Source organism: Grus americana, chromosome 17 (assembly GCF_028858705.1).
Source record: "Grus americana isolate bGruAme1 chromosome 17, bGruAme1.mat, whole genome shotgun sequence".
Lineage (NCBI taxonomy): Eukaryota > Metazoa > Chordata > Aves > Gruiformes > Gruidae > Grus > Grus americana.
Genome location: NC_072868.1, coordinates 17,560,299 through 17,848,656, shown reverse-complemented (window position 1 = coordinate 17,848,656; position 288,358 = coordinate 17,560,299). Strand labels below are relative to the sequence as shown.

The following is a 288,358-nucleotide window of genomic DNA, read 5'->3' as shown; positions in this document are numbered from 1 at the left end:
AAGATGCCTCGTTAAGTGCGCCGCTCCTCCTTTGCTGTTACGTGGATACTCCAGAAAAACCTCACTCGAGGGTGCTGTGCAGGAATACAAACCGTGCCGTGGCACCTGAAAAACACAACAGAAGGACTCTATGGCCAACTGGCCAACAACTACCATCTGCCACCCCAACACAGCCTGTACAACCTCCACCCAAACAGACTGTGCTGACAGATTACCGTCCCAGGCTGGGGCTGCTCCATCCAAACCACAACAGCTACACAGGGTGACATAGCAGCTCCACCAAACACACACGCTCTCCCCCTCTCTCTCCCTCTCCAACGATAATCTAAGAATGGCTCACCACCCCCTAGGGTAAAGTTGATGTCAGATCAGAAGACACAGCCTGACAAAAAGCACAACAATGCTGAGGCCAGGCGGCTCCGGTGCTCTGGCATGTGCCCAGCCATGCCAAAACTCCACAGCTCTGAATGGAAGACGGGCTGAGAAGTCACAACGACCGATAGAGACAAAATGCTGGCAAGGAACAAAACACAAAAGGACAGGGAAGAAACCCCTGGAGGAACACTCAACAATGAGAGGCAAGACCTGAAGGCAAAGCCTGAGCAATGGGCAAAAGAGATATTGGCAGAATGGATCAAGGATGCTAAATCAGAGCAGTGGCGTTGCGCTGCAACATCACACCACGAACCAATACACCCTTGACCGCCGTGCTGACGCCTCGAGCGGTGCAGTGCAATTCAAAATACAGAGTCACAGAACACAAGACAGTCTCCACAGGCAGGCAGTACAAATACAGAGCGGCGCAACGCAGGACGGAGCCACATACAGAGCGGCGCAAGGCGAGACGGAGCCACATACAGAGCGGCGCAAGGCGAGACGGAGCGCAGGCCCATACAACACAAGACAGTCTCCGCTGGCAGGCGGTACAAGGACAGAGCGGCGCAACGCAAGACGGAGCCACATACAGAGCGGCGCGACGCGGGACGGAGCGCAGGCCCATACAACGCAAGACAGTCTCCGCTGGCAGGCGGTACAAGGACAGAGCGGCGCAACGCAATACCCAGTCAAAGACAGGGCTGCGCAAGGCAATACAACACAGACCGCTACAAAACGAGATGTCTCAGACGATGGTCAAACCCAATATCAATTAGAGCTAAGCAATACAATACCAGAACAACGGGTGTGTGAGAAGCTAGGCTTTAGGACACAAGCCCCTAAGCATGCAGGGATGAAACACGGTATCAAACTTCAATTGATGTGGAAGTTTGTAGAGCGCAGCTGTGAGTACAGCGCTGACCACCTCCACAAAGGCGACCTTGCAGAAACAACTCTGATGCAAAACACACTTTAAGCTCCGATCATGAGGTGAGAAACGCTTGATGGCCTGTATTCCAAAGCGACGAGGCATTACGGACCCCGCGGATGCTCGCCGAGGTGCGCGCCGAGCTCGTGGGGCGGAACGGAGAGACCTGCCGTAAGGCACCGTACACAAGAAAAAATACAGATAATGCAAATGACACTGCAACACAGAGAGGCCAGAATGTTTACATCCAACAGAATGGACCTGGGACCCCTATCTTGTCCCTAGACTCAAGGCAGACTAAATAGCCCTCTCCGCAGCCCTGATATTAAACCCCCTGCTGGCCCATGCCCCAACCACCGTTTTTGGCCCTTAAATTACCTTTGAGAGAGCAGGATCCAGATTCCCTCCTCATGGGGAACAGGTCATTTAACCGGGACGCTCCCCCATCCGCCGGGTTGCTCTTCGTCCCTCGCGAGACAGAGCGTCGCCAGTCGCCGACGTGCCGCCCTGCGTCGACCTCCTCTGCGACGAAGCCCTCCTTGAAAATGCCTTCCTCTCGCCCATCCCTTTTCCTCAGCTGCTCGGAGTCGGATTCTTCGGTCTGCCGTGCCGAGGCCTGACCACCACCTGTAAAACTCAAATGACCGGATATGATTTTAGCTACGTCTATAATATGACACCTTAGAAAACTTCTACGTCAGCACACCTGTCATCGCTCACCTCACTTAAGATTGCTCTGGTGTGGATATCCTGTTCACGCAGTGATTCGTGCCTAGAAAATACAACCAGAAAAGCACGAACTAGTCAGACTCACCAAGAGATGTGCCGATCCGCTGAATCCGGCGCTCCTCTCTCCTCTTCCGGCGGCCTTTGACGCACGGCTTGTCGCCCAGCATCTGAAAAACCCAAACAAACCGTGAAAGGTACGGCACTGGCCGCCGACCGGTAGCTTGACGAGACCGAAAGGTCTGTCATCTTTTTGCATAAGCCTTCTAACTACAGCTAAAACAAACAGAGAAGAGATACCAAACCCCAAATATTGAGCCCCACATATACAAACTAAGGCATATGCGAGATTCAACCCGCTCAACTACCACACAAACGGCTAGTCCCAGAAGGCCAGAGTACAGCTTCTGGTACCTGCCAGGACAATGAAACTATGACAGCTGTCTACAGATACCTGCCCAGAGATGGACTGTAGCATCTTCACCAAAAGAATCTGGTCAGATCAACATTTTACCACTACACTGCGAAGCTACGCTACCAGTCTTTACCATTGCTACACCCCTGGGGGAGCAGCTCCAACCCCGACACGGCACACAGACACGGCCAACGTAACCGTGAGACGCGAGAAGGCCGCGAGCGAGAACGGCTACCGTAGCGAACATAACGCTGACAAAGAAGCCCTACGGCACCGCAACATTGCGGATGCTCTATAGCGGTCCCGGGAAAGAGGTGACGGCTGTGGCCGGCAAGAGAAAGCAACTGTCAAAACCAGAACGACAGACACATGAGAAGCCGGGTTTTAAGATCTAAGACCGTTAAAGATGTGGGGATGAAACCTTAGAAAAGAACTCGGGGTAAACATAATGCTCAGTGGAGCTGCAGGCAGCACGTGGCTTGCGCTGCAAGAGACGTCCGCTCACAAACATCTACAGCACAATGCACACCAAACAGATCTATGCTTTAAGCTACAAGTGCAAGAGAATAAGGGCTTGATGAGCACAATATCGATGAGTGCAGACATTCAAGACTCATGAGATCTAATAAGGTACCCGCTGATCACAAAAAGCAGCGGAGGCATCAAGGCCTGAGGAAGGTATGGTGTAGAGCATCAGACAGACAACACAACCTACGCAACACAACCACGCGCAGGCTGGCACTGCCCTGCCTGGCACATTCTAGCATGGTGCTGACAAGTAACCCGCTCCCTTTGGCTACCCAAAGGCGACTGCTCCCAGACAGCCCTCTCCCATACGGTAACTTTAAAAGCCATCCCTTGCAACTCCCAAACTTGTCCTGACCTACCTTGTTACAGCGCTCTTCTCCCCTCCTCTGCCACTCTTCAGTGTGCATCCAGCATGTTCACACCTGAAAAAAGAAACCAGGTTATTACACAAGTCACCCAGATGCCAGGAGAGGGGCAAACAATTCCAGAGTGGGCATATCGACCCACTAACCACACACGCGCATTGCTATTCCACCTAACCCTGACTCGACACCCCTGGACAGAGCAGCTCCATGCCCAAGACACACACACACACACACACACACGCAGGACGAGACTACACAGAACGCTACAAACAATGCAGCTCACAAACGAGAGAAAACTCTCAGCGAGAAGAAGGACTCCCGGACCGCAGAGGCTGCCAAGCAAGACGACCTGCAGGGCGCGACGGCCAGGCGAGGAAGCTCTATGGCAACCCCAGAAAAGAATGGACCGTTATAAGAAGTTACGGTCGAAACCTGGGTGAGGGATGCAGCAAGAAGCCTGTCTTCAAGACCTAAGAACGTAAGGATGCGGGGAGGAAGCCCCAGTCCCTGAAAAGGGATGGCTGGAGAGCAGAGCTCCCGACGCAGCCGGGGATGAGGCTGCAAAAAGACGACCCGCCGGAAGCTTCCGACACGCAAGACCTATCCGTGCCGTAAGCTTGCAAGGCAAGCAAAGAAGCACCCCCGTTGGCACTATGCCAATGAATACAGGCATTCGAGAGCCTAGGGACGGCGCCCGAGAAGCACGCCGCGCCCCTTGAGCGCAAGGAGGGCATCGAGACCCGAGGAAGGGCTAAGACACAGACAACGAGACACACAGACATAACACAGGCTGGAACTGCCCTGCCCGTCAGAGTCTAGCTTGGTGCTGACAAGTAACCTGCTCCCTTTGCCCATCCAAGGGAGGCCGCTCCCAGACAGCCCTCTCCCCTGCGCTAACCATAAAACCCCCAAACTTGCCCCCTCCTCATCCCACTCCCTCCCCGGCCACGGTCCCTCAACTTAGCTTTCAGAGGGCCGGCGATCTCGAACCATCCACAACAAACAACGTGCACGTCGGCTCACTGGGATGTTCCAGCAGTCGCCTGGTTCCTCTTCGTCACCTGCAGTAAAAAAAAAAAAAAAACACCCACACCAAAAAAACCCCACACAAACAAAGCAGTGCCGTCAGTCAGCATCGCACCAGCCGACACCAAACTCGCCCACAACACCCCCCCTCCTCAAAACGGCCACGTCTTTCCACTCACCTGCTCGGTCCAGAGACGGACCCTGCAGCTGTCGCGTGTGGCACCTAAGACACCAAGAGACAAAAAATTACTCCTACGTTTCCGAGAAGTCGCCGCTCCCACAGTCGCCCTCACCGTTCCTCCAACTCACCTCAAATGGGCATCCGGTCCCAAAGGTGGCCACACAGCACCTGCAAAACCAGAGGGAAACGCTCAAACTAGGTGCCGTATAGTGCTTTGCTATTAGACACCGACAACCGCCTCACCTTCTCGGACCGCTCGTCGGCACGCGGCTTCGCCCCTCCGAGGCTCCCTGCGGCACCTGCAAAAAACAAAGCAAGAGGCACACGCTGAGACAGCGCCCAAAACCGCAGCCTGCCCGCACCAATTCCTACCGCCCCCTCCTTTACCTCTGCCGCTCATCCTCGCCACCTCTGCCATTTACACGTTGCCATGCTGACACTTGCGCCCCCCCTGGAAAACACAAACAAAGGATACCTGTATCTTAATCACCAACGCGACAGCTGAAAAATAAACTGCCATACTTCAGCGCACTGGTCGCTGCTCACCTGGCCCGAGTCAGCACCAGCACTGATATGCTGCTTGGCTCATTGCTGCACACCTTCACAATAAAAAAAAAAAAAAAAAAAAGAGCCATATACACAAATTTGAAGGTAGTCATATAGCCACCAGCCACATCTTCCCTCCCACACCACCGGCCGACCCACCTCCTTACGGCGTTCTGCTCGCCTCCTCTGCCGCTCTTTGGTGCGCACCTTCTCTCTCTGCATCTGAAAAAGAAAACCCCAAATTACTAAACAAGTCACCTGGATGCTGAAGAGCGATAGCCAAACAGTTCCAGAGCTCTTATTCCCATTTAGGAATACCATCCAGAGTCCAATTACAGACCGCCATTAAAAGACGCCCCCAAACCTTAAGCCCCACACAGACAGGCCTTTGACAGTCCATCTGCTTTCACTACCCCTGAACACCCCCTCCCAGGCAGCTCCCGTCATCTCCACAGAACACTACGGAAGTGACGCTCCAGACAGCCTGCCTACGCCTACTTGATCTGAGGCGACAACGCAACCTTTGCCCAAGCAGTCTGGGCATATCAACCTACTAGCCACACACTCTTATGACTATTCCACCTAACCCTGACTCGACACCCTCAGGCAGAGCAGCTCCACGCCCAACATGCACGCACACACACACAGACCAACACTACACAGAACGCAAACAACACAACTCAAGGATGAGAGAAAACTCTCAGCAAGAAGGACGACTCCTGGACCAGAGAAGCTGCTGAGCACAATGCCCTGACCTACAGGGCACAATGCCCTGACAAGGAAGCTCTATGGCAACCCCAGCAAAGAATGGACTGTGATGGCCCATTATAAGAAGTTACTGTCAAAACTGAGATGATGGATGTATCAAGAAGCCGGGTCTTCAAGACCTATGAACATCAGGATTCGGGGTAGAAGACCCAGTCCCTGAAAAGGGATGGCTGGGGAGCAGAGCTCCCGATGGAAGAGGCCGCAAGAAGAGGACCCAGCACAAACTTCCAAGATGCAAGACCGATCCACGCTATAGAGCTTGCTACGCAAGAAAAGAAGCACCCGATTGGCACTACGCCGATGAGTAGAGGTATTCGAGACCCTAGCGATGGTGCCCGAGAACTATGCCATGCCCCTTGAGAGCAAAGAGGGCATTGAGACCTGAGGAAGGGCTAAGACACACAAGACAAGATCTACAACAACTCAGACACAGGCTGGAGCTGCCCTGCCCGGCACAGTCCAGCATGGTGCTGATGAGTAACCCGCTCCCTTGGCCCACCCAAAGGGAACTGCTCCCAGTCAGCCCTCTCCCCTACGCTAAACTATAAAACGCCTCCCCTGCAACTCCCAACCTCATTCCATTCTCATCCCACTCCCTCCCCAGCCACGGTCCCTCAACTTAGCTTTCAGAGGGCCTGGGATCTGGAACCACCTGCAATCAACAATGCACACATCACATATCAGCTAACTGGGACATTCCTGGAGTCACCAGGTTTCTCTTCATCATCTACAATAAAAAAAAACTCAAAAACACGCAGCGCCATCAGTCACCATTGCACCAGTCAACGTCAAGCTCTCCCACAACACACCCCCCCTCCTCCCCAGAAGCACCGTGGCTTTCCACTCACCTGTTCATTCCAGAGACACATGCTGCAGCTGTCATCGCTTGTGGCACCTAAAACACCAAGAGACACAAGATTACTCCTATGTTTCTGAGAGGTCACCGCTCCCATGATTGCCCTCGCTATTCTTCCAGCTCGCCTCAAATGGGCACCCAGTTCCAAACGTGGCCGTGCAGCACCTGCAAAACCAGAAGCAAATGCTTAGACTAGGCGCCATATAGTGCTGTGCTTTTAGACACAGACAACCACCTCACCTTCTCAGACTGCTCACTGGCACACGGCTTCGCCCCTCTGAGGCTCCCTGCGGCACCTGCCAAAAACAAAGCAAGAGGCACATGCTGAGACAGTGCCCAAAACTGCAGTCTGCCCACACCAACTCCTGCCTCCCCCTCCTTTACCTCAGCCACTCGTCCTCACCACCTCTGCTGTTTCCATGTTGCCATGCTGACACCCCACCTGGAAGACACAAGGATACCTTTAACTGAGCCAGCAATGCTACACCTGAAAAATAACTGCTACTTCAGCCCACTAGTCACTGCTCACCTGGCCTGAGTCACCTCCCATGTCACTATCCTAAAGTATCAATATCCAGCTTTGCACCTTCAAAATAAGAAAATCCACGCACAAATATTAAGGTAGTCACATAGCCACCAGCCACATCTTCCCTCCCACACCACCAGCACTCTGCTCGCCTCCTCGGCCACTCTTTGGTGCGCACCTTCTCTCTCTGCATCTGAAAAAGAAAAACCCAAATTATTAAACAAGTCACCTGGATGCTGAAGAGCGATAGCCAAACAGTTCCAGAGCTCTTATTGCCATTTAGGAATACCATCCAGAGCCCAATTACAGACCGCCATTAAAAGATGCCCCCAAACCTTAAGCCCCACACAGATAGGCCTTTGACACCTTTGACAGTCCATCTGCTTTCACTACCCCTGAACACCCCCTCCCAGGCAGCTCCCGTCATCTCCACAGAACACTACGGAAGTGACGCTCCAGACAGCCTGCCTACGCCTACTTGATCTGAGGCGACAACGCAACCTTTGCCCAAGCAGTCTGGGCATATCAACCTACTAGCCACACACTCTTATGACTATTCCACCTAACCCTGACTCGACACCCCCAGGCAGAGCAGCTCCACGCCCAACATGCACGCACACACACACAGACCAACACTACACAGAACGCAAACAACACAACTCAAGGATGAGAGAAAACTCTCAGCAAGAAGGACGACTCCTGGACCAGAGAAGCTGCTGAGCACAATGCCCTGACCTACAGGGCACAATGCCCTGACAAGGAAGCTCTATGGCAACCCCAGAAAAGAATGGACTGTGATGGCCCATTATAAGAAGTTACTGTCAAAACTGAGATGATGGATGTATCAAGAAGCCGGGTCTTCAAGACCTATGAACATCAGGATTCGGGGTAGAAGACCCAGTCCCTGAAAAGGGATGGCTGGGGAGCAGAGCTCCCGATGGAAGAGGCCGCAAGAAGAGGACCCAGCACAAACTTCCAAGATGCAAGACCGATCCACGCTATAGAGCTTGCTACGCAAGAAAAGAAGCACCCGATTGGCACTACGCCGATGAGTAGAGGTATTCGAGACCCTAGCGATGGTGCCCGAGAACTATGCCATGCCCCTTGAGAGCAAAGAGGGCATTGAGACCTGAGGAAGGGCTAAGACACACAAGACAAGATCTACAACAACTCAGACACAGGCTGGAGCTGCCCTGCCCGGCACAGTCTAGCATGGTGCTGATGAGTAACCCGCTCCCTTGGCCCACCCAAAGGGGACTGCTCTCAGACAGCCCTCTCCTCTACACTAACTTTAATGCCTCCACTCCCACATCCCCACCACCCCCGCAACTTCCTACCCTGCCTGATCTCCCAGACCCTCTCCAGCCACGGTCCCTCAACTTGGCTTTCAGAGAGTTGGGGATGCGAAACCATCCTCAACAAATACACACCTATCACACATCAGCTAACTGGGATGTCCTGCAGTCACCTGGTTCTGCTTCATCATCTGCATAAAATTACCCCATAAGCAAGCAGTGCTGACAGTAAGCCATCGCACCCATCAACACCAACCTCTCCCATGATACCACCCCTCCTGAGAAGGGCCGTGGCATTCCGCTCCCCTTTACCTTCCGGAGATGGACCCCGTAGCAGTCATCACTTGTGGTCCTAAGATGCCCAGAGATGCAAAATTACTGTTACTCTTGGAGAAGTCACCGGTCCTATTCTCCTCCTTGCTACCACTGCAGCTCACCTCAAATCCTCATCCAATTCCAAAACCAGCCAGCGTGGCACCTGAAAAACCAAAGAGAAATGCTTATCTGAGCAGCCAACATTTCCCGCTCTGGGACAGCGGCCCCGCTGACGACTGGCTCGCCTTCTCCGACCGCTTACTGGGATACAACTTTGCCCCTCCGAGGCTGCTCACAGCACCTGAAAGCCACCAAAGCAAAAGCCACGTGTCAGGGTGCTGCCCAGAACCACAGCCTGCCTGCACCGATTCCCATCTTTCATTCCTTTACCTCGGCCGCTCCCCCTCGCCGCCTCTGCTGCTTGCAGGTTGCCGCACTGAAGCTCGGGTCACGAGTGGCACAAACAACCTCCTTACCTACAAGGCCCTTTAGGGAATTACAGAGGCGGTCGACCAATGGCAAAAGCGTGACAATCGTGACACAGCGTCTCAAAGATCCAAAATGGGCTCGTTACAACTACAGAAACTGGTGCTAAAACACACAATAGAAAAATATGAACAAGAAAACATAACTGCCGTGACCGATACTAGAGCAAGCCTTGCTGCGTGCTTAAGGCAAAACCAGAAAATAGAAAAAGCTTGCGTGTCAGGACCGCAATAATAAAAGACCTCTGGCTGCAGGTTTTTGGGGGTTTTTGGTTTTGGTTTGTTTTTTTAAATGAGCAGAGGTAATACACATCCTCCTCTCCGTGAAATTCCAGCAAATACAGTCACTCAAGCCTGTGCTGGAGACAATCGCCTAGTCCAGGTCTGTAAGTAACTGTGAAATCCAGATGGATGGTGAAGGAATAGATGCAAAAATTAAGTCAGGGAATGAAGACAGTAAGAGGCACAGAAAAGCAGAGAGGTTAGGAGGGTATATTTTGATGTACTCCTCACTCGACGAGATGAGACTCTTCTGATGTTCAGCCCCACATATTCCGATGCAGAGGAACGGACCGTTTACGGTGCATCTCGGGACAGTCGTACCTCCCGTCAGCTGCAGAGAGACTAAAACAGAACAGACCTCATCGACATCCAAATCCAACTGCAAAGCTGACCTGAGAAGGGCCGATGAACCCTCCACCCTTTCCAAACCGTTCTCCAGTCCCAAAACTTTAGAAACCCCTTTTCTTCTCCCAAACTCCCAGGGAAGGAACCCCACTCCTAACAGCTCCTCCAGAGCTGCTCTTCTGAGCCATGCCCTGCGTTCTGCTGGCAAGTCCTCTCCTCCGTTTTCCTGCGAAGTATGGGCTCTGCTACATGCCCACAAAATAAGTGAAGTCCTAATACTTATAATCTATGAGGGGCCTGCTACAAGCTGCAGAGGTTCTAGAAATGACGTGGTAGTCCGTGGGTGACCGGGAAAAGCAATGAGCTGCCCTGTACCCTGAAATATGCTGTGCCATATGTTCTTGCTGTTTTCCTAAGAAATACTAGAACTCCATCAACAGATGCATACAAGATGCTTGCCCTAAACTCTGCTAGATGATCTCACCATCAGTCTTATTAAAAGAGATGACATCATCAACTTACACAGTAAACAGCAAAGCTGGTGAAAAAAACAAGGTTCCGTCTCCAACAAAGTCAGGAATTCCTGTAACATACAATGAACTGGGAATAAAAAAAGTTACATACCATTAAATCCTAAATGTGGAATCTCCTGAACGCTCAATACAAAATTATTAACTAGGAAAAATCCCAAAACCTGCATACAGGTATGCTTTCTTCTCTACATCCCGCTGAACCTCAACTATTCCTGAAGCTCTTACCTCAGATACCTCTGCTTCCCTAAACAACAAAACAAACAGCTGAGCCAGCTCAAAAACTGCCATCAGCCAAAGGAATAGCAGACCACTGACACCAGAGAAGCCCGGGAGCTGAATGAAGTCCCTGGCCGAGGCCTGTGGTCATATACCGTGGGCCCCGCCCACTGCCCTTCCCACCATCCCCTGGGAAAGGGGAGGGGCCGACCACCAGAAGGCTTAAAGATGGCCAGAGGAGGCGCCGTGGGTTTTCTGATCTGCCTCGAGTTTGTGCCGTGCAAAGCGCCGAACAGAGAAAGCGATCCTTATTGGAAATGATGATGCCTGCTCTTTTATCCCAGCTTCATCTTTTGCATCACAAATGGGTAGGTAATTAAACTTATTTTTTCCAGGGCACAGAGAGAAAAAGATAAGTGTCATACCAAACTCTATAAGAAAGCAGTTTGTTAAATGCAATAGCAATATTGAAAATTATGTGCTTTAGTTTCCTGTAAAAAAACTCAAGATGCTACAGGGTTACGCATCGCTTCTAGCGAGGTGACGCGTGCGATCTAACTTCTACTAGATCTACGTTCTAGACGAGACCGAATGACAAAGCAGAAATAAATCCCGTAGGAATCCTTTCTTAAAAATATTTCCGGTTGCAAAGTAAATTATTTACTGTAAATCGTCAATGACTCGAGTAGCCTTGTCGGTCCCTCCGACTGACTCCCTTAATGGAACTAGATATGTCCCAAAGGACAGAAAACACTAAAAAACCATGGAAATACAAAAAATGTATCAGAAACTCTGTGAAGCAGCCTGATGAACACATAAGTAGCTAGAACTAAAATAAATTGTAAGACACATCAAATAACACTATGGGAGATGTGTCAATAGAAATGGACAAAGGCTGTCGCCTTCTCTGGAAAACTCAAGAGGCAATCTGAACCACAGGTAGACATCTTTGGGGTACCAGAAAACAAGTAGAAATATACTATAAGACAGAAAACAAAAAGACTGCTCTGGAGCAAAAAGATGGCTTCAGGAAAGGTTCCAGCGGAACAAAAAGCATCGTCGCAGAGATTAGAGAGGTCCCGAAGGGGCCGGAGAGACCAAAGAAGTCTCGGGGCCGTGATGAGCTCAAAAGGGAATTGAACAAAGCACGGATGCCCTCAGGGGACCGAACGGAAATGCGCGGCACGGACGAGAGGACCGGGGTAATGGGTGCGGACTCGGGAAGGGCTCTGAGGGGAAAAGAGGGGTGCAAAGCGTCCTCCCGACCTAAAACGGGGCTCCGGGGCATAGGGGATGTCTCGTGAGGGCTCGGCAAAGGGAGCAGAACAGTCCCGAAGGAGCCCGAGAGATCAAAGAAGCCTCAGAGATAACGATGCGCAAGTACGAAGGGGACTTTGACAAAGGACAGATGCCGTCAGGGGGCCGGGAGCCGAACGAAGACATCCTAAACTGCAAAGAATAATGCAGGAGTGCTCTGAAGGGCGCAAAAAACCCCAAAAGGTGGCCAGAGAGACCGAAGGAGGCTCGAGGGCGCAAAAGGACACGGGAGGGGATTTGAACAGGGTACGGATGTCATGAGGAAGACGCTGACCCATTGGAGGCAAGAGAGATGGAGGAGAGGACAAAAAGACTGCTCTAAGGAAGAGGGATGACCAGAGGACATGTCCTGACAGACCGAGAGGGCTACAAATTACATTCCAGAGGTAAGAGCATGCTGAGGAGACCCTCTAAAGCCTCGGGATGAATGGAGAGGGGAAAAAAACAAAAGACACAAAGAAAACTTAAAAACCAACAGGGTATGTGACAAGCAAGAAAGTAGTAAAAATAGGGGTAGACAGCTTGATAAAAGCAGACATGGAAAGAAAATTTAAAAGGCAAAAGGGTACAAGGGAGAGGAGAAAAAGATTTAAAAATAGGGAGAGAAAACTAAATAAAAGTAGATGTGGAAAAAATTGAAAAATGAATGCATTAAACGAGGAAAAATAAAAAAATAAGGACAAGGAACTAAATAAATGGAGACATATAAAGAAAATTGTAAAATTGAGGGAGTACCCAACAGGCAAGAAAGAATTAAAAAATAGAGACAGGAACTAGCTAAAAGCAGATGTAGAAAAAAGTCTTAAAAGCAACAAGATTAAGGAAATAAAGGAAAAGATTAAAAAACAGCAAGATGGTAAATTGGACAAAAATAGACAAGGAAAGAAAACTTAGAAGCGATGGGGTACAGGACAGACAGGAAACAATTGAAAACCAGGGAGAGACATATTGATAAAAGTAGACACAGAGCAAAAATTTTACGAGACAGGATGCAGGAAAGAGACCGTGAGAGCCCGTGCACCTCTGTGGGAGGCAGTGGGAGCACGTCTGAGCCCATGGGAGCCTGTGGGAGTACGTAGGAGCCCTTGTGCACTTCTGGGAACCTTGGTGCCCCCGTGGGAACCTGCGAGAGCCCGTATGCACCCTCAAGAACACGTGGGAGGCCACGTGCATCTGCGGGAACCCATTTAAGCCTGTGGGAGCCTGTGAAAGCCCGTATGCCCCTGTAGATGCCTGTGGGAGCCTGTGTGCACCCTTGGGTGCCCGAGGGAGCCTGCGTGCACCCATGGGAGCTTGCGAGAGCCCGTGGGATCACGCGTGAACCTGTGAGAGGCTGTGGCAGACTATGAGAGCCTGTGGGAACTTGTGGAAGCCTGTGGGAGCCCGTGTGCCCACACAGGAGGCCATTTAAGCCCATGAGAGCCCATAGGATCCTGTGTAGCCCGTGGAGGCTCGTGGGAGCCTGTAGAACCCTGTGGAAGCCCATGTGCCGCTGTGGGATCAGGTGTGAAACTGTGGGAGACCACGTGTGCACATGGGAACCTGTGTAAGCCCGTGGGAGCCCACGTGCCCCTGTGGAGACCCGTGGGATCCTCTATACACCCTTGGATACCCGAGGCAGCCCGTATGCGCCCATAGCGTTGAGAAATTCTTTTATCGAGCAACAATTAGCTTTTAATTTAACAAGGCCTATGAGCGATTAATGTGTACGGAGAAGACATCCTAACCTTGAGAAGAGAACCATCCCGGCGGGATTGCCCAAACAGGGTCGGATAAGGAAGAACAGCTTGGCCGGACGACGGAGTTGAGAAACATCCAAGGAGAAGAAATTGTCCTCGAGACTCGTGACCATAAAAGGGAAAAAGGAGTGGGGGGGCTAACCCCCCCAAACGACCACCGACGACCACCCGAGACCCTTGCGCGTGCGTAGCGTAGCTTTGCAATGCCAGCATCATGTAAATGTAGTAGATAGGCAGAGACTTCTCGGAAAATGTATGAATATTCACGCCTTTAAGGTATCTAAAGGATGAACTTTTGTTTTTTAGGTAGGCGCGATAGGCGGAGCTATCCCCCGTGCATCCGGCACCGTAATAGAGAATGCCTGCTCTTTAATACGACATTAGCGTTAAGGAGTTCTTTTCCATTTTTTTGGTAACGGTTTCTGGCGACCCAGATGGGACTCTGCTTCTGAACCCGGACGGATCCGCGGGATCGTAGGACCTCCAGCCGGCACCGAGGGATTCTTGGGGAGAACCTCCAATCCCCAGACCGAAGAGCTCAGAGCAAGACCCCTAGGAAGGTAAAGGCATTCTTCTCTTTAAGGGACCTTAAAGGTTGCCTGCCCGTAAGGTGCGGCAAAAGCCTTGCGGGGTTGGCCTATAAAAGGTGCCTAAGGGAAGGATTTGATCCTATCGGACGAAAGTCTGAAGGACACCCGGGTTTGGAAGAGGTGGGTTAGAGTCCCGCTGGTATGAGAGGTTTGAGTCCCCAACTTCCTGTTAGTTTGTGGTAAATCATTGCTTTTGGGTTTTCATCTTGTTATTTTGTGTTAAACTATTGCTCAGTGTTGTTGTGTTACTTTTTGTACTATTTTGTAACGGGTAATAAACCCTTGGCGGAACAGAGGATTCTAAAAAAAAAAAATCTCTTCTAGGATGTATCTTGAAATATTGGAGAAAGGTGCGGGGAGATCCTCTCACTTGCAGGCAGCCTGTGGAATATCGTAACAGTTGGTGGCCATTGTATACTATAGATGATCGAGAAAAACGGCCAAAGAATGGAACTTTAAAATATAACACCCTGTTACAATTACTGCTGTTTTGTAGAAGAGAAAATAAGTGGGATGAAGTACCTTATGTAGATTTGTTCTTTATGTTAAGAAATCATCCAGAGTGGCCAAAGGATTGCAGACTTGCTCTGCAGGACCCTATGGTTATAGTCCTGGTGAAGGAAAGGGGGGGTGGGGGGGGGGGGGGTGGAGCAGGAATTTGAAAAGATGTTGCTCAGCCCGTAGTATTGGATGAAATGTGAAAGAGGAAGAGGATGATTTGGAGTTAATGGTTGTTCCTCGACGGAGGTGGGAGAGGAGAACCCTGTGGATGAGAATGATGATGACAATAGCGTAAGAGGAGGGAGCGGTCGTAGACGGGATGGTGAAGTTAGAAGCGCAAGAGGAACGGGAGGCGGCGGTCGTGAACGAGGACGATTCGGCAGGGTGGAAGGGTTTAGCCTGACTGCGGGAAGAACACGGGGGAGACGGGAAGAGACTAGGGGAGTTATTCAAGCTCCTCTCAGACAAGGAGTCGGAAATAATGGGCCAGTAACAGTTAAAGTGCCGTTTTCAATAACAGATCTAAGATTCTGGAAAGAAATGGTGGGTACTTACAGGGAAGACCCAGAAAGGGTGGCAAAGGTGTTTGAAATCAAATTAGAACTCAAGACCCTGATAGAAATGACATGCAGGTTATAATGGACACATTGTTAGATGAAACTGAAAAAATGATGGTATTAAACACTGCCCGGAAACAGGTAGAAGGGGCACGTGCTAATGGGGATTTGCAGGGAACGGTAGATCAGAATTTTCCTACCGTAGACCCAGGGTGGGATCCCAACTGGCCGGACGCCGGGGGCTTTTAGCGAGGTATCAGATATGGATAATATTTGGCATAAGGCGTGCTATGCCAAAAGTGATCAGCTGGTCCAAATTATATGAGGTTAAGCAACAACCAGATGAATCCCTGTCTACCTTTGTGGATGTAAAAAATATAGAAGCTTTGCTATAAGAAAACTTACGTTAACTAGAAAGCTGCTTAAGGCCTAGAACTGTTTTAAAACCTATAATCGTGGGAAAGAGGTTTCTAATCAAGGTAATAGGTAATGAAGCCAACTGACCATGGCAATGTACAATGCTGCTACGTTCCTTGTACAGTCCCTACCCAACCGGACAATAGGCCCGGGAATATTAATCTTATGAAGTAAGTTGTTATGGACAGGTGTATCCACAGCGAGGATACTGCGCGTGCCTGCAAGAAGAGGGTCATTCAGCAAACGTGGGTGCGAGACCCCTGAGGACCACCAGAGACCCCTGAGGACCACCGACTCAAATCACTGAGCATGCGTGACGGGGAGGAGAATACGGAAATGGATTCTAAGAAATTATTATCATAAGACTGCCTTTTCTGGGAAAAATAATGAATATGTATATTTTGATTCTATATAACCTGTGCGTTGGTAATCACCTGTATGCACGTTTGGTGGAGCTGTTTCCCCCGTGCATCCAGCGCTGCAATAAAGCAAACCTAGGGTAACTCACGTCTGGTAGATTTCTTTAACAGTGGAACGGTTAAAAGTCATTGCCAGGAAATATGCTAATCCAAACCCTGAAAAACCAGAAGAGGCTGTCCAACTAGCTTGTATCTTTATGCGACAATTGGCTCCAGATATAAAAAAGAAACCTCAAAAATAAGAAGGGGCAGACTCAAGGGATTTGGGAAAGATGTTAGAGGTAGCGTGGATGGCTTTTAATAATAAGGAGAAAGAACAGGAGACACGACAGGCTCGAAGGGAAAATCTAAGAGATGGGAGATCGATTGCTGCTTTAGCAGAGGCTCCTGGAGGAGCCTATAGAGAAAGGGGAGGCACAGGAAGGGGTTACCGAGGAATGGGAAGAGGAGTATCCGCTCGGTTAGGTCCGAATCGGTGTGCAATTTGCAGATGGGAGGGATGCTGAAAAAGAGAATGCCCCCCGAGGGAGAGGTGGAGAGTCCGGACTAAGGCCAGAACAGGCTCAAATAGCCGCCAGGCTGCTTACCCTAGATGGAGATGCTGATCAATTATGGGGACCGAGGGAAGTCTCGAAAGAAGCCCCAATGGAACCCTCGGTCACGATAACATTGGGGAATGAGGAAACAGATTTTCTGGTAGATACTAGAGCGGCCTACTCCGTAATTAATACTTATAAAGGGAGACTAAGCCAAGAGAATGTGGTCGTTGTTGGTGCTACAGGGAAAAAAGGAAAAGAGACCATTCTTTCAACCGCTAGATTTTAATATTGGGAAACAGCGAGTAACCCATCGGTTTTTATATATACCAGAGTGCCCTGTTCCCTTGCTGGGAAGAGACCTCCTCACCAAAGTTGGAGCACAAATAACTTTCAAAAGAGGAAGGATCTGTGTAAAGATACCTGAATCTAAATCTGTAGATGCTCAAGTTTATACGTTACAGGATCTAATTGAAATGGAACCGGAAATCCCGTGGGGAATAGAGAACGCAGTAATACCATTGGTACGGGCCAGTGGAATTCCGGGAAGGTCGCGAGCCACAGAGCCGGTAAAGATTCGGTTAAAGCCGGGAGCTACAACGGTAAGGCAGAAACAATAGCCTTTACGGTTAGAGGCTAGAGTAGGATTAGAGATGTTAATAATTTTAAAACATTCGGGCTATTGGTTGAATACCAGTCAGCGTTTAACGCTCCGATCCTGCCGGTAAAGAAACCTCATTCAAATGAGTACCATCTTATACCAGACCTAAGAGCTTTCAATCAAATTGTAGACAATTAAAGAAATGGACACATGGTTTACAGTTCTGGACTTAAAGGATGCTTTCTTTTGCATACCCTTGGACAAGGGGAGTCAGGAACTGTTTGCCTTTGAATGGGAAAGCTGCACCACAGGGCGAAAAATTCAATTGACTCGGATGGTTCTTCCCCAGGGGTTTAAAAATAGCCCGCTCTGTTTGGGAATCAATTAGCCAAAGACTTAGAAGAATGAAAGCAACATAATGAAGACTCTACTTCGCTGCAATATGTGGATGATGTGTTAATTGCGGCTGAGTCACCTGATAAGGACGAGTGGGGTACGGAGCATCTAAAAAGAAGGCTCAACTAGTAAAACAACAAGTATTATATCTAGGGTTCGCTATTTCCCAAGGATTGCGGAGCCTGGGGACGGAGAGGAAAGAAGCTACGTGTCAAATACTGGAACCGACTTTGAAAAGGGAACCGCGGGCTTTTCTGGGAATGGCGGGGTGGTGTGGGTTACAACCTCTTTACAAGGCATTGAAAGAATCGGGAAACAGCTTGGTCTGGACCCCGCAGTGTCGTTGAGCCTTCGAGTCGCTTAAAAGAACCTTAATGATGGCCCCAGCTCTAGGATTACCAAATCTGACTAAACCTTTTGAATTGTTCGTTCGTGAAAGGTTTCACCTGGCTCTGGGAGTCCTCGCCCAGCATTTGGGATCCTGGAAGAGACCGGCGGGATACTTTTCCAAACAGCTGGACAACGTGGGTAAAGGCTGGCCGTCCTGCCTCCGGACCGTAGCGGCGACGATATTGCCGATTCGAGAGGCCCGGAAGTTCGCTATGGGGCAACGGATGACTGCGTGGGTGCCCCGTATGGTGACGGCGGTACTGGAGCAAAAAGGAAATCGCTGGTTATCACTGAGCAGAATGATGAAATATCAATCCATCTTATTGGAGATGGATGATGTGAACTTAAAGGTAACATTTACGTTTAATCCTGTATTATTTCTATCCACCTCTTTGGAAGATGGTGGGGAAATAGAACGTGACTGTTTGCGAACAATCGAACGGGTCTACTCTAGCCGAGAGGACCTGAAGGATACCGTGCTCGAACGCCCTGATTGAGAATTATATGCGGATGGAAGCAGCTACATGGAAAAAGGAAGACGGTTGGCAGTGTGGTGGGTTGACCCTGGCTGGGGGCCAGGTGCCCACCAGAGCCGCTCTCTCACTCCCCTCATTCACTAAACAGGGGAGAAAAGGCATAACGAAATGCTTGTGGGTCAAGATAAGGACAGGGAGAGATCACTCACTAATTATCGTTACGAGCAAAACAGACCAAACTTAGAGAGGGAATTCATCTAATTTATTACTAGGCAAAACAGAGTAGAGGAATGAGAAAATAAAATCAACTCTTAAAACACTTCCCCCCACCCCTCCCATCTTCCCGGGCTCAACTTCGCTCCCGGCTTCAACCTTCCCCCCCCTCAGCGGCACAGGGGGACGGGGAGTGGGGGTTGCGGTCAGTTCATCTCACGGTGTTTCTGCCGCTTCTTCATCCTCAGGGGGAGGACTCCTCTCATTGTTCCCCTGCTCCAGCATGGAGGAGTCCCTCTCACGGGGTGCAGACCTTCAGGAGCAAACTGCTCCAGCGTGGGGTCCCCCACGGGGTCACAAGTCCTGCCAGCAAACCTGCCCTGGTGTGGGCTCCCCTCTCCATGGGTCCACCGGTCCGGCCTGGAACTTGCTCCAGCGTGGGCTTCCCACAGGGCCGCAGCCTCCTTCAGGTGCCTCCACCTGCTCCGGCGTGGGGTCCTCCACGGGCTGCAGGTGGAATCGCTACACCCCCTCATCCTTCCTCCATGGGCTGCAGGGGGACAGCTTGCTTCACCATGGCCTTCACCATGGGCTGCAGGGGGATCTCTGCTCCGGCGCCTGGAGCACCTCCTCCCCCTCCATCTGCACTGACCTTGGTGTCTGCAGAGTTTCTTACATCTTCTCACTCCTCTCTCTGGCTGCAAAAGCTCTCTCTCCAAGTGTTTTTCTACTTCTTAAATATGTTATCACAGAGGCGCTGATTGGCTTGGCCTTGGCCAGCGGCGGGCCCGTCTTAGAGCCGGCTGGCATTGGCTCTGTCAGACACAGGGGGAGCTTCTAGCAGCTTCTCACAGAAGCCACCCCTGTAGCCCCCCCGCTACCAAAACCTTGCCACGCAAACCCAACACAGGCAGGTTATGCGGCGGTTTTTCAGGAAAAGGCAATTAAAGCAAAGGCTCTTCCACCCAACGCTTCAGCACGGAAGGCAGAATTAGTGGCACTTGAAAGGGTGTTAACGCTCTCTCAAGGCAAGCGAGTAAATATGTGGACAGGCTCCAAGTATGCCTTCGGAGTGGGGCACGCTCACGGAGCTATTTGGAAAGAGAGGTCTATTGTCAGCTCGAGGGTCCCCCATTAAATATGGAGAAACTATTGTAAAGCTCTTAGAGAGCGTCCGGTTACCGGCAGAGGTCACAGTGATACGCTGTAAGGCATATCACTTTGGAAATACCGAAATCAATGTGGGAAACAGGTTGGCGGATCAGGCAGCTAAGGAAGCAGCTAAGGGGGGCATCTTTTTGATTGTCCCTAATAAACACATTAACCTTCCTGAGGATAGGCCGCGATATCAGGCAAAATTTTAGACGGCCGCCTATGGCGGTCGTTAGAAAAGGGAATAGTCCAGGAGATTACTAGCAAATAGATTTTTTTTTTTTTTTTTCCTGAATTGCCCCATCAAAATGGTTACCGATATTTACTGGTGGTAGCGGACACCTTTTCTGGATGGCCGGAGGCTTTTCCCTGTAGCACCGACAAGGCTAGAGAAGTAGTAAAGGTATTAATGAAAGAAATAATTCCCAGATTTAGAGTACCAATAACAATGTCCTCTGATAGGGATCCCAGCTTTGTGGCTGAAATCCTTCAAAATTTGGCTCATATATTGGGAAATCGGGATTTAAAAGAATATGTGATGAAAATGGGAACGATTGTTTCCTTATTACACAGATATGTGTAACACCTCTTCCTTCACCTCTGGGTTTGGATACACGGGTTCATCCTTACCAGCCTGGACACTGGGTCTGTATCAAGGTCTGGAAGGAGGAACCCCTTCAGCAAAGACGGAAAGGACCTTACCAAGTAATATTAAGTATTTTACTGCTGTTAAGGTTGCAGGGAAGGAGTCCTGGATCCGTTATGCTCGAGTAAAACCAGCATCAGAGCCAAAAGAACCTCACTGGAAGGTCACCTTGTCGGCTACAGATCCTCTCCGAATAAAAAAATTCAAAAATCAACATGAAAATTAGCCGGTAAGCTCTAAGTGTTTTGGTTGTAATAGCCACGATATTACTAACTGTTCAGCTAACCAGGGGGACAAATCACGACAAACTTTATGAGGAGACCAAAATACGATTGGCTAAAGAGCTTATTTTGACAAATTGTTGGATATACTCGCAGATAATGTTGGGAGGAACAGGGCTCCCTTTTACATCTTATGAAATGGCCCAAAATAGAACGGTGAGTCTACAAAATCGCATGGCCCTAGATTACCTGTTAGCTAGTCAAGGAGGAATTTGCGCTCTTATAGGACAAGAATGTGGTATTGAGACCCAACAGAAAGGAATCAATTTGATTGAGAGGGCAGCGGAAGAGTGGGAAAAACAAAAGGAGTCTTCCCACTCGTGGTGGAATTGGTTAACCTCATGGCTACCAAACCTAACCTGGCAGAAGGAATTATTTGTAGTAATCGGAGCTGTAGTTGTTGTGTGTATATTGTGTTGTGTCATGATTCAATGTTTACCCTTGATCACGTCGTGTTGTACCCAATTGTGTGTAGCTGAAAGTCAAAAATGAAATTATCAAAATTATGCCATCGAGGTGAAACTCCCAAAGCGATATTACTTTGGAAGCCTCAAGGGGGAGGAAATGTTGAGAAATTCTTTTACCGCGCAATGACTAGCTTTGAATTTAACAAGGCCTACGAGCAATTAATGTGTACGGAGAAGATATCCTAACCTTGAGAATAGAAACATCCTGGCGGGATTGCCCAAACAGGGTCGGATAAGGAAGAACAGCTTGGCTGGATGACAGAGTTGAGAAACATCCAAGGAGAAGAAATTGTCCTCGAGACTCGTGACCATAAAAGGGAAAAAGGAGTGGGGGGGCTAACCCCCCCAAACGACCACCGACGACCACCCGAGACCCTCGCGTGTGCGTAGCGTAGTTTTGCAATGCCAGCGTTACGTAAATGTAGTAGATAGGCGGAGACTTCTCGGAAAACGTATGAATATTCACGCCTTTAAGGTATCTAAAGGATGAACTTTTGTTTTAAGGTATGCACGACAGGCGGAGCTGTCCCTCGTGCATCTGGCGCCGTAATAGAGAATGCCGGCTCTTTAATACTACGTTAGCATTAGGGAGTTCTTTTCTGGTTTTTTGGTAACAATAGGAGCCTGTGGGATCCAGGGACTGGCCTCTCAGGTGGTCCCTGCTCGTGGTGACCCATGGGGCAGCTGCCGCCTCACCCTTCCTTGCCCCCTCAGAGGCACGTAGGGTCCCCCCTGCTCATCCTGCCTCTCTGAGCTTGCCTGGGGGAGAGGGGGAGATTTTGGGGGAATTGTGTGGGTTTGGGGACCTGGCCCAAGGAAATGCGAGGGTACGGTGGAGTGGAAACTACTTACTGGTTATGCGCACTGGGGTCCTACTGGGAATGCTGGGGCCTATACTGGGACTCATACTGGGAGCACTGTGAGTGCACTGGAGCTGCACTAGGAGCCCTGGGCTGTATACTGAAGCACTGGGCCCGTACTGGGAGTGTACTGAGACATCTGCAGCCTAGGCTGGCATTGTACTGGGAACGCTGGTGCTATGCTGGGAGTGCTGGGCTCCACACTGGGACCTGACTCAGACAGCTGCAGCTCAGGATGGCATAGTACTGGGCACACTGGGGCCCATACTGGGAAAGTGCTTGGAGAGCTGTGGCTCAGGCTGGGCATCATACTGGGAGTGCTGGGCTAGTACTGGGACAGGGGGTGGGCAGTGCAGGGCCATACTGGTGTGCTCAGGGGCTGGGGTGTCCCCATCATCCCCCCTCACCAGAAGCACTAGCCTCAGCCCCTCTGTCAGCACCCCCAGGAATTCCAGGTCTGACCCATGTCAAGGGCCTGACCCACAAGGGCCCCCGCTGCCCCATAACTGACCCTATCTCCCAGTCACCCCACACCTACCACCCAAGTGCCCCATAACTGCCCCCAATTCCCCCAACTGCCCCATTTTCCCCATTCTGCCTGGTTTTGTCCCATGTCCTTCCTGGTTTTTCCTCCAGTTTACTGGGGTTTTTTTCCCCCCCCTTTTCACAGGCTGTGTTTTGCTATTTTGCCTTTCTTGCCCCAAACTGTGCCTCACCTTACCCAGAATCCACATTTTTCTCTTCTACCCCCATTTTTTTCCTCTCCTTTTTTCCCCATTTTCCTTCCAATTTTCCCATTTCCCCTGTTTTTGCCCACTCCCCTCTCAAACTCTTTCTGTTTTCTCCCATTTTTCTCCCCTGCCACAGGATAGAGTTGTCAAGGCATGGGTCCGACAGCACCAGCCAGGTGCCACCAGAGCATCACCCCACCGCTACGTTCAGCCACTGTGCCACGTACATCTACTGCACGTTTCCCCTCCGCAGCGACCACCAGGTACTACCAGAATGCACGACAGCGTGCTGCCGGCAACTGGTGGCATTTCCTCCTCTGCAGTGCCGGCCGCCCAACTCTCACCCACCTGGGAGCAATTGATGGGTACCTCGACGGTCCTCTCCCACGAGGCTTCCCGGACGCGCGGCAACTCACACACGTGGCTGACCGAGGCACCGAACTCCTGGTGCTGTGTGCTGATGGTGCGCCCTTGTGGGGGAAGGCTGGGAGGGATCCTTCCTTGCTGCAGGGACCGGCTGTTCCTTGTCAGAGGCAGCTGACTGTGGCAGCCCCTTTGTTTCTCTCCTAGGTGAGCTCCCACAGCTAGGCAAGCACTGGCAAACCCCTCCCCAGCTAGAGCCCTTAGCACAGCAGGGAGGGCCCCATCCTCAGTGCTACAGAAAGAGCTGTCCTGCCCCTTCCCCATCTGCAGCCCTTTTAAAAACTAGGCCTGGTCCCATCCTCATTGGATCCACCTGGGCTACCCAGCCCCAGCACACAGCTGGAGCCCATGAATGTCCTCTCCCATGAGAGCCACACACTCAGACCATCCAGGAGCTGTGCTGCCCCTCTCATCTAGCCCCCTTTTATACTGAGCCTGACAGCTTATAATATGTAATACCCCTTTGGCTAGTGTGGGTTGCCTGTCCTGCCTGTGTCCCATCCCGGCTTCTAGTGAAGTTTAAGTCCATCCCAGCCAAAACCAGATATTATCCTCGCCCTTCATTCTATACCATCTACATCCTGCCCTCATCCTATACTTCCAGTTATTCACCACCACTTTCCCCTTTTTTTTTATATATATAAAAAATATATAATAATATATATATTTATAATATATGTAAAAATTAGACACACAGACATCATTGCTTTAGGCTATGGGCCATCCCTCTAAAATGTACATTGAGTTCATTTAGTCCATGACTTCAGGCTCCATCTGCCATAACAGTCTCTCAGGGCAGGAGCCATGCTGTATGCTGTTGGATTGTTGCAGCTGCTTCCAGAGCTCATGGCTGGTGTAGCTGGCGTGGTCCACGCTCGTGGTCTGTGCCTTGAAGATGTTGATTTTGAGGAAGTTGCTGAAGTCAGTTCTAGTTCCATCGCTGTGCTTTGCTCGGTTTCATCAAAGTTCGTCCTTCATTAATTTGGGTAATTGTTGTGGTAATACTATTGATAGAGCATATAGCAATTGTAGTAGCGATGACATACAATAGCAGAGTTATTTAGCAATCCACATAATGCAATTTAATTTACTGGCTATTCCCACATACTGGACTTCCCCATCATTCTGCATCACCCACCAAGTGCACCCAGATCCCCACGCAAAAGCAGTCCCACATGTGGGTTTGCTTTTGTCCGAAGCAGGGCTAACCCAGACTTGTCTTCCCAAATGTATTCTTCATGCGCACTATGGGGACTTTATCTTCTTCTACAGTACATGGAAGTTTTGACTGGGCAGGGCCAGCTCGATTGGCAGATCCCCTGGCATTGACTAACCAGGTGGCCTTTGCTAAATGTGTATCCTAATGTTTGAGGGTCCCACCACCCATTGCTCTCAGAGTAGTCTTTAGCAGGCCATCATATCTTTGGATGTTCCTGGAGGCTGGTGCATGATAGGGGATGTGACACACCCACTCAATGCTGTGCTCTCGTGATCATCTTGTGAACCCAAAGCGAGACCTTCAAGTTCTCTGTGATGGCAGTAGGCTGTGTGACCCCAGATTTCCCCTGAGCTGGCATATCTCACAGGGGAGATTTCAAGACGATTCAAAGATTGTCCATCCATGGTTTTGCAAGGACTCAAAGGCCTGATTTTGCAGGGTTCACTGGCCACCCATTGATGCATGCCAGCACATAGATGTGAGTGTGTCATGAAACTCATGAAAAAGGAAATTTTATTCATAGGTTAAGCTCCACATGTATGTGCATGCACAGTTTGGTTAAGAACTATTTGCCTGTCTGCGTGCATGTAACAATCCGGGATTGTTTGTCAGCCTGTCTATACATGTGATTTGATTTAACCCCCATCTGTGCGCACACCCCTGCTGTAAGTTTCTGGTCACCCTTGCCCCTCTCAAATCTTTAACTAACTCGCTCTTTTGATTGTAACAAATTCCATTGAAAAGCATAGTTAAACTGGCTGATGTTTAAGTGCTATTAATTATTATGTAAGCTAATATTGTTATCTATCTCAAAAATATTAGTAAGTCCTGATTGCTACTAAACTAAAGCCATGTAACAAAATCTATATTTGTGACAGCACCTTGATTTTGAGCTGATGTGTCCCAATTTCTGGCTGGGGCACCCAGGAAAGGGGCACACAGGCACATTTCCCTACTTTGTGCCCCAATTATCTGGCTGGGATACCACAAAAAGAGGTGCATGGGTACCTTTCCCTGCTCTGCACCTCAATTTCTGGGCAAGGCTCCCCTTTCAAGGGCATGCAGATTCATATCCCTGCTTTGCACTCCAATTGTGATACTTAAGACACCAAGAGACTCAAAGTTACTGTTACACTTGTGAAAAATTATCAGGACTGTGCATCTTGTCCCTCCCACAGGTAAAAAAACCCCATCAACCAAACAGTTATTAAACGAGTGTCCTGGGTTCAGCTAGGATGCAGTTAATTTTCACCAGAAGCTGGGATGGGACACAGCTAGGATAGGTGACCCAAACTAGCCAAAGGGGGTATTCCATACCATGTTACATCATGCTCAGTATAAAAGGGGGGCTAGTTGGGGAGGGGCAGTGCAGCTCCAGGGCACATGGGTCGGGGACGGTGGGACAGTCCAGATTCCAGACAGGTCTCAGCGTGCGGTTTTTGTATGGTTGTTGGGTAAGAAACTGCATTGTGTCACCAGGATTGTCTATTCTGTCAAATACTGTTATTTCCCTCTCCCTTTGCTGTCCCCATAAACTGTCCTTATCTCAACCCATGAGGTTTTGCCTTTGTCTTGCCCATTCTCCTCCCCATCCCACAGATGGGGGGGGGGGGGGGGGGAAGAGCAGGAGGGGAAGCAAGCAGCCATGTGGTGCTCAGCTGCCGGCTGGGGCTAAACCAAAACAAGAAGTCACCAGGATGCAGAGCAATAGCTGAACAATTCCAAAGATCTCCTTTCCATTTGGGAATAGCATCTACAGTCCAACCACACACTGCCATTAGAAGGAAAAAAAAAAAAACAACAAACCACCAACCAAACCTTAAGCCCCCCCCACACAGGCCTTTGACACCTTTGACAGTCAATCTGCTTTCACTACCCCTGAACACCCCCTCCCAAGCAGCTCCCGTCATCTCCACAGAACACTATGGAAGTGACACTCTACACAGCCTGCTGACGGCTACTCTATCCAAGGCAACTACATAACCTTTGCCCAAGCAGTCTGGGCATATCAACATACAAACTATGCACTCTTATGGCTATTCCACCTAACCCTGACTCGACACCCCCAGGCAGAGCAGCTCCACGCCAAAATGCGCACACACGCATACCAACGCTATAAACAACACACCTCAAGGATGAGAGAAAACTCTCAGTGGGAAAGAGGACTCCTGGACCAGAGACGCTACTAAGCAAGATGACCTACAGGGTGCAATGCCCAGACAAGGAAGCTCTATGGCAACCCCAGAAAAGAATGGACTGTAATGGTCCATTATAAGAAGTTATGGTCAAAACTGAGATGGCAGATGTATCAAGAAGCCGGGTCTTCAAGACCTAAGAACGTAAGGATGCAGGGAGGAAGACCCAGTCCCTGAAAAGGGATGGCTGAAAATGTGGCGGAGGTCCTGACACAGCCTGGGACTATGCTGCAAAAGGAGGACCCACCAAAAGCTTCTGAGAAACAAGATCAATCCATGCTGTAAAGCTTGCTATGCAATCAAAGAAGCACCCGATTGGCACTACGCCGATGAGTAGAGGCATTCGAGACCCTAGCGATGGTGCCAGAGAAGCACGCTGTGCCCCTTGAGAGCAAAGAGGGCATTGAGACCTGAGGAAGGGCTAAGATACAGAAGACAAGATCTACAACAAACATACTACAGACACAGGCTGGAGCTGCCCTGCCCGGCACAGTCCAGCATGGTGCTGATGAGTAACCCGCTCCCTTGGCCCACCCAAAGGGGACTGCTCCCAGTCAGCCCTCTCCCCTACGCTAAACTATAAAACCCCTCCCCTGCAACTCCCAACCTCATTCCATTCTCATCCCACTCCCTCCCCAGCCACGGTCCCTCAACTTAGCTTTCAGAGGGCCTGGGATCTGGAACCACCTGCAATCAACAATGCACACATCACATATCAGCTAACTGGGACATTCCTGGAGTCACCAGGTTTCTCTTCATCATCTACAATAAAAAAAACTCAAAAACACACAGCGCCATCAGTCACCATTGCACCAGTCAACGTCAAGCTCTCCCATAACACACCCCCCCCCCCCCCCAGAAGCACCGTGGCTTTCCACTCACCTGTTCATTCCAGAGACACATGCTGCAGCTGTCATCGCTTGTGGCACCTAAAACACCAAGAGACACAAGATTACTCCTATGTTTCTGAGAGGTCACCGCTCCCATGATTGCCCTCGCTATTCTTCCAGCTCGCCTCAACTGGGCACCCAGTTCCAAACGTGGCCGTGCAGCACCTGCAAAACCAGAAGCAAATGCTTAGACTAGGCGCCATATAGTGCTGTGCTTTTAGACACAGACAACCACCTCACCTTCTCAGACTGCTCACTGGCACACGGCTTCGCCCCTCTGAGGCTCCCTGCGGCACCTGCCAAAAACAAAGCAAGAGGCACATGCTGAGACAGTGCCATCATGTAAAAGGGTACAAGTCTGATGTGTGGCTGAGGGAGGCCCTCCCGTTGAGTCACGCGGTTCAGAAAGGAGCCCCTGGTTTTCTAAACTCCTTCTCAGAGAGGAGCCTAGGTGCAGCTAGGTCTAGTCTTACTCCCAGACTTGGTCAACGGTTTATGTCTAAAGGATTATGTGTGTAGCCACTCGTGAGAGTCAACATTTGCCTGTCAGAGCCCCACTAAGGGCTTTCACTGAAACAGTTTCGCAAAGTTGAAAAGGAAATAGGTAATTTGAAGCAACAGATATAAAAAGTTTGGAACCGCCGTTGATAAAAGCACTTACTGCAACAATTTTGAGCTCAAGTTAATAGTTCAGCGCTTTCATTAATGACAGTTTCTCCCCGGGGTAACATCCAACATAATTGGAGGTGCAAGTCTTACCAAAGAGGCGTCCCTGCTTGGGGAGGGGAGAGAGAGAGAGAGAGAGAGAGAGAGAGAGAGAGAGATAAAAAAATATCTCTCTATCTCCATCTCTCTCTATCTATCTCCAGGCCCATCGACCCATCCGGATAGTTGGAGTTCTCATCCTCAAAAAAGAGGATTCTAAATGCCAGATTTATACTTTTGGCGAGGTGGGACTAAGTCAGGTATTGTGTGCCGATTGGCCCTTAACAAGGCTTGTTGCACAGTTGATCAGGGCTGGGGCAGGGGAAGTGGCGGAGAACAAAGGCGTTCAGTATAGAGGAGCGGTGGTCTGTTTAGTTTTACCAAAGTAACGACGAGCTATGAAGGCTCCCCCTCACCCCAGGCGTCACTTACTTGATTGAGGAGTAGACCTGTCAGGTGCCGCATCTGTTAAGATGAACATATTGCTCATCTCCTGTCCCTGTTCAGGTCCAGTGCTTATCAGTACAAGATAAGCAAGTTGCTCAATCCCTGCTCTTGCCCAAGCTGGACTCCCCCAGGGCCCGTTCTGCTGGTTCATAATGGCCCTGTATTTGGCACCAACGAGCCTGGACAAGTCCAGCAATCCCACAAGTGCGCAAAACTACAGCCTCCCCACAGCTATTCCCTTCTTCCATCCCTTTACCTCCGCTGCTCATCCTCACCCCCTCTGCCATTTACACATTGCAACACTGATGCTTGGGCCCCAAATGGAAAACACAAACAAAGGATACCTGTATCTTAATCACCAACGCGACAGCTGAAAAATAACTGCCATACTTCAGCCCACTAGTCACTGCTCACCTGGCCCGAGTCAGCACCAGCACTGATATGCTGCTTCGCTCATTGCTGCACACCTTCACAATAAAAAAAAAAAAAGAGCCATATACACAAATTTGAAGGTAGTCATATAGCCACCAGCCACATTTTCCCTCCCACACCACCGGCCGACCCACCTCCTTACGGCGTTCTGCTCGCCTCCTCTGCCGCTCTTTGGTGCGCACCTTCTCTCTCTGCATCTGAAAAAGAAAACCCCAAATTACTAAACAAGTCACCTGGATGCTGAAGAGCGATAGCCAAACAGTTCCAGAGCTCTTATTGCCATTTAGGAATACCATCCAGAGTCCAATTACAGACCGCCATTAAAAGACGCCCCCAAACCTTAAGCCCCACACAGACAGGCCTTTGACACCTTTGACAGTCCATCTGCTTTCACTACCCCTGAACACCCCCTCCCAGGCAGCTCCCGTCATCTCCACAGAACACTACGGAAGTGACGCTCCAGACAGCCTGCCTACGCCTACTTGATCTGAGGCGACAACGCAACCTTTGCCCAAGCAGTCTGGGCATATCAACCTACTAGCCACACACTCTTATGACTATTCCACCTAACCCTGACTCGACACCCCCAGGCAGAGCAGCTCCACGCCCAACATGCACGCACACACACACAGACCAACACTACACAGAACACAAACAACACAACTCAAGGATGAGAGAAAACTCTCAGCAAGAAGGACGACTCCTGGACCAGAGAAGCTGCTGAGCACAATGCCCTGACCTACAGGGCACAATGCCCTGACAAGGAAGCTCTATGGCAACCCCAGAAAAGAATGGACTGTGATGGCCCATTATAAGAAGTTACTGTCAAAACTGAGATGATGGATGTATCAAGAAGCCGGGTCTTCAAGACCTATGAACATCAGGATTCGGGGTAGAAGACCCAGTCCCTGAAAAGGGATGGCTGGGGAGCAGAGCTCCCGATGGAAGAGGCCGCAAGAAGAGGACCCAGCACAAACTTCCAAGATGCAAGACCGATCCACGCTATAGAGCTTGCTACGCAAGAAAAGAAGCACCCGATTGGCACTACGCCGATGAGTAGAGGTATTCGAGACCCTAGCGATGGTGCCCGAGAACTATGCCATGCCCCTTGAGAGCAAAGAGGGCATTGAGACCTGAGGAAGGGCTAAGACACACAAGACAAGATCTACAACAACTCAGACACAGGCTGGAGCTGCCCTGCCCGGCACAGTCTAGCATGGTGCTGATGAGTAACCCGCTCCCTTGGCCCACCCAAAGGGGACTGCTCCCAGTCAGCCCTCTCCCCTACGCTAAACTATAAAACCCCTCCCCTGCAACTCCCAACCTCATTCCATTCTCATCCCACTCCCTCCCCAGCCACGGTCCCTCAACTTAGCTTTCAGAGGGCCTGGGATCTGGAACCACCTGCAATCAACAATGCACACATCACATATCAGCTAACTGGGACATTCCTGGAGTCACCAGGTTTCTCTTCATCATCTACAATAAAAAAAACTCAAAAACACACAGCGCCATCAGTCACCATTGCACCAGTCAACGTCAAGCTCTCCCACAACACCCCCCCCCCCCCCCCCCCAGAAGCACCGTGGCTTTCCACTCACCTGTTCATTCCAGAGACACATGCTGCAGCTGTCATCGCTTGTGGCACCTAAAACACCAAGAGACACAAGATTACTCCTATGTTTCTGAGAGGTCACCGCTCCCATGATTGCCCTCGCTATTCTTCCAGCTCGCCTCAAATGGGCACCCAGTTCCAAACGTGGCCGTGCAGCACCTGCAAAACCAGAAGCAAATGCTTAGACTAGGCGCCATATAGTGCTGTGCTTTTAGACACAGACAACCACCTCACCTTCTCAGACTGCTCACTGGCACACGGCTTCGCCCCTCTGAGGCTCCCTGCGGCACCTGCCAAAAACAAAGCAAGAGGCACATGCTGAGACAGTGCCATCATGTAAAAGGGTACAAGTCTGATGTGTGGCTGAGGGAGGCCCTCCCGTTGAGTCACGCGGTTCAGAAAGGAGCCCCTGGTTTTCTAAACTCCTTCTCAGAGAGGAGCCTAGGTGCAGCTAGGTCTAGTCTTACTCCCAGACTTGGTCAACGGTTTATGTCTAAAGGATTATGTGTGTAGCCACTCGTGAGAGTCAACATTTGCCTGTCAGAGCCCCACTAAGGGCTTTCACTGAAACAGTTTCGCAAAGTTGAAAAGGAAATAGGTAATTTGAAGCAACAGATATAAAAAGTTTGGAACCGCCGTTGATAAAAGCACTTACTGCAACAATTTTGAGCTCAAGTTAATAGTTCAGCGCTTTCATTAATGACAGTTTCTCCCCGGGGTAACATCCAACATAATTGGAGGTGCAAGTCTTACCAAAGAGGCGTCCCTGCTTGGGGAGGGGAGAGAGAGAGATAAAAAAATATCTCTCTATCTCCATCTCTCTCTATCTATCTCCAGGCCCATCGACCCATCCGGATAGTTGGAGTTCTCATCCTCAAAAAAGAGGATTCTAAATGCCAGATTTATACTTTTGGCGAGGTGGGACTAAGTCAGGTATTGTGTGCCGATTGGCCCTTAACAAGGCTTGTTGCACAGTTGATCGGGGCTGGGGCAGGGGAAGTGGCGGAGAACAAAGGCGTTCAGTATAGAGGAGCGGTGGTCTGTTTAGTTTTACCAAAGTAACGACGAGCTATGAAGGCTCCCCCTCACCCCAGGCGTCACTTACTTGATTGAGGAGTAGACCTGTCAGGTGCCGCATCTGTTAAGATGAACATATTGCTCATCTCCTGTCCCTGTTCAGGTCCAGTGCTTATCAGTACAAGATAAGCAAGTTGCTCAATCCCTGCTCTTGCCCAAGCTGGACTCCCCCAGGGCCCGTTCTGCTGGTTCATAATGGCCCTGTATTTGGCACCAACGAGCCTGGACAAGTCCAGCAATCCCACAAGTGCGCAAAACTACAGCCTCCCCACAGCTATTCCCTTCTTCCATCCCTTTACCTCCGCTGCTCATCCTCACCCCCTCTGCCATTTACACATTGCAACACTGATGCTTGGGCCCCAAATGGAAAACACAAACAAAGGATACCTGTATCTTAATCACCAACGCGACAGCTGAAAAATAAACTGCCATACTTCAGCCCACTAGTCACTGCTCACCTGGCCCGAGTCAGCACCAGCACTGATATGCTGCTTCGCTCATTGCTGCACACCTTCACAATAAAAAAAAAAAAAAAAGAGCCATATACACAAATTTGAAGGTAGTCATATAGCCACCAGCCACATCTTCCCTCCCACACCACCGGCCGACCCACCTCCTTACGGCGTTCTGCTCGCCTCCTCTGCCGCTCTTTGGTGCGCACCTTCTCTCTCTGCATCTGAAAAAGAAAAACCCAAATTACTAAACAAGTCACCTGGATGCTGAAGAGCGATAGCCAAACAGTTCCAGAGCTCTTATTCCCATTTAGGAATACCATCCAGAGTCCAATTACAGACCGCCATTAAAAGACGCCCCCAAACCTTAAGCCCCACACAGACAGGCCTTTGACACCTTTGACAGTCCATCTGCTTTCACTACCCCTGAACACCCCCTCCCAGGCAGCTCCCGTCATCTCCACAGAACACTACGGAAGTGACGCTCCAGACAGCCTGCCTACGCCTACTTGATCTGAGGCGACAACGCAACCTTTGCCCAAGCAGTCTGGGCATATCAACCTACTAGCCACACACTCTTATGACTATTCCACCTAACCCTGACTCGACACCCCCAGGCAGAGCAGCTCCACGCCCAACATGCACGCACACACACACAGACCAACACTACACAGAACGCAAACAACACAACTCAAGGATGAGAGAAAACTCTCAGCAAGAAGGACGACTCCTGGACCAGAGAAGCTGCTGAGCACAATGCCCTGACCTACAGGGCACAATGCCCTGACAAGGAAGCTCTATGGCAACCCCAGAAAAGAATGGACTGTGATGGCCCATTATAAGAAGTTACTGTCAAAACTGAGATGATGGATGTATCAAGAAGCCGGGTCTTCAAGACCTATGAACATCAGGATTCGGGGTAGAAGACCCAGTCCCTGAAAAGGGATGGCTGGGGAGCAGAGCTCCCGATGGAAGAGGCCGCAAGAAGAGGACCCAGCACAAACTTCCAAGATGCAAGACCGATCCACGCTATAGAGCTTGCTACGCAAGAAAAGAAGCACCCGATTGGCACTACGCCGATGAGTAGAGGTATTCGAGACCCTAGCGATGGTGCCCGAGAACTATGCCATGCCCCTTGAGAGCAAAGAGGGCATTGAGACCTGAGGAAGGGCTAAGACACACAAGACAAGATCTACAACAACTCAGACACAGGCTGGAGCTGCCCTGCCCGGCACAGTCCAGCATGGTGCTGATGAGTAACCCGCTCCCTTGGCCCACCCAAAGGGAACTGCTCCCAGTCAGCCCTCTCCCCTACGCTAAACTATAAAACGCCTCCCCTGCAACTCCCAACCTCATTCCATTCTCATCCCACTCCCTCCCCAGCCACGGTCCCTCAACTTAGCTTTCAGAGGGCCTGGGATCTGGAACCACCTGCAATCAACAATGCACACATCACATATCAGCTAACTGGGACATTCCTGGAGTCACCAGGTTTCTCTTCATCATCTACAATAAAAAAAAACTCAAAAACACACAGCGCCATCAGTCACCATTGCACCAGTCAACGTCAAGCTCTCCCACAACACACCCCCCCTCCTCCCCAGAAGCACCGTGGCTTTCCACTCACCTGTTCATTCCAGAGACACATGCTGCAGCTGTCATCGCTTGTGGCACCTAAAACACCAAGAGACACAAGATTACTCCTATGTTTCTGAGAGGTCACCGCTCCCATGATTGCCCTCGCTATTCTTCCAGCTCGCCTCAAATGGGCACCCAGTTCCAAACGTGGCCGTGCAGCACCTGCAAAACCAGAAGCAAATGCTTAGACTAGGCGCCATATAGTGCTGTGCTTTTAGACACAGACAACCACCTCACCTTCTCAGACTGCTCACTGGCACACAGCTTCGCCCCTCTGAGGCTCCCTGCGGCACCTGCCAAAAACAAAGCAAGAGGCACATGCTGAGACAGTGCCCAAAACTGCAGTCTGCCCACACCAACTCCTGCCTCCCCCTCCTTTACCTCAGCCACTCGTCCTCACCACCTCTGCTGTTTCCATGTTGCCATGCTGACACCCCACCTGGAAGACACAAGGATACCTTTAACTGAGCCAGCAATGCTACACCTGAAAAATAACTGCTACTTCAGCCCACTAGTCACTGCTCACCTGGCCTGAGTCACCTCCCATGTCACTATCCTAAAGTATCAATATCCAGCTTTGCACCTTCAAAATAAGAAAATCCACGCACAAATATTAAGGTAGTCATATAGCCACCAGCCACATCTTCCCTCCCACACCACCAGCACTCTGCTCACCTCCTCGGCCACTCTTTGGTGCGCACCTTCTCTCTCTGCATCTGAAAAAGAAAACCCCAAATTACTAAACAAGTCACCTGGATGCTGAAGAGCGATAGCCAAACAGTTCCAGAGCTCTTATTCCCATTTAGGAATACCATCCAGAGTCCAATTACAGACCGCCATTAAAAGACGCCCCCAAACCTTAAGCCCCACACAGACAGGCCTTTGACACCTTTGACAGTCCATCTGCTTTCACTACCCCTGAACACCCCCTCCCAGGCAGCTCCCGTCATCTCCACAGAACACTACGGAAGTGACGCTCCAGACAGCCTGCCTACGCCTACTTGATCTGAGGCGACAACGCAACCTTTGCCCAAGCAGTCTGGGCATATCAACCTACTAGCCACACACTCTTATGACTATTCCACCTAACCCTGACTCGACACCCCCAGGCAGAGCAGCTCCACGCCCAACATGCACGCACACACACACAGACCAACACTACACAGAACGCAAACAACACAACTCAAGGATGAGAGAAAACTCTCAGCAAGAAGGACGACTCCTGGACCAGAGAAGCTGCTGAGCACAATGCCCTGACCTACAGGGCACAATGCCCTGACAAGGAAGCTCTATGGCAACCCCAGAAAAGAATGGACTGTGATGGCCCATTATAAGAAGTTACTGTCAAAACTGAGATGATGGATGTATCAAGAAGCCGGGTCTTCAAGACCTATGAACATCAGGATTCGGGGTAGAAGACCCAGTCCCTGAAAAGGGATGGCTGGGGAGCAGAGCTCCCGATGGAAGAGGCCGCAAGAAGAGGACCCAGCACAAACTTCCAAGATGCAAGACCGATCCACGCTATAGAGCTTGCTACGCAAGAAAAGAAGCACCCGATTGGCACTACGCCGATGAGTAGAGGTATTCGAGACCCTAGCGATGGTGCCCGAGAACTATGCCATGCCCCTTGAGAGCAAAGAGGGCATTGAGACCTGAGGAAGGGCTAAGACACACAAGACAAGATCTACAACAACTCAGACACAGGCTGGAGCTGCCCTGCCCGGCACAGTCCAGCATGGTGCTGATGAGTAACCCGCTCCCTTGGCCCACCCAAAGGGAACTGCTCCCAGTCAGCCCTCTCCCCTACGCTAAACTATAAAACGCCTCCCCTGCAACTCCCAACCTCATTCCATTCTCATCCCACTCCCTCCCCAGCCACGGTCCCTCAACTTAGCTTTCAGAGGGCCTGGGATCTGGAACCACCTGCAATCAACAATGCACACATCACATATCAGCTAACTGGGACATTCCTGGAGTCACCAGGTTTCTCTTCATCATCTACAATAAAAAAAAACTCAAAAACACACAGCGCCATCAGTCACCATTGCACCAGTCAACGTCAAGCTCTCCCACAACACACCCCCCCTCCTCCCCAGAAGCACCGTGGCTTTCCACTCACCTGTTCATTCCAGAGACACATGCTGCAGCTGTCATCGCTTGTGGCACCTAAAACACCAAGAGACACAAGATTACTCCTATGTTTCTGAGAGGTCACCGCTCCCATGATTGCCCTCGCTATTCTTCCAGCTCGCCTCAAATGGGCACCCAGTTCCAAACGTGGCCGTGCAGCACCTGCAAAACCAGAAGCAAATGCTTAGACTAGGCGCCATATAGTGCTGTGCTTTTAGACACAGACAACCACCTCACCTTCTCAGACTGCTCACTGGCACACGGCTTCGCCCCTCTGAGGCTCCCTGCGGCACCTGCCAAAAACAAAGCAAGAGGCACATGCTGAGACAGTGCCCAAAACTGCAGTCTGCCCACACCAACTCCTGCCTCCCCCTCCTTTACCTCAGCCACTCGTCCTCACCACCTCTGCTGTTTCCATGTTGCCATGCTGACACCCCACCTGGAAGACACAAGGATACCTTTAACTGAGCCAGCAATGCTACACCTGAAAAATAACTGCTACTTCAGCCCACTAGTCACTGCTCACCTGGCCTGAGTCACCTCCCATGTCACTATCCTAAAGTATCAATATCCAGCTTTGCACCTTCAAAATAAGAAAATCCACGCACAAATATTAAGGTAGTCACATAGCCACCAGCCACATCTTCCCTCCCACACCACCAGCACTCTGCTCGCCTCCTCGGCCACTCTTTGGTGCGCACCTTCTCTCTCTGCATCTGAAAAAGAAAACCCCAAATTACTAAACAAGTCACCTGGATGCTGAAGAGCGATAGCCAAACAGTTCCAGAGCTCTTATTGCCATTTAGGAATACCATCCAGAGTCCAATTACAGACCGCCATTAAAAGACGCCCCCAAACCTTAAGCCCCACACAGACAGGCCTTTGACACCTTTGACAGTCCATCTGCTTTCACTACCCCTGAACACCCCCTCCCAGGCAGCTCCCGTCATCTCCACAGAACACTACGGAAGTGACGCTCCAGACAGCCTGCCTACGCCTACTTGATCTGCGGCGACAACGCAACCTTTGCCCAAGCAGTCTGGGCATATCAACCTACTAGCCACACACTCTTATGACTATTCCACCTAACCCTGACTCGACACCCCCAGGCAGAGCAGCTCCACGCCCAACATGCACGCACACACACACAGACCAACACTACACAGAACGCAAACAACACAACTCAAGGATGAGAGAAAACTCTCAGCAAGAAGGACGACTCCTGGACCAGAGAAGCTGCTGAGCACAATGCCCTGACCTACAGGGCACAATGCCCTGACAAGGAAGCTCTATGGCAACCCCAGAAAAGAATGGACTGTGATGGCCCATTATAAGAAGTTACTGTCAAAACTGAGATGATGGATGTATCAAGAAGCCGGGTCTTCAAGACCTATGAACATCAGGATTCGGGGTAGAAGACCCAGTCCCTGAAAAGGGATGGCTGGGGAGCAGAGCTCCCGATGGAAGAGGCCGCAAGAAGAGGACCCAGCACAAACTTCCAAGATGCAAGACCGATCCACGCTATAGAGCTTGCTACGCAAGAAAAGAAGCACCCGATTGGCACTACGCCGATGAGTAGAGGTATTCGAGACCCTAGCGATGGTGCCCGAGAACTATGCCATGCCCCTTGAGAGCAAAGAGGGCATTGAGACCTGAGGAAGGGCTAAGACACACAAGACAAGATCTACAACAACTCAGACACAGGCTGGAGCTGCCCTGCCCGGCACAGTCTAGCATGGTGCTGATGAGTAACCCGCTCCCTTGGCCCACCCAAAGGGGACTGCTCTCAGACAGCCCTCTCCTCTACACTAACTTTAATGCCTCCACTCCCACATCCCCACCACCCCCGCAACTTCCTACCCTGCCTGATCTCCCAGACCCTCTCCAGCCACGGTCCCTCAACTTGGCTTTCAGAGAGTTGGGGATGCGAAACCATCCTCAACAAATACACACCTATCACACATCAGCTAACTGGGATGTCCTGCAGTCACCTGGTTCTGCTTCATCATCTGCATAAAATTACCCCATAAGCAAGCAGTGCTGACAGTAAGCCATCGCACCCATCAACACCAACCTCTCCCATGATACCACCCCTCCTGAGAAGGGCCGTGGCATTCCGCTCCCCTTTACCTTCCGGAGATGGACCCCGTAGCAGTCATCACTTGTGGTCCTAAGATGCCCAGAGATGCAAAATTACTGTTACTCTTGGAGAAGTCACCGGTCCTATTCTCCTCCTTGCTACCACTGCAGCTCACCTCAAATCCTCATCCAATTCCAAAACCAGCCAGCGTGGCACCTGAAAAACCAAAGAGAAATGCTTATCTGAGCAGCCAACATTTCCCGCTCTGGGACAGCGGCCCCGCTGACGACTGGCTCGCCTTCTCCGACCGCTTACTGGGATACAACTTTGCCCCTCCGAGGCTGCTCACAGCACCTGAAAGCCACCAAAGCAAAAGCCACGTGTCAGGGTGCTGCCCAGAACCACAGCCTGCCTGCACCGATTCCCATCTTTCATTCCTTTACCTCGGCCGCTCCCCCTCGCCGCCTCTGCTGCTTGCAGGTTGCCGCACTGAAGCTCGGGTCACGAGTGGCACAAACAACCTCCTTACCTACAAGGCCCTTTAGGGAATTACAGAGGCGGTCGACCAATGGCAAAAGCGTGACAATTGTGACACAGCGTCTCAAAGATCCAAAATGGGCTCGTTACAACTACAGAAACTGGTGCTAAAACACACAACAGATAAAGATGAACAAGAGAACATAAAACTACCACAACTGATACTACAGCAAGCCTCAATGCATGCTTAAGGAAAAAGGCGAAAATAGAAAAAGCATGTGTGTTCAGGACCACAATAAGACCCCGGCTGCAGGGTTGTTTTTTTTCCTTACAAGCACAGGTAATACACATGCTCCTCTCCATGAAATTCCAGCAAATACAGTCACTCAAGCCTACTCTGGAAACAATTGCCTAGTCCACATCTCTAAGCAGCTGTGAAATCCAGATGGACAGTGAAGGGATGGATGCAAAAATTAAGTCAGGGAATGAAGAAGGTAAAAGTCACAGAAGAGCAGAGAGTTCCAGAGGGTATATTTTGATGTACTCCTCACTCGACGAGATGAGACTCTTCTGATGTTCAGCCCCACATATTCCGACATGGGGGAACAGACAGTTTACAGTGCATCTCGGGACTGTCATACCTCCTGTCAGCTGCAGAGAGACTAAAACAGAACAGACCTCATCAACATCCAAATCCAACTGCAAAGCTGACCTGAGAAGGGCTGATGAACCCTCCTCCCTTTCCAAACCATCCTCCAGTCCCAAAACTTTAGAAACCCCTTTTCTTCTCCTGAACTCCGAGGGAAGGAACCCCACTCCTTCTGACAGCTCCTTCCCTGTATTTGCACCCCTGAACCACCTGTGTCAGCCACTCCTCAAGAGCTGCTCTTCTGAGCCATGCTATGCATTCTGCAGGCAACTCTTATCTTCCATCTTCCCACAAACTCTGGGATCTACTACAGGCCCACAAGATAAGTGAAGTCTAACGCTTATAATCTACGAGAGGCCTGTTGCAAGCTGCAGAGGTTCTAGGAACAACATGGTACTCTGTGGATGACCAGGAAAAGCAACAAGCTGCCCTGTACCCTGAAAGACACTGTGCTTCAGGTCCCTGCTGTTGTCTTGAGAAATGTTAAAACTCCAGAGGCATACAAGATGCTCACTCCAAACCCTGCTAGATGATCTCACCATTAGGCCTATTAAAAGGGATGACATTATCAACTTACACAGTAAACAGCAAAACTGGTGAAAAAAAATCAAGGTTCCATCTTCAATAAAGCCAGGAATTTGAGTAAAATACAATGAACCTAGAACAAAAAAGTTGCATACCATTAAATCATCTTGCAAACCCCTGAACACTCAATACAAAATTGCAGAGCAAAAAACCTCACAACTGCAAACAAGTATACTTTCTATTCTACATGCTGCTTACCCTTAATTAGTCCTGAAACACTTACCTCAAACACCTGTGCTTCCCTAAATGGGAAAACATACCTCCCCAAAGAGCTGAGCCAAAAAAAAAAACCAAAAAACCTGCCATAAACTGAAAGCATAGGAGAGTACTACCACAAGACAAGCCCAGGAGCAGAATGAGCTCCCTGGCCAAGGCCTGTGGCTCATATACCCCCGGGCCCCGCCCACTGCCCTTCCCACCATCCCCTGGGAAAGAGGAGGGGCCGACCACCAGAAGGCTTAAAGGCATCCGGAGGAGCAGTGTCAGGCTTTCTGGTCTGCCTTAGGGTTATAGTGAGTAAAGTACCAAACAGAGAAAGTGACTCTTACTGGAAATGATGCTTCTTGCTCTTTTACTACAGCTATGTCTGTTGTATCAGTAACGTGACCAGGTAGGTAATTAAGCTGAATTTTTCTGGGATGTAGATAGAAAAAAATAAATGTTGTACTAAACTCTGTATGAAAGTACCTTATTAAATGCAATAACTATATTATTATTGGTAGTTATGTGCTTCAGTTTCCTATGAAAAAAACCAAAATGTCATGGGGTTGTGCATAATTTCTAACAAGACCACACATACCACCTAACTTCTACCACAACTACATTTGGTATAAGACTGAATGACAAAGCAGAAATAGATCCCGTAAAAATCCCTTCTCAAAAATATCTGTGGTTGCAAAGTGAATTATTTACTGTAAATTATTGAGTGATCTAGAGTAACCTCAATGGTCTTTCTGACTGACTCCCTTAACAGAACCAGATGAGTCCCAAAGGACAGAAAACACCAAAACACCGTGGGGATACAATAAATGTATCAAACTCTATGAAGCAGCCTAATTAACGCCTAAATAGCTAGAACAAAAATAAATAGCAAAACAGAACCAAAAACACCACAGGAGATGTGTTGATAAAAATGGATGAAGGATGTTGCCTTCTCTGAAAAACTCGGAGAAGATCTGATTCAAAGATAGACATCTTCAGGGTACTAGGAACCAAACAGAAACATGCTATGAGACAGAAAAGAAAAAGACTACTCTGGAGCATAACGATGGCTTCAGAAAAGGTTCTGACAGAACAAGAGGTGTCGTCACAGGGAATAGAGAGGTCCCGAAGTGGCCAGAGAGACCAAAGAAGTCTGGGAGATGCAATGAGCTTAAAAGGGAATTGAATACAGCACGGATGTCCTCAGGGGACCAAATGGAGGTGTGCTGAACAGATGAGAGGGCCAGGGTAACAGGTGCAGACTCAGGAAGGGTTCTGAGGGGAAAAGAAGGGTGCAAAGTGCCCTCCCGAGCTAAAACGGGGTTCCGGGGATGTCTCGTGAGAGCTCAGCAAAGGGAGCGGAACAGTCCTGAAGGAGCCCGAGAGACCAAAGAAGCCTAGAGGTAATGATGTGGAACTCTGAAGGGGACTTGGACAAAGTATAGATGTTGTGGGGGAGCCGGGAACTCTGAAGTGCACAAAAAACCCCCCAATGAAAACAGAGCTAAAGTGCTACAAGAGTGCTGCGGAGTACAAAAAAAGGCTCGAAAGACATTATTATGGAGAGTAGAGGAATTATGAGGGGGCAAGGTAAGCAAAGAAGGCTTGGAGACACAGTGAGGGCCTTGGAGTCTCAGGAGGGCGTGTAGGCAAATGACAGATGACTAAGTGAGACAGAAACCGAATGGAAACACCCTCAATGACAGAGAGAAAGGTAAAGGAGTGCTGCGTAACCAAGAAAGATGGGAGGCTCTGACTGAATGAGAGAAAAAGGGAGATAAAGTGCTACAAGGTGCTGTGGAGAACAAGGAAGGTCTCAGTAGGCATTGTGACTGTGAGGAGAGGGGTGTCGAAGGGGTCTGACTGACAAAAGGTGGCTCAGGGACAACAAGGAGGAACTCGAGTGATCATCTGAGTGGAGCACTGATGGTCTCGGGTGGCTGGGGACTGAACAAAGGAATCCTAGATAGTGTAGAGGAACACATGAGCGCTCCACAGCTCAAAGATGTCCCTGCCGAAAGCGCTGCAAGATGGACGCGGAGCACAAGGAAGATCTCGGGAGCCACAGTGACTGGGAGAAGAAATGTCCCGAGGAAGCCGGAGAGACAGAAAAATTGTTAGGGACACGATGAGGGGGGGAAGGGTTCTGAGAGTGAGAAACAGAAGACGGCTCTGGGACAAAATGCAAAACTCAAGAAGGCGTCCCAGCAATGTGCAGATGTTCTTGGGGGATGAGCGACTGAATGGAGACATCCTAGATGGCAGTCAATAAGGTAAGAGCGCTCTGGGGCGCAAAGAAAGCCTGAGGAAAGGTTCTGAGTAAGAGAGATACAGAGGGCCGCAGAGCTCAAGGGGTGCTGTAGGGCACGATGACAATCTTGGGAGGCATCATAACAGGAAGAAAAGGGCTCTGGGAGGTGGGGGTAACATGGACATAGAGACGAACAAAGGATTGGTGACTCAATGATGTAGTTGGGAGGAGATCTGAACAGAGCGCAGATGTCCTCAGCAGAGCAGGGACCGAACAGAGGCGTCTGACATTGCAAAGGGGAAGGTAAGAGTGCTCTGGAGCACAATGAAAGCCTGAGGAAAAGTTGCCTTTGAGTAAGAAAGATACGAAGCCTGCTGCAGAGCTAAAGGATGGCCGTGGAACACGAGGTCGCTCACGGGAAGCTTTGTGATGGAAATAGAGGGGTGCTGAGATGGCTGGAGAGGCAGAAAAAGGACCGAGGGCACAAAGGTACTTGGGAGGGGATTTGAACAGAGCACAGATGTCATCGGGGAGACGCTGACCGATGGGAGGCGAGTGAGGTGGAGGAGAGGGCAAAAAGACCGCTCTGAGGGATGGTCTGAGGAGATGTTCTGACAAACCGAGAGGGATAAAAATTACACGCCAGAGATAAAAGCATGCCAAGGAGACTCTCTAAAGCTTTGGGATGAACCGAGAGAAGAGGAAAAAGAGAAAAAAAGACACTGAGAAAATTTAAAAAGCGACAGGGTATGTGTCAAACAAGAAAGAATTGAAAAAATAGGGCTAGACATCTTGATAAGAGCAAACAGAGAAAGAAAATTAAAAAAGCAAAAGGGTGTGAGGCTGAGAAGGAAAAAAACCTAAAAAATAGACAGAGAAGACTAGATAAAAGTAGACCTAGAAAAAAATTCAAACATGAAGGCATTAAAGGAGGAAAAATTAAAAAATAGGGGCAACAAACTAAAGACATAGAAACAAAATTCAAAAAGCGACAGGGTACGGCACAGACTAGAATGAGATAAAAAATAAAGACAGTGAACTGGATAAAAATAGATATGAAAAAAATTGAAGTGACGTGACACGGGACAGAGAAAATAATAAAAAAATGGGTTAGACATCTTGATGAAAGTAGACGTGGAAGGAAAATTTTAAAAGTGACGATGTAGAGGACAGCCAGGAAAAAAAATAAAAGGGACAGAAAAATACATAAGTGTAAACATAGAAACAAAAATTCATCACCATCCCTGGAGGTATTTAAAAGATGTGTACACGTGGCTCTTACAGACATGGTTTGGCAGTGGACTTGGCAGTGTCAGGTTTACGGTTGGACTTGATGATCTTAAGGGTCTTTTCCAACCCAAATAATTTTATGATTCGAATGTGAAAACATTGAGAGGAAAAAAAATTAAAAATAGCAAAAAACCCTAAATAGACAGAGACATAGAAAGAAAATTTTAAAAGCGACAGGGTACGGGACAGATTAGAATGAATTAAAAAATAAAGACGGCAAACTGGATAAAAATAGATGAGGAAAAAAAGCGACAGGGTCGAGGAGCGACCTCGAGGAGGTCGAGGACGTACAGACAGGAAACAATTAGAAACAGGGAGAGACGTCCTGATAAAAGTAGACATAGAACGAAAATTTTAACAGTGACAGGATACAGGAAACGGGGAAAAAAGGGGACAGAAAATGAGATAAAAGTACACTGAGAAACAAAATTTCAAAATGAATTATGAGAGTAAAGAATTGAAAAAATAGGACAGTGAACTGCGTAAAAGTAGACATAGAAATAAAATTTTAAAACCAATGTGCTTCATGACAGACAGGAAAGAATTACAAAATAGGGATGGGAGTTTGATAACTAGACATAGAAAGAAAATTTAAAAAGCGATGGCACTAAGGAAAGACAAGAAAAAAATTAAAAATGAAGACAGTGAATGGGATAAGAGTAGACATAAAAAGGGCATTTTAAGATAATGGATTATGAAAATGAAGGGGAAAAATCAAAAAATAAGGACAGGGAAGTAAAATGCAGACATAGAAATAAAATTTAAAAAGCAAAGATGTAAAGAACAGACAAGAAAAAAATTACAAAATACAGACAGTGAACTGGATAAAAGGACACATAGAAAATATTAAAAGCGATGGGGATTAGGGAGGTAAATAAAAAAAAAGGAAATAAAGACAGAGAACTAAATGGAAACATTGAAAGTACATTTTAAAAGTCATGGAGATGGAGAGGAAAAGATTAAAAAATAGAGACAGGAAACTAGATAAAAGTAGACATAGCAAGTACATTTTAAAAGCGACGGGGCACGTGACATGTACCACGAAAGAAATAGAATATAAGGATAGGAAGTTTGATAAAAGTAGACATATAAACAAAATTTTGAAAAGCCAAGAGATTAAGAGAGGAAAGAATTAAAAAATAGGGACAGCGAACTAAAACAACCCAAAGACATAGACAGAAAAATCTAAAAAGCGAGGGAACTAAGGAAAGGCAAGAAATAATAACAAATAAAGACAGTGAACTGGATAAAAGGAGACATAAAAAGAAAATTTAAAAGCGATGCGTTAAAGGACAAACAGGAAAGAATTAAAAAAGGATAGGCCTGTTGATAAAAGTGATCATGGAAAGAAAAATTAAAAAAGCAATGAGGTACAGGACAGACAGGAAAAAAATTAAAAATAGGCACCTCAAAGTAGATAAAAGTAGACTTAGAAACAAAATAGTAAAAGCCAAGGGATGAACAGATGAAAAAATAGGGACAGCAAACTAGAATGGACGCGTGGAAAGAAAGGTTTTTAAAAGGCAGCAAAAGGAAGGACAAGAAAAAATTCAAAACTAAAGACGTCAAACGGGATAAAAGTAGATGTGGAATGTTTTAAACATGATGAGGACTAGGAAAAGTAAAAAAAATAGAAATAGGTATAGCAAACTAAGTAAACAGAGACATACAAAGTAAATTTTTAAAGCAATGAGGTACATGACAGGCAGGAAATTATTAAAAATAGGGATAGGGAGCTTGACAAAACTAAAAGAGATGTAGAAAGAAAAATTAAAACCTGAGAGCACGAAGGAAAACCGAGAAATAATTAAAAAAATCAAGACAGTGAATGGGATAAATGTGGGCAGAAAATTTTAAAAGCAACAGGGGTTAAGGAAAAAAAATCTAAAAATACCGACAGTGAACTAAAACGAAGACATAGAAAGAAAATCTAAAAAGCAAGTGCACTAAGGAAAGGCAAGAAGTATCTGCAAGAGAGGTAGACCCATGGGAACTGGGAGTATTTTCATTGCTCATTTAAGATACCCCGTGACTCTGCAAAGAGATGTAATGGCAGCCTGCATGTGGGTAGGCCTTTAAATTCATCTCAATTACAATGACTGCTCGCCAGAATCCCGGTTTGTAGGGTACAAGAAGCCTGGATTAATGGCAATATTTTTATATTGCCTTAAATAAACTTTCATTCTTGACCGGAGATTTGTACTTCATTACATTGGTATGTTAAATGCAGTATTTATTCGCAGTGCCGTGCAATCTTACAATAATAACATTTGATGCTGTTTAAAAGGCTCCGGTTTCAAGAGCTGAAAGGATTTCTACCTGGAAGGAAACAGCCCTCCAGTGCTCAGATACCGTGTAGCACTAAGCTGAGCTAACAGTTCATATTCCAGTAACATTTCTAGCACTGAACCTACTGACCTTTGTGAAAAGATCACCGAGGAGATAGCCTGACGTTGGTCTGGTGTGGCAGCTTCTGTGTTTCTGCAGTACATTACTTCTGAGACAAAATTTTCTCTCTCTCTCCACACATATGAATGAAATTGGTAAATAGATATACTTTAAGTGAAGAAGAGCGTTGAGTAGGTGAGGTGTTGCTGTTATTTACACACATGCTGCCCTCTGAAGGTCACTGAAATGGGAGTTTGGTCCTCAAGTGCAACAGCTGGAGTAGTGCAATGGATACATGAGGAAGTTTTGTGCAATCCAAGTGCTGTTAGGATCTCTGCCAGAATGGAGAGGGATATGCATGACACACTTGTGAATTGCTTAAAGACATTAGTGGGTGGTAGGGGAAAAAGAAGGGGGGAGGTGGGACAGCCTTTTTCTATTGCACTCTCATACAGTGGCAGGCTGATGACTTGGAGCTATTGAACTGCCTATAATTGTCTCATTATGGACAGAAAATTCTGTAATTAAAAGGGACAGCAATGTTTCTCCAAATTCAAAACACTGCAGTCTATCTTTGAAAGCAATTTTGGCTATTAGCATAGGTGCTAATGTCCCAGCAATCGAACCCAGCCTTGCTCTGAGATGTAGGTATGATGGTTACACAAAGCAGCACGCAATGCTGTCTGCAGATGGCATCGAGTGTATTATGTTTGCTGGAGATGAGCAGTTCAGCCAAGTGTTCTCCAGGACAATAAGTAAATCATTCACATCTTCTTTTGCTTAGATATTAAAGCAACTCCATGCCCTTAGAGAAAGGATGTTCCTTGAGTTTGTGAGCAAAGCTGAGACGTGTAGGAGAGAGGCAGTGGGGTGAAAATATGCTCTCTCTCTGCTGCACTCAAGGTGCCTCGGACAGGGATGGCTTCCGACAGCTGTGTCCCTTCTGTGCAGAAACAGAAAGGTTCATCCAGGCTTGCAGCGAGCAGCCCAGGTAGGTGCAGAGCTAGTCCGGTACAGAGCTCTTTGGTGCTCTTCAAGACTTTCAGAAAGACCTTTGATTCTTCAGAGCCCTGAAATTGCAAGAAATTTAGCTTCATGTTCCTCAGGAATTATGAGGCTGAACAAAACATTTTTGTTGGAGTAACCAATAGGACTTGACTTCAACCCTCGGTGCATTTTCTTTGAAAGAAAATAATCTACAAAACTCCCTCTGTCGTTCATTTACGTGTGTTGCTTTTCTTCTGGGAGCAAAAGCAAAGGAGCTGAAGTGCAGAGAGAAAATAATCTTCCTTGGTCTTCCTCACCCCATGGAAAATGGAACTGTTAGATTTACTGCAGGTAAAAGTAAGCCCTCTAAATTGGTGCCCTGTGGCTGAGTGCTAGACTATGTGTCGGGGGCTCTGCTTTGGCTTTAGCAGAATAGACTGGCTGATCCAACCAGCCTTTTTGTATTCAGCCGCTGAGGTATGGGGAGCATGCCTCTGGCAGCCAGAGGCCACCACTGAAAATGATCTACTGCTCCTCTGTTAGGTGGGGACTGACAGTTCAAGAAACCCTGCTCAGAAAGGCCTATGCACGAGTAAAGTATTACTAGAGGAACTAGTGGAAGGTACCATCTTACGGTACCTGGCCAAGAGCTCATCTGAAATGTGTCTCTGTGGACTCTATCTTTAAGACTTCATGTCCCAACTTTGCAGCTTGGAAAGGGGAGGATGCTGAAGGAGGAGACTGAAGGGAGGAATTAACAAGAAAAGTAAAATAGCTAATTTTTTGTTTCCTGAGGTGTGAAAGAAGATTTTTTGCAGCTAATGAATTACTTCTGAAAACACTGGTACTAGATGCAGGCAACATTAACTTCAAGTTTCCCAATGAGCAAGCATCACTTATTTACTTATTTAAAATTCTTATGTATTTCCATTTGCAGTAGATCAACTCTAACATAACCGTGGGTCTGTGCCAGAAGAAGTAGCCATGTTTCCAACAGTGTAGTAATCTCCTTAGATGCAGCAGTGGAAAACAGTGGCCGGATCCTATTGAAGCCTGGAGCAACCAATTATCTCAGCTCCAGAGCCTTCGTTAGTGCTGGGGACGTGGAGAGTTTCTGGTTGCTGCAAGCACAGCGGTGACTTCAAGCTAAGCAGAAAAATCACTTATGTCATAGCATAAACAGCTCTGCTGCTATTTAAAAATGCAGGGTAGGACCCTGGTCCTGCTGAGAGCAATGCGAGTTTTGCTCTGGACTTCAAAGATAGTAGGGTTTCTGCCTCCTTTTCAAAGAAACCCTGCCGGCAAGCTGGAGTTAAAACCCAGCCAGGAACGTGGACTGGAGTACATCAATCCACTAGTGTCTCATCGCCTCCCTGTCCCCACATGGGAACGTGGTGATTTGGAAACCCACCTCACACCCAGAGTTGATGCTGGTGGCCATCGAAGGCATGGGGAAGAGGAAAGACGCTGCTCTTGCTGAGTCTCCAGGGTTGGGTTGGCATCCCAGTGGCACTGCTCAGTGACTGAGGGATGTGTCATCCAAGAGAAAAAAAGAAACAGATGGTAGAGGGAGTTGCAGTGGGAGGAAAACCCAATTAGAAGTCCCAGCATGGTTCGTGGTAGGGATATGGATCTTATACCTTGAGTAACAGCCAGGAAAAGAGAGACACCTAGCTTGTTCACCCATGGTGGAGAAAATTCTTGTTTCAGGCAGATAAAGATATTAAAAAAGCTTTTGAAAAACTTTTGAGAAATTCTTTTCTGAAGGGAGAGCTAATAGGGGAGATACAACAGGAGAGAGAGACACAGACTTAATACGTCCAGAATGTGGGCTTCTTATTCCAATATGGCGGGGGGGGGGGGCAGTTAGGTTTCTTCCTCTTGGAAGGATGCTTAATATTCAAGACAGCAGCCCGGAAGTCTGCAATCCTACCCCTGGGAATACCCCCAGCCCCTCCTGGCATAAACATCTGGTATCTTTGGGGACGCTCGCACCCCTGTTCTGGCTATTCAGAAGTTAATTTTCAGAAGCAGTGAGCATTGGCATGAGCTGAAGTCAGGCAGCCAGCACCTCTCGGCCTCAGTTGCGGTAAAATTCCTGATCTGTGAAACAGAGATTGTAACTTTTCACCGTGCACAGAGACTGGGCATCAGCTCAGAGGGGTGGGTATGCCGGGAGGTTGTTGTGGTGTGATTCATGGCCGCTGATGTGGGCTGGGATGGGTGAAGAGAGCTGAGTGCGGGGTGGCAACCGCGCCTGGCGTGGCAGGGCTCTGCTCGCTCACCGCGGTGGGATGACCGGGCGGTGTCGCTAGTATGCAGGGTAACGCTCCTCCCTGCCGCGGTGGCAAAGCAAATGCACGGTGTCTCACTAGAGTCCGTGAAAAAGCTAAAACCCGCACATTTCATGCTCTAAGTAAGCCTTGGGGGATGCTGAACTCAAAACCAGCTGGGACAGTGACTGTGGAAGGGAAACTGCTCTGAACAAGGGCTCGTGGGCAGCTCTGTCTCCGGGTGGAGAGGGGGAGGGAGTGGGGAACCCCCACTCCTACCCATTTGTGCATCTGGGTATTATTTATTTCACTTGCAAAATACAAACCTGCAATGTCAGAAAATATCCAAGTTGTGGTTTTCTGTGCAATTCTTGCACTGTCATCGCTTTGCTCATGCATTATGCTCGAGCATGACTGCTGCAGCCTGCCTCCAGCCATGCCCAGCCGCCGGAAGAGCAGGCGAAAGCACGACTGCTGTGCTAGTGCTTTCTAACTTTCACATGCTTGATTTGCTGTCAAAGCAATCTTTTCTTCCCATACAGCTCTGCAGTTGGTAGTGGTGTTGCTTTGCAGGTGAACTGCACGGTGTGTACTGAAGCATGCTATTTATAAGAGGGCAAGGTGTCTGTTTAAGGAACGGGGTACATGTTCTGGGAGCAGGATAAGAATGAGCAATTAACCAAGAAAGAGCAAGAGATTTCTCATTTTATTCCCTGACTAAAGGGCTAGGAAATAAAATCAGAAAAATAATTCCTGAATAACATGAGATATGGCAAAAATAATGCATTTTTTTGTTTATTCTCAATGTGAGCATTTTTTTCCATAAAACTGTTTTCCTACCTGGTACTGCACTCTTAATTATCTTGCTAAATATACTACATAGTTCTCGAATCACTAACTAATGTTAATAAATGACTCTTAGGAAATAGATCTGTGTCTTCTCCCTACTGAAGGGTGCTCAGCAACAAAGGGTCAGAGTTAAATGTAAGACCAGAGCTCAGGCATTCTCAGGCCTCACCATTATGCTAAGGCCATCGAGGCATCCTAGAAGTTCATAATAGCAACACTGGTGAAAATGACTGCCCATCCATAAAGCCTTTTGCTTTACATACATAAAAAAAGTCCAAGGAATGCTGTTCTGCAAGTTTGTTCTGGAAGTCTCAATGAGAGTACCAATTGCACAAACTGGTCATAATGTATGCTTATATTAAGCAAACTGCAACATAGTATTGGACGCTTGGTGTCCTGGAAATCCTCTTTAAGTACCCCAGTATGTCTATAAAGTCTTCCTACAGCTCTCCGCATCGTCCAGTCAGCAGAGTATCCCATCGCAGCTTCCATTCATCCACCCTCACACCGCAATACCAAAAGCATTTAGTTGGGAAACAGGCACTTGCAAAATCCTTCCTTCACTTTCTCTTAATTTTTGTTATACGAAATCTCTGTTTCCTGGAATAGAGGCTCTGAACTGCTGAAGTCAACCCAGCTAACGTGCTCATTTATTCCCAGTGGGGCAGCTGGTGGTCTGCTTTTTCTGTGCAGACATCCTACTCCATACTGAAATGCCTCAAAAACACGTTTGCTAGAAAACGTTAGTGGGAACCAATATGGCTGATGTGAAAAACAAACAGAGAAAACCACAGATTCTTCTGGTCAATTAGGCCTTCAGAAAGTGGTCGAATTTTTTGTGTATTATTAGATAGCACTTAATAGCTGTCTTCCAAGAGGCTCATGGCTTTTAATGACTAATCATAGAAAAAAAAAAAAATCCCAGTGAACCAGAACAAAAAAGAGTTAGAGCTATGGGCATATTATTTGCCTTCGGCTTGTATTCAGGAACTTGGATGTAGTTGCTATAACATGTCAGACTAAGACTTCTTTCCCTTACCTAGCCCAGCTGGTCAGCATGACCAGCCCACTAGATGCTCAGCTAGATGCCCGGTGTCATCCACACTGTGTTGGCTATGATGGGGTCACAGCAATGAAAGGCAGCAGTTTCTATACAGCCACACAAGTACCAAGTGGTATCAGAGGCTTGGAAGGTAAGTGCATGCTTGTGTAGCATTGTAGGCATTTGACAAGCTCTGTCTCAGACTCCTGCACTTTCAGGACTTAATTTTTTAAGGCTTTTTTGACTTTTCCAGTCTCTCATGATTCAGAAAGTAATGTCTCCAATTTATTGTATCATCTGGCTATTAAATCTGCCTGTAAAGAGGAGTAAAACTAGACCATGAACATCTATGGGAATTAATTTCTGTTAAATAATTTACATTTACACTTTCTCATGCCTGGATCAATCTCCATCTGAATGTCCCCTAGTGTTTGCCTCTCCACCGTTACGGACAGTGCTAGAAGCAGCATCACTGTGCAGTTCATTTTAAGACTAATTATCATCAAGACATGAAAACAGCATTTTACATTACGTATTTTCTCTGTTCAGCACATAGACCAATTCATTTTAGCTTCAATTATTGTTAACCATGTGTCTGCCAACATTATAAAAATTGCACCAGATATAGCAAAACATAAGCCTACCTTTAGATTAGAGACATGGGTTCATTGTTTAATTATATAGGGATGAAATTGTATGATGCAATGTTGCGCAAATTGCCTCTTATTTTCCAAAGCTAATGTTAATGCTCAGTGCTTGTGTTTCTAACTAGAAACCACAAACTTTCATTGCTGTGACACATTAGTTTCAGCTTCTGTCTGCATGGTTGCAGATGATACTCTGGGGCAAAGTTACCTCTAAATGCTCTTGCTTGCTGAATAATAATGATGTCTCATCTCTTGGTAGCTCAATTTCCTTCCAGAAAGTAGGAAGGAGGGTAAGTAGGTAGAAGGAAACAATATGGAAGAATCTAATCCATATTTGATAAGCAGAGATTTTCCTACAAAAAAAAATTTGTAAATTATTTAAATTGTTATTGACTCTTCTGAAATGATCCAAATATATTGGAAAACCGAACCTTTCCTCATGTTCATCTGTGCTGAAATGCCTAAACATCCTACCTGGCTTTGGTGCCACCATATGATGTTACATGGGAGCAGAAACTTCCCTGGAGAAGGCAGTGACATCTCCAGGAGCGAGGGCCGCGCTGCACCATCTGTACTTTCAGCAACCAAACTTGCAGCACTGCACACCAAGTTAAACTCTGGAAAAACTCTACTGGGTTTATTAAAGAGAGAATTTAAAGTAACACAGTAAAGTGCCCAATGGCCAGACAAAGCACAGCACTCACTCGCCAGATCATTCTCTAGTACGGATTTAACATTTGTGTTTAATTTTATGATGTAAAGCACTACGCAGTGCTGTGATATCAGGCTGTGGAGGCAGCTGATGCAGATACAGCAAGGAGCACCCGGGCACTGGCAAGGGCTGCCTGTGCTCTGTGTGGTGTGCCCTCACACCTGTGCTGCTCTTCTTGGGTCCGTCTGCCCTATGGGGTGATGGGGAAGAGCTGGATGAACCCTACCAGTGCTCGGGGCTGGGGGGGGGCGTCACTGGGGCTCTAATGCCCTGACTCGGGGTGTGCACTCCCTCGCCAGATGGTTTTGTTTGATTAACCTTTGGTATTATTGGCTGTCGTCTTGCTTGGTGGAGGCAGACATTGGCTTGCTCTGGGTGTTGGGAAAACAGATACAGTGATTTTGTAGGATCAGAGGACCGTGTGTAACAAGGAAAAAAACCAAAAACGTGCCTTGTATAGACTTAATAAGACATATCACAGGAAAATCCATCCAAGTGGGGAGGAAGAGATAGTCGCTGATGGAGCCAGGGAGGAGAGATTGCCTGAGGACGTGGACTGGAGGAGATGAAGGCCGGGAGACTAGATATGTGAAAAAGCTGCTGCATTTCATTAATCTGTGTAAAGTTTGGGAAATGCTTTTTGTTGTTGGTAGAACAATAAATCTCCTGATCTTGGCCCCAGTAACGTTTGGCAGCTGGTGCCTGAAGTAACACTGAGGCCAGTGCTGACCAGGCAGCGACCGCTCTGTGGTTACCAAGCTGCCACCCGTGACGTGGGCTGGGAGGGATCCTGCTTTCCACCTAGTGCTTCTGCCTTGTGGCTTAGTTTAACCTGTTAGTTAGTGCACTGGCTTGGCATAAAGCACTTGCAAGTAACAGGTCTGAGGGGATGTGGGGTGTAGGGTCTAGGCAAAGCGAAGAAGAGTTTCTGTAGTATATGTCAACTAGGGCAGAAATATTTCATATCTATAGATTTGGCACACAATAATGAACCACAATGCCTCAGGAGATAGGCATTATTTTAATTGACTTGATGAAGTGAATCAATTCATAGAGAAAACCTCCTTGGACAGTATAATTACAGATACTGGATTATAACTCAGGAGCTTGCATGCTCAGGCTGGCAGGCAAATAACAAGAAAAATCATTAGCAGAAAGTGGAAGACATACGTTATAGGAATTTCTCCACTTCCTAGTTCTTCATTCATAAACTTCTCTTCAAGTTCAGTGCCTTAATCTTATTAGATGTCATTGTCACTGCTTGTTATGAAACACTCGGCTCATCATTTAGATTTTTTCTTTAAAAGATCTTGCTAGACTGAAAATGAACGCAGGTAAATGCAGAAACTTGCCTTTTAAATACTATGCAGGACTTCTGCGAGATTTGTCCGCTTGTGCATTTAACTTTCTGGTTTCCATTTGCAAATGTGGTGGCTGTATAAAATAAGATGGAGAGCTGTGCACTTAATCTTTTTCGTATGTGCAGAAATTCTGTGAGGGTGTGGGGAGTGCAGAACGGCACAAACGGTCGGTCTGGGTAGAAATGTGTGCTTATTTGTTCTTTTTACGTTTTAAAATGGCCATAAATTAAAGAATCCATAAATCAGAGAGTTCAGATTAAAGCTTTGAAGACTTACGGAAACTTCATTTCAGTATAAAAAAAATTTTGATGTAATCAACTGAACAAAGATATTCCTGAGCAGTTTAAATTACCTTTGCTCTGATGAGTTGCATAATTTAACCAACCCACTGCTTAATCTAATGGAGAGGAAAACCACAGTGGCTCTAGAAGAAAGTCCAAGTTTTTGCCTCAAGTAGCAGCAAAAGCACCTGTTTGTCTAGTTTTCACACCCAAAGCTCTTTGTCTCCAAACTTCGGCTGTTCTCCTGTCTGCATCTGGTTCTGCATCTGCACAATCGCACGATCCAGATGCCAATTTCCAGGTGCTGTGCGTGTGACAGGGATCTCCCCGTGTGCTGCACATCCCTGGTCCATGCAGAGGGGCAGGGAGATGCCCTGGTCCCTGAGCCCAGCTGTGACTATGGGAGATGCAGGTAGATTTTGTCCATAGAGGGTGAGGCCTGAAGCCCACGGGTTTATGCACTCAATCTGTCAGACTTAAACCAGGAGGTGTCAAGCTCACCACTGCTTTTCTGAATCACGGCCTTATCCGTGAGCAAATAACATATGTCTAAACCTGCTGTCAACCCCAATGAGCTAAAGCAGAGACTCAGTGCCAACTGATGTTAGTTACATTTTTGGCCAATATATATGACCATGAAACAGAGCAAATAAAGGCTTTGGTTTTATCCATACCTTTTTATTTATTTCTGTAGTCTGTAGTAAGGGACCATTGCTTTAAAATCTTTAGACATTTGGACATATTTTACAAGACAGTACAGTTTCTGAATGTCACACATTGATCACAGTTCCATACTACTACATGCATATAAAGACACTGATTTTTTTTTTTTTTTTTTTAATAATTTGTTTACGGAAACAGCTGGAGAGGTCAATAAACTTCCAACAAAGAATGATTAAATCAAGGTTACAAAAAAAAATGTAAGACTCTAAGTACACTAGTATATGGCTAATGTTGCTGTAATCACCCCAAAATGCCAGGGTATTGAAACATTGCTTAAATAGGGAGAAAACATCTGCTGACGCATTGCCCCTTGAGTCTATCCAATATAAACCAAAGAAGAGATTGCGCAAGATGTGCAGGATCTGCTGGGCTACAGGGCAGAGGCATGAAGCACCGCCCTTCATTACAGACATGCTGGATTGGATTCCCCACTGCCTCCCCATTGTGCAGGTTAAAAAATTACTGAAGTGCAAGGCAATGGAGAAACCTGTCATATGTTCTGCCCTTTCTCAAGCTGGGTCACAGTTGGTTTTAATCTCCAGATACAGAAGCAATTTGATCCACATGTACTAGCAGAGCCACAGGAAACTTGTATTTTTCCAGTTTTATTTGTTGTTAAATAATACAGTTTTCTTTTAAAGGGAACTCCACAACTTTCTTATCCTTTAATGACTAGGGATGCTCACGACTTTGGAGGTTTCACTGGGAAGCCCTTGCCCTGGGGCTTACGGGCCACTATGCAGGTCCAGCAGCCATCCTGTGTGTTTGGAGAAGGAAGACTTGAGGCTGTTCCCCGGCCCTGTGAAACACTGAGCAGTCACAATGCACAGCACAGTGACAGACCGTGCCAGCATCCTTCCGTGGGCATGGGGTCGTCATTAAACAGCACTTGCAACAGTGCCTCATTGTTTTCTCCCCATTCAGCAACTGCTTCACTGGCCTGATTAAAAAGCAGGATTCTGCTGCAGTAAGTTGGGGGATATTTTTTAATGCTAATCTAGTTGGAAAGCGAGTTTGGTTGGTAGCTGTGGCTGGCCTTTCTGATTGCAGTATCATGGCTTCAAAGTTCAAAGTACTTGGAGATGCTGCTCCCACGACCACCCACCCCCACCACACCAGTGGGGAATGTTTCAATGCAAAAGCAATTTTCTGCACCCACCACCAAAAAGCCAGAAAGAATGGGGGGCAGGGAGGAGAGAGGGAGAAGAGGGAATGTTGTCCATCTGTGCCACAAGCCCACAAAACTGATATAAACAAAATAAATCCCAGTGATTGCATAAGTCAACATGTGGCTAATGGTACTTAGGGGCAGTGAAACATAAAAGGAGGAAGAGGCATAATGGGCAGAGCTCCGAAATGAAATACGGAGAGTAGAGAACAACTGATGAATGCTGTAATGGTCTTAAATGGAGATTACCAGTAGGACCAGAGGTTGTGACACAGTCAAAGGTAACTGATGGCCCATCCGCCGGTAGCGTCCTCCCAGCATCAGTAAGTCCTTGGACCGAGGGCTGACAGCGTTGAACTGTGTGGCTGAGCTTGTGGTCCTGCTGTAGGGACGGTCATCTGTGAGTCTGGGACATCGCTTGCGGCATCAAGCCCACGAAGAGTGAGCTCACGTGGAGGGATGCTCGGCCAACATTGGGATGATGTGATTATCAGTCTCTTGCCTGAAGGATTCCCTCCTTTTCCAGGCTTTCACTGACCTGTCTCTGTTTCCCGTTCCCTCACCCCACTGGTTTTCTCGTAGGTGCTGTGGACAGACACCTCCATCCCTGAGGTCATACGGAGCTTTTAGTTTTCCATTACCTTTTAGAGATATGGGTCCAAATTCTTTACTGGGCTAAACAGGGCACAGTTCCATTGACCTTAATGCGCTATTACTTACAGCAACAAAGAATTTGGCATTTCATGCAAATTTGACTCCCTGGCTTCCACAAGGCTCTAGTTTGGGTGGGTCTTTTTTACTGAGCCTAGCCTGATGGGGTTTTTTTGAAGGTAGTGTCGCTACAGTCTTGAAAAGACCCCTTTAAAAATGTCAAAGGTTAAACCTTATTCAGTCCTACAGAGTATCAATAGTATTATTTCTAGTTAAAAAGCAAAATTAAGCTTTCTTTTCTAAGCCTCTAGATTGAAGACTTCTTGTGCGATAAAGCCAGAATCAAGCAAAGCAAAATTCTGAGTAGTATTTACAGATATGAACACTTGTGGCACCCTACCATTGGTGTCAAAGGACACTTATTTGTGGCTTAGGTAACACCAGCAACAAAGGGGATACACACCCTGAATGCAGACTTTCAGTTTTCCGAAGGTTTCCTTTGTCTGACCAAGACAAAGTTTCAGTGCAAGACCCTAAATCTGATCAGCACGGGGTGCGAAACACATGCTGGAAAATAAATGTCTCTTCTTTGAAGGGCTGGTTGGTATTTGGGTCGGTTTTGTCGTGGTGTGGGAGAGCTACCTGCAGGGGCGAATTTAAGACTGGTCTGACTAGAACCTTTCTAAGGTTTTGCAGACTATGCTCAAACAAACTTACTGCTATGGAAGGTGCCTTTTGAAGGGATTTATGTGATCATTGATGATAGATATGGCAGGCTATTGCATTAAGTGCTTTCAAAAAAAGAAAAATCCCACCCAGTTTTAATATCTTCATGTGAGAATGGGTCTTGCTGATACATAATCACACGCAAAACTGTGTCTGCTAGTTATTCTGTTCATTCATGTGGTATCTGGACTTCTTGAAACACGTTTTCCCAAATCAATTCTGTTTCGGGTTTAGTGGCTAGTGTGATGGGCATATAAGAAAAAAAAATCACACAAGCAAACAAAAGGAAATGGGACCGAAACTCCATCTCTGGAAAAAGGACAGTCACTGACCAGACTGCTGGGAGGATTCAAAAAGAAATGTTTGTGCCAGAACTACAGAGCTGGTCCGAAGCGCTTTGTCATGCTAAACTTCAACAGGCCATGAGATAGCTTCAGGATGCACATTTATCTCATGGACTTTTTATTCAATTTATGTGATGATAGTAGAGCTGTAAAACAGCAAGGAAGATCATTAAGTAAGCAGGTACATGGATGGACTTTAGCATAACCAAATCTAAATCCCGTCCCTTTCTGAACGTGTACATTCAGGTTTTTCATTCCCCCATAATTTTTTCCTCATTTCCTGATTTTGTCTGGGACTGAAAATATAGATTCCAAAACCCAGTGGGAAATGAAAGTCTTGACTCATCTGTTTTAACCCAAGTAAAACTCCCCTGAAGGTGGAAGCTTTGCCTGAGCACTGTCACGCCACTGCCTTAAAATAAGAATATGAATTTTGATGCTTATCCCAACTCCATCATAATTACTAGGACAGTCAGATTCAAATCCCATCTCTTCTTTATGCTCTCAGCTTAATCGACGTAACTCTGGAAAAACACTGAAGTCCAGGCTGTGGCTAACACTGAAGCCAGTGGCCTTCACTGACATTTACACTGCCATAACCGAGGGCAGAGCCTGGCCCATTCTGTGCTTTTCAGAAGGAACCTCTTAGTTTCCATAGCCGCTCCTGGTTATCTTAAGTACCACAAACAGGAAAATACGAAAACATGACAACATCAGACAAACTTGGTGACCTTTCACAGACATACTTCCAGGAGGGATGTTGCAGGTGTTTTTCAGAACAAAAGAAAATAACGACAACAAAAAGGTTAGGGGATCAGCTATGTAAATGAACACCGAGAAAGCATCTAATATATTATTCTGTAATACAAAAAGAGGAAATCTGACTCGATTGCCCTATTATAAATTTGCTAAAAATACAGATATATATTTTATATATATATATATATTTTAAATCTGAACAGAAAAATAGACTACTCTGGAATGCATGAAAGTCACATGACTTTTCCATACATCAGATACTTATAAAGCCAACACAATGGCAAACAGGAGGTACAGAGGTAACTAGAACATCTGTACTTTATTCCAGAACTATTTAAAGCCATATTCTCCCCAAGTGGGTGATCCTAAAGCGACCTAAGGTAACACTTGTTCAGTCTGATTACCGTAAGCAGAAGTGACTGACCAAACATGAAGAAGTTGGAGCTAATTTGGATTTGCCGGGGAAGCCCACCTCCCCATCTCGCTCCCAACTGAGCTGCACAGGAGGGCATCAGTGCCACACGGTCTCCATCGCTTCGCTACTTCATTCAGTAATTCCACTATTCACTTTAAAATGAGGCGTTAAAAAGACTGGAGCTCATGTTATGTGGAGCTTACTGACAGAGAGAGAACTTGGCTTTAGAAACCTTGTCTTGCAATGAGTTTCAAATACCCTTCCTATTTACTATAAACTGTACCAGTCATAATTCTGTTAAGACATAAATATACAATAGGTACAAATATTAACAATACATTACAATTTTACAGCGGAGAATACTGTTTTCCTTAGAAATGTGTATCTTATTAGCTGCAAGGGAAGAAAAGGCTACAGTTTATCACAGCCATAGTTGCCAAAGAAACCGACCGCCTCGGATGTGTTTCTGCGTGATTTGCACAGATAGATATTCCCCAACATTTGACACACAGCATGTTCAGGAAGGGAATGTGCGTTCCACGGGTTTTTGCTTCCTCTTTTTTTTTTTTTTTATTTTTTCATCTTCTACCTTTATTGACTCTCGAACCTTTCAGCAAAATGTGGGTTTCACAAAGACTGTTTTGGTTGTTTTTTTTTTTTTTTTCCCCTCATAAGTGTGCTTAGGTGAAGTTTCTAAGAAAAGGCACTGAGAAATCTACTGCAATGTGACTGCTATTTTCCTCTGTTCAGCACTAAAACTCAAAGGATCTTTGCCTCCTGGTTAAGAAAACCGCACCCATTCCTTCCATGCATATATATATATATATATTTTATATATATATAATATATATATTTAGATATATGTATTAAAACCAATGTTGATGGCGTAAGATACAAGCAAGCGCAGACATCACACATACGTAGTCCTTTCAGATATGATGTCTTCTGCAGTGGCAGCAGGTAAAACTCTTGTCAGCTTGCTTGATACATGACACACAGTAAATTCGCAGACCTGAATGCCAAATATCAGTGATTAAACTGCACGCTTTAGCTCAATGCAAGAGATCTTGCATATTTTCCCCAACTGTTATGAGCTTTGGGAAACATGTATCAAAGAAAGTATAAAATGAAATTGTCTTTCTAGTGTCTATAGGATTCGGTGAGCATTATGTTTTCAAAGCACTGCCTTTCCTTTTGTAATGAGTACAGATTTAGTCTACCATAGCTTTATGTTAGAGTAGATTTCCCAGTGCTTACATTATATATGTGTATTATGCACACACACACATATATAGATACATACTTCATATTCAGGCTTTATTTCATTAAAATAAATTAAACATACTTCCTTTTTAACTGGGCACAAAATGAGAGCTACATCTTCATACACAAATAAGAAATGCTCTTCAAGCATATTATATGCTTAATTTTAAATTATTTGCTTTCTATAAGAAATCTATAGGACTTTGGCTATTCTGACTTAAAAGGTAGATTCTCAATGATACTTTTGAATTTGGATTTCAAAAGTGACTCAATAAAATGCTACTTTAAAGGTAGGACTAAATAGATGATATAAGGTGTGTGTCGTGAGTGATCACACAAGGCAGACAGAGGGCCTTTGGTTACAAGGAGAGTTGCACCAGTTGATTAACAGTTAAAAAATGATAGAATTGTTGATCTATACATTTTTGTCAGTGCCATCTATAAACCAAATACATCAATTGGGATGAGAGTGTGGTAAATACTACACTATATGGCTATATTTAAGTATGTTCACTTTCGTGATATGTAAAATATGACTTTTTTTCCACATGAAAGCATCAGCTCTAAAAATATTTAACTTGGAAATCGCTATTAGTTGCTTTATCAAAAAAGTTTTCCCTGATTTTTCTTCTTTTTACATTTGTGCTGATGGCAGACATGAATGATCACTGAAACACAGAGATTATGTTAAGACTGTTCTCTAAAATTTCTCGTTGCCTCTCTATGGCCTCGGAAAGCCACAGACTAAATCAATACTTAAAGCTTATCTTATGGAGAGTCACTTTCCTTTTTTGTAAATCTTAACTAGTATCTCAGCAATACAGCAGTTCCTCTAAGTACACTTGTATTTACTATGGCCAAATCCTAAAGTCCTTCACCAGGCAAAGAGCCCACTCAGAGGAATGGTGGTTTTGGCTGAGTGAAGGCAGAGTAAAAGCTAACAAACCTCAGGAACTGGCCCTGTGTAAATACTCTGGAGGGTATCATTTGCACGTATAGATGCCTTGAACTTATTTTGAGTACCTCCCACATCACTCTTTGCATGGCACGAGGTCTCTTTCAGAATCAACGGGCTAATTCCTGAGGTTGTGGCTCAGGTCTTACTCACAACTTCCCCAGGGTCTTGCCTTGCTGGGATGCAAGGGCGACATCTGAGCGGGTACCTCGGGCTGCATCCCACTGCCCGGGGATGGGGTTGGCTGAGCAGAGCAGAGTTAACTCCAATGCGTGTACAGTTTTTGCCAAGGAGAGACCTAACAAAGCTATCATCGTAACCCAGAATAGTTCCTAAAACATATATGTGCTTATTGCTTTTGTCCGTACATGCTGCATTCACTATTATGGATTACAGACAGAAGTACTGTACAGCTTGGACGGACAGACATTTACATTCAGGACTAACCGACGGCTTTTTTTTTTTACAATAGGAAGGAACAAAACGCAGCGGACTCGAGCAGCTCAGGGTCTTCCTCCCACCTGTGCGCCTCCGCTCCCACGTCCCGTCTCTCAGAATGTCCCCAGACCTGCCGCATGCAGATCGTTACACACCCCTGGCAGGTACTTAGAAATGAGTCAGGTAACGCTCATTGACAGTTATTTACAATTGAGTTTTACAGTAGAAACAGAAAACAACATAAAAGATTACCATCACAGTTATCACAGGACAGGTTGTGACTTGCTACAGGTGTGTAACAAATCACGGTCACAACAGGAGGCACAAATTAAAATAGTGCTTGGTTAAAGTGCTTGATTGTTACACTCAGCTATCCTACTCCAGCATCGCAACAACAACAACGAAAAGTCAACGTAAAGTGCTTTCCCCCCCCGAGATTAAAAACCCAAGACAAATTATTTCCTACACAATTTGACATAACTTTATTGAAACAATAATATTTTAAAAACCTAGGCTGGTGGCTGCTAGTTCTGTTCATTTAAAATGGTCAGACCTTTTTTTTTCTTTTTTTTTCTTGTTTCATTTAAAAATGACTGGATGTTATTAAAACATCAGGCCTGATGCTCCCGTCTCTCGCGGCTGCTTCACATCGCAGCTTTGCAGGAGCCTCTCCTGCCCGACCTCCTCACGAGAGAGAGCACAGCCAGGCCCGGGGTGGGTCGCTAACGAATCCCTCTTTTTGCATATTTATGTAACGCTTGCATATCTTTCACTGCGCCACTCGGACGCAAAAAGCTTCAGACTGACCGGTTCCTCTCCCATGCCAAGGGCGAGACTTTGGCTGATGCCTCAAGTCAGCGTGCAGGCGGGAAGGGGAGGCCCGGGGAGCCATCCCGGTTCCCCCGGCATGTACCGCAGGGGACAGCCGCAGCGTTAGCGCCGCCGCCGCGCTCGGCCATCCCTGCGGGGCAGGGCAGCGAGCATCTCCCTTCCGTGGAGGGGTAGGGCGAGAGCTGAGCTCTCCTTCCAGCCCTATGCTCCCTGGCACCAGGAAGGGGGTCTGGCTGCGATGCCTCCGGAGAGTCCTGCTTCTGCATGGCTCCTTCACACATTCCCAACGTGGGCTGTGGGTCCCCTGAGGGCCATGTGCTGGCCCTGGGGCAGGTATCAATTTTTAGCAGAGGGTAAGTGCAAGTTTCACTATGTTCCAGGGGATGTTTGGAATTAGATACAAGTGGTGCAACTCACCCTGCTGATATTTCAAAAGAAAACATCAGGTCCTACAGGATATGTATTGTTAAAGACACACAGAGCATTTTAATAATTGGTTTCTCTAGACCGTTATTTGTTTTAAATGGTTTTCGCTTGGATTTTCCAATAATGCAAGTGTTCCCTGTTACCTTTAGACATAATATCCATCAGAGAAAGCTGTAGATGGGGAACAGCTGCCCTGAAGCAGTGAGCATTGTGGTTTTGATACCTTTATACCAACCCCAGCAATTTATTCCAGAGTTCAAATCTGGCTGCCTTGGCATCCTTTATGGAACTAATGCAAATCAGATGTTACTATTTCCAAAAGGAGCTCTAGCGTTCAAGGGGAATGGATGGATATTTGGTCACATTGGCTTCACTGGACAACATGAAAGGAGATCAATGTGCGATCATGATTTGCAATCCTTATTTTTTGACCGATGTGGGCAACGTCTTTAGAGTTGTTTCAGAGAAGGACATTTTCACAAACCCACACTGGACCTCCCCCAGACTTAGAAACAAGTGGCTTGTTTCAGCCAAGTTCATGCCATGCAGAAGCTCTTTTTTTTGTGTTGACAGTAAAGACATTCCTTTAAACTTTCAGTAAGTTCTTTTGGAGCCCATCTCAGATGCTTTGATCATGTGTGTTAGCATGTCCTCCGCTGCCTGGTAATACATGGACTTCTGGGGAAATGTGATTTTCTAGTCTGACAGTCTCCTGATTGCCCTGGGTTCTTCCAGTGATACCTTCCATAGAGTAAATGCAGTTTTGCCCTATCAGCTTGGGGGAGGTGGGTAAAGCAGCAGCTTCTAGATGGTTCTTCTCTGTTCTATAAACATTGTCCTTTTGCTTTAGATAGCCACTGTTTCTAACATTGTACTTGGGACTCACATTTCCGGGCGGACTTGAATCATAAAGCAGCTGACCTTCATCATCAGTGTCAGCATCTATATATTTGTGTATACCAGCATCATGGAAGTTGAAAGCTATGGCTGTCTGCGTCTCTGGTGACTTTGGGGGTGTTCTTGCACTCGCGGTTGTGTAGATTGAGGTTTCTGGGCTCATGAGAGATCTGTCAGAGAGTAAGGAAGTATCTGTGGCAGCAGCAGCAGCTCCCCGGCTCTTGAGAGGCTCTGGATATATTCTCAGTACATTTGATGCTGGTACTAATGTGCTGGTGTCCTCTTCCATGAAGTTGACTTTCAGAGATCTTAGTTTTAACGGGTTACTGGCCTTTATGGAGCTTTTGGGACTTTCTATGAAAAATGCAGAACGATGGCTGCCTTCAGAACTTGGGTTCATTTCCACAAATCTGGCACCACTCCCCTCTGGCCTGCTCTGCTCTTGAATCATGTTAATGCCACTTTTGCAGGGAAGGGTAGCCAGTGGGCTGTGGGAAAACCTGCCAGAGTCAGGGAACTCCGCTGCGCAGCTTATGAAGCTGTCGATGCTGGACATGCTCCTCATGTCAATGATCCCATCAGCACGAGTCGTCAGCAAAGGCACCATAGGGCCGGGAAGGGTTTCCATTTCTAGCTCTTCCTTTTGCTTTCCAGGCTGACTTGACTCTTTAGTATTAAGGTTTGGCTGGGACTGAGTCTTTGCCATTTTGTTATACATGTCCTCTAGCTGTTGGACGTTCAGGTGCTGGGGACTTGAAGATGACCTGGCTTTTTCTGGAGATCCTTGTTCCTTAGTTTCAAAAGATTTACTAGAGCTAGTTTCAGAGAGCGTTCTCTTGGTCCATTTCCATTTGCTGGGAGATAAATGATTGTCCTGAACTTTATCCTTTTTGGCTATGCTTTCTCCGTTCTTTTCAACCACAATGTCCATGAGTTCTATACTACGGGCAAACGCATCCTTCATGTTCATGGAGACAATACTGCCATTCCTTTTTGCTCTTTCAAGAGCTTCCCTGCGCTTAATGGCTTTCTCCTGCCTCTTCTGCTCTTTGTAGAACTCAGAGAAGTTATTGACAATAATTGGGATGGGAAGAGCAATCACCAGCACTCCAGCAATGCAACACAGTCCTCCTACTATTTTACCTAAAAGTGTTTTGGGGTAGATGTCTCCGTAGCCTACTGTTGTCATGGTGATTGTTGCCCACCAGAAAGAAGCTGGAATGCTCTTGAATTTTGTATCATCCTCATCTTTTTCTGCAAAAAACACTAAACTAGAAAAGATCATAATGCCCATGGCCAAAAACAAGATGAGTAATCCAAGCTCATTGTAACTCCTCCTCAGTGTAAACCCCAAGGACTGTAAACCCGTTGAGTGCCGGGCAAGCTTTAGAATCCGGAGTATCCTCATAATCCGAAATATTTGGACCACTCGTCGTACATTTTGAAACTGAAGTACACTTTTATTGGATTCTGTGAGGAAGATAGTCACATAGTACGGTAAGATAGCTAGCAAATCAATAGCATTCAACGGGCCTTTGAAAAACTTCCACTTCTTAGGCGAGGATAGGAACCGCAAGAGGTATTCCATTGTAAACCATGCAATGCACACTGCTTCCACATGGGCAAGTTGGGGATTATCTGTGGTCTGCCCAAATTCATCCACGCCTTGTAGTTCAGGAAGTGTGTTAAGGGACAAGGCAATTGTAGATAGTACGATAAACATGATGGAAATGATTGCCAAAATCTGGAAAGGAAAGAGAAAACAGTGAGTTCATCTCAGAATATATTACGCTATCATTGCCATTAACACAAGGCTGTTTTTCCACTTACATGTTTCAAGACTAATTTTGCTCTTAATACACAGAAGTCAGATAACCAATGCATCCTGAGGTGATTTTATTTTGGAAGCTGCTTTAGTTATGTCAGATCCATAAAGGAGAAAAAGCATCTACTTCAGCTCCTGTGCCTTCATCTCTGTGCAGTCAAGGAACACATACCAAGCAGCTAAGATGCCAGCACAGCTGTGAAGCAATTCACAGCAGGAGCTTTTGATTAACTACTAATTAGGTGCCCAACAAAACCTGTCTGGACAACAGGCTCTGAAATCTAAGCAAGAAGGAATGTGATTGTGAATGCAAGATTCGATCAGAGCTATGTCCTTCCTTTAATGCATGGTTACGTCTGTAATTTTGAGTGCCTATGGCTAATTACAGAGATGTGTGTATAGTCCTACTACATATAAGCGTACAAGTAACACACTCTTTTTTTAATTACTCATCTCGAATTTGAAACTTGATGGCTGTGAAAGACATGAAAACTTTACCAAGCTTTCTAAAACATTTTGAGCTCTGAGCTACTCTGCATGCAACCAATTGGCCATCCTAGCTCCTCATCACAACCAGAGGAAAGAGCAAACTCATCCGGGCAAACCAAACTGCCCAACACGGAGACAGTCAAGGCAGGGCAGGCCCAGCCACTGGAGAGCTCATCTGCTATCAGAAACCAGCTCTTGGGCTAAAGAGTGCAGTGAGAGGAGAAGGGTCTGCAGCGAGCAGCCTCTCTAAAAACCCACATAAATGTGATCAGATCCTGGGCCACCGACTCTAAGCACATCCAGAAAGCATGAAGTGCTAGATTAGTGTATATGCAGCTTTCAAATGGTGTAGGCAGGCTATCCTTCCATACCTGTTTTATATAGACATTAATGCTATACTTTGCAGTTATCCCTAATTTCATCTTATTTTAAAATCATTTTAGGGAGGTTTTTAGATCTGACAGACAATTTGAGGAGTGGGGTCTTTTTTTCTACTAGTGAATTCTTTAGTTTGTTAATTGGGTGGCATTATACCTAGTTTCTTAGGTTACTGCCAAAATACAGCGATGATTTCAAAACACATGTATATGTGACTAATGTTTTATGTATTCATTTCAGTGTAAGCTGGTCCCTTATGGTCACTTCTCTCCTGCTTGATAGAAAAGCAGCATGAAGTCAATTACAATGTATGTTCATGATGACTAGATACACAAAATTAAGCAATGAATTATAAAATGTATGACAAGAATTCTGCATCATGAATTGCAAATCTGACACACTCCTTCCTTGCCCATATAACTAGATTTTAGGTTTCCTCACAGTGACCTTTCTCAGCCAGCCTCACAATACGAGACTATCCACAGTTATCACCTGAGGCACTGGAGAAAGAAATTCTTGCAGGAATTCTCTTCAGTCAAGTCCAGCACAGACATCCTAACAGTCATGAAATATCAGACTTCTGAACATTTATCCCTAAATGGACAGTCACTACAGCGGAACATGCCTTGCTGCTGTAGGAGAAACATGCAGATCCAATATGGTTCAGAAACACTGTGGTCTTCTCAAGAAGAGCTTTACCTCTTCTCCAAAGCTGAAAGGCAGAAATGGTCTACAAAGCCTGGAAGCTTCACTTGAATTAAATTCACATAGCAAGCTTAAGCTATGGCTTTAGGGGAAAAGCCCATATACCTTCAAAAAAATCTAAATTTAAGGCAAGAGTTTCAATTTTGAAATTTTGATTTCAACGTGTTTTAAAATCCACTTCCAGTTAAGAAAATCCCTTCCAAATCAATATAATAAAATCATTTACCTTTTAACTCACTAAGATATACTATATAACTTTGATTTGTACATGACACTGCAGACCTAGTAATTTAATCTGAAGAATGAGATTTGACTAGCAACAAAAATTAGCTCCATTAAACACTCTGGTTTCATTGTCTAAATTGGATAAAATGGAAGAAGTGAATGGTCTAAATAGCCTCCTATGCAATGCTCTAGTACCAGGAATTGTAGAATAGCCTCATTTTCAGTTACTAAACTGTTGCCAGGAAAAATGCTGGGAAGATTCCTTTTCCTTTTTAAACAGGTTGTCTAAAAGAATGTGTGTTCTTAGCTGTGCTGTGCTGTGCACTCTCACAGTGCTAGTGAACGTTTTGCTGCCTCCTCACTACCTTCCTCTTCCATAAATTTGCTGCTGAAATACAAACAACCCCACAACAACTTGTGCAATGAGGGCTTTGCCTTGTTGAGAGACTTCAAAGGTCAATGAGCCAAAGAAGCTGTGGGAAAGACTTAGGGGTGCAAAAAAGTAGGAAGAGCCATGGGATGAAGAGAAGCAGAGAGGGATGCTGGGAAAAGTGCTTGAACTGATGGTTTCAAACTCAAGAGAATATAATGTAAAAGTCAAGTGTCTCATGGTGAAGTGGGGAGAAATGTAGATGATAATTACTTCTGCATGGTTGGTTGTTTCAAGACCATCTCTTGAAGACCAGGTGTCCTGGTTGCAGCTGGGATAAAGTTAATTTTCTTTCTAGTAGCTGGTATACTGCGGTGTTTTAGATTTATTATGAGAAAAATGTTGATAAAACACTGATATTTTCAGTTGTTGTTAGGTAGTTGTAGTCTTTACACAAAGTCAAGGACTTTTCAGCTTCCCACACCCTGCCAGGTGCACAAGAAGCTGTGAGAATATGGCCAGGACAGCTGATCCAGACTGGCCAAAGGGATATCCTCTACCATATAACATCATGCTCAGTAAATAAACTGGGGAAGCTGGCCAGGAGGTGCAATCGCAGCTCAGAAACAGACTGGGCATTGGGTTTTTTTCACAGGTGGTGAGCAATTGCATTTGTGCATCACTTGCTTTATGTCATTTATCATCATCATCTTCATTATCCTATCAAACTGTCTTTATCTAAACCAATGAGGTTTTTTTTCCATTGTCCTCTCCATCCCACTCAGGGGAGAGGAGTGAGTGAGCAGTTTTGTGGTGGTGTTACTGACTGGGGTTAAACCACGACAGTCCTTTTAGGCGCCCAACATGGGGCATGACAGGTTGAGATAACAACAAATCTGATCAGAACGTGTTAGAACAAATTATAAGCATTCATTTTATTAGGTAAATAGTCACTGGTCACAATGTTGATTCATTCACTCTCAAAGTTGTTGTGCTTGTTCTCAGGATTGTGTTATATGTAACACCTTACTTGCAATATATGTTCCCTGTTGTGCTGTTTATCGATAATCTCACTGAACTGGATCAAGGTTATCATTGTGGTGTACTTTGTAATACTGACTTATGATATGATAAACTTGTTGGTCGTGAGACTAATCTCAGCATTGCTGTCATCTCCGTACTTAGGGAGCCATCTATCGGAAACTATTAATAATAACACTTCTTTTTCTCCTCAGAGAGCCAATCTATGGGGAAGACACCTTCCTTCCCCTTTCCCTTCCCCTCCAGGCTAATTAAAATAGCTCTTCAGAATGTCGAATATCCTTGGGATGTTCAAATCAGCATGTTCCTATTGCTACGTCTCCTGAATGTGGTTCAGGTCTTGTTTATGGTTAAACAACTATTTAAGAATACTACCCAGAGATTAACCCCTGCAACAGGCACTGCAGCTACTCAAACCCTGGCGACAGGCACTGCAGCTACTCAAACCTCTGCGATATGCACTGTGGCTGAACCAGAGGACCAGCCTATGCTAGTATCAGTCGCCCCCTATACAGAAGAAGAAATACAAAAAAATCAGCTTGCTTAGTAAGGGATGACAATGAACCAGGGTCATCACGAGAACAGAAGGAAGAGGCAGAACCAGAGGTAATCACCTTATCTCTATCCCTGAGTGAGCTGCAGAATATGCAAAAATATTTCAGTCGTTTGTCCAGGCGAGCACATTGTCACCTGGCTGCTCCCATGCTTGGATAACAAGGCCAGTAGCTTGGAATTAGAGGGTAAGGAAGCCAAATGGTTGGGATCTCTGTCTAGGGAAGGTGGCATTGACAAGGCATTTGGAAAAAACCCACAAGCCCTCAGCCTCTGGAGGTGACTTCTGTCAGGCATGAGGGAAAAGTAGCCCTTCAAGTAGGATGTTGTATGTCATCCAGGCAAGTGGACCACCACGAAAGGAAGTATCCAGTATGTGAGGGAATTAGCCATGTCGGAGATGGTTTATTATGACCCGGACAACACGCAGTTACTAGATGGAAGCCCAGTGCACACGACCCATGCGGCAGAAGCTTGTACAGAGCACACCATTGTCGTATGCCAACTCATTGGGAGTGATAGACTGGGAAGACAGAGGGGCTAATGGTGGATGAATTGGCTAGCTGATTCCAGCAATATGAAAAAGTCTCTCTTCCTCCCTTGTCTCGCTGTGGAGAAGCTGTCCCAGGAGTTCCAGCAATTCAGAGAGGATATGTCCTACTCCCCACCTGTACAGACCGGTATCTCAGCTATTAGGAGTTAGCATTCCTCTGCTCAAGAGAGAGGATACAGAAAAGCAATCACAAATGGGGCTGCTTTGAGGAAAATTGCTGCTCCAGTCTCCAGTGGGTAGTTCTACAGACAGAACAGAAGGGCTGATCTTTCTTCTGATCTTATGGAAGGAGTTTCTGATTCGTACTTACAAGGAGTAACACGGATAGGACTCGAACCCAGTGCACCACACAAACCTATTTGTCTGTAATGAATACTATATGACCAGGACTAGAGGGGCCCTGACTCCAGTCAGCTGGAGGAAAGGGACAACTGAGTTTACTGGACTGTGTGGGTTTGATGGCCTGGCACATCAGACCCCCAGGAGTATAACGCTGTAGTAGACACCAGGGCACAGTGTACCCTAATGCCATCATGCTATAAAGGGGCAGAACCCATATATATTTCTGGAGTGACAGGGGGATCCCAACAGCTAACTGTATTGGAAGTTGAAACAAGTCTAACTGGGAATGAGTGCCAAAAGCACACCGTTGTGACTGGCCCAGAGGCTCCGTGCATCCTTGGCATAGACTACCTCAGAGAGGGTATTTCAAGCACCAAAAGGATACCAGCGGGCTTTTGGGATAGCTGCCTTGGAGTTGGAGGAAATTAAACAGCTGTCTACTCTGCCTGGTCTCTCGGAGGACCCTTCTATTGTGGGATTGCTGAGGGTCAAAGAACAACAGGTGTCAATTGATGCCACGATATTGCACGGGTGGCAATATCGCAGCAACCGAGGAGACTCCCTGATTCCTATCCATAAGTTGATTTGTCACCTGGAAAGCCAAGGGGTGATCAGCAGAACTTGCTCACCCTTTAACGGTCCTATAGAGCCAGTGCGAAAGTCGAAGGGAGAGTGGAGACTGACAGTAGACTAGCGCAGCCTGAATGAAGTCACGCCAGCGCTGAGCGCTGCCATGACGGACGTGCTGGAATTTCAGTACGAACTGGAGTCATAGACAGCCAAGTGGTATGCCACAACTGATAGTGCTAATGCTTTTTTCTCAATCCCTTTGGCGGCAGATTGCAGGCCACAGTGTGCTTTCTCTTGGAGGGACGTCCAGTATACCTGGAATCGACTGCCCCAGGGAAACACAGCTCCACCATTAGCCATGAACTGATCCAAACTGCAGTGGAACAGGGTGAAGCTCCAGAGAGGTTGTGGAGGCCCCACCCCTGGAAGTGTTCAAGGCCAAGTTGGATGAGGCTTTGGGCAGCCTGGTCTAGTGGAAGGTGTCCCTGCTCGTGGCGGGGGGGGGGGGGGGCGTGGTTGGAACTAGATGATCTTTAAGGTCCCTTCCAACCCAAACCATTCTATGATTCTATGAATGAGAGAAGTGGCCAGAGCTCTATCTCTATACTGACTCACGTGTGGTGGCAAATGCCCTGTGGGGGTGGTTACAGCAATGGCAGAGCAGAGACAAACCCATCTGGGCTGCCCCTCTGTGGCAAGATATTGCTGCCTGGCTAGAGAACCTAATTGTAAAAGTAGGTCACGTAGATGCCCACATACCCAAGAGTTGGGCCACTGAAGAACATCAAAACAACCAGCAGGTGAATCAGGCTGCTAAGATTGAAGTGGCTCAGATGGATCTGGACTGGCAACATAAGGGTGAATTATTTATAGCTCAGTGGGCCCATGACACCTCAGGCCATCAAGGAAGGGATACAACATACAGAGGGGCTCATGATCGAGGGGTGAGGGGCTCATGATCGAGGGGTGGACTTAACCATGGACGCTATTGCACAGGCTATCCATGAATGTGAAACATGTGCTGCGATCAAGCAAGCCAAGAGGTTAAAGCCTCTATGGTATAGAGGATGGCGGCTAAAATATAAATATGGGGAGGCCTGACAGATCAATTGTATTACACCCCCACAAACCCACCAAGGCAAGCGCCATGTGCTTACAATGGGGGAAGCAACCCCCAGATGGCTGGAAACGTATCCCGTGCCCCATGCCACTGCCCGGAATACTATCCTGGGCCTTGAAAAGCAAGTCCTATGGTGACATGGCACCCCAGAAAGAATTGAGTCAGACAACAGACTCATTTCTGAAACAACTTCATAGACACCTGGGCCAAAGAGCATGGAATTGAGTGGGTGTATCATATCCCCTGCCATGCACCAGCCTCTGGGAAAATCAAATGATAAAATGGAGTGTTAAAGACTACACTGTGAGCAACGGGTGATGGGACCCTCAAAACACTGGGATACACATTTAAAATCGTAGAATCTTTAAGGTTGGAAAAGACCTCTAAGATCATCAAATCCAACCGTCAACCCAACACCACCATGTGTACTAAACGATGCCTCAAAGTGTGACGTCTACGCCTTTTTTGAACACCTCCAGGGATGGTGACTCCATCACCTCTCTGGGCAGCCTGTTCCAATGCCTGACCACTCTTTCAGTGAAGAAATTTTTCCTAATATCCAATCTAGACCTCCCCTGACACAACTTGAGACCATGTCCTCTTGTCCTTTTGCTAGTTACTTGGGAGCAGAGACTGACACTCACCTCACTACAACCTCCTCTGAGGTAGCTGTAGAGAGCGATAAGGTCTCCCCTCAGCCTCCTCTTCTCCAGGCTAAACAACCCCAGGTCCCTCAGCTGCTCCTTATAAGACTTGTGCTCCAGTCCCTTTACCACCTTTGTTGCCCTTCTCTGGACAAGCTCCAGCAGCTCAATGTCCTTGCACTGAGGTGCCCAAAACTGAACACAGCATTCGAGGTGCAGCCTCACCAGAGCTGAGTACAGGGACACAATCACATCCCTATTCCTGCTGGCCACACTATTCCTGATACAAGCCAGGATGCTGTTGGCCGCCTTGGCCACCTGGGCACACTGCTGGCTCATGTTCTGCTGGCTGTCAACCAGCACCCCCAGGTCCTTTTCCACCAGGCAGCTTTTCAACCACTCTTCCCCAAGCCTGTAGCATTGCATGGGGTTGTTGTGACCGAAGTGCAGGACCTGGCACTTGGCCTTGTTACACCTCATACAGTTGGCCTCGGCCCATCGATCCAGCCTGTCCAGATCCCTCTGTAGAGCCTTCCTACCCTCAAGCAGATCAACACTCCTGCCCAAAGAAGCAAAGGCCATCTGGTTAGTTAACACTAGGGGGGTCTACCAGTTGAACTGGCCCTGCCCCATCAAAACTTTACGTATTGTAGAAGGGGATAAAGAACCAGTAGTACACACAAAGAATATGTTAGGGAAGACAGTCTGGGTTACATCTGCCTTGGGAAAGGCAAACCCATCTGTGGGATTGTTTTTGCTCAAGGACCTGGGTGTACTTGGTGGGTAATGTGGAAGGATGGGGCAGTCCAATGTGTACCTCAAGGGGATTTTATTTTGGGTGAGAATAGCCAATGATTTAAATTGTATGATGTCAATTGCTACATAACATTGCATGTGATCACTACTATGATTGCTATATGGCATAACAATGGTATTACAGTAAGAATCACACAGATTAATGACGAATGAACTTTGATGAAACTGCGCAAGGTGCAGAGGTGATGAAACCAGAACTGGCTTCAGCAACAAGCGCCCAGCAATGTCCTTGAGATTGACATCTTCAACCCGCAGACTGTGAGCATGGACCGTGCCAGATACATCAGCTATGAGCTCCAGATGCAGCATGCAACAATCTAACAGCACACACCATCTCCCCTGCCCTGAGAGACTTATGACAGATGGAGCCCAAAAATCATGGACTAAATGAACTCAACAGACATTTTAGAGCGATGGCCCATAGACTAAGGGAATGGTATCTGTGTGTACCTATCAAAAGACAGGAAAAGTGATGGTGATTAATTGGAATGTATTGGGAAGAATAGAACCTGGACAAAATGTAGACGGTATGGTAATAAGGGGTGGATACTGCCCTGGTTTCAGCTGGGATAAAGTTAATTTTCTTTCTAGTAGCTGGTAAAGTGCTGTGTTTTGGATTTAGTATGAGAATGTTGAAATTATTACAAATAATATTCATCATCATCTTCCTTTGTTATCCTATGAAACTGTCTTTATCTCAACCCACGAGTTTTTTCCCATTGTCCTCCCCATCCTATTGAGGAGGAGGGGTGAGTGAGCAGCTATGTGGTGCTTAGTTACTGGCTGGCGTTAAACCACGACACCAGGTAATACCGCTGAGAATACTACTGAGTTAGTGTTTTTGCTGTCATTTCTTTGTTTACAATCCAACATTTCTGAAGGTGTTTGGGCTGTTTTTAATGGTAATTTCAAATTTCTTACTTGGTTTTATCTCTGCCCGGTACACACAGAAGGGTTTATTTGTAGACTTAGATCTACCTAGTGTGTTTTATCTCCTTCACTTTCAGTGTAAATATTAACAGTCCATCTTTATTCAGGGGATGGCATCCAGCAGCAGTAATTGGTGTCAGACCTTCTGTTTCCTTTGATATACCTTCCCGCTTTGAAGATCAAGGCAATGCCAGATGAACATAAATTTGAAAACTAGGAGATCTGAGGGTAAAATTTGTTTCGGGTTTAGCAGATTTAGCCATGGAGCTAAGCAATAAACAGAGACATACATTCATCATTTCTCATGCAAGTTGCAGTAAGATTTCACCTGTGCTCCTAAGATACAGATTTTTCCCCTTACTGATCTACTGCAGTCATACATCTTTGGTAATTGTCAGGCTAAGAAAAACTTCTAAATGTGAGTTGACTGTTCTGAGGTGTACAAAGCACTTTTCAGTTGGAAAGTACAAAAACTGGGAGAAGAAATATCTCCAGCATGCTTTAGAGGATCCTTCTTCTCTAAAGCGTACCTTGTCCCATTAGCAGCTACCATCCAATGAAAACCACACAAGGAGCAGTTGTCCACAGAAAACTGGATCTAGCTGCTGCTATCAGGCATTAGCACTGCGTTCAGTGGCACAGAGCTCTATCCCAATGTACTTGTAGTCTGGGATTTCAGATTATAGAAATCACCATCTGTCTATCTAAGAAGGTTTCCTATATCTCAGCCATACTGAACGTCTAGCTTGGCAGCTTTGGTATTTTCCATTGTCAGTAATGAGAGACAGAAAGCTGAAGGAAAGACATTTATACCACCAAGAATGCCTCTAGATATGCTCTGTGTGGCAGGCAGCCTTTTCATTTGATTCCTAGTCTTTTCTCCCTCCTTTACTTTTCCAGGTTCACTTCTCTCTAACAAGGAAAGCCAATGGGACAAATTCAGGCTTGAGCAGGAATGGTCCCTCTGCAGTGAATGAGGCTCCAGCTGCTTAGGCAAGCAGTCACTGGAAAAAAGTGGCCGTTGTTCTTACTCCAGAGCACTGACCCAAAAACCTCGCTGCTGAGTCTGCTGCAAAAATGGAAGCAAGCATGGGGAGAGGGCCCTCTGCTGCAGCCCTGGTTTTCATGATTCCTTAAAAAACATGCAACATGGTGTGCTGGTGAAAACTTTTGGACTGGCAATCAAAGAGCTGAGATTGAACAGGCTCAGGCACAGAAATGTCCCTAGAGTGCAGGACTGGACGGAGAAGGAATAGGAAATTTAAGGTTCAGGGGCATGTTAGGTTTTGTGAGTACTGCTGAAATGTGCATATTCCTTCTTATGGAGCTAACTGTCCCCCCTCCTAGGTCTTGCTGCTGGCTTATCGGGCATGTGTTGACTTGTTATGGGGGCTGGGGACAGCACCTCTAATATCATTGCAGGTACATCCAGAGCTTCTGAGTTGGAAGCCCCATGTCTGCAGTAGGTCCTCTAAAAAGCATAGCTAAAACAATGGAAAAGATTGCAGCCTAAAATTTGGAGGCATAGGAAAAAGATTTGGAGGCACAAAAGGATGAAATGACTGGCCTGAGGCCAGGCCACATCGGTGGCAGAGGCAGGTGGGGGAATCCATATACTTCTGGTGCCACATCCATGAGAGCTGTTCACCACTGTCCTCACATGGGATCTCTCAGCGCTAATGACAGGAGCCCTGACAGGCCAGGTCTTACTGGGCAGGTATCCACAAAAGAGTATCACAGACACTCCTTAAACTGCTCATAAAGCTGCAGGGGTTAAGACTAGGTTTTTTTCCCCACACAACTTTCAGACCATTTCCTCCAATAGATTGCATGAGAGAAGCGGTGTAGTTCCCTTCTTCGTTGTTTCTGTATTTACTGTTACATTTCACCTGAAGCAACACACCATAAATTGTGAAATTCCCCATCAGGTACTTTTCTAGTTGTCTTGCAGAGGGTATTGGATGGGCTTCTAATGACAGCACTGGCTTGTAATGCAAGCCTCAGTATGTATGGGCAGGATTCCAGAAAAAAAAAAATCTCCTCCACTAAATTGACTGTTTTGCAAAGATTTTTATTGAGTGAATCTCTGGATTGCTGCTATGGTTCCTTTCTGAAAGCTAAATAACCCAAGGGCAGGCAGGGCAAGGTTTTGAATGAATTTAAAGCACGTGCCTCAAAGTGATTAGCATGACTGTACGTACATGCTGGTTATTACACATGCAAATGAGACAAGCGAGCTGATTATGTGAGTAAGTGTAGCCAGTTTGTGTGCAACTGCTGTTTCCTGAGGTAGGCTGGATGTACCATGCCTGCAAGCCAGTAATCCCCACCTCCTCCAAGATTCCCCCAAAAACTAAGCAGGCAACCTCTATCACACACCTTTCAGGAGCTATCTACCTGCACTGGGCCTGATCCTGCCTGCTGGGTGAGAGTGGTCCCAGGGGTTCATCCTTTGTGTTGGCGAGGTCTGTGCTCATCCCTGGGGGGAAAGAGGGCTCCTGCAAAGAAGCCAGTCTGTTCAGAAATTTGCCAGCAAATCTCTTGAGCTCGTGGTAGCAGAAGTTTGTGGGCAGCAAAGTTGTGCATACGAACCCCCAGACAGCACAGATCCAGGTAAGTTTCAGGCAGAGGGACTAACCCAACATTTTTGTTTGGTTTGGTGGTATTTATTGCTTGATTATCTGTTCTTCACACTGCTTAAGACCCTAATTAGGGTCAAGGCATAAGACCGGAGACTTTCAAGGCCATTAAAATTAATGAGAATTGGCTGTCCAAATCCCATAGAGGGCTCTAAAATCTCAGTGTAAGCATCAGAGATCTATCTGCTCATGGCAACATGCCCTATACTTTTTCTGTCTTCATACTCAGTAATGAAGCTGATATAGCAAGGAGAAGGGGTGGTGTGTGGGAGAGAGTAGGAGGGTGTTTGAAGATAGATTCAATATTCTTGGAAATACGATGAGGAAATTGTTATGTAATCAAGAAGTTCAAGAATGGTTTTGTCTAATGCACTTTTTTAGCTCCATCAAGGCCTGCAAAATAAATTTGGCATCGGGACCAGGTTTCATTCATTTGCTCCATTTATTACGGGATTTTTTCCTGCAACCTCCCTAATTCCCCAAGCAAACAATATACTTTGAGCCAGACTGTCCAACTCCATCCTGCCATGCCTATGTCTCCCCCAACTCTGAGAAACAGAGCGCACAGTGTATTTTGAGCAATATCCCATGTGCTGCACAGTGCAGAAGCAGATGGAGAGTTCCTTAATCTCCTCCTCGCTTTGTTCTGCACGGGAATAACGTCTCCTACTCGTGGTAGCTATAGATGTCTATGGTATTTATTGGCAGGGACTTGTTTTAGGAAACATCTCTTCACTAGAAAATGCCTATTTATTCATTAACTGAAAGAGTTTGCAGAACATGGTCACTTCTGATGTCATGATTCTGACCACTGGGCTTGCAGGATGTTTTTTGCCAGAAAACACTGAAGTCATCAAGAAAGGTAACACTTGCTTCTTGGATCAAGGACTAGAAGTTGAGGCCAAACTTGGGGATAGGGTTGCAAGGGAAATACAGATAACCTTTAATCTGCTTTTTCACGTGGAAGGATGTTAAGATGCAATGTGAGACCTTGAATCTCCAAAACCGTTAAGTCCCACTGATTTCTGTGGAGTATAAACCCATGCTTAAGAGTTTTCCCTGGTCTGGCACTTTAGATGCCACTTCTGCACCTTTTCTCAAGGAGGTCCTTCAGACCCCATTTGCACAAGGAGATCTGCCTTCTGGAGGTGTAGGACCCTGCACACATCAGCTCACCCACATCCCCGCAGTGCCCCCAGCGACCGTGTCCACAGTCTGTGAGAGTGCAAACTCCTACGCTCTTTTGTAAGCATTACTGCTTAGTTTAAAATCCATAAAAAAACCCCCAAAGATAAAACCAATCATATTTTGCTTTGGAAATATCTGAGATCTTAATTTTGACATTGCCTGGAAAAGCCCAGATTGAATAATGGTTAATTATTTTAGTTCAGTTACAGCTGTAATAATTGTATCTGTTGAGAGAGTAAGTATAGTTGGTTTAAAAGGGGATACAATACTTCTGCTGATTATATGCCAATGTTCGCCTACAGGCACCCAGGGAGCTGCAGCTACAACTGCTGCTGACTAAGCTAAAGTGGGCAGAAAAGTAGCCTTCAGGCATGGCTGCCTGTAAATTCCTTAATGCTGTTAAGCACATGTTTAGTTGTCAGAGAGCTATCAAGCCCCATTAAATGATAAATGGTGTCAGTCTTCCTTCTCAGCAAAGGCCAGATGCAAATGGTACGCTGGAGAAGAAAATGATAAATGAATGAAAACACTGAAAAGGCAAACTTCAAAGGCATACACTACCTTTAGACATCAGTGCAGTGATAGAGCTCAAAAGAGGATGAGAGGGGAGCATCTGTCCTATTTCTGCTGCTGCTAGCATGGGGAAAAATCAAATAAGAAAACAAACACATGGCACATGGAAGGAAGCTCAAGTTCCCTATGTTTTTCCTGGCCTTGCCTTCTGCCCAGGAAGGCTGCAACCCCAGCAAGCAGCACTACCGCAAGATGTCCGGCTCCGACAGACCCAAACTATTTGCATGTCCTTCCTGCACATCCGTGCGGGCAAACCTTACTGCCATCCTCAAGCCATGGCAGCATGCTCTGCTCAGGCCTTGCACATCAAAAGGTCATTGTGCTCCCAAAGAAGGCTCCAGCCATGCCAGCGCCTGCTCTCCCCAGCCTGACCCAGGGCTCTCCCTCACGAGCCCTCCTACCATCACCCTTCCCAGCCCTCTTGCCTGACCCACTATATCATCATCTTGCTCACACATTCCCACCCTTTGTGGCATGCAAAATACTGGCCTTGGAGCACAGAAGTAAGGAATGGCAGTGCGGTATTGCACAGCCTGGTCTTCCCCTGAAAGGCAACCGAAGAGACGGATCCTAATGGCGAAACCGCCACTCACAACACACAGAACATCCCACCTGCTCTTCAACCCTCTGCACCACAGCAAGTCATTAGCCATTATCACGATCAAGCTCCAGACCACCTACTCAGGCAAAACCATCCCTCCAGCTTGGTGCTCCCCTTTCAGGTACATCGCCCATTCTTGCTATCTATCTTGTATTCAAGTAGACAATGGTTTAGATTCAAAAAAATAAAAAAATTTTTTAAAAAATGAACCTTCAGCACTGATGAACACCTGGGAACTACTCTTCAAGATGCTTCTGTGATTATATCCTGCACCAGGGAGACAAAATGCTCGTGATCAACTCCCACTGTCCCAAGCAGTCTGCTCAGCTTCAGACACTATTTACAGGGGATGCTGAGCTTAAAATCTTGGTATTTGCTGGAATAGTTGTGGGAAGTCTTTTTTAAATGGCTAAATTCAATCAGGAACATGCCAAGATAGGATGAAATCAACTAAAAGTAATTAAGCAAAAACTATTAGCTTGATTGCTAAACCAGTCTTCCTCTCATGAATATGCATGAGAATAACTGATATTAATTCTTTTCAAATCTGAGGCACGTTAGACCTGCATATTACAGTGTGGAATTTTTTGGAAGACTAAACCAGTTCCACTGCTGCTTTCTCACCAAAAGGTGTAATTAGTTTTGCTTCAGAGAGATTTACCTAGTCATTGATACCATACTGGGTTGCCACATAGCAAGGAAATTAGAACAGGACTCAAGTGATGTTTTGTCTGCAAAAATGGTGACCTGTTTAACCTTTTTTTCCAGAAACGTGTTGGAGAAGTGGCAAATCCAGTTACCAGCATCAGCCACACTAATGACATTATGAATAAACAGGGAAGCCTGCAGGAACAGCAAATCCCTATAGATAGAAAGGCAGTGGCAATATCCTCTACCTATTTAATATGTTTGACACTAGCATGGCCCTGTTACCTGAGCGTCTGAATATTTCAGGAGGCTGTTCCTAAGGGCTAACTTTAGCTTACTGGGACTGCTGCACCTGGGCTCCTTCTGCAGGTCATGGGAGACTTCTCCAGGAGGTTTCAGAAGGGTTTGTTGTTGGGGTTTTTTTCCATTCACACTTGGAACAAGGGCACAAAATTTATGCTGAGGCACTTTTTGGCGTCACAAACTGGGGGAGATATATTCCTTTAGTGAGACAAATCCTCTTGTACTGCGGGTGCAGCCTTTGTCTGGGCTGCACAGCCCCAGAGTTTGCCCATACGCTTACAGCCTGATGTAAGAGGAGCTTTGGTGGCGTATTTTTCACTGATGACAAAGCTTTAGGCTCACAAGGGATTACAGCTGTTAATTGTTTATTCCTTGCAAACAGCCTGCAAAGAAATTGAGTATTAGCACCCCTCTTTTTGCAAAAGAGGCATATGAAGCCCACAGGTGGTGGAAACATCTCTGCAGGATCCCTCCAAGCTCTCAGCACCTTGCTAGTTCTTAGTCCTTTATTCTGGTAAAACCTCTAGTTTTACTGGTCAGTTTCTCTGATCTCCATCATGCCCAAAAGGCAGACCTTGTATCAGACAGAAAGGCTCTGATGCAGGGACACATCCACACATGGGTCCACCCTTCCCAAGCCTCGGTTCCCAAGGGTTTTCTCTTAACTACAGCAGAGCGTGGAGCCCTTGGTGAGGGCTTTAGCACAAAGTGAATGAAGTGTTTTAATCTCAAGCACAGATGGTTCCTCCTTTTGTAAGCATTAAGCACTGGATTAGATACAACAGTTAATAAATAGCAACAACTGTACACAAACTATGTACAAAAGTAGCTAAAAGCTAATCCTTGGCAATTAATTATTCATATTAGTATGAGGCCTTAGCAAGTGGTAAGTAGAGACAGTAGATACAGAATCTGTTAGAACACAACAGAAAAGGCAGCTATACATCAGCATTTCAACAACAGAGTTTGATCTCAGCTCAGTAAAATAATTTTGATGTATTCTAGCCATAAATACAGAGAATGAAACTGAAGTGTAGCGATGTATACTTGTTTCTTTGTTGGGTTTTTTGGGGGGGACATTTTTAAACTATTTTTTTTTAAGTCTCTATTGAGCTCAGAAAAAGTTCAAACTCTTTGAAGTGCCAGCTGGCAATCTGGAAACACTCATTCCCATGCTGACTGACTTCTGGACATTGACACAACAGTAAGCCTTTCCAAACCACAAGAAATAAACACCTACTCCAGATAGCCCTTGGCTTTCTGACAGATCTGAAATCTCTTATGATAGCCTCTCCTATGTTAATGCATCCCAGCATGCTCCCAACAGACACTGCACAGGCAGGCCAGCAAGGAGATACACATTACCCAGTGCAGCCCTTCCTTCTCTCATCCCTTCCTCAGCACAGACCTCTGAGATCACCCCACTACTAGCACCCTTGCAGGGTGGTCACAAGAAGCAGAGTCTCATTTATGCTACCATGGTACCTGAGAAGGACCTTTATAACAGGAACTTACTTTTTCTTTACCATGCCTTTTATAATGCTCGGGGGACTGCAGAAAACCAAAGCTGAACAGAAAGAAGGAGGGAGGGAAGGGGAAGAAAAGCCACTCTGTCCATTTGGATAGGGAATAGGGGGCAGAGTTGGTTTTTATACTGTTTCTTGGGGTTTTTTTAGTGGCTGTTTTACTGATCTTTTCCCCCTTTACCCTAATAAAAGTCACCTGAAACTGTTTGAATAATGCAGATGTGCTGCCTTTTAGTGAATATTTAAGAGAGGGGAGGAGGAAGCAGCAGCAGCAAGCTTTCTGGTAAATGGCAGCTGAACAGTGCCAGGTAGTACATTGTATTTTAATCCATGTGCAGAATAGCAAAGGCCAAGATTGAAGAGTGAAGGAAATGATACACTTCACTGGGTTTTAGTGCATTTTTCAGTTGCCTTTTTTTTGTTTGGGGTTTCTATGCTAATATAGGATGATACCACACTATATACTGGCTGGCAGAAATTAATCTTGTCACAAATGTACTTCTTTGAAAGGCTGAGCCTTCCTGAGCTCTTAATTTGAGCTGATTTGACTGTCTCATTATCATAGCAGCAGATTTTGGAATAGCAAAGTTGAACCTTACTTGACCTTGTTGGGTACATTAGGACTGTTTTTCTTTCTCCTCCCTACCTCCATCCATGAATAATAATACCCAATTTCACTTTTTTTTTTTTTTAATCCTACTGAGGCCTCCTAGTAACCGTTTGCTAAACAAACACATGCTAACATGGTGCAATGGAGGAGAAGCATATTAAAGAGCCTGAGTTTTGTTTGCCAAAGATAGAACTTGTCATTCCAGGGAAACGTGCGGTCTTGATGTCCTGGGAAACTCGGGATTTTCTGTCAGGCACGTGGTCCCGTTATCTCACACATCAAGCAGACTGTGAGCATGACAGCTTTGGGGTTTGCAAAACACATACTGCATGTGGACTGGGGCCAGGTCACTTCTTTTTTGTGTTTCTGTTCTGAAATTTCCTTGCAGTTCAGCTGAACAGTACTCGTCTGGGCCCACTGTTTTTCTCTTGGCGCATGGCTCTGCTTGACTCATCCTGCTGTGGTTCCTGAGTCACTGCAGGGAAGCAGCTCTAGCACGGTTTGGATGTTTCAATTAAGACTCTGCTTGGCCAGCAGAAAAAAACCCCTGTCCCTCTAAACACACACAGGCTGTATGTGACATGTCTAACTCATGAGTGCCATGGTCCCTGCAGTAGAGGCATCCATCACTTCCATCTTCAATAACTTTCTTTGGAAAGAGAGAGCAGGTCTGCAGAGGACATGCCCCGGGGAGAGACCATGCAATCCAATGCAAGGTCAGACAAAAGCCACCCTGCGGGTTCCTTTAGCTGCTGGATAAAGCTGTGTCCAATCAGGTTGCATTATCCCTAACGAGCTCTGGCAGATGCTTCAGCTCTCTGCTCTTCCATCAAGACAAACTGGTAAGACCCACCTTCCTGAGGGCAGCGCTTAACCCTTTCCACATACGCTGGCTTGCCCATGGGGAAGCCCAGATATTAACTGGGTCCTGAACGAGGCACGCAACTTGCTCATGCCACTGCAAAATGCTGATTGCTGAACTGGGGGATTTACCCCACAGCCTCCCTGGTGGAAGAGGTGATCCTGGGGTTTCCTGGTGTTCCGCACATCTGCAGAAATGGGCACCTATTTCTGTGCTGCCATTTGGCCTCATCGTGAGTGCAGCACAACATGCCAAAAATCCCCAACATAGCAATATTTTCAAAAGATCCCAGCTCCTCTGTAGGTATTAAAATATGGCTTTTTAATGCATGCAATATCCAGCATCGCTCATTGACAACACTTGTGACAATCATCTACTGCCTGATGCAAGCTGCTGGACTTGGTCTGGTGAGAAGTTGCTCAGCACATTTGGAAACAAGACACAGAGAAAGCCTGGCACAGGGAGAAACCCACTGCTGAATATGAAAAGCATATCCAGTCTAAATTGGGAGTCATTTAAAGAAAGAAAAATACTAGGGGAAAAAAAGCAACCCTCAGCATGCCAGGGAAATAAGTTTATAGGAATTACCAAGGGATCTAGGAATAACCTTTCCATGGTTGAAATCTGGCACAGACAGATGTGAATGAGAGTCCCTGGCAGCTGAGGGCTCTTCCGTGCATTATGTGGAATGAGCTGTCAATTCCCAAGGCAGTCCTGCACAGCCAGGCTCATCAGAGGAGCTAATGGTGACTTATTGTTTTCCTTTATTTCTTAGAGAGTAAAAAGCATCCTAAGGGTAGTGATACTGGAGCTGTGTGTCTCAATTAACCTGCCGCAGGTAGGGTCAATCGGCTCTCTCCTGCATCCCCTTCAGAGGGCACAAAGGGTGTCTATTCCCATGGCCACTCTCCTGTGGGAAAAAGAGAGGAAGGAAAAAAGGTGCCGCTCTATTTATGACATAGTTCTGCTTTATGGCACTGTCCTTCCTGCAGCCTGGCTGAATGGTCTGTCTTTTTTTTTTCCCCTCTCTCTCTCATTTCTCTGTCAACTGATTGCTCACTGCCAGAGGGTATTATTAGCTTCAAAAGCTTCATTTTTCTCATTCCTGAACTGCTCATCTTCTCCAGTCTCATTGCTGCTACTGGAGGTCAGATCTGAGTCCCAGAGTCATTAGGCCATTTTGGGTTTGACCTTGAGAGCTTCCTTTGCTCACTCCGTTACAGGAAGTACCCCTTTGATCATTTCTGACACATACTTTTTAAAAAAAATCCAACCGCAAGAGATGATTTGATTGTTTTGGTCATGGGTAGAAATAAGCTGGAACAAAAACGTTCCAGCTAGGTTTAAAGAATCCCGGTGCCTGGGGGCGTTTCTGCTCACTGCAGAGCTGGGAGGCTGTGGCAGCACTCTGGCATCCCTGCACACACCAAGAACTTGCTTCAGTTCTGTGCACCAATTGTGCTCTGGTTCCAACTTTTGCTGTGGCTGAATTCATGGGTTGCAAGATGCAGTTGTATAATTAGCATGAAAACTACAGCCTGTTCCTGAAGGGTTTCCACCTAGATTGGAAATTCTCGAACTGTAACTTTCAGGGAGTGGCCACTGAAAGCACAAGGGGGCAAATGAAGTGGTGAATCCTGAGCTTCTGTACCGTGCTGTTCAACTTTATCCTGTCCGGCTGGGTAACCATGGAGAAGAAGGTGCAGTGGTAAAAATGCCTTACAGAAAACAATTATTTACTTAATTTAACACCTTATACATTGCTTCCTGCAATATTCCAGAGAATTAGCTTGTCCTCTGCAGAGTTTTGCTAGCAATGGCTCATGAGATTCGAATCTTTGACGTGAGATTTCTACTATCTTCTGGGCAGAAACATCTTTATCAAATTATTGAATAGTCGGTGGACTTATTTTGGAAATGGTTACTTAAAGCATAAGATCAGCAGACAGGATAAGCATAAGGAGCAGACACTTTCCCTGGGCAGGCAGGGAGCCAGGCATATGCTCTCCTCATTTCTGGGGTGAATAAGCTGGACATGGAGCTGCTACTACTGCGGTTAAGCTTGACTGAAGATGTGCGGCTTGGGTCTGTCAGTGGGTTAACTCATTTCCTCTGAGGCTTTCTACCTTTGCAGGAGGAATAAATAATGCTCTGTTCTGGTCAGTCTCATCCTGCGCCGCTGCAAATGTGCCAGCACAGACTCCCAGCCGGAAGCTGTTAACAGGAGCCCCAGACAAGCCAGGCTTGTGCTGACCATATCTGTGGCCCCATGGAAGACGTAGGTGAGATATGCGCTCTGTGGACAGCTGAACTTAAACACCAGCCTCTCCAGTTGAGGACCAGAGATTACAGGTGCTAACTCAGGAAAAACTCTGAGCAGGAACTAAAGCAAGGAGAGAGGCTATTCATCCGTGGGACACAGCCAGGGACCGACTGCGAGATAGGGCGTTTTTAAGGAAGGGATGACTTCTTCAGCATCGTTCTCATTTTTGAACTTTTTCTGCGGACCTTTTGAAACTCTTACTGAATGTTCAGTTTAAGACAAAAAAATAATAATAATTCAGGTCGCTGCCTGCCCAGCCATGCCCTGCTGCCTTGCACTTGCCACCAGCCCCACAAAGGGAGGCTTGAAAACTTCCCATTTAAATTCTGGCTTTGGGCAAGTTGGATGCCAAACCAGACAAAAATGGGGCATTCTGGCTGAAACCCTGCTCTTGAAAATGTGAAGAGTTACTCAGGCTGTATTAAAGCTGCATATAAGAGATGACAGTATTGGAAACCAAATAAAAAAATCATGAATACTTTGTCAGCAGGGCAGGAGGGGAAGGGATGGCTCCTATTTAAAGATGTCTTAATCAAATCCAGCCCCTTCTACGCCTCTAGATTTTGCTCCAAAATCCAGTTAAACCACTAAGCTAACAAAGACCCAAGTTGCTAAAGGGAGAGATAATGAAGATACAAAGGAAGAAAATTAGGCAGCAAATCCATGCTCCTGGATAATTTCACAGCTCCATGGGGAGCACAGAAATGCTGACAGTTTACCTTTCATATCTCTCAAATAAAACAGCTCTTGAATATTACTAAAATATTTTCAACACAAACAGCAACATAGCAGCAAGGTCGCTTTGCAAAGTGACAGAAAAGGCTGCATCTCCCCATCCTGCCAGCAGCATCTGATGGCCATGCCGGGAGGGTTTTGCTCCGTGCACACCCGGGTGCAGGATGCAGGACTGCACTCCACCCCCGTGCCATTGCACTCTCATGGGTGGGAGATCATCAGCCTTGTGCGTACACTGAGCATGCTACTATTGCAGTCTGAGCAAAACTCACTTAAATAGAGGATTTTTCAAGGTGGCAATATGTGATGTAACAGATCTCCACCTCTTAGTTCCGTCTTTTGCAAAACCTCCTCTCTCTGCGCCAAAAAATAATTCCCAAAGAAATGAGCTTGAAACTAGTGTGGGACCCTGCTCAGTCCCTATGAAAGGCAGCCTGGAAGGAGGGGTCTGCCCGGAAGGAGGGGTCTGGAGTGCCTTTTGCAAGGCTCACCCATCTCTTCCAAGGCTTCTCCCTACAGGTTTGGATGCTCAGAAGAGTCCAGGTTGGACCTTGTATCCCCCTCCAAAGTTGCTGTTTGCAGAAAACAATTGCAGCCAATCTCCCTGCATGTGAAGATGATGGAAAACGTAGAAGAAATGGAAATTTGGAGGGAACTACACAGTTACTCAAAGAAAAATGTCAAGTATTATTGTTAAAGAAAATTCTATTGAAGAAAAAAAATAGCAATTGCCAACTCTCTACATTTGCAGCACGGTGTCTGCTGCTTTGAAATCAGGCTCTAGCTGATGTTATTTTGGGGAATTTAAGCCAGACTCTTGCTGTCACTATCTCAATGTTCTTGGCTTTGTTGCTGTTTCTCTGTTTGATTATTCTGAAGAAAAGAAGTCTATTAGTGTTCTTTTTTTGGCAGAGGAATGGCCTTGTGAGCACTGAGTGGACAGACTCCAGGTGGCACAGTGGCTCAATGCACAAGTCCCTTCCTCCTGCTACAGTCAGGTACAATGTCACAGGGATTTCCCTCCTGCAGCATGAGAGTTTTACGGGCTTTCAGAGTGTGTCCCCACATTAAGCACCTGAGCTGAGCTCCAGTCCTGTGGCCAAATCCTGGATGTGATGCTGTGGCCAGGGGAAAAGGGTGCATATGAGCCAGCACCTGTGTGCACATCCCAGCTAGCCCTGGTCTACCCTATCCTTGCTTTCATGAGGGTCTGCAGCACAAGACCTGGACTTCACAAAAAAACCAACCCTCGTTACACTGCCAAGGTTAAAATCCTCCATAAGGGTCACTCTGTGCATGTGCACAGTGTCAGTGAGCCTTTCCCCTGTCCCCAGACACACAGGGCACTGCTGCTCTGTGTGCACATACGTGCTCAGTGTAAATAGATCCCTGCAGCAGATGTGACTATCCCAAGCACAGGCTATGAACCAACCTGGCTTCAGCAAGCTGTTCTTAAGATCACCTGGTAATATCCCAACAGGGAGCCAGGCAGATCTCCTCCCTCCCGACCGCTTTCTTTTAAGAGTTTATTAGTTGCCTGCTGTTATAGTAAAGATTGGTGCTGTTACAGGCTCTTGCCTCCGAGAGCTCCTTAATTGCCCCCTGAAAACCTCACACCCAACAGGTACCCAGATAATATACCAGCCAACTTTTGATGCCTATATTTAAAAGGGTGACCCTAGTCTGAGAAAGCACTTTTTTGGGGGCAGACTGTAATTTGAAATGGTTTAAACATATTTTTAAGTAACCCCGTAAAATAACGTGCTGCCAAGCAAGAGCTTTGGGTTAAATTATACCCCCACGAAAATCACAGCATGTAAAGGCAGCTGCTGGAAGTTGACAGAGCCTTAATTATGGCAGCTTCAGTGGGCGATATGGCAGCAGTACAATCAAGCCTCAGAAAACCTGTGCTTTAAGGCCACCGGTTAACCCTGCACGCCTTGTGCATGTCCTGCTTTGAGTCTGTGCTGCTGGCGCAGGTCACAAGCCTTGAACCATGTCTTCAAGGGAAATGGCTTCAGAATAGCCAAATGCATCCACTTGCTGGGGGAGGTTTCTGGGCTTTTTCTTTTCCTAGTTCAGGCTGCTCCAAAAAGTAAACACAGAAACTGCTCTGCACAGTGTTTCTTGACACAAAGCCACCGCTCTGCTGTGTTGCTTTGCGACAGCGGCACCGTAAAATATACATTCCTTGTACTGCTCTATTCTGACATCCCCAGCTTGCAACTTAAAAGTCAACATATTCCCCATCCTCAGCCCTCTCCCACATCATCTCCTACGGAGCCGTGAGTATAAAAACACTAAGCCTCATTGCTAATGGCCTAAGCAAATGATTTAATCACAGTGATGTAAAAAGAGTGAGGAGCCTGTAGGATGGAAAAAATGCTAGATAGACAGTAAGACTAATGAGGTAATGTGTCTAACAGACAGGATGTGGCAGAGCTGACATATATCTTGAAAGGGACATAAAAACATAGACAAAACAATTGCCTGGGTTGGCCATAGCTTGATTTACACAGTGGAAACATTTTTCCCTCTGAAGGCAAAGGCAAGAAGTGTAAGAGGCTCTCTGCTTGGTACTACAGTCACAGCATCGCAACTGGAGATGCCAAACGCCTGCACCCAAGCACACCCGGCCTCTGCAACCATGGTGTGAGACCTTCATGAGCACTCATGCAACAAGTTTCCCAGGGGTCTGTTAGATAAGCCAGCATCACTGTCCCCACAAGGAAAGGGGAGCCTAGACAATTTGTTAGACATCTCAGAGCGGGAGAGTGCAGGTGCTGTCACTGAAGCAGCAGGCTTGGTGTGCAGGAGCCAGTCTGCATTGCTCATGCTGGCCACTACTTGTAAGGTAGCTCCCAAAGCAAACTCAGCTGCTCTGCAAACTCAAGCTCCCTCCCATGCCATCCGTGCAAGCAGAGGGTGCCCCTAATTCATGCTTCTGGCTGCCATGGGCTAACATCTGTGTGCAGACAAGCTCCCAGTTCACACCATGGTGGAGTTCGGGTAGCACGAAGAAGCAGATGCTCGGCGATGCCTATGGGCGTGGTGGTACCACACCAGTCCTGAGGCTGGGATGAGACATCTGCTTCCCGAGCCAGGCCAGGCACTGCTCAGCAAGAGAGCCAAATGACACAGCTCCTGAGGCTGCCAAACATATGGTGTGCTCAATGTGTGAGCACTATACATGATTCTTAAAAACACCAGCTGCTCAAGGTGAGAGCAGGAGTGTTGGAGAGGAGAGGACAGCTCAGGTACATGAGCATGTGTGCCCAGTTTCACTATGGGTTGGCAAACAAGGAAGTTCTGTATTTTTGCCTGCCTGCTGCCTGCTTTCTCTTACTGAAGAAATCTCTTGGAAATTCCTGGTGGTGCATGCAGAAAACCATGAAGCAAAAAACCTGAGTCATCTGTTTCAAACTGTCATAACAGCTTACCCTGTCAATCTGCATGACCCACTCAATTCTCATCCATTATCTCCATTTTTGGGGGAGTTGTGAAAAATAAATACAAGCATTCTACCTGATTGGTTATAACATATGCTCAAACTGCAGTTATTTGGCCAAATTCACCTATGGCTGTACCACAGCTTGGACTTTACATAATCCAGGCAATAACGCCAGACACAATCAGACAATTTGTTCTGACTGCATTGCTGCTCTGCCCTGGACAGATTTACCACAGTTCAGTGCTCTGCAGTAGCTTGGCCAGGGCTAAAAAAATAAGAATTTAGTTATTAATGTCATTTTCCATTGAGATAGTGTGTGAAATCAATCTATCATGCTAAATCTACAAGTTCCAAACTGTATACATAAGGTATATTAAGGGATTTAGAAAGATTAAGAATAGCTCCTGAGCGTCTCTCTGTGTGTGTATAAGCACTGATTGTTTTATCTATGAATTACCTGCTGCTGTGCAGAAAAGGCAAAGATAAGGAAACCAGCCTGAATCGGCCTTGTTGGGAACAACATTAGCAGGATTATTTGCTCTCAGCTGAGCTCTGCCTCTGCTTCTCAGGGTAAAGTAAAAGTATCACAGAGGGATGCTGCTCTCCAGAGCCAGGGGAGCCCAAGAAATACCTGCTGCTCCTAAACCAGCTGGCATTTCTCCATCTGTTAAGCACTGTGCCACTCAAGTCAGTGCTCATGAGATGTGCCTGGTCTGTGGCTGGGGCCAGGCTGTGTTCCTGCAGTGCTCCCAGCTCCCCTTTGCCAGCCCCGCAGCCCTGCTGCCACCCTGGAGCCTTGCTCCCTGCCCTGCCGCACCGCGTGTCACCCAACTAGCTGATGCGCCTGGTAATCAAGGCATCCTGAACATTTCTACCAACTGGTTTAAACTTCCTTCTCTAAAAAATCATTGAAATACCGATGACCTCCAAATTAAAGAAATCCATTTAAAAAATACAGTGTTAAAATCTGTTGTGACTAGAGCCAGTGGGAAGAGACCTCTTGCTTAGAGTGGGAGCTAAGAGTGCCTGCTGGCTTGTCTCCTTCGGTTTGGTGCTGCTGGGGCGTTTCGATGCAGGGGAAGAGCCCTCTCTGTGTGCATCAGCTCCACGGGCACAGCAGCTCCTGAGCAGGATGGCTGGCTGGACCGTGACATGGGGCTGCAGAGCCACGGGAGGCTCTTGGTGTGCAGAGCCCACCTTGCATGTGTGCCATGGCTCAGCTGGCTACCAGGGTTACTGAGCCACCAAGCCTGTGCAGCCAAGAAGGTGGGTTTCCCAGGCAGGTTCTTTTAAGAGCAATTGGGACAGTCTGAGTGAGAGGTCAGGACTGGGTGCTTTTAAAAATCCATCTTGTTTTCAGTGCAGCTTGCTTCTTCAAGTGCCACAGACAGCTACCAGGGTTTGTAGCTGTTACTGATTAGTGACAAAGCGTCAGACTCAGCCTGGCTTCACTCCCAAAGGACCAGCAGGGCTCTGGCTCTCGTAATCAGTAGCCCAAGAGTCTTGTCTCTGCTCCTAATTAGCCATTCACACATGAAAACAAGTCTGCTCTCACCTTGTGACTTGCTGAACCTCGTAATTCCCGCAGGAAGGCACACATCCATCTCCTGCAGCCACTGCGCAGCTGTGCTCAGCGGTGCCGCGTGAGCATGGGTAGGCGAGGTTCGCTGGGGCTCACCTGGCTGAAGGCACCTGGACTTTAGTCCCAGGATTAGTATCAGGAGAAGTGCTTACAAGGATAGACTGTTCCATGGGATAGCAAATACCTGACTCGCACCATTAGTGGCAAACCTCAGTGCACCTGGCACAGTAAAATGTGTGCTATTCCAAAGTGGTTACCTGAACTGGTTCTGGAAAAACTGTGCAAGGAAGGATAGCTTTTCCCAAACATTCATTGCGTGCAGTTTAAAAAAAAGCATCCTCTGAAAAGATTTTCCTACTGGGTAAAGGCCCATTACGAGGACTTCCTGGCTTACGCTGCTGTATATAGCAGCAGTTATCCTATTATGCTTATCCTAAACTGTCCTCCACCGAACAGTGAAATGAACTTTACAGAACACTAAAAGCTTAATTAAGCCTCCAAGCCTGCTGTGAGCAGCACAATTCTGCCTCTCTGCAGCCGCACAGTCGTGTTATCACAGAAAACAAACAGCACACCTGTACCATACACACACACTGAAGGCTGCTTCCCTGTCTTCATTCAGTTTGTTCTCAGTAAATTCAAGGCAAGTTCTTTGTAGGAAGACTTGTCTTACAAATTCTTTGTGACTGAGAGCCCAAATCCACAACCACGTATGTATGGCAATAACTCTGCTCTTCCAAATAGCTGTGCTGAGGCTGAGGACTAGTTGCTCATGAACTTCTGTATTTTTCATTGCACGTCTGCACGGATAAATAAAAATGGTACTGATCAGCCAGGCCCTGAGCCTGGCCTTTCTGGGAGGGCTCTGCAAGTCTTTAAAGAAGCAATATTACACCTACAGCTAGCAAAAACCAGCTGGGATGCAGCAGCCCCTGTGCCTCTATGGACCAATTTTGCTGAATATCAGTGTGAATCTTCAGAGCACCCACACAGACCTGAGAGCTGTGTCAGGCTGTGCCATGGGTGTCAAGGCAGATTTGAATGGCTTAGCCATTTTGTTTCAGCTGCGTACAGTTGGATGACAACATTAATGTTTCTCCCCTAACACTTTTTCATACTATTCACACTTGAGAGTCTTTCAATTGCTCCAGAAAAAGCTGAACATCAGTGAAGCTCCTGGGCAGAAACGAAAGGGATGAGCAAGAGCATGCAAGCTGCAGCCATAAAGGGCTGTATGGGTAATTATACTGAAATCTTAATACTGATAACTAGTATCTTAAATATTGCTTTAAAAACCACAACACAGCTCACAGGGCTCAATCCTGCAAACAGCACAGCTCCGACTGCCATGGCAGTCTGTCTCTGCAATGCCCAGTTCCGGACAGGACAAGACTCGACCCGAGGATGCTGCAGCACATTTGCAGCATAGCAAGAGGAGCTGGTATCATGCATGCATGGCCAACATGGCTTAACTGCTAACCATCACTAAACATGTATTTCTGTGACCTTTTCAGACCTTCCTCATGGCTTTTCCTAATGGAGGACACCTCTGAGATTTAGGTCTAGAAATTAGTATCTTCAAATGTTTGCTTTTTTGGTGTAACAGACTGAGACAGGCTAAATATTTTGTGTTCTTGTCTTGCCCAGCTGGTAACCCAGATACTATTAGTGAAGCACAACTGGGTCATGCGAATTAATATTAGCATCTGCGTTAGCTCCTTTATTTACATCACTGTAGCTGTCAAAAGTTGTAGGTAGCTTGAAAGCAATATGGTTTATTCGTGATGACACTAGCAGTAAAATAGCTAGATGAAGAAAGGCTGGCTGCTCAGGACCAAGAGGCCAGGCAGAGCCTGCGGCAAGCACAGGGCAAGGGGGGCAAATGCCCAGTGAATGGTCTGGTCAGTGTGGGGCAAGGGGGGAGGCTTGTCCCAATTCACATGGGCCAGAAAAAGACTTGGCCAGCAACACAGCCTAACAATGTCTACCAGCTTTCTGTATTGCCCAAAACCAGAGTAAGTGTTGTTGAAATAACAGAGGATGGAATGATCCCGATTTTCCAAAGATCCCTGCTCCAGGCAAGCCCCATCAGCACCATTCTGGTTGCTGCTGGATGCAAACACATAAAATGCATGTGTCCTTAAGGCTAAGCAACGGGGATAGAGATCGATACTGATTGTTAAAAAGGAAACTCTCATGCTTCCTAAGCTAACTTCATGTATTCTGGGTGGAGATCTGTGGTGCTTCAAGATGTGGACCTGAGAGGTCTTCATCAAGGTTCAAGCTGAAACTTTTCTTGATGACTGGTCCATGGCTCTGGTTGCTGCAAACTTCCCCATGTGGTGCTGCCGTCCCATCAAGGCTAAGCATTTCTAAGAATTCTGCTGATAAAAAGCACCCTGCCAGCAGTTACTTACATACCACCTTGCTGAGATTTCTATTAATCGGAAATCTGCATTGCCTCAGTTCCTATAAAATTAAAACCCAGCATTGGCTTCATATACCGGATGGTTGGCTCTTGGGGATCTTGGAAAGCGGGCAGAATGCAGCAGGGACATGGCATCTGCTTAAGAAGGTAGTGGCCACCCACCAGGAATGAAACCACCGGGAGATGCAGTAGCTGACAGTCCCAGTTTCTCACAGCAGTAGGCTCTAAGGCTAAGCAACCCAGGACCTGTTATTCACAGCTCCTGCTGTGGTGGGAAAGGGGACAACTGTCCTGCAGCCCCCAAGACACCTGCCACCACCCATGTCCTGCCTTGTTAGCTTGGGTCCTCTCCTGGCATCTCACTGTGCTTCAGTAGGGCTGTGCCAGGGCTGGGGCTGGATTTGATGCATCAGGTAGAAAAGGTTAAATTTTAAAAACTCTGATCACTTTCAATATAATTAAGGAATTAACTAACTTTGCAGCTCAGTAATTATGGAAGCTTCAGCCATATGAAGTAGTGCCTCTTTCCATAGGTCCCTGTGGCTCTTACAGTGGTCAGTGTGTATCTGAGAATACTCTGCTGGTCCTGTTTGGAGTGGAGGGAGGTGGGCTGTGAGGTCAGTGTTTGGATGGGGACTCACCAGTGTTTGGTGTGAGTGCAGTCAGACTTTTTCCAGTCTGCTCAAAAAAAAAACCTTGAACAAAGAAAACGTCTAGAAAACAATTTCCCAAACCACCTTTACTGGGCAACAACACTGTTAATTTCCTGGGTGCCTAAAACTCATTTTAAAACAGCATAAAACAGCAAAGCAAACTTTCAGTGTGTCTGCAGGGCATAGCAAAAGCCATTCCAGCTTGGGTCAAGCTCTGCTGATGCCCAGTGGAGCTGCCTTTGCCTTGGGTTCAGGAAAGGGATGGAAAATCTTGTGAGCTACCAGGGCAGGGTGACATTGCAACAAATATCTCCCTGGATTTCCTTAACCGTCATAGCTGGATGGTTTATCATTTCATCACATGGATCAGATAGATCACCATCTGTTCCAACAACCTGCACCAGGAATACAATTGCTTGCCTGCTGAAGAGTCCAGTTATCAGCGAACTAACCAAAGCAGAAATTACATCCTCCTACATGAGCCAGAGGAATTATGATAATCCTCTTATATTCCTGTCTCAGTTGTTATATGGATATGTCTCAAGTCATTATATCACAACAAAGGCAACATCTAGTTTTTTAAAGTGAGCTAGTAAAAGCAGATCTCCAGTAATCAGGTGGTCCTGGAGCCAGAGGTATTGTTCTCTGTTGGATTTTGATACTACCAGCTGCTGAGTTACTCTTTGCCTTCAGGAAACACAAGTACCCATCTGGAAGCTTCATCAACACACCAAAATTTGAGCTATAATTATGCATATTAAACAAAAGCCTAAATCTGTCCCAGAGAAAGGAAAACTCTCCCTAGAACTGAGCACATGGCTGGACCCCAGACCCATGGCAAGTCTGACCTCCCAGTAACCAGCGGTATACTAGCGAGAAGAGAAATTGTAGCTGAAGCACAAACTTTAGAGTAAGAGGAAAAAGCCTTACTGCACTCAGATTCTCTGGGTGTTGTCTAGCCCATGCACTGACTTTATTCCTCAAGCAGTCAGCTTCAGTATAACTCATAGAATCACAGAATGGTTTGGATTGGAACAGACCTTTAAAAATCATCTAGTTCCAAACCCCCTGCCATGGGCAGGGACACCCTCCACTAGACCAGGTTGCTCGAAGCCCCATCCAACCTGCCCTTGAACACTGCCAGGGAGCCAGAGGCAGCCACAACTTCTCTGGGCAACCTGTGCCAGTGTCTCACCAACCTCATAGTGAAAATTTTTTTCCTAATATCTAATCTAAATCTACCCTCCTTCAGCTTAAGGCCATTACCCTTTGTCCTATCTCTACACGCCCTGGTAAACAGTCCCTCTCCAGCTTTCTTGTAGTCCCCTTTAGGTAATGGAAGGCTGCAGTAATGTCTCCCTGGAGCCTTCTCCAGGCTGAACAACCCCAACTCTCTCAGCCAGTCTTCATAGGAGAGGTGCTCCGGCCCTCTGATCATCTTCATGGCCTCCTCTAGACTCGCTCCAGCAGGTCCATGTGTCTTGTACGGGGGACCCCAGAGCTGGATGCAGTACTCCAGGTGGGGTCTCACGACAGCAGATTCACAGAGAGAGTCACCTCCCTTGACCTGCTGGTCACGCTGCTTTTGATGCAGCCCAGGACACGACTGGCTTTCTGGGCTGCAAACACACATTGCCGGCTCATGTTGAGCTTCTTGTTCACCAATACCCCCAAGTCCTTCTCCTCAGGGCTGCTCTCAACCCATTCTCCACCCAGCCTGTATTTCTCAAATATGATGAATAGTAGCTTAGCAACTTCATCCACCAGTTCCCTCAGGACCCATGGATACATCTCATCAGGTCCCATGGACCTGTACACTTTCAGGTTCCTTAGACAGTCTCGAATATGATCTTCTCCTACAGTGGGTGGTTTTTCATTCTCCCGATCCCTGCCTTTGCCTTCTGTGACTCAGGTGGTGTGGCTAGAGCCCTTGCCAGTGAAGATCGAGGCAAAAAAGTCATTAAGTACCACAGCCTTCTCCGTATCCTGGGTAACCAGGTCTCCTATTTCCTTCCAGAGAGAGCCCACATTTTCCCTAGTCTTCTTTTTATCACTGACACACCTACAGAATCTTTTCTTGTTGCCCTTGACATCCCTGGCCAGATGTAATTCTGTCAGGGTTTTAGCTTTCCTAACCTGATCCCTGGCTGCTTGGACAATTTCTCTGTATTCCTCCCAGGCTATGTGCCCTTGCTTCCACCCTCTGTAACCTTCCTTTTTGCATTTGAGTTTGTCCAGGAGCTCCTTGTTCATCCATGCAGGCCTCCGGGCTTTTTTGCCTGACTTCCTCTTTGTTGGGATGCATCGCTCCTGAGCTTGGAGGAGATGATCCTTGAATACCAACCAGCTTTCTTGGGCCCCTCTTCCCTCCAGGGCTTTGTCCCACAGTACTCTACCAAGCAGATGCCTGAAGAGGCCAAAGTCTGCTCTCCTGAAGTCCAGGGTAGTGAGCTTGCTGTGTGCCCTCCTCACTGCCCTGAGGATCTTGAACTCCAACATTTCATGGTCACTACAGCCAAGGCTAACCTTGAGCTTCACACTTCCTACCAGCCCCTCCTTGTTGGAGAATTATCATCAATGCATGCCAGGAACTGCCTGGATTGCTTACGCCCTGCTCTGTTGTCCCTCCAACAGATATTGGGGTGGCTGAAGTCCCCCATGAGGACCAGGGCTTGCAAATGTGTGGCTGCTTCTATCTGTCTATAGAGGACCTCATCTGCTTGGTCTTCCTGGTTGGGTGGCCTGTAGCAGACCACCCTAGTGTCCCCTGTCCCTGCCCTCCCTTTAATCCTGACCCACAAGCTCTCGGTTGGCTCCTCACCCATCCCCAGATGGAGCTTGATGCACTCCAGCTGGTCATTGACATAGAGGTGACACCCCCTCCTCGTTTTCCCTGCCTGTCCTTCCTAAAGAGCCTGTATCCTTCCATTCCAACACTCCAGTGATAAAAGCCATCCCACCACGTCTCCATGATGCCAGTTGATCATAGCATGATCAGTACATGATGCAGGCATGTGCACGTCTCTAACTCCTCTTGTTTGTTCCCCATGCTATGTGCTTTGGAATAGAAGCATTTAAGTTGGGCCCCCCAATGAAGGTGACTTACTGGCCAGAGCGGCCGGAATTCCTTTGTGCTGCACTTCAGGTGCTCTCTTACTGACCTGTGATCCTTCTCCTGGCTCTGAACATCTATTGCTGGCACTAGCATCAAACTGGTAAGAGTGGGATGGATTGAGGCTCCCCTCCCCTGACAACTTCAGTTTAAAGCACTCTTCACCAGCTTGGCAATATTCCCAGACTACAAAAAACAGCGAAAGACAGTGGCTTTCTCTGAGTGCATTTAACATGGCGAGGTGCTGCCAGTACTTGGGATTATACTGGTCTAATTAAGTTGAGGATGAGCAGAGAAGAGGCAGAAGCAGTTGGATCTTTCGCCCTTCTTGCCCCAACATGTGATTTTAGGAGCAGCATCTGCCTGGCGGTACAAGGATAGCACAGTGCACTCTGCTGTTTCACTTAGGAAACCACCCAGCCCCAAACAGATGGTGCCTGCTCCACCATCTGATCCCTGCTCAGACAAGCCCCAAACCTAGATCCAGAAGAGCCTAATGTGCACATCCAGTGGCAGGAATTTGTCCCTAGAGGATCTGAGCACCAAGACACATGGTAGAAGGGAATAGCTATTTGCATACAATTAAGCATGATTAACCTTGAGAATTCATTATGCCCTTAAACCTGTGTGATTTTTCTCCCAGATTTACACAACAGCATATTTTCAGTTCAACTTTCAGCTCCAGTCTAATTTTTAAGACTCTGATTCCTACTATCCTTCCCTAATATATAAAACTCAGTTTCTTTTGCTTGATCAATCAGTGTGATTGCTCTGAACTTGACCAGGTAAAAAATATTACAGCAACATTTGTCACAATATGCTCATTTATCAAAACAGAAACATTCTGGGAACATGAGTTGGCTTCTATGGCCTGTTTTAAAAATATATGCATATTTTTGACTGTTCAGAACTATCTCTTTCAACAACATTTAATGAAAAACTCTCTTTTAAGCTCAAAATGCCTTCTTTCCCTAGTTTCATTAATGAATTTTAAACAAATTGTGGTTTTGAAGTATCCTGGTTTGAAATTACTGAAATAAAATGTCTTAAATACTCAGATCCAAAATGTAGGATTTTGGGGGGAAAATGGTTGCACAATTTGGAGACGGAAAATTTTCAAAGTATTAAAAAATATTTCAGACAAGAAAACCATTTCCTGCACCTCCCCACTCTGCCACCTGTGCCTTAGGGAGATCTGGTCCATTCCCTGCATAGACCTCCTCTGCCTTTGGGTGGTTTGATTTTCTTCCCAAAGGGACAATCGTGACACAATCATGAATGTATTTAGAGATGTAGTTCCTGGCATAACACCCAGTGTGTATCAGCTTTTCTTCCTGCATTTGCTGATGAAAAGTAACATTTTTACAAGCAGCTTTCAGGGAGATGCAGGAATTTCAATGAAATCTTCAAGTTTCACCCAGATTAGCAGCTCCCCCATCAAACTTGTCAGCCTTATACTCAGATGTGTGACACTGCACTGTGACAGAGCTGCTGGGTTCGTGCTAGATCTCCACACTCATCCCTGCTGTAGCACTCCCAGGAAAGCCCGCTGTCCTGGCCAGCCTGTGTCTCCTTTTTACTTCAGAAATTGGAAAAGGCAAGGCTTTTTTCCCTTAAGGCTGGCTCCACAGGTGTTCCCCCATCAGTCATTTCCAGCAGTAATCACAGCATTAGCCTCTTCTTGCCTTGCACTAAATCTAGACAATTCCCTACCAGGCCTGCATCGGCTTTGCTCTTTGATCTCCAAGGGAAGCCTGAAATAATTATGAAATTGTGTGTGGGGTTTTGCTGGCAAGTTTAACAGCCCTCTGACTGGCTCTTTGGATGCCATCCTGCCAGCTGTCAGTCATACTTTGTAGAGGCAAATCTGTAAATATTACTTCACCTTGTCTAAAAATCTCACAGAGGACTTTTTAGAGGATGATTTGTTGGTGTTGGCTGCACAGCCCTTGCCAGCCAAGCCCTTTGAGCTGACTCTTTTACAGATGATGATAAAGACAGTTTTTGAGTTACTGCCTTCATCACTTATGGTAGTACTGACCCCAGCCATCACCCTGGGAAAGGAAAGAGCAGCGATTCTGGAGTTAGTATAACTTGTGTTGTTTATACATATACATCACTGTAAGACACCTTGTGTACAACTTGCTCCTCCTCATCTTTCCAGAAATCCCACCCTACGCTCTTCACAGAAAACTGAACAAGAAAGGCTTCCAGAGACTGAGAAGTGATGCTTCACTGCATGCCCTCTCACAGGCACTTGCAAATCCCTCCTAATGATTACACAGACTTCTCCCAGCATTAAAAACTCCCAGGAGTACAAAGTAAATGAATATGGAAGACCTGGGAATACCAGCAAATGCTGCTCCTGATTTGAGGAATGAGTTGGAGCTGTTTTGTTGCTCTCTGCATTGCTGTTGTGGGGCCAAGAGGTTCGTCCAGGGGCTGCTCTCCCTGTCCTGAGGTCCATGGGAAGGGAAGTATAGGGAGAACAGAAAATACACGAAGAACTGGTGGAAAAAAGAGTCACTCTGGCTGGTTATTTTTGACTGAGAGGTCTGAGCATCTGCTGGCTTTAGTTTTGCTAAATGTACTTTTTAATTTTGGCAAAGATGCCTGAAGCCCAGGAGAGGAATGCACTGTATATATAATTATAAATCAAAATATAATATAATAAGTAAAATGAGCACTGAAAAATACTACTCACTAACTGCACATGCCATCTACCTAATAGTTCCAGGTTGTGAGTCACCACTTGAATTAAAGAGGTGCAGTGAAGCCGCAGAGGGCCAGCTCTGCAAAGGTAGTTGGGCTGGCCTTGGCACCTACCTCTTGTTGAAGTCAACAGCTCCAAAATCCAACCTAGCCCCCCTCCAGAGACCCTGAGCTCAGCAGTGCCCTACCTGGCTGCCCTCTCAGAAACCTCAGCACCAGGCTGTGTATCTCCTGCATTATATAGGCAAGGAGTTAAATGCCTGAGAAGTGGGATCACAGACCTGACTAGAGATCAGCCTACAGGAGCAAAAAAAATCCTGGGTTGGGGCAGAGCTACACATCACAGTAAAAGGCAGACAAGAACTTTCAGATGGACACCTACACTAGGGCAGTCCTTTCCCATAGGAAAAAAGGTAGAAAGACAATGTGTTGCCATATGCTGAGAGCTGGAACATGTATTTGGGACTACAGGAGCCAGTCCAAGTTCTAATCCTTGCTCCGCCAGGCTGGAGCAAGCCTTGCAGTGAGGGAACCAATCTGACAGTGCTGCTGAGTTTTAGTCCTGGGGCATGGGAGGCTGCGGAGGAGCAGGGTGGCTCTTCAGAAAAAGCCTGTGCAACTGGGGGGTTTTAAGTGACCACTTAAGGCACTAAAGAATGGAAATGTGATGGTAAGAGGGACAAGCATATACAAGAGGTTTCTGCTGCTAACCTTAATGCCCAGAATACAGATCAAATTTGCATGAAGATAATGAGCAGGAGAGCGGGTGTAAGGGTCTTTCACATGTACAGAAGCAAATGTTAACCTGTCTGCAGTAAAGCATTCCCCTAACACATCTGCACACACACTTGCACAGTGAGCTGCAATGCCCAAGCAAAGCCACCAGCCAAGGGCTAGACCTCCTCTGTGAACCCCGTGTCCCTGGCACCCCTGCAATAGCTGCTTATCAACTTACAAAAAACATCAGTGCAAAATAATTTAGTGCTACTCTGCTGCAAGATGTCAGGATCTCATAATAATAATTCATGATGGTTTCACAGCAACTTTACGCCAGACAGTTTCCATCCTGCTGTCAAGACCATGTGTCCTTCACTTTGAACTGCTTTCTCCCCGCTGGAATTCAGCCACCTCTGCACTGGGACACACTGGGATTTTAATCCTGTAAATGATGGCATCAATCTTGGCCTCAGGGGCTTCCCTGGGAGCAAGGGACTTGCTGCAAGATCCTTCAGTTCTGTTTCCAGACAATTAAATATTCCCAACAAGCCGTTAATCTTTGAGGTGGGCTTTGGTCATTACTTAATAGGAGTGGATGGCAGAAGGTAGGCACCTGAAACCTTAATAAAAGCCCTGGCCAAAAGGTGTGAATATTTCATTCCTTTGTTAGAGCAGCAGCTATGGGGTCTGACAACACTCTGACAGCATGCTGTCTTGCTGCTCTGACTGGCCAGAAACAGAAAAGGCTATTTTGTGACACAATTTTCTTTACAGGATTCCAGAAAAGCTCTAGGTCTTTTTAAAACATTAGCAACAACCTAAGAAGACTTAAAAGTATTTCCTTCACTGTAGCTTTTGTTCCTAAAGAGCTTTACATTTCTTATGTTTGGGAATGGCAATAACAATGATTAAAGCCCATAAATCTAGGAGCAAGTCTCCTAACCACCTTGTGTGTGGTTTAAATGAAGCAGATTTGTTTACAGTATATTAAGGGCGCTGGGAGGTTTGAGAATTTTTACCAGCTGTTTCTTGTGATTTTTTGGCAGCACTCGGGACGTCATTGTCATTCCCAACATATCTTGAGATGGTTTTCAGAAGTCCAAGGAATGGCAGCCAGGCACTTCAGCACCCTCTCGGGAGGTTTAGCATGCCTTGCACACTCCATCGTGTTTGCTAAAGGAAAATCTCCCCTCCCCTTTGCTGTGCCTTGGAGCGTGAGAGGTCTGCAGGTCAAGAAGCTCCTCTCATTGATTACTAGATGCAAAGATAGGGAGAAAGAATACTTTTTTGTATTATTTATTTTAAAGCTTCTCACTAGAAGCTTTTGAATTGTTGAGAAAAAGGTATTAACTGTGATGCTGGAAATACAGCCCCTTGCATTCAGGCTGAACCTGGACAGGAACTTTCCAGAAGATGTCACAGCATACCTGGTTCATGCTGATTGCCCCTTAGAGTTACTCTTTCTGATATTTTTATCCGCATTTGTTTTCCTCTGCAGGAAATTAACTGCTAAGCTTGGTGGTTGCGCCTTTATCTGATGGCGGATGGCCCTTTATGGTTCTCCTAAAACCTTCAAGATATACAGGTTGTAATTTGGGTGTTGCCTTGCTTGCACGTTAAATTCACTTCTGATTTGCTTCTGCAAAAAATGCTAGAGAGTTTTTTGTGGTTTGTATTGTATTTTCTTTCTTGATTGATAATGCTTCAAAGGAATGCGATACATTTACCTGCTAACTCTGGCAATATACTATACATTTCGTCCAGTGACAAGCCTCATCCAGTTAATACACCAAGGAGTTAAAATTAACTCAAATACTGCTGATGATCATGTTGATGCAGTACCTGCTCTTGGCACTTTCACACTTGATTACAGGCAAAAGGGCCCTTTGCAAGGCCATCAGGATAATCAGAGTTATCCCCACATTCCTGAGACAGGAAGTGCATGAGATTGAAAGGCTTTAGTGTGTCCATAGACTGAACTTAGCCACAATTTAGGTTGATGACACAATCAGTTCCACTACTTTACAGAACAAGCTTTTAAAACCCTGTCATTATTAAAGGTTAAAAAAAAGCTGTCGTCTCTCAGGTAGCTCTTACCAAAGCAAAACAGAGTACAAATTAGTATAAACTGGTGCCTCAACACAACCATATAATTTGCATTTAGACTGCTAAAGAGTCAAATGTAAATCTTACTTTACCAGATATGGTGCTACATCGAGACTGACTACTTAGGTGTTGTCCTGGTTTCGGCTGAGATAGAGTTAATTTTCTTTCTAATAGAGGGTATAGTGCTGTGTTCTAGCTTTAGTACGAGAATAACATTGATAACACACTGATGTTTTCAGTTGTTGCTGGGTAGTTGTAGTGTCTACAGTAAGTCAAGGACTTTTCAGCTTCCCATGCCTTGCCAGGTGCACAAGAAGCTGGGAGAATATGGCCAGGACAGCTGACCCAGACTGGCCAAAGGGATATTCCCTGCCATATAATGTCATGCTCTGGATAGAACTGGGGAAGCTGGCCAGGAGGTAGATTCGCTGCTCAGAAACAGACTGGGTATCAGGTTGGGTTTTCTTCTGCATGTGGTGAGCAACTGCATTTGTGCATCACTTGTTTTATTATTATTGTTATTATTGTTACTACTATTATTATTATCATCATTCTCTTCCTTTGTTATCCTATTAATCTGTCTTTATCTCAGCCCACGAGTTTTTTTTTCCATTCTCCTCTCCATCCCCTTGGTGGGGGGGGGCAGGTGAGCGAGTGGCTGCGTGGTGCTCAGTTACCCAGCTGGGGTTAAACCATGGCAGGCGTGTACTGTGATACTGCTGAGTCAGAAATGAAGAAGTAGGGTAGGTACCAAATGAGAAGGAGATCGGCGGGGGTGGGGGGTGGGGGTGCTGGGGGTGGTGGTGGTGGGCTGTGTGGTGGGTGGGGCGGGGTGTGTGTGCACGCGCGTGTGTATGTGACGGAGTACCCAAGGGAAAGGAAGTCACAGCGAGGAGGAAAAATAACGCTGTTAAAGCACAGGAAAGGGAATTAGGCAATCTGGGTCCTTTTCCTAATTATGGCATTCTGGATTTGTTCTATGACCTTGGGTAAATAATTTATTCTTTTTGTGCACAGTTTCCTTATCTGTAAAAGAAGGTTAATAGCTACTGCTGAGAAAGATTGGCTTTTCTGGGCTTAGGTGAACGTATGAGTCAGGGCAGACTCTGGCACACAGCAAGTCTGTGACAAGCTAAGAGACACTATGGAGTTAAAAGTGCAAATAATTACTTTTTTTTTTACCTCAGGTAGGTGTTAACCACAGCTGTATCAATGGTGCAAAGCTGACCAGAGGAGCTGCCCGCACTGGGAGCAGGAGGAGCTGCCAGGAGTCTCTGGGTTGTACAGGGGGCAAGTTTGGACTGGCTTTGGTCACATCTGCTGTAGGTTTGCATTTGTGTTTACCAGAGGAGCAACATCAAGTGGAGCAAAGTGAGTTCTGACAGCTTTAGAAGCACAGGGAGAGAAACAGCTACTTCTTGCACTGTGGATAAGAAACTGCAGCTTCCCCTATGACTTACCTGCATTTCCACCCTTCATCTGGAAATCCATACTGCTATTTTGGAAGCCAAGCAGGAAGAACAACACAAAATTCTTCCTTCAGAGGTTGTTTTTTTTTTTTCAACCTATTTCAAGCTGTAATGCACAGTAGAGGTATTTGCCTTGAAAACTTGCTAGCTGGCTGAGGGTGATGCCAAAACCCATCATATACAGCAGTTTGGGTCTGACCACATTTTCAATCCCTGTTCTGCTGAAGCTGCCATTCCCAATGTGCAAGACTCTTCCCCAGTCCAAACAACACAGCTGCCTATGGAGCCTTCCTGTCTGGATTTGGGAGCCTTGGAAAACCAGTACCTAAAATGGGGATCCATGAGCAACCATTTTTACTGCACTCCAGCCCAGAGTAACTGCTCATCTCAGTAATACGAGCATCACACAGTGGGATGTGGAAGATTCATATAAAATTGAATGACTTGATCAACACAGCAGTTCATGAAGTTGATAGTATGGTTTGACCAAATTACTGAATATCTATGCATATTGAGTGTTTACACCAATATACCCGAGAAGAGAATTTATCTCCCAATAATAAGAAACACTTTTACGACAAGCTATAAATGTTGACATTCTGTGTAACTTTATATTCACTTCTTGTCTCCCATACTATTGGTAATGTACAGAGTCTCTTCATTGGTAAGTCCCAGCAGAACACTAACAACAAATTCACTGTACTACTTACCCTCCTGTTTCTTAGTGGTGTGAAAATGCAGAGCCCAACGCATTCATAGTATATTAATGCTGGCCTGAATCCCTGCAAAGTCACTTATTTTAATTCAGTGCACAATCAAAAGAAAACCCAAGAGCCCTAACGCTGTTGTGGCAGAGGGGCATCAGTCTCTGACATCCTCTGTCTCACCAAACAGGGAAGCAGGAACCGCATGCAAGGGAGCAGAGCTGGTGGGGTCTGAGAGCAGCAAGGGCTCAGTCTCTGGTGACACAGCACAGAGTTGCTCTGTGCTCTGTTTTCTGAAGGTGATAAAATAACTGCTCTGTCCCCCTGCAGGGCATAGGTTTATGCACAGCTAAGGTGAATAATAAACCAACCTGGACAGCGGATGGGTTCTCCTGGCCATATAACAATGAAAAGCATCCCTATATTTTTAGTGAATTGCTTAGATTTCTCTATCTTTTATAAAAAAGAAGATAAGGCAGCTCACATTTCAGGAGTTTCCTATTATAGACGTCATTCCCAATGGTTAATAACTCATCCAAGTGTGACTTGAGTAGCCCACATCATCAATATTAAACGTGACATTTACTATCAAGAGCAAAGTTTTGGGGCTGCTGCCAGCCCCACTCACTGAGCTGTAAATATTTTGATCATTGAACAGGAAGAAGGAACTGATCAGCCTGTGCTCACGCCCAATACCAGCGGGGAGTAAATGGGTGTTTTCACAGAGCCCCAAGTGGCTCAGCAATTGCAGCCTTGGCAGAAGCATCTTCGGGCTGGTGGAGCCAAGGCAGTGAGTAACGTTCCTGTGACCCTCTGCTGTGGAGACTGTGCTGCTGCTGAATGTGCCAATGGGCACATGGAGGAGAGATGAAGACATTCCTCTGGGGTTTTAACTGCATTGCAACTGGAAACACTCTGAAGCAACTGTTCAATCATTCCTGCAAATGTCTGCACTAAACTGAGCACTCAGCACAACCTGTGAACAGAGGAGCTCCAGTGCCCTGGCCCACCACAGCAACCACTTTCCAACAGGTCCCTTGAATGGGATTGGCAACATATCACCTTCCCTCCTGGAGATCAACCAAAGTCTGGCAAATGATTCATGCAATCATTTGACCATCTCGTGATGTTTTAATACATTGTTTGTTCATGGCTGTGTCCAACCTGGAGCTGCAGCTGTCTGGGATGTCTAAAACTCAATTAAATCACATGCATTCATTTATGTCCATAAACATTTTGGTGCCGACATCTGTTTACTATGTAATATTGTTGCTATAGCTACTTTACAATTGGAGCTGTTTGTTGCAGTGTGATCCCTGCTAAATGATACACAAAAGGTACAAACCAAGAAACTGCTGTTGTTTAAAATATGTTATCACTCTGTGATTATACTTGTCCCACAGCAATGATGCTGCAGAGCTTCTGAGAAGAAAAGCCCTTGTGCGGGACCTCCACATTACAGTTTCCTCTTTGTATTTTACCCTTCCAATGCAAAAAGATGGACAGAGAAGCTGAGCCTGGTGCTGCTGGCGTGAGAAACACCCCAGAGTGTTGAAGTGCAGTGAGCTACTCATTCTGCTCCTGCTGTGTCCAGCACAAGGTTTAGGAAGACCCATCAGCTCAGGAGTTAGGGAAATGGAGCTGCAGTATTGCTGTGATTTAACCCAGCAGGCAGCTAAAACAACCACACAGCTCTTCACTCACTTTTCATGCCCCCAGTGGGATGGGGGAAAGAATCAGGAAAAAAAAGGTAAAACTCATGGGTTGAGATAAAGACAGTTTAATAAGACAGAAAAGGAAGAAGATTATGACGATGATAATAACAACAACAACAATAATAATAATAGAATATACAAAACAAGTGATGCAGAGCATAATTGCTCACCCCCACTTACTGATGCCCAGTTAGTTCCGGAGCTGCGGTCGTGCCCCTGGCCAGCTTCCCCCAAGTTATATACTGAGCACGGTGTCATATGGTGTGGAATATCCCTTTGATCAGTTTGGGTCAGCTGTCCTGGCCGTGTCCCCTCCCAGCTTCTTGGGTGCCCCCAGCCTTCTTGTTGGCAGGGCAGTATGAGAAGCTGAAAAGTTCTTGACTTGATGTAAACATTGCCTAGCAACAATCAAAATATCAGTGTGTTATCAACATTATCCTAAATTCAAAACACAGCACTAACTAGGAAGAAAATTAACTCTATCCCAGCCAAAACCAGGACAAGGATCTGTCAGTGTGAAAGTGTCAGTGGCTAGTCCTGACACCATGGCTGTAGCTTCCACTGTGCTACAACAGATGGAACAAATCTGCAGTTAAGAACAGCACAAGTCAATGTCTGGGGCAAGCAAAATGCACTTCCCTTTTCCTGAGCTGCTGGGTAAATAGGAGTGGAAAGCTTTCCTGCTGCAGGGAGACATAAATCACAGATGCATACCCAGCCCAGGAGCGCTGTTGCATTCCAGACCCTGCTGTACACCATTCCATAATTTATTTTTTTAAAAACAGTTATTTCTACTTATTTAGGTCAGAGCAAGGGCTGTGTCTTTTGTCTGCTCCCTGTACTGTACCACTCCAGCAAGCCTTAGCAGAAAAGCCCTTGCTCTGGCAGGGAGGTGGGCCACGAGGCTCATCGGAGGGCTGGAGCACGTCTCCTATGAGGACAGGCTGAGAGAGTTGGGATTGTTCAGCCTGGAGAAAAGGTGGCTCTGGGGAGATCTAATTGCGGCTTACCAGTACCTGAAGGGGCCTACAGGAAAGATGGAGAGGGGACTGTTTATCAGGGAGTGTAGTGACAGGACAAGGGTTAATGAGTTTAAGCTGAAGGAGGGTCGATTTAGATTAGATGTTAGAAAGAAATTCTTTACTGTTAGAGCGGTGAGGTACTGGAAGAGGTTGCCCAGAGAGGTTGTGGATGCCCCTGGATCCCTGGAAGTGTTCAAGGCCAGGTTGGATGAGGCTTTGGGCAATGTGGTCTAGTGGAGGGTGTCCCTGCCCACAGCAGGGGGGTTGGAACTAGATGATCTTTAAGGTCCCTTCCAACCCAAACTATTCTATGATTCTATTCTATGATTCTGTAATAAGGACTGCAAATACCAAATAGCTTCATTACTCCCATTATCATCTTTTATCATTGCTTAAGTGTGTGTATCAATTTGTAATACAGAAACTTCATGTGCCTATGAATTAGATCACACTGACGGGGGCTTTCATTGATTGCAGAAACATAGCCAGGCTAGCTAGGTCATCCAGACAGAGAAGCAAAGTGGAGCAGGATTGAGCATCTTAGTTATTCTGGTCTGCATGACGAACAGAAACACTTGTTAAACTTTACTCAGTGTCACTTAATGTTATTAGCCCTCCTGGACCAGAGTGATTTTACTGCTCATCCAAATAATGACAAATGGTGTGGCTGGACAGAGCTGAGCTATTCACTCCAGTGATAATTGCCGTACAATGATATTAAAGAAGCATTCACCAAAAACTTCCCTGGTTAATGATGTTTAAATCATTATTAAATGCAGCTCATTACTGTTGGAAAGAAGGCCATTTAGCAGCCATTAGCTATGCTAATATTGTCAAATGTCTTGCAGTGGCCAGACAGCAGGGGGGAAGGCATGTTTTAAAAATATATTTTCACTTCGAAATAAAAATGGAAAATTTTCTGGCAGCGTTTTGAAAAGAAATAATGTCTAATAGCATTTGAATCTCGTTTCCCTGTAAAATCAGAGCAGTCAGTTGTTTGCTCCTGGAACTAACCTCTCCTTTACATGAGATTGTAAAGGTGTAATTTCATTGCAAGAAAATCTCCTTAGTCAGCACTTGTTCCCCTCCTGCTTCCCACCAGCTTTACTGAGACACAGGTACAGGCATTTTAACTGCAGCCTGTCTGTAAGCCCTTTCCTCACTGCCACTGAGCCACCAGATTTCTCCCAGTAGGTATTGATGCTCCTGCTCTTGCAGTTGCTCTCACCAAAGCAGCAGACACGAAGGACACTGCAGTCCCCACACCAGAGGAGGTTTAAGCCTGTTACACAAGGCAACCTCCCCGGTGCACCCTGAAGATGCAGTTGCAGGATGTTCGTATAATCGAGGTGCTGAAGGTGAGGCCAGATGGTGCTCCACTTTCGAAGCTCATTAGGGAAAGGTGTTTGGTGACTCATGTCTAATACCACGTTAATGTTTCTCCAAGCCCTTGTGTACAATTCCCAACACCTCTCCCAGGCTGGAGTTCCCTGGTAGACCCCACTTTCGGTCTGCAGACACTGCATTGCCCAGAGCCAGAGCTGTGCTGGTGGGTCAGCCAGATAGATCCAAATAAGACCTGAAACTGACGCATAAAAATGACCAACATGATGAGAGAAAAGCTGTAAACTCTCTGAATAATCTGTTCTGGAGTCTCCGTTATCTCAATGCCAAGGTAGTCCCCTTGGCCATCCTGATACCACAAAACTTCACTGTTCATTACACAGAGAAATGACCCAGGGGTTGAGTGGCAGGAGACACAAGCCACCTTCCTGGGGCGGGTGGCCCTCAGGGGCTCTGTGGGGCTGGGTAAATCCCAAGATTTTTCTGAAAAACAGATGTGCTAACGGTAATAGCTCATCTCAAGACATGCACAGGCGAAGCACAGCATAAGATCAGTTACTGCTGTACAAAGTAAATGGCAGCTTCCCCACCGATGCACTCCGAGGTGCACACCATATGTTTACAACAGAGCCTTTCCAAGATATTGTACAAACATTGCTTAATTAAACAGCAGATAATTCTCCTGAAAGAACTGAATAGCACTATTATCAGAAACATTTACACATGCAGAACTGAGATGTAATGACTGGCCTATATTTACATCAGGTTGCATGTGTCAATATGGGTGCTCATCTCCAGGGATGGTACCTGGCTCCCAGCACCCTCTCCTGGCCACAGGCGCCTCTACACCCTCTTCATTTCATTTCCCAGTTCTAAAATTGGAAGCACTACCCAAGAACCTCCAGCATGACAAGGTGAGACACATGAGTAAAGGGATGCAAATGCTCTTACTCCTATTGGTATAAAAGAACAGGAGGGTCATGGCCCCTAAACACCATAAAAAATTTGTTGGTTTAAATTAGTTTATCTCCCTTTTTTCCTTCTGATCGTCTCAGAACTGAGACTCTGGAAAGGACTGGTGTGAGAAAACATCTAGCTCCAGTACAGAAAAGCTAAACCACCTTTATCCCAATAATAACATTATCAAGTCGGCAGCAAAACTGTACTGAAAACACAAGACTCTGTGGACCAGGAAGATGCTAGTCCTGTTCCCCGTAATGGCACTCAGATGCCACATCACATAAAATAATATTTTTCTCAGAGGGTAGCCAGGAGGAGGATTAATCAGCTCAAGAGACATTGCTTGGGACCTGTAGCAGGATGGAGAAGCCTCCCTGTGCTGCAGCTTGGCAGCTTGTACCTCCCGATGCCCATGGCTTGGAGCAGGGCATGGGCTGTGCCTGGTGCATCGCCCATAAACATTCCTCTTGCAAAGGCTGGAGTAAAAGCTACCATGAACCATCCCAGCAGCCTGCTCCATCCACCACCACCTGCTGGGGAGAGCTCTTGGGTTTTTCACTTAACTCCTGGGTGCTGCAGTTGCCTTGGCAGATAGCAGCTTGGGATGTAGAAATGCAGTTAAAACCAACAGAACAACTGTCAGCCAGTATAGCGAGCAGTGAGTGAAGTAGAGTAGACTAGAGAATTAGGAGGTAGATGTAGTGGTTTGCAATACAATTACCCAAAGCAGCCATACAGGAGCACCAGAGACAGTGGGAAAGAACTGGGCTGCAATGGAAAAGACTGGTTTTACCTGGTGTGATGGGACACACCAGAGTGCTCAGCTCAAGTTTTTTGCTCAGCCCTCCTCAGACGACTACTGTACTGAAAGCTGAGGTGCCAATTTCCTCTGAGGAGATATCTCAGTGCTAATTCACATCTTTTGAGCTAAAAAATTGTACAGGGTAATGTCAGGTTATAAAACAGGCCCTTGATTTACCCTCACTTAATTAAGATAATGAGAAGTGTAGGATGATGAGCTATGGTTCCATACAGCAGGAAAAAAGGGGGAAAAAAGGATGAAGAGCAATTACATTTAGAACACAGAAGAGCCTACGGAGTTAGGAGCTGGGGAACAGGCTGTGACAAAGGAGATGTCTATAGGAGATTTACTGATACCAAAATAGAGTAGGGCAGCACTGGGCGACTGGAGAAGATTGGTGAAGCAAAACCTTCTGCATCCAGAAGGCAGGTGCCGATTCAGCCTGCCAGTCCTCTCCAATGATGTCTGATGGGTGGAGGAAAAACAAGCTGGCAAATCTCAGCATGGTTCCTAACAGACACAATCGCAACCACGACCAACCCAGCAGACAGGTCTCTGCAGAAGGGCTGCTCCCCGGTTTGCTAGCAGCACAATATTGCTGACTGCTCGTAAAACTTTCCCAGTTTTAATGTATAGTTTCCAGCAGTGAGGTTGCCAGCTGAAGGAAACCCTGGCACACATGCTGCGTGTTGAACAGTCCCATCAGTCTCTGACAAATAGCTCAAGCATGTGTTTAAGTCTCACAGATTTCAGTGGGACTTGTGTGGACCCAAGCTGAAGCATCTGTTCAAGTGCTTTGCTGAATTGAGCTTAGCCACTCCCAGTACCCAGACACACATGAGAACATTTCTTCCTTAATGAAAAATGCTGGGAAATCCTGGATAAAAGTTGGTTTTACTGTGAGGCACTATTAGCTCTGCTATATCTGGATCAAACCTGGAAGAGGTTCAGTACATTCTAGTTTAAATGTAGTCTGCCCTTCCCTAAGTCTACCACTATGTCTTATTTCTGTACCAGCTAGGAGCCTACTGTGACATAATTTGGATGAAAGTGTCTGTTAGAGAGAGCACTGAGTTCACTACTGATGATTTCTTAATAGCAATAACAATGATGATAGTAACAATAACACCACAACCACAACCCTGGCACCAGAACCAGTATGGCTCAATTTACCATTTTGTAGCAAATACTGTTTGCTTCTCCTATACCATCATTTCAACACCTTGCCTAAACCACAGACCTGCCTTGTCCCTACAGCATCATTTTGACAGCAGTTGAAAACTGTATTCTAGGAAATCCGGATCACATGCTGCACTGGCACAGGGGGGAAAGTCCAAATGGGTCTTTATGTGTATGCTACATAATTCACCAGCACCATAATTAATTCAGATCACTTAGTTTTACAAGAAGTCCTTCAGCAGTGTAATTGAACACTGATCTGATCAGTTATCAGTGATCAAATTGGAAGAGCAGCCAGAGAGAGAATCAGTAAAACAGGAGTGAAGAGGAGAGTTTAGGCTAGAGACAGTTGGTCAACATTTGGGTGATATAAGACTCATTATATACATCCTTAATAAATATGCATTTAATTTCTGTTCCACTATGTCTAACTCACTTGTCTGATGTTGTATTATATCGTGTTTCTATACAGGTTTTATAGGTTGAGTCCCAAGACCCATAATTTATTGACATTACTTCATAAATCTTTAAAAGGGCAAGAGAGACTGACTTAATCAGAATGAATCATTTCCCTTTTGTTTGGACTTGTTTAAAATCAGTTGCTTGCTACTTGATACAATTTAAGTGACTAATTATGACTTGATTTTCTCCCCTCCTTATCCTTTTGATTCATAATCAGTGCTTTCAGCTAATGAATTTACCATTCTCAGAGTACCATTAAAGACTTGGTCTTCTCCATGTATAGTCTTATTTATGTAAGTACTCCGTCGACTTCAGAGAGCATCAGAGTGATTAATTCACAAATAATTTATCTGACAAATGTTGCTTCCTCTCTCCTCTCCTCCCCAACTAGGCAAACTGCCTGTGAGTGAATTAGAAATTTCTCAATTATTCATTATTCAGAATTACTGAATAATTCTCAGTAAATAATTTTTGCCCTAAACATTGAGTAGCTCCAATGTATGTGACCACACTTTGTGCTCTCTTGGTAAGCTTCCGAAGCCATGTGGCCTCATTTCAGCCCACAAATGGGGTGATTTTGATACCTAACCAGCACAGAAGCAATGGAGAATTTTACTTTCTAACATATAAAATGACAGCTAATTCTGTATTATCTTCAATTATTTATCTATAAGCCCACTTTGAAATATTTTAGGCAAGAGTTACATAAGAGGAAAGTATTGTTACTGCTTCACGTGCCCTCCTTTTCCCTGGGACAGTGCTCCTCGCTCCTGCCTGCTCAGTGACTGCAGGTGGAGGCAGCTATTTTAACTTCTCCTGCTCGGCAGGTCTTGGTGAGGGGATCTGCACTGCAGGAACAGCCTCCTACATTTATGGGGAAGGAGGATTCACTTGATTTCAGAGTGTTCTCTCCTCACCCCCTGCCTTTGCCCCCTCTCACCGAGATGCCCAGGAGAGGGAAATTCCCTGTGCTCCTCTGCTCCGACACCTCAACGCAACAGATGCTGAGCCACTCTGAGCACTGGTTTTAAGTGGCAATGAATCAAGCTTGTGGAGGTGTGTGACTCCCAGCCCCAGGCAGGGACAGGGGCTGTGCAGACCCTGGGAGCGGTGGGAGCTAAGGGTTGTGATGCCCAGCCATGTGCCAAGGACCTGGTGCTGTGGATGGGCTGCAAAGAGCAGACCAAAGCTGCGTCAGTAAAGGCACCCAACTCCCCGTGGGGTCTCAGTGATCCCCCAGAGACATGCCCAGCATCACAGTTCCCAGAAAATGTGTGTGGTGCTGGGCTCACGGAGACTCGTGGGTGGGCAATGGTGCAACTGCCGTCACAACTGTCCAGCGTCACTCTTAGTGTTACGACCTCTAGGATGTTTGAACCCTGGCAAAGCGAAGGCTTTACTGGAGGCAAGCATTTGCAAGCATCTGAGAGGCCAAGCGAAGCAGCATGCGTGAGTTGCAAAGAGAAGCTTTTTATTTATTGGGAGATCGGATCATTATCTGACAGTGAATTCTGGGCAGCCACTTATTCTTCTCTTTCTGTGGAGGGTTTTTCCACTCTTTGGACTCAATATTATATGTAAATAGAATTGATTTAGGTCCTGAGAAGAAGCTCCTCGGTGAAGGAAAACAACAAAGCTCTGCAAACTGAGGTTTGCCAGGACAACACACTACCTCTCTCCTCTAGCAAGGGGCCCTTTTCATAGAAAACCCATCACAGGCGAAGTGCTCCGGTGGCTAACAGAGCTTCATCTAATCTAAATGAAATTACTCCCTCTCTTTCCCTCTCTGACCTCTGGTCCTTGCTGGTTGCCATGGAAAATGGACATATGAAACCCAGAAAGAATTTAAAGGAGAACTTAACTAAATTGAAATTGTAGCCTTAGAACCTTGTTCATCAGCCTGGGTCTGACAATAGGGATGTTGATGTTTCCTTGGTGGCCTGGCTATTAAATAACTGAACAGTGGTATTGATAAAGCATAGATTACAAACTGAGTTAAGTAAAGGGTCAGGTGAATTAATGCAGCTTGGCAAATGGCACTTGGATTCATGACAGGGTTGCTCTGTGTGGAGATCAGCTTATCTCAGCCTGTGTTGAAAGGGATGTTGGCATCTTCTGGTTATATCTCCCCATGCCCTTATGCTGTCACTTGTTCCTGCCAGGTGAAGGGCTGGACTGAGGGCAGTTACAGGAACTTGAATCAGGTCAGCCAGGTGCCAGAAAAGAGGAAGGAGGTCTGGAGGGCTTATTAACATGTACATGAAGCTGGGAGCTTCCCACTCCATTTTCTGGCCCCTCTGACCCTATCTCTACTTAGCAACATTGAGAAAAAAAAAAAAAAAGTAGGTATGTATTATGCATAAATAACCTTGTTGCCATGACAGCAGCAGCGTCTGCAAGCACGAAGAGTATCGGGAGCTTTTAGGTAAATGAGAACTGACACCCTGCTCACAAAATGAATCTCCCGGGTTAACCAGGTGAAGAAGAGCTCAAGTCATCTGCCAAAGGGCAAAGGGCTGGATAGATGTGTTTACATTTTTAAACAGATTTCTGAGCACAATAGATATTTCATCACTATGCCTTTGGAAAGAAACCAACCTCTGAGGCGTACGCTCTACTGTGGAGCGTGCGGGATGCACACATCAGTGACAGAGCAGATGCAGCACCGTGCCATCCATCACAGCTCTTCGACTGTCTGCAGCTCACTGCAGGGCATGTCATATGTCCGTCCTGTCCCCGAATCTACTGTAAAACTGGTAAGTAATCAAGGAACTAATATTACTAAAAGATTTGGCACGTTTCCCAAGTGCCATTTTTGACCTTCATGAATTAACAGTGAACAGTTAACCCACAGCAGGGAGAGCCAAACTGTAAGCATGGACCTGGTGGGGGGGTCAGGTTTGGCCCACGCTAACAGAGATGGGTTACACAATGTATCATCCCAGTGGTCTAATTCATCATCATCTCTTAGAGCAATCAAAAACAGATGAGGACTCTGAATTTCTCCTTTTTGTTTGCAGTTAGCTGCCTCTTGCTTTTCAAGATCCCATGGAAGGAGAGAAAGGGAGTGCTGCAAGAAGACGGGGGGTCACTGACATTTTGTGGTGGGAGAACTGGCCTTCTGCAGAACATTAATCTTTAAGAGATAAAGGAATTGCAAGGTGGATGCTGTGGCTAGGTTTTGTGCATATGTGTGTGTGCTTTAGCAGACCCTAAACCTCCAAAAGTCCAGTCAGACCAGAAGAGCTCAGAAATAACCCCTCTGTCTGGTTCACAGCCTTGCTGAATTCTAAGGTCTGGATGCTTTCTTTGCCTGTGTTTTTTAAAGTCTAATGAGCAACAATTTTGGATTAGGCCTTTCCAGCAAGTGCAGGTCCTCCACCAGCTCAGGTGACAAGTCAACACCCAAACACCTCTTCCCTCCCTTACATAGCCCCTATCTCCAGACACATGCCTAATAAGCTTAATGTCCCATGTCATTACTTCAGGAGAGCTGATCTGCTCTTCCACGCTGGCAGCAATAGGCCTGGTATCAACCAAAACTGAGGAGAAATCTCTCTCATACATAATATGCAAGCAAGCAGGGATGAAAGCACACCGGAAGCTCCCCCTCATCTTTTAAGCATTGTTTCAGGGACTTTTTCCTCCAAAGCATTTTTTTAATAGGAGATGCAAGTATTCAGTACAACTAAGATTAATGGCTTTGGTTTTATCCCAAAAATGTATTGCTCAATCTCGGGTTTGTGCTTCTGGAAGATGATTTCTGTATTAACAGGATCTCTGTGACATGCCTTCCCCGCGCCCCTGCTCTCTGTTCCTGTGACTGTTTCCATGACCATCACTTCCAGCACTGGTGATCTGGGCCAGTGCCTGCTTCCAAATTTATTTTTAAAAACCATTTCGCACTGCACGATCACTGGTGCCAATGCAAATCTCTGCTGGTGCCAGATGGAGGAGAGAGGCCAATAGGTCATTCCTGCCCCAGATCTACCCCAACCCCTTCCTGTGCTCACTTCACTGGCGCTGCTGTGTCCCAAAAAAGCATTTGCTGGAGGGAAGCCTACATGTAAGCTGAGCCCTGAAAGTGACCCTTCTTACGTGAACTAATGACTCCAATTTTTCCATGCAGAGTACTGTAAGAGAAAATTTCCCTCACTGACCACTTCTGCTCTCCAAGGAACAACTCCAAAAAAGTTCCACAGACCCTCTGTAGATCCCACTTTGGGAATTACTAGTGTAACTAGGATATATTTTCCCCAGGGAAAAACCAGAGGCTTTTTTGCTAAAACATTTTTTCTCCTCACAGTAAAATGCTTTGCTACTGAAGTTTCAAACACAAGGTGTAAATCTTTCTTTTAAACCATTAACACTTCCTTGGCTCTTCTTATTTTTTCAACTGTCTCTTAAAAACCCAGGCACTGAAAGAACGTTACCTCTTGGCTGAAAAACATCTGGACTCACAACTGCTGTCACTGTGTGCCTTGAGAGCTGTGATGTGGATGAACCTCCCACCTTCCCCCTGTCCAGGCTCAGCCCATGGGCTCAGTGCCAGAGTGGCCTGGGGAGATGTGCAAGAGGGAGCCTCTGTAAGGTGTTTGTAGAGGGAACGGGGGCATCCTGAGTTCTCTGATGACTTTGTTGACCACTTTTTGAAAGGAAGGGGGATCCAGATGTAAAATCAATCTATGATTCCCAGCTTGCATCTCCACGTTTAATTTTACTGAAAATCAGCATTTACCATTACTCCAACAACACTGAGACATACTCCACACACACCTCTCTGTCAGACAGCATGATCTTTTAATGCTACAACAAATGTTGGGTTCTGCAATATTTGTTTAGAGAAGACAGAGTGAACAGTATCACCCTGGCTATACAAGACGCTCAGACTTATACATCCCATGGGGATGTCCTAATCATGCCTTTTCCTTTCTAGAGGGTGGGTACTCACTCATGAACCACTAACAAAACCTTCTATTCACCTATTCAAGACAGAAATAATTACACTGACTTAAACTTGAAATCTCCAGTATGCTTTTTCCAACATTAATATCTCCTTTTATAGTAACCTTATTATAGCCAGAGATAAGTGACCCCAACATAGTACTGGCCTCGTTTAGGTTTCTCAGTAAGTATAAGAAGATTACTATATACATCTTATTTCTGTTGCGATAAGCAGCTTAGACAATATGACTATGGGTCACTCGATACAACAGCTCTATGTAATTATACATAATTTTGTGGTGTGCAATGAAATGAGTTGAAGGTTTCCAGTACACAGCTTCAGGTCTTTGCCATTAACCAGGCAACTGTACACTAAGACTAAAGCTTGTCAAGAGGCAGATTTTTTTTTTTTGTTTCCCATAGGCAATAAGGACATTTTGACATTTACCGCCTAACAACATTTCTGAAAACATATTTCAGATGAATAAAAACATTTTGAGAATACTGAAAAAAATTGTTCCAATTATGACCTTAAGAAACACTGTGTTACCTGCATGATAGAAAATAACATGCATCTTGGAAAGAAAAGTCATTCCAAAAACGGAATCAAAGTTGTACCATCTCAACTTCATCAAACGCAGTATCTCCCTTACTGTTTTCTTCCAGAACACACATCTCTGCTGACATCCTCTCTCCACAACAGGCAGGTAAAACGCCTCACTGTATAGGTAACTTGGTGCTCCTGCAGGAGTAGATCCTGGCGCAGGCTGGCCTCTCATGCAAGCCTGTTTCCCAGCAGAGCTGGCCAAACTCAATTTGGGCTAGCACACAGTCAGTACACTGTGACTGCACAGCCCAAATACCAGGGAAATAAAGAATTTTAACAGACAAGCCTCTGGAGGCAAAGTGCTTTAGTGGAAACTACCTGGGCAGCCCTGAGAGTTTAGGTGCCAACAGGGAAATGCTGATTTCCTCGTGGGTAACGGGAACTACCTAAACCAACCTTGCCTCCAGTAATCCCTCTTCAGGGGATCCTGAGGCGCTGCTGTACTGGGTGTGATATATGGCATCCCCAGCATGGAGAGGCAGCAGGTGCAAAGCCACGTCTTCATGGACTCAGACTCAGCTCAGTCTCAGCACAGACCTGAGACCTGCTTCTCCCATCATCAGTCCAAACTAATCCCCAAACAGGGAACCACAAGACTTCAGAAAAACAGTGCAAACCCTGCTTTTAACATGAACTCTGCAGGACTGGGCAGAGGCTGGTGTTAGCTGTCCATGGGAGCAGAAGCAGGTCCAGGCAGGATGCACTCTCCTCCTTCCTGGTTTCCAGAGTTGTATAATTCCTTCACCCAAAACAGATGGAGACACTAATTACTGCATTTCACCTCTGCTCTTCAAGTTCTGCAGGTTTAAGAGTACTTCAGAGCTATGCTTGTACCATCCAGTAACATTTCCAGTCTGCAGTAAGATGCATTAGCAAACAGGTCAAAATGCCATTTACTGATTTTACCAAGGGAAAAACAGTACAACATTAAAAAATTTGATAGATAATGCAGCTCAGGGTTCAAGCAAACTGACCCATGGTCTGATTTTTGTGAACACTTGCAAATGTCAAGTTACGGGTTGCAAAAGGAGAACCTGGGATATTATCACCGTTTCAGCAATTGTCCAAATTGAGGGATTCCCTCAGGTCCCTTAACTGAGGTAGAAGAACCACAGAATTGGTATTGGTTATAACAAATAACAGCTCTCCCTCAACTCCCAGAAGTACAGCCTGATACAGTGCTGCCCTTCCAAAGATGTTTCATTTTCCTGATAAACAGGAGACAAAACACTCCTTGAGACATGAGCCGCAGATGACCAAAGCTTTACTATGGTCCTGAGAGAGGACTGCAGGTCAAGTCCAGGTCTGATTTGGCCATTGGGATATTGATTTCCTATTGAGCTTCCTACGGAGAAAAGCCCTCTTTAGCTGACTCCATCAGCAGATTCTGCCTCTAGGACATGGATTAAGTGATCCCTCAAAGTGGTGATGGCCTACAGGAATTTTCACCTCCAAGAAAATGGCATAGGGTTTTTCTGTGAGATGAAGAGGAGATCTCCACCTCATTTCTTTGCAACCCATTTCACACAAACCCTCATTTACTATTTGCTCTATCCAGTTCCCACTAGCCTACAGTTTTTGCAGGGAGTAGATGTTGCCAAACAAAGATTGAGTGGATCAGACAACCTGAACTCGCTGCTAAGCCCCATGGCTACTGCCAGCAAGACCTGGAAGCGCTGCTGGAGAAGGGACAAGAGAAGGTGCCCTGGCCATGGGGTGCTGGGTGTTAGCTGCAGATACAGCCTTTGTAAAGCACCTAACACCTTCAGTGTCTTTCCCGATTAATAGCTCTGCAGCTCGGTCAATCCCCGTTACAATTACACACATCATGAATCATTCCAAGCAGATTCCTTTTGAAACCGAGAGTTTAATTGTGACCTACGTTTTTTGTTACCAGCTTATGGAAGTTTTTGAAAGGCCTCTGAAATCCAGGATGCTAAATGGCTCTGCACAGGAGAAGGAAACCCATTTTTTTCTATCTTCTTCCACCATGTCCCTGCCCCAAGGACAACTTTTATTCTAAGCGCAGTGTATGTCAACATCCCCTTCCATAAATCAATTATTAATACAGAGCTGATTAGGCCTAACGCACCCTGGCCTTTTGTAATCTCATTGAGATGGGAATTAGTGAGAGGTGGGAGCATTAATAAATGGATATATGTCGAGTGGAGATCCACCTAAAATCACATGGCTTCAGTTCTTAATCAGAAATGACTGAGGGAGGTGAAAGGACTGCAGCTGTCCCTTACTGTCCATCTTCCTTTTGCATATTCATCTCTGACAACACCTCATCATTTGCCTCAAATTCTTCTGACCTCTTTCTATCGATCACCTTGGCAAGACATCTTAACACCTTTGTCAGCAACATGGCAGTGGGACCGAGTGCACCCTCAGCAAGTTTGCCAATGACACCAAGCTGTGTGGTGTGGTCAACAGGCTGGAGGGAAGGGATGCCATCCAGAGGGACCTCAACAGACTTGAGAGGTGGGCCCGTGCGAACCGCATGAAGTTCAACAAGGCCAAGTGCAAGGTCCTGCACATGGGTCAGGGCAATCCCAAGCACAACTACGGGCTGGGCAGAGAATGGATTGAGAGCAGCCCTGAGAAGAAGGACGTGAGGGTGTTGGGGGACAAGAACCTCAACATGACCCACCAACGTGCCCTGGCAGCCCAGAAAGTCAACTGTATCCTGGGCTGCATCAAAAGCAGTGCGACCAGCAGGTCGACGGAGGGGAGTCTGCCCCTCTACTTTGCTCTGGTAAGACTCCCCTGCAGTACTGCATCCAGCTCTGGGGTGTCCAGGACAAGAAAGACATGGAGCTGTTGGAGCGAGTCCAGAGGAGGCCACGAAGATGATCTCCTATGAAGACTGGCTGAGAGAGTTGGGGCTGTTCAGCCTGGAGAAGAGAAGGCTCCAGGGAGACATTACTGCAGCCTTCCAGTACCTAAAGGGGGCCTATGGGAAAGCTGGAGAGGGACTGTTTACCAGGGCGTGTAGAGATAGTACAAGGGTTAACGGCTTTAAGCTGAAGGAGGGTAGATTTAGATTAGATATTAAGAAGAAATTCTTCAATATAAGGGTGGTGAGGCATTGGCACAGGCTGCCCAGAGAAGTTGTGGATGCCCCATCCCTGGAAGTGTTCAAGAGCAGGTTGGATGGGGCTTCGAGCAACCTGGTCTAGTGAAGGGTGTCCGTGCCCATGGCAGGGGGATGGAACTCGATGATCTTAAAGGTCCCTTCCAACCCAAAACATTCTATGCTTCTATGACATGCATGGGTTGAGAAACATGGGCTGGGTTCACCTCTGCAGCGAGCAGCTCTGACAGGACCCACAGCTCTTACAGCCTTCATCCTGCAGCAGCAGGCAAGCACCACTGGCTCCCCTCACCTCACCTCTCCTCGGGCTGGCTCCCAGGGTGCCTGCTCAGCCTTCAGCCCTACATGAAGTCAGGGACACCTGGCCTGAAAGAAACCCACCTATTTACAGAGCAGCTCCCCTTTCCCCCCTCCACATCACCCTGGTGAAAGCCCCCCACCCCGTGTCTGGCTCCACGAGATGTCCACTGAGCCTCACTGCACCCTGAGATGCTGAGGGTACTGGAGGTGATGGAGATCTGGCAAGGGGCGAGCAGTCTGTGCCTTAGCTGGAGGGCAGAGAGGATTAGGCAGGGAGGAAGGAGAGGTAGCTTGGGGTCAGCACCATGCCTGGGTTTGGGGAGGGGAGCCCAGCACAGGCAGTGGATTTGGATTTACAAGCAGTCCATTCTCACCAGGAAGGGGACGGTGTCATTGAAAGGGAGCAAGAAAGGGGAAAGGAGATCATGTTTTCTCAATGCTCTTATCTGAAGCAAACCCTTAATACGGATTGGGATGAGCCCGGATAGAAGGGAGGGTTACCTGTGATGTGGTGAAAAGCCGGTGGCAGGAGGTGGGCTCCTGGGGAAGGCGGCAAGCTGTGTAGAGTGGGGGGCTTAGCTGGCCCCAGGCAGTGCTGACATGGGCCATCGCACTCTGGTCCAGAGGAGTACGCAAACATGCATGCTGCCATGCCAGGCTGCCACTGCCAGCGGCTGTCTGCCTGGACAGACAGTGCTAATTGCTCTCTTTTAACCTTGTAGAAAAGGTTGGATAATTTACTTGACAAATAATTGCCTTGGGCAAGCAGGGTCAGGGGTTCTGATGAACCCCTAGCTCAAAGACAAGGACACACTAGCACTTATCTGACACTTTCCTTCTTTCCTCACCAGGACCCTCAGTTCTCACCACTGCTGGTCCTCTTGCCTTTGAGTTCTTGTGGCTCTAAGGTTTTGGCAGAAAAGGTGAAAATTCAGTCTTTTTTTGATGAAAAGTGTTGCCCTCCATTCTCTAAAGAAAGCAAAGCCAGAGGACACTATGGTGTATTCTGTTGGAGGGCCCATGAAATACAGAAATCCAGGAAGATACCTGTACTTGCAAAGTGTTCCTTTACAACCTCTGTGTGGATGGAAGCGGAAACATGGGAAATTTGCAGGCTACCCGCAGGGTACCTGCCACACTGGACCAAACACATCCCTGAGCCCTGGATGCTTCCTACCAGGTGTGTCAGGAGAAGCACTGGGATGAGGTTTGTGCACAGCACAACAGAGTCAGTTTTTTGCCTACCATCACTGCAATACTGATAGTTATTATTGACCTCAGCAAAATCAGAGCTAGTCCTTTCAAAGTCTCCTGGGAAAAGCCATGCCATGTCTGACCCAAAGAAGAGAGGTTTAGCAGCAGTGTTAGTGGGGCACAAATGGGAACTGTTACCCTCATCCCTTACCCATCCCTTAACCATCAGTTGTGGCAGAAATTCCTCTCTGAGGGCTTAGAGAACTCAGAAGTGCCACTATTTCCTGCACTTAAAATGACTGGTAATCAAAAGCCGTGTTTGGAAAGCCCCATTTGTGCCTCACACAACCCTAGGCTCTGATTTATGCTAGAATCTCCCTTTAATTATGCATGAAATGTATGTCTTTGTCTTTTAGGGACAGAGGAAACAGTTTTGTCTTGGGAATAACTGAGAATTATTTTGGCCTGGAGTCAAGAACACACAGCCCAGTTTTTCTTCATTTGAGTTAGTTTTGGGTTACTTTCTAAGCACAGCCAGCTGTTTGACAAAGGCCTATTTCCTACAGAGAAGAAAGTTGTTGTGTTCTTGGCAAATTCTCTCAATGCACCATTTCAAAACCGGTGCAGTCACTGTAATTGCCTGTTTCCCCAGCTCCAGGGCTGCTGCCTCACAGATCTCAGGTGACTCCAGAGGACACATAATGTTCTGGGTTGTGTTCCACCACTCTGCACACCTGAAAACGCATCTATGAATCCTCCAACACTGCTAGGCACAGAAGTAGTTTTTAAACAGTGGGCTAAGGAGCCTGAAAAAAGGTTGTAAATCACATAAGTATTTTAGAAAAAAGTTGCTTCCCGTTTTCTGCTCATGTGCATGCCCTCTGCACTGGCCTGCAAGCCCTGACTGCCAGTCTGCCATGGCACTTGCGTATATTTGCAGACCCGTCGTTTCATCTTGGCAGAGAAGAGTGTCTGGGGACCCAGCAGTTTCCTGTGATCACAGCTAAAATTCAGGTGATGCTGACTACCTTCCTCACTCTGAGCCCTCTGCACGCATCTAGTCAGCAGACATCAGATGTGCTTCTAAGCTGCTGCCTCAGAGATACCCACCACCCAGCAAGGAGACACTGGAACTCTTCCTCTGCTCTCAGATATACAGAAGTTACCAGGAAAAATACTAAATACATGGCTGTAAACCCCGCCTTCACCTGGGCAATGTCTGGACCTCCAACCCCATTTTTGCTCTCCCAGCCCCATGCTGGCTGCTGTGGCTCTCCCCTTGGTCATTCTGGACAAAGCTCACATGAATGTATTCGCACTCCCCTCATCCTCCCTCTTGTCTTTCTTTTCCTTTCTGGAGCTCACCTCTCCCACCCACTGCTCACTAACCCCTATCTGTGCTTGCCCCCTGTGCCCATACCAGCCAGCCTGGAGGGCAGCGGGACCTTGGCCAGGCCAGTGCCTGACCTGCCACGGCAGTTCCCAAGGACACCAAGGAGATGTGTCTATCCCTCAGAGACAGCTGGCATTATCCCTTCTTGCAGGGCTAATACACAGCCAAGGGCTCAGTGCTTCCGTCTCTGCCCCAGATCACTTCTGCCAAGTCTCTCCATGCGTTCCAGGTCTGGGCTTCCCTCCTTGTTACTCACAAAGTGATAAAAAGGGGCTTTTGGTGACCTCTAGGTTCACGCTAGCTTCTCCTGGAGTAAAGTTTGCTTTTTCTAAACTTCCCTCCCCTCACAGCCATGAACAGGGAGATGCTCAAATCCCCAAAGCACAGCTGGTGCCTCAAAACCACGTCTGGCATGTTTACTGATAATTTGGGGAATGTGGCAGGAGCAGATGAGCTCCCTTTCACTCTCTGCAGGTGCCGGGCAGCTAGCAGGGCTGAGCGTGGCAGTGGTGCTGGGGAGGGCTGCTGGAGCCACGCAGCATGATGAGGATGGAGGATAAAGAGCCAGGACAGGTGGTGGAGGACAGGGGAAGCACAGCCACAGACTTATCCTGGCTGTCTTTCTGACGGATGGCACTCTGGTTTCCTAGCCAGTGCCAAGTGGTAAGGAGTACTGAATGCAGCATAGTAGCCAGGGGAGAGACATGGCCCCCTCTCAGGCACCTGGTTCTAATGTGGATTTTGCCTTTCCCCTAACTGTACAGAATAGTCTCTCAAGAGGTGAATGCAAAAAATCGTAACCGTTGTTATAGCCCAGGGCTTTCACAGCCACATGGCTGGACTGTGATCCCCCTCACCCATCTCAGCCAGCATCTAGGCAATTCCCGTGGGTTTTGGTAGGACATGATGCAGAGAGGGGTGTTTCTTCCTTAAAGCCTGGCCCTGAGCAAGTGGGCAGCCATGCCATACAGGACCCTCTCCTGCTCTCAGTACAGGCTGAACGAAATCCAAGTGCCACTGCACTCTGCAGCAGGCATCTTGCTCATGATCTTGCTCTCGACTTCAGGAGCAACCCAAGAGCTGCCTATTTCCAGATTATGCTTCCAAGGAAGAACAAACAATGCAGAGCTGCCATGATATATTTAACGATGAATCATTCTCTTAAAAATTATCAGCTGTGAAAGGCTTTCACCACTCTGGGAATAATGCAATGATATATTTCATGTGAATCAGTGCGGAGTGTATCCATGGCAACCCCATTCTCGCAGTTTGCCAACAGTTGGGGTAACCAGCCTGGAAGAGTTGCAGAAAATAAACTTGCATATTATGGGTTTTTAAAGGAAAAATCAGGACTGTTTTGAATTACAAGAGGCTTGTCTGTATGCTCGGCTTAGGCTTGTTGGGTTGGCATATTGCAAGACCTTCAGCGGGTGTCACTACCCAGGGAGGTAATTCATCATACCTGTGCAGCATCCGTCCCCGCTGGGTGGGTGCAGCCACCTGAGGGCTCTTTCCTCTGCAGAGCCCTGCTCATTACGCACTTGGCCAAGCAGCCATAGGCTGGACCCTGGGACCTGCAGCAGCCACCAGCAATGGAGCCACATGCATACAGGCACAGGCACGTAATCTGGGTGTGATGCTCAGAAGTGAGCGTTTAATTTAGCAGTCTGCCTCCTACTGTCAAAAGAGGCATAGGCACTGCAGGGCAGATCTTCATAAGGCTACAGGCAGCCAAGCAGGCAAACAGATCCTAAGCCCTCCCTGAGGGCGCTGATGCAGATCCTACCATTGCTGCAGTATTTCTGCCTATCAATAATTTTAAAGCAGCTGAAAGGCTTGTGATGTGCTCAGATCCCTGTTTCCAGCAGGTGTTCCAGAGCCTGTGGTATTTGGGAAGACAGCAGGAAGCACCTGCATCACCATGGAGGCTTGATCCCTAGGATGCATTTTTCAGGAGGCTTGGAGAACGCCCTGTTATGTTCCCCAGGCTGGTGTGATTTCTGGGAGGGTGGCTGATGGGAAACTGCTGCCCCTGCCTCCCAGAAATGTCAGGGCAAGACACAGAAATTCCCTGTGTGAATGTGAAGTTGTACCAAGCAGCTACTTGCATGACTCAAGAGTTGAATTTTGAAGGCCATAAAGCGTTGGGGAAGGTCTCACAGGAAAAATATATTCCAGTTTGCTCTTTGGCTCTAGCACAGATGTTAGACTCTCCCTGGCTCAGTATTATGAATCCCTGAGAAAGGGAAAAAATGTAATTGTTCCGTATGATAGCAGGATTTTCATGAAGTTGCTTAAAAATAGCATCCTGCCATGGCTTGTTCAACACTCATCAGGTCAGTCTGTGGTCTGTGTCTGCCTCAAGGAAAGAAAAAGTGGAGAAGGGCAAGTTCCTTCAGGGAATTAAATGGCTGTTCTGATGCAGATCGCTGGGCATTAGCAAGCCATATTGGAGGTGCCTCTGTGTGAATTCAGATCAGGAATGTTCAGGAATGGGGAGAGCAGCAGAGCCAGACCATCCCTCCAGAGTGCTCAGCCCAGCTTCCAAGCCTCAGCCCATTCCTGATGCTCCAGAGCCCTGGGAACATGTGAGCTCTGCTGAGCTTTGCTCCATGTAGATACCTAATGGGTTTTATGCCTGGTGTTTGGAGCTTGAAAACCCACCCCAAGGCAGCATAAAACATGATATTCCCCTCAGAATTACATGGTGAATGACTGCAGCCCATCTTTATTTTCGTTAAAGCATTATGAAAGACTAAACACTCCAAGAAAATGGCATCCATTCACAGCACACCAAGGGCCACCAGCAGTGCTAATAAAAATTCTAATTGCAAGAGGATAACTATCAATCTCTCTGACTCATGCTATAGAAGATGCTGAAATGGCACTCTCGTGTTCATCTCTTCAGCACTCTGTCGCAACGATAGCGTCTTTATAACATCTATAAAGCACATGCAGTTCTTGATATGTTTTCTAATTTCACTGAACATATCCCTTTTATATAAGGAGAAAGCAAAGGGGAACAGGATAAAAGGATGAAAAATGGCAAAGACAAGAAAAGATGAAAAAAGAGGGAGGAAATTGGGTAAGGGAAGGGTAGGAAGATAAACAGTTTGGCTTCTGCCAGCCTAAGATTTTTCAGTCTTCTAAAAAAATTAGAACCAAATATTTATCCATTTCTCCATGTTTCACCTCTCCAAAACTCCACCATCCCACATGCCACCAGGTCAGCCCAGCTGCCATGCCCAGACCCTGCCCTGGAGGCCACCTCCTCTCCCACACAGTGGACACAGGCCAGTTGGCTAGAAGCATTGCTCAAGAGAACCAGTCCTTCTGCCATGCGGAGAATTTCCAGGATGCTGGGATATATCCCCAAAACCCACCAAACCCAATTCAGGGAAGTAAATTTAAGGATGTATCCATTATCATATTAATCCTCCTACTAACTTCCAGCCAAAATAATTGTGTCTTGGCAGAGCCCCAGAGTTCATGAGCCCATCCACAATGTCAGCAGTGCTACCTTAGTCTCGGCCAGGACCAGACAGTACAGCCTCAGGGAACAAATGTGAGAAAAATCCAGTTTTCTGCTGGATCAACCTTAATTGTAAATCAATAGTTGAGTGTTCTATTGTTGTGCAAGGTGCTTTGGCACTGACTAGGATGCAAGTTATGTATAAGTCCTGGTGCCAAGCCTGGCGCAGGTGAAGAGCCTGCTAGATCAGGAAGGCTGAATGGGTACAGGTACTCAACGTTATGAAACTCTTTCTATGGGCAATCACTAACGCTCCTGCTGCATCACAAGTACAGAGATGACTAATTATCCCACAGTATCAGAGAGAGGCTGGTTGTAACTGAAATACGTGAAGTGACAGAAACTGGTATTCTGAGATTTACTGGGAGGTGCAGATCCAGCTATCCCCACGACTACCTGCCTGCCCATGGTAGTTCACCTGCTGAATGGCTCCTGGTTAGTTTTCAGCAGTGCATGGACTAGCAGTGTCTGTCTAGAGAAGGAAGAGAATGTAAATATTCAGGCTAACCTGAGTGATGCTTGTTTGGTTGTTAATACATAAAAACCTGGGTCTGCCAGGTGACTGCAATATTTGATATTACTGCATTATATGAGTAGTTGCAAATGCTCGTGTTTGAGGAAGGCTGAAAGCCATTTATATACACGCATGCAGATACAGTCTGGTTTTGGAAGAATGGAAACTCAACCACCCAAGCCATAAGGGAGCTACAGGGAGCTCTGTCCACACTCTCAGCTTGGACAATGGCAGAACCAGGATTTCTGGCTTTTCTGTGTGTACCCCTTCTATGTATGACATAGTCTAGATGTAGTTAAATTGATGTGGCAATGCTAGGGTCAGAGCCCAGATATGCTGACTCTTAACATCCTGTCTTCAGACAAGACCATTCTGGTCCAAATCATCCATTCAAGAGGCCTACTCTACCAAAGACAAGTGGTGATAGAGCAGAATGACCAAGACCCACAGTCCATGCGTGTGTCAAGTAAGAGCTTTGTGCTTTCACATTGAATGAAGAGTACATAACCTATAAAACCATGCTGTGACTGCCCATCTTAGCCTCTACCTTAATATAGACCTCATGTTGGACTCATCCATATCTTGCCGTCCGAGGACAGCAATATGGGACCAAGCTGACATGGCTGGACCCTCCTGAACTAAGTGTTGGCCAAGGAACCTGCAGCCTCTAGACAGGCTGCAGAGAGGCTCCCTCCCACATGCTGCTTTCCTCACACTGGGCAGGGCTGTGTGCTACTCTTCCTCCCAGCTGCTGCAGCCTGCCAGTTCCCATCTGTTCCCCCTCCCAATAACACCTGAGTAGCATCATCTCTCTGCTGTTGCCAATGTTTTATTGATAAAAACTTGGTTGCTCCCTTTGGCAGATGACTTGGGAAGTTTGGATTACAAAGAAGTGTCTCACCTTTCTTTATGTAATTTCTACCTGGTTTCTCTCCACATTCTCTCTATGCAAGCACACTGCAGCCTGAAACGGACTATGCCTGCCATCTGGGCTTGGTTATGCTAACGACCACCAGATACACTGAAATCACTCTAATTAACAGACTCTGCAAAGCACTGCCTGTAGTTAGCACCCTGCAAACCTGCAATGCCAGTAATGTCCAAAAGGACACATTTTCCTTACCCGTATCTGCCAAGAACCATTTCACAGACTTCTTTGAAGCAAAAATAAATCTTGGTGGATAAAGCAGGCCTGGACACGTAAACTCATAAGGAGCAATAAAACCTCACTGTCCTTTCCTCAAAGCTGCAGTCCTTTTCTGCAGAGGTAGTATCACACTGCTGGCAATACACATGTGCATAACAGGAGTAAGATCAATGAATCTCTACCACATATGGCAGAATAAACAGAGACTTCTTTCAGAGGGAAACACAAACGTGTATTTTCTGAGGCCTCAGTCTGCCATGAGGTTGGTACAGCTGACAGCAGCAATAAAATAAGATCTGATTGATTTTAAGGGGACTCAGCAAAGCACACTGCGGTGCAGGATTAGGACCTGTGATGCTATTTTCAGTGCTATGATCCTTTCATATTCATGCTATTGGTGAATCTGCAACATGCAAGCAAACAAGCAAGCCACACTTTTTCCGAATACACAGCCCTAAACAGTGGAGACTGAATTTCATCCTATTCAGATAAGCAAATTGAATATGCCATTCTGACAACTGTTTTCAAGAGGTGAGTTTTCCTCTGGATGGCCACTCTATTAATACCCTATGTCCAGGTCTTACCTTTCATCGCTTGCATTTTGCATCACCAAGTGGCATCTGTGTCAGAGATAAATTGACCATTGCCCCAGTTCTATTGATGACACTCTGTCTTCCAGAGGTTAAATGACTTTATCAATGTCCTATTAATAAAGAATCCATTACTCTTGATTGCCTGCTTCCTTCTATGTACCCTGAAATCTGTATTTCCACCTTGGCTGAGATCAGAGTCCTGATGGTCTCAATTCTCAGCTGCCTGGTCAAGCCCCGATGTGCTGGTTTTGGCTGGGATAGACTTAATTTTCTTCATAGTAGCTAGTATGGAGCTATGTTTTGCATTTGTGCTGAAAACAGTGTTGATAATACAAAGACGTTTTTGCTACTGCTGAGAAGTGCTTACATAGAGTCAAGGCCTTTCTGCTCCTCATACCAGGGAGTAGGCTGGGGGTGCACAAGAAGTTGGGAGGGGACACAGCTGGGACAACTGATCTAGACTGGCCAAAGGGATATTCCATACCGTATAACGTCATGCTCGGCATATAAAACTGGGGGAAGAAGAAGGAAGGGGTGTGATGGCATTTGTCTTCCCAAGTAACCATTACAGGTGATGGAGCCCTGCTTTCCTGGAGATGGCTGAACACCTGCCTGCCAATGGAAAGTATCATAGAATACCAGGTTGGGAGGGATCTCAAGGATCATTTTGTTCAACCTTTCTTGGCAAAAGCTCCGTCTAGACAAAAGCTCCATCTAGACAAGATGGCCTAGCACCCTGTCCAGCTGAATCTTAAAGGTGTCCAATGTTGGGGAATCCACCACTTCCCTGGGGAGATTATTCCAATGGCTGATTGTTCTTCCACCCTTTAAGTATGTTCTCCCACCAGAACATGGTGATGAGGTCTCCCCTAAGCCTTCTTTTCTCAAGGCTGAACAAACCCAAATCTCTCAGCCTTTCCTCATATGGCAGGCTTCCTAGTCCTTGGATCATCCTGGTGGCCCTTCTCTGGACCCTCTCCAGGCTGTCCACATCTTTTTGGTATAGTGGGGACCAAACCTGAACACAGTGTTCCAGGTGTGGCCTGAAAAGCACCGAGTAGAGTGGGATAATGACTTCTTTACCACTGCTGGTGATGCCATGGTTGATGCAATCCAGCATCCTGTTGGGTTTCTTTGCCACAGCAGCACACTGTTCAATCATATTGAGCTTGTTGTCCACCAGGCCCCTTGTTTTGCTTTGCTTGCGTGCACAGCTTTTGCTTTACCTATTAAACTGTCTTTATCTCAATCCACGAATTTTCTCACATTTACCCTTCCAATTCCCTCCCACATCCCACCAGGGAAGGGGGAGTGAGCAAGCAGCTGTGTGGTGTTTAGTTGCCGACTGGGGTTAAACCACAACACCTGAGGACCCCCCAGCCTCCCATTAGAGTAGGTGTAACATAATTTAAAAGAAAAGCTTGACAATATCCTTTTACTGTGTTGCCTTAGTGGTCTGCATTGGTGGCTGCAAAATACAATCATAACTAAATCCCAAACGCTCACGTTTTTTTTATCCCTCTGATTTTGTTTCCTGGACTGTGTATGCAGCAGCATGCACTTGTGTGGTTTTTAAGATGGTTTTTGCAATCATTCTTTGCAACCAGTTTCTCCTATGGACCAGTTGGGAATGGCTGACCAAAGCCTGAGAATGTTCTGGAGGAATACAACCTGGGGGTCCTCTCCCTGGTCCTCAATGTCACCAAAAGTCAAAACTCTCACAGCTTTTCTAAACCCTTCTACTGCTCGAGGTCTGGCACCTAGAGAATTATCCATTTCCTCAAAAACCAACTATGAAATGAATCATTTTGATAGGTGGCAGGATAACATTGTCCTATTTTGTAGGAATTTATGTTCTGAAGTGATATGAGTTGAGTTACAAACAAAGTAAGTAGAAAACCAGAAAGATATGTGAACACAGATTTACATGGTTGGTATGACAACAGGGATGTTTTGTTTAGATAAGACTAAAAGACCTTGAGGGTAGAAGGAAAGAACATGTACACTCTAAAAAAATGCAAATCTGGAATGGCTTCCCCAAGATAGACAAGAATTTATTAATAATTTCCTTCAGAAAGAAGATAAGGTTGGCACACAGGAGAATTAACCTGAGAATCATCAGTTCACAATGAGCTGAAACCAAGTAGTAAACACACATCATGATTACATTACAGCTGCATCTGTGAGGGATATTTAATTATTAATTGTTAATCGTATGAACAAGTAAATTTACTCTACCTTCGTTATCAATGCTCTGTGTGCTTGAGAGATGAAGATCTACAGCCCCTCGGTGCCATTTACACCCAGGCCTGAAAGTTCCCCCCAGGTCCAGCTTCAAGTTTGTATGTGCCAGGAGCCTCCAAGAATCCCCATTTTTGTGGGTGAAGCCCTGGAGATCTCCTGTGTCTCACAGAGAGGCACAAAGTGGGGGAAACTCACTGAAGTTGGAGTCCCACCCTGGTAGCGTAAGACAAAAATTGGCCACTGTTTTTGGCTACCTATGGAGATTTTAGTTTGAAAGGTCCTACAGGGACAAAGTAGCCGTATTCCCCAGGAGCAGCTGCCATGTTCCAACGTGGTACTTGCATGATTGAGAAAACACTATTGCCTCCTCAAGATACGTGCAACTGAGTCTGCAAGGATGGCAGGGTGGTGGAGAAAGCCGTGAGAGCAAAGCCAGCCTGCCATGGCAGGTGCTGTGCCATCCCCAGCTGCAAATAAACAGACATGGAATCAAATATTCCCTTTTCTTCCCAAATTGCAGTGCTTTCCAGCTTGTTTCCTTCTCTAACAGCCAAGACAGTTATAAAGTCACTGTACAGTCAGCCTTTTAAAGTGTTATATGAACTATCTTGAAGCAGTGATGGAGCAGCCATTGTGGCAGCGGCCGTTGGTCCCACGAGCTGGGCTGTGCCTGAGCAACCCAGCTGGGAACCTGCGCAACAGCAATGGAGCTGTACAGAGAAGGTAGCAGCTGGGGAAAGTTATTAGCAGAGAACTGTGGATCATGTGAAGTGGAAATAATAGCACATAATGGTTCAACTTGAACCAAGAGCTGGCCCATGTCAGAATTTAAAATACATTTCAAAGATCATTCATGCACATTCAAGCTTTTCTATGCACAGTAAAAGAAAAAAAAAAAACAGTATATGCTGCTAAGCCCCATCAGTACTCCTCCCAAAGGCACTTCTGATGGTGGGAAAGAGGGACAAACAGCGGGAAAGAGGGACAAACAGCAACGGAGAGTCTGCACGTTTCCCATTCTGACACTCCCTGATTTTATGCACAACAGAGAGCTTTCAATTCTCCAAACTCAACAGGTATGATGCTGTATTTATATTTACTTTAGCAAAGCTAATCAGAAAAATCTGTTTTGTGGAAACTTGTGATAGTCTGGCGAGCCATCATTTTTACGTTTTCTTTGGAGTAACAGAAGAGAACATGAGATAACATGCTTTGATAATATTGAGTTGTTTCAGTTTGATGAGTTATGATGTTTTGTGCTAAAACTGCAAAGTCATAATCCACTATAAAATACTAAACAGCATATGTACCTTATGCTCTTATACATTCACATTTTAAAGCTTGTATTTTCATCTAACTCTGAAGCCAAAATGACACCAATTGAAATGATCAAATCAAAGGGAAACATTTTTACCTTAGCAAAATGGAACACCTTTGATGTTATTGAAACTAAACAAGAGAGTCAAAATGATTTGACATTTCCCATGAAACACTTAGTCGGTACTGACACGCTTCTGTGAAACATTTCTAATTTGAGGAGTATTCGGGGAGGCCCCACGCCATCGCATCTGGAGCCTCCCCATCCCTCTTGCACCAGCTCCCACCTCCCGCTCCCTTCCCGGGTGCCACCTCTGCACCAGCTCGTTGGAAAACCATTACACTGATGCAAAATGGCCCAGGTTTCCCACCCAGGACTGATTCTAGAGGTTGTATAGGGCTGTCCGTCATTCCTCCAGAGGTGCTCTAGTTCCTGAAGCCTTCCCTCATGCTCCCAGACCCTGCAGAAGAGGAGGGTGGGTGGCCAGCGCTGTATGGGGAATCCCACAGACCTGAAATACACTGTGGGAAGTCAGCATGTGGGCTTGGGAGGCTGGAGACTGCACAGCTCTGGTGTCAGGCTTACAAGCTCCCTTGAGGAGTGGGATGTCTCTGTGCATGTCTATGCTCTTTCTGCTGGCATGAACAGCCACTCAAGAGGAGGGCGAGCCTCAGTGCTTTCACGTTTCATGTGAATCAGTTCCTTTGATGCTCTGCCCCATCTCCCCCTCTACAAAAGTCTCTTAGAAACTCATAGGGACAAAGTGCATAGAAATCAGTTCTACTGTTACAAGCATTATCTTAAGAACCTACAGGTATTAATAAACAGTTTATGGATAAATTTATGCAGCAACTTATACGATTCAACTGAGAATTATACTTCATCTATATAATCTTATGCTCTGGTTTAAGAAAGTTATCCTTTGTAAAATACTACAGGACCTTTTTATGAGAGCCTTAAAGGAACCAAGAACTGCATATTCCATCTGATTTGTTCAGTACCCAAGAAATATCTTAATAAAAGTAGAAAACAAGATAATGTAGTCCAAAGTGGAATATACTAAAATTCTTTCAGTACATGGCTTTCCCAGTACAGGTGGAATAAAAAGAGGAATTGATTGTAAAAGTCAATTAGTATGTGATTTTATTCCAAAACACTTGGTATTTCTAGGTCTGCCTCTTAATATTCTAGGGAGGAGAAATCTTAAACCTTGATTTTTTTGTTTTGACTTCAGGGAACACGAGTTTACCACCTGTTTACAAAACAGTGTCTGAGCCAGCCAATTATTTATATACCAAAACAGAGACATCATGTGTGACTCAGTGAAGCTGTTTCTCTACCTTTGCAAGCAGAGACAATCTCCCTCTTGCTCTGGGGCTCTTTCTCTATCTGGCTGCTAAAGAAACAGCTTAGCCAAAAGTAATTTGCTGTGTCCCTTCCACCCAATTTGCCCGCAGGAGAGGACAGGAAAATTCATTTGAGAACGATCCATTCACACAGCCTAAGGCATCTGTCTGGAGCCACCCCAGGGTCCAGCTGTGGCCATACTTGGGTGTTGGAGGACAACAGTAGTGACAGAGCACACTGCAACACCAGCCTGTGACAACCTCTGCATCCCAGTGGGAAACAGCAGGGTCCAAGGTCCATCTTCCTTTCCTGCCAGCCGCTTAATGCATGACGAGGCCAAGCAATGGAGGCCACTGCTCTCCTCACAGATGACAGGAGCTCCCTCTCTCCCTCCTCTCCTGGACAGGATACAGCATTAAAAATGTATCTTGGTCCATACATAGAAGCAGACAGACCCAGAAATGTCACCCAGCTGAGCGCGTACCCTCTGTAAACCTGGCCAGCAGCTTCCAGGTTTATCAGAGCTCTCATTCTCACTGACCTTACAGCAGTTAAATAGACTAAAACCACGGGGCCTGAACTATTAGACCAGAGAGCTTGTTTATGTAACAAGGGTCAGAAGCAAAGGACAGCAGCTCTAGCAGCATGGGAAGTGAAGCAGTGGTGGTGAGAGAAGGGAAGATCTGGGTGCTTTCTCAATGAAGGTGGTTAGGTATGATGCAGAGAGGCCAGGGATGCTGGGTGCCTCACTCCAGATCGTTGGAGGAGCCTCCCCCTGCATGAAGCAGAATTGCACATTTGCACTGAGGTAGGGTTTTACACCTGGACAGGAATAAACTTTGAAAAGTCCCATACAAAAATGAATTCCTGATGTGGACCTGTGCTCATGTGTTGTGGGCTTCATGGGGCAGATGTGGAGAAGAGGCAGAGAGGAAGCTCCCCAGCTTTCCTTTTGTTCCAGCAGTTTCAAAGAGGTCTAATGAAACCTTGGACATCTCAGAAGCAGCCATGATAAGGATAAATAAGTACCTGTCCCACTGTTCACTACAAAAATGATTTTTCAGAGTACTGCCTTGTCGTGGTTTAGCCCCAGCCGGCATCTGAGCACCACGCGGCCACTCGCTCACCCTCCCTCCCCCGGTGGGATGGGGAGGAGAATGGGCAAGACAAAGGCAAAGCTTCGTGGGTTGCGATAAGGACAGTTTACTGGGACAGCAAAGGGAGAGGAAATTAACAACAACAGTACTTAACAGAATATACAAAACTGGTGATACACAATTTCTGGTTTCTCACCCAACAACTGTACAACTCAGACCACATGCTCATCCCGTGCTCAGACCCATGCTCAGACCCATCCCAAAGCCGGACCGTCCCCAAGCCACGAGTCCTGGAGCCATGCCCCCCTCCCCGACTAGCCCCCCTTTTATACTGAGCATGATGTCACATGGTATGGAATACCCACTTTGGCTATTTTGGGTCACCTGTCCTGGCTGTGTCCCATCCCAGCTTCTGGTGAAAATTAACTCTATCCTAGCCAAACCTAGGACATGCCTTGACATGGTAATGACACATCAATATACAACACTGTTTGATGATACACATGAGATAATATGATCTCTGGAACTAACAGTAGCTTGTAACGGATGCTAACCTGAAGCTATGAAAACATATGACAAAACAATGCCTTAAAATAAAAGACCTTTATGAAAACAAGCAAAACGTAGGATTGTGGTGTAACAGAAGCACAGTTAGTGCACAGACAGGTTCAGCTGCTGGAGGGATACAGGACAAACTGCCCACATTGAGTTTCTTAGTACAAGTGAAACTTTTGCACTTCACTGGCCTCTCCTGCATGCCATCAGCCTTCTGACAAGACAGTCCATCCACCATCCCCATGTTAAACTGGATGCACTAGGAGCAAAGTTCAAGGAGTAAAAGGAGACAGACAGACTATTCTCTGCAGAGAAGCATCATTCATCTGAGTTCACTAAAAAAAATTGACTGAGAGACAAAAAAACATTGTCACCATATAACACCATTTGAGACTGTGGGAAGGAGACCTGACCCAAGAGCACCGAGTATTTACAACACAGATCTGTTCAGCATTCAGACTCAAATGAACAACCTTCAGCTTAGTACCTCCTGTGTGCTCATTTTTATCATGTTTGTTCAGATTCTTTCCTCACTGTCAAATTCTTGCCAGGGGGGTCCCAAATCTCACTATTTAACAATAGCTATTTATTCCTTTTTACTGTCACCAAAACCTAATCCCATATATTAGCAGTCTGCTCCCGACTTTTGTAACAAGAGATGCATCTCAGCCTGTGAGACCCTCGGGTCTGACCTGGTTTACAAGCACACCACTGGGTTGTAACTCAGTTTTATCTAGATGTACTGCTCTGAAGAAAGCAAAGCATTTTGTGCCTGGCAGATTCATCTGAGATTTTACTTCAAACTTTTTGCTGGATAAACTCAGAGCAAAGGGTTGAGTTATACAACTGGAAAAACAATCACGGAAAGAGCCTACAAACATAAAATACATCTGTAGCTAATCCCTTCCTTAGGACATTATTTCGGGCTCTGAGACAGCCCTTAGAAGGACCTGAAGAAGGTCTCATCCTTCCCCATGCCCTCTTTTGCATCCCCCTTACTCCAGTTACACCTGAGGGTCTGAGCCGCCCTCCTGCACATGCCACACTCCCCTTGGCTGAACAGCTTAAGGAAGCTCTTCACATTTGTGAATTTATTTTGCAGCAGGCATTTGTGAGACTGCTGGGGTTTGGCATAGCCAGGGCCTTCATGGTACATTGACTTCTCCCATCAGACTTGCTCTCCTGCCAAGGAAGTTGACTAAATGGTGATTTTTCTGATTTCTCCTTTCTCAGAGAGTATGACTCACATTTTGAATATATTCACAGGTCCAGAGTAACTTACCACACACATATTTTTCAAGTCTTTATTTTTTCATATCTATACAACATGTCAATAGCCATCCTGAGAGCCTGATGGGATTCCCTGGAGGCCGCATGTGCAGTACTACCACCGGTGTTGGATACAGCACTTTGGGCTCCTCAGACCTTTCCCCCAAATGCATCCATCAGATGTTTGGAAAAAGTTAAAGGGGGAGGGAGTGGGACAGCGATGGCAACTATTATTTTTTAAATGTCTTTGTCCTGTAGAACTGGCTGATCTGAACTGAATCACCATAGTTAATACAAGTTCTCAAAGATTTTCAGACCTGTGTTTGAAAAACAGAAACACTGGAAACTTTGTGGGACAGATCATATTCCCAATGTGAAGAGATCATTTTGGACAAGTTTACAAAAAAATGTGGTGATCTATCAGACAACTTTCTAAAAGGAACTGTTAGATGCTGGAAGCAACTAAGGGCTTGGCTGCAAACCATTCAAGGTAGCTGAAAGAAAATTCATTGCACAGCTTGAGATAAGGTCTGAAGTGATTCTCTCATCATTTCCATAAGACCAATTGGTTGGTCTGTACCGCAGTCATTAAACAGTGTCTAAGCACTAGCCCAAACACACTTCTGTCCCTGTAAAATGGAAAATTCTACTTTTGGATATCAAACAGAAAAAGGGTAGAGCAAAATGGATGTAAGAGTGAGGTCAGAGTCAGCCCTTAAATCATCATTAGATAACAAGCAATGCTGGCTTCGTTATTTCATTTAGTGACACATGAACTACAGAGGTGTGGGACTAGAAAATTAATATCTTAAAAAGCCAAGATTCAAATGAAAACATTTTACACAGATAAAGATTATTTTCCTGTCTTTGAGAAAGCTAAAAAAAGAAGAGGGAAATATCCAGAATAATTAGCCCAAATAACGCCATTAATTCTAAGCAGAAAAAGACACTTACTCTGCTTGGATTGCTGGAGTAGGATGAGAACATTTTATCCTATGCAGTATAGTGATTTTCTTTGCTTACTTGTCGCACATTGTATGCTCCTCTCCTAACAAGCAGTGGTCATTGCCAGTCCTTCAGCAGAGCCTAGCCTAAGTGTTCATATTATATTCATCACTGTTTCCGAGCCAAAATGCTGTAAATACTCCAACACTCAAAATTATTATATTGACTGCCAAAGCCAGATGCTCTTGCTGCTTAGCATCCCTTTTCAAAGGAAACATACTGTTTCTTCCAGCTTTGGGTCTCCTTGCATACATTGGTGGAAGCAGGAATAGCTCTTCTGAAGCCAGTGTAGTTGTAGAGATGTAAGCTTGGGGCATGTGAGAAGGAACGTATTGCTGTCATGTTGTCTCTGTTTCTGTAGGTCTCCTAGCCCCTCAGCCAAATATGTGCTCCAGTTGTGCTGGGAGCTGTACAACATGAAATCCTTGCAGCAACCTGACTCATAACAAGCCTGTTTTGTTTTCTCTCTGGTTTATTCTGCTTATGTGGGGGCTCCTGTGAAGCCGGCATGAATTACATTGCATGATGCTACTCAGACCTTGAGGAATGGGTTGATCTCAGAAAAAATGATAAAGAGCCAGGCTGTCTGAAACAGGATGCTTTTTATTATCTTGTTAGCTGCTGGCATGATCAAATCACCCTCAAGACAGAAGATGTGATGATGAGATTCACGTCTTTAGAAGAAAATTTAGGTTTTATCCAAAGATCTCCAGTGCAATATATGTTGATACAACAGCTAAATGTTTCATGCACCTTGCAAAAGAGATGTGGAAATAAGATGTGGAGAGTGGAGAACACACGACTTCTACAATGCAAACTCCTTTCCACAAAGTTTTTTTCATCTGCTAAGCTTTGCCTGCTCTTCACACATGACAACTGTTCACAAAACAACAGGGTCCTGGATAACAGGATTAGAAGGTGGAAGCTGTGAGCTGAGCTAAGTTTCAGCCTTGCTGCATGAAAACAACCTCTGAGCTCAAAAGACGATAGGCTGGAGCAGGAGGAACAGACAACTTTTGGAGAAATGCAGGGGAAGTCCTGGAGTGCCTCCACCCTGAGGAGACACGAGATGGGGATTTGTTTTCTCGCAGGCTTTGGAGACCTATTGAATGGCCCTATATCTATTTGCTGGCATTTTCATTTTTATTGAGGGACCTCACTGAACATGCTGCTGGGTGACATGACACCATCAGGCAGATTGTCACCAACAGCAACACTGTGCTGCCTGTCTCTCTGAGAAGAGACCGTGGTATCTGCTCATGCCACACAGGCAACACAACCGGTGAGGGCTATCAGTTGTGACTGTTGTGAAGAGCAGACCTGCTGAAGTGGCATCAAAAGCCCCACTGGGACAGGTATGGAAAGTGAGTGTGGTGCCTGAGCAAACCCTCCAAGGTGTGCCAGACTCTGGCTAGGCAGTCACTTGCCCACACTGTATGACAGGTCAGCACGCAACACTGTCCCTCCGCTACATCCAGAGCACATTTGGTTTGGGAGACTCGCAGAGCTCCAGCTGCTTTTGCACTGAGTAATGAGATATTAAATTCATCAAAAGGAGGAGAGGAACATGCTGGCATCTTTTGAATCTGCCTGCCTCTTTCTCTACTGCAGTGAAGCTCTCTTGCAGAATGTGAGCAGCCTCTCACACCTACTGCTTACTGCACTTTCCACATGTTCATCATGCAGATTGCCATTTATATGCTTGAAATGCAAGAATTTTTGCTTTCTCAACTATTTGTCTCACTTCAAAATGCCTGGAGGTAGTCCCCCAGGCACATACACAGCACTGTTCACATGCTACATCAGCTGGACATTCAAAAGTTCATGGGCAGGAAGATCAGTCAGACTAGGAGAGGACTTTTTTTTCTGTAGCACCAGCTCAGCTCTTCAAGCAGGAAATGAAACAAGAGGATTAATGCTTGACTATCTCAGCTCACCTGCGTTCTGACTAGAAGAGGTACTATAAGATCATAAACTAGATGTGACACTCTATATTGTTCCTAGAAATGAATGGAAGTTAACATACAGATAGTAGACAAACAGAATTTTTCATTCTGCATACAAAACCACACCTAGAATGCACAGATCTAACACCAGAACAAAGAGTGTCTGTAGCGATGGCTGTTAATTGTGCTCATTCCTTCTCAGCTCCATTAAAAAGTACTTCTGCTCATTTGATGGCTTTTCAACTATATCAAAGCTCTTCATCTGAGAACACAATTTCAAGCATTAAGTAGGGTCTTAGCAGAGGTTTGAAGTGAAACTTCCTGAATGTCTTCCTGTTTCCCTAAATTTTTCTTACAAGCTAGCTAACCATTTCAGCCCTGAAACACCTAGGCCAATGCATCTCAGAAGCATCTGGAGTGCTAAAACAGAGCCTGGAGCCTCTTGGTTCAGATTAGCTGTGAAAGCAATCGCAGCACAGTATCAGCAGCTGAATAACTTAACTCCCCAGTGACCTTTTGATATTGCTGCCCATTCATTGCATCCTTCAAATGATGACCCTTCCACCATTTGTTATTGTGCTGGCCCTCCTGTGGTTTTGGAAATACAGCCTCAGAGTGTGCTGCCAGGGATCCCTCTCTAGCTCCAGACTTGCCCTTCGCATAAGCAACAGCAGCAGGGAGGGAGACAGCCCCAACACAGTGTATACACACACACACACACACACACCCCCCCGCCATGGAGGCACAGGTTGGAAGTCAGTTCCACAGTGTCTTCATTGCTTTTATTATCCACATTAACTACATTGAAGATAAGCCTAAGCCATACTGCGGTCCCCATAGAAACAGGTCCAAAGAGCTTTGGTTGATTATTAATCAAGGTATGTGAACGTCCTTTTTCCACCAAAGGTCCTTAGGAAATGACTCCCATTAGGAGCCCCAGGAGCAGATGGACATGCAGCAGGACACACACCTGGGAGGGTGTAGCCCGGGACTGGCACAGGATTTTACTTGCTTTTCCCCCCAAGGGATGGAAATGAGGAAATCTGCCCCAAGTCTTCAGCAAGTCCCTACCCTTTTTATCCCACAATATGCCACAATGAGATCATTTAGAGACATGAAGTCACGTTTTGTCTCCTTGGCCTCTTGAAGGCCAGTGGGGGTATTTCCTGGGCTGGCAGTTGGGATGACAAAGTCTTTGCAAGTAGGGGTGAATCTTTTCCCTAAGGACACCCTCCGACTTGCTGCAACATATTCAGGAGGAGAAAATGTTCTGCCTTTGGCCTTGACAGTCTTTTAGCATCTCTGAAGTCCACACATCAGGCATGCAGACATACAAGGTGGTCATACCCATGTCCTTACCTGTAGCAATTACTGATACTTCCAGTACAAAACACACACAAATCCCTGTGCCAAACTGCCTACATATCAAGAATTATGGAGCACATATGAGATATTACAACAAGCACAGTGAGGTAGGGGCTTTAGAAAACACTGACTCTTTTTTTCTCTGGAGCAGATGAAATCCACCAATGAACTGGAGAGTGCTGCTGGTAGGAAGTGGGTGTGTCCCCCCAGTTCCTAGACTAAATTTGCACTGGAGAGTGATGGAAAATAAAAATCTTTGTCCAAATTAGAGGATAATCTAAACTATCTATGTCTATAATTTCAAAATATTTTTTGTAATTTAAAAATTTGTTCATTTTTAAATATTAATTTTTAGCATAAATTAGCTGAAGTTTCATTATAAAAGCTGTTTTGAATCAAACAGCAGAAAATTCCATTTCAAAGCTTCTCTTAAACTCTTCTTTTAAACTTGTTTCAAAGAAGGGAGCCCTGAAAACCGATACTTTCCCATAAGCAGCTTCAGCTTCAACAGTCATCTTCTAACAAAAATATTTCACCAGAAAGTTCCCAAACAGCATTTCTACAGCATCAGATTGTTCCCAGATCTTAAAATAGGAGACTTAGGGTTATCAATCCCAAAGTCCTTCTTGGTTATAAACTCTTTTTTCTTAAAGGAAAAGCAGACTGGCATTTCCATGAGGACCTGCAGACCCATTGATGCCATGAGCACATCCCTCCCGTAGTGACCTAGCCCTGAGCTCACATTCAGCAGTGGGAGTCCTTCTCCTTTTCCAGGAGTTTTGGCATTGGACTCTGTTTCATGGGAACAGAGAAAAGCAGCCCAGGGAACACTGCCCTCCAGGAACCACCAGCCACCACAGAGCGAGATCCTGCAGCCAAGAGGTCACAGCCATCTCCAGGACAGCCAAGCATGTCACCCGCCACACGGTCACATTGCTCCCTGCATAGGGCCATTACAGCAGCTCAGCACCTGCAGAACTCTCCAGCACAGTTTTGTGGGAAATCGCTTCTAGACTCCCCAGGCAGATGCTTTCCCCCTTGGGAAGCCTCCACCTTTCCCAACAGGCAGGACCAGCAAGTGCACAGGAAGCTCGGTGCTGCTGGGAAACCTGCTGCTTCCCAGCTGGCCCCGTTTGCCACTGCGTGTCAGCTCTACAGAAGGTTCTCCAGGATCGAAACTGAAAATGGCAGGGACCAACACCAGTAGAGCTGGAACTGGAAGCTCTCTGCCATTTCTGCCCATTTAAAAATGACGTCTTGGCAGAGCTGAGCTTCCGCTCTGGGCATTGCAGTGTCTGTGTCTGAAACCCCCGATTCCCCAAGGACAGCACTCTTCATTTCTTCCATGCTTGTGAGCCAGGGAACTATGCAGTCTCTCTAATCTGCTCTTCTAAACATGAAAGCAGTAGATTTTCCTTCTCCATTGCCCCATATTTCTTCTCTCTCAACACAAAGGGGGTGCCCTGAGGAGTCATAAGATAAATTCGGTCTTCACTTTGCCACTTTCATGACTAGCTACAATTGGTTTTGCTCATGAGATGCCACAAACCATATATACAAGCTGCCACAGAAATATGCAATTAGAGTAGATCTATACCATACATGGTTACTAGTCCTGGGAGTTACACACAGGGAAGCTTTTGCACTCAGACCCGGGCCATGGGCAGGGAAACACAGACCAGCCAGGCAGCCACCAAAACACCAGTTTGCTGTTCCCAAAGCTCCGTGTGTTCTCTGCCGTGGCAGCAGAAGGGGGCACTGAATCGCCTGGAAACTCGGTGAGATCTCATTGTCAGCTTGCAATTCAGTTCTTTTGTGGCTCTTGGGACAGCACAAATGGTACAAGATGGCAAAGTCACTGATCTCATTCCTCTCCCTGGATTTTAACAAGCTTTAAATGTCTAAAGCAAACAATACAAATAGAGCAGCAATTACGGTCTAGAAGTTTCCTTTTCTGTCTTGCATTAAACAAAGCCTTTTTTCTTTCCATCTGTTCTGGAAGATTCAGGATCTCCAGACTGCACTGGAGAGAGCTGTATCCCTCCACTCACAGCCACATCATAGCCCCTAAGTGATGTAATCACAGTGTCACAGGGCCCCTGCAAGCCAGCTGCTGTGAGGTTGCACAAAGAACAACAGGATTGGGAGTTAATCCCTGAAACTTCTCTCCAAAGTCTTCCCAGTTACAAGAACGTCTTCTCTGAGCCATTATATGTTCTTTAAGCAATGACACTGAAAATAGAATCGCAACAGGAGACTCACAGGAAAAATATTAGTTAATTCCAAGGAGTTACATGTTGTGTTCCGTCACTTGAGTTCAGAAACGCCTGCTCAGAAGACACAGTTCTTGGATCTATTCCTCCAGCCAAACTCAAATAGAAATTTCTTGATCTCTGAAGAGCGTCTTTGTTTTGCACAGTTTCTAGATAAAGTCTGAGTTAGAGGTGTTTTTACAAAGAAAAGGCTCATCATCATCTTCTAGGCCACAAATGGAAACCTGAGTGGTTTTGTGTGTATGCTAAGATCAGGGTCAGAACAGGCCTATCGGAGTTTTCTATTTCTAGTCAAAAGCTTTACAAAACTCTGCCAGCAACTCCCATAACCTTCTTTGCCTGGAAAGGGCAACGCTCTCGTGGCCTGCTAAAAAATTAAAATATCCGGGGTCCTTTTGACCTTGTTTCTTCCTTGCAGAACAAAAAAGGCTGGGGAGAGGAGGTGGACACCACAGTGACTGAGGGGCGTTCAGGATGCCCTGTTTCAGCAGCACTATCCCCTCTCTAAATGACTCCTGACTTCAGCAGGCTCCAGCTTTTCACAGCAGCTTCAGCATGAAGTGAACTACAGGGGTTAATCCTCAGAGGCAGCAGCTGAAATAACTGGAGGTCAGACAGCCAGATCCTGCCTGGTATGTTTTACTGTTCCTGAATATTATGAAGTTTTGCACAGAAAGAAAAGGTTATGCATGAGCTCCTGTCTCTGCCCAGAATTAAGGTGCCCTGGTCCCTCCTTATCATCCTCTGCTCTGCCCTGGAGGGAGCCACAGTCAAATACATATGCCCAGAAACAACAAAATATTTAAACACTTAATTCCTAGATGGACTAATAGATATGGACTGTTAGGCATTTGCATAGGAATTAGAAACCTTAGAGCTTTTTGAAACTGGACTTAAATTTTATTTTATCCTTAATGAACCAGAGAGCCTGTGGCATCACCATGAGAACAAATCACATGTGGGCTGGCTATTTTCCACATCACTGCCTTATCCCTTGGGCATTAACAACTTTGAAAATTCATGGGAAAACACACACACAAGACCACTTTGGGCAAAAATCTCTGGCCTTAAAAAAAATACAGTGGTGAATGATGATCTGAACATGAAATTAATGACTGGAGAATATTTTTGACTTTTCTTGCCATTATGATGAATTTGTAGAAGAACTAGTAAAGATAGTAGATAAATGGTTAATGTTCCCCTGCAGATGGTCACAGTTTATTACTATTATGACTATACCATTATCATAATGGTTCAGAGACTGGCAAAGAGAACCTGATTAGCAGCCAAAAATCTCTTGGAGGTGAATGTCAGTTTTATGTTGTTCCAGAACTGTCTCTTCTTTAGAGTCCTCTAACAGTAACTGCTGCCCAAGAGCCTCTTCAAAAATTTACCTCTGTCATTTGCCTTGTTGCCTTGAGGAAACAAAAATAGGAATTTCTGTGGGCGACTTCCCTTCTGAGCAGGCACAGGCCCACAGGCTCTTGCAAGGGCACATTGCAAAAGTGTGGTGGTGCTTTTCAGTCCTGTACAGCTGGGAGGATGAGCCTATTCACACCTATCAGGATTTTAAATGGGAAGAACTAAAATGTTTCATAGCAGCAAAGTTTCCTGAACTTGACTTCTAGCTCAGCAGCCCTCCTAAGCACAGCTCAGTTGTCCTTCCCAAAATACAATGTGTACCAAGCACACTTTGCTGTGTCTGAACAGCTTTACTGCTCTATTTTTCCTTTTTAAAACATGCATATTCTAAGGTTGTTTTTCTTTATACACCTTGGCCTGGTCTGGGAGGAATGAAAGACAAACACAGGGACAGGCTAGTTCTCTGCTCATCCTTTTGCCATGCATAATCTATGGATGTGGTCCAATCTCCATCTGAGTGAGTTAACCATTTTGGGTTAGGCAGTAACAGTGCCAGTATCTGAGTTTTACAGGAGGGAATTGATTTACAGGGCAATTAAAGGTTTGTGCAGAATTACTTAAGAAGTTTGTTGAATCAAGCCTTGATCTTGAATCTCTTAGATCAATGCCTTGACTGACAACATCTTCCTTGACCTTTCCTGTTCCTCGCACAGTATCTCCACCAGTATTGCTTACTCAACTTTGAGCAAGGCAAAAGACTAATTCACTACGTAGAATGCATCAGGAAGCCTCTATATACTCAGACAGGTAATCCAACAACCATGGCAGGCAAGAGTTATTTCCATTGCTGCCAAGAACCAGAAGAACACAAGGGAACCAAGAGCTGCAGACAGCTGAAAGCAACAGGGTTCTGAGGGGAGGCACAGCACCCTCTGACTTTACACCTGCCAGCATTGAATGGGATAGACCTGACCACCATACACAAACCAAAAGACATGAAACACATCCAAGTAAAGGCTCTTTGACCCTGCAGCCTTAATTTCTCCTGTTCCATTACTCTCCCATTAAACCCAAATGGTGTCTGATACATCTCTCCGCTAGAGACGGGCAGCCTGTGTCCCCAAACAGATGGCCAGCCTCTCTTATGTGAACAAGCAGATGGACCATTGGTTTGCATTGCATGACCTAGTCAATGACAGTGGATGTGTTTGCTCTATTGTCCCCAGGACTCCATTTGTTATATTAACAATAAGTAAGAAATAACATTTAAAACAATAAATAAAACAAAGTTGATTTTTAGTGCTCCAGAGAGTTTAACTTGGTGGGACTGTCTACAACAACTGACCATAAAACGTTACATTAAAATCAGATGATATTACAGGACAAGAGCAAGAGCTAAAAAGCCAGCGGTAATTTTACCTATCTTGTCCATAACATTAAAGCACACACCAGCGCTACTCAGACTCTGATGAGCATGATGCATATTTTACAGCTATTTTTATTGACTATAATTTAACCCTGAAGCATTATTGCCTCTGTATGAAAAGAGCAATTTTGTTTTCCAGTGAGCAAACTGCTATCCAGAAGGCACCCAAGTCCTCCAGAGAGAGGCACAGGCAACAAAACGTTTAAGGCAGAATAAAGAATTTACTGCTGGACCAAAACAGACTATAACTTCTTTTGACAATGACCTTTACTGAACAACGTAAATGAGATATTCCAGTCTGACAATGAGATATAACAATATGACAATCTGTTGCTTGAACGTATAGTGTCTGAGGGGACAGAAAACTCACTTTCCATGTAAGAAGGAATGCATTCTCTGCAAAACACCAGCTCTGCACTGCTGCTGGCTGCCATGTTGGACTGCAGAGCTGCAGATAGTCACACTCACTGTCCTTACCCAGCTGAGAAAGCCCCTGACACACCAGAAGTGCTGCCCTCCTCCTCTCCCTCCTCCCCCTTCCCACCCAGGACATCTTTTGGCCCCACAGACAGCTCAGTCTCTACAGTGCTTCCCAAAGAAGTCTTGTGGGGAAAGGTGGAAACCAATCTCTCCTGCACATAATGGCCATGGGGTGACAGGTGAACAGCTGTGAGGGGATCCTCACCACATTTCTAAATGATAATGTTGATCAGCAGCACTGAAAGATAACAGAATTTTGCAGAACCAAACCCCACCATTTTTTTCCTCCTAAACCCCTCAGTAAAAATGGATTTGTCTCACATCAGTTGTCCAGCTCTAATAAGCCATCTGAGCTTTTCCTAATAAAAAGGTGAAACGCTTTCATTTCAAACACTCCTGTTTCACAAAAAAATTACCTAATTTATGTGCATTTAATTACTGCAGTTGCAGAACAAAATAGTCTTTGCCTGTGCACTCCTGGTAATTGCATATGAACATTAGCATAGTCTATGCATTAAAGAACATCTTAATATTTAGTGGTAAAAATAGTGTCAGCTCTGTAAATGGTATAAATGAATGGCTATAAAGTTCTCACAGTTTACTTCCAGTAAGGTTTGGTCTGTAATTTTTAACCAATCAACATTTTTCACTCGACAAAAGTAAGCCGATGTGTATCATGTTGACCTGTGAGGCTGAAAATAGATTTTGCAAATATGTTTCTGGGTGTGGAGGTGGTTCATACAAGTGAAGCAAAAGATGAGGAGAGAAAAGATAGACATATTTTGGTTCCTGGGGCTGGATTTGAGTCTCTCTCATCTGCTCATGCTCATTAATCAGTCCAGAAAGGAAAACTCTGATCCTACTCACAGAGTGCACAACTTGTACTCAGAACAGAGAATGGAGCCTGCAAGTGACAGTGCTTCAAATTCATACAAAAAGATACAGTACAAACACCACCTAACGTGTCCTACCATGTCACACCATCAGATAAAAGAGCAGGCGCTTGTATTCAGATTCTTATTTCTAATGGAGCCCATGGAATTTTCCAAGTTGCATTGACTAGTTTTTTAGCTCTAGAGGCTAATAGGTGGAAATAAATAGAAAAAAATTGACGACAATCCATTTTGTTTGCACTTGTATTCTGTAGATGCAAAAAAGGTGGAGGCACTGCTTCGGTTTCCCACATGCTCAAAAACTAGGCTTAGTCACACTTCTCACAGTCTGGGTAACTGCAATCCTTTACCCTTGATTCTGGCTCAGGGTATTGGGTCCTGGGGAGCCAGAGGCTGTGATGTCTGTATGCACATGGAGACTTTACCTCCTGCAGCGTCTGATCCCTGAAGCAGCACCACGGCAGAGGTTGTCACTGCAGGATGAATGTCCTTGGCTGAGGGAGCTAGGGAGGGTGAGGATGGAGAGCCCAAATGCAGGCCACAGGCAACACACAATTCAGTGTCCAGCTGAATGCCTAAGTACTCTGGTACTTAAGGCATACATATCTCTCAAAGCCTAAGATTCAAGGTAGCCTTAATGTTCACCTAACTCAAATGGAAGTTGGAAGTTTGATTGGGTTTTAGATGGAAAACAGTTTTAGGATGCAAATCTCTACAACCACTTAATATTTTTGTCATACTCAGTCTTTTCAGTTCTTCTAAAAAGAGACGCTTCGTTGACTTTCTCATTCATTGCAGGAAGAATAGTATTTGAGATCTCTGAAAAATGTTCAAGAGCATCTTGTATGAAGATCTGTAACAGCTAGAGTGGAACCATTACTTGTCCAAAACTAGAATTTGCTACAACTGTATGATTTTTATGTCTGGCAAAATATAGTAAAATCATCGCATAATAAATTACTTACAACTGACCTATTTTTATTCAGAGCAAGCAGAGAAAAAGTCTCTGCAGATGAGCTGGAGGAGGAGGAGGAGGGGCTCAGAGGATGTCTACTACAGCTACAGGAAGCTGAGCCTGTGGAAGAAGAGATACAAGGAAAAGGATGGTCAGTCTCGGGGATGGAGACAGCCTTCACTCTCAGAAGAAAGAGGATGGGATCTGAGCATCTAATTTCACAAACATGAGCACGAAAATTACCTGAGTAAAATTTGCACAGAAGAATTTGGTTGTCCTCCTGCCCATGGCTTTGATATGGTAAAATTTCAGTACGTGGTTTCCAGCTCTCCAGTCCATGGACCCATAAGGCAAAGGACAATTTCATGGGTCCACAAGTCCTGTAAACCATGCACGACAAACTTCCAGAAGGGCTTGGCCCCTTCATAGGAAACATGATGAAAACCATTCACTGAACAAGGCAGGAAGGTGTTGGTGAAACAAACACACAACTTGATGCCTGTGACCTATGCCAGTCTCCAGACTCCCCAGGGATACCTTAAACACAGTGTGCAAGAGAGCGCCCAGGGCAGCAACCCAGTCTGGGAGCTACTCATCTCCAGACTTCAGAGTTGCTTTCCCAGGGGTGGTGGGTAGGTTTCCCTCCAGCCAGTGCCTTGGTTTCCCCCAGCTGGGGATGAGCAGTGCCAGCGCCCTCCATACACACCGTGGAGGTCAATGGATGAAAGAACAGCATGTGTGCTGGGTGTTGCAGACAGCTGCACACATGCCAAGATCTAGGTGAATCAGAGCCGGAGGGATACACTGCTACCATTAAACATTCAGATCATGAGATTGGCACATATACAGTTGTTTCAGGCTTTTTATCTGCCTTCTGCTTTTTTAACCTTTAGAATTTGTATCTTTAGGCTTTTCTCCTTCATTTATGAGGACCTGACACTGTCTTTTCTTCTTTTAAACAAGGCTGAGACCACTATGTACTCCCAGTTTTTGCATGGGAGGCTTTAAAGAGAGCACAAACAAGAGACTAGACTACTTGCACTGAAGTCCTTAGTCCATTTGTACACAGCCACTACAGTGTTACGTGTTTGTTTTGCTGTAGCTTGATAGATTATTCCTTAGCTGTAAAGCACCCACCTACTTGCTGCCAAAATTATGCAGAGAGAAGCAAGCTGAAATAGGTTCTGGAGTTATCTGCCAGGGACATCCATGCATGTTTCTAAGTTTTATGATCTTAAATGACCACATACTGTTCTGTCCCTAAAGGACATCTACACAGTGATTCACAGTATATATTCTCAAAGAAAGCAGCAATTTTCTCCCTTTCTCTTGTTCCTCAAACTAATACAGGATGTAAATGAACATTTGTCATGTATCTTAAAATTGCCCTGTTATTCACCAGCATCTGCTGCTGGCTTTTAGTTTGGCTTTCCTCAAAATCAAACTTGTAGTCATAATCCCATAAAGGCAAGGCAAAATTCCCATTTCAAAGACATTACACCCTTGAACTCAGTCTGCCAATGTGACAGGAACAGATACAATTAGGAGAGGAACATGTTTTCTGCCAAGAAATATGTCCTGGTGGGGCATACCCTTTTTCAAATACTTAAATTCTCCAATAAGTTAAAATTTTATCCAAACGTCCATTAAAAAAAAAGAAAAAAAACAAAACCCTGTCTGTCTTCTGGTTGCAGGTGGTTACCTCCCATGCCCCCAATTCTATTTGCATTTTTTTCATAATTAAAGTTTTCTAGAAAACCCTGTTCCAACTAAAGCATTGTAATTTTGAATTTTTTTTTCTGAGTGACGATGGAAAAGTATAAAGGGGAAAGGAGGGAGAGTAAGGAAATGCATTTCCATTTCCACATAGCCATGTGCTCGCATGCACTAGGGCTGCTGCATGGAGTCACACCATGTTACAGCAAGTGATAAATTCACACAACAAGAAGCAGCAACACAATGCAAGCTGTTGTATCTGGCACAATATGACACAGGTTGTCACAAGAGTGTTATATCAAACATCTGGGGAAAAGAAATGACAAGAGACACTTTACAGATGTCTGGACTGAGGTTTGGAGGCATAACCATTTATGCATTGCAGGGGCAAAAACTCTTAATCAGGTATTGTATAGAGTGTGTATCCTTCTATTAATGGCAATAACGCACCAGAATTAGATGTGTTCTTCTCCAGAACTTCTTTCTGCTCCTGTGTATTTATAGCAGCTTTCAATCTAGATAACATGGCTGACAAAGCAAAATTTATTTGATTAGCATGTAAATAAAGCCTCATTGCTGCTCCTGGCTTGTCTGTCACCATTATGTTTGGATGGGATTTCTGTCTGTCTTTCCTATTTACATCTGCTTCTTGTTTGCTGAGTTCCTAAGCCTGTGTGTTGGGAAGGGCTCAGGTCTCTGGGAACTGCTGGATGGAGCCTCCTCAGGCAGCAGCAGCACAAGGCATGTGCTCAGATGTCGCTGTCTGAGCAGAGATCCAGGACTGATTTCCCACTGAGCCACAAGCAGCACCAAGAGCATGGTGGTGCTCAGCATTTCCCCATGTTGGTCTTTACTGGTCTGGTGGGGAATGGGCAGAGATCAGCCAAGCCGAAATAACTGCATGCAAAAGTAAGCACTCCAGGACACGACCAAGTTCAGGAATCTCCTAGAAGGATGCTAAACCCCTTGGTTTGTTACCTGCGCACCACAGAGGCAGAAACCACGTACAGACATATGTAACTAAGCTGGTCTCAGACAGCAAGGAGTGACCAAGGAAATGTCTTCCTGACATCAAGGTATGCCTTGGCTCTCAGACCACAAGACCCCAAAAAACTGAATTCTTTCTTGCCCACTAGCCATGAGGCTGATTTGATAGCATCTGTGTGCGGCAGCTGATGTGGAAACAGCCTGAAAACCAGCTGTGCTCCAGCTCAGCCAGTCCTGTCCCCCTGGTATCCCAGCAAAAGGCTGGTGAACAGCGTGCTCCGACTGGTCACTCCCAGCTCCCACTGAGGACATACAGTGACTTCTGTCCATGCTTTCCCTTGCACTGCCACAGGATCCCTCTGTTCTCTGGGGCCACTCAGACTCAGTTTTCAGCTAAGTGAAGGATCAGGTTTGTATACATAGGCATGTATATGTACACTCACACGTGCGCAAAAGCCTGTGTGCAGACACACATTCACATGTGCAAGAGTACAGGTGTGCGTACATGTTTTTATGGATTGGAGATCATTTGTTTTCCTCGGTGTAATCATATCCCCAGGGATACTCACACACACCTCCAGCAGCAAAGAGCCCCAGGCCCAGCCCTGGACTGAACGGAAGGTGTTATGTCGTGCCTCCAGGAGGAGCGACAGTGCTGCCCTCTGCTAGGAGAAACCTTGCTTTTCCCAGAGAGGATGGTGGAAATGCAACGAGGATTCAATTTTCTTTCCTCTGCTCAGAGCAGACCAGAATTTTGCCATGCTATGAGGCTGCCCGTAGGACGTTCCCTTCTCAAGATGAAAATTTCTCTGTTCCACATCTAAAAAGCACAGGGAACACGGATGGCTGGTTTGAGGCCAGACCCAACGTTCACATCTCACAGTGGAAGGCTCAGCCCTAGCAAAGCGGCTGTGCCCTGCTGATCTCCCAGGGCTGCCTTCAGATGGGAACAGGTTTATTGATATTCAGATTTTGATCTTGTAATAGTGCTGAAGCACTGCAAGCACATTCAGTCATTCATGCCAGCCAAGGAGAATGATTACAGTTGTGTGCTGTTATCTAAGACAGGTCTCTGTCTCTCAGGCCCAGATGCCATGCTGATGGGCTCCCTGGAATTAAATGTGCCATCAGCCATTAGAGCAACAAGGCTGATTAGGAAAAACAGAAAGGAGGAAGCTATGTTTTTTGAAGTTTACCACAGAACAGAAATACTGACAGGTTTTGTTAGAGCAATGCCAAATCAGTTTGTTTCACTGGGATGAAGCAGCCAAGGGAATAAGCACGCTACAGCTTCACACTGCTCGCCTCTGAAAACACAGCCGAAAGGCTTCATTCTTATGTGAAGAAGAAAGAGAAGTGCAAAAAATAAGTTTAATTGATGTCTCACTAAAACAAATCCAACAAGCTTTGCTTTCAGATAGAAGACTATGCTGCGCTTAAAAATGATCCCTTTACCGTCCCTGAGGAAGCACAGGGGAAGACCCAGTGCCTCGGGCACCCCAGGCACTTCCATGTGTTGCCAGATTTCCCAGGTAGTCTTGGCAAAGCCGTCGCTGGGTCCCCCCACCCCCCCGACGTGGGATAATGGCATTTCTGCAGATAAACCAGTTCCATCAGGGACAGCAAGCAGTAACCACGCTGATGGCCAGGGATGGAGGAGCCAGCCCCTCACCCTGCTTTCCCCTGCTGCTGAATGTCTCCTGTGGATGCACTTGCTTTTTAAGCCCTTTGGTTAACTATTATTATTGCCAACCCAGCAAAGATGGCACCTCAGAAGCACTCGCTTTTGTGCACACTCTGAAGCTGTGGAAATTAATGGGATTTTTATTTTTTAATAGAAGCAGAGCAAAGCCAGCAAGTGCCTCCGGCAGGACTGTTCCCTGCCCAGGTACAGGATCAGCGCCACACCTTACACCCTTGCCATGGGTTTAATGTTCCTGCCACAGCAGGTTTCAGCACAGAGGCTCTGCAGCATGAGCCCTTAGAAACTCTGGATGTTGACAAATTTTATTATGAGATAAATGCCAATATATCCAATGAATCTCTCTGTTTGTGGCAGTGGGGTTAGACTGCAGGCTGACAGCCTGCACGCTCGGATTATATTATCCAAAGGAAGCACCAGCCAATGACTGCCTAATGTCATTTTCCCTCATTAGGAGGTTATTAGTAACTCCACTCGTAGGTCTGTGCTGTGTGCTGCATCCTAATACTCAGTAGTATTTCAGGGTATGGCATTTTCTACTCTAATTTATAGGAAGGGGGAAAAGATAAAGTTCGCTATGACAAATGCAGCTGTGCTCCAGGAAGGGAAGCGTTCATCTGTGCATTTTTCATGTGGTCCTTGAATCGAGGTTTCATGGGCATCTGATGGCATGACTTTATCAACAGGTATGTCCCCAGCTGGAGGAATGGATGTACAGAGGTGAGGGACTGAACCACGCACGTAGCTGGCAATTACTGCCCCTACACAGCACGCTGGCACACAGCTCAGCGTGATTAGATGCGAACACACTGAGCCACAAGCAATAATACCTCTGACCACACAGAAGGGTGTGTGTCTGTGTGTGGCAGAGCACATCTTGAGCATGGCAGGACCCAGTGTTGCCCGCTCCACTCTGCCCCAATTAGCAGCACCAGCAGCACCAGCACAGCACCGCAGGCACCAAAACGGCCCCAGCAAAGCAACAGGGGCATGGCTGCAGCTGGGGACCAGTGGAGCCATGTGGGCAGGAATCAGAATTGCCAGCCGCAGGAAATCCTGATTATTATAGGTTTAGATAATAAAATCCTTCTGCCTTGGAAGAAAAAAAACCCCAAATCCTGCAGTTTCCTACGGAATGAAGAAAAAGTTGACTCACTGAAACACTATGCTTCAACAATACTGATACGCATGATATGGATATTAACCATAATAAGGAAATGATAGTTAAATATAATACCTGTATTTAACATAACAAAATTAAACAAAACAAGACCATCAGTTCATTTGTGCTGTTCCAGTGAGGAATTCTGACAAAATTAACATGGCCTACAAAGTATCTTAATTTGGACGTGACTGAAATGTTGTGGTTCTGCTGGCAAATTTCTGAACAAAACCAAAGTTTTTAGCTATGTTAAGTGGCTGCAACAGTAAAACCATTTCTCCTCGGGCACAATCCTATCCTAACAAAACACTGGACAAGATCTGAACATCTCCAAAGCCCAGGGCTGTTCCCATCCAGTGGGAGCACAGTCCCTGCTCCCGTTTTGCTGCCCTGCAGCTTCCTGCTTGCTTGAAAACATGTAGCAAGCCACCATTTTTAAGCAAACATAGTCCAATTTCTCTCCAGAATTTCTTCTGCTCTTTTCTCAAGGGACTTGCATCACTAATCACTTTGGTGTTTTGAAACCCTCCTTTTAAAAGCCAACTCTTCCTCCCCTCAGCAAACATCTGACAGAGCTGCTGCAATCAAACATCGCAGGAGACAAACCAGGACAGTGATTCTTTGGGCAGGCACACCTCTGTCTCTCTTACAACATATTAGCTATTTTTATCCATTACACAGAGCTAAAAAAAGCTATATTTTTTTAAGAAGTACTACAGAGAAAAAAAGACTCTGCACTGAATCCCTGAGTAATTTCTGAGCAGCTCATCCCCCACAACCCCTCCCAGCCCCTTCCCCTTGCCTGTCCCCTCCTACTGTTAACACTGACTGGATGAGGGGAATGGCTGGTGGGTGATTGTTTTTGCCTGTGCCTTCTCGGTGCTGCTCGGCACTATCAGTGTGCCCCAGTGCTGCTTGCCATTTTTGGCAGTCAAGCCCAGAAATATGCAGGACACATAAATAATTCCTTTTTCAAATTTGGTCAAGAGGACAGAGCGCTAGCTCCCGCCAGCAGCACGGTGCTCGGCAGGCTGGGGTGTGGGCAAGCAGGGGCTGACAGGCATCCCTGGGCTGCGGGACACATAGAGCACCCCGCTGCCCTCACCCCCAAATGCAGGGGGATTTCTCCTAAGCTGTCAACTATCCACCCTTTCAAGGACAAAGGAAAAAAGAGGATACCAGAGATCTGGTGGCACCCCTGACACAGGACATATTTTTAATACTAATTATTGCAAGGAGCAACAGGGGAGCATAGCAGAGGACCAAACTGCAGACAGTCCCTGCCCTGAAGTGCTCCCAGCCCAGGTTTTGGGGTAACAGTGCCCTGTTCCCACAGGCCCCTGCCCTTTGGTGGAGAGGCAAGGCAGGACCTCGCTGTAGGTCACACAGGCTGCCGGACCCTGAAATACCTGGTGGCTGTCTTGGGGCAGCAGTTGAGGGGGAGGCTCAGCCCTGCAGGGGCTCACCATGTGCTGACAGTACCACAGCTGCTCCCTGCTGCAGGCACCTGAGCAGCCAAGAGCACAATGCTGGGCAGCAGGGACCCACGTCTGCCTAGCCTTCTCCTGAGAGACAATAGTCAGTGCAAAATGCACAATCTGACCTGTTAATTCCTTACAGAGACCCAGGTGAAGACATGGACTGGGTGGTCCAGAGCAGAGCAGCATCCCCCAGGGCAAGACAGGAGCCGCTGCCTGGCTTGCCTGTCTCTCGTGCTCTACCCAAGCTGCCACATCTCACCACAGCTGCTCAGAGGGGTTGCATGCCGGAAAGGTGTCCTTAGAGAGTGAATTCCTCTTGCCCCAATCCAGCATGTGCCATGTGCCTGGATGCTGCCATTCACTTGGTCCTTGGCTTCTCCACTGCTGCTGCCTGCCAAGAGGCTGAAGATCACAGGCAGAGACCCACTTATTACGGAAACAACCATTTCTCATACACATTATGACAGAGTCTCAGAGTGACATTCAAAAGTGCTGTCAGGCTCTGAGTTTGTGAGAGATGCATTCTCCCCTTCCAAAGCTGCTGTCACCATCCCCAGAACAGCTTCAGACCTCTGAGTTTGGTCCTTCTGGCCCCTCACACCTACCCATGTCCATCAGAAGATGCCAACACATGACGAAGACCTCATCTCCCAGGGCGCTCAGTCTAGAGCATCCTGACCCAGGACCAGCACAAGATGGTAACGAGGCGCTGGATTTACTCATAATGGTGTTAGGGTGACAGCTTATTGTGATACATCTGACTGCCTGCCTTCAGCATGTCTCAGTTGGGCTGACTTTGCTCTGACCAGAGACCTCAGGAATTACCCTTGTTTGACAGCAGGGGACCCCAAACTAATTCATGCTCTGAAAAATTCCCATTTTGTGTCTGGTATCAAAATCCACGGTGACATCTCTGCTCTTGCCAGCTAGACTGGCTTAGTATGAGAGCAGCTGCTTGCATAGACGGAAAACAACAGTGTCTGACAGCGCTGATTCTTAACCCAGGACCTGTCACATCCAGGCTCAACAGAGGAATCACAAGAGTAGGAAAAGAGCAAGCAGGAGATGTGCTGTCAGGTCATGTATGTTATCATCAGTCCACTGCCCCACTTGGTGCATCGGGGCATCATCATGAGGAAGAGGGTGATGTGAAGAGTTATCACCAGGTAGGAAAATGGACCAGTGCTGGGTTGTTTGCTGAGTTAAGGATCACGCTTAAATTTGGTCGGATCCTCTCTGTCTGCTCACTGCTCAGTCACTTCGCTAGACTCTTGCAGACAGTCATCTCACTAGGTCTGACAGCTCCGTGCACTTTCCCCCCACCCTATTTCAAATCCACTGGGAACAGCTCCATGCCCAGGCTATGACCAGCCAGCCATCCCCAATGAGCACCTCCTGTGGTAGAAGAAAAGGACAAAAAAACTCAAAGCTCATTGCAATTTCCTCCCCAATTAAACAGATCCCTGTGGTGCGACAAGATAGCTTAATTCCCCACATCTACTTCTCTATGCCTGCAAAGCAAAACCATGCACAGGGCAATCCATTAAAAGTGATGAAAACTGCAGGCTGGGCAAAACTGCTGATGTATGAGCAGGGTTCAGGAAAGTGTTTACGACATGCAAGGCATTCTGCCTCCCCAGCCGGGAGGGCAGGGTGACCTGGCAGCCTTGCAGAGGGTAGCTTTGGCAGGAGGTCTTCTCCCCACTGCTGGGATTCCTCAGCCTAGAACGACTGTGCTCACCATTAGAGAGCCTACAGGAAACTGCAGTGGCATTAGACTTGGTCTTGCAACAGAAAGGTCTCAACCTGACCTCTGAACAGGGTCTTTAAAACTGGCCTGCAACCGTATCTCACATTGCGAAATAACCTGCCCCCTTGAAACACCCCAAGATTTGATTAGCTGACAAAAAGCCTGTCCAACAGAGTGCTTAGCCCTGAGACAGCTGCTTTATGACAGTATTTACTTCAGCTCTCCAACTGCAAGAAAAAAAGAGGAGGGAAAAAAAAAAGCCAAAATATTCTCCTGGTGCCCTGAAAACAAAACACTCTAGAATTTTGGCACCACAGGCTGATCCTTAGTAGGTAGAGATTTGCATTGACTCCAGCTGAGCTTTGCTCTTTGACATCAGCGCAAGAACTCGCCTGCGTCTGCAAATACCATGCTTATGCAATGCTACTAAACACATTCCCTGACTGCTACTCACACCAGCTTGTAAACACAACCCAGTCCAGCCGCCAGGTCCACGTACCATGGGGCTTGCATTGGTGCTCAGTGCTGCAGCTCACTGCAAGGGAACATGTATGTGCTGGAAAAGCAGGATTAATTTTGTTTGGTTCAACGGCACTGTGGGTATTAACAGGTGGGAGCTCCTGAAAGGTTGCTCCAGTAATAACAATATGGCCTATTCTCTGCAAAAGGACTCCCGAGGGTTTTTCTACCTCCTGCTCGGCAGTGCATGACGAGCTGCAGGTCTCCTCTGCCCGCTCTGGCGCTAAGCTTCCCCTGAACGGGCCATCAAGGGCCCATCAAGCTGCAAAGAGGGAAAAATCCCTAGTTTACTTACTGTGGGTGGTGGGTGGAAAAATATTTGCCGGAGGGCCCAGTTTAATGAATGAGGGGACAAAAAGGCTGCAGCAACCCCAGTAAATCTGTTTCATGCTTGGCCCTTCCTTTTTTCTTTGTAATTTCGGCTTGCGCGGGATGCCAGTGGCACTGCCATACTGCTTTACCTTCCGTGCAAAGCGCACCTGACGTGTGTGCTGCCCATGCAATAAACAGTGAATAATTCAGAGACACTGGACGGGAAGGATGCTCACAGCCCCCTTCCATCTCCACGCAGCCTGGGGTTACCGCGGCCATGAGGTCCACCCCAGCCTCTCTCCCACGGGAGCGACAGCCCTGCATCGCCCAGCGTGACGCCTGCGTTCCCAGCCCTTCCAGGCCGCCTGCCTGCCGGCAGCTCCAAAACCTGAAGCTGGCAGATAGCCACAAACAAAGTAGGGTCCACTAACTGCCCTGCAGGCTTTGCAGGCTCCAAATGAGCGGGGTGTCTGGATCTTCCTTCTTGTGATTGTAAAGTGTCCCCGGTCGCAGCTTGCCGCTCCAGCAGTGGGAATCAGCTGCCATGGAAACCTTGCAAATGCCCTTTTCTAACAGCAGCTGCCTAACATACAGCTGAAGAGCATTCCCTCCCTGAGACACACAACTCCGAAATTACCCCTGCTATCCCTTGCGGGATCTTCTGTGCACTTGCAGTGTTAAGATAAACGGTTTGGAAACCTGTCGTGGAGCAAATTCATTGCAAATAAGGCTGGGCACAAAAGGATCATAAGCCAGAAATTGGAAGAAATCTAGATATACGCCACTATATTTCAGTCTTGTCCTGGGCTAACGAGTTTCCTTCAATGACATTTGCTGCCACAAAGGTATTTCCTGGTGCTGTGAGACTTGCAAGGAAAAAAGAAATATTTCCATTTCTTGCTGGTAGACCGCCATTCAAATCATCTCCCACCCACATCTCTCTCATTAGGGCATTGCAAAGCACGGTCAATAAGCCACAAGTCACTTAGCTGAATGAGGCTGCCAGGCATGAGACTGTGCTCAGAAAGTGCTGAGCTGCACCAAGGCAGTAGGAGGCAGGAGCTCTCAAAGCCTAAAGCTTCTTTGGTGCTGGTGATAGTGTGGGCTTGAAAGAGTTTGGTGAGCATCTTGAAACACGAGTGCAAGAGAAACCCCACACACTACCCAGACTTACTGAAAATTTAGGTATTAATGATGCAGCTTGAAATCTACTAGCCCATAAATGTTGTTTAAGAAAAATCAGCAGATATTTAATCCACCGTAGGTCCTAAGCAAAGCCATCATCAAGTGCACATCTTTCAGTACCCAGAAGCCTTTCAGAATCTGGCCCAGGGTCAGGGGCTTAGACTGACAGTAGGCTGCCAGTGGCAGAGGTGCCATCCTAGCTCCCCATCGCCTGCTCCAGGCACACAAAAATGCTCCCTTGAGGTGTGGGAGCAGGAGTCAGAAATGCAAACACAAAAACCTTCCCTTGAGTCCCGGAAGAGCCTCCTGATGGGAGTCCTGCTGTCAGAGCCATGCTCTCACACCAGCCACCCTGACACCTAAGCTGTATTTCCCAGCTTATTTGTTGTTATTCAAGAAGTTTCACAGGGGCATGAAGAAAGAACAGCAGATAAGATCTGTGCAAGTTAACTGAAACAGCCATCAAGGGAAATTTTTGACACACTGACAAGCAACTAAATGCAATTCTTGCAACAAGAGTTACCAGACAGCTTAAAGATTAATCAACACTACCCAGGCCCTGGGAACAGGGAGGGGCTGTTCCATAGCAGTATATAGGGCAGTCCATAGCAGTAGGACTCTCCCAGAAGACAGCGCGCCATGTCCAAAACATGCCCAGACAGCAAAGACAGGGACAGAGATGGAGAAGGAGTAGTGGCTACAAAAATACTGTACAAGTCATTCACGGCACAGCTTAGTTTTAGGTTTCTTCTGTTTGGTATTCGGGTCATTTGACTTGCCCACTTCCTTGATGAGACGATGGAGAATTTCACAAGACAGCTTGAAATTATTTTGACCAAAGCTGAGAGGACTAGAAGAGAGAGGAGAGGGCCAGATTTCATTTGTTTGAGGACTGATGATCAGTCTAGATTTTAGCATTCAACTATGGGGCCACAGAACCCCTCAGCCTTCTCCATTTACCTTCATCCCATCATGCCAAGAGGGCTCAAGTCTGGTGTTCAAACACCAGTTCACCCCTGACCATCAAAAGAAGGGGTCCTGCAGCAGTAATGCATCAGCTGCAGGTACGCCCTTGCCATCCATTGCTTTTTTCACTTGTTGTGCTTGGCTAATGTCTTTAATCACTTCAAATTATCCAGCATTCAAGGGAGATGCCATTTATAGGCTTTAAGTGCCAAGCTTCTACCAGTTTTTGTTGCTGCAAATCTCTTGTGCTGTCAATCAGAAACGGTCCCGTGTTGCAAGATAACAACACAAAATTTCACTCTACAGAAAGGGATTGGCATCTAATTACCAGCAAAAACCAATAAGTTGCTAATATCTTTATCAAAATACAGTATGATATGTTTGATCAGAATAACCAAGGATTAGTGCCCAGGTCTGCCCCAGTGCTCGCTGGCATTTCACCTAATTATCATGGCATGGCCCGAGTTTGCATGTCCTAGAAATCAGCTACAAGGAAACGTTTCCCATCCTGTACCTGAGAAAAAAAATTAGCAGCATCTTCCCTCCCAACCTCCTGCAGCCGGCACTCAACCCAAAAGCTCTCAACTGTCTCTCAGAGTAGAGCATGTTCACGCATTTCCTTAGCTTTCTATCCTTTCCCAGGAAGGTTTTTTTATGCAGAACTAAAGCAAAGCAGAGAGCAGGCAGCAGCACCCTCCCTCCTTGTCTCCATGGCTGCTGAAGCATTGAAGGCTGGCTCAGGGCTCAGCTCCTCTCCCTGTCCAGAGAGGGAGGAGGTTCCTGCTCTGCTGCAGATCCTACGTGCTCCTGGGTCTCTTTGGCCTCACAACTTGCAGCCCAAACCCAGCAAACACCCTCCAGGCTGATCGAGTGCCAAACCATTTGAGAAGCCCCTGTGGGTACCTGGAAATGTCAGGAATTCAGGTGGGCTTGCTTTTCTCCCTCTTTCTAACCTCCAAACCTTCATGTTAAATTGGATGTCAATCCAGTTCTTCAGCTCCAGCAGAGGCGGGGTCACCATCGGTTGCAGCTGGAAACGGCTTCAATGTTCACCTTCCAGCCAGCTGTGTGCTCAGTGATCTTGAACTGAGCAAATAAGTCCCCTCAGGAATTCTTTTCTCTCAACGACTGCTTGACTGGGGATAGTTTGACCTCTCAAGGCCTCTGTGGGTTGGTGGTAAAGAAAATTGCAACAAATTCCTGGCCTGGAATTCCCCTCAACCAGGGACTGACTTCTGTTTGCTTATTTTTTCTCTTTTGTAGGTGCTTTTTAAGCTCCCTCCATGCTGTAGCTCCTCGTGGTTAGCAAGTTCTACAATGGCCAAAGGTCTCTTGACTTTCCAGTCCCAGGGAAGGGCTAGCACAACTGCATCTGTTGTGCTCAGCTGCCTGCCAGGATGCTTTGTGCTCCCCTCCCCAGCACAAACTTCATCTCTGCCTGCAAGGCATCTTTCAGCCTCTCTGGGAAACTTTCAGATGCTCCTTTAACTCCTTTTTTTGAAGCCTATGGCTCTTTATTAGAATTTGCTCTAATCTTATTTTAATTCCTTTTGCAAAATCTCTAGCTGCCTTAGATCTACTTTAATTCCTTTTGCAAGATCTCCACCTCTGTTTTAAACCTTCATTTAAAGTCTTTTGGCCTAAGGTCCTGGGCTGCGTGCACAGCTTGGTTATTTGCTCCATCAGGTTCAGCAGTGATACCAGCTCACAGCTTGTTCCTTTGAAACTGGCTCCTGCTTTTGATAGCCAGACTTATCCCTGTTTGATCTGGATCAAAGTTTGGAGCCCCACTAGATGACCCAATTAATAGGAAAAATTGATAAAGGACTGAGGCATTTCTCCAATGAAATCCTACTTATTTATGCAGAATGAACAGCTCTGGTTCCTGGAAAAGAAAGAGGAGTGAAGTTTCCTTTCTACAGCTCCAGGCATGTGTCAGCCAAGATTTTAATCTCCTTAAATGCTCCTTTTAAACTTTTTCTGGGATAACCCTCCCCCAGGATGCCCCTCCTGATTTCTTCCCCTCTCTGACTCTGTATCTCCAGCCTGTATTCTCCTCTTGCCCCTCAAACTGTAACAGACACATCGAGCACATGTGTACAGGAGGAAAGAAGCATATTTTAGAGGCAGAAAATGAAGGGGTCAGCTCCTACTGACCCCACAGCTCCCACTAGCGTAGTCTGGGGTGAGTCACTTCTTCCCTTTGAATTACATTCTCCCATTTAGAAAATGAGAGCATGACAAAACCTTCAAGAAAATTTTGCTTCAGTTTGGATGGAAATCAGAGACTTTGTAAAGAAATGACCTAGTTCACGTGCCCAGCCAGCTGTGCCAGAGCAGGGATCGTCCACGTGGGCAGTGTGCACTGCCTTCCATGCACACGGATCATTCCCAGCTCTTCTGAGGATCTTGTTGTCTCTCTCTAAAACCAGTATTTCCAATAACATCCTGGGTTGCATCTGCTCCCTGCGCCCTGGAAGCAGGTGCAGGGGGAATTCAGCCATCCTGCAACTGCCTGAATTTATGGAGGGGAAAGAGGGAGGGGAGGAAGGGAGCTGTTTTTCTGCTTGTCGACTTTTGGGACTAAACCCAGCAGTAATAAGAACTGCATTGGCAGACAAAAGGTAAGTTTTCATGTTGGCAAGACCTTAAAAGACAACTGTTTATTTAAACTAATGCAAGGTCACAGAGATGTCCAGCTAGAGAGTACGTTTTTTCTTTTCCCCTTCAAAATTCTGCATCAAAAGAAAAAAAAAGTTGCTCAAAAGATGAAGCAGGACACTATGTGCATATGGCTCCTGCTGATAGTGGGAGGGCAAAGGAGGCCTGGAGAAGATGCTGGAGTCTGAAGAAAAGCAGAAGCTTTCTGTGAAAGAGTACAGATTTGGGCAGTGCGAAAGGTCAGCCCTCCCTCCTTGCAAGAGCAAACCTTGGAGGCAGCCAGAGGATTTCACAGTCTCTTCTTCTAGTTTTGGGAAAAAAATTCAATCTCTACCTTTTGAGTAGTGAGGATTTAAATGCTGGATTTTCCTAAATACCACAGCATATTTCCCAGGTTCCTTCCAGTGGTGGGTGGCTAGGCACTGCCATCGCTGTCAGGGCTTGTGACGCAGCCAAGGGTGAGCTGGGAATGCGGTACAGATGAATTTCTGAGCAGCCAGGGACACATCGTTCTTGTGAGCCCATGTTTCACCCAAACCTGGGGAAGGTCAACATGTCCCTGTGCAGTGCATTCTTCTCCAGTCCCTGCACTTGAATGTGGGGTCTCTGAAGAGCCATGCTATCAGTATACTTGACTGATTGGGGTCATGGGCATGTTAGTAGCATCTGAGTGCTGGATAAAAGGAAAAAACACAACCACCTCAACCTCCTCCTATTTCAATAAGACCAGGACCAAAACAAAAAGGTGGTGCCCATTTGCATGCTCATTTGGGACATGACTACCCAGGTGGATTCCTTGCACAAGCTACTCCACTTATCTTTCATAATTTGATGCTCTTTTGGAAGATGCAGACCTTTCCTCCCGTCCCTGCCGAGGCCTCACAGGCAGCCCCATCCCTGCCTGCCCTGGCTGGCTCGCTGGCACCGAGCACTGCTCTGCTGGGTCGTTTATGCTGACAGCTCCAAACCGGGTCCCTGATGCCATTTGACGCAAGAGGCTTTTGAAAATCTGTAAAAGTCCCACATCTACAAAGCTGGCATCTCCACAGCAGGAGGGAGAAGTCACGTGGCAGAAAGTTTGAGCCTTTTTGTTGAAGTGACCCTGCCTGTAGTGTTGGAATGAGAAGGTGCCTGGAGGGAGCTTTGAAATTCAGATCTTGATCGTAAGCACAACCAGAGTGAAGTCTCATATTGTAATTGAAAAAACAAAGCTGTCAAAACTCTTCAGATTTATGGCTACTGGAAATCACCTCCCAACTATTTTCTAATTTGATTCTTTCCAAAGTCAAAAGAAAGCGCTCTCTGCAGATTTTGCTGAAGAGGGAAAGCACAATATTCGGAGTTTAATTTTGCTTTTGTTTTCTCAGGGTTTGTGTGATTTTTTTCACATGGTCCAGTACAATGGAAATTGGTTGAAATCAGTACTATGGGAAATGGAGAAGTCAGGTTTGTAAGGGTTAATTTACATTTTTCTAAAGCTCTTTCCTTCATGCTTTTAGGTGCTTGTGAGCATGTGCTCAACTGACCCTTGACTTAGTCACTTCTTAAGAGTCTTTTTGCAGATAAAATACCTTTTCATTTTGGCTTTTCCATGATGCAGAAAGAAAAAGTCTTGAAAACTGGCATAAACCCAGCAGCCTGATGCAGTGAACAGATAGGATTCCCAACTCCCCTCAGAGTCCTCCATGCACAGGCAGTGTGTGCTGCCCATGGTGCCTCCCAGTCCCATGGCAGCCTGCTGAGCCCAGGGACGCACCTCTGGAAATAAAGCCTTAGCTTTGAGACTTTTTGGCCCTGCTTTTTCAAGCGCGTAGGATCCATTGTACAACCTGTGTTGGTTTTCATTGGAACGGACATGATCAGTCCTCCCAGTACAGGGCTGTTACTCCAAGCATGTCAGTCAAAGGCAAAAAAGAACCCAGCCATTAGTGATTGGGAGTGATAATTAAAAATTATGGAGCAATACAGTCTCTGAGAGGTGTTGCATAGGTTTTCAGAAGGAAGTTCAATGATTCCAAACTGGAAATAGTTCTGTATTCTCTTGCCAAAAACCACATGCAATTTTGGACCCAGCTTTTACCTATGTCTGATCAAATATCCATGTACATATAAATCTGCACTTACAGCTCCAAACAGCTCTATGCATGCACTGGAGGAACAGTCTGTAACTACCAGGCAGATCTAGTAGGTGAAGAGAGCCCACATACTAGGGGTTGGTCATGAGGTACTTGATGCCTATGAATACAGATATTATATATGCATGCACCATAAATATATACATATGCACTATTTTGTTCCTATACAAAGAACCACCTCAAAACAAGCCCCTTCGTAAAATGTTTAGATGACCAAGACAACTCCAGTTCAAATGAATTGAAATTTAGGGATGGTAGAACTGCACAAAAGGCAATGTGCAAACATTTTCTTCTGAATTCGTGATGCTTTGTAGCCTGGAGTCCCAGGGTGGCAGGGTCTAGTGGAGAAGGACCTTTGCTGTCACGTACGTGACCAAGAGGAGGTATGTGATCAAGGGCATTGGATAGCAAGACTACCCACTCTCAGCCAGAGCATCTTACTCATCCTAACACACACTCAGCACATACTGCGTGCTGCCCACGACCCCAAGAGCACAGCTCATCCCTCTGTGAGCTTTTCTGGAGGAGGCTGGGGACCTCAAACATGCCTAGTACCAGCTGTACAGTGCATGCCTGTGTGAGGATTCTGTCCTGCCACCTCCAGGCAGCTTCAGACCAGGGTTGCCCCTGTGGCTGCCTGCACAGGCTCAACAATACAAAAAATGAGCCTCAGCTACAACTGTCCCTTTTGGTGCATCAATGGGAATTTCGAAATCTTGCAGAGGACACGGGTGTGGTTTGCATCCCTGCTCTGTCCTATCCAGTGCTGACAGGAGACATTACAAACTTCCACATCCTAGCCTGGAAACCACAACTGCTTTGTTTTCCAGCTCTGACAGTCTTGACCTCTCCCAGCCTTTTGCGCACTCCCGAGACTCATACTTTTCTTGAGATCACAGTGGGCTTGTGTTTTTCATCCTCATGTGATTAATAAATTATGCTCTACAGATATTTAAGCAGCTTATGTTTATTTTTCCATCAATAGAAAGAGAATGTTTATTTGATCTGGGAGCCCTATTTTCCATTGTCTGAATTTAAAGTTCAAAACAAAAACTTTAGATATTAGGTGATTTATGAGTCTGCTAAAAATAGCTCAGCCCATTCTCATCAGTGAATCTCCCATTTTGCTCTTAGCAGTATCTCAGCAAAGCAATGGGTGAAAGAGGACTAGAAGTCAATGGCGACTGGTAAACACTTATACTTGTGAATACCTAGACACTTTGACATTACATCCAACTCTGCTCTGACAAGGCACTGTGAACACTGTGGGACCTCCCGTGCACCAAGCAAGGTTCTACCATAGACTCTCTCAAGAAACATGAACTATTTTTTGTTCAAGTTATAACAACTTATAGCTTTAGTTCTTAGATTGTTATTCTCTCAGGCTGTGGCATCTAACCCCAGCTACTCCTGAGTTTGGTGCCAATACCTCTTAATTTAATCTTCATTTCTGGACCACAGCTTCTGAACAAACTTCACTTACTGCATGGTTTCCTCCCTTCACAAACCTATGTGGTGCATCACGGAAACTATATTCTGTCCTAGGACCTCAGAGCAGAGGGAGAACAGGGATGTGAGCCACTGGACTACAACTCCCATGAATCCCTGCAAAAGCACGTCCAAATAATTTCAGGTTTTTGGCAAAAACAATCCAAATGGTCTATAGAGGGGAAAAAACAAACAAACCAACCCACTCCCAGTAAAAAAAGCTTTATTTTGCTGAAATACAGTTTTCAGCTAGAAAAAAGCTTTGCTGAAAATTTTTCCAGCAGCTGTAGCTGTAACAGCGATGCTTCCAGGGGCCCTGGGAAAGGACAGCACTGGAATAACTGATGAGCTAGTGTGCTGCCAGCAGGAGCGAACCGCGGGCAAAATGCTCCTTTGCCATGTGGGGAAGCTCCTGTACGTGGGTCCTACTCTCCTTTAGGCTCAGGGAAGCAGCCCTACAAAGGGGACCATTTGGCCAGGCTCTCCGTGAGCTGGAGCAAGGAGCCTGTTTTGCCTCCTCCTTCAGAAGGTGCTGTGAGCACATGTGCAAGGCAACCCCTCCATGTCGGGGAGGCTTGGGAGTGTGGTTCCCACCTCTATATAAAGTCTCCAATTTCCTGTGATGCCGAGTGTGTGGGTGTCAGCAAAATGGATGTTTTCTGTCAGGGATGACAGTACTGGGGTGAGCGTCTGCTTCCCACAGCGTGGCAGCGCCAGGAAGGCAGGCACGAGCCGCGGATGATGTAGCTGTGCACGCTGTCGTGCGGATAGGAGCATCCCTTGGGAAAGGATTTGCTTTCCACTGGCCTTTCACTGCTCTAATCCCCTCTTTCCCCCAGAGATGCTGAAGCTGTGTTCACAGCTCAATGAAATAACCAAATTCACGCCATGCCCTGCAATACTCTTTGACAACGGCACAGCAAAAGCTGTGTACACAGCCCACAGCTCCTTGGCCCCAGAGGAGTGCAGTGCAAATAGCAATGTCTCCCCAGCACCCACCTGGGCCAACCCTGTATGCCCGTACCATTTCTCTGGATAAAGAGCAAAAGACAACTGGTATTTACAGGACAAGGAAGGTTTCTAAGGTTACAAGGTTAGGGGATAAATCATGAAAAGCAAGTCAGTCAGTCTGTTGGCAGAATGGACAGAGCCAAAAGCAGGGAGAATGAACCTCAGCTGTACTGTACAATGGGCTCAAAATCAACAGGGGGGTCCTAAAAATAAAAAAAAAATTGATTTGCTTGGGTGGCTAGTTGGGGGAAACAGGCCACCATTTCCTCCCACAGCGATGCAGGGATGCTTATCCACAATTAACCTGTCTGGGGGTGCAGTTAATGGCTCCCACACTGCTACCTCTAAAAATCTACTTCCACCAACATCAGATCCATTTTCCTGTTTGATGCTGACTGTACCGGTGGCAAGGGTTTCCTTCTCACAGAGGATGAGGCAGGATCCATTCCCACCCCATTGCACAAGTCAGACTCTAGGCAGGGAGGGGGCTATGGACCAGGGCTGTCCAGATCATCCCCCTGCGATCAACCCGCCAGGGTGGGCGACCTGAGATCACAGACTTTCTCAATCCCTAATTTCCAGAATACATCAGAGAAGTATAATTAAGGAGCCCTCCCCTTCTGGTGGAAGTCTACATGTGTCAACAGAGAGACGGGAGTATTTAGCAGACTTCTTTTTCCATCCTGCTAATTTTAGCCCCTTATATAACATTTCTTTTCAATACAACCCAGTTTCTGTAGCCCACTGAAGGAGCGGCACTTCTCATTTGTCTTACACCAGTACCTAAAATATTTCCCAGAGCCTGAAGGCTGGCTCACTGCTCTCCACCATGCATGGCACCAGCTCTGCCCACAGCAGCCCAAGGTTTAAATAGACTGGCATGCAGGGGGGCATGGAGGCAAAAAGGGTGATGCCCTAATGCACCAGGAGAAGGAATAAAAGCCAGTTCCCCCCGGCACAACCCCGACTCCAGGTACCCCCATGCAAACACCAGCAAGCCTCTTCTCTGCTGGTGTGACACCTCCCCAGCCTCCACACACTGATGCCTGAACCTCCTGGTGAGCCCTGAAGCTCCATGTGCAGACACTTCAGTTTTCAGCGTTTACTGCAAATTCTCTCAGCCCCTTTCCAACTCTGCCTCTGGCTGTCATCTTTGACAGGGAGTGGTTCTCACCTTCCTAAGTAAACCTCAAAGTTTGATTGTAAAGCTCCAGAGCACATCAAAAATACATCAAAATAACTCTAACTCCCTTTGACAGACCACATAAAGTTTGCAATTAGCATTTCAAAGCCACGATCAGGCATGGAAGGCAAAAGCAAACAAGGCAGCAGCAGACACCCAAACCTGTCAATTATCCAGCTAATTTTTTTGCACAAGGCCGGGAGAGCTGCAGAAATAACCACATGAGGCCAAGTTCATCTCTGCCCTGGCACTGCTGCAGTGGCTTACACATGTGGCAAGTTTTGACTTTTCTACTTACTTTTTCACGTGAAAAGGTCAGTTATCCAGCATTGCACCACTGGGCAGCCTCAAAGCACGCTGCTGTAACACAGCTGCTAGGTCAGTGGTGAGCCAGCCAGTTAACTGTTTAGAAAGTAAGGAGTTTTCACTACTGCTAAGGGGAGGAAAAGGAGTTGCCTGCAAGCACAGAGAACTCTATGGAGACGCCACTGAAATGACATGTGTAAATAATAGTGTCAGCAGTGAGAGCAAAGTGTGGTGATTCCCTGTGAGAACGGGCTGTTCCCATGCTGCAGGTGTGTCCTACGGCCAACCTGCTTTCTGTGTGGGAAAGCTGCTCGGTTCCCTTTCCCTTCAGCTCCTCACTAATGCAGAAACAAGCATGGTTATTTACATGCCACCCTAATGGCTTTGTCCTTTCTTCTGTATCAAGTCAGGCCTCTGAGCTCAGTATCCACCAAGGATTTCTAGTGAAGCTTTGAATAAATAATGAGTACCTTATTTCACTTTACAGTAATTAATCTAGGGGATAATGCACTAATTTGCCAATGCTGGGAGCATTTATCTTTTCCTCAAATGAAGTTCTGCTCTTAAAGTTTCACTCTAAGCCAATAAAAAACAAACCCCTGTGCCCATCCCTTACTAATAGCTGGGTTTAGCACCAGCCTAGATGGGTAATATTTTCCCTGCAGCAGAGTGGTATGGTCCACTCCCCTCTCTAGGAAAGTAAAATCTTTCTCTCCTTCCCAGCATCTTCTATGAAGACTTGGCAAGAAGACAACCTCTGTTCTCCAGTCTCTATGAGGTGGCCCCTGCCTTCACCTGCCTTCCCTTCTCTTTTCTCTTAAAAGCAATAGGGCCAGGGTGCCTGCGCAGCACCTAGCACGGTGGGCTCCTGGCCCAGGACTAGACATTCCAAGCACTACCATAATATAAATGAATATGATTCATAAAGTCTAACTTTGAATTTGGCAACTGATTTTCTGAACAAAGCTAGTGAGTAAAGCCTTGAAGAGGTGGAACCAGCCACAACGATTGTATTAGTCAGCACGAAGGAAATAATTTCAATTGCTCCAACGTGTGAGTTCAGTACAGTTGATCTAAGTGTTGGCAGAAGATTATTTTCATCAAATCTTGAACTGTTTAACCTTCTCATTTGAAAATGATACCAAAGAACTTTTTTTTTTTTTCTCCAGCTACCCAAGTGTCAACATGCAGTGCCAGGTCCTGAGCTGGCATCAATCAGCATAAATCCACCGCGCACAACAGAGATGGAACCACTAGCACCAGCTGAGAAGGTGCACAACAGGTAAATAACAAAAAGGAAAGAGGGATTAAATGTTAATATCTCTAACACCTCACAGGCCAGAATTAGAATAAGTGACAAAGTAGTCTTTTTATTTCGCAGTAGCCTACAGTTTTAGATTAAAATTATGGATAGTGTGTTATAAATTGCTTTTAACAGCTATAATACAAGCACATGAAGACAGCAATCCCCAGGTCATCAGTTACTGGTGGCCAGCGTAGCCTGGCTGGCTCGAGGGGAGTTAGGATGGTTTATACCAGCTTGGGATGGCAACTAACCTCCTCCTGCATGGGCACCACAGCTCTCTCCCAAGGGGACTAAATGGGGTGACAACATCAGCTCAAAAAGGATTTGCCATGTCATAGGTATATGGGCATCAAATTGGGCAGAGGAAGCACAGAGGGACCTGACGCTCTTCCATCACGTGTCCAACAAGGCAGGGACCCCTGGGGAGCAGCAGAGCTGGTGGACAAGGCAGACCCTGCAAGCGGGGTCTCCTTGCCCGCTCCCCCTGTCCATCTCAGCAGTACCGTAGTTATTCGGGGTGCAAAATGTAAGGATGGCTTGGGCCGGCCTCTGCTTACACAGCTGCATGCCTAACAAGCCACTGCAGCACTGCGTGTAATCTGTCTCTCTAAGGCTGTCCCTAAGGGAATAGAAATATTAATTATACGTGTATCATGCCAATGTTTGTGAATTTGTGAGCAAGGCCCATTAGTGGGGCTGTTGAAAACCATAAAATATTTGTAAGGCAAGAATCTACAGAAAGGGAAAATTAAACCTAGAGAGACTATTACTCTGCTGATGTGTAGCCATCCTCCTGACCTTCCGGGTGGTTTGGGGGCTGTCATGCTGAGGACTGGTCCCTGGGCCGTGGGTGCTGCACAGAGAGAAGATGCTGTGACAGCCTGGGATGTGCCAAGGTGGCTGGAGCACCCTAGGGACAGCCCGGGTGGGCATCACATCTGCCCATGTGAGCCTCTTGCTGCTCCAAAAGTACCAACTGTCACCAGTTTTTCCTGCTGAGTCACCCTGGGGCAGGTCTGTACTGCATTTTTATATTAAAGCCTGAGTGGAAATGAGAAGCTGGGGAAAGATTTGCCCAGGTTCTTTGGGCTAGGTCCCCTCAAATTTTAAAAATCAGTCCCCCTGGTTCCCTGTCAGTGTTCGTACCACTCTGCTTTCTGCAAATCTCTCCCCCAGCTGCATTCACCCATATCATCACCTTTGGCCAGGCTGGGTCTGTCTGTCCTGGTAACACCAGCGCCAAGGCAGTGTCTGCCCCATACACACAGCAGCCAGCCCAGCTGCACAGTTCTCCCCCAAACGCTTCATCCATCAAAACCTGGTTCCTGCCATCACAACCTTGGCAGCCACCTGAGCTCATTTAAAGATGGAAAAATTCAGTCACAGAAAACATGGTGAAAAGCACTGTCCAAGGGGCATCTCTCAGGGAGCATAAATCTGAAAAGTGTCTTGCCTCTTCACAGACCCTGCCATCCCTCCCTCCCTCCTGCTCCTGTGTTTATGTAGCGAGGATTTGGGATGGTGTAAATGTCTGCAGGGCAGCTTTCCTCAAAACATCTGCTCTCCTAGCCAATGTCAGAAATATCCCTTGGTCTCTGGTAAGACAGTCTTTATATTCCTTAAAACCTACGTCCTTATTGCTTTAAGTCAACAGTACTGAAATCTCACTGGGTTCTTTGCTCTTGTAACAGCAAAGGAAGATGTATCCCTAATGACAGTCCTTCACAAGGAAAACCACCCCTGTATGAGGCAAGCTCAGGTTTTGTTATTCCTGGAGGCTGCCAGGTAGTTCTGGGGCTCCTTCACCCCAGGGCTCCCCTCCAGCGCCCTGGGGCTGGGCAGCATTGGGGGTGACCACTGCTGGTGATGGGCATCTCAAACTTTGAGGAGAAGGGAGCAAAAAATGGGGAGAAATTAAAACCAGGACAGCAAGAAAAAGAAACAACTCTTGTCTTGCAGCCTGAACAGTGCAAAGGATTCTGTTCAGATATTTCTCACCTTATACTGATCCACCTCACCTTAAACACAATCCAGCTATATTTATGTCCCAAAAAGAATATCCTGAAACCCCCAAGCAGCTCAGCACAAGCCAGTAGGACTCCCCCTTACCAGGACTCACAACTGGAAGAGGGGAGGGAACCTCTATGTAAATTTGCATTACCTGCATTTTATATAGCAACAAAGAAAGGAAAAAAATATATATGGAAATGGGAAATTTATGTATCAATAGGAAAGGAGACTGGGGTTGTAGGACCACGTATTGGGGGAAACACAGCAGAATTTTAGCAATACCATTTTGAACAGACCCGTGAGGGTGGTACTGAAAGGAGATGAGACCAGACAGGGGTTAGCATAGTCCAATGAGAGGATCCAACATGTGAGCAGGGAGTGAGCTGCCCTGCCTGGCACCAACCCCTTACTGTGGGGACGGGAAAGTGACCTGGACTTGGCCACACTGAAATAAAGGAGATGCAGGTGTGGGAGGATGGAGAGAAGAGTCAAGGGAAAATAAACATGAGAGAGCACAGAGAGGATTTGCCAGTGCAAATACAAGGGAGACACCATAACTGCCATCACACGCTATCGCATAATTTAATGCCTTAACCGCCCCCCACCTGCCCTGAGTTTTGGGTAACTGACACTTAAATCTACTTGCGTGAGGCCAAAGAAGCTGTTGCTGCACAGCCAGCATTTCTCCTCTAAGGGCAAATACCCTTTGCTGCCATCAGTGGCGACATAGCCGATCAGGTGGCAAAGGGCATGCAAGACAGTGTTAGGCTGAATGGTTTCACTCCTCATTGCAGAGCTGGAATCCAAGCGTGCTCAAACAGCAATCCAAAGTGGATTGCCTTCATGGTGAGGAGTCCCTGGGGGGTCACGGGTGGCAGGGGCACCCACTCACCACGTTGCCCAGGAGCGTTTGCCCAGGTTACACTGGACGTTGCAGCCATCGCCACAGAAACTTCTGCTGGGCAGCCCAGCGCTGGCATGCTGGCAAGCAGCAGAGCGAAGAGCAGCAGAGGAGCTGCTGCGGTTTGTTTCTCAGCTGAGGTTCTTATTGTGACAAGTGAATCATCAGGAATAAATCTAACAAAGATAGTGTCGTAAACTTAACAGAAAATTATATCCCTCTGGATATGTGTTATATTTTGAGAGTAAACTGAAGAACAAGGCATTCCTCGGTTTAATCCATCTCCTGCGTTTGCCTGGGGAAAAAATACAAACCCTACAAGTCTTGTTTTCTCATTTCCATGTAACCTGCCTTTATGAAAGTTGAGACTAAGCCCTTGTTAACCTTGCTTCCTTAGAGATTTTCAGAAGTACAGACAGTCTGTGGATTTTTTATTCTCTGCCTCTTCAAAGAGCTCTCTTGGGAAGGATGAAAGGTCCAGACTGATGCCATCAAGCTGGCAGTGCCACAAGTGCCCCCTCATCTGAGTTTCACTTACCATGCAGTGACCAAGGCACCTGGTTTGCAGATCCTGAATTTTTAATGAGGATAATACAAGGTCGACCCCAACTGTAATACTGTTGCTGAAGGATGGAGAGTAAAGGTCCTCCTTCCAGCTTTGAGGAGGCTTCTGGGACTCAGCAAGTTTGCTGACATCTTTCTGATACTGCATGTACCTGTGTCAACTGAATACACCATCTATGCCATAAAGGAAGAGCCTGATGAAATCCAAAAGGCACATAAGGAAGCCTGAGGTGCTGTGAAAAATCAGACAGTCCTTCTGAAACCAAAACTCCACACTTATGAGGGCATTGCTGAACAAGGGTGTCCTATCCATAATTATGCTAATTTCTAACTAAAACATCTAAAAATTATGCAGACAAAAGTGAACCCTTTTACCAGAATGTCTGTTTCAGCTGTTTTCTAACACAAATTCATCCTGGGTCTGTGTCCTGGTTTCGGCAGGGATAGAGTTAGTTTTCTTCCTAGTAGCTGGTGTAGTGCTCTGTTTTGGATTTAGGATGAGAATAATGTTGATAACACACTGATGTTTTAGTTGCTGCCAAGCAGCCAGGGACTTTTCAGCTTCTCATACTGCCCTGCCAATGAGAAGGTGGGGGGTGCCCAAGAGGCTGGGAGGGGACACAGCCAGGACGGCTGACCCAAACTGGCCAAAGGGATATTGCATACCATATGACATCATGCTCTGTATATAACTGTGGGTTGGCCAGGAGGCGGGGTGGCTTGGGAACTAGCTGAGCATCAGCTTCATGTGGTGAGAAATTGTGCTGTGCATCATTTGTTTTGTACATTCTTTTATCATTATTATCTTTCTTTTCTGTCCTATTAAACTGTCTTTATCTCAACCCATGAGTTTTACTTTTTTTTTCTCCTTTTCGATTCTCTCACCCATCCCACTGGGAGCGAACAGCTGTGCGGTTGTTTTAGCTGCCTGCTGGGTTAAATCATGTCAATCCGTTAGTGTCTTCTGGCCAGTGCATACAGGGAACCAAATCTGTTCTCCACTGAGGAACCAGGTTTAAACTCAACCTGAGCTGACAGGAAAGCAAACCCCACTGCTCTCAGTTTTGAGTGAACATTGTCATGTTCTCCTTTCCCACTGCCAAGGCTTTGCATGTCAGGATCCCACAAGTTCCCAGTGGGGAAACAGTCCACTGACTGACAAATACTGAAGAACAGGATTGCAGGAGAGCAGAACAGAAAGGGGCCAATTTCACAGCAAATGTTTCTGATTTCACGGTCATAGCCGCAGTGTTCAGTGCGTGTGTATGTGCCTATGTGCCACGTGTCAGACATCCCTTGCACTTGGCTGAGGGAGACAAATGCAAGCCCAGACACAATGCTTCAGTATTATGGGACCTTTATGGGAGCTGACTTCCAGCCTCACAGCTTCTTTAGCCTCTCAGTTAATATTTATAAAGCTCAATAGTTGTGCAGTGCTGTGCTAGGGAGAGAATATTAAACAGAAAGTCCAGAGAGGGGGGTGCAGGAGAGCAGATCTTACTCCAGGCCAGGCACTGGCCACCCCCGCCAGCTCCAGTGGGGCACCCAATATAGCATAGAAGCGAATCAGAGGCAACGTTTTAGCCCTGGACATTTAATTTAGGCTCCATGTGCAAGTGTGTCTGCAGAGATAAAGGGCAGCCAGGATAAATCCCTGGGCACAGTGGCTGAACTGCCGCAATAGAGTTAAACACTGCCACATTCTTAGTACTGAAATACTTGGAAATCAAGCCAAGAAATTGGACTTTAGGGAAAGATCAAAGGATAAGTACATCTCACTGACTAGCTTCCTTTTTGGTTTGATTTTCTTCTTCTTGTTTGGTGTTTTTTGGGGATTTTTTGTTTGGGGGGTTTTTGTGGCTCTTTTTTTTTTTTTTTTTAAACTCCAATCAGATTTGCAGGAGGGGAAATGTGTTTTAAAAAGGCTAGAACAGGCTGTCCCTCCAGAGGACTCTCCCCTGCTCTGCCCGGAGTCGTATTAACTGTCTAAAAGAAGTAGCCATGTCATGACTCATACTTTCCACTCCCCATAATCCCTCTCAGTAGGGTGCAGCCGTAAGAGTTTTCCTCTGACTTCAGTTTTGTTATAATTTATGCACCTGCTTTGAAAGAGCCTTTGAAAAATCTGACAGAGATTTTTCTGGAGAAAAAAAAGGAGCCTGTTTTATCTGTCTGATGGACAGGCTGAAAAAATACCCCACCACAGTGGAATTGTGCACTACTAGGAAAATAACATCTACGTGTATAACTTTCTACCAGGCTGTTAGTAACCAAAAAATAAACTACTAGAAATCCTTTGTCAGAACAAGGGCAGAACTTAAGTGCAAGAATAAGTCAGAAGTGTGCGGCTGACACAAGACAGAGCAAATGTGTTTTTAAAAAACATGCCAATGAATTATGTACAAGCACACACTCAAGGGCTGAGATCTCATGTCCATCTCCCAGTGACACCAGCTGTGGCTGTGCTGGGTCCCACATGCTTCCCAAGCCTCCAGAGCCAAGCGCGAGGTGGCAGGTACTTCTGTAAAAGGATTTTTTATGGAGTTTTGGAAAGGTCAGTAAATAAAACCTTAGTTTTGACATGCCCATTATTTTAGGAAAAGTGACTTTTTTCCATTTTCCCTGGGTCTGAAGCAGTGAATATCACTTCTTCAAAGCCACTTTGGAGTTGTAGTTTTATACATAACGACAGACTATGTGACCATTGCTTCTAAAAATCTGCAGGTGACAGTCCATGAGACCTTCCCCATCCAGTCCAGATGGCTCCCCAGGTCCACAATCAATGTGGTTTATGCCTCAGAGCCTCTCTGCAGCCTGCCCTCAACACAACTAATTCTACCTGATTCCCCCCCCCCCCGCCAGTCACCCGCTTTCAACCAAGTGCTTCCTGCGCCTGCCTTCTGTTGGCATTGGGCATCAACGCTTTCCCAAGGTAAAGAGCTGCTCCTGGGCTCAAACATCTCGCTTGCTTGCTCTATTTCCAGCTCTCTGTTCTGCACTGCACATTACTGCAGAAAGGAAAATAAAAATTGCATCTCCTCAGTGGTTTCTATGAAAGCTGAGTTCATTTCAAAGGACAGATTTCATTGTTCCCATCCCACAACAAAGAGCTTCCAATGGCAACTATCCTGGTGTGTCCCCACCTGGCTTGCAAGCTGGTGTCCTGTCTGCTGAGATGCATCCAGACCTCTGTCCAACACTGCCCAATGCATGCCCTCAAATAAGATCCTGCCTTACAACCTTTTCCGCCTCACACAGAAGGTATAGCTGTAAACTAGGAAGATTTCCTTAGGTTACTGTTTATTTAGCATCATTTTACAGCTCTGTTGGTCTAAGTTGTATATGTTTACCATCTCGTAGATCGCTCCCTCCATCAAAAGAAATAGCAGCAAGTGCACGACATATGCTGGAAAAAAACAGTTTTACTGCTGGCTTTCTGGAAGCTTTTGGTAAATACCTGCACCTGGTTCTAAGTGTACTTTGTTCTAAAGTGGCAATAGTATCTACCTGCCTGATGTGCTTTCTGATGTTAGTTAAGAAAATGTTGAGTTTTACTCGTGTTTGCATTTGGGGCTGTGTTTTGAACGTATGAATGATGCCCCTGGGGAAAATTATTATTTCTACTGGAATGCAAAGCTAAGAAATATAAGAATAATAGAGACAAACCCTCTTAAGACAGCTCAGATTATCCAATTTGTTTCTAGAAAGTCATATTACCCAGCTAAGAGTATATAAGTCATGCAAAATTGCTGGGGTGTTGAGCTACCTTGGGATATTCCAAGTGATAATATCTTGGTACTCCTGTGATGGATTTATTGAGTGCTAATCCTTCTGCATAGCCTCTCATTCTGCATAGCCTCTCATTCTGCAGTCAATGAGTAGCTCTCCTCAGAAAAGCTCAGAAGCCTTTACCATCCGTCATCTTGATGACTGCAAATATCTCTTTAATGGTGTGAGCCCCAGGAATGATTTGCACCTATATAAGAGCATGAAATTTTAAGAATACTCCTTTCCCTGCAGCTTCCCTGAATGTTAATAATGGGAAAGGGACATGAGGGCAGTGGGAAGAGACTTATAAGTTTGCTGATCTACATTAAAGATGGATTCTATATGTATCCTCTCCTTGTTACCTGTGACCTTCACCATTCTTAGCGCTGCTAATAGAAACACCTTACTCCATACAAATCTTTTTGTATCATTAAACAAATCTAAAAGGAGCAAATTTGATATTTTAAGCACTTTTATATCAGCAGTGGGGAAAGCATTCACTTGGAAATCTCAATTATAACACAGCTGTCAGCTCTATAATTAGGCCAGTTAGGTCATTTTGAGTGTAGTGTGTGTTACTCACCTCAAATAACAAATAACCTGCCATTCCACCCACACTTTGTGCACCTTTCCAAGAGCTTAGAACTACACATACAGTCTGGGTGCTTGTGCGGTACCATAAAATGAAACTCTACTGCTTGGAAAATCCTGGTGTGGACACCTAGTTGTGGGCTCAGCTTGGACAGAAGCACCTCTTACCTTCTGCTGGAGGTAAAGGAGAGAGCTTGCTTTTATTGCTTTTCCTGCAACACAGAGCTCAAATTAAAGACTTTGATCAAATGCTGCCAGAAATGCTGGCAGTGCTGGGAAGGGGCTCTGTGGAGATGAAGGCAGTCATCAGCGCAGAGCTTCCTCAGGTCTTTGCCAGCACATAAAACGCTATTCCTCAGCCCAGCACTCTGGAGCATCCCAGCACACACTTGCCTTTTACCATCTTACATGAAATCTCCTAAACCACCAGCGATCTCTAAATGGCAGGGGAAATATAAACAAGACCAAACCATGTGCCTTAGCATTAATGCTGGTACACCATCGACTTCTGAACCCAAAGAAACTCTTTATTTTGGAGGTGTCAGACAATCCCATGGCAACCAGCCTCTCAGACCGATTGTCATTTGATCAATACAGCTTAAGTCATTAATCAGAAAACCAGGTTTGTTTACCTAATCTACTTCTTTAATAAGAAGTAATTTGGCCTATACATATTCTGTAAAACTGCCACATGATCGAGTTATTTCGGGATAATGTGCAGTAGGGTCACAGAGCACCTGTGATGGAATCATTTGCAACAGAATGCTTTTATTCAACTCTCAGTGACTAACGCAATCACAAACACAAGGTAGCCTTTGCCATCCACAGTCTCCATGGCTTCAAGTACGCAATCGAGGAGTAAACTGCCTTACACATAGCACACACAAAAAAATCACAGTGGGGAGTTAGCGCAAAGCTGGTGCATGGTGAACCCAAGCCCCGGCTTCCAGCAGCCCAATGTCCACACCCAGGCAAGCCTCAGCAAGCTCCGGGCTATACCCTTCTCCCTGCCTGAGCTGATACAGCCGCTTGCTGCTGACGAAGTAACATAATTGCACACCAAGCACTAAGTCTAATGAAACTGCACCGACTGTGGTGTTAAGGCCTATGTTTCTAGTATTCCGGGCCTACCAAGATGTGTTTTCCAAACCATACAGAGACAGAAAAGTGCAGAGAAATCTCATTCATGATAAAATAACCCCGCAAAGCTACAGCGCTTGTTTCAAGTTCAAATCCTAAAAGTGAGGATTTTAATGTGCTCAGTATCTTGCCTCCTACTTGATGGCAGATAGTTTTGAACAGCACTAGGTAACTGGTGATTAATTAGATACATCTTTTATACTGTACCCCTACCAACAGAGGAAGGAGGGGGCTCACAATGCCGAAAATCTGTACAAAAGCGGTGTGACTGAATGCCTACAGAAAATGGGAAGGATAGTGAAGACGGAACAGCTGTTGTGTGAGAAGAAAGAAAACTCTGTTATTGCAAGTAGTTTCTGACTGCAGAGCTGGATGATGACTGTCCAAGTAGAAAACCTATGCCCAGATCCAGTGCTGGGATCGTGGCCCCTGGAATAAAATGGGATAAGTTTCTCTCCCCTCCCTGCCTTTTTCTGTAATTCCTCCATTATTTTTCTAAGTTTATGAAGTGCAGAGTTGCAAGGGAATGCCTAAGAGAGGACCTGAGGGTGAATGATGAAAAAGGGCAGGTCTGGGCAGCTGAAAGGGACTGTAACTCCCACGGACACCTCTGGGTGTGAATACCTGGAAGAGGAGGACAACAAAGGACACCGGTGTCACTCCAAGAAAAGCCATCATGAGGAGAAAATAAAATAGTGGCTTTACCCAGCATTTGAGGACAGGAGGTAAATATTGAGGCAACATGATCTATCCTCATCTGGTCCCCTACCTCTTCACGGGCCAAATGGGACCCTGCTGCCACCCCTGTTGCTAGGAGGTTTTGCTGGTGATAAATCTCTCCTGACGTCCTTGCCTCTCTTGTCTCACCACAGCACTCCAGATTGCCTCAGTAGACACCCAGCTCTTCCATGGCACTGATCCGCTTCAGGAGAGCATGAGCACACCCTTAGTCAGCTTTGGTGGGATGTACACACATTATGAAAGCACACACTGAAAGTGAAGCCTAACTAACGTGCTTTGCTGAATTAGACTGGAATAAATTAACAGCAGAGAAATTGTGTTCAAAGATTTGGTGTAGGTATTTGTACCTAGACACTACCGTTGTTTCCCATAAATATCCCACAGACAGGACAGGGAGCTGGAGATCACTTTCCAATGGCAACAGACAAAAATGTTGTTTCTCCAGCAACTTCTTCATTTCAGTGTAGGCAGAAACTATGGCAAATATCAACTGTCTTTATGATAATCACTGCACAAAGACTCATCACCAGCTACCTGGAGGCTTTAAGCATTCTCTAAGTGCTGCTCTCCCAAATTTGGCCATTCCCTATTTTTCACTTCCATGCAATCTGCAGGGCAATAGCTTTCCAGCACAGCCTACCCAGGAAAGTCTCTCAGAAGACAGCAGACTTTCATGCTTACAGTCTAAAACACAAGCATGCAAGAGTACACTGTCCAGAAGGAAAACAGAGCCCAGGATGCATATTAATTACCAGTGGCATAAAGCCCAGGCAAGGTTGCTGCTCCATAGCGAAGCTATAAATCTGTCCAAATAGGATTCTGACCACGTCTGCCTTGTTTATATTACAAAATTTTATGGCCATGTGATTCTTACCTGGAGAGGAATAGTATCACTGTGCAGCCAGTTAAGGACTGAGATTTATTATCTGGCAAAAAAGACCTCGATGTTCTCTGCAGGCCAAGAGCATCTGCGTGTGCTGGGGGCTTCCCCTGGGAAAACTGCTCAGCAGCTGCCCCTACAGCAGGACCCCTGCTCAGGAGCTGGTTAAAAGTTCCTGTAAAAGTTTCATTCTTTTGTTTTCCCCAGCAAAAAGTTTCAGAATAACACAAAAGTTTAAGACACACTACCTCTACCAGCCTATTGATCTGAGCTCCTGCAAGGGCATCCTACTCCTGCACCCTGGTGAGACACTGGGCCCATTAGAGAGCTGCTGTTACATGGATTTCTGCTTTGAGAGGGGTTTTGCTATGCGGTTTGGGAAGGTATTTCCAAATGAGGTCAAAAGAGGTTCTCCTCGCTTTGTCCTGCTCTCTTGCAGCGAGACTGGCTCCACAATGCTGGCAGGAGAAAGAATCCAAGTGTTGCTTTCACCAGGGAGGTGAAATGACTTGGTCTGAATGTGCAACAGGAGACAGATGGCTGAATTAGAGAAAATACAGATTGCCTTCTCTGTTTCAGCCATACCCACATCTCCTGGGCCCAGCACTGTCACAATTATAGCCACAAAAAGCAGATGAGACCTTAACGGACACGTAGGATGCTAGGGCTCAGGCTCCTGAAGTGCTTCACTGTGGCTTACGAGCTGAGGGAGGTAACTGCTGGCGTGCTTGCAACAAGCCCCAGCCAAGGGGGCACGGTGCACCTGCTCCGCTGGGTGGTTTGGCACTGCCTGCGTGGCTGCCTTGGTGTGGGAAACACTTGCCTGTGGTTCAGACCTGACCTGGGAGTTGGGAAAGCTAATAATGTTTCAGTGTGCCTTGCTGCCTGTGAAGTAGGCTTAAGCACGCTCCTGCAGAGCACTCTGTGATCTCCTTGGGAGGAACACTATGGAGACTGACCAGGGCAGAGAACAGCCTTCCCTGTAAATATGAAGGATTCAATTTCTGCAAGCAGAAGGAAGAAAATACCCAAACTGACAAAAAATAAAAGGCAGATTGTTGAACATCTGTTCCACAATCTCTCCAGGTCTCTTGGATGCTGCAGATGACACATTAACCTTAAGCACTGAAGAATTTTAATTGGAGGAGGAAAATGACCTTATTTTCGTAGAAACTTAACCAGCAGATGCTCCTGGCCTCCTCAGTGAAATGGGTCCTTTAATTGCACCATAACTCACTCCCTCTTTGCTACATGCTTAATATTAAGCAGATGCTTAAGACTTGTTGACTTCAAGGAGACTACTCACACGCTGAAAGTTATGCATGTGCTGAAGTTTTCCACTCTTAGCAAGGTTTCCATTTTGCCTCTAGCCAGATCCAGCCAGAGGGTCAGCTGGATCTGAGCATCATGTATGCCCTAGGCAGAGCAGGAGGATCAGCTCTCTGTTTTGATACTCACTCTTAAGACACAACTTTGAAAAAGGGCAGGGGAAGGCATCTTCCATTCCTTATTATTATACAAACATATAGCTCCAAAAATCTCCATTCTGTACTGGGTCCCAAAGGAAAACATTTGGAATAATCCATATTCATTAGAGTTTTTAATCCCTCACACACCAGAATTCAGCAGGCTGTTAATGAAGATGACAATTATTCAGCACTTCACACAAAAAGAAACAGGTGCAAAGGCTGGAGCTTTGCCGCACTTGGTCTCTGTTCTTTGGCACAGGGCACCATTACTTTACTTAAAATGTACTGAAACATCCCAACAGTTTAAGGAGTCAGTCTGAAAGGAAGAGAAGTGACATTTAAGATTAATCATTAGCTGTTGCTCACCTAAGATACTAAATTAAAAAGACAACAGCTGGCCAAACTAAGCTTTATCTGTATTCCTTCTGAAGAACACAATCAGAAATGATGCTGTACCAGCAGGGCAGTAAAAAGACAGACTGTGTTTCTTTTGCCCCTTCAATTAGGGCTCCAGTGTATAAGTACAGGGCAAAGAAGTGGTGCCCAAAGGATTTACATTCTACCAAGAAAGCATGGGAAAAACAAAGAAAGGTTTTCTGTCTTTTGCAGACGTTGGTCAGAGGCACAAGAGAGACTAACCACCTTTTGGAGTTTGTGAAGAAAGCTCATAGCAAAGCTATGACCCTGATCTGCCACTATCAGCCACGTCTCTGCCCAACAGATCATCATCTCTCTCAGTTTGGGTTTTCATCCCACCTGTACAGAGGGAAGACACACCAGAACAGTACAACGTCATGCAGCTAATTCAAGAACATCAAGCTAAATTTTGACTCACTGGACTCACCAGAAACACTCTGGGAAAGACTACAGCAAGGAAGTCAATGGCGAGGGACTTTTGTTGAAAGAAACAGGCTTTTAAGAATGGGTTTGCAATGTACTTTTGATGCAAAAGATCATTCTGTGTGCAGGAAGAGGGAGCCTATTACCAGTGTTACGGTTTATTGCCCCCAAAAAATGCTAAGGAAAAGAAATATTCCAGCAGGTAGGTGATAACAAAGGGAACAAGGGATGAAATGACAGCATATATTTGAACTGTTTAAGGACCTGGTGTAAAGGGAAAAAAGGATAAAATTAGGAAAAGATGTAGTACTTAGTTTCCCTTAGGATGCAAAGTCATTAATTACTGATGGAAAGGATCTGATTTGCTGACCATTTAGACACATAAGTGCACCATATGCAATGACACATTTAATTTGCACACAATTATCCTGTTTTTCCACACGCAGATTAAATAATTGCTTGTATAAACTGCAAGATATATTTGCATATTCCAACTACCTGATTTGCATGCTAAATCACAGCAACTGTCTGTGCAACCTAGCTCTTCATCCTTCCTTTGCACACGCATGCCTGCCTATGTCTGCTCAAATCAAGACCACAGGTTACATCTGTGTGGAAAGTATGAGTAACACATTCATGTACTGAAACCAGCACAGAGCGTCTGGGGGAATGCTTCCCAGTTGCTTTAGGATTAGTTTATAGCAACAAAACCCATGATGCAACCAGCTCAGGTGAATTAACCCTGGACAAACAAAGCAATAACTTTCTCTTCATATCTGCCCTGCTCACTGTTTCAGAGATCAGTGCCTCTGTGCAAGAGGAAGATGACCAAATAGGTCCTTTAATCCCTCGCTGCTTTGCACAGCTCAGAGTCCTACTGGAAACTGGGATCCCAGTTTAAGTGAGCCAGTGGTGGTGAGGTGAGCAGCACAGTTGAAGAGCAGGTAGAGGCATACCATCCTTCTGCCACTCCTCCTCAAGACACAGGCCAGTTTCGTTATGGGAATAGTAATTATGGAAACTAATCCCATACCTTTCTACAGTAGTTTTTGTTTTCTCTGTAAAACATATTTAGTACTTGTTTTGGGGTAACGTACACGAGCTGTGAGTCAGGACAGTGTTGCCCTTAGTGCTAAATAAACACTGAACAAAAAGATGGAACTTCCTACAAAGAGTCTATAAATTAAATAAATTACATCTGTAAGTCCTGGAAGTGGCATCGCCATGCCCAAGTCATCTGGACCACGAAGCAAGTTTTCCAGAAGACAGCGCAAACGAAGAAGTATTTCACAGCCACTTTACAAGCAGCTCTTAAGAACATCTTTAAAAATAACTACTAAGTCAAGTGGGTTTCATTCATGGCCATTCACTCATAGCCAGAAACTTTAGCAAATTTTTTCTTTAGCTTAATGGACACGCAAAAATAATGGAATTATGCCTGCTCCAGTGTTCAGCAGAGAGGAAATAGAGGCCAGAAATCACTCTAGTGGGACCCAATGCATTTGCCTACCATGATGAAAGTCTCGTATTTCAGTAGGTAGATTGCATATACTAAAGCTGGCTTTGGCCAGGGCTGCAGGTGTTAAATGACACCATTCCCTGGGATTGCTGGAAGTCTAAAGTTACTCCTATAGAATAACATCGTGTGTAAACACAGACAGAGAGAGCACAAACACGTCAATTAGAAAACAAACTCTGATACCCGATGTGATCTAGAATGCAGCACATCATCTGTTTGATGGAAATATCTCCTTACCAGGACAGCCCAAAAGTGCCCTGTCCTGTCATGCTGAGCTACATACAGGAACTTGGAGTCACGAAGGGGTCAAAACAGATACACCAAGTGTTGTGTCTGTCAGTACCTTGGGTGGCATGAAGGATGTATGAGGTTCTTGCTCCTGAAAAGCTCCCTTTGATAAGATCAAGTCAGGGCAGGGCCAGTAGGCCCCAGATCAGTAGGAATTAATCAGACTTCTACATCTCATCTGCTTCAAATTTACCTTGAAGGATCAAAATAACAATAAGTAGGACCCAATATACCTGGAGTCAGTTACCAAGCCTACAACTTTGTCAAAATAAACCAAAAGTAAATGCCAGTCATGCTATTTGGTGTCTCCTCCAGCAGGCAAAACTAGAGGTTGGCATTTCTGAGAGCTCTCATGGTACCTCAGAGGGTCTTCAGCACTCCTGGGAAACTGGGCCACACCACCTTCTCCTAGTCCCTCCCAACACTGACATAATGTGTATTAATACATTGCAAGAACTGGCCAGTACTTCACACTGAAAACCAAAACTGCTGTTGTGTGAGCCTGCCTTCCTTGTAGTAACAGGTAAGACATTTAAAAGATATGGCTTTTCTCAGCTAAATGCTGCAGAACCTGCTGAGATCAGACTCTTACCTGGGGAAGATAGGTTAGGCAACACCACGTGTTGACTAACCTAAGTTTAATTCAGCTCACTGGCAATAAGCGTGAGGTACAACTGTAAAGTGAGGGGGCATTTGCTGCCAGAACATTGGTATTTATTTATTTTTCATCTCTGTTCTACTCTAACAAAAGCTATTCTTTCTGAGAACTAATCCATTCCTAAGTGATGCCAGTCAAGATAAGACATATATGCTCATGCAAGTCTTTCTGCAAGGGCTAAGGAGAAAGAACTAAGGTGAGGTTTGCAGTCCACCCTGCGCAGGACTTCCTAAAGCTTTGTTCATGGAAAGGCGAGAGCTACGCTAGGTGGGGACACCACAAAAGCAGACTCAGCCTGGAAGCAGACTCAGCCTGGAGTGGCTCCCTGTGGAAGGGAAGAGAGCAGGGGAGCTGTCAGAGATTAAAAGCTCTGGTGTGATGGTCACCATGCTCCGCATGGTGACCACACTCCACATGGTGATCCCTTGGTGGCCCGGCTGCACTGGGCTGACAGCTTTGGGTACTTTGCACCCATCTGGTGTGAGCACTGGAAGACACTCCATCGCTGTGACAGCCTTGGTGGTCAGCTGAGGGTTAGAGACCCTTCATGGGACACTGCATATACCTGATGGGTTGCACCTCGGACACCCCTCCTGCAAAGGATAACAAAGGAATGCTCTCTTGGAGCGAGGATCAGTGAACCCCATCGCTGAGGCTGCTTCAGACAAAGCCCTCTGCCACCAGCTCTGCTGCTTTCAACTAGGGACACAAGTTCCACTGCCAATTGCAACGTTCCTCTTGCCAGCAGAGATAATACTGTGCTGCGCTAGAAAATCTCCTAGCTGCTGTCTTCGGCCTGTGTCCAGCACCAGTCAACTTTAGATGTAACAGCACCAATACTTTGACAGGCAGACTGGTGGATTCGCTTATGCAAAATACAGCTACAAAATTATATCTGCTCCAGTTTGCTTTACCTTTCTAGACTAGATTTGCTCTTGCCTGTATCTGGGAGATTCGCTTATTTACTATTTCTTCTGTCTTGTCATATTTAAGTGTAGATCGATAATAATAGTTACTGCACCAGGCAGTCATAAGGATTACTTAAATAATGTTTGTGAAGCACTTTAAGATCCTCAGATGAAAGGAGCTAAGAAATGCAATGTATAATTATTATGTATTATTAATAAACTTCTGGCACATTGACAGGAATGGAGACAACACTTCCTCCCCGCCCCCCCCCCCCCCGCCGCCCTTTTCTTTTATAAAAAGCTTTAACTTTTATGCTAAGAAGGACAGGTTTACCAAAAATTCACAAATAAACAAGGAGTGAAAGATCCCTATTCCACCACAGAGGCTGGGTTCTTCTGACAGCAGACAGCAAACATTGCCTCGGAAATGATTTACACTCCTTTTTTATCCAGACACTTGATGAACCCATAGTTTTTGAGAATGGCCAGATATGGAGAAGTACAAGGATGTTACAGTAATTACTAATAGTGAAAGTGGTCAAAATGCACCTATTATGAGAAGAAGTAAAGAAAGTTTGTTTAATGTGTGCTCACTACTGTTAATAAAAGCATACAATGCAAAAGCAATTAAGTGTGCAGAGTGATATTTTGAAATAAACAGAAAAATTACAGCCATGTGAACGAAGTTTTTCAAAGCTGAGAATGTGCCAGATACAAGCAAGATGGGTGTTTTTTTTTCAGGTTTCTGGCAATCTGAGATGGATTCCTAGGCAGTTTCATGGAGGCATTAGGCTCTTCTGTATTACAGCTGCCTCTTGAATGCTTACAGCTGAGATCCAGCTGCACCAGAGAAAAAAAAAGTGGTCCAGGGATTAGGGGTGGATTACAACTCCATTCCTTGCTCCATAACCCTGAGAAGCCAGTTAGTCCCTCTGTACCCTCTCCAAGCACACCAGGATAATTGCACTGCTCTCCTTCACATGACAACTGGGAGGACAAACACATTATGACGCACTCAGATGCCAGGGTAGAGAAAGCTAGGGACTGCCAGACACTGAATCGCTGCAGAGAAGGGTAAGAAAAAAACTGGACATAGTCACATAAAAGGCTCCTCAGGGAACCAAGGAGCTGCTCCTGGTGCTATCTGCTACAACATGTTTCCATTCCCAGTTTATGCTACCATCAGATACCATTGAAACTAGCCAAGCAAAGCATACCTGGCATGTGGAAGAGATTTACTGTGTCATGGAAAGTGTGCTTACTACAGTTCATGCCCCTACAAAAGATTTTAAGTAGTGAGACTGAGACAGACCTCTTTGCTCACATCTTCAATTTACTCTTTTAGCAAAATGACTATTTTTTAAGAGATACCCAGGAGGAATCTTAAGTCTAAAATAAAATTTGGTAAGTATAATCACATTTTAGAAACATTTTGTCCATCAGTACCAATCACAGAACATTTCTGGTGTTTATGCTGTTTATGTACTGCAAATGAGATTTACAGCTCCATTTTGTTCAAAAATGAACAAGAGCAAATGGACTTAAATAAAATAAAGCAAAACTAATCTGTACTTTTGGCTAGAGACTCTGCATGAATCCTAGTACAAACAGCATTGAATAAGTTGAACTCATAATAACTGGAACCGATTATGTACCAGAGAAAAAATGAACTTTAGAATAAATTGTTCCTTCCATTTGTTTTGACTGTTCACCCTGCTTTTATTAGTGACACAAGTTTTTTATCAGATTAGATGTATGCATCATGGATGTTGTTTTTGACATGAGATTTGTCAATACGAGATTCAGATACCAACAAGTGCTTTATTTTTTGCTTTGCTATCGATTTCTCTTGCCCAAACCCGGGTTTCAGACAGACAACCAAGCAGCAGACTGCTGAGTTAAGGCCACCTTCCCCACACTGCAGTGCCAGCACCTCAGGAAGAGTCACTCGACATCCACAGCCCTTGGACCAACAGTCCACATCGTTGGACCAGAATAGCTGCAAACTTCAGCAAAAACACACACAGGAATGGGAGAGACTTGCAAATGGGGAAAGGGGGAACATTCCTAAAAATGTCAATACATCTTCAAGGCCAGGCAGAGGCTAGATGCCAAGGGAAGGGCTGGCTATCATCATCTCACCTGGAGGTGGCATGAGACAGGTCACGCAGCAGACGGGGCAACAGCGCAACCTTGTACTCCCAGAGAAAAGCAAACCACAGGGTCTCTCCTCTCTGAAAACTTACATGAAGCTGGAAGGGATAGAGAGGTGCTGGAGCCCTGCGTTGGGAAGAGATAACTAGGGGCTGATTGGGAGATTCAGTAGGGAAAGAGATGGATGGTCCCCCAAAGACCCTTGTCCTTGTAGACCACACAGGAGCTTTCCTGGCTGCTACCTAAAATACACCGAAGGGAGCTCTCGAACTACCAAAGAGACCATGCTCTGACCAGTTACTGTCCCTCACATTCACACAGACACTGTTGCTATCAGTGGCAATTGTTTTGTCTGAGGAGATACTACTCCCATTGAGGAATTTGAGTTTTTTCATTACGTTTCCTGTGCTCAAAGAGGAGCCAGTTGCGCTGATCAGGAATTTTTAACCAAAAATAAATCCCTTCCTTATACAGGTTGCTTTTGGTACAGATTAATTCCCATACAGAGGAGCAATTTTAAATATATTTATGTCTGTATACATATCAATATATACTGTATCAGATATATATTATTACAAGTATATAATTCCACAATTATTTTTAATATTTATATGTATATAGTCTAACATAAGTAGTCTCTTGCTATTCAAAACAGTTAGACAGCATCCCCTCCTTACAGTCAGAATTGCATCAGAGTGTGCTGAAAATGCCCCAGTACAGACCTTTTAGATCTACCAGAGAAAACCTTTCCACTTTTCTGTAACCGCTCATTCCCCACCTGTGCTGAAACAAAGCGAGGTTTGATTTCTCACTCTACTCCTTTGGATAAGCTGTCAGAGGGCTGCCAGCACCTTCGTCTCTGTAATATCACACTGTAGGCAGTGGGCAAGGGCTGCTGGATGCTCACCTATACCATGAAAATGTACTGGTGACACGAGACAGAGGGAAGCCCGGGGGGGGGGTGTCCCAGCTCTGCCCTGGCCTTCCTCACTGACCTTGGGCAATGATCACCTCTTCACTTTAAGATGGGGATAATACATATATCACAGGTTTGCCTGTGAGGCTTGTAAGAGCTTGTAAGGCTCTTTTCAAAGCACTTTGAGAGCTTTGCTTGATGAGTACGGACATTATAATACTCACTTGCTCCCATTACATTCAATGTGAGTTTTACCCTCCACAGTAGCAGGGCTGGGGTTGCTGGTGTTATTGGGGGACCTAAAAATAAATATGTTTGGGATATTTAAATGCTAGCATTTTGGGAGGGGCTTTAGCAGGTACAAAGGCACAGTGTTTGCGTAAGGGTACTCTAGAATAAAGAGTAGATTTTTTTCGTTAAAAATCAGAAAGAGAGCTCACTGAATCCTGCTGGTAAACGTGTTCAGCTAGTGCCAGATTGTAAAGGAGTCAGGGGAGCCCAAGAAAAGCTAGGACAGCAGAGAGAAACCAGAGACCAGCCAAACTCAGAGTGGGACGCTTACTACAAGGTTTACTTTTGCTGTACTGAGTAATTGAGAACAGACAGGAGGTAAATGTGTGGCTATTGTCCCAGGGACTAAACTTAGGGCAAGGTCATCTTAAGGATAGAGTGTGCCAGAGCTAAAGGAGCTCAGGCACGACAGTTAAGTGACAGAGTGTGAGGCAGGGATCCCTGAGCTGTTGCTATCTCTGAGGTCCATGGCACAGAGCAATGTAGAGCCAATTTACCCAATCAGCCCTTGAAGCAGTTCTGCCCCATAAGGACAGTAACCTCCAAGTCTGAGCTTGGCTATCACCATACCAGTGCTCCCAGTCCAACTACAACAGATGGAAAGCCAGCCCAGCGTGTGACAGAGCTGAACCTCTAGATCTAGGAAACAAACTGGTCAACTCGCGCAACAGTTAGGGTCTGATCCTTGTCTGCCTTAATGTAGTAGAAGCAGTGACAACGCATAGCTTCTGTGTATAGCTGCTTCAGAGAAGGCTAATATTAATGTTTTGCTCACATTCACTGGCCCCGTTGTGCCTCTTCTGTTGCTGCCAGATATCTCCATGGAGTAAATCATATTGACTGTGTTTATTATAAGAACTAAGTGATCAGCTGTGAACTTTCTTTGACATAAATATTTTGCCATTAGCAGTGACAAATAGCAACGCTCATGTTGTAAAAGTAACATTGGATTATTCCTCTCCATGGGGGAATTCACATCAAGACAAATCAGAAGGAAATCGTGATCTTCAGGATCAAGAGGAACAGGTACAAGGAGGAACATGATGGCAAGGATATTTATCCCACTGCATAAGAAGAGTTAAATGAAGAAAGTATTTTAAAAAAAATGAAAAGAAGTGATTTTTCTACACAGCTCTGGAGTGCCTCTGCATAGCTAGCTCTGAACACTGCTGCAGTCAGCGCACCCTCACGGGGCACAGCGTGCTTGACTCGGCAGTGCATGCAAGTGCTTTGCACAGGTACCAGCCAAAGCTGCACCCGCACTTTGTGAGCGTTATAGCATGCTGACATTTCCTGGATGGGTCAGGCCCAGCACTCTTCTTCTGAATCCCATTATTACTAAGCCTCTGCAGTTACAGCTGAACAAAACAGAGATTTTTCATTCTTGCAAGATTTCCTACATTTCTGACTGGTGATGTCACCTTAAACCATGTCGCAGGTTTAGCAGGATGGGAGAACACTGGGCAGCAAGGGGAATTAATTTCTCAGAGAGATTTTTCAAAGGTACAATTGAGAGCTGGTGCTTTAAAAATAGCATTGACTATACTTCTATAGCACAGGTCCTCTAAGGAGTTCAGCCCAAGCACGTAAGGTTATCACTTCCCTCCTGAGGCAGGCAGTCTCACACAGATGTGGATGCTCAGGCTCAGGGAGGACCACAAACTTGCTTCAGGTTCTCCTAGCAGAAATTACAGATAAGTTAAAAATCCAGGCGTATGCCTACATATACATGCTTATGCATACTATACTTCATAGACTGTATGGCAAGTACATCAAAGGAACTGCCAGGTGTAACAATTTCAACCTTCCTTTTATAAAATTCTTTAGAGACAGCAGATCTGCAGGCTTGTAAACTGCTGAATCCAGACCATTTTCAGGCAGGAAATGCCAGGCAGCTGCCTGCCTGGATCCAAGGGTTGCTTGGGGCTGTAGTAACAGGCCTGGAGAAAGGATAGCCTTTGAAGGGTGAGGATCCCACCTGGAGAACTTAGAACAAGCTTTTTGTTGACAGATGCACCCCATGCAGGAAATAACATGGGATGTTGACTTAGGGATGTGGGAGACTAACAAGCCAATGTGATGTCATGGCCTGGATGTCTCCTGTGTTACAGTGACTCCTCTTTAGAGCCAGGAAAGAATCACAGGATGTAATTATCAGGCTGGCAGTATTATTAGGGTTTGGGTTTTTTCCCAAACTGGGAGTTTAGGGAGGCTGTAATGCAGAGGAGTTCTGGAAGCTGGCAGCACAGCAATACATTTTGGGAAGGTCATCGGTGAGACAGAAGCAGAGGACACATTGCAGGGAACTAAACATAGGAATTAGGGCTCCCCAGACAAAAGATTTAAGAAGTTCACTGGAAGGACAAGCACCCAGAAAGGAGCTGCAGGATGAAGAGAGACTGATACAGAACAGCAATCGGTTGTGTGTCCACAGGACAGTGCTAGAAACCCAGCGATAAGCTATAGACCAAAGTGGCAAATCTCTGAACCCAGGGGAAAGGCTTTGGAAGAAGGCTCTGCTTTTGAGGATCTCTAAAGACAGGAGTTTGCTTTGTATGAGGGGAAAAAGTCTCCTATATATAGCAGAAAAGCCAAGGCAGTAGCTGCATCGGAAAAATGAAAGCCGCAGATGCAAGCAAAATACAGGTAATCTGACTTTAACAAAGTCAACATCTGCCCTGTGATAGAAGCCTGAGACAGACAAGACATGGCTAAGATGTGACCCCTGCAATTAGGGAGAGGGGTTTCCTCCGCTTGATGCTAAATTCAGGCAGGTTTAGATATGAATGAAAACTGCATGCCATAAGGGAAGGCCAGGAATAGAAAGCCCACGTGGGGGAAGAACGCTCTAGATGTAGCAAATGCATCTCCAAGAGGCTTTTATCATTCTTATTTTGTCACTACTATCAACAATAATAAGAAAAGAGCTTACCGAGCCACCTCCCCAATCCCTAAGCAATGCATCCAGAGATTAGCAGCAGAGAGCAGTGGGCAGCTCAAGAAAAGCTGTTCAACAAGTGTAAAGGCATGCACAGTAAGACTGCTGAATTGGAGTTGCATGTTATCAAGAGTAAACATGATATTATTGCACTGGCAGAGACATAGTAGGAACAGGGGAAAGGATAAGAAATAGCCTGCCAGAGCGGAGGGATTGCTGCAGCTGAGCTCCCAACAGGACAGGGACAAGTGGGAAGTGGAGGCAGCAAGGAGGAGAGGAAGTGCACATCCTACTTGACATGCAGATATGCAGAGAGGCTTTTTGCAAAAAAATGGTGATGTCATCGTGTTTTTCTCAGCCTTCAGGACAGCAAGAGAAAAATAGATGAAACTCACACATGCAGAGGAGTCTAAGACGAGCAGACTTCCCCTCCCCCCCATGCAACACTAATTGCTCAAATATTGATTGGGGAAATAAATTGTAAGGACTAAAAGAAGAAAGGATTTCTTTTCCTCCTAAGAGGTAAAAAGGGCAATGTTCTTGCAGAGTTGCTGGAAAGGTCCAGGTGATCAGAGGATTTGCAAGACCATATAAGTTAATTAAAATGTTGAGTTGGTCTAATTTGTTATTTGCTTATACTAGAAAGCATGGAACAACTGCAGTCTGATTTTTTCAGGATGCCATGAAGTCTACTTGGAATTACAGCTAGGCTGGCTCTCCCAAGGGGCATGAATGTCTCACCAGGCAGGTAGACCCAGAGATCCTAACTAGCTTGGTTAGTAAAAACCAACAGCTACAGCAGGGACTTCAGCTTTGGAAACCCAGGGCTGCTAGCTGGGTTGTGGGTGACGGAAACCAGCTGCCCAGGCTTAGAGTAATTAAGATTAAAAGCCCAAACCAGAGTGCTGGAGAACTACTGCCCTGACATGGACACTAACTCCCAAGAAAGAGCAGCAGTTTTGTTTGGCTTCTGGAGAGCTGCTTTTCTTTCCTGAGGAAAGGAAAACTACCATGCAACAACATGTAATAGCTACTCCAGAAAATATCTGCACCCCATCTTCATCTAGGGTAAATCCATGGAGAACCAAGCAGCAGAGAGTCCTCTATGGTTAAAAATGGATGTGTGAGTACACCAAAGTACGGGAAGAATACTATTTAAAAAACAAAACCAAAAAATAAACTACCGAACTATTGAGGGAGACTGTGAGAATGATAAAAATAAGCAGGAACGTGCAAAAACATTGATCGCAGGAAGAGGAGGAAGCATCCACAAAGACTGCAGTGAGTATTTCTCAGGGATATACAGGCAAATAGAGTCACAGGAAGCAGGAGGAACAGATCCTTTAAAATATCTTGTAAGGCTAGAGAGACAGAAATGAAGAGTTTTATTAAATAACTGCCCAATACATATTTTTTTATTTGGTAGAGGGAGAGTCCCTCAGTGCTCAATTTTGTGCATAGGGGTTTTCCCACTGGGCAAGGTAAGTGCAGGGGAGTACAGCACAGCAAGTGCCTCCAAGTTAAATGGTGGGTGACATGATTCAGGTGCCTGTTGCATGGGTTGACCCTGGGGAAGGGCTGGAGCACTGCCCTGCAGCTCTACGGCACCTCACACAAGGATGGTGTGGCTTCAGTTACAGCTGCAAGGGACTGCAGCATTATAGGAAGGGACCAAATACCCCTCTACTAATGCTAGGGGATAATAAGTCAGCAAGCCTAGGGCTTCAACAGTTGTCTGATGCCTCATCATGGAGGCTCTCAAAGAGTGGGTATTATAGGATCTCACAGAGTATTCTTTCTAGTCACCTACAGGGTGAAGCATCACACATAAATAAGACACTGCTTGCCATGAGGTGGTTAGTTTAAAAGCCAGACAGATTAGTCAAAAAGATATGGGTAAATCCACAGTGGATATAAGAGCAACAAAAATTAAGGTCTGGGGGATTATTCTTCTTATTTGAATGCTGTTTTCCACCCTGAGGTACATCACATATAATTCCTTTTTTCTTTTCTTTCTTTCTAACACAAACAACAAGAAACCAACACCACCACACAAATAGAAAACAACTCGCTCTCTCAGTATTTAACGAGTCCCACTATAACCATGAGAAGTTCTGCAGAAAGCTGTTATGGAAGACTATGGTTAGGTGGTGTGCAGAAAATGTTAAAAATACAAACAATGCTGAGAGCCAGCAAGAAAACCCACCTTGCTGGAGTGGGAGCTAGATGATGAGGCATGGTGTTGGGTTTAGAGGAGAACCTACATTTGTAGCCATTTTCTAGACTTCTTAGAGAGAATATGAAGGGAGCCTGTATTTCTTACATGTAAATGTAAAAACCTTTGCATTGAGCGGCACAAGTCTGAAGAAAGAGCATAAGTGAGAGTAGTACACATTTTCCCAGTTATTTTAGGTCCTTCAGTGACAGTCATTAAACCTCGGATTAGTTTCCTTTGTTCCTTTTCTATAGGAACAGTTTGAGCTCCCAGACTTGACAAAGCAGATGGAGTCCGGCTTTAGGAAAGGTCACAGAAGTTCCTGGAGGCCCATGGCCTCTGCAAAAGTGCTCCACTGAGCAGACAGCTGAGGAAAGCTGGCCAGGAGCTATCAGGCAGAGGTTCAGATTTAGAAAATGCAGCCTGAAATGGAGCCTGGACACAGCTGGTTAGGTCAGATAAAGGGTCAGGCTGCCAACTCTCTCTCCCCATGTCCTTCCATCAGAAGCTAAAGACTGGGTCCAGCCTATTCAATATGTGGAATGAATTCTCATGAAGGTGATCAAAGCAAAGGGCATACTCTAGCATGAGAGAAAAGCTATCCACCAGCAGGGAGAAAATCGGATAAAGAATAGGCTTAGCAGCTCTTCTGACCCTGCCTGGTAAACTAATTGTTCATCATGCCCATTTTCCTTGCTGCATTTGAAATAAGTAGAAATCTATGTTTGGGAACTGCTGGAATATTTGAGGTCTGAGAACATACAGCACCATTTTCATTACAGTAACAAAGTCACAGAATGGTAGCTTTAAATGGGTAGGATAATAATGCATTAGCATTCACTCTCAATTAATCCAGAGCCTGCAATGCCGAATGCACTTACTCTGAGAATTTTCTCAGAAAATTAAGCTAGAGTGTATTTAATTTATAAATCACAAAAGACACTTATTTGGCAAGAATGACCCCTGCTCATATACAATAAATCATGAGCATCAACAGCCTCTAATGGATTTTGAGTCAGTGCCACAGACAGTGATGCCTGGGGCTTGTGTTTCGGGATTCCAGGACTGTGCCAAAGGAGCCTTATAAATGATTAATGCATTCAGCACAGTGTCATCCTTGCCATTGGAGAGAAAAAGACATTCAGGGGTTCCATTTGTCATTAAAAAAAGTGATAATTGGTTCAGCAGCCAACCATGCCTCTCCCTTCCCCTGCCAGAATGAGCCATTTAGCTCCACACTTCATAAAATCCCTTCCCCAAACTTTCATACATGCTTTTGGTTCATGATGTGCAACATTTTGATAACAACACAGACGGAAAGAAGTCTATTTTCATAAGTAGCCCACCAAAGCCAGACTTCCTATGGGATGGAGCTAAGGTTTGCATTTGCAAATGTACATACAACAGGGAGGTGACATTAAAGAGGTAGCTGGGGACTCCTTCTACTTCTTTGCCATACTGTGAGGACACTGGTACATAGAAAATTCAAGGTTTGGTCCATAGTGCTCAGTCTCTCATGCTTTTCAGCTATTCATTCCACAGTTTTCAACCTCTCCCCCTTTGCTTTTGTCCCCATGGTTACTAACTCATTGTGTTTGCAGAGATTTTCCTCACTAAAGAATATGTGACTAGCATGAGACAGCTAAATTATCAGAGCCAACTCTGACATTGGTTTCTCTTAACATGGACATTATCTTCCAAACACCTTCAAATAGATCTGTTGCACTGGCACCAACTTCAGAGTAAGCAGCACTTCAACTATTGACAGAGACAGAGCTGTAGCAGTATTGCACAGGGATAGGCTGGGTTCAGGTAAAGGATGACATTCAAACACATTCAAACACTAGCTTTAGCAGTCCCACAGCCTAGGACTGCATGATACAAATAACTAAATGCATTTCACCACTGAATTTTAAATTAAACTCTACAAGGGAAGGCATTATTTCCTGACCGGACCTCGGTCTAAGAGTTCCAAGTAGATTTCCTCTTCTTAAAAGCCAGTTTGGTCAAGCAGTAGGAGACACGTATGTTTTAGGGCCAAAGAAATCTCTATGACAAAATGCACTAATACAGGCCACAGGATAACAAGTCTATTAACCTTCAGACATGGCAATCAGCATATGCTGACGCAGGGGTCAGCCGAACTGCTCCCACACTGAGCAGCCTAGACTGCCCCAGGGAAGCTCAAACCAGATCCCTTCCGAACTACCCAAAAAAAGATACATTAAACTTTGTTTGCATCTGGGAGGCCTTTCTCCCCTTCACTCACAGCATCCAGCCAGCCACCAGCACCCAGATGCTAAAGAAACGATAGCATGGCAATACCTCCTGTAAGCATCACCACAGTCAACAGCCAATATAGACAAGACTTGAGAAGAAATGTGGAGATCTTACCTTGGCCGCTACGGAGGAATTGGGCTTCTCCAGGAGGTCCCAGAGCTTTTTTCTTTTGTCAGCACAGCAAGTGTTATCAAATTCCTCCCCTTCCCTTTCCCTCAGGGTCTCAGCTTCTCTCTTCAGCTCCTCGTTCATCTGCTCCTTCTTCTGGTGGTAGCGGGCCTGGCAGCAGGACTCCAGGTAGATCTCATCCACCCCCCAGTAGTCCAGCTCCTGGCTGAAGGACAAGGCGCACATCTCCTCCATCATGTGCAGCTTGCCAGTACGGTAGAAGTTCAAGATTGAGGTGAATGCCCCGGGATGCCTGTCGAAGAAGTACTCATTCTCCTCCAAGTTGTAGTCATCACAGATCTCCATGAGGGAGTCATGTGTGTTGCAGTCTCTGAGCTTACCCAGCCTGGTCCGTGGCAACCTGTCCAAGGTCCGCCAGAGAACCTCGTGGGCCAGCCCCCCCACGTTGAGCTTGACCCTTCGGGAGCAGGCCTTGCTCCTGACAATCTCCGTGGGGTCTGGAGGCAACGAAGTAGTAGAGCGAGATCCATGCTTATTCATCCCCAGAGGCATCGCTGGTCCCCCTCAGGCTGGATGCTCCAAAGTGCGGCGTGGGGCAGGGCGCGCGGGGGCCGGCTCTCCTCACCTCTCCTTCCCCTCCATGCCCAAGAGCTGCAAGAGAGGCCAACCATGGATCCCCGCCCGCTGACCTCCGCGCCCGCGGTCGCCTCGGCGCTGTCTTATCCACGCGCGGGGGAGCGCCTGGCCCCGCTAATCAGCTCAGGGGGCGGCAGCGGCGCTGCACGCCCCGGCGGTGCTGTGCCGCGCTCCGCGCCCCGGCGGGCGGGCGGCCGCGGGCAGGCGCTGTCCGCGCCCGCGGTGCTGAAGACCGCCCGCTCCCACGTGTCGGCCCGGGCGCTGCCGCCGAGCTCCCCCGGGCGGCGGCCGGGTGTGTCTTCCCCCCCCCGCCCCTTCCCCCGGCGGGCCCCCGCCTCTGCCCGGGAGGGTCGTCTGCACACCCCGTCCGGGGGATGCTGTGGAGGCTAGGCACGGGCCCGGGAGCGTCTGCTAGCAAAGGGCTGGGAACTGGTGACTGATAGCGGAGGGCACAGAGCTCCCCCGAACACCACTCAGCAATACGCCCCAAAAGGCGCCGGGCCGCTAGCCAGAGGTGCGCTGGCACATTGTCCCCCATCCCGGAGCTGCCGGCCGGGAGTGCACCGGCCCCGCCACCGCCGTCCCCCGAGCACCCGGCCCCGCCGCTGCTCCCTTCCCGCAGAGGGGCCCTGCCGGTTCTCGGACGCCGGACCCCGAGTGCCCCTATGACCCAGCCGGGGCGCCGGCCCCCGCCCCACCCTGCTCAGCCGTATAAGCTGCGGGCAGACGCGGAGGCTTTCTGTAACTCCAGCCTTGCAAATTTCCCCGAAGAAAGAGCTGGGGGAAGGGAAAAGGGGGTATTTCCAGACACTCTAACGACGCACTCTACCTCTCTGGGCTGCCCAGGCACGCTGCCCCACGCACCCCACGCCGACCTCTGCGTAACAGGGAAATCAACGAAAATCGGAACAAGGAAAAACCCCGAGCCTTCCTTGCAAAGCCGAGTGGCTTAACGACAGCCCTGAGCACTGTTGCTTACACAAGATGGCACGAAGAGAAACCCCGGCGCAGAAAGGAACGGCTCCTCCATGCTCAGCCGCACAGCTCCGAGAGCTCGGCCTCTCTCCCCGCCGATCCAGGTCCCCCCAGCCCCAAAACCGAAATACCACCGCTGCCCCGAGGACGCCGCCGGGGCTGCTCCTCAGCCGCCGCCGCAGGACGTGGGGAAAGGCTTCCCTCCCTCGGCCCGAGCCCGGCCCGCACCTACCTCCTCCTGCGGGCTCCCAGCGAGGCGGTGCGAGGCCGAGGGCGGCTACATCCTGCGGCAGGGTGGGCAGCAGTGGTGGCCCCGCTCGCATCCCCCCGCGGGCAGCCTCAAGGCGGAGGGATGGCGGCCGCGCTCCCGGCTGTCCACGGAGCCCGGGGGGAGGGGAAGGGAAACGAGGTAAATCGGTTCCCTCGGCAGGAAGCTTTCCAAGGCCTTCCCTCGACTGCGGCTCCTCACGCCTGCCTACAGTCAACGCCGGAGCCGCATCTGCCCCCGCTCCCCCAGCCCTCTCTCTGTGTAGACACAAAGGAAAGCTTCGGTACTTCCTTCTGCTGCCTGGGAATGGGGATCAACAAGTCTAGTCTGAACCTCCAGCTTTTCCCTGCAATTCTGTCCCGGAGTTGTTTGGAGTGAATTGGAAGTTGGGGGTGGAAGAGAGGAAGGCAGCTCCACCGTGAGCTGGGATGCAGCATTGCAGGGAAAGTTAACGCTTTCTTGGCCGGGCCCTGGGGCGGGGGAGGCGCCTGGAACAGATCTAGCACCGAGGGGAAAGCCACAGCATCCCTCCTTAAGAGGATGGGGTTATTCCCACCGTCCTCCAGCTTCCGGTGGGATCATCCGTGAAAAATTGGTGTCATGAGAAAGATTACAAGCAGAGAGCACTGATCAGCCCAGCTGGGCCCCTATTGCTTCCCAGGGCCTGCTTGCTGAGCCAGGAGCAGCTGAGCTCAATGAGGCCATGCCATCAACTCTGTAACGAGGAGTGAACTGGGCCCTCGTCCTCACCTGGCAGCCCCTTGTCAAAGGAAAGAGCCTATCCTCAGGATGGTTGCATATATTTGCAGACACAGATGGGAGGAATAACTGCTGCTGATTAGAACTATAAATATAATAAAAAGGAGCATTTACTAACCTGAAAACACAACAGAAATTGAGAAAAGGGTAACTTGCCAGGCAACAGCACAGCATTTAAAGTATCCCTCTGCCACTCTGTACTACCATCAGAGGTACACAGCCATGCTCGTTAGCCTTTCTCATCTTGCATTGATTGACCATGGCTCTTGGGCTCTAGTGACAATTACTACTGCAAGGTTTCTAAAATAGGAGCCCAGTGTCTGATTTCGTGTGATTAAACAGGCAAAAAGACTCTCAGTGCTGCTTTTCCCCACTTTCCATGCTTCTCTCCCACCTGGTTCCCATTGCCCAGTGTACACAATGTCAGTTGTTATGCTACTGTCTTTGGTGTTTGAACGTCCACATCTTCCTTAGAGATGACTTTCTGAAATCCCAGTGTTGGTGTGGCCAGGCCTTTTTCTCCAGTACCTCCCACAACTGTATATCACCTATATTCAGAATTTCTCACAAGGAGAAGTGAATCACAACCTTCTTTTTGCAGATGGGGAAAATAAGACATAGAAAAGCAAGATCACCCAGAGGGGAGCTGGAAAGAATTGAGAATAAAACCTGTTGACCAGCTGTCAGCCCAGTGCCCCTCTGCTTCAGTAGCTCCCCCTACCCCATGAAAACCTATGATCAGAATCCAGAGCACGTCAGTTCTCCTCTTAGTTTCGCATCATTTCACCACCAGACCACCCTACTTTACTCCTCTTACAACAGAGATTAAAACCCCTGATCAGGGCTGGAAAGCTAAGTCTGTTAATGATTACAAAGTACTTTGAAACTTCTAGCTGGCAGGTGATGTAGGAGAGCAAGTTATTTGTCTGTTAGCACTGGCATCCAGGGCACATTATCTCCCCTTGTGACAAATGCAGGCTGCTCATCTCCAGGAAGAGGGTGGTGGGAGGGAAAATAACAGGTAGCCTAATGCAGGGAGATGCATCAGGTTCAATGCAGTTAAATCACTGGGCGAGAGGCAACTCAGGTTTATTAGAAGGGCATTTGTATCTTCCTGCATCACGCTTGCCACCCTGCTGATGTCATTCTGGTTTTCTGCCAAGGGGCCAGAGAACCAGCCATGGAGGGGGCACATGAAGGGGTAGCACAGAGGCACAGACTCCTCTGCTGCTGCGTGCTCACCCCTCCATCCACACCATCCTGCCAGTGCTGAAGAATCATACTTGACTCTCAGGTAGAAGCTGAGAGAGGGAGCCCCGCTGAGGGCAGACCCTGGCTGTGCCTGGAGTGATCCAGGAGATGGGGAGAGAATAGGACATTTCCACCCCCAGGATGTCTGTTCCCTGCAGCATTTATTGTCCCATGGTGGAAAGTTTGTCAGCAAGGGGCAGTGCAGGCCTGAGGATGCAGAAATGTGCAGCCTGCTCGCTCTTCTCCAAGGTTATCTAACCCACTTTGGGTATGGATATACCTTTCAACTGATATTTTTGTACCCTGAGCTTCTGCAAACTTAATTTATGGTTTGTTATTTCCACGGCCTATGGAGCCAGCCAAATGCTTGAATGCAGCCTGTGGCAAACCCTGTTCCTTTCCAGGTATTACAGCAGTTACTGACAAGGTAACACCTTAAACCTCAAGTACTTTACAGGAAATATACAGAGTATGGCAAATATATGTTCTCCTGGGCTCACAGTCAGTGGTATATACATATCTGCATTTCATCTGCCAGGCAGAAAAGGTCTGTAAGACAGTGTTTGTTGAGCTACAACAGGGAAATAGGCTGAGCCTAAATGTGGAAATATCCCTCAGCTGATCTGCAGTGACTCCTCTGCCTGCATAAGGAAAAGTATCACATCTTCACAAACACCCACGCCTATACAACAGTCTGGCATCTTCCTGTCCATCCTGCAAAGCAAGAAAGGAGGCTGATTTACATCATTTTGCTGGTCACAGAAAAACAAAGGGCTGTGAGAAAAGCCGCAGCCCTGTCACAGCAATGGTATGTGGAACAATGGGTTTCCAGCAGAGATGGGTGCAGCAGCTTTGGTGGCCTATGAGTTCTGGCTGGATCCTGATGCTGAGGGGATGCTGGGTTTCATATTCTAAAATGAGCTATAAGATGTAACAATAACCCATATTGTTCTTGCAGCCCAAGGGCCTTGTACTTGTCCTAGTGAGTGGGAAAGAGAGTCATACACAATTAAGCTGTCTCCATTACAGAGTGTTTCCTATTATGTCCCTTTAAGGATTCCCTTAGTTTCCAGGGATTTTCTTTCCAGCCTAGAAACACTTTAGGTATAATGGAGATTTTCTCTTATAGTCCGAAATCCTTTCCCTTAAATGGGAAAAAAAAAAAAATTATCAGGTTTCCTGGCAGAGCTCTGTAACAAGTGTTGAGAAGTGCAAAAAGAACTGAGATACATAGTGTGGAGTGGTTTGTGCTACTGAGAGCCCAGGAGCATGGAAACACTGGAATACCAAGGAAAAATACTGGAAGCAGATAGCAAAATACAATCCAAAAATGAACCTTAAAGAGACAAGGATCTCTTCGAAAAACCTGGGCAGAGTCTGGATGGCAACGTCAGCAGCAGCTGGGCTCCATCATCACATTCTCCCTTGCTGAAAACCACTTTTGGATGAGTTTAGCTGTAGTTGCCAGCCTATGCTGCCACGGGGGAGTGGGCTCTTTGTGCAAGGAGGAAGCCTTGGTAGCCACAGCTTTCCTGGCTCTTGGCCTGTCCCCCCAGCAGGCTCCACCATTCACCCTTGCCCTCTACCAGCCTAGCTCCTCCTCTCACCATGGTAAGAGAAAGCCTTTCCCAAACTGTTTGTTTATATTTATAAGTCTGTAACAGCTTGTTGTCCAGACAGCAGGGCCTGACCTCTGCTATGCTTTCTGGGTCCTCAGAGAAGCACGGAAGGATCTGGAAGGGCTGAGCTGCTGAACTGAATATCTGCAAAATCAGGAGATGGAGGGAGGAAGGGCAGCAAAGTCTCAGCAGGGACCAGAGAGCAAATGCCCCTTGGCAGAAAGCAAAGTCTCTGAAGACTGTCTCAGCTATGGAAAAGACAGGTGAGGGCGGCCCTCTCTCGTGTTTGGGAGGACAGCAGCCCCATGGGAACCCTGTTCTGTAAAGAGCTGAAGTTTTCAGCTTACCTAAACTTTTCAGACGTGTTTTGAAGTCCCAGGAGTGCCCAAAGTCCCCTTGTTGCAGGCAGGCTTCCTTCCCTCCTGCTGCCTTGAGGAGGGGGAGACGAGAGCTGCGTCATCGCTTGCCTGGCACTGCTCTGCAAATGGCTCTTGGTGCTTAGTCAGCCTTGGGCTCCTTTTGCCTTCAGGAAAAGGGCAGGAAACACGCCAGTGCAAATTGCTTATCAGAGAAGTTTCTAGTTCAGGTTCCCACAAAGCACATTCAGAGCCATCCCCCTTGGCTCCAGCTTTCTGCCCTTCCCAGGATGTGCATTTCCTCCTGCACATCTATTAAGTCTCCTTTTGGTGCTCACTGACCACAAGCACACACCCCATGGCTCCTCTTCCCAGGCTCCATCAGACCCACCTTTCCTCTCATCTTGATGAGGATGAGTCTAGGGGGCTGACTGAAAGCTGTGGAACCAACAGTCTATTCCCTAAGGTGGCCGGGTGTGTAAAACATTACCTCCTGGCTCTGTCTCTCCTTTTCACATTGGGTTTGAGACCCAATACAATTACTTCACGAAGGAAAAATACACAAACTTTTCTGCTGGTTGAAGAATAAAAAGCCCCCAATGGGGCACTTTGTCCCTGTTACCCATCTGCTAGGAAATTTGCAAAATTACCTGAAAAATTAATTCGCTCCTACCTATCAATACGATAGGCCAAATACTTGGGGTCCTAGGTCCCTGTCCTGCCCAGGGCAAACCAGTGGCATCAGGACTCTGCCAGCTGCTGCACCCTGTGGATGGGCTGGGGGGGACGTTTTATCCTCCCCGCTTGTGCTGTTCAGGCAGGGCTGGCACCAAGGGAAAAACAGCCACCTATAATATGTTATCTAACATCTAGCTTTAAGCACCAAGCTCTGTAAAGCAATTTGACTTGCTACGTTATTCAGCAACTGCAGATTTATTAGCCCTTGAAGGGCTGGAAGCTTGTGTAAGTGACCTCGCTATATCAGTCAAGGAGGGAGGACAGCAGAGGGGTCGGCCAATCTTTGCAGCAGTGGAGATGTGACCTTTCTTGCAGGGGTGACCGAGTGCCCGTCCATCCGGGCCACTTTCTGCCACCTGCTGAGGACTGCAAATGGCCCTGCAGTTGTTCACACCCTTCAGGATCTGTGGCACACCAGCCCCATGCTGACTGCAGACAGACTAGCCAGGGTCCAGGACCTAGACGCAGTATCATTCCCAGGAATTCATGGGCAGGAGGCCCTGCCTGCCCTACCTAAGCTCCCCTCGTGGCTGGGATCCCTCTGGCAGCTGGCTCCCCCAGCCACAGAGGGAGCTTGCATGTGGGGAAAACTGCTTGCACGGCCAGGCGAGGGGCTGCAGATGTGGTGGGGCAGCTGCTGACACAGGCAGCCAGATTAAGCCCCAGCTCTGAAGAGAAGACATAAGTAGGGGTGTAACGGGAACTAGATAACTACCGTTGACCCTAACATGTTTGCCGCCAGCCCTGTGCATTACATGTCTCTCTGATTCAGAGGCAATGGGTGCTGTTTCTCTCCCTGGGTTGGAGGAAGCCTGACTGCTTTAACCAGCATCTGAAGAACAAGCCTGCTCTAAGTGTGTTGCAACAGGCGGTGCAGAACCCTCACCTGCTACAGAGGGTAGGAGTGCTGAGAAAGAGCAGTGAGGGGAAAAATGAGTCCACCTTCCCCTAACAGAGAATATGCCAGCTCAGCTGATTCAGGAAAGGCTTTTGGCAACAAGAGTCCAAGCAGTATAGCTCGCAGTTGGGTCTGCTAAAGAGCTCCCCCATTCCAGCCCCTGGCAGCATCTTCCCTGCACAGCTGAAGCAAACACAAGCGATGTTGCAGAGGAGCTGGGGCTCTGAAGGGCACAGCATCCTCAATGCCTACAGCATCCTCACAGCAGAGGAAAAGTCAGGTCCCCTCCCTAAACAGCTTCCACCTGAGCTTGGGAAAACAGTTCCCTGATGTGGCAAGGTGACAACAGGTAGCTGTGACCTGAACATGTTCCTGCTAGGATTCACTCCTGCCCCACAGCCGCTCTGTTCCCATCCCTGGTTTCTCTTGCCCAGCTCCTCTTTAACATACACTGGCTGAGGGCTCAGCCCTAGAGGCAAAGCAAACACGTAACTCAGGCAACAGATAAAATCCACTTTGGGGTCTAATGCTGGAAAAATGCCATCACCTGAATGTCCTGAAGCATGGCGAGTTTTCTCAGGATAATGAGAGTAAGAATTGCTCTGCTCTTGCATATGCAGATCCTAAAAGGACTCTGCAGTCAGACAGCAATTTCAGGTGGTTCTTGGCAGGGAAGTACCATAATATCCCCTTTCAGACTGAGGGAAATTGAGACAGAGGAGGATTAGAGAGACCTGCCAAAAGCTGCATGGGGCAGGGGATGAATGAACAGCTAAATGTACTTTAAATCTTAGGAGATATCCTTTAATGATTCCTGCTAGGATTGTTTGCCTTGTCCTTGTTATTGCAGCTAACGGGGAGCATGTTTGTGAGAGGTTCCTGCAATCAGTGGCAGAAGCTTTTGCAAGAGTCACACATCTCAGTAAGAGTAAGGCTGATGGTGGTACCCAACAGTTTAAGATTTTTGTTGCTCATCTTTTATGAGGAACTGGCAGAAAACTGGCAGGATTTTAAAAACTTGCATGAACCCAGCCCTTCTTGACCATTCCCTGACCTCATTTGCCCTAAGCCTTGAGTAAACACACTTCCTTCTTCCCTTCTTTGTGCCATTCAACAACAGTAAAAGCTGGAGCTGCTTTGGGGTCAGGAAGCCTCATGCCAATGACTGCGAAGTGACATGCAGGGGAAGGGGATGTCAAATCTAATTTCAAGCAGCTATTCAATGTTATTTCTAGAACTAAGGGGGCCTAGCTTGGGCATCTTGTGCCACTGATGGGGCTGGCTCCTTGGAGGGGGGGGAGCTTTGATTTCGGTGACATTCAGTCACAGCTGCAGGAATAGCTTAAATTGTCTCTGGGAAGGGTCACTTCCAGCCTTTCTTGGGTTATTTTGCATCTGTAACTTGTCTTTAATAAAATACATTTCAATTTGCAGGATTATGAAGATCATTTTAAAGCAGCTTATCTAACACTCTGTTCTCCTTCCCTGTTTTTCCCCAAAGTGTTTGTGGGTGATGCAGAAGGCTGCAATAAACCATTCCTGAAGGCTGATTCGGATTAAACTTCTTCACATGGGACAGCACTACTCCCCATGAATTTTAATGAGCTCTTCTAAACATGCCCTTTTTGTTGTATGCATGAGTTCTGCAGGGGAATGATACCCAGCACCAGCTAACCAAAAAGAACAAATTGGATGTAATCGTACAAACTGAAAACACTGCAATAACCTACCAAAAATGCAGTTCTGCTTCCTGGATCTCAGTGGGAGCAGAGGATGCTGAGAGCGGAGTGGGTATCGCCGCAGTACCCAGCTCGGAGGGTGCTGCAGGTCTGGATTTCAACACCAGGCTACTGCACAGTGCCCATGTGGAATGCAGAGCAGTGGAGCAGGATTGGGAAGAGCCAGCAATGGAGCAAGGAATTATCTTAAGATCACATTTTTTGGATGCTTGGATGGCCCCTCTCTGAGGGTACCAGGGACGTTTCTCCTTCCCTTTGGCATTTGCAGCCTGAGCCCCTTTCCTAAATGTGGTTTTGTGTGCTGCTTCCTTCAGTGCATTGCTCACTGGTCACTTTGCTTTTTAAAGATGCAGCTGTTGGGAGCAAAGCAGATTTTAAATTGCAATGACCGCTTGTTCAGAGAGCAGAGCCCCCTGCTCAAGTCCTTCAGCACACAGAGGCTCAAATCCACCCCTGGCCCTCAACTTCTTTAGATTTAGGCACCAAAATTCCCAGCAGCCTTGCAGCAAAACCTTTACTGCAATGTCTGACCCAACTGTCCCTGCTCCACTGAGATTCATTTTCCAGTGTGACTAAACATCTAAAAAGGTCAACAGCTTAGAAATGGAGATTTACTATCATCTCTGAACTCCTAGCATTGGAGTGCTCTAAAAAGCATTTTGCTGTCCAAACTCCTCATGATAACACAGAATTAAGAGTTCTGGTGAATGCTTTATTTTCTGCAAAAAGCAGTTGCCATGCAGCTTTTCTGTGGAGCACATTAGGCCTCTTCAATGGAAAGGACAGAGGATCTGGCAGGAAGGCCTTTGAAATCCCTGCCTGTGCTCCTGCCAGCTCTGGAGGGGGATTCAGCAGAACTCGGATCCACTGTGGAAAGCAGAAATTATTGTCATCTGGTTTTAAGCAGATGAAAAGATATGGTCTGGCTAAGCTCCTGTGGCTTTGCAGGTGGTGAGCACCTTTCGGGAGCAACAGTCCTGGGCGCTCCCACCCACCTGCTCTTCAAATCTCTCCTGGCTGGGAAGGGCAAGTGTCCAAAGGGATAGAGAGGAAAGGCCCCAAGATAAAAAGCAGCAGCGTGACCCCCAACATCGGGAAGCCTTCCTGCTCCATGCAGTGGCACGGTGGTCACAGGTGCCCTGCAGAAGATGTCACACCCATGGGGCAGGAGTACCCAGCCCAGGGCTCTGAGTCCTCAGCCCAGCGAGTCACATCATGGAGGACTGGCTTAAGTGCAGTGATGAGACACGGGGACATGACAGGGTCACAGCCTTCACTAACTGGGGACAAACCCCTGTCCTCCTGTCCTCCCGGTCTTTCAGACTGCAAGCTTCTGACCCCCATCCCTGTTCACACAGTCCCTGGCACAACGAAGTTTCCCTCCCTGCTCCTAGCATTTATGTTCTGCTGTTCCAATAACTGAAGTAATAACAATAGCAAAGATTCCTCAGGATTATCATAATAGAGATTTTTATTTTAAGAGAGTTGTCAGCTACCTACCTTTGTCTTTTTCCATACATTAAATATTAACAACCCAGCCAACGTAATGCAAAATTTAAAAGGCCCTCAATTCAAGCAATTACGCCCCAGTAAATCAGGAAATCCCAGCAAACTCCCAAACTTCTCACCCACTGTCATGTTTGAAGAGCAAGCAGCCATTTCAATATTTCACAATTGTTCTCCAAAAATCTTTTGACGGCCTTTCAAGTTCAAGCTTAGCCCATACACCACAGCTGGAAGGACTGACATCCTCCACCTGGCAGCAAATGCAAGGAAATATCTACCTTCCCTCTTCCCTTCAATCCCAACCCAGAGGAGGTCCTCTGCATGTGCTGCCTCTGCTTGGAGGCTGTTGCGCGCTTGCTGGAAGGAGAGGGGTGTTTCTCCACCCCTCACACACCTCCTGTATCACCCTGTGTGCTGGGGGAACATAAGCCATGTGGAAATGTTCTCTCCAGTTTTCTTCAACTCCCTCACCCTGTCTCTATTTTCTGGCATGTTTGCAAAGGTCAACCACAGTCTTGCACTGGAAAACCAGGGCTGAGTGAACTGAGCCCATCCCAGCACTCGCTTGGCCACCTTACAGATGGCTGGTCTTCAGACAGTCTCTTTTTCTCTTGCACATAAAAAGTGAGGGTGGTTCTCCATCAAAATCAATAGAGAAGGTTAATTAAATACCTCTGCTCAGCAACACATCAAAGCCTCCTCCTCAAGCCCAGCATGTGTGCGGGTGATTTTTGCCTGCCTTGCCCAGACCAATCCCTTTGATGGGGGAAGGCCTGCGCAGGGGAGGCTTCGGGAAGCCAAGCAGCAATTCAGCTCTTCTGATTACCAAGGGCAACACAAGTATCATTTCAATAGATCTTAAGCTCCATAAAGCAGCTCAATTTATTCCTAGCCCAAAGCTAGGAATCTCCCATTCCCGCCCTGGTCTTTGCTCTCCTGAACCTGCTCTCAAAGGAGGAGGGGAGATGGATGGCAGCAGCTCAGGGGCTGTTGTGGGCTGAGTGAATCCCAGGGGTGGGGGGCTGCAGGGGACATGCAGACTCCAAGAGCAAATGTCCAGGGCCCCAGCAGGTGCTTTTGCAGTTAAAGCAGCTAATAGCCCACAGGAACACTGCAGACAAGGGAATTCAATAAAGATGCATTGTAAAAAGCACAATTTTTGAGCTTGCATAGTTTCTTCTGGGTAATAAATGTAAGCATTTTACTCTGTAATAAAAACTAAATTTGCTTGAAGCTGCCATAATAATAACTGGAGGATAGCTCAGCTGTTCTGCTTACCCAGTGCTGGGTGGTAGCAGCTCTTCACCTCTTCTCTATGGCTGCTGAGATGACATTGGCCCCTGATGGGTCGCTGTAGAAGGACCCATCAGTGGGTCCTTTAAGTTAAGGAGCATGTCTTACTGCAGCCATGCAAAGAGTTGAGGTAATGTATGACTCACCCTGGCAGTCCCAGACCACAGAGTATGTGACATTAGAAACTGTTCCTATGTGTCACTTTCTTGCCTACTGAAGAACCTGGCTTCGTCTTGTACCGATGTGTGTGCAGAGAGGACGTGCACCAGTCTACTTGCTGTAAGGTCAGAATCAACAATGTGAACAACAGGTCTCAAAGAAGTACCTGTTCTTAAAGCATCCATCTTCATGGATTTTGATTTAGTAAACCAAGAAAGACCAGTTCAGTTTTACAAGAAATTGACTAAAACGAGTTTCACTGATGAAAAAGATTGATTAGGATAGGAACAAGCACAAATAAGCAGCAATGTCTGGGGACCCATTCCAGGAACTTCAGTGGTTTGCTTTACAAGTCTTTGCAGTGCAATCTGAGACCGAATCTCCCAACCATTTGCTTGATCAGGAAAATGCGATGCTCCAGCCCTAATATGGACTAAATCACATTTTTAGGGAGGTGACTTTGTAGATACAAGCAAATCTTTTGGCCTGCTCACAGTTTCCAGGTTTGAGTGCATTCTTTCCAGACTCTGAAGGAGGACCCCCAAAAAAGAGCAGGAGGATGTCTTGGCACCAAGCAGCAGAAAAGCTGCAAACTTGGAGGAGATATGCTTTCCAGCCAGTGCCTTGCAGGAGGGCACATATAAACATCAGCAATTACAGGCAAAGCAAGCCCTAGTCCTTCAGTTCCTTCACGCTAGGTACCGCCAGGCTTACCAAAGGCACCTGGAAGTCCTGCTTAACTCTCAGAGAGAAATAGGTCTGCCCAGGTCTGCAATAAAGGGTCATAAAATCAGCTGCCTTTTCCTCTTCCTTGCTTCAAACATAACTGGTCTGTCAGGGAAAAGCTGCATGGGGCAGCATCTCTCTGGTGCTGTGAGAAGGCACCATAGCTGCCCTGAGCCAGGCAGGTTGTGCACAGCAGCTCCAGCTGTAGGGGAGTGCCAATACAAACACAGCATCCCATAAACACTCATCTGAGCATCTCCTGCCCAGCCATGCTGTGTGCAGGTCTTCTGGGCCACCGCTGCTTGGGCTGGGAGCCTAAACTCCAACAGGACTTTTTTCCAGTGGCTAAATATTGCACTAATGCACTTTATACGTACAGTCGTGATGCTGAGTCACTCCAGAGCATCTTCCCTCCAGTTCTCGCTCATTACGTTGCTGTCAAGAAACATAAACTCTCTGCCCAGACCCTGGGGCTCACTCTGTAAAAATAAAAGCCCAGCATTTTGTGTACTTGAGCTCATGAGTCCATTAGCTATATTTAGTTCCCATCTACCCAATGATTTGCAAGAAAATGGATGAACGTGCAAACTTAAATGAAAGTTACATCCTATAGATTGTGACAGTTGTTTTCCCTTGAAATATGCCTCCAGGATGCAGTTCTCTTTGAGTGTATCTAGTGTTTAGTTACTCGAAATGACTGTACAGCATGCTGGAGACCCCCAAGTACCCTCGGACACTCAGCATCAAAGCTGCAGTCTCACAGCCACAAAGCTGATGTACAGCAATGGTATTTTTGAGTGCCATTTTTTCTACCAGTTCTTCATCCCAATTGTGTTGGGTTTGTGTGGCAAGGTTTTGGTAGTGGGGGGGTGCTACAGGGGTGGCTTCTGTGAGAAGCTGCTAGAAGCTTCCCCCATGTCCGATACAGCCAAAGCCAGCCGGCTCCAAGACGGGCCCGCCGCTAGCCAAGGCCAAGCCAATCAGCGCCTCTGTGATAACATATTTAAGAAGAAGAAAAACACTTAGAGAGAGCGAGCTTTTGCAGCCAGAGAGAGGAGTGAGAAGATGTAAGAAACTCTGCAGACACCAAGGTCAGTGCAGAAGGAGGGGCAGGAGGTGCTCCAGGCGCTGGAGCAGAGATCCCCCTGCAGCCCGTGGTGAAGGCCATGGTGAAGCAGGCTGTCCCCCTGCAGCCCATGGAGGAAGGATGAGGGGGTGTAGCGATTCCACCTGCAGCCCGTGGAGGACCCCACGCCGGAGCAGGTGGAGGCACCTGAAGAGGCTGTGGCCCTGTGGGAAGCCCACGCTGGAGCAAGTTCCTGGCCAGACCGGTGGACATGTGCAGAGGGGAGCCCACACCAGGGCAGGTTGGCTGGCAGGACTTGTGACCCCGTGGGGGACCCCACGCTGGAGCAGTTTGCTCCTGAAGGTCTGCACCCCGTGAGAGGGACTCCTCCATGCTGGAGCAGGGGAACAATGAGAGGAGTCCTCCCCCTGAGGATGAAGAAGCGGCAGAAACACCGTGAGATGAACTGACCGTAACCCCCATTCCCCGTCCCCCTGTGCCGCTGAGGGGGGGGAAGGTTGAAGCCGGGAGTGAAGTTGAGCCCGGGAAGATGGGAGGGGTGGGGGGAGGTGTTTTAAGAGTTGATTTTACTTCTCATTCCTCTACTCTGTTTTGCCTAGTAATAAATTAGATGAATTCCTTCTCTAAGTTCGGTCTGTTTTGCTCGTGACAACAATTAGTGAGTGATCTCTCCCTGTCCTTATCTCGACCCACAAGCATTTCGTTATGCCTTTTCTCCCCTGTTTAGTGAATGAGGGGAGTGAGAGAGCGGCTCTGGTGGGCACCTGGCCTCCAGCCAGGGTCAACCCACCGCACCAATGGACTAGTCAATACATTATTAGGGGTACAAAGCAGCACAGTAGCAATTCTTGACAAACATACAAAGTGGAAGAAGATGACCAGCTGATGGAAGGCATGCCCTTGCTGTTTTACTCAATTTTTAATTTATATTGACCCCTGAAGTCCTTTTCTGGCTATAACATCTCAAAGCAGTACCTTTCCTTGTTAAATCCTGGGATTTGTGACCTGATGACTTTCACCTCCAATTCAGAAGAGGTCAACAGGAGGAAAATAAATCTAAAATGATAAAACAGTCAATTCAGAAAAGCTGCCTTCTCTTGCTGCATTTAAGAGAGACCTGCTTGACCCACCCAAGTTATTCTGTCCTGAGGTACTTGTTACTTGGCCAAAATTAAAACTACTCAGGTTGGAATTTTCCATGTCATTTGTTGGTCTCTAGTAGGAATCAAAGGCCATTTCAGGAAAATTAGCTATTTTCAATAACCAGATCAGGGGAAAAGTATACAACATTAACAGGGATTAAATTGTTATGGAGAAGAAAAACATAAGAGATTCATCTGACATTTGCAGGTTGCACCTCTCTGAGGACTAACAAGGGAGAGGAATTAGGATTTTTTGGGAAAACCTTAATTTTAGCATTTCATATCAATCAGCTGCTTGATTTTGCAATCCAAGTATCCTTCTAATATAACAAAGAGAATGAAATTACACTAACTACACTAAAAGAATGAAACCAACACTACAGTGGAGTCAGGATCCTGGGAACTCTTTCACTATATTGCACAAGTAAATAATTTCTGCAGTTTGGGACTCTTCTTGATCTATTGTATAAAACCCAATATTTAATTAAAAAGATAAGTATGAATTTCTAAAGGCATCTATACAGTTCACAGAGGAATAAACATAAATGTAACAGATGGTTTTGCTCTGTAATCATACACTGGAGATACCAAAGGCACCTGGTGAATGATGATTTCTACATGATGATTTTTTTCATGAGGTAAGGGACATCAGCTGGGTTTGTTAGCATCACCATCACCAGGAGCACGCTGGGGAGGAGAGCCATGCTCTGCAACCTCGCTGCACGCTTGCTGCTTGATGCTACTGACTGTACGCGGCTGTCCAACATGCTTGCTTGCTCTTGCTCCCCATGGCATGCTGCATTACTGAGCCTTTCTCTTCCCTTCTAGAAATCTTTCTTGGTGTTGTCTGCATTGAGAAATCTGCTGTATTTAACCTCCTGAAAGATAATGCCCTGTCACAGCTATTTGATCTGTCCCTGGTGCAGACAGCTCATGCTTGGCACGTACTGTATGGCCATCGATCCTTTGCAGTCTCCTGACGATCATGGGGATGGGACAGCAGCAGGGCTCACAGGAGGGAAGACCGCACAGGCGACAGTCCTTTGGACAGCATTTGCAAAGAAAAAAAAAATTAAAAAAATAGGGTAGCTCACAAAAACAAGGTAACCCCTTCAGTGAAGGTTTCCTTTGGAAAATGATATCATAGAATAGAATACTTATCATAGAATGGCCTGGGTTGGAAAGGACCTTAAAGATCATCTAGTTCCAACGCCCCCTGCCACAGGCAGGGACACCCTCCACTAGACCACATTACCCAAAGCCCCATCCAACCTGGTCTTAAACACCTCCAGGGATGGGGCATCCGCAGCTTCACTGGGCAACCTGTTCCAGTATCTCACCACCATCATAAAGAAGAATTTTTTCCTAATATCTAATCTAAATCTACCCTCCTGCAGCTTAAAATCCCTGTGCACATTAAGCTTGATGTGATGCTCTGTCATGGTTTGTCCTCATCCCTGCCCAGCTCTACTCCTCGCCCAGCCCCAAAGCAGCGATGTCCCTTCCCGCCCACCATGGCCAAAGCTGCAGCAGGGAAGCAGCTGCTTCAGCAGTTAAATGTTTTCACTCTTGCTAGGGGATTTTTTCTTTCAATCCAACCTGTCCGAGGATTTTCACTGAGCTAAATCAGTATTTGGAGCCCACACATCAAAGCTCTGAATGGAGCAGGACCATCAAACCCATTATTACTGGGTCTCTGGACCTTACAGACCCCACTTACCAGGGTTTACATTGCCGTAGAACTGGCGCCATTTCTGACCTTTCAGGCTCTTAACAGGTTGCAGCAAGAAGGAAGTAAAGCCCATTTACTGCTCTGTTACAGAAGAAAGGACAGAGGGGGGCTATGTGTAAAACTGGTTCTATATTTAAGGCCTGCATTGGGTTGCTATGGCAACAGGAATTCCAGCCACCACCACGGGCTCCTCCAAATGCCTCCTTGCCATCCTCAGCAGAGCCAAACTTTGCATCACTCTGCCTAACACTTGGGCTGAAGGGGAGGAAAAAAAATATGCAACTCATCTTTTCACAGAGAGCTTTCTCCTCCAGAAGTGAAAAGCAAATGAGATGAACAGATTAAATAAATATCCCTACAGATATAAGCACTGAAAGCCAAGTCTAGCAGCAGAAAGACTCAGACCCTCTCAGCTCATGGAGCCCACAGGGGCTAGGAGCCACCAGCATGACAAAACCCATTTGGTATGTCCCCAGCAGGAACAACCACATGGCTCCTGATGTGGGCAAGGTGCTCACAGGGCGCATCCCGGTGGGATGGGAATGAACACCTCCTTCCACACCCACCGCTGGTCCTCACCAGGGCAGACCTGAGGCTCACACGTACGCTAGCAGCAGTCTGTCCCTCACAGTGCCACTTCCCCAAGCTTGGTTTCTCTTGTCTGACTGGTGAAAGTCTGCATTTCATCCATGCATCCATCTATGTACTTATATGGTCCTCATCTCCACCATGCCCAAATCTCAAGGGCCACCAGGACATTGGTTGCTTTTCTTTTTTTTTGCAGCTATCATGCTGGAATTCATAAACAGAAAAGCTGTATATGAGACACATGAAGTAAACCTTCTTCCCTGTTAGTACAGCCTCAGCTAGAGTCCTTCATCCAAGTTTGGGCACTGTTCATCAAAAAAGACAGGCTCCAACTGGCAACAGCCTCTAAGGACAGACAGAAGGAAATGGGTCAATTAACTCATGAAAACAGAAGGCAGAGCTGAGATGGGGTAACAGTTTTCCATTCATAAAAGGTTCCTGTAGAAGAGAGCAATGCCTTGCTTTCCCTATCTGCTGGGAATCAGACAAAAAATTAATAGGATGGGAGAATTAAGATGGCTGTTGAGAAAAACTTTCAAAGCAGAAGTACAGTAAAGCCCTGGGGTAGATTGCCCAAGGAGACTGGAGGGTGGAGACATCATTAAGACTTTCAAGAAAAAGGTGCTTAAGCATCTGTCAGGGATGATGTAGACATATTGATCTTGGCTTAGTACAGGAGGATGGTCTTCATGTCCCTTCCTGCCATAGATAGCTGTGATTTTTTTATGAGAACCTCACATGTGCATTACAATTACACACTGATCTTACACAGCTACTTCAACAACCATTTACAGCAATCAGCATCTTCTTGATTGCAGTGACCAGAATTAGGTCTGTGTGGTGGGTTGACCCTGGCTGGAGGCCAGGTGCCCACCAGAGCTACTCTATCACTCCCTCTCCTTAACTAGACAGGGGAGAAAAGGTATAACAAAAAGCTTGTGGGTTGAGATAAGGACAGGGAGAGATCACTCGCCGATTACTGTCACAGGCAAAACAGCCTGAACTTAGAGAAAAATTCATGTAATTTATTATCAAGCAAAACAGAGTAGAGCAATGAGAAATAAAACCACATTTTAAAACACCTCCCCCCACCCCTCCCTCCTTCCCAGACCCACCTTCACCCCCCATTTCTCTCCCTCCTCCCCCCCAGCGGCACAGGGAGATGGGGAATGGGGGTTACGGTCAGTTCATCACACATTGTCTCTGCTGCTCCTTCTTCCTCAAGGGGAGGACTCCTCACACTCCTCCCTGCTCCAGCCTGGGGACCCTCTCACAGGAGACAGGCCTCCACCAACTTCTCCAATGAGTCCTTCCCACGGGGCTGCAGTTCTTCACCAACTGCTCCAGCGTGAGTTCCTTCCACGGGGTGCAGACCTTCAGGAGCAGACTGCTCCAGTGTGGGTCTCCCACGGGGTCACAAGTCCTGCCAGCAAACCTGCTCTGGCGTGGGCTCCTCTCTCCATGGGTCCACAGGTCCTGCCAGGAGCTTGCTCCAGCGTGGGCTTCCCACGGGCCGCAGCCTCCTTCAGGTGCCTCCACCTGCTCCAACGTGGGATCCTCCATGGGCTGCAGGTGGAATTTCTACTCCCCCTCATCCTTCCTCCATGGGCTGCAGGGGGACAGCCTGCTTCACCATGGTCTTCACCACGGGCTGCAGGGGGATCTCTGCTCTGGCGCCTGGAGCACCTCCTCCCCCTCCATCTGCACTGACCTTGGTGTCTGCAGAGTTTCTTACATCTTCTCACTCCTCTCTCTGGCTGCAAAAGCTCCCTTTAACTTGTTTTTTTCCTTCTTAAATATGTTATCACAGAGGCGCCAATCGGCTCAGCCTTGCCCAGCAGCGGGTCTGTCTTGGAGCCGGCTGGCATTGGCTGTATCGGACATGGGGGAAGCTTCTAGCAGCTTCTCACAGAAGCCACCCCTGTAGCCCCCCCCCGATACGAAAACCTTGCCATGTAAACCCAATGCAGTCTGGTATTTCAGAAGGCAGCTAAGGTTTTCAGTGTCACCCCTGGAACCACCTCACGTTGCACACTCACCAATTTTCAGTTTACCTTTTCATGGCCACGCCAGCCTGGAAGCTCAGTGTCCCCAGCAGCAGCATTCACAGGTCTCTGCTCCATTTGCTCCCAGCTGATGTCCTTTTATCTTAAATGAGCAAAACCTGTTGTTAATCTATCAAACACGACCCAGCACTTAGAAATGGATTTAATGCAATGTCGTGGTTTAACCCCAGCCGGTAACTGGCAAGCAGAGGCTTGCTCACCCCTCTCCCCTCCCCCAATGGGATGGGGAGGAGAATAGAAATAAAACCTCATGGGTTGAGATAAAGACAGTTTAATAACTGTCTTAACAAAGGAAGAGAATAACAACAGTAACAATAATAATAAACCAAGTGATGCACAAATGCAATTGCTCACCACATACAGGGAAAAAAAAAACCCCAAATTCAATGCCCAATCTGCTTCTGAGCAGCAAATCTGTCTCCTGGCCAGCTTCCCCAGTTACATATGTAGCATGACATTATATGGTAGAGGATATCCCTTTGGCCAGTCTGGGTCAGCTGTCCTGGCCATATTCTCCCAGCTTCTTGTGCACCTGGCAAGGCGTGGGAAGCTGAAAAGTCCCTGACTTACTGTAGACACTACAACTACCCAGCAACAACTGAAAACATCAGTGTGTTATCAATGTTATTCTCATACTAAATCCAAAATACAGCACTAACCAGCTACTAGAGAGAAAATTAACTCTATCTCAGCTGAAACCAGGACATGTAATAACACCTTTCTTGCAGCCCATCGATTCCTGGTTTACTAAGCTGCTCCTGCTTAACAGTCTTGCCTGTTCCGGAAGTAACAGCGGCTCGTTACATCTTACCAATACTCAAAACTCCTTTGCTTACTAAGAGACTGTTGAAAAGAAGTCAGGAGATTGCATGCAGCATCCCTGTGTGCCTGAATAGCGTGCAATTACTAACGGGTTGTGGTACCAACACAACAATCCCAATGAGGAGGCTGCTGAGCAACAGGGCAGCTTGAATCCCAAGTGATTTGAATTGCAAATATAAATCCCCCGACAACTGATATTTGAAACAGAGAAAATGAAGGGGGGGGGGGGGATCAAAATTAAAATGTTTTTAAATTATCATGAGAAAGTAGTGACTGACCTTATCTGAAATAATTTTGGTAGCTTTGCAGACTAATTCCAAATGGGAAGGAAAAATAAATTAAATCAAAGCCCTAAAGCTTTCTTCCACCCAGCTCTATCAAAAACCTTCTGCTTTGTATCAAAGTCAGGTCCAAGCTGCCCTCAACGTGTAGCCAGGGCTTTTAGGCCTGTGACCCACCTGGGGGAGGTGGCAGTTCAGTAGGCACAGTGCTGCCCCTCCTCTGGGCAAGCGTCCAGCAAATAATGCTTATTAAATCTGTGCAGTGATGCCACGAAACCAGGGCTGGGTCAGCCCGGCAGCACTGTGTGCTCACACTGTGCAGCAAGCACAGGCGGATAGCTGTATACCAAAAAGGGTTAGATAAGCCTGGAAAGGGGCAAGCTGCACTCATGCTGTACACAAGATGCAGAACAGAGGCTGGAAGACCTCTACAGCTGCTATGGGGAGAACAGGGCATGAGTTACACCTCCCAGAAGCTGACGACTGTTACCTCTCACTTTTTCCCCTGAAAACAGTTGTACAAACCTCTTTACCTTGCACCCCACGTCAGCTGTGTGCAGTGACACGACCGTGCATGCAATGCAGTGGCTGAAAACCATGGGCACAGGGCAGCACGTCCATTTGAGGCACCCAGTCCCCTTGAACAGAGTCTCCTAAGTTGTCCAAAAGTGTGTGCGTGTGTGTGGAGGTTCTGATAAATTCAGCTCTAGGAAAGTAAAGCTCAGAGTTATTGGTAACCAAAATATGTAAAAGAGGTGCACCAACCCAGAACAGCCGTGTCGTCCAGCATCCCCTGGCTACATCCACGTATTGGCTTTGCAGCTTGTCCTCTGCTTCTAGCTGCTTTTTCTAATTCACCTTGAACTGCTGCCATGGCTGCAGGATACTTCAGGAGAAACAGGAGAAGCCAAAAAAACCACAGGGCCGACATTACACTAAAAATAAGTGCCCGAGAGGAGTCAGTTATTAAAACAGTGAGTAGATGAACTGGAACCAGCAGAACCCCCATAAAGCACAAAAAGCAAAACACAAATCAGCATCAGCACCACCATGGTGACAAACACCAATGTCCCATTGCATACACGGCACCAAGTACTACAGCAGACAGCGAAACAGCCTCTTTACAGCAAAAACACGATTACTGTGACATAAGACTGGAAGGAAATGCAGTCCATCAGCAGCGCAGCAGAGAAGTATCAGATCGGCCAGTGTTGGGTATTTTTGTTCTTGATAATAAATAAATAAAATCGTGATGATTAAGTGGAAGCAAAATAGCACTGTTGTCAATACAGAGTGCCTATGCAGTACATTAAACCCAAGTAATTTAAAGAGCAGAGCATATCATATAAATAATTCATTCTCTTTTGGTAAGCACAATGCCACTTCAGCTGCCTAAATTTTCAAGGAGGGGGTTGCTTTTTAATTAAAATGTAGGCATTTACAAATGCACGTGGGCCTTTAATTATTCATGCTTGAAGCAAGCTGACTTGGTCATGCGTTAGAAAAAATAAAGCGGCTTTCATCTTTCTGTAGATTACACCCAGCAAACTGCCAGGGCTGTGAATGAGCCGAGCAAGTCTGTCTTGTGATGAGAGCACATTTTGGTCCCCCATGCAGCACAGAGTCATCAGAGAAGATGCATTTGCTGAGATCAAACTGGAAAAAGAACAAAGTGCTGGAGAGCCAACATGAAGCAGAATCAAGCTGCCTCAGTGCCTGTCTTAAAGCAGGTTCTCACTGGCAATGAGGGATATTATGAAGGTGGATAACCAGAACACAGATGATTTCAAAGGATTTAATTGCTTTCTTCCTTATGACACTGCAGGCAACAACTCTCTCCCTCCTTCCCTGGATCTCTGGCTCCATGGGAGCTTCTCAGCTGGTTCCTGGGGTCTGGATCTGGCCTGGGAGAGGGCAGCACAACAGGAATCTCAGTCCTGGTGTGAGCAGTAACTTTCACAAAAGGGATTCCAGCCCAAAATCAAGCTCTGTCGCTTGCCACCCTCAGGAAGTAAATCAAAAGCACCCAGCGCTCATTATTGTGAAATCTCTGTATTTTTACCCTAAGCTGCTGAGTCTTGAGAGCCTGACTGAGCACTGTGAAACCGGCATTTACCTGCACAGTCCGCTGCGAGGCACAAGTCCATGCATGGATGCTGGGCTGCTCTGCCACAACCCACTTCAACAGCTCGCAGTAGCTGAGGATCTCTTCCATGGGGTTTGTGTGCCTCAAAGCACATAAATTACAGTATTTCAATGAAAATTAGAGGAATATTTGGGTTAAAACAGCCTGGTGACCATAACCTAGGGAGGCGAAAGTGAAGGAGGGGTTTGCAGCTGAGATGCTGTGCTGACCACCAGGGAGAGGCTGCAGCTGAACCTGGTGGCACCAAGCATCAAGAGAGGACTCATGTTCACTTCTGCCAAGCCGAGCAGATCTACCTGCATGGACCAGAGTTGTGGCATCACTGCTCTGCCCCACAGCTCTCCTCCTGCTCCCAGCTCTGCTGGGCAGCTGCCAACTACTTTGCTGCTCCAGCTTTTCAGACAGAAGTTCACAGAGATGATCTTTGATGCAGGCAGCCTCCTTCCCCAATGCATGGAAACAGAAGCAGAAATTCAGGTGCTAACAAAGTCTTGCTACAGCAGAAATTCAGCTAGGAATGCAAAATCTTGCTGCAGCCAATTTGCACCAGATTTGACCAATTATGTATATGCAGCTCAGACACCGAGCCCAGACCCATGAGGCCATGCACGCCCGGAGTCAGCCCTGGCCCCCAGCCCTGTGCAGCCCCCTGAACAGAGCAGTGCCCTTCAGGCCGTGGCACAGAAGGCAGAGGTTCCAGCCCGTTCCAGCAGTGCCATCTATTGCCACACTCGTCTCCTTTGCAGAGGTCCAGCTCCAGGCAGAGGGAGAAGAGAGGAAAGGCAAATTCCCACCAGCAGGAAGAAAGGAGACTTTCCCAGGTCACCCACATGCTGCTCCACCTTAGAAAAGCTGCTGATGTTTGAAATATCTGCATGTGTTAGATCACACTAATCCCACAAACAGTGATATCTGAGAGCTGCGTTCCCCATTAGAGCCTGGAGTCTGAGAGTTCCTCATCCTACCTGGGCCACAGGTCTGCTCTGACCTTGCTGATGCACATCTGCCATCTGGGAAGGGACAAAGCCACTTGGGAGTTTTCTCCAGCATCCCACTGAGCCATCAGCCTGCAGCCCCAGCCCAAGGCGGAGAGCAGGAGAGCAGCTACACAGTCCACCTTGGCCCCAACACTGACCTGTGGTCAGCATGGACCAGGCATGGCATCAAACCATTAATAGGAAATAGACCTTCAATAGGCAATTAAATGGCAGGACCCTTTAAGGAGCTTATAAAAGACAATGCATAGTGGCAGTCCACGGGCACTTCTGAACTACTTATGGTTACTTAAATGAAGGGAGGGAGTAGTCATTTGCATGCAACTACAAGATTTATTTTAGTTGTATTATTTGCAGGACTCTAAGAACTGAGACAGGAACTCCACAGGAGCACAGATTATTATCCCTCTGAAATTTGAAATGCACATTAAATGATCCAGGATTAACCAAAACTGTGACAGTTTTAAAGTTTCTGGTATGTGTATACAGACAACTGTCCCATTGAGGACAACTTTCCCAATATCCTCATAGATGTGTCCAGTCTTCAGCTTGAGAAAGTGGACCACTGCAGTTTTCTCCATCATTGCCAGACAGTGTCAGGTACCCAGCTCTGCTTGAAGAGGGAAAACATATTGATGCTTGTGTTGTTTTAAATGCAGGGTGTGAAGCCTTGACTCTATCGACGTCTCCATCTGATACATCAACATTTTGATATTCAGTGACTCTCTTGACTCTCACTTCTACTCTTGGACTCCTGGTTAAAAAAAAAAAAAAACAAAAACACAAAACAAACTACAAACATCTCCAAAACTTCCAGCAATGTCCCTCCCCTCCCCACAGGCAAGCAGCAATGAGCATCAGTGCTCTCTGCCAACCTGCTCCACGCTGCAACTGGGACCGGGCTGAAACAGGCTGCTACAGAGGGCACGGTGGCAGGTGCATGGCCATCATAGCAGGACAAACTTTGCCCAAACCACCACCTGCAGCATCTCCACAGGACTTCCATGCTTTGGTTTCAAGGAGGGATGACTTCTGGATGGGAGAAAGGCAGCTACGGATTTGGCTCAATGGCGATTGGAGTGGTGGGGTCATAGTGCTGTTGAAAGGTTTGGCTGGCACAGCACACCTTTTCCAGGCATTTCTGCTGACGAGTCTGCAGGATGATGAGCACCACATGGAAATGAGCAACCCCACGCCGCTTGCATGACCAGACCCACTCCTCTGATCTTTTCACACCACCTCAGTAGTGTCCAAGGGAGCAATTTCCCATCCTCCTTGGCACACAGAGCCACAGGGCTTACCCAGAGGATTTCCGGAGATGTACAGCCCTAAGCCTTTCAGATGACACTGCACTGGTTTAGCACAACTAACTCAGTACACCATGATGATCACACTAAGCACTCTAGCCCACAGACAGGCAAGTGGTCTCTGCTCTATGCTCACTCCCTGCAGCATCCTGTGGCAAAGGAACCGAGCTCTGTGCCCCGTGCAGAGCTGTCCCCCTGTGACTGCTCGACCCCCAGCAAGGCACCTCCATGCCCAAGAAGGATGGAAAAAAACCCCAGAAGCTTGGACAGAAACCAGGGTCACAGTGTCAGAGACAGAATTCAACTCACCCCAGTGCCGTTCTGCCTTATCTTATTCTTTTTTTAGTCTGGTGCAGAGATTGGGCACACAAATACCCAAACTGTAACAGAAGCTGCCAACAATTTGATCCCAGTCATCTTTCAATACACTGCAGAAATCCCTCAAAAGTGGCAGAGACAGCCATGCTGAACAGGGACATGCCACAGATGCTGGACCTCAGCCTAAAGTTGTTGACCTGAAGAAAGGTCTGAGGGTGAGCACACTTTCCCCTTAAAAAAATAAAATAATATAAAAGTCCTGATCTGCCATCACTCTTCTGGGAACGTTTGGGTAAGAAGTGGGTTAGATCATTCTGAATGGAAATCTGACATTGGAAACTCTGAACTGCTGCTTAGAGCACATACAACCTCCTGCAGATGCTTACAGGCCTTCCTGAGGAGCTCTGCAGTGAGAGAGGAGCTCTGCCTTTCTGAGGAGCAGTGTCATTGCAAAGAAGGAAAAGTTATTGCTTCTGTAACTTGTTAATGTCTTTATTTCGTAAGTGCATGTCATACAGTCAAAAATCACAAGATCTGACAGCTGGCAAGCAAGGAAGAAAACTTGCACAGTAGGGAAGGGGATGTAACTATTTAAATTTAAGCCACTGGAAGCATAATCTCGAGCTTGAGTAATTAATCCTCTCAGATCAGCACTGATTTAGATAGTGAACCCTTGTTTTGCTCTGATGTGCAAGCATAGTGCAAGCCTTGAGAGTTTTGAAAAAGTATTGTGATACACGTTTATAATTTTTATCCCAAGAACGTTATTTTCATCTGATTGCTTGAGGTTCCTCCTTTCCATTCATATCCTGTGTTAAAACCATACACATGGCTACAGCTGTACCAGCCTGAACAGTGGTTGCTGTTTAATCTCTGAGCGTATTTCTCAGCGGGCCTTGGACCCTTCATCCCTATGTATGCCCCACAGGGAGCAGAGCCTCCTGTGAGAGGCTGAACCTAGCTCGCTGCAGCAGGGCTGATGACCCTGTGGTTTGACAGAGCCCTTGCAGCCCCAGCAGAAGGCATGGGGACAAAGGAGTGACCTGCCCACAGCCAGCGATATTGGCACACCATTATCAGCATTATGATTTTAGCCATAGGCTGCTTTAGCAATCAAGAAAGTCAACTAATAACTCCAGTATCTTGTTATATCCTACTCAACCAAATAAATCTCTCCTTGCTCCATATACATACAGCCCCACAACTGCCTCAGGCAGAGAACCAAGAAAAAATAGGCAGCTATGTTGTGCTCCTCTGCCTGCCCTAGGGATGGGGAGAGGAAGACACCATATGCTGTTGGCTAGTGACACTGTCACAGCTCTCCCAGAGTAACTCATCAACCAAGGGTGAGGGCATCAGCAAGGACCATGGAAGCCCCTGCGTTCCCATTCTAGCCAAGTTATTTGGGAATTAAAAATATAATGAAGTCAAATACCCATGTGTGAACAGGTTGTCAGCACTAGGAAACATTTTCATAGAGCGAGAGCTGCCTTCCTGGGCTCAGCAGCCAAGCCGCATGGTGATAAGACACAAACAGACACTGCAGACAAGAGGTCTGGACCCAGGTGTTTCTGAGCAGCAGCTGGGTCTTCAGTCCCTCAGGCTGCAAAACATCTCAGTGACTTTAACCACTGCGTGTCAGGGTTCAGCAACCTTCAGCTCACAAGCACAAGCCATTTGTTGATGGATGCTGCAGAGCCTGAAGGTGCTGCTGCCTGGTGCTGCAATCGTCACAGCCCATCCCAGCTGCATCCATAAAGTGGTTGCATCAGTAAAGTGTCGGAGGTTGCTAGTCCAAGTACAGCACCATGCTTAAAGCTCTGCACTTTTAGATTAATCTTGAGTGAAATATCCATAAACACATTTTTGCACTGAAGATATCTTAAAGAAAAACAAACAAAACCCCAAGCCAAAACAGACCAGCTGAGTTTCAGTAGATCCCTACTTACCACTCATTGCCAAAGGCTATTTGAAAACTTCTGTCTCCATCCTCCTCCTGAAACACAACCGGGAGCTGGAAAAGGCGGCTGGTGAGAAAAGGCCTCCCCATCCTGCTGGAGCAGGGCTTTGGGAATCCACCAAACGAAGAACAAAATTACTTTAGCCAAACATTTCAGGAGATTGTCTTTTCCCCAACACATCTAGCAGTATTTTGTCATCATAAATTGACTCTGGTTTATATGAACTAAAAAAACTCTCTCATTGAATATCTAGTTTGAAAAATGTTGGCAATAAGCATTAATTCAAAGTAGATTTATACCCACAGACCGTGCTAGAGCACTGGGGTGAGTTTCCCAAAACATGAACCTAAGTTTACCAAATAAGAACATCAAAAACGAAAAGAACTGATTCACATCATCCAACTTACACAAGCTAGAGACATGAAGGCAGCAGGAATCCGCCAACATAAACCACTGTCAGACTTTGCGATATTCGTGTATACTTAAGAAAAACATGAACTGCAGTGTCTCAAGAGGAGACAGTGCTTGAAAGAAGTCCAGCATCAAGTTTAAATATTCACTGCATCCTAATCTGCACGTGGTGGGACCCAGTGCTCCTGGAGCTGGGGCAGGGGATGCTTCCAGGGGAGCAGCTGCTGCCGCTGGCTTGCACAGGATTTGGGAGCAGGGATGAGGGAGTTAAGCCTTCAAGACACCTTGGTTTTCCAAGAGACACCTTATTCCCTGGGCACTTCCCACAAGGGAAAAAAAAAACAAAACAAACCAACTTCTCAAGATAGACTCATGGGATGTACAGAAACACCTGTCTTCTTTTCCAAATGCCTTCCTAAATTGTCCCTACTTACATCCCAACCTCCTCCTGTGCAGGCAGACAGCCAGACCGTAACAAATGTGCTCACACCTCCTGCAGAGACCGTATGGCCACAGAGAACCCAGCTCCCTGCTCTCTCCCTCTGAAAGCCAGTTTATGCAAACAAAGCGTCAGAGGGTGGGGAACTTCGGCTACTTGGCCAGATCTCTGCTGGGGGGCTGAGGGCCAGGAGTGCCATGGCGATTCCTGGGGGTACCCAGGAGGATGCTGCACTTCAAAATTCAGAGAAAGGAGCACTCCCTGTGCTGGTGGCAGAGGAAGGAACACAAAGGCAGGCAGCTGTGAAAAGTTGGCGTGATGAGCAGGGCAGGGGAATCCAGCTCCGCTGAGCCCCAGCAAGAGCAGGGATGCTGAAACTATTGCCTTACTACAAAAGCAGCTGCAAGAGCACTTGGGTTTCTAAGCCCACACCTGTGAAAGAAGTGGCTTCACCTCCCTCTGTCCATCTCCTGGCATGAGGAAGACCATGCAGCTCTCTGTTTCAGGAGGCTGACAGCATTAGAGCTATGCAGGTTTATCTGATGTTTCTATAGCGTAATATATTTCATTAAAATGACTGCAGTTTGGGCCAAAACAGGCAGGGAAGGAGGAAAGGGGGAGCTGAAAAGTGCTCAAGCTTTAAAAAAAATTATTCTTTTTTTTTTTCTTTAAAGCAAAGCTTTGACTTTGTTTAAAAGAAGAAAAACATTATGTTGGTAAATATTAATAGAGAAAAGCATTAAATAGAAGGGTAAAATAGCATGAACATGAAACATCATATCTGAGTTTGAGGACAAATGTTTCTCTTCAGCTCAGAACTTTCCCTGGTTCTGGTCACAGGACAAGAAAATCCACAACAGATTCACCAGTTCTGCTCAGCAGAGGGGCAATGGAAATGGACATCCTTACTGGGCATTCCCATGGCTAGGCAATGCGCATAAGAAAGCAGCTAAGAAACTGAAAAACAGTTATAACAATTTCTTCCTGGCAGTAAGTGACAGCTGCAAGAGAAGTCAGGAGAGCGTCACAAGGATGCCCAGGAGCATCAAGGCCAGACTTTGTCTTGTGCCAAGGAAGCAAAAGCCAACAGTTGCTTACCCACCAGCGACTCAGCTTCCTCAGACACTTTGAGACTCACACTCTGCATTTTTAAATATCCCTGAAAAACCTGGGATTTCTCCCTGTCTTGCAGGAATCAGACCCAGTCTTTCCCCCAAGCTATTTTTTTTTTATTTTGTCCACGTTGCATCATTGCCCTGATTAGCAAGTGTCAGGGGTGCTGGGCCAAAAACTTTTGCCTCTGGGAATGGAAAAACATCCTATGGCACCTTCCTTTCCCTTCATTCCTCATCCCCAGGCTGCCCACAGCCCCATCCCATCCCCTTGCACCCCCTGAGGGCCTTTCTCTGCTTTCCTCTTTTCAAGCTCACTCTTTCCCACCGCACAGCCCCAGCCCGGTGCGGCCGGGACTCGCAAAGCCTCGGCACGAGCCCACCGTGGCACCCAGCCCCGCGGGGACGGCACCGCACACCGCTCGTCACGGCTGCTGTGGATAAACCGGGGTGGAAGAGGACGTCAGTCTTGTGGCTTGTCAGCCAGCCTTGGGGCTTCAAGGAAAAGGACCCTGCGAGGGCCAGGCACAGGGCGGGCTGCCGGCCGGCTTTTCTCCCGTGCGTCGGTGGGGAAACACGCGTGGGTGGTTCCAGCTGCCGGTGGCCCCGCAGTCGTGCCTAAGGAGGAGTGGGACGTGGGTTTGGGGTGTCCCCAGTCCCGGCTGGCTCCCTGCCGCCGCCCGCCGCCAGATGGGGCTTTGGGACCGCGCTCCGCCGGGCCCCGCCCCGCCCGAGCATCCCCCGTCCCTCACCGCTCGGCCCCCTCGTGCTCCCAGCTCGGAGGTGGAGGGGCTGGGGCTCTCCCCTCCTTCCGGGGCCCGACGTGCTCGCCGCCCTCCTGGCAGTTCGGCTGTGGGCTCGTGGTACCCCCGGAGCAGATTGGTCGGCTCAGCTGTTTGCAGAGCATCTCCTGAGCCCTCCTCTGAGCATCTGTGGGCCTCCCTGGGGGCCTGGCCCCCTGCCTGTGCACACCCCTGCCTACCTCGATGCCTCAGCCCCATCAGCATCCTACCCCAGAGTGGCTAGCCAGAACAAGGTGACAAGGTCAGGCTCTTGTGGGATTCTGCCCCGTCGCCCATCTCCCCTCTGGGCTGGATGGGATCTGTGGGCACAGCTCCTCATCAAGGTGGAAGCACTAATTACTCTCTCTCCAGCTCCACATCACTATTTGGCACCTATGTGAGTTTGCATTGAAGTACCTGCCTTGTTTTCAGGTTGAAATAAGGGCTGCAGCTGAGTGAAGGGGCTTGGGGGCTGTTATCCTCCCTCTCCCTGCAGGCTGGTTTGGGGTTGAGCTGTATTTCTGCAGCTTTTCCTTTTTACTTCCTCCCAGTGTCTGGCTAACAGAGGTTTGGCCAGGAGACTGAGGGCAGCAGATCCAGCCACCCTGCACATGCTCTGTAGCTGGAGGTGCAGCCCCCTTCTGCAGAGGATGTGGTTGCTTTCATTGAAATTAAATGCCTCTGGCAGTGAAGCAGAGTGAGCAGCTTGGCAGAGATTCACTCAGGCAAAAAAGCTGACCTGTGTTCAAGTAACTCTCAAGCTGCTGTAAACCTCAGTCCTGGCTGATTTGACCCTCCTCTACGTGGGCTCTAAACCTCAACAGAAATAAGCTCTGTTAAAGACAGCATATTCCATCCTTCCTCTGCCCTGGGGCTGGCTGCCAGGGCCCATGGCATCTCCAGGCCAGTCACCTATGAAAAGTTTCCAGCTACAGAAGCAGCTCTGAATTATGAATGAATTTGCTTTGTCAAATGAAGGTCTCAGCTCAGGCTCAGGGATTAGGTCTCAGCCATGGGCTGGAAACACTGTTATTGATAACAAAGCCTCTGGTACACATGTCCCCTGTGACGGATCCTGGGCCATCACCCTGATAATGTGATTAGCTATTTTAATGCAATCAGAGGGGCAGGAGAGTGGGGAGGCAGGAGCCTGGGTGCCTAGGAGAGATTCCTGGTCAGCACAAGGATCACTGCATCACCCCAACAACCCAGGTACCCAGCCTGTCTTGTGGGTGAATACAAATTGCAGCAGGGCTGAGATGTGGCCGCATGGACTGCACTAAGGCCTTTGGTTTTGCTCTGATTCTCCCAGGGAGGCACTGCCCGTCCCTGACACCTCCTGGGGCAGAGCAGGGGAGGGAGGATCTGCCTGGATCACTTCGGCCCCGCAGTGAGGCACTTATCGCAAGGTGACTCGCCTTTTTGTGGTCAAGGAAGCATTCTTGTTCACTGGGAAACCGCTGCACTAGTGAGCAGACGGTCCCAGTGATGTGGGCAGTTGTGCAAGAGAGTCCTGAATGTGCCACCACATTCATGGCCTTTGGAAACTGCCCTGCTGCCTGCTGTCCCTGCAGCTCGAGATGATGCTTAAGGAGCCGATTTCTGAACTGGATATCCCAGCATCCCATAGTTCTCTCCGGCTGACCAGCTCTGCCTGTTTGGCCCAGCCACCACGGCCCAACCACGCACCCACTTGTCCTGAATCCCCGCCAGCACGGGGAGGGTGGCATCCACTGTGTAAAGGATGAGTCCAGTTCCCCACTGCTCACAGTGGAGTGTTTGCTCTTGCTTCATCCGTGTGATACTGGATGAGTTATTGGGTTTTTTTCCCTTTTTGCTGTTTTCTTATCCAAAAGCAATTCAACAGGCATGCAGTGTCATCAGTGGTGCTGGAGAGCCTGGGAGCTATGACGTGGACCGGTGCCTGTGGCCCTGCTCATCACTTCCCAGATAGCGCAGCCTGCAAGCCCAGATGAATGTCATGGAGCCCTGGCCTGACTCTCTCCAGCAGCCAAGCTGCTGTGCAGGAGGGCAGCACCAGGGACCAGGGGCTCTCCTCTTTCCTGGGGGAGCACAGTAGGGTGCTGGCACAGCCTAGGGGGTGCCTGAAATCCTTGGAGGGACGTCACCAAGGCTCCTTGCTCCAGCAGGCACAGGGAGGAGCTGGGTGGGCGCAGGCAGGGTGGGCAAAGGGGGCACCTAGGGTGGTGGAAGATGAGATGCTAAGGGCAGGCAGCAGTGCAGCAGACATGGCTGTGGGGCTGAGCTAACAGTACTGATCATAGGAGAGGAGCGGGGCTGCTGGCAGCCCATGGCTGCATATCTGGGAGAGTCTTTCAGAGGAAAGGGTTTTTGGGGAAGTCCTCCCCAGCAGGATTTACTAGGGCAGCTGCCTGAGAGCTGCAATTAATCCTCTGTGATCCTGCTGCTCCTGTTCACTTCTCTCGCCTCTTGACTACCAAAAGCCCCTCTTAAATAACAGTCAATATTTTACTACTGCCCACCCAAGGGAGGAATAAATATCTGGGGACGCCCTGCCCTTTCCATGGGGAGCATGCCTGGAGCAGCAAACACGGGGGGCTTGGTGGACCAGCAGGACCCCCAGCCGTGCCTCGTGGGGGCCAGCACTTTTCCCTCTGTGGGGGGAGAGAGGCCAACCCAAGAGCCATGGCTCTCTTCAGCACGAAGCTCCAGCATGGCTGGTGACTCATGGTACTGCCTCCCAACCCACCTGCTCCCGGGAGATAATTAGTAATTCTAAAGGAGATGAAAATTGCTGCAACCAGAAACTTTTAACCTGAAAATGGCTACCTAGTGCTGGAGGAGCCTCTGAAGCTGCACTAAGGTTTCACCAGGGGTATCACCTTGTGCAGGAGCCCAGCTGAAACCAGGGGACGTGCCTATGCCACGTGCCAGCAGCAGGGCTGTGCCATGGCTGCTGGGCAGACAGCCTGGCCTCATCCTGCCAGGGCAGACACTGTCAGCACTCACCAGCCCTATTCACGTATGGGAGTAACTTATCTCCATCTGCTTGACAAGAGGGGCCACATCATTTTCATAGCCTTGTCTTTAGTTACATGGGTACAGCCACTCCTGGTCTGGTGCCTCTGGCAGGCTGCACAAATTTTTTGGGGACAAAAGTCATTATGGTTTTTGTGGTATTTATCAGATGTTCAGAAAAAGCCTGATTTCTAGAGCAGGTGCTCCAAAGGGGAAGGAGTAGATGCAAAGCATCATTAGTCCCTCACTTCCACCTCATAGTCATTGCAGTGCAGGGACCAGCGCCCCTGCCTCTCCCCAGCCCATGTCAGTACCTGTACTCACACCTCCCAGCCCACTGGGGCTGGGGAGTGCCATAAAAATGCATGTGAACAGGAAAGAAAACCCTGCCCCAAGCTTCTGCCCAGCCTTTCCACCAGATCCGGAGCAGGGCATCCCCCAGGGTAGTGCCTCCCAGGCAGGCAGGGATGCCCTGCAGCCACATGTGCCCCAGGATGTATGTGGCTCCAGCTCCCAGCCCAGGCCATCCTGGGCAGATTTATTGTGTCACATGGAAATGAAGGGGTAAATAATTGGGAGGAAACACCCTGTTTTGGTGGTTGGGGATTTTTATGTGCTCTGCAGGAAAGCTCGAGGATTTTGCAGCACAGAAGGCTGAGCTATCTCCCTGCCTGAGCAGGGAGCACTCTCCCCCGCAGGTGTAGGCTGCACTAGGGGAAAGCCTTGCTCTGCAGCTGCTGTTTGGCAGCAGTGGCTGTGCCAGAGCTGTGCTGCCAAGCCAGCCCACTGCAGGGCTCCTCTCCAGTGCCCTCCCAGCACAACTCATGCAAAAGGGGGCTTGCTCCCAGCTCTTCTTTTTGCAGCTGGCCCCAGTGAGGAGCTCCACACACACATACACACCTGGAACATAGGGTGGAGGCTTCCCTATCCTTCTTGTTATAGGGGCAACCCCAAATTTCTACATGTGCATCCATCTCCTCCAGCCCCTGCCAAGCCCAGCTACAGCAGGGGTGACACAGGCAAGGAAATCCTCACAACTGGGGTACCAGTGAAGGGACACGGCCACGGGGATCCCCCCAAACCAAGGCCAGGGACTCCCATCAGCACACAGCCAGGAGCGAGATGGGCTCCCACCCTCACTCCTGGAAGTGCAGTGGGAGGTGAGGCCATTGTCCCTGAGCAGCAGCTGGAAGGAGCCTGCCACCCTGCACCATGGGTGGGAGGAAGGTTCCCAGAAGATGGAGAGCTAAATAAAGGCAAGGCCTGGAACAACCGGGGGCTGCCAGCTATTTTTTCTAGCATGCCTGTACAGAGATATTTTAAAGCTGCTGCAAGGAAGCTCGCCTGTCTGCCTGGGTTTGTTGATGAAAAAAATATAATTACCAACCTTCCCCATCAACACCTCCAAGCCCTGCATCACCTTCAGCCAAGTATCATCCTAAACCCACCTCCCGCAAGGCAGCCCCTCCATCAGTACAACACTGAAGCAGATGCTTGGAAGAAAGGCTTTAGCATATAGAGTACTAAGAGCATGGGGAGCATCCTCCCTGCACTCAGTTCACTTATGGGCAGCGAGTCTAGCCCAAATGAGAAATATCAAGCCAGCTTTTAGCTTCCTGGGCTCACCCTTCTCCAGTCGTCAGGTCTCATAACCTCCGGGCTTACAGATCTCACCTCCTACCAAAAAAAAAAATCAACCACTGCAATCTTTGTTCTTGAATATGTGTTTTTTTACTGAAAAAATCATTCATAAATTAACAAATACAAAAATGTACAAACACATGGGTAAATAAATGCAATGACACAAAGGATTGCTTTGCTGAGAAGTGTGTGTTTTAAAACACTAGTCTTCAGTGCAAAAATGTCCCCCTGGCACCTCTTAAAAACATAACTGCAAGCTCAAAAGCCATGATGATGGAAAGCTACTTTTTAAAGCCACTTCTGACGGTGAGCGACCCAAAGCTTGTGGCTGTTGCTCAGACAGTACCTCCCTTAGAGAAGCAGAGCTTTACAGATAATGAACTGTCAGTAAGTAGTTTTGCAAATAAAATCCACATGGCTCATTTAAAAAAAAAAAAATCAGCATCAAACAGGACCTGCCCTCCGGTGGGGCTGATCAACAGTGTTGACATGAAGGGGCAAATGAGTGGCCTTGTTGAATTTCAGCTGCCAGAATATGTACAAGTTCTCCCTAATACAAGAATTTTTACACCATAACAGCACATGCGCTTGACAGTATGTTTTTAAAAGTTTACATTTACTATACAGTATTTGACATAGCTGATAAGATTAACAGTGCACATTTTCAGATATTCCACATTTTTGAAAGGGAAAAAAATTCATTGTGATTAGAACAAAGGAACTATGATGAGGGATGCTGCTGGGGGGGGATGGACCCTTTTGTGCCAACCATAGAGTGCATTTCTGAGCAGAGGTAACGGCTTTTTGTTCAACACAAGGTGCGATGGGTGTCAGGTACACATCAAAGGCTGAGGATCCCGACTAAGGTAGTTTAACACCTACTCACACACACATGCATGATTCCTGGGGTAGTGAACTTGGACTAGTTGAAATACATTCCTTGTTTGAAGCACCATTAAACAATGACAGATTTCTAGCAAGGTCTCAAGATGAACATAAAGAGGGGCAGGGTGACATGGGTTCAGCATCTGAAAAGGGTCCACATGAATTAAAAGATTGAGATTCAGAAGCAGAAGTCTTTATTGCTATATGCGCCGTAAAAAGCAAATCCTCACCTCTGCCTATAAATAACCAGGCTGAATCCCCTCAAGAAGCGAGTTTAAAGCACATGTAAGTTCAAAGACTTTAAACCAAAGTTACAAACTTATCAGCGCTTTTCAAGGACAGGCTCGCTGTCCTCTCATACTGGCCGATAAGATCTACACAACAAGAAGTCATGTTTTCTAAACTAACATTTTCTGGATACAAGTTAGGAATGCCCTGGGCAGTCACACCCACAACAGATGTGTATGGGGATCATACGTCCACAGAACCGAGAAAACAATGTAAACCATGAGAAGTTAAGGAAACTGAAGGCAAACAACACAATAAAAAGAAAGTTAAAGCACTTTGGAGGTTAAGTACCCACCACTGTTATGTATAAATACAAATTAAAAAAGCAAACCCCAATGTATTTACTTTTAAGTCAGAGAGGTCCAGTAAAAGTGACTGTGTAGGAGCTGCGTAAGGACTGGATTGGATATCAGTGGGGAGGAGAGCCTGGAACCCAGCCTGCCCACAGCGGCCGTGGAAAGGAGGGGATGGCAGATGGGAGAAGGGAGGGGGCACTCCCATTTGGATGGGCCATCGGGCCAAGCTCTCTGGTTCCCAGTCCTCATGTTTTCATGAGCTTGATTCACATGTCCTTCATTTCTCTCACTAACCTGTCCCACCAGCTGGGCTTGTGCAAGTGCTGCCAGGTGCCAATGGTGATAACGAAGTGAACTACCTCGTTCTGACTTACAGCAGTTTGGTGTGCTGCTAGATTTACACAATAAATACAAAATAAAACAACCTCCCAAACTGTACCATCACCTTAGAGAAGTGACAGCAGGGCACTGCCGGTCCAGGGCGGGCTCAGGGCAGCGCAGCCAGCTGCCCCGTCCCAAGGACGGCATGTCAGCAAGAGCAGCCAGCCCAGGAGCTGCGCTTCCTGCAGCGGCATGGATGAGAGCTCTTGAACAATCTGCCAAGCTCACACTTGCCATCAGTAGGACAGAGAGCAACCGGCAAGGGATTTTATTCTGAATGGCTTTTGGATTCATTTGTAGATTATGTTGCAAAAGTGACAGAAAGGGGAGGTTTTCCGTAAGTATTCCCATTTCCTCGCTCTCTCTGGAAGAAGCCACCCCTGTGGTTTCTGGAATGAGCGATGACACAGCTGTATTTCCCATCCACTACACTGGAAAGTTTAGGGCCCTGTCCCACAAACATTCCTGCATATGCACAGCTTAAATCATGCAAGCAGTCTCACTGGCTTAAAAGGGAACGCCTTGCACAAGTACAGTGATGCACACACAAGTGTTTACAGAATTCAGGACTAGAATGAGTGACCATATGTAAACCTCTAGCTTGGATTTGAGCCATAGGAGAAAAATTAACAGGGGCAATTTACACAGCATATTTACACTTACACTTCTTTAAGAAGCGATTCTGTTGTATACACTTCAAGCAGGTCATTTTAAAAACCGCACAGAGATAGAAGAATGGCATCAGAAGTCGTCTGATCTCCCACCAAGGCAGCCACTGACCAAATAGCTCCCGATGTTCGCCATCGAGAAGCCAGAGTCCCTCAGCCGAGCCAGTTCCTGGAGGAGAAAGCGTGTCAGAGGCGAGTCCCGGTGCTGGAGATTGCTGGAGGAGGAATGTGGAGACAAGAGCAGCAGGTTGAATCGTCCTGAAACCCAGAAAGCAAGTGGCGGAAAAAAAGAAAGACTGCTGAGCTTGCTGCACGAATATTGGGCTGGATTGGTACAGCTAGGGCAATTTGTGCGTGCACTTTCAGCCTTATTCTCCAAAATACTGTGATCCTTCATTAGACAAAGTGTTGCTTGTCCTCGATAACCCTTGGAAAAGAAAGTCTAGCATGGTGCTTTCTTGGTGAAGGGCAGAGCAAAGTTATTTTCTCCTCTTAATATTCGGTCACCAGAGCCAGCTCCGGTGTCAGGTTAACAGTGATGTTCTTATACAAGGCGTCATACGTGACGTTTGGAAAGTAGTTCAAGTTATTGAGGCCATCCAGGGCTTGCCTTTCTTTTGACTTCCTCAGCAAGGCATACCTGTGCAATGAGAACCAAAGGCCAGAGTCACTTCTACATACCCCACAGAGCTCTGTAAAGTCCTCCCAACACTACTAAAACACCCTTAAACAGCTAGTCCCAGCAGCAGCTACAAAACAATGAATTTCTGAGCCCTTCATAAAGATAACCATCACATTTTCTATACTGGTAAACATCAAACTTTAGAAAACTACAGTTCATCACTTGATGAAGAGCAAGATGCTCTGTGCAAGCACTCAGCTGTCAAAACAACCTCTAACTCCTGCCTGAAGCCTGCGGGTCCAATTCCCAGGAGGGGGCTGAGCTTGTGGGGGGTCCTGTCAAGCCCTCACCAGCCAAAACATCCTGGAGAAAAGCAGCTGAAGGATGATGTAGTCCTTTCCATTTTTAAGAAACTGGACCACAAACAAGAGCAGAACTAATGGTTTTAGTCCAAGAGATGGGAGACAAGGAAGTAAAACTAGAAGAGTGATGGTTTGGGGAAGGAAGCTGCAGCTGGTGCGCAAAACTAGCCTCAACCAAATTTAGGGGCAGCATGAGGAGACAAGGGCTAAGGGTGGGACGGAAAAAATAAAATAAGCTGAAACAGCTCAGCAGGACAGAACACCGACTGTCTGCTCCGCAGTGCTGGGGGTCCGGCAGCACCAGGGCAAATGGGAACTGGGGCTGAGACCAGGGGACAGAAAAAGCACCAGGGAAGGGATGTGCTGGGAGGAAAATGCTGGGTGAGAGAGAAGAGGGAAGTGCCAAAACTGGCTTCAAAGAGGTCACAGCATCAGGATGTGGACAGGACACTTAGTGTCTTGACGAATCCTTTCCTTCTCCACAGCGAGGTGTTGGGTCCCCTGCTCGGGTGGGAGAAGCAGCAGAGCTTTTAGATGGCAGTGGTTAGTACTTGCCTGTGGGTAAGTGCAGAGCAGAGGTAAGCAGAGATTTCAGAGGCAGGACACTGAGGATATCTACTGCTAAGTCTCACCTAGGCTGGGCACTGGGCTCCAGACGCAGCAACGGATGCAGGAGCGCTCAGGAGCACAGGTATCAGCCTCACCAGGGCAAACCACTGCCTTGCCCATCTTCACCACAGTTCCCCCCTCCTGCAGCAGTGACCCACAACTCCTGATGACATTGAACTAGGGCTCCTGGCTGGGGCCAGGAGACCAGGGACACATTAGGAGCAAGAGCTCAATCCCACTGCACTCTCAGCCTTCCATGCTTCAGGAGTTTGACTAAGTATGGCTTTGTAAGCCAAAACAGACTTCTCTTTAAGAGTGAAACGAGAGAAGCATCTCTTACCAACTGCATTCTGACAGAGAAATGAAAACTAGGGCTACAGATGACATAACCTCAAATGCCAAGTCTCCCAAAAATGACCAGCAGATAGCTCAAACGGTGTCTGCAACATAAACCCTCCTTGCTGCCCCTTCTGCCAGCGGCAGCCAGGAGCCCCTCTGCAGAGCAGAGCTAGCACTGTCCAGCAGATTGTCACCTATGAGTGTTAATTCCTGCAGTTGTTAGAAAAAATTATTTCTTCAGTTTTCTGTTGCATAGCTTTGAGAAGACTCAAATTCCATCAAGGTCCCCTGGCAAAAGCAGCCATTCAACCAGCCCTCGTACTTCCCAAAACAACCTTGGGTGCTAGACAAAGGGGCTGGAGCCCTCCTGGAAAGCGCCAGGGAGAATTCAGCTTTTTGAGAAAAAAAAGACAAAATGTTTATGCCTTACTTGTGCTCCTTACATACAGGGGACAGTTACTGCTCCTGATGGATGTCCAAAGTCTCACAAGAGAGCAAACCCTGAACTAGGGGCTCTGTACACCCAGCCCAGTCTGGGGCCAAGAGGCAGAAACAGAAGAAAGAGAGATGAGTTGCTCCATCTCAGTGCTGTGGTGGAAGTATGCTGGAGCTGCTGCCATCTCCCCGTTTGTGCACACCATCATTGGATGAAACCAGTGCGACTATCACCCTCTGACTTGAAACCCCAAACAATAGCCCTTGCTCTCTGCCTTCTGCAGGTAGAGCAATGCCTCCTTCAACATTTAGATCAGGCTCTTCTAGAAACACAGAAGTTTCTCTGGCATTTGGCATTAGTCACCCCTTCAGGAACATCCTCCTCAAGATAAAGGACAAGTCTTCACCCTGCTGTGCTGAAAACCCCCTCTTTTGGATGGCATCCAAGCAACTACAGTCACAAAGTGAGGACCTCTCATTGTTAGGGATGGGGGGTATAAAACATACTGGAGGAATCCTCTAGGTTGGTCTCCTACAGTTAGTTTCCTTCATGAGTTAAGGCTGTATTGCCCTCAAACAGCTGCAGGGAGCCTTGTGCACAGTACAGAGACTTTGTGAAAGGCTTTGGGATCTTTAAAAAAAAAAAAAAAAAAAAGCACTTGCCTTCCTAGGAACTGCACTTCTCCCCGATGATGGTGGGGAATTGATTTGTATTTCCCTGTGTCTCCTTCTGGTCGAGTCACCGAGTAGCCTGCATACTGCACTCTGTGTTAGATGGAGGGAAAATAAAACAAACAAAAAATAAAAATCAATTGTTGCATTTGCTGTGCCATCAGCGCTTGCCAGGGCTGCGGAGTTAGTGTGCTTGGGGCTCCAACAGCAGCTTTGCCTCTCCACCCAGCAGATAAGCTATGCAAACCTCCCCAGTCCAGCCTAGGCTTCAGGCAAATCACACAGCACCTCAAGTCTTCAGCTCAGCCAGGATCAGTTCAACTGCAGCAGCATGGGATATTGCACACAGATCCAGTAATTTCCCAATCAACCCTTCTGTTTGCTTCCAACCTACCACCTGCACAGGCTGGAGCAGCCCCCTTTCCCACCAAGCCACCATAGCCGGTCCGGCTCTTCCCCAGCCCGGGTGAAGTGGGCACAGCGAGCTCAGCAACGGCTGCAGAGGTGACAACGCTTTCCCCTGCAGTATGTGCAGAGCTTGGCTTGCAGAACCATCATCAGAAGCGGAGTTCAGGGACACCAGCTGAGCCAAGCCCATACCTGTTCCAGAGGTCATCGTCTTCACCACCCCAGCCCCAGAAGGCATTAGGGAAACCATTGATCTTCTGAAACTGCTCAACAGTCAGGCCACTCACCCCACCAAAGAACTCGCTGTAAGGGAGCCTAAATAGGAGAGAAGAGGTTAGGGCAGAGCCTTCCAGCACTGCAGCTCTCCCGCTGGTGATGGGGAAAGCCTGAGCTGCGAGGATGCTTTCCACTATTCCCCTCTCACGTTCACTTTGCACAAAGCCCAAGAAGCAAACTGAGATTCATCTTCTGCCTTCTAAAAAAAAGAAAAAATCTAACACTGGCTCCTTAGCTATTATGGTAGTGGGGAAAAAGAACGGTGCTTACAGATACATGTACTTATCCAGCTTGGCTGCAAAGTGCCTCGGCATCTGTCCACACCCATAATAGTTACGGTCATTTTCTGGTATGTGGTCCACATCGTGAAAGATGAGACAATCCCAGTCCAAGTCCTTCATTGCTTCCCGAAAGCCAACATTGAAGAGCATGGCACGGTTAAAGGGTTGGTTTCCAGCCTAGGGGAGAGAGAGTTCCTTTTCAGGGGGAGCCCCGTGCAGTTCACACTCTGCATGTGCATTCTCAGTCTTGTCTGGAAAACTGCAGAGGGCAACCTGCTCCTAAATCAGTTGCACAAAAGGAAATGATGTATTGGAACAGCAGACTAGTGAGATCAACCAAGACTTAAATATTCAATTTACTGTGCAGGAGCAAAAATAAAGATGCTACAGTCTTTTACTCAGACACCAAAAAAAACAAACACAATTTTGATCAATCTTTTTAGGACAGAGCTAAATAAGGAGGTACATTTACTGGCCAGATGAAGCTAGATAGCTTAAGTGACAGGTTCATGTACATATCAAATGACAGTCTTATGTTTTACAGTCATGAAAGTCTTCCAGATACTTCCCAGACAAGAAACGTGTAACTCTGGTCAGGCCATGCCTGTGTCTGGGGGATGCTCCCTGCAACTACTACAGATATATACAAAAATAATGCAGCATTACTTAAACTGCAAATACCTGGTTAAAAGTTGTCTTTTCTTTTTTTTAACATCTCCTCCAAGACAAGATTTAGGAAAAAAGAAAAAAAAAAACAAAAAACCAAAACACCTTAAATCTCTATTTTTTAGTTAAAACCAGACTTTTTGGACACACCTCTCAGCTGTGCCACTCTTTAGCAGAATGGGACAACTGAAACATTGCAACGTGAACCCCAAACCTTTGAATGATGTGATCTGGCAGGTAAATGCCTCAGGACACAGTGCAGAGCTACGCTTGCAGCCTTGTCTGAAGCTCCTGCAGACGCATTTCTAGCACAGCACTTCGGTGCCCCAGAGGCTGCCACCCCGACCACCCCAGAGCTCACTCACTTGTTCTACAACGTAAAAGGCGAACTGTAAACGTTGCCGCTGCAGCATGGGAATAAGGTGTCTGAAGAGGACGGGAAGATGCTCGTATCGATTGCGGAACGGGATCAGGATTGCCACCTGATGGGGAGATGACACAGCTCTTACTGTACTGAACCAGTGGCTTCTGTCACTGACCGACCCCTTGGCTGGGGAGCGGGATTAGCTGGTGTTACAGGAGGGGGAGCAGCACTAAACACAGTGTCTTGGCTCTCCCATGTAGGACTGGAACAGCTTTTCTACAGCCACAGCACAGCTTTCCTATTCAGTTTTTGCGGTATTGTTGCTTTGAGGAAATTCAACGTAACCTTGAGTGGGAGGGAGACCCACAGCGCCCCACCCACTGCCTCTGCCCAGTGCTGGGGACAGCAGGAGTGGGGCCAGGACCTGCCACTACACTGCCCGAAACCACCTCCCTCTGGGGATGGGAGTCCCCAGCAGTGCGACCGTGCCTCTCTGGGTCGCATCCTACCCCAGACAGGGTGGTGGGTGGAGCAGGAGGCTCAGCAGCATGGAAGCAGGCAGGCAAGCTCCCTGCCTGACTCCTTAGTAGTCCATGCCGAAACTCAAAGCTGACTCATGCATCACTAAAGCAGCCGTTGAGTTCAGCATTGTCCCACCCAGGCACTGCAGCTCCACACTTCTGAGATCCTTAGATCCATTACTCTGGAGCTTTAGCACATCAGAGACATTCCCATTATTGCCTTCCCACCACCCACCCAGGACCCTCCGCACTCAGCAGGGACACAGGGCTCCCCAGCTACCTTCCAGCGAGGCAGGCAGTCACTCGGCTTCCAGTGGCCTCCCAGCCTGATGGAAGGGTCTTTTGAGAAGAACTGGTGGACATCCTCCATCGTGATCTCGCTCATATTTACATCGATGGGGCCCTCTGCAGAGACAGCGGGGAGAAGCAGAGGAGGGGGTCAGGAACAGCAGGGGTCCTGGGGCAGCTCGGTGCCTGCTTGGTGCAGTGCTCTGCTGCATCCCTGCCCACTGTCCCCAGCACTGAACGCAGACAGCCTCTTCTTTTCCCCAAGCACCAACAAAAAATGATTAGGAGATGCTGCTGCCATGACTCATAACACCTCCATCTCCTCAGCAGCTGGGCTCTGTTCAGCCTTCATGGTCACTCTCAGAGACCTGCAGTGGCCAGGGCACCCCCTTACTCCTCCACATAGGTTTTCAGCACACACAGACCCCTCCCTTGCAGGGGGTCCAGCGTGTCTCCTGCACCAGCCCCTGCCCAGCACAGCTGCACCCAGCACAGCTTGGGGCTAGGACCAGCAGCACTGCCAAGGGACAAGGGAGCCACCCCACTGCCACTGCCCCTGGAAAAGGGCTGGCTGAGCCTTTTCACCAGCTCCTAGTGCACAATTCCTCTTTTGTTTGTGTTTGCCAAGTGATGGGCTCCTGCTTTGGCAGGAAGACGTGCCTCCGACGTAGCAGGGATTAATTTGTGTGAGTGGGTAAACAATGATTTCGCAGGAGGGGACTGGGATCCAAACAGCACTCCCATTTATCCCCAGCTGCCTGACGAGGAGAGGTGCAACACCAGTGAGCCAGGGAACGCCACAATGCGCCCTCCAAAGCCACAGGGAGCAGGAGAGGGGCACGGGACCACCAGGGTACTACTCACTCATAGAAGGGAGCCTCTCAGGACAGGTGTGGTTGGGGAAGTAGGTAAAGTCTTCAGGAAGAAATGTTGTGGCTTGCAGAAAGGTGTCATTGTGGTTCAGATCAAGAGGATAATCTGTGGAATGGAAGAAAAAAAGAAAAAGATAAAAGTTTACACTTGATCTACTAGTCTTTGTTATTTCCAGCCACCTCCCCGTGCCACTGTGAGCAGACTCCAAAGCCACCCATAGCTGAGGATGTCCCTATCAGCATGAGGGTGACCCCATGTGGCATGAGCTCTAGACTTGCAACCCAGCTGGGTACTCGTCCCCATCCTGGGGCAGGTGGCTGCCTTAGACAACGCCACACCAAAGAAACCTTCGCATTTTCTGGCCAAAGGAAGAATTTTGAGTGTCACCTTTAGGTATCACAAACAGCTCAAAGCAAAGGAGCACATGGCACTTGGAAGGAAAAGCTACTTAGCACCTTATCCCTGAAGGACCACACACAGCAGGAGGGGACACGCTCCTCCAGTGGGTCCTTTTCTAATGGGGTCAGAGAGGAAAGTCCCCAGACAGGTCCCAATGCCAACAAGGACTGTCATTGCAGCAGCCTGCACAGGGAAATCCTGCCTTGCATCCTCCTCAAAGGATCAATAAAAACTATCATATTACACACAGCCTTTCCCCTGGTTTGCATAGTGCAAGAGGAGAGGAGCCTCCATGCCCCAGCAGACACAGCAGTGCCTAGCATGACACATTTCTCCAGCCCCCCCATTCCTCTGCATCTTTCTACCTCCTGGGCAAAACCCCTCCAGCCTGTTATACCTGTAGATGTTTTAAGGAGATTTTACATAACCATGAACTTCTGCTTTCTACAATCAAGTGACCAGCTTTGCATAAGGCATCTTTAGCCAAGCATGACCTTTATTTTAGGCACTAGAGAAAGTTCCCTGCCTGTAGCAAGGCATCAGCTGCTACAGGAGGATGCTGCCTCTCCACTTTCTCCAAGCATCAGACACTTAATGGAGGGTTGGCCTTTTGGTTCCACAGCACCCAGGGCACCAGCACCAACCTTACAACCCACAGAGGTCCTGGAAAGCGGCCGTTTAGGGCTGAGTCATCTAGTCCCATCACAGGCAGCCCCCAGACCTACCAGGACAAGGTGGTCTCATCCCTTCCAATTACCTTACCATGCATAGGCATTCCTGCAGCAGCCAGCTGCACATCGCGAGGCTGACATTCACCACGCTGATTCAAAGCAAGAGCGGCCCTGGTTTCTCATGAGCACGGTACAAAACAGCTGGTGTTCAGGCACCCAGAGACAAAAGAAGGTCTAGTGTCCCGCCTACCACCTCCCAAGAGCTGTCCAAGAAGCTCTGCAAAGCCTTGGACACAAGGGTTGCAAATGATCCATCAAAGTCAGTTTACAGTAAGTAGCCAGATTTATAAGTTATTTTACTGAACCCAGGGTGAAATTCAGATTTTATTTTTTTTTAAAGCAGCAGCCATAACCTTTCAAATTAAGCATACATTTAGTTTCAAGAACATATTGATAGCAAAAAGGTTTCACACATTTATCCTGAGAGCAATTTAATAAACCCAGAATTGTGGTGTAGTGAAGTGAATGAATTGGCTAAGATTAAGAGTTAAGAATCTAAGTCATATTTAAGAATAGGGACAGTTAAGTAATTGCATAAGCACAGTATATTCTCCATAGCAGAAAGGCTGCATCTAATAACTACATTAATGATATATCAAGAAAGAAACAATCTAGAGACAATTTAATCTTTTAAAACAAAGCAGGAAGGGTTGCCTTTACCTGCAAGGTCAAAATCTTTCATTTAAATCAATTGGGACAAGTCATTGCTGGCCTGACATTTCAGCTTGCTTTACTGTCCTAGTACCTACCATAACATCATTAATACCGTTTATCCACTCAAATAAGAAGTGCCCAAACTATCTCATACTCACAATGGACTTGTAAACAGAACCTAAGGGCTTTTCAAGTGTGATAAATATTATTTTGGATGCTTGATACTGCTCTAAATTTTAATAACTGAATTCCCATTAAAATCCTATCACCAGAGGATGCTCTCAATACTTAGTCCAGTTGACAACGCACGGTGAAACTCAACCCCCTCTTTCTTTGCACAAAGGGTTGCCTTTTTTGCTTGCGGAAGCATAGAAGGGATCCCTCTCATCTCACCAAACTGGAAACTTAGTACTGTATCTCTTAGCAAATGGTGAAAAAGTTATAAATTACTTCCTCATTAATACAAGAAGAAAAAAGCTAACAGTAAAGAATAAATGCAGATGGATGGGGACAAGCACATGCTTGCAGCAGACCACTCTGTGCTTGGTCACCTTGCCATTCAGGGTGGGATATTGCATTTTGAAGGAATGTGCCCAGAAATTAAAGCCCCAGGTCCTAGGAGGACACACACACACGACAAGCACTGCACAAAGAACTGCTCCCTCCTAGTCCCTTGCTGGGACACATGTAATGAGCGGGAGAGGTTGCAGCTCAGAAAGCATCAGCAGCCTCCTACTTCCCAGTGCTCCCATGTGGCTGGAGCAGGGACAACCATAGAGAGGCACAGGATCTTCTACTGCCCAAATTGGTCTGAAATCTGTGCCAGCTCACCCCTGGCAGCAGCATCCCTACTCCTGCTCTGCACACCTCTCCCAGGAAGAGGTGAGGGGATGCAGGTATGTGCAGGGATGTGACACCCGCTGCTGCTTGCAGGGTAGGATGGGGGCAGGAGAGCCCAGGAGCAGCTCCCAGCAGCAGCTCCCAGCAGCTCTGAGTCACACCTGGAACGGTCAAGGCCTTCACTAGGTCCCTCCCTGCAGCTATACCAGGCAGATTTGCTTTCCCAGCTATCACACTGCTGCACTGCCCGCAGCGGCACTGGGAGGAAGCACTAACCAGGCAAGTGCCATCCATTCAGATCCTACCAAGGCACCCAAAAACAGAGGCAAGGAGGGAAGATACTGATGCTGGTGTTAATATAATCCTTATGACCACAGCGACACGTGCCTTCCAGATGTCACTGCCATCCATCATGCATCTGCTTTGACCCGCCTGCCAGGGAAGGTTGCCCAAGGAGAGTGCCTAGTGCTTCTGTATGTTAAAAGCATCCTCGTGGCCAGAGCTCTTGGGGCAGGAGGAGTACCAGCCCATGCTTGCGGAGCTGGGATGGATATGAGGCCCAAGTAAAAGCCAGTTATTTCAGTACCAGCAGTACCAATACTGCTGATGCTAACGTGGTAACCATTTCCCTGTCTGCTGCAGGCAGCAGGAGCACACAGCAGATTTTTGGAGGACTGGGAGCCCTAAGGGCCAGGACAGCAGTGGGATGGATGCTGTCATCACCACAAGCAGCAGCGGTGGAGCATCTAACCCTCCTCCCCTCAGGGGATCAGCTACTTCTTCACCCTGTGTCTGCTTTACGTGATGTTTCCAGCCTTAAAAATAGCCCAGGCTGGCAGCCCCAGAGAGCTTCAGCAGGGAGAGGAGGTGACCTGGAGTGTTGATGTCGTGCACAAGTTGGTAATTCCTCTTCCATGCCCATCGCCAGTCAGAGTACAGCTGAATTGACAGCTGCACCACTCACTCCTCAGTGAGCTGGGCAGCAAGGACACAGCTTGTATTTTTTATTAATAAGGAAATAATCTTGCCTCGTAAAACTTTATCAGTCTCTGCTGGTGAACCCCTGCAACAGAGGAGCCGAGCTCCCTGGCACCACCACAGCCCAATGCCAACCGCATTGGCGTGAGGCGCTGGTGACATGTCAGCAGGGAAGGTACATGGTCACTGTCACACCAGCCCAAAGGCAATGCCTCACCCTGGCTTACACACAGCCTTGTGCATTTATGCTTCGCTGTACTATATTTACACCAAAACTTGTAACCCTGTTATCACAGCTTTATATTACGGATGATGAACAGGCTGGGAGCAGCAGCCTGTGACTCCACTCCCTGCATTCTGCCCAAAGTTCAATATATCATTTGTGGCAGATCCCCAGCCAAGTCATCTCAGTTCATCCTTGCATGGGAAGAGCGAAGCTTATGAGCACAGGCTCCTCCACATGCACACAGCCAGGGCTCTGCGCACACGTGAGCATGGGAAGTTATTTTTTAAATATGAAACCTGATCCTTGCACTGAATTTGAAAGTGTTTACCCTCAGACTGGTTGAAGCTAACAAGTTAAATTCCTGGAAAGCAAAGAGGTTTTTGTCTCAACATCCTATCATTTGAGACCTTTCAAGATTTTCACTCCTTATACAAGTTAGAAGCACTAGAATTTTTTTTAATATATATATAAAAAAGAAATTAATATAATTTTTATATATGTAGTGTGTATATATACAGTAATTCTATAGGTAGTACATAATTTTATGTTATATATAATATATATAAAAAAATAAAAACAGAAGCCAATTAATCAAAGTTCCCACCCTGCATTTACCAGCATAAATTAATTCCTTCAAGTGAGGGTGGTTCAGGTCAACTCAATTTCCAATGGAAATGGAACCTTTGATCAAAATGACAATTATTCAAGAAATACCTGAGTCATTCATGCTGCTGTTCCTCTTGGCATAGGCACTGCGGACCACCTGCTCGTACACCTGAGCTCCTATTGTTCGCATGTTTTCACGGATCATGATGCCTTGGGCTTGCATCATGAAGAGGTAGGTGTTCACTGCAAGGGAGAGAGGGGAAAAAAAAAAAAAGAAAGGAGTATTTCCATGAGCATCAGCTTTTGTAGGAAAGAAATAAGACTCTTTTGGAACCACTCCCAGCCTTCTGATTGGGTTCAGCTCCCTCCTGCTAGGAGGACCCCTGTGTTGCACGTGCCTCAGTCACCCAACAGGAGCTGAGAAGGGCACAAGAGTTGGGAAGCGGAGACGTAACCTTCTTTCCAAACCTTGGTTTGGAAACCCAACTGGTTAATAAGGGGAACGTACCCAGCTAGATCTGACAATGTAATGCAGCACTGCAGCTTAAACAACAGTACCTTTTGCTGCCTAAGTAGGGAGGTTTAATTAGGAAATATCATTATAACAGGAAACTAAGCCGCATGCCTGGAGAAGCGCATTCATTCCCAAACTGCAGCACCAAGGGTTGACACTTGCTTGGCAGAGGTACCTCAATGGGCACCACAAAAAACATCCCACTGCCAGGCTCTGAGCCCTCCAGCAATCCATACATCCCAGAGCAGGCAGCATTTTGCAGCACAAGCCCCCTGGGTCTCCAGGGCCAGCCCCCCAGCCAGGTTTCTTCCCCCTCTCCTTTCCCGCTGACCCTGTGCCCTGGCACCACTCAGGCAGAGCCTGCTTAGGCTTCAGTTTAAGCTGATGCCCGGCACTGACAGGCACAGGTCCCAAAGCAAACAGCAAAAGCACAGCCCTGTGTCACCAGCAGCGCCCGCAGGGACGTGCATGCCACAGCACCCCCCACCAGCATTGCAGTGCCAGCCGTGGCTCCCCTGCAGAAAAGTTCTAGGCTTAAGAATGAAGGGGGGAGGGGGGGCGGTCAGATCTTGATTTGAAAATAGGGAGGAAGGGATATCCAGAAGGCCGATTCTGTACTAGCAATTAAAAAAAACAGGTCAAAAGAGACTCCAGGAGGGATGCAGAGGGCACCAGGCCAAGGAAACAACACAGACCAGAGGCCCTACACAGAGGGGAGCATGATGAAATGTCACCAGGAAGCATCCCTAATGGATCATTTTCTACAACAGGCGTATCGCAAGCTGTAATAGCCTGAAACTGGCGGCTGCCAGTGCGAGGAAGGTACAGTCAGTGCTGGAGTCACCAGCAGCACAGATTAGATAGGGCGCCCCGGAGGCAGCACCGCTATTGGAGAGCAAGGGCCCCCCAAACACTGCACACCAGTACACACACTGACGCACTGCCCTCCTGTGTCTCCCTGCCCTGCTTTCCCCTTTTACACCCACAGATTGAGTCAGCCTCCAGAAAGGCTGCCCAGATGCATTTCCCAGTCCCAACTGTATTTTGTTTTCACACAGCTAAGTAAATATTTGAAAGGGTGCCAAAGCAACAGAGCCCCGCACCATGCCCAGAGCCACACCATGGCCGGGTGCTGCCTGCATCTCTGAGCCACAGGAAATAACTGGACAGGTTTTAAACCCACAGCAAGAAAGGGATCAGCTGTGTTAAGTGCCTGGCAGCTAAATGGCTTGAAATGCAATTTTAAACGCCCATTTCCAGCCCCTCCCTTCCCATACAATGTACCCTTGATGGTGAAGCTAGTGATGGCACCTTAAGCGGTTACACCACCAACAAGCAGGAGCTGCCTCAGCCAAAGCTGCACTCAAACCCTCTTTGCTCACCCACCTCTTCTGGGCTCAGCTCTGCAACCCAGAGTAACCACCGGGTTGGTCAGCGACAGCTACAAAATAAATGTGCGCTATGGTGCGGTTTCTCAGCAAGATACTCCTGTTCCAATGACAGCGAGAGGCAGCGAGGGCTGCTCCTGCTCAGAAAGACGGGGAATTTGTTCTAGCAGATCTCCGGGGCATAAGGCTCAAGGAGAATCTGGCATTTTGATATGGCATCGCAGGCCAGAAAGAAATTTAGCTGAAATTCCCCATGCAAAGCCTCACACCCAGCCCTAAAACCTTCATATGCTCTCACTCAGACTCACGTCCTGCTCAGAGCTCAGCGTGAAACTGCATCACCTCCAGCACTAGCAGCCCAGCCCCAGCATCCCTCCCTGTAACAGCCCCAGCTTCACCAGGCAGCTGTCAACCAGGACTTACAGAAATGGGAGACCCTGAGGTAAAAAAAGAAAAGGTAGCGAGAGTGTGCTATTTTGGGTTGAGTGGTAAATAAGCGAGCAACTCGGCCAGGCTGGCGCAGCCCTGGCAGCGGGCAGGTCTCCAATGCGACCCACAAGATGTGAAAGTTGTGCAACTTCTTCAGCTCGCTAGCCCACATCACAGCTCTGCCTCAGTTGCAAAGGTGACACACTAAGGGTTGATGCTTGGGGCACACAGCTCCTAAGGACAGGTTAATAATCTCTTGCCCCAATGACAGCATTCAGAAGCACTGCAAGGCTCCACCAGGACGCAGCACAAACCAACGCATCCAGTGGTGGGAACAGCGTCCTCCAAAGCCAAGCAAGCACAGCAGAGCACGGACTCATAAGGGAGAGTGGCATCACACAGCCTCACCTCGGCCATCAGCAAACAGTGAGGGTTAGAGACTGCCCAGCTCCCTTTCCAAAAGCCCAAAAGACTAATCAAGAGCCAGCGCACAGCTCCTCTCCTCTTTGTACAGAGCAAAGGGTAGCTGAAGTCACTCGAGATGTTTATCAGGACCAAGTTGTTGGTAAGAGAAGGGGGGGCAGCAAGCTGGCACTTTCCAGCTTGCACAGAATTTGAGTCGGTGGCGAGGCATAACTCGCTAACGCTGAACAAGTAATTTTGCTTTCTACTTCATTATGCCTTCTACTCACTGGATAAAGCAGAACCAGGTTTAGTGAAGCATAAAAACAGGAGACACAAATCAGCATCTAATCCCTGCTCAATTTAAGGAAGAGGGAGGTTGGTTGGGCGCAGTGAAAGCGCCGTTTGTTCCCTGCTCCCTCAGCGTGCAGACAGAGCAGGGCCTCACCACAGCCACATGACATGGCTTGCTGGATCGGACTCGCACGGAGCTGCAGTGGGAATCCTGAGCAGGCTGTCACAGCAGCCACCATCCCAGGGGAGCATGAGCACAAACAACACCAGCTTTGTTTAAGACAGCAGTTGTCTTTTCACATATTAACCCCTTTACTCAGATAATCAAGATACCTGGCCACGGACGAGCTGTGCCATAAACATGCCACACACTCAACGCCAAGAACCCCCCACAACCATACAGACCCCGGCCCCAAGACAAGAGCCCCTTCTCCTGCCCCCAAAATGACCCACCACCATCATACAAGCTTTACAAACCCCACGCTTATCCAGAACACGCAATTCATTCATGTCAGAAAATCTGATTTAAAACACATTACTGAAAACCTTTCACTCCCCATACCCACACGGTGGTTCAACTAGCTCCATAGGGCCACCAAGGCCAAGGCTGGGACTAGACCAACATTTGGGAATCGCTGTACCGAACTCAAACCTCACTCCTCTATTTACTTCACTTTTGATGAGGAAATTTAAAATATTGAAATTTAAAAATTTAAATTTATTAAGCCTGACCTGGCTGACCCTACAGAGCCCAGGGCTCCTGTACCCGAGAGGCAGCATTTCCCAGAGCCACAGTGCCAGGATCACCACCAGCAGAGGAAGGAGACGCTGAGCATCCCCGCTGCTGCCCTCTGCCAGGGGAGGATCGTACACACGCATGCTCATGATGCGCTCAGCCTGATCCAGGGTTCAGCCAGAAAGTAATTTTCTGTGTTGTGAGATATTGCTAATCTAATCACATAGGATGATCTTGAAAATTACATTGGCCTTCTGCCTTTATTCTATTTGAGCAGGCAGCACTTCAGACCACATACACGCTGTGATAACAGCCCAGCTACAGCCACTGAGCAGCAGAACAAGGACAGGAGAGGGATTTTAGCTGCTGTTGGGGATGGGGGGAGAGGGGGGAAGCAGGGGCGATGCCCCTTTTCCTACAAGTTTTCAGCAGACCCTCACTACCCACACAGAAAAACAAGCAAAATTTAAGAATCCATTTGCCCAAATGACTGCTTTAAGATTATTCTTGTTAGTTCATTAAAGGACAAGTCAACCCCACTGGGATTTAAACATATGGAAACCATGATATCAGGCCTACAGCTGGCCACTAGCTGGAACACAGCTACACACAGCTGCACCCCAGGGCCAGTGCACCCCTTGGCATGCTGCACCCCAACCTCCCTGTTCGCAAGCAACAGGGAGGACAAGTGCTCATCCAAGCCAGGAGTGGATGCAACAACTTCAACCAGGGAGGTAAAGTCCAATTATATAAGTGAGCACTGAAGGCTTCCTGTAATCATTTCTCTGTTGGTATTTTCGGAGCACTTCTAATCAAGAAACAGCTGACTCTCATGGAAAATTAATTTCACTGTGATGATATGTACTAGAAGAGGCAGCATGGTAATTTGCAGCTTGGTAGCTGATTCAGAAGAGGGCTGAGCGTGATCCACACCAGTGACCAACACAGGAAGGGGACAGACCTGACATGTCTTGCTCCTGACTCCAACACACTTCCGTCATCTGCAGAAAGGACCTTCCTCCAGCATCCTGTGGCATGGAGGATGGTGCGGTACCCCAAGCCCCATGCTGGGAGAGACAGCTGCCAGTGCTGGGGTCAGGAAGAGGGGCCAGGCAGTTCACGGCAGCCCCGCAGCAGTATCAGTGCCCAGCATGGCAGCCAGGCTTTCCTGAGGAAGGAGCAGGTCTTCCTCTGCTTTGAGATTTAGGGCTTTCTGTCACATTCAGCATTTTTCCCAGTTCATTAGTCCATCAGCACGGCAGAAGTGCAGAGTGGCTGTTTGTGAGTTTATCATGGTCTCACTGCAACAGGCAGCCTTCTGCTAGCACCCAGGGCTGGGGAGCATCTGGACCCCGTCCTGGCAAGGGCAGCCACCACGAGCCCCTGCCCTGCCCCAGGACACACGTCTCAACCAATACAGTCTTAAATCAATGTAGAACCATGGAAACTGCCACTGAACAAACCGCTTTGCCAGACATTCGGAGCGGGTATGAAGCACCCAGCAGAGCTTGCAGGACACCTGCGCATGGGAGATGCGACAGATCCAGAAGGGGTGAAGGTCCCGCAGGCAGCAGGGATGGGTGCTCAGGTCACCCCCAGCACCCTGCCAGGGCTGGGAGATCCCGCCTGCTGCAAACACCTCCTGCAGGGTCCAGAGACAGCAAAAACCAGCAGTCATGTCTACATTAAGCCTTCTGTTAAGGTCTCCCAGCAGATCCCCAGCATCGATTCAGCTCCATTAGCAATACAAAGGGATTTAATCAAAGTAAACCTCCAAGGAACAGATAGACAGTTATGATAGTCTTAACTCGTAAACAACCTAACTAGGAAATTTAGCAGCATCCCATCGCTATTACAACATGAGATCTCTGTTTCTATTAGCAGTCCAGTTGTACCATATACCCCAGAAGTACAGAGTGCCAGAACAATTAAGTAAGAGGTTCCTATTTGTTTTAGAGAATTTAATGGGAGACTGCAGTGATGCTTGACCAAAACCTGAACAGGGGGAATTTGCATCTGAACAGTCTTAGAGAAAAATCACCCTGGGGAGTCTTCGGCAAGGGGGAAGAAAATTCATGGTATTCTAATAGTCCCTAAATTTTTAATGTACACATTTAAGATGGCAGCTTTCAGTTGCAAGCCCACAGCTGGCTGAGCTGAAGTGTTTGTGCAACTCAGAGGAGCACTGCACCGATTTTAGGATATCCAGTAAGAGGAGCACAACATGCTCTGCACACACGGGAAAACTCAGAAGGTCAAAGGAATTCGTAGAGCACTTGCAGCACCAAAGCACCCATGGAAGGAGCCCTACACCCTGGCAGCAGCCAGGGCTAGCAGTGGAATTGAGCCCCAGGTCACCCAGGTGCAGTCACACCCACCAAGGCAGCAAGCAGCCCAGCACTAACATGCACAGCACCCGGCTCCCCACAGACGATGCTGTGGGTGGGGAAACCAGAGGACACAGTTTACCTGTGCACCAGGGCAGTAACATTGAGGATGGCTGTAAGATCACACAGGGCTTTGCAAATCCCAAGAGCAGGCTCTGCTGCAATTCCTCTTTGTGAGGAAGGGCGTAGCGACACGTACAGGCTGGAGCGTAGAGCATAACAAGCATTTGCCCAAGTTAAATATTACCCTTTCTAGTGAGATTCGGACTCTCCTACTTTAATTGCAGTTCAGGAGATGCAATCGCACATGACTACATCTCCTGTTTATCTTCCATCCCTCCCTCTTCGCAGTGATGGGCAGCTCTCCCCATCTTGCCTCCCTTTGCCAGGGTCAGTGCAAACACTTCCAAGGAGAAAGAGCATCAGCTGCCAGCAGATTTCTTTGCACACAGAGCATAAAAGCGCAGCACTCGCTGGGCACCGCACAGTTAAATGTGCCATAAAAAGCTCTTCAGCAGGCGGAGTGAAATGGTTGCTAACCTCTCTGGCTGGCAGCACTTGCAGGCTGCTGCTGGCTACCGACAGCAAACGTTTACAGTTCAGCATTTGTTCCTTAAGTTCATTAGGAGACAAAGTGGTGGAAATTCCTGTGTCCTGGACACCATCGTGAAGCAGCAGGAATCCTGACGCCTGAGCCCAATGCTCACGTAGGATCAGGATGAGGAAACAGAGGGAGAGCTTCAGTTATTAAAAAAAAAAAAAAAGAGAATTTCGTGAACGCTTGGGCAAACAGAGGAGAAGAAAAGCAGGCAGATACTCCCTAGCGCTGCCCCTGAAGCAGGAGGGCAGGGAAGGACGTGGGCTGCTCAGGACAACTCCTCATCTCCCAGGTCATGGGAATCAGCACGGCTTCAGGAGAAAAAGGAAATCCTCTGCTGCAGGCAACCCCCACCACCAAGCTGGGCATCCTACTCATCAAACAAACAGCCTTAGGACGTGCAGGAAAAAGGGGACGTGTGGGGTCGTACTGCCCAGGAAATGCATTCAGTCAGGAGTTTTCATCTGGGCTGTCCACCAGTTGAAGCAATCTAGAATACAGCCAGACCACACCAGAGAATAGAAGACAGGTTGGATTTGGATTTAAAATTTCTGCATACATCACACACCATTTAAAAAGATTTTGAAATCACTGATTTGTTAGTCTTCCAAGTTAGGAGACTAACTATACCCATTGCAGAGTATAAAACTGTCAGGATAAAAACAACTTAACAGAGCCATGGATTTACTGACTCAGTTCACACAGTACAAACTGGACTGTCTGAAGCTTTAATACCCTGACTTTGACGGAGGAAAAGAGAATGGGACTGTTGTTTAGGATACTCCCCCCAAAAACCAGACAAAAGACTTCACTTTTCAAGCATGTTTTACAAGTTCAGCATGGCTGAACAAAAAAAGTTATCACATGTACAGCCTCATGTTTGCTGCAACTGAGCTGTTCCAAAGGGGGGGGGGGGTCTGAGATGTTGTTTCTGGTCAATGGTTTGCCTCTTACACCAGGCTGGATCATCCCAGTTAACACACATGAAAAAATACGCCCTCCTAGTTGTCACGCTTAAATGGAGGCACAAGATTTATGGTTACAGTGTCCTGGGTGGCATTCCTTCTTTGCTCAATTCAGGAAGACCCATGGCACACATCTTCCACTGCCACTTATGGCTAAATCATGGTCCAGCTCCTACCTACATCTTCTTTGTCTCAAAAAAAAAGAAAAAAATTACCACAGGGAAAGTCCTGCTCCCTGACTAGTTTGCCCATGATGCACGCATTCCAGGGGACCTGCTTCTTGCCATCAGAATGGCAAAACGCAGGGCAGAAATTTTTGCCCTCACAGTGGGCTTGCCTACGCCAAACTGCTGGCTGCTTTATGTCTCCAACCTCGGCAGGGCACGAGACGCCAGCGGGGACACGAACCACCTCACCACAGGAAGTGCAAGGCAGGTTACAGAGTGCAACCCCCAGCCTGTACTAAGTCATTTACCCCAGCAGTCCCCAAGCACCATGATGACTACTCCTATCAGCAGGGCAACGTCCACCATCAGAAGCCACAGGCTCTTTGACGTTGGGCATTTTGACTCCTCACTGCAATATTGTACCTGCTGGAAAATAAAGTATCCTGCAACTGCTTCAGCTTTAAGAACATAGAGGCTGCTTTGCAGCAAGCATGATTTGCACTGTAGAGACTGCATCTAAGGAGACATCCCTCTGTATCAATACTCCAAGACCGTCCCTGTTGTGATTTCTTTCCTACCTGTTGCCAGGTACTGAGAAACCAGCCATTTCAGCAGCCAGGGAAGGAGCACTGCCGCAGCCCCACCTCCACGCTACAGATCAGCCTGGTTTGTCCACTGGAAAGCCCATCAGCCCTTTCAACTCCTAAAAAATTCTCCAAGCTGAAATTCTTCAATCACATGGGATTATTGTTGTCCCAGATTTTAAAAGGCAGCAGCTGGGAGCTCCCTGCCAAGGGTACTTTCACCATACAGTACCATTAAGACCCACAGCAGCTTGGCCTCTGCAGTATGATTACAGAGTTGTTCTTGTTTGCAATAATAAAAGACTGCACTGCAAACAGTCAGTACAGCTGCTGTGTTTTTACAGGATGAAAAAAGCTATCAGAAAGAGGATGCAACTTGGAAGTTCCAGCATACAGACCATTACCTATGGGATTTTGTAAGAACTCTGATGTCCTAAGACATTTATTAGCTTTGTTGTGAGCCTTGGAATACCTAACATTTTTTATATGGTTTTCTTCCACCCGAAAAGCAAACTGGTAATACAGCTGTTGCAAATAAATTAACGAATTCCACCACCAGAGTAGGGAATGACTTCACTGGAAATAATTCACCCCTCTATCTATGAACTTATTTAGCACTTAACTAAGACTACACATCACTTCTCAGCGTGCGTGACACCTTCCTGGGTCTCAGCAGAAAAGCAATGGCATGAGAGTCTGTTTGGGATGCCTTGAATAGGGGAAAATGGAAAAACCCTTCTCTCCATCACCCCACGCTGCAGACCTCTGCCGTGTGCTTGGGGACCAGACCCTGAGGCTTGGAAGAGGTCAGAGCCCTCTCTGGGGACAGCAGGGTAGGGAAGTGCCATGCCCCATAGCTTCCCCCAGGATCACCCTCCTCTCCCTCCCTCTGCTGACTCGACCTTCCCGCCCAGCCACGGCAAACATTTACTAACAGTGCTGCTGCCCCAGCGCCAGGCGTAAGAAAACCCTAAACCTTATCATGGGGCGGGGGGGGGAATAAAGTGCCCTGGCATCAGAAACCAGATTCGCATCGCCCTTTACCACAAGCACCACAATCACAGAATTGTGCCTAGCACGCTAGCATTAAGTTACATATTAATCCTAGATAAGAGACAAAGTTATTAAGTGAGCTCAGCAAGGGCTAAGAGCCTCCACAGCCCCGAGCTGTAACCAGGGTTCAGGATCCAGCATGGGGTGATGGGGAGATCACTGACTGCAAGGGATGGGAAGCTTGTGGCCCCCAGACTCCCACCCCACCAGATTTTTTTGGGTTTATACAAGCAGGGGAAAAACCCAGTGCAAATTCAGCAATACGGCTTGCCTGTGAGCTGGCTGTGGGGATGGGGCGCTGGGCACCAAACAGCCTCCCAGCAGCACGGGGCACATGGTGCCCTGCCTGTCCTGCTGCGGGCAGGAAGAAGCCGTCGCTGCCTTCTCCTGCCCCAAGTCACCAGCGCTCATCTGTGTGGTGGCTCTGCAATTGCCTGGGGACACCCAAGCTGAAGTTGTTTCGCATCATGCCCCCTTGCAGCCCTGGAGAGGGACGAGCACATGTGGGGGCACATCAGGGAAAAGCAAACCCCCCCCTCCCTCTACCCTACTCCCCCACAGAAACACCTTTAAGCTCCTCACACACAACAGCAGCTGAAGTTTCTTAAAGAGAGTTGTGTACTTACTGAGGGATCTGACCGCTGGCTCATTGATATGAGCAACAGGGCAGGGGGAAAAAAAAAAAAAAACAAAAACCCAACACCTAATCAATTCTAGCCTGCCTGCGCCCCAAAGTCAAGCTCTGCAAACAAGAGTCAGTCAGACATTCGGCTGCCTTGGAAAAGATAAACACGCTGGGAACGGGAGGCCAGTGCTCCCCAGGTAGAGCAGCCCTCCCCATGCCGGCCTCGGCCCAGCCTGCCTACTGCACAAACCTCTTGGGATAAGGGGGCAGCACTTGGAAAATGAGGAGGGGAATTAATTTCTAATAGCTGAGCACATATATCTGTTTGGGTTCAGGAGCAGGTTTTAGACACGGCCGCTCTGGAAGCCCATCCATGGGGGGGCCGGCAAGGGCACACAGCACCCAGAGGCTGCTCCAGCACCCACCGCAGCCTACGAACAGGACCCGGGGGGGGGGGGGGGGGGGGGGGGGGGGGGGGAAGGCAGAGTAAGAGCTGGGGAGCAGCTCAGTGCTTTGCCACCACAGCACAAGGGTGGGCTCTGGGAAAGCTGGGAGTGTGCTGGCACCCTCCCACACGACCAGATCCCTGAGTAGAGGCAGGACAAGACACTGAAGCCCAAACGGGATGCTCAACATGTAAACAGGGAGGATAGGATGGCCCAGAAATATGACTTCTAAAAGCAAGTGTTGGCCACCTCCGGCACCAAGGCAGTGCCAGTGCCCATAGCATCTCCCTACCCTGGGTTTTCAGTCTCAGATGCAGAGAAGAAAGCCCCCATGCTCACCTGAAGCTGTGGTGATCCTGGCATGGGCTTCCCTGCCCTTACCAAAGCAACTTCCCGTGACCATAGAGAGCCCAGAGGCGCCAGCTTCCGATTTCTGTCTCCTCCTGCATCTAAGTCCCATTTAAGAGTTTCCTCAGCCTCCAATCCTCATGTCTCTAGCAGGAAGTTTAAACTCACTAGTGCATCAAGCATGCTATGAGGTCTTGGGGATGGCGCATTTCCACTGCATCCTAAAAAATGCACCAAAACACCAAGTATCTTGATGCGGATCTCACAAAGACGGACCAGAGCACCTCCCCGGCGGTCTTGGGGCCAGAGCGGGCATCAGGCAACACGGCGCTGGGAGAGCCTCACACAGGACTGCTGGAAGCAAAGGCGGCTTCATCAAGGGACTTAACGACCTCCTCTCACTCTGCAAACATACCTCTCATGTCAAACAGGCAGGGCTGGCTATTGCAGACACCCCCGGGTTTGGGAGAGCTGCAGGGAAGGAGCTGGACAGGCAGTGAGGGCAGGCCTCCTCCACGACAGGGAAGCCCCGAGGGGCCACGGGGAAGGAGCTGATCAGGTCTGGTGTCCCACAGACCCTGACCACACCAGCCCCTCCAACCCACTGAGCGTGGCACCAGCCCACAGTCATGCGGCAGCCTGTCCTCCTCCTCCTGGCGAAGGCACCAGCCTTTCCCTCCATACCAGATAACGAGATTTTAGATTAAACCAATTTATCCACTCAAGTTACCTAATTTGTCTAGGTTGTGTTTGCCTCTCCAAGGTATTACAACTAAATACCATCCTCCTCCTCCGCTCCCCCATCCTCCATGTGGCTGAACCCTTGGCAGCACTTTGCTCACACAGTCCTACAAATGCCACAATGGTCTTCAGCAGCAGTTTGGGGAAAAACCCTGCAATTTGGGGAGTTTTTGACCTGCTTCCAAGCCAGGTGCAGATGCAGTGCCCCACATGCAAAAGTGGGGAACAGCAGAGAAATTTAATACAGATTCATACAGGTTGCTCTTCTGCACGTACGGCTCTTCCCTGGTTGGAGCAGTTAATGTGCCACAGGGGACCGTAGCAGAGTTCTCTTCCATCAGCGCTGGCTTTTAGCCCTTTTGCAGGCTGGGAGCCAAGCTGGCAGGGAAGGCCCCCCCAGCCCCGACTCCAGGAGTCTGCTGCCACACTGGCATGGAAGGACACAAGTCTCACGTGGGAACTTCCACCCACCTGGTTTTGGTACTCAAACACAAGTGACACTGGGAGCCCTGGCCACAACCAGGAAGCTCCTGCATCCTCAACGCAGCCCCAGGACATCATGGCTGCAGCCTGGGGCAGGGCAGGGGACAGCGGCTGGGGGAGGGCAGCGCAGGCAGAAGGACTGGTGTCAGCACCCGCTGTGAGCCCTGCTTCGCTATTAGCTTTCTGCAGTGCAGCAGCAAACGAGACAATTACTATGTTGACTGGCATTTTTTCTTTTTTAATTAGTTGAAAGCAGGGTTAACCTAGAGCACCCTGAAGCTGGGCAGCCCATCCACAGCACAGCTCCCTCCATCTGTTCTTGCCCTATGGCCCTTCCCAACCTGATGCACAGAACAAGCAACCCTGGAGCTACTTAACATGGCCAGGTACCAGTAGACACCCCACTGCTGCAGCCTAGAAACTGTAAAACCATTTGATAAGACACTAGAAAGCCAGTGCTGATGGGATGATTGCAAGCTAGCAAGCCTGCTGAGGGCTCTGAAACACAAAGGGACATTTGACCAATCCTTGCTTGTAATTACAAATGCAAGTTAGTGCAGGAGGACGCACAATGGGCTTGGGCTGGCGGAAAACTGAGGCAAAGCCTCATTTGCAGGTTTGATTAGCAACAAATTAAACAAGGGAACACTGCACCCAGCTGTCATACAAGAAGCTTGACCAGACCCACACAAGGAGAGACAGGGCAGCCAGGGCAAGGGACCCCTACACCTGCAGCACAGGGGGACACGGCTCAATTTCTCTCCCTGTATTTACCCTGGGGTTATTTCCACTGCAGCACACAGCAAGGGGAAAAAAAAAACCACAAAGATGTCTGAGAATCAGAGGGAAGAGAAGTTCGCAAAGCCATAGCACTGCTTTAAGCTAAGGGGAAGGAGCAGGGAGCACCAGCACCTGCTGCTGTGCAAGAACCACACAGCTTGGTTCACCTCAAAGCAGAAGTCTCCAGTCCGTCCCCCAGCAAAGACTCCTTCAGACAAGCCACTTGGTTGGGGTATTTTCTGTTTCCCAGGCAGTGCTGACAGTCATGTTGACAGAGCAGGAGAGCTGTGAGCTGAGGCTGCCGTTATGTTGAACAGCAGCGAAACAAAAAGTGGTTACTGGAATAAACTTCTCTTTTTAAGAAAGAGGAAGGTGATTTGAATAGCCACCTTATTTTCAACAGCTTGCTCAGCTAAGTTGGGACAGCTCACCGCATGCAGGTGAAGCAGCACAGGGTGTGCTCACTGCACGCTGACCATGGATACAGGAACCCTGAGCACCAACACACCTCTCACAGCAAAAAAACTCTAATCTTGCAAGAAAGAGATAGCCGTGCACGTTGGACACTCTTGCCGTACCACTCCAGGCGGACCCTGGCAAGCACAACAGCTCTTAACTGGGAAGTCATTTTAAACTTGCCTCAATATCTGCTTATAACACCACTTCCTTCTGCCCGCCTTGGCACGCATGCAGAAATAAACCCTGTGCAACAGGGCTCCTGCCTTGACTACCACCCGTCCCTCTCCCACCCCGTGCACTGCTCCTTGCACCTCCTCGCCCTGCACTGGGACAAGCTGCAGGCAGGGCAGTGCCTGCCCGTGCCAAGCTGCATGGAAGCCCTGTGGCCAACAACCTGCTACCCAGGAAACGGGGAGAGTTGCTCTTGCTGCAAGACATGGGCTCCCACTGCACAGTGTGCCTCCAGCACAGCAAAGGCCAGAGCGAGGAGCAAGTGCCTCGAAGCTACGAGCAGCAAGAAGCATCATCTGCTTATTCCCCTGCAACCAGCACAAGCTCCTCCGCTGCCACAGCCAGTCCTGCAGGGTCCCAGGACAAGGGGAGACAAGACCCTTGTGAGCTCCAACACTGCCGATGGCCACTGCAAGGGGGGGCACAGGGCTCCCTGTGAAAGTGCTGGAGAAATCTGTTCCCTGCTGCAGAGCCACACAAGCTCACACAAAAGTCACAGCTGCTTTTCCAGAAGGTGAAAGCCTGAACTGCCAAATGCCAGAGTATCTCCCTTGCCTGCTACCATGGAGTTTTGTAATACCTGGAAAGGTGGTTGCAAACTGAAAGCTGGAAAAGGAAGCCTTTTCCCCAAATCCTCCAGGATGCTGAATATCTAACAACACTCGTGCGTTCCTACCACCTCATCACTTCAAACTTTTCCTATCTGGTTTTGCATTTGGTCACTGCTGCAGTCTGAATGAACTACTCAGCTTCTTCGAAAGCAAGCCTTGCCTCACAGAAACACAGCTGAATAATATTCTCACTCAATAGCTGGTCTCAACACAGGCATTTTCAAGGGCTTTGATCCATTTCAAAGAAGGCAATGAGCTTAGCCCTTGATTAAATACATAGCATAATCCACCTAAATCTTGTTAGCCAAGAAACAAGTCGCTTGTCTCACTAGTTGTGGGTGGCATTGCATATCACTGCCAAGCAAGCGGGGCTGCCTGCAGCGTGAAGGTGTCCCTGGGAGCACGTCCCAGGCAGGCAGAAGCACCGGGGTAGATGGCAACCACAGCAAGAAGGGACACCGCTTGCCATCGCTGCTCCAGCAAGCCCATATGGATTCAAGGCACAGAAGTTCATGGGATCCTTCTGCAAAGCTTCCCTCTGTAACAGGCAAAAGCCACCCAGGGCAAGAGCTTGCCCCCTTCCAGCTGGAGAGCACAGGGATGGTGCCTCCAGACTTGCCTTGCAGCCAGGGCACTGGGCACCTGACAGCCAGCAAAGCTCTAAAAAAAATCCACAGCAAGACAAATCACCAGCCCCAAGGGAGCCAGGCTGCAGCACCGAAGGAAGATGTGTTGCAGCTTTGGGGGAATTTCACACCATATCGGTCATGCTTCCCCTTCCTTGGGAGGAATGAATCAGTAGCAGAGCATTTGTGGAACCTTACCAGAAAGACCTGGGTGCTGAGTGGGAAGCACACCATGACAAGAGCAACTATTCCCGCTGCTGGACAGGCAAGAGCCTGGCTCTGGGCGAGGTGGAGGTGCATAGCCAGGGTCAGCCTCACATGCACACCCCACTCCCAAGTGGCTGCTCTGGTCAGCTCTCACCATCTATGAGAAGGAAAAGCAGCACCACTCCCCTCCTGGGTCCCAGGCTGCCTCTCATCAGTGCAGACGCCAGCATGAGCACACACGTGCTGGCACCATCCCCAACAGCGAGACATGGGGAAACAAGGCAGTTTGAGAAATCCGGCAAAAAGAAATCCTCCTTCCCCAAGCAAGCCCCACTCCTCTCCTGCTTGGCTCTTAGATAACTGTATGAATTCAAAAGGTGAGTCTTTCAAAGCGCACTGAGGCAGAACATCAAGTTGGGGAAGACTATGAGGATGCTCTTTCCCAGCCTGAGGCTGCATGACCCCGCTCCCCACCAGCGATTCCCCCTGCAGCCACTTCCACCCAAACAGAACGTCACACTAGGATGTGGGACAAGAGATATCTGCTGCCAAGATTACAGCATATTTGAGTCATTAAAAGACAAATTCTCTGAAAAGCGCTCTTGCTCCCTATTTCTCTCCAGGTTTCAGACCCAGAAGGTGGGGACCAGCTCTGCAGGGAGGTGACCCCCCCAGGGGTTGATCCCAGCCAAGAGGCAGGAGTCCTGCAAATCCCCCCTCTGTGCTGCATTAGCAGCTCTGAGGCTTCCTGCAGCAGCCAGGCATGTTTCAACAGCTGCTGGAAGTATTTTGAGTTACTTTAACCATGTTAACACACTATGTGACTTCTGTCACCTCAATTACCTTAAAAAGCCCAGGCACAGATCTCAGAGCGAGTACAAGGAGGAGGAAAAAATTGATTTAAGAATTAGTAAGAAGAAAAAAAAAAGAAAAGAAAAGAAAAAGAGTCCACAATCCCAAAGCACAGTCTCAGGCAGATACAGGATTTCGAAGCCAAAAAAAGCAGCCAACAGAGGTGGTATCTGCTTTAATCAAACACTAGCCAGGAAGGCTCAGCAGAGCAGATCTCACCAGTCATCAGCTGGCAATAGCAAGAATCAGCCTTTCGACACTGGTATCCTCACCCAGAGCTGGACAAGGGAAAGGGCTGCCCGCAGAGGAGCCAGTATGATAAGTGACAGCAGTTGAGCATTGCAGGGGCATTTCACTGTTTCAGAGGTTGCTGCTATAACAATCTTCTCTGACTCAGCAGCTGAAAGGAACGCTGGGAAGGAAGCACCATAAAAAAAAAAAAAGTCATGCATTATTAATATGGACTCTGGCAGCAAGACATGAGTTGGAAAAACACTGAAGAAAAAACAATATGACTGCAAAGTAAGAGTGAGCTGCATGTGTGGAAGCATTTCACACTCTTGTGGGAGCTGGCTGTGCTCACAGGGCCACTGCAGCCAGGGGCCACCCTGCACCCATCTGCAGAGACCTCAGCTCCAAGGGAACCTCACATTTCCTGATAGGAACTTAACATCCACTGTTTTCTCCCTTGAAGCAGGTTGCTGCAGCCCTAGTACAGAAACCACCACACGCCTTGGGCATGGCCCACGCTAGTTTCAAGCTACGACAGCTCCAGGTTTTCCTGCCGTGGAATACAGCCATTTTAGCCGTTTTATTTGCCTGTGGTCTGTGCATCAGTTCCTGACTCCCAGCAGCTTCCCCCCTCATGAAGCCCTCCAGCCCTGCCCTGCAATGCTCCCCCCGGTGTTTTAGCTAGAGCAGCCGTTGCGCAATGCACCCAAGGCTCCCACGCCACAACCTGCAGCCTCCTGCCAGCGTGCCCGCTGATGCAGAGGGCATGAAAGGCAGAAATGAAACTGAAATGCTTTCCTTTTCTTGCCAGGAAGGCGAGGGGGAAAAAATAATCAGTTAGCACTTGACTACCTGGTGCACTGCAGTGTTTGCCTTCCTCTTTTATTCTGTATGCTTTGTACGTATTTTTTTTCAGAGGCACTTCATAAGCATTAGCATTCACATAGCCGTCTTCACTTTCCATTCGAAACCCTTGCTCAAGACACAGCCTCTCCCAACCTGCTGCTGAGGGGAGACACCATAAATTAAGAATATGCGCTCCCCTATTGCAGGCATCACACAGACCTCTGCAAGCTTGCCCTCCCTGTTGCAGGGTAACCCTCTGATCCCTGCACAAGAGCCTTTTGGCAGCGCAGCAGCATATTTAAAGTTTCAGCGCAGCTTGGTCCCCAGCCTCTCCAAAGCAAAGAAGGAAGATAATGCAGTGCCAGCATTCAAGAGGCTCGTTTGATCATTTGTATGGCAATAGCATTCAAGTAAAACCAATCAATTATTTTGCCATAAAATTCCCTAGATATGCAAACAAACATTGGCTGAAACTTGCTTATACCACAGTCCAACCCACAGCTGTGCAACAGGGGGTTTTTGCCTGTATTTGCTTTCTTCCATTACATGTAGTGGCATCCTCCATACAGAAGTATTTCCTAACCTTCACCTTTCAGATCAGAAAGGCACAGGGAGGGAATAGCTTTGCAGATGCCATCTGACACAGCCCTCCTGCAGCACGCTCGAGCACGCAGCCCAAGCAAGCATCACACTCGCTCATTGGGGCAGGAGAATAGCAGTTTTCTAGCACAGCAAGCTCCCACAGAGCAGGGAAACTGAGGCACAACCCAGAGGAAAAAACCTATGGTGCTATTTGAACCGACGTCCCCTGGAAGCAGCCTCTTCCCTGCAGCAAGAGCCAGGGTGACAGGTGCCCTGGTCATGGTCCCCTCCACTGCAAGGGCCAGCACCCCCGCATCATCTTTGGAGGGGCCCAGGGACGTGACCCACACAGGGAGAGGGCTCTGGAGGGGTTCGTGCCAGCCCGGGGATGCCACACGAAACCACAGTCTTGCCAAGGGAAGAGCCCATTGGTTTCGCACCTCAAAACAAAAAACCTAGAAAAATGAGCTTTAGGAAGTTACATCTAACATGGCCTCATGCTTTCAGCTAAAGCCCAGCCCAAGCAAGCGCTAACCCCTCCTCACCTCCCCCACGTAGCCAGGAGTGAGGTAGGAACTCAAACTGAGCTTCTTGCACCCCTGAAGTAATATTTACATGCCTTGGGAAGACAAAGTGTCAAATAAGGTGCACTAAAGCTTGTGGCTTTATAGAAAATACCCACAGTCAGTACAGAGCACAAGGAATCCCCCAAACCTGCCTGCCTCCACAACAGCCTGCTGCTTCACTTTAGTTTTGAGGAAGACCAGCAAGCCCCAGAAAATTCCTTTTTTAACAGAAAAAGGGTACCACCGCACTGCCCATCGCAATCCACACCATAGCTTCACCCATGAGAATGCTTCCCACTGGGACACGCTGTCCCTCCGTCACCCCTGGGACCCTTCCAAGTAGCAGACGAGGATGACCAAGAGCCATAATCCTGCCGGGCACTGACATCACCCTGCAGCTTTTCGGTCTACCTTTCCTTTCAAAATAACAGCAGCTCTGGAGTAATGCTAAAAGCCCTGGTGTTTTAAATGTTCTCAATTTAATACTTCCATAAGATACATCCACAAACACCTCTCAAAGACTTCTGGGTGGTTTTTTTCTTGTTTTGTTTTTGGTGGGGTTTTTTTAATGTTTCAACAGCACAGTCCACTATTATTTTCTGCTCCATCTCTCAGAACAGGACTAATATCCTCAGTAGTTAGAGCAGGTGCTAGAAAACTTCAAACGCACATTAACCATCCTAGCAACAGTGTTCAAAATGCTGTCAGACAAAACCACGGTCAGAAGAACAGTCCAAATGCAAAGGAGAAGGAAAAGCCAGTATGAAAATAAACTTCACTAAAATAACCCAGCAAAGGTTTTGTCATAGTAAACACACATTTTATGGTAATAATGATGCTTTAAAAATAAAGCTGTTCAGAGAAAGATTTTCTCACTCTGTATAGCTGCGTATCAGTTTCTCTCCCAGACTATTTATCCCTTGATGCCGCCACAGGGAGAGCAGAGGGCTCTGCAGAGCCTTACCCAGCCAGCAGCGCATGGGCCCCAGCCAGCACCACCAGTTGAGGGTCACAGCAGCCACACTTGTGAGGTTCCCCAAAAGTATCGATAAAATTAAGCATTTAAGACTCCATGCACCACTTGGATGTTGAAATCCACCAACAGTAACAGCATTCAAATAGGAACAAGTGCAAACATACAGCTCCCCACACGGCTCGTCTCCATTCCCTGCAGTGGTCCCCGGGGTGTTCATTGTACCCTGCAGAGCAGATGCTGTTTGAGTTAATGCGATTAATGAGTCCACCTGGAAAAGCGACAGGCAATCAGCTCAGGAAATGAAGCAGCAGTGTCAGAGCCCTTATCTCCACCACAGCCAGCAGCCACCTGAAGTGACCGAGCACCTGCTGAAGCCCTGTCCTTCCATGGCCTCCCAAGCCCATGAAGATCAGGTCTCCTGGAAGTCTGGGCTGACAGCACTAATGGTTTTGCTGTAAGGTTTGGTCTGTCGCAAGTCATTGAAGTTTTGATGCATTTAGCTTGCAGGAATGAACCGGTACATGGAAGCTTTTGCAAGCGTTGATCAGCTTCCACAGACCAGGCCTTCCAGAGATAGACGGATGAAACAAACTCTTCACGTACTCTGCAGTTGCAACACTGAGCAAGCCACCAGCAAAATAACCCAAACTAGACATGCCTGAGACGGATAACACAGGTACTTATAGGCAAAGAAAACCTAGTAATTCACCTGCCCTCAAAGAAACTCTGTAACTTGTTAGCCTTGACCAAAAGGTGGTCTCCAACCAATGCTCTGCACCACCAGCGCCTTGGACACATTGGCACAGGAGCAGCTCTAAACAAGCAGGGCTGCAGCCGCTGTCCTGCCTGCATGTGCCTTTTAGGAGGGAGACTCAGGGCTGGAAAGAAGTGGTGTTACCAAAGGAGCCATTTCCCACTGCTGCCACCAGTTTTCTTCCACATGTAGCACAGGAGATCCTGAGCTCAAGTTCCTGTATCAAGGAGCACTCGAGGATTTCTTGCTACCCCCAATCACCGTCAGATCCAATGACTGCAAAAACCGCAGCGGGATACGCTGAGAAACTGGGCTGTTCTTTTCTTAGGCTGTGAAACACTGCTTGGCAGGTCTTTTGGGGAGAGGAGGGTGAAGAGAGCAGCACTGCCAGTGTTTTCATAGTACGATACCACACTTCCTTACACTGCAGGGGAAAGACCTAGAAGATGAAAGCCAAGACTACAACAGCACAAACCTTGTTTCGTTATTCCGAGCTGCACTTTCACCTTCTGCTCCTGCTCGAGCAGTGCCCAGCCACCCAGCAAGCCGCTGGCAAACCTGCGCCCAGCCCCTGCCTGGCCAAGCCAAGGCCACTGCGGCCCTCCGGCGTGCTTCTCAGATGAGCTGGGCACCAGCACCCTGCCACGGCCAGCATCCCCTGCTCCGCCATCCCCCTTCTGCCTTTCTCTCCACCAGCCACTGAGCCTGGACAGGCTCCTTCTGCTGACATCCCCACGAGAAGTGCACAGAAGGCAAAAGCAGCAGCTACCCGGTCTCCTACGTGTCCTCCCCACTCCCTTGCCTGGACTCGCCAGCCCCAGCTCTGTGTCCCAACAGTGCCATCCCCCTTCACGGGACCACAACCACCCCTTTTCCTCTGTTCCTCACCACCAAGAGCAACTCGACCACTTCCCACAGCACCATGGTGCCCTCAATCTGAGGCAAGCCAGCAGTAACAAAATCTTTTACCATTTTCACCCCAGAACTCCTCTGTGCTAAGATTTGCCAAGCTGATGCATTAAATAACCAAACTGGATCAGCCACATAATATTTGTGAAAAAATGAGCTGTACAAAGGAACCTGTTGGCCTCTGCAGTACTGCTTTGCTGTCCACGAAAACGTACCGTGAAGGACCAACATTTCAAAGAACTTCTGCCTATCAAAATCAAGTTCTTGCACCACAAGTGTAATTCATGGCTAATGCTGCTACTTCGTGCCCTGTATGACTGGTCAGGAGCAAATCCTGGTAAGTTTTGAGGAAGAAGAGCCAGAGTGAAATACAGCTCTTGCACAGGTAACAATCTTTTACCCAATAATTTAAATTCTCTGTTATTTTCCTGCATCGGATGCAACCGAGAGTCCTGTGCAAACTTAAGTTTAAAAAAATAAAATAAAAAGGCTCCAACATCTAGAGAGACAATAAGGGAAGAGCCAAGAGCAGCAACCTGAGCACCAGAGAAGGCCCCTGACCTCCCTCCTCCCAGCCACCACCCTCTCCACAAGCACCAAGTCCAAGGTCTGAGAAACTCCTGCTGCTGCAGCGAGAGTTAAAGATGAAATGGCAACTTGCAATGCAAGCAGCTTGTAAAAAGTATTGCTGTTTTCAGCTGCAGGAAGGAATTCCCTTGATTTCCCAGGCTCTGTTAAAAGAGCATAAAACCAGACATTTTTAGGAAAGCCATATGAGCCACCACAACGTGAAAACATAAGACAGGCAGGGACTGTGGTGTAGCTCCTTGGACGACCCACAGCCCCCTGGATGAGTTCAGCAGTAGAGGCTGGGACTAAATAGAAACAGCTTCAAGGTGTTCCACCTCTGAGTCAGCGCATCCCTTGCGCCCATGTCATCATTGCTCCAACACCAGGGTCTAGGTACGGTCAGAATTACTCTGGCAAGTCCATTTCTGCGCATCCCTTCTGAATAAGTGAGGCATGCAGGGTGGCTGTCCCAGGAGGACAAGAGCCTCAGCGCCAGAACAAACCTTGCAAAAAAAACCAAACCAAAAACCTGCTGAGGTGCCTGCTGGACCCCAGAGCAGGACAAAACAGTTTGCCCAGTGCCAAGCTCTGCTTATTCCAAAGACAAGGCCAGTGACATTCCTCATAATTAAAACGCAGCCTGCCTCACAGCCCTTTGCCCTGCTGCTGTTGCTTGCAAGACCTCCACGCAAGGCAGTGAACAAAAGTGACCTTCACACTCGTACAAGCATTGCCTTGTACCTGCTGCCTCGCAGGCAGCAGGGACCTGTGCAGATACGAGACCATCTCCTGGAGCCTCCAGCCGCTGCATCTCTACCAGCCCAACTGTGCCTCGGCCCCAGCTCACCGCGGAGCAGAACAATCGGCCGCCTCATCCAGTGCACAATGGCTACGATGAGACAGACCCACATAATCACCCCAGCCACAGCAGGGACAAAAGCGAGTGGGTGCTGGGGAAGAGCATCAAATAAAAGGGGAGCCTGCTGTATTTGCATGATCAGCCGGGTCTCTGACAATGAACTTTCCAAGGTGGCTTTGGGAGCCCAGGGATGTAAATTGTTAGGGTGCTGTGCGGGGAGGACACACGGGTATTGGATGCGAGTGCTGGGAAGGAGGCAGCACTGGCTGATTACATTGGATTGCTCTGCACAAACTTGAGGCCACAAGAAAGTCTCAGTTCCATAGGAGGAAACCTTGCTGAAGGACAGAAGTAAGGAGCTACCCCATGCATCACATAAACCAGAGCACAACACAAACATAAGCCCCAAAAGCTCTGGGCTCGCTCCCTGTGGGTACCAAGTGTGGTGATTTGCTGAACATAAACATTAATTTCTTCCTGAATTTCTGTCTCAAGCAGACCAAAGGCATGCTGGCATTTCCCAGTTTGCAAGGAGCCAAACACAATGGCCAGCTGTGCAACAGGCCAGCACCAGGGTAGGCAACCCAGAGCCAAAGCTGGACTCCCCGTCCCCAAAGGGCACCAGGAGCAGTTTTCCAGCTTTTCCAGCCAGCAAGGGAGCCGGCAAGCGTGCCAGCTCCACGCCAATGCGCTGAGACAGCACCCAGAAGTGCAACTGTCCCACTTTTCTCCTGGCACTGGTGCACAACTGCTCCAACACAAACAGTCTCAGCAATGCCAATGAATTTCCTTCCCTCTGCTTCAAACCAAGGGCTCAGGAACAGGCTCGGCCCAGCTCAGCCCTCTGCCATGGTGACAGCACGCCCTGCCACAGGGATGCCCAGACCCTCACTGCCGCTCCCAATCCAGAGGAGCTGACACTGGCGCCGCAGGCTGTTGACCCCCATGAGTAGAGGTTTGCTGTAGGACCCCCTTCCCAGCAGCACTGAGCAGATGAAAGCCCTTCCAGGCCCAGTCTCCAGCTGGTCCAAGCTCACTCACAGCTTCAGGTCCCATTTCTTTGGATTTTTTAATTAAGGTACAATCAAGGAATGGATTAATCACTCCTCTGCGTATGGTTTAGCTGATGAGCTGCAAGTCCCACTTCAGCTGCTTCCCCAACACATCCTGCAAGGCACAGTCTTCTTCAGGCCCTTCAGCAGCCGGAGAAAACCAGCCCAGCCTACCCCACCGCACAAGGCGGCAGCAGGCAGGCCAAAGGCCCCCAGAACACCCTGCTGACAGCATCTCTCCATCATACGCCACGCAGCCAATTTATTAAAATCCCCAGCTCTGCTCGTGTCCTATCTCTCTTTTCTTCCAAGCCTCTCCTTAGCACTCTGGCCTGAAAACAAACTCCTTCCAAATGCCAGGAGGATGAGTCCAGCTGCCCCGGGAATACCAGGCTGGGTTTTCAGGACAGAATTTTTTTGGCTGAAAGAGGGAGGTAAAAAAAAAAAAAAAAGCCAAGCAGATCTTCTGTCACCTGATGGGGAGATAACTCAGAACATCACTGACATCCACGGGCAGGTGGGGATAGGGACCACCTTCACCTCTCCGCCTCCTCTTCCAGCATCAAAGATAGTGAGAACATGGAGTGGGATGCGATCACGTTATCCAAGGTCCACGTAGGGAAACGTCTCTAGGCATAGAACTGGTTTTAAACAGCACTTTATACCCTACAGCATCTCCAGCACATCTAGGACTGGTGACCATGCAGAAGCGGCACAAAATGAATTAGACAACTCTCAAAAAGGAACAAAACCATCCTTATAACAGAAGTTTCCTTCTGAAATTGCACAGCTATTCCCTTCAGGCCCGGGGAAGCCCATCCACAGCCACACCGCGGCTCTTGGAGAAGACACCCTGTGCGCCTGCCCCACAAAGGGCCACAGGATGCATCTGATAAAACAACTGCTGGCCCCACAGCCGCATGTGAACGGGACAAGTCAGGCTGTGTTTATAGAGGGAGCAGGCGGTGGCTGCACCACCCGTTAGCACCAGTGTGAAATCGTCCTCCGACGGATGCAAGAGAACAGCTCAGCAGCTCCAAGGACAGCCTGCAGGACACCGGATAGCTGGTCAGGACAGCAAACCCCTGGGCCACCCAGCCAGGAAGGAGCGTGGTAGGGAGGCCCAGGACACGTGTCCTCACATAGGCTGTGCCCAGGACACAAGCCCCCATACGCTGCGCTTCACGCACCAGCCAACCCCCACTTAGCCCCACGAAAGGCTCCCAAAGCCCAGCAGCAGCCGTGGGACATCATCTGTCAATAAAACCCCACAGAAGTCACCTTAAAAAGCACACACCAGTCTCCCTGGGATGTTCAAGCTAGGGATGCAATAATCAATGACATTTCAAGGAGAAACTCCTATTCCCAACGTTTCTTTTGCAAGAACTGTTTCTATAAAAATTAATTGTTGTCAAAGTTCAGCTGAAGGCCAAACCGCAAGCCTTGGCTCCCCGCAGAAATGAGATACGCTGTACGAAGACAACAGCTGCTTTCCGAGGCTTTCCTGTGTCTCACGGGAGATGGGTGCACAGCCCCATCGGCACTAGGTGCTAGCCATTTTGGCACACAACTGCTCCAGTCCCGCGAGGCACGCTATGAAAGAGAAAATAGGAACGAGTATGCTCTCCTTCTAAAATACACGCTTCTCATCTTCCCACTTGACAAAAAGAGTAGGACTGCCACCAGAGAGCGAGTTCAGACCACAAACACTTGGACAACCCTCCACTTCTTCAAAACAAACTCTCCGGCAGGCAGCAGGCTCGCTGCCCCCCTGCCCGGCTCAGGCAGCGGCACCGCTCGGGCCCCGCCAGCCCGGGGAAGCCTCGCGGGGAGCGCGGCCGGCACCTCCCGCGGCCCCTCCGCGCCTCGGGGACCGGCACCCCCGCCCCGAGGGGCACGGGTGGGCAGCGGGCACCCTCCCGGGGAAAGCCCCCCTCCCTCGGCCGCGGGCTCTCCCCAGCGCCAACGGGAGGCGGAGACGCGTTGCCCAGCGCCGAGCCGCAGGGCGCCGCGGAGCCGCAGCCGGGTCGCCGGGCCCGGGCCGCCCCTCTTCGGGCAGCGGCCGGCCGGGGATGCCGCGGCGCCCGGCCGGCCGGGCGCGGATTACTCAGCGTTTCCAGCGGGAGACGGCGCGCCCCCGCACCACACCCCGGGCCTCGGCCCGCCACTTACCGATGCCTGGCGCCACATAGACGAAGTAAAGGAAGGAGGAGGAGAGCGAGAAGAGGAAAAGCGCGGCCAGCAGCGAGCGTCGGGGCAACAGCCGCCAGGCGCCGCGGGGGCCGCGGGGCCACCGCATGGCCGATGCGCCACCGCCCTGCTGCCGCTGCGCCGCCGCCGCCGCCGCCGCTCACATGCGCCGAGGCCCGGCGGAAGGCGCCGCGCCGGGGCCTCTCCGAGCCGCCGCCCGCGCCCAGCGCCGCCGCATGAATGGGGCGGGGCGGGGCGGGAGGCGCGGAGCGGGGCGGGGCGCCGCGGGGACCGCCTGCAAACTCCCGCCGCCGCCGCTGCAGCGCCCCGGGATCCTCGGCGGACATCGCCCCGCCCGTCTCGCTACCGGGGCGGCCGGCTGCGGCCCTGCGGCACCGCAGGTGGTCCTGGGGCACCACTGATGGCCGTGGGACGCCGGGCAGTGGTCTCGGGACACCCAGCCGGAGACCTGGGACAGTGGCCCTGGGACACCCAGCAATAGCCCCAGGACACTGAGCGATGGCCCAGGGCACCTAGCAGTGGTTCAGGGACACTCAGCCGTGTTCCTAGAACACCCGGCAATGGCCCCAAGACCCCCAGCAATGGCTCAAGGCATGCAGCCGTGGCCCTGGGACAGCGGCCATGGCCCAGGGCACCCAGCAATGGTGCTGGGACAGCCAGTCGTGGTCCTGGGATACCCAGTAGTGAACCCAGGACACCCTGTGCCGGGACAGCAAGGGCTGACCCCCAGCCCACCAGGCAGCAGGGTTCTGTTTGGATGAGTGCTGCTCCCACAGACATTGTGAGGGAGGAGGCGCGGCAAGAGAGGAGGTGATGGGCATAGATGGGTGGAAGTGAAGAGAGGATGAAGTTATCACGGTCAATGCCGTAATCAGCACTAGCAGCAATCAGCAGCCCAGTCAGTTAAAGAATGATTAAATATTTTTGCACACGTTTGCGGGCAATTCCTCTGCTGTGTGTAGGAGGAAGATATGGAGATGCCTGAAAATGAAAAAATGGGAGAGAAGAAACTCTGTCCCCATCCAGGGAACCAGGATAAGTAGCTGTAAAGCAGATGGGGCCCAGCCCCAGCACACAGAGCTGCTGGGCTTTGCTGCATTTCTTGCCTCATTTATGATTGCAGGATCTATGCAACTCACACTTTGCTTGGTGGAGGCTGAAGGGAGAGGTCATTCCTTATTTCACCAATAGATAGAGCTGAGAAAACCAAGCCTGAGCTCCAGGCCCAGGGAAGGAAGCTGGACTGTGGACCAGGCACGTGGGCAGGGGCTGGCTGCCCCTGCCTAGGGTGGGCCGTGAAGCCAGCGGCACCTCCAGGAACGATGGGACGTGGGGTGGGAAATGAGGACAGACCGCAGCTGCCAGGACATGCCCAGTGTGTCTCTGACTGCCTCCACACCCCAGGGGTGAGCCTCTCCCTGGCAGGGAAGGAGGCATTGCTCAAGCCAAACTTCTGTCCCAGCCAGACAGTGGCTGCCTGGCTGCAGGCGGGGGGTACCCGGTGCTGGCCCCACATTAGCCAGGGGCCAGATGCTGGGATAAAGGATTCTCCAGGTACAGCTGTGTATCACAGTAATCTTGTGAAGGATTAGCCCCCCTTCCAGCCTGGATGCAGTAAGGGCAATTAAAGAAAACACTTTCCACCTTCAACAAATAGGAGAGAAATATGCTCTTGTTAGATTCCCAGAGTAGGGAGGAGATAAAAATGAAGATAAAGTAAAAAAGAGCAGGGATTAGCAAAAAAAAGTGGAAATCTCTCTTTAAAAAGTAAGGCATTCTTTTTCTTAATGTGCCAAGGTGCAGAAGGAATTCGAGGACAGGGGCTCGAGAGAGCCAGGAGGCTGCGGGGTAAAGCAGGGATTTCCCTGGAGAGCCTGCATAAGCTGCGTTAACTTCAGGAACAAGGAAACTGGTACTTGTTCCTGTTTTCCAGGATTGCCACTCCACCACCACCTTCATTGAAATAAGTTAAATCCTGAGCCCTATTAATTTCTGGGAGCTCACAATACTCCATCAGAACTGCACGGCCAAGTGGTGGCGAGATTTGCTGTTTGCAAAATAGCTTTTATCCAACTCCTAAAGTAATGCCTTGGGCAAGGAAACCCAAGAAGATTTCTTGTTTGTTTCATGATTCGTTTGATGCAGACATAGTCAAAGGTGAGACGTAGTCGCAACCAATAATCTAACCTTTTGAACATGTTAATTAGCAATGGCATTGCTGGAGGAGCCACCCAGAAACTTGCTCCCAGGCCCAGGCTGCCGCAATGGGGACTGTCACGAAGAAGTAAAGTCAGGGAAGCCCTGGAGCCACACCAAGGCATGCCTGCCCCGCTGCAGGCTCTGACTCACCTCCCCTCTCCCTCTCTCCCAGGGCTCAGCCCCAGTCAACCCACTTCACTTTCCCTCCCTTTTTTTTTTTACTTACTCTCTCTTCCCCTCTTCTCCCTGCCCTGCCTCTCTGCTGCACCCCAGCTGAGGGACTAAAAACACCTGCCAAAGCCACTCTCCCTCCCTTTGCCCTCTTCCTATGAAATAAAATGAAATTAAACAGGAAGAGAAGTTTAAAAGTCTCAGATCATTCCATAGGGCCAGGTTAGGACTTCAGGGTGGGAGCACTTCCAAGCAGGGCTGTTGCAGGGAGCACTCGGGTGGCTCACGCCTGGGGGAGTCCTGGCTCTGCCCCACCACCTTCCTCCACCTGCCATTCTCCAGCCTGCACCAGCTACTCCAGCCCTCCCAGCCTGGGGCGGATCAGCAAAGTCCCACTTTCTGCAGAGTTTAACGTACCGATGGTGCCTGAGCAGCCTAAAGGGGAAGGTGAGGTCTGTTGGTGCATGGCCACAAGCAGGAATGGAGGCACAGGTCCTGCCAGTGCACCTACACTCACAAGAAGATGTAGCTGCACCCTTAGAGCATGTCTCCACTTAAAAGGCATTCTGCGACACTGAAGGGACAGCTCCGTTTTGATGGCTCAGGGGTGCCCCAGCGTGAGAGCAGTGCTCGAAGGGAGGGTACGGACACTATTGCACCACGTGCAGTCTGGAGAGGTTGGAGCTGTGTATTCACAGTGGCACCAACATAGCTGCTCAAGTGCTGTGTGTGAGAGACCAACCTGGCAGCTACCATTGCTCTCTACTGATGAACACTGGCATGACCAGGCTAGGCAGATGTCTGGCAGGCCATATCCTGCACCCAGCTGCGAGAACGCCAGAGTTGCTGCGGGAGGGGGTGGCCAGGGGCTGCCTCGCACCCTGCAAGGAGCAAACCCACCAGCCCAGGAAGTGCCCCAAGGTCTTGGGCCTCGGATGGTAATGCCACATGCTCCCGAGGGCCGGCGGGGAGCAGGCAGGGCTGGGGAGTGCTGCCCGGCAGGGTTAGCAGCAGAGCCTTACGCAGGTGCTGACCTCAGAGCAGGCAGCCAGGTAAAAGGAACAGTCATTAAAGGGCTGCTCCACTCTGCACATCTCTTACTGTCACTGTACGCGGAGGCTTGGTGTGGACTATCTTGTTGGAGAGGATAATCTTTGTTCTGCCGGTGAAGCACAGATTGTAGCAAGGATATCACAGCCCTCGCTAGTGTTTTGCAGTCTTTGTCACAGTCTCTGGAGCTTCTGGCACCTTCAGCCCCAATGGTAGAGACTTTCCAGAATAGACTCCATCCTGTGATTAGGAAAATGCCTCCATTTATAAAGGTGAGGACAGTCAGCATCGCACTGTGTCAGCCCTCCAGCTGCTCAACAATGCTATTTGCTTTGGATCTTTCCTGGAGTTTCTGCTGCCAGACAGTTTGTGAGCGAAGTGGGAACCTGAGCTGTGTCTCTCAGAGAGAGATGGAGACCTAGGGTGGACTGGATGCTGACCAGGTCTCAGCTTTGCAAAAGCAATGTGCTCCCTCTATTTTTTACTAAAAGTCTCTGCAACGTGGGGCTTGCTCCAGCTCCATTTAAAGCCAACACAGTGTCATCACTGGCTTTGAGCAGGAGCAGGACAAAGAGGATGCATGCATAGTGGGAATGTAAATATTTTCTACGTGTACACCCACAGACACAGCGTATGCAATAAATATTCACTCAGCGTATCGTTTGCTGTGTGCCCAATCATAGACATAATTATTGATGCAGCAGGTTTTCAGAAAGACACAACAGGGTGTGTACTTAATTTGGCAATAAGAGCACACCTAAGTGGCCCTGGCATTTTCAGCTGGGTATTAGACCACTGCCACCCACGGGCGCTGCTATTTTCTCACATCGATGTGTCAGCAGTAACAGAAAGAAAACCAAAGGCACGTATTTGTTTAAGATGGAAAAACTCCACCGAACACTGCAAGGTGCTTCTTGCAAGTAGAATTGCTGTAGACCACTTCTCAGATTATGCCACCCACTACACTTTCTAACAAGGCTATTAGGGCTCTGATCTTAATAGCACCCGTACACATGCCTAATCACAGGGATGGCTCACTCTACCACAATCAACAGATGTGTCATAGCTCCCAAAAGGAGGCAATATTGACAGAAATTATTTTGCAGAGCTCCACGTTCACTTGGAAGGTGGCTGTCATCAGAAAAAGAGGCTAAAATATTAAGCTTGTCATGATACTTTGCAGAGATTCAACTGATTTTGTTGCCTCTGTTTGCATCAGCCCACCTCTGAAGGCTGATGATCTATTCTAGTCAAAGTGGACTTGCACAAAGACTCATAAAATGCCCTTGAGATCTAAATATTCTGTTGAGGGAATATATCAGGCCATACTTTCCAGAATTGCCCAAGGACGGAAACTTCGGCAGACAAGAAAGAAAATAATTGTGTAATTTAGTGTAAGTAATTTATCCTGATTTTAAAATAACACTTAACAAAGTCCCTCTCAAAAAGCTATGATGATGGCTGGGGTAAAATACTGCCAAACAGCCCAAACTGTCTGAGAGTCAGAAAATAAACAGGCCATTTTCAGCACACCAGGAGGTCAAGATGGGGATGCCAGGAAGTTCTCCACCGGGCCCAGTCTTGCTTGTAGATGGTGTGGAAGAGTGCTGCTCTTCCCTGGTCTGCACGGGATTGCAAGCACATCCCGCAAAACCAGATGAAAGGGCAGTACAGGCAGAGGTGAAACCCTGCCTAAGTCCTGCCAGGTGACAGGGATGGAAAAGAAACATCTGGACTATTCACGCACACAGCTGGATTTCACAACTAACAGCAGAGGCAAGGAAGTGGGATGAAATTCTGCCTCTATTGAAGCCACCTGTAAAAAAAACTTCAGGGCTTCATACCACGTAGAAATGTGACTGCCTTCCAGAAATCTGGGGACAAGGACAACCAGGAACAAAAGAACATTTCAGAGGAAATTGCTTTCTATTAACTCATAATTACATAATGCAAAATTAACTCACAAAGGCCAACAGCTTAACTGGTTTCCCAAGCGGGGAAGACAGTTGTGTGGTGAATAAGGACCTTCCACAGCTACATTAAATATGGTGTTTCAAATACAGAATACAAATTCTTCTGCTGTGCACCAAAAAATGCCCGTTACCTTCAATAGCTACAACCGAGGGAATTTTAATCATTTCCTCTCAATTGCTGACCAGTGCCAAACTACCCAGGTGACCCTATAAAATGGCTCCATTCTGGACGTCTCCTTGCACTTCCAACCACACATCTGAATCCTAATTAAATCTCCGAACATATCTGGATATTTTGATGGAGTAAAGTATAAAGGCTTCCAGTCATCTTAATCTTCTTCCCAGCTTGGATTTTGATTAACTGGATTAAGTATTTCATTAGAAAAGCAAAGAACTGAACCTCTTGACCACCCAGGTGTTGCCTCTGTAGTCATTGCCTTTTGATGTACAAGGAAAGGGCTTGTAGGACTTTCTTAAAACATGTGCAGCCTTTCATTTCTCTTAAAATCATAGCAAGGTCAGGCTTTGTGTTGGGGTTTGTCAGTCAGAAGCAGCATGGTGAACATTGCACAAAGTGATTCCTCCTCATCTTGGTTTGATGAGGGGAGGGGAGGCTTGCTTTGCCCTCCACAGCCAACAGGAGTTTGGGCATTTGTTTTCCAGGTCCCCATGTCACTCATGTCCCCATGAAAACCACAGGGCTGGAAAACTGGCCCTGCTGTCCCACACTCATCTGCACGCTGCTAGCTTCCGCAGCAATCCCCAAGCAGCAGCTGCCTGGCTAAATGTTTGCTGTGATGAGCTGTAACGTACCCACGGGAAGAGCTCCTGGTCATGGCCACTGCACAGCTCCGTGGGAGCTGCCAGCTGTGGCATGGTAGGTAGCGGGCAGGACCATACTCTGGATCTTTTCCTTCTGTGTAGAGCGTTCATGTGGTGCTGACATGAGCTGGGTAACGATGGCACACTGCATGTCAGGCTGCACGTCGGTGATGGCGCTGGGTGAGAGAGGTGCCTGTTTCAGCCATGCTCCATTTCCCCTCCCCATAACTTGCAATTCGACAAAGCACTCAAATACCTGCTTAAAAGTCACCGACTTCGGCAGGGCTTAGGCATGTGCTGAATCAAGGCTTAGGAAGCAGCTCAGCCCATGAGAGCGATCTGCTAGAACCATCAATGCCATCCTTTCAGGTTCCCTCTCCTCTAGGCTTAATTACCACCTGCTTTTGGCACTGGCACCATTTGTGCCATATGCTTTTATTTTTCCCCAAAGGAGCATTTGCACCTTTATTATATTTATTTTATTCTGAGGAAATCCTAATGATTTCCTTTCATGCTTGATTTTGTTCCTGTTCGCAGTGGGACTCCTGCTGTCGCTCTATAGATACCTGACTCTGAAGTCTTTGCAGGAGCGAGCATGACTGAGAGCAGAAAAGGTGAAGTCAAACTAAAGAGACCTTTACCAGCTCTAAAACCAGCTGCTGCTCTTGCTGCTGCAGCTGATTTATACCTCATCTGGAGAACAACAGTTCAGAGCCCAGACCCATTGCCTCCAATGACTTATTTGGCTGTGCTGGAGTTTGGCAACATGCTATATAATGTTTTTTGCATGGAAGTGTCACTCTGAGGGAGGTTTAGTTGCTTTCAACGTGGATGGTGATGAGAATGCCTTGGAAAAGCTATTTGCATACATTTTCTTGAATGCCAGTTGTGTAACTTCCTCCACACTCAGGCAGTCTGAGGCCGCTTCCCTGCGTTACTCAGCTTCACTGGGTGCCTCTGAAAAATTAACAACCAGAAATTCCCCAGCATGGAGCAGAAAGTGAAACTCAGGGCCAGTTGGCTTGAATGTAGGATTATTTGTAAGAGATAAAACAGCAAGACTCTGAATATGGGGTTGCAAACTATAAACATGGACTGCCCCAGGCCCCCAGCACTCAGAGCTCTACGGCTGACACTGCTGCAGAAGTCCAGGGCGAAGCAAGGGCAAGGGCTCGGCACTGCCTGTTCCCAGGGTATCGCCTTGATTTGCTGAGCAGAAGAAAGTAAATGAGTGACTTCAACAGTACGGGCCAGCGTCAAAGAGCTGAGATGCCACCAAGGGCAGGGCACACCTGCTTGTCACAGCACCCGCACCACTGCTCGCATACTGCCTTCTAGGATTCTGGAAAACGCTCACCAGAATCATCCCTCCGATGACTTTCATGCAAGGCCAGAAGGTGCCACGCACAAATCCCTTGTCCTTCTTTCTTCACAGAATTCAAGGGCAAAGTATCTCTCAGGTGGCCTCGGAGGTTTACATAGCATCAGTCACGACAATCCAGTCTAAAGAGATCTTTACTCCACCACCTATCTCACTCTACAGGGCAGTTCATTTTTGTAATTACTTAGTGCTTTGAAGCATCGGCTGTTGACATAAGCAGGACCCTGCCTATAGGAGTGAAACAGCTATTGATTTATTGTGCTTAGTGCAAGGGATTCTGAGGCACCTGGAAGTGACTTCAGAGCTGCAGCCATCCCCCTAGGCAAGCTTGCTGCCTGCCTGCATTTCCCCAGATACATGCTCTTTTTCAGCCTAGATGTTTTACCTGGGGAGAAGAGAAGAGTTATTTACAGCAGTCTGGGATTTGCAGTCTGGTTGGCAGCACTGTACGGCAGCCCCAGCTGTGCTGCTACACACAGCAAAAATCAGGAAGAAAAAGTACAGCATTTTTCTGTCCATCACACAGTGAATGCACTGCAAGACAACACCTTCTGGAAGCATCGGATTTATTGTGGAGGAGCTGGGCAGCTGCGTACGTGTGTGTGATGGATCAGCACCTTTCAAGCACGATGGATTTGCTGAGTGTGTACAAACCATCTGCCCAGGAAAGCCACAAAGAAAGGCACTAGCGTTGGTCCCACACACAGGGTGGCAGCGGTCCTGTTTGCCCACAGGGAAAGACAGTAGTCGTGTCAGGGAGGACCTTGAAAGAGGCAGAGCACTTCCTGCTGGACACCACATTTCTGGTGTGACAGGGTTGCTTGTGCCAACCGGGATACTGCGACATTTGTGCTGCCAGCCAAATTTGGGTTTGGTTTGGTTTTGTACATGTGGCTCCGTGCATGCTGTGTATCCATCTGAACAACTGGAACAAGGGCTGCGATCCAGCCAGGCTGAGCCTGCTCTGATATTTCCTCCGGAGGGCTCAAGGTCTCAGCCCAAGCCCGTGCTAGGGTCTGCAGCTGACAGTACAGAATGACCCTGCAACAGGGGCAGGGCAGGAAAGGCAGAGCCTCACCAGTTAGTACAGAAACGGTGGAAACTGTAGCAAAGCAGAATACATTCATCTAAACTGGAATTTAATCGAGACACTGGGGCTCATATTTACTTGTTACTAACAACCTGAATGTGAAACATGACACAACTGCAGCCAGAAATATTCCAATTAAAAGTCAGGCTGAATTTTGTAAAAGCAAAAGTGGAAGTGATAGTTTCTTTATTTCTTGCTGTGATCAAGTTAAAGCAGTGTAATTCTGTGGAATTAATGTCAGCCACACATCCTACCTTCCTGAAACACAAGCTGTGGGGTTCATTACAGGGTTTTACAGACACTACCACGTGGCCTGTGATACAGAGGTGGCCAGCCTAGATGACCTAATGGGTCTGCTGGCCCCGACTGCTCTGTGTCCCCAAACAATCACCACCTCATGATTCAGAAGGAAGAGAGGTACTCCCTGCATTACCAGTGTGACAGCTGGTTTCAGCCAGCGTCGCAGAGTTTCTCATCTTATGCAACCACCATTAGTTATTCACAACAGCTGACTGCGGCTAGCAGGCGAGTTTGCTAAGAACGGTGCCTAGTTACAACAACAAACCAGGCTGGCTTTGCCATGGGCATATTTTTCTCACATAAACCAAGAAAAAAATTTTTACAGTGTGCAGTCCATTGTACACAACCTGGATTTAAGCTGTTTAGTTTGTAAGGGTATTTTAAACTAAACAAACAGCTTTTTTTTAACATTTTCACTAGCACTGCAGATTTCTAGGTTGGAATAGCACTGATGACTTTGAGCCAGTACCGCTTTGCTGGGACAGAGGGATGAGATATTATACATCCCAGTCGAAACTCTGAGACCATGCAACCATTTTTCTGGCACCGTCCCTGAAATTAACTGGAGTAAGTATCAGCCAAAGGCCTTGGCTTTTCCTTGGCTTTCAGAGCAGGGGGAGCTGCTGGGTTACAGCTTCATCCCACTCCACAGCCAGGGAGAGATACGAGCAGCAGCACTTTGGCAATGGACAAGGCACCCGCTGCAATCCCTGTGCCACGGCTGGCTGGATGTGGCAGAGAGAAGGAGCGGCTGGATCTACCAGAAGAGTCATTGCACGGGTGAAACGAGGCTGCCAGAGCTAATCTCTTCTTGGAAAGAGAGGAGGATCCAAGGCGAATGCCCTTGCCAAGGAAATAAATAATTCCCTTGCCCTCGGCTCTTGCTCTTTTTTCACCAGGCTCTCCTCCTTCAGTGCTGCCGGACGGGGTCTAGCTGGGGCGGAGTGGAGTTTCTTCAGAGGCACTGGTCAGGTGCTGTGTTTTAGATTTGTGACTAAACCAGTGTTGATAACACCCCAGTGTTTCACCTATTGCTGAGCAGGGCTGGCACAGTGTCAAGGCCTTTTCTTTTTCCCACTCTGCCCCCTCAGCAAGGAGGATGGGGGGTGAGAAGCTGGGGTGGACACACACAGCCGGGACAGCTGACCCTAGGTGACCAGAGGGATATTCCATGCCATAGGACATCATGCTCAGCATTGAAAGCTCAGGGCAGGAGGAGGGTGGGGGGACGTTCAGGGTTATGGTGTTTGTCTTCACAAGTAACCCCTATGCGCTTCTCTAGAAACAGCTGGACACCTGCCTGCTGACTGGGAAGCCATGAATGAATTCCTTATTTTGCTTCACTTGCTCATGCAGCTTTACTTCACTTATTAAACTGTCTTTATCTCAACCCACCAGTTTTTTCTCACTTTTGCCCTTCCGATTCTCTCCCCCATCCAAATGGAGAGGAACAAGAACTGGGTGGGTGCTTACCAGCCTACCACAGCTAGATCGGTTTCCTTCCATTCATCCTTTCTGTTTCACTTGTTATATATCCCCTCTGTCCTATGAGACAGTTACTGTTCTTGCCAGCATTAAATCTTTGCTATTGTTGCTTTTTCACTTTACCTCTCTTAAATCTGTACTTCTCCCCTTTATCTGCTCCAGGCTGCAGGAGCAATGTTGCTCTATCCAGGGCAAGAAATGCCACACGGCCATGGGAAGGGATGCCCCTCTCTCTGATATGGGGCCTGCGTGTTGTGTGTCAAAAGTGATTTGTGGAGTAGATGTGAACAGGAGCTGTGTTTTATCAACAAAGCAATTGCTGTCCTGATGAGGGATTACAGAGATAACAGAAGAAGCAGAACATTATTCTAGGGAGACACTTTAGAGGAATGCCTATAAAAACTACCATCAGCTGCCTCTGATGGAAAGGAGACATGAGAGCGTGTCCTACTAGTCAGAGCAGGAGTCAGCACATTCAGATTATAATTTTTCTCTCTGCTATCACTTTGCTGGATAGCTGGACATCTGAACTGGATACCTGCATTATTTCAGCTGTGAAACTTCTCTCCTGCAGCAGAGGCACCATGGGCAGGGTAACAGAGCCTACCAAAAAGTCTAGGTCCTACTGCTTGGATACCCAATGATCTGCTAAACAGCACTGGGCAGAGATCTGCACTTTTCTGGATGCATCAGGGCTACTGAGCAGAAGCAGGCTAGAGGCTGGGAAGACCCGGATGGTGGGAAATCTGTGTGCCCATTGTCACTAAATCACAGTCAGGACTGCCCACCCCAAGTGCCTCCCCATGTCCCAGCTACTGTGCCATGCCATCCCATTATGGGCAAAGGGCAGAGAAGACTGGAATCCTTCCTGGAAGGGCCTTGCGTTGCCTTCTGCAAGGGCTGGCAGGTTTCAGAGGCAGCTCTGAGAGCAGGCTGCTCATGTGAGCATGAGGTGACAAGTCCTGGGAGTGCCCAGCAGCCCCAGGCTACCGCCATGAGCAAGAAATGCAGTTGTTCGTACAGTTGTTCTCTTTTCCCATTGCCATTTGTTTGTAGACGTGTCACAGCAGATGCTTCTCACCAGCACAACGGACACTTGGACTCATTTGGGGCTGGTACCAGCAACTGTAATCCAGCTAACAAAACACTCTGTTTATCAGAGTTGTCACAAAGATTTGTTAATCCCCACTGACAGAAGGGCTGTCAGGATAGTCCATAATAAGGAAGGAGGAAGAACTTTGAATTTATATGCCAACAAGAATGTAATCCAGAGAATACCTCAACACTGCCCTCAACAAAAAGGTATTCAGCGTTAAAATCAACCCCCAGCGGAGGGGCAGGCAGCGAAGGACTGCCGTGGGAGGGAGGAAAGCAGGGAACAAGCAAGGCCAAGCTTCCTGCAGCTGGTATTTGGGTTTCACCTCCTGGGTGATGAATGGCTTCTGTCTGGGAAGCAGCTGCCACCTGGCCGCCGAGGGTGAATGCGGACACAACACTCGTGGTTGCCCCCAGCGCATGGACCTGTGTCCAAGGAAGCTGGTGGCAGCCAGGTCCAGAACAGAAAAGGAGGTGGCTTTGCTCACAGCCTGATGCCAACAGGGGACTGGCTGCCAGGGAAAGCTGCAGATACTGTAAGTTTCCACAATTTCAATATACTGAAGAGTAACTGGAGAGGCTACTGGGAGCAGGACTGCATCCACTTGCCCTCCTCTTTGTCTCTCAAGAAGTCTGCTTACGGCCTCTGCTGGCTTTTTGTAGGGGAAGGGGGGGGCTGTTGTTTTTTTAAATTATAATTCTAGTCTGACCATAATTGATTTTTCCACTCTTGGTATTTGGTTTGTTTTTCTTAATTTACAAATTATGATTTCTACTGCTGGCATCTTTTTTCCCTGTCATTCCCTCTACACATGCACACATGCAAAGTGCCATCAAATTCTGGGATGGATACACATGCACCAAATATATAGATACACTCCAGAAATCACACCTGTGGCAGGGTGCAGGAAACTTGAACTTGCAATGCTTGTTTGAAATTAAGCATTGAACAGACCTTTAAAGAAGAAACCAGACTGACTTGAGGAAGACGTTCAGGAAGAAATGTTGGATTTGATGATCCTGGTTGGACTTGATGATCTTAAAGGTCTTTTCCAACCTAAACAATTTTATGATTCTAAGAAATGGAAAAGGGTGGTACTTTGTCATCACTGCCTTCTCTTGGCTTATTTTCTGAGCAAGCAGAAGCATTTGGAGGCCACTGCTGGAAAGAAGACCCAGGGCCTGCAGGACCTGCTGGCCTGACACAGTGCAGCTGCATCCCTGTGCCTGGCAGAAGACACGACCGTGGAGCTGCATCATGCTGGGCTGCAGCTCGTGGTGCAGTCAGCCTATGTGGCTGGTTGCCTGTGGTGGCCAGAAAGGTCAGATAAGTAAGTTGTGTTAGTGGGAGCCATCTGTGCTGGTAAACAAACAGAAACCTGTTTACTGGTAGATTAGGGTAAAACAGTGGGAGCAGATTTCCCCAGTCTTTGTGGGTCTCAAGATAAAATGCTCAGAGGGCAGGAGATCCTGCAAGATGTGCTTCCCAGCTCACCCGTTGACTTGCTGTTCATTTCAGGGCCATTTCTCCAGCCTCTGTGTGCCTCAGTTTAGGCATTTGTAAAATAGCAACTGCCTCCCGCCAAAGCCTGTCACTAAGCATAACCCATTCACGCTGGGAGAGTCACGTCTTGAGACAGAAGGCCCATCACTCACTGCTGCAAGAGCAGACTCGGATGAGTCACGGTGCACAAGCACAGCACCAGCTCTGAAACATGTGAAATGCCCAAGTTCTCAGAGCAAAAAAATTCACAGTTTAAAATCAAAACTGAGGGAGGACAACTCCTCTATGTCCTGTCTCTGGGGCAGCACCTCCTGTCCCCACTTGACAGCGTTTGAACCATTCACCCAGCTGAGCCTACCTGTTGGGAAGCTGGCAAGCTCTGTGGATGGGGACTGTCCTCTGTGTCCGCCTACCCAGCAGAGTGGTTGTTGGTGTGTGGCAGGGCACAAGCCAGTGTGAACAAGCATCTGGTGCCAAAAATGAGGAAATGAGGAAATGAGGTTGGGGTCAGGAGGGCTGCATTTTCCTGAAGGGCAAACAGGGCTGGAGAAGTCAGCCATCGCTTCTCGACAAGTTACTCCTCACACCATCCCCATGTCCAAGGCAAAGGAGGAATTCAGTCTCCTTAGCCCATGTATTCCGCCACCTGACTATCAGTGCCAGCAGGTGATATGACGGTGTCCTTGGGAATATTCCCTCCTGCTGCCCTTTGGGTCCCTATTTCCAAGGGCCGATACCATTTGTTTGCATTTCAGGCAGATCACAACCTCTGGCAACTGGCTACAGCAGCACATCTTGCTGGGCACTGACTATCGCCATGTGATGTGCTTCCCTCTGTCACTGCTTACTCCTGGATAAACTCCAGATTTAGCATGTCAAAACCAGACAAAACATGAAACGAAAAGCAAACAAACCAAGCATCCAATAGTTTCAAACAGCAAATACCAAAGCAACAACTGGTGCCTGGAATTTGTCTCTCTTACATTTATACGTATAAGTGTGTGTATATGTATGCACACAGGCATATGCCTACTGTATGTATCTAGAGAACAACAGAGTAAGATGTTATATATACTAAGACACACTAAGAAGATATAAACTCAAATCCATATAGTGAAGGGTTTAAAACAATTTTCAGCATCAGTCAGACTAAAAGAATCCTTCCCATCTGCCCAAAAGCAATAAAGCAAGCAAATTACACTGCTGACTCTTTCCCTACCTTAGCAGCATGCTTAACCTTCGCCTGTATAGTAAATAAATGTCCTGAGTTTGATAACGAAGATCATTCATCCTTCCTTTTAAAGTAAAATCAGTTCCTCTTTCTCAGTCTCATACTGGAGTGCAGGAAAATCGAGAGAAAGGAGTAGGAGGAGATGATCTTTTTGCACAGAGGGTGTTTTCAGGCCAGTGGAGTTCCCCAGCATTTGCATCCCAGCCTGCCAACATCTTCAGGAGCTGCAGTGCAGCTGATCCTGGGGGATGATGAAGCCCCTAGAAGGCAGGTTTTTTGTAAGCAATAAATGCCCTGATGTCACTTTGATACCATAGCCATAGGCATCTCCTCACACACAGCCTACAAATACTGACATTTTAAGGCCACTGCTGATTTTGGTGTTATTGATATTGCTGATTTTGCCTGATTTCTTTGAAACCCCAAGCTCATCTTGTTGTTTGGCCCATACCATATTCCATGCCAGAATCAGAATCTGGCTTCAGGTAAGCTTAGAGCTGAATGCCTCTCCACACCCTGAGAAATATTTTATTTTTACTATAAAGCCAAGCTATGAAGGTGATTGGCATATTTAAATACTTGTAGGATAGTTCTACAAAATCTAGGTGAACCACTTCCACCATCTCCACAACATCTGGCAGCTTCCTCCCACTCTGTAACTACTCCATGTTGCAGGAGGAAGTTCAGTGCTCTCTCTTTCAGGAGAAGGACTTGCATCAAGGGTGACTGTTCAACCCGCCTGAGATCACAGTGTTTATGGATAATCTATAAAGCTAACCCAGATCTCTCCAACGCCAAAGACTGCCATAACTGCTAAAGCCACTCCCTAGAGGAAATCTGGCATGCTCTTGCTCTTTAGAGCCAACATCCTCCACTTGTAAGAGAGAACAAAGCCCTCTGCCTATAAATTAGCGCCTTCCCCTATGTTTCCAGCACAAGGTTACAGCTGGTCACTTACTCATCTGTGCCTGCCCTCAGTGTTCCACATAGCTATCTGTTTAGGCTGCCCTGTATAATTTAAGAATTAAAACTAAACATTATGTTACCTACAGCCACATCATCTTAGATGAGCTTAAACAACTGTGAAATTCCTGGGATCTATTAAAAGCAACATTCAGCGCACACATTAATCAACAGATGCTCAGTAGCTGTGCATCAGAAAACCACAAGTGAGAAGCAGGCTGAAAGGCCTCCTGCCAAAAGGATTACTTTCTGTTGCAACTATGTCCTTGAAAAACCATCTGTACAGCGATGGTAGACAGGAGTTTGGTTCAGTAGTTATCTCAGTGGTAGCAAGTCTGACTTACCCCTCTTCAGCGGCAACAACAGGTCAAGCAAGCAGTGGCATTT

The 288,358-nt window shown here is 47.4% G+C and overlaps 2 protein-coding genes and 1 long non-coding RNA gene across 4 annotated transcripts; all 3 read right to left on the bottom strand.

Annotated features, from left to right (window-relative positions):
• Window positions 1–1,698: 1,698 nt before the first annotated feature.
• Window positions 1,699–3,563, bottom strand: LOC129214420 (uncharacterized). The gene is made up of 3 exons (XR_008579685.1): window positions 3,332–3,563; window positions 2,024–2,075; window positions 1,699–1,930 (listed from the first exon to the last, which is right to left on the bottom strand). It is a non-coding gene; the product is annotated as an uncharacterized LOC129214420 (long non-coding RNA).
• A 57,846-nt stretch (window positions 3,564–61,409) lies between these two features.
• On the bottom strand, window positions 61,410–201,030 carry KCNB1 (potassium voltage-gated channel subfamily B member 1). Of its 2 annotated transcripts, none has more exons than XM_054845718.1 (3): window positions 200,648–201,030; window positions 198,790–199,455; window positions 61,410–65,636 (listed from the first exon to the last, which is right to left on the bottom strand). In XM_054845718.1, exons 2-3 carry the CDS (start codon window positions 199,354–199,356, stop codon window positions 63,615–63,617), a joined length of 2,589 nt encoding a protein of 862 aa, XP_054701693.1. In that variant the 5' UTR covers window positions 199,357–199,455; window positions 200,648–201,030; the 3' UTR covers window positions 61,410–63,614. The 2 variants fall into 2 exon arrangements, with proteins under 2 accessions (XP_054701693.1, XP_054701694.1); XM_054845719.1 differs by lacking the exon at window positions 200,648–201,030 and adding an exon at window positions 200,420–200,535.
• A 32,594-nt stretch (window positions 201,031–233,624) lies between these two features.
• On the bottom strand, window positions 233,625–272,928 carry B4GALT5 (beta-1,4-galactosyltransferase 5). Its single transcript, XM_054845601.1, has 9 exons — window positions 272,669–272,928; window positions 247,334–247,468; window positions 242,783–242,896; window positions 241,911–242,035; window positions 241,111–241,227; window positions 240,069–240,256; window positions 239,715–239,837; window positions 239,106–239,207; window positions 233,625–236,715 (listed from the first exon to the last, which is right to left on the bottom strand). Exons 1-9 carry the CDS (start codon window positions 272,793–272,795, stop codon window positions 236,568–236,570), a joined length of 1,179 nt encoding a protein of 392 aa, XP_054701576.1. The 5' UTR covers window positions 272,796–272,928; the 3' UTR covers window positions 233,625–236,567.
• Window positions 272,929–288,358: the final 15,430 nt, after the last annotated feature.

Excerpts from the sequence above, each read along its gene's own strand:
- KCNB1 (XM_054845718.1), bottom strand. The coding sequence starts at position 199,356 with ATGCCTCTGGGGATGAATAAGCATGGATCTCGCTCTACTACTTCGTTG. Across the intron at positions 65,637-198,789 it reads ATTCCTCCGTAGCGGCCAAG|ATTTTGGCAATCATTTCCAT; the intron begins GTAAGATCTCCA and ends TTTCCTTTCCAG.
- B4GALT5 (XM_054845601.1), bottom strand. The coding sequence starts at position 272,795 with ATGCGGTGGCCCCGCGGCCCCCGCGGCGCCTGGCGGCTGTTGCCCCGA. Across the intron at positions 247,469-272,668 it reads CTATGTGGCGCCAGGCATCG|TGAACACCTACCTCTTCATG; the intron begins GTAAGTGGCGGG and ends TCTCCCTTGCAG. Across the intron at positions 242,036-242,782 it reads TGAGAGGCTCCCTTCTATGA|AGGGCCCCATCGATGTAAAT; the intron begins GTGAGTAGTACC and ends CTGTCTCTGCAG.